Raw genomic sequence first — 288,358 nt, 5'->3', positions numbered from 1 at the left:
TCTCTCTCTCTCTCTGTCTGTCTCTCTCTCTTTTATTTGAGACAGGGTCTCACTCTGTAGCCAGGCTGGAGTGCAGTGGCTCAATCAGGGCTCATTGCAGCCTCAACCTTCCAGGCTCGAATGATTCTCCCACCTCAGCCTCTGGAGCAGCTGGGACTACAGGCCTAAGCCACCATACCCAGCTAAATTTTGAAATTTTTGTAGAGATGGGGTTTCTCCATGTTGCCCAGGCTGGTCTCGAACTCCTCGGCTCAAGCAATACTTCTGTCTCGACCCCCTAAAGTGCTGGGATTACAGATGTGAGTCACTCCATTTCACTTTAACAGCAATGCATCTACAAAGTAGGGCTGACTGATTCCCAGTGCTACCTGTATATTGCCAGGACCAGTTTCCACATTACCAAGAAAAGATTCCCTCATCTCCCACTCCCCACTCAAGATTGGGAACATAAATGGCACCTAGCAATGTGCCATGACCAATTCTCAATCATTTTAGGATCCTCTTCAGCCCGAGTAGCGTCCTGGCCTGGACTTTGGACTCTATCATATAGCTAATTGATTTAAAATTTAAAACTCTAGACTAATTGTTATAACTCTTTGCAAAACTGTGTTTTACCCCTGACTCTCACTCTTGGACCCCAAATGTATTAAGGCTCCATACACAGTTGTCATTCAGGCCCTAATATATACAGATGTTGCTTCCTCAGGCTCATCAACCTGAAGGGAAAGGCTTTTAGCCCAATTACACCTTAAGACATCACAACCTTAGGCAGTTCATTTCAACCTTTAGGCCTGATTCATTTCTTTCTACAAAGTTGGAGATATGAGATATCAGTGAAGTCTGCTATTCACCAGGTGTTTCTGAATTGAAAGTGCCCTCCCCTTTCCCTAGCAGCAAAGTATCTTAATTGGGTGGTTTCTAGTTGTGGGGACACTCTCCTTCATAGTTGGAATGGCCTCAACTTAACAAGAGTAGCTTGGAATTATCTCCGAGAAGAGCCAGTTCTGAGATGTATTTGACAAAGTTTACCTAAAGTTATGCCCCAGCAAGGGGCCACCTGAAAGCGATTCTTAGGGAGGCTGGTTTGGGACCATCACAGGAATCATTCTAGGCAAGTAGAAAACCAGGCTTCTTTCAATGTTTACTTCTTTCCACCATCCAATGTATCACAACATTATGATTTCAGATGCATTACAATGTCTATAGCCTCAGATTCTGTTATGGGTTGAATTGTGTCCCCAGAAAGATATGTTGAACTCCTAATCTCCAGTACCTGTGAATGTGACCTTATTTGGAATAGGGTCTTTGCAGTTAAGGTAAGATGAGGTCATTAGGTTGGGCCCTTATTCCAATATGACTGATCTCTTATAAGAAGAGACATGGTGACAGACACATAGGGAGAATGTCATGTGGCAACAGAAGCCGACTGAAGTGGTGTGTCTACAAGCCCACGAATGTGAAGGACTGCCAGCAACACCAGAAGCTAAGAGAAAGGTATGGAACACATTCTCCTCTAGAGACTTCAGAGACAGCACGGTCCTGCCAACACCGACCTCAGACTTCTAGCCTCCAGAAGTGAGAGAGAGTAAATTTCTGCTGTTTAAGCCATCCAGTTTGTGGTAACTTACAACAGCCCTAGAAGACTAACAGATTCTATACTGACTGGTTAGTTATGACTGGGGTTTCCAGAACTGGGAAGGGAAAAGTTGGGACCTACTCATCAGAGAGCAGTGTGTGTGATACTTTGGTGTTCCTGGGGCTTCTCCAAGTTCTAATAACCAGGAACAAAAATGCAGAGAAGGGGATTCAGCTTAGGTCTCTGGTTATGAGGTCTTTATAGTTAAGAATCTCACTGCACACTTTGGCCAAGGCATCCGATGTTTCAAATTCTTATTTCTCCATTCACGATGATACTTTGGGCCCCTGGAAATGAAAATAGTAATATTATTAGATAATACTTATAAAAGCCCTTGTTGTTCTAGGTGATTTTACCTTAAGTCACCACTCACAACAATGCTAAAATGGGATCATTATTATTACTGTGTTTGTCTTTACAGATGAAGGAGCTGAAGCACAGAGGTGTTAAATAATCTACCAAAAGTCCTCTAACTAGGAAATGACAGAGGTGGATTTGAATGCTGGCAACAATGGCTCCAGAGTCTGTGCACTTAACTGTTATGTCAGACTGATTCTCTAACAGGAAACATTGCAGAGGTTGTGCCAAATAGAATTCACCAAGTACTGAATGCCCCATTAGTCCAACAATCTACTGACTGTCAGAAATAAATAGGTTGACTTTGTTACCATGGTGTCTGGAAATCCTCAAAGTTAGATTGTTCTTTTGGAAGTCCAAAGGCCACAATTTCAACCTCTTAGATCCAATTCCATTTTCCAAGGGAACTTATTTACATTCTAGGTCTCTGGATCCCCAGTCCAGCTTTTCCTGTGCAAAGGAGTCATCTTCAAAGTAAAATTTGTTTTATTGCGCAGTTAGTAGTTCTCTCTCAAGATTATTCAGATGATAGAATAAATAAGTCAGGCATAGACATCAATTGATATTGATATAGTTATTTCCCATGGAGAAGTTGAGAAGTTAGAGGCTTCCCCAAGAATCTATCCACTCAATTGTCATAGGGTACTACTAGTGCCAAGGGTTTATAGACAAATCAAAACCTCAAATTGAAACTGAAATAATAGAGAATAGCCCTTCACCAAGTTCCATTTGGTTTTCTAATCAATGAGACAGGAATATTTGTGGATGAGCCTTGGCAATAGCTGTACTTCCAAGCCAACAATTTCTGGAGTGTTGTCCTCATTTCTTCTATGACATCAACAGCAATGGGGTTTGTTTCTGTTAGAGTTTGAGGTCGTCATAATCCTTATACCAACTTGAGCTCAGGTTGTAAGAATACATGACCCCTTTGATGGATTTTATTATCTAGCTGACTCCTCCATCAAAATTAATTATGTTGTGGCAGCGTTTTCTTTCTCCACTCTCTATTATGAAGACTGATGACTCTGTTAAATTAGAAAAAGAAAAGAAGAAACCCTTGAGGTTCCTAAGATATATACACTTTAAGCCCAATTCAATCTTGGGTGCTACTTGTGGAATTTCGGGTACTGCTGCCAATTTTCCCATCTTATAAACAATGCCTACAGGTGAGGAATTGTTAATAAATTAAACCTATACCAGAATTCAATGGGGAAGTTCAGGTATTTGTTTCCTTCTGTATTCTTCCCACAATCCCATTGTGGCCTTGGGAAACAGTTATGTGCTGGGGATTCTGTACTTCTGCTTTCTTTGTTTGAAATTTGTGAAGGTGAAATGATCAGAAATCTCTGGGTATTCTTGGCTCAGAACCAAAACAACTTCCATGTCCCCTGGAAGCAGAGACCTATATGTAAGATGCAATAACAGGCAGGCAGACTTTATTGCTCATCATGGGGCCTCAGGACATAACCACTCTCCTTGAAAGGTAGGGACACTGTTCTCTTTCTAGAAATGATAGGTGAGTTCATTTGGGAAACTGCAACCCACCAGATTGGTGTATTTTTTCCATTGTATCCCTCTTTAGATAATCAGTTAAAAATTGTTTTAACCCAACATTTTTAAAAAGTCAGGTTTATTAAGATATAATTTACATGCAGCTAACTCCACCCTTTTTAGAAGTATGGTTCTATGAGTTTTTACAAACATGTACAGTTGTTTACAACTGATTGTGCCACCACCACAATCAAAATATAGAATATTTCCATGCCTCTAAAAGTTCCCTTGTGCTCCTTTTTAGTTAACCCTTCTCTGCTCCCACCAGCTGCTGGTAAGCACTAATGCTTAGCACATAGTTTTGCCTTCTCCGGGATATACATGGAATCATACAATATGTAGCCACCTGATTCTGGCTTCTTTTACTTATCATAATGCATTTGACATTCATCCATATTATTGTGTGTATCAATAGCTCATTCCCTTTTATTGCTGAGTAGTATTTTATTGTGTGGAGATACCAAAGTTAGTTTATCCATTCACTCATGAAGGGTGTTTGCGTTGTTTTTTGAGCTTCTATAAACATTCATATTCAGGTTTTTGGGTGAACATACATTTCCATTTCTCTTGGGTAAATTCCTAGGATTGTGATCACTGGGTCATATAATAAGCTTATTATGTTTGATTTTATAAGAAACTTACCCTCTTATTCTTCCCCAGTCTCTGCCATTCCTCTCTGAAAAGGTAACTACTATTGACTTGTTGCAGGGGTTCATAATCCCCAAGCCTTTAGTTCACCATTAAAAGTTTGTTTTCTAGACAGTTTTAAAGAAAGTAGTTGCCATTGATCATTTGGTTTAACTTTCTAGTTCTTTGGGTTGTAATAGTCAGAAAGTTATATAGTGTTTCCATATTTCACATAATGGGCCAAGTGTCAAATTTTCAAGTGGGTTTTTTTTTTTTTTGAGTGGCTATTGCCATTCCTGGGGTTGGGAAGCCTAGAGGTTCCATCCCAACTGGAGAACCCCTGTGAAGACTAGCAAAAAGTCTTCCCAGTGATTCTCATGAAGATCTCTCTTAGAATTCACCATTGCCTTCTGATTGATCCTATCTTCAAATGTTCCCTATATGTTCTCTGACCTACTTCTACGTATTCCCACATCAACTCTCTGAGCAAAGGCCCCTACAATTTTCTCTTATCTCTAGTGGTATGTTGCCCCATATCTTATCTCATCTCACTTCCATCAGCCACTTGGAAAACTTTTCAGTACTTAGGACATGTTCCCTTGCCTTAAAAACTTTCTTGGACTCAACTGGACTTCAAAGTTTTCAATGATAAATGTCCATCCCACTTCAGGGTGGGTGGATGGGTGAGCAGAACAGCTTTTTGGAGTTGTCTCCAGGCTACTCTGTCCCCCCTCCCTCCTGCATGTTGTTTGCCTTTAAAACCATCTTCGTTGTTTGATTTGCCTTGACACTTTCATGTGCAGACATGCTTTCTTAGTGGAGCTCAGCTGCGGGTGGGTGCACCAAAATGACAAAAGTTTGTCCCTTGCCTTGGCACTCCCTAAATACCACATTCTTTCCATTTAATTCTTAGAGTAAGATACTCTGCCCTACATCTCAGGGAAGATTCCCTAGTGAATCATCGACACTATCTTTCTAACTCCCCACAATTTTCCCTCCATATATTAGAACTGTTGTCCTTTGACCTCTAGAATGGAAACTGACTGGCTTGCCACTTTCATCTGTTCACAAAAAACAGGTCAGTATTGCCCCACACTTTATTCAGTTTGTTCATGCTCCCTCTGTACACCTCAATGAGAGGGAAAGTTCTGTCACGAATTCTGGTAATGTGATCCCTTTCTCTGTTTTTAATCTTCCTGTTTTCCTGCCTCTCCACTAGGAATAACTGGGTCCAAACCAGAACCCAAAGAATCTTCTGCCCCAAATTCCCACGGGATGGTGAATTCCCCTTTATGTCACATTTCCTGGCAGTAGATTTTTCTGACACACTTAGGGCTCCCCAAACTGCTACTGACAGTGTGAAGATGTTGGAGGTCTTTCCAGTTCCAGTGGCAGGGGGAGGGAGGTTTACCTGATCTATTTGTGGACTCAGGGCTTAGCTAATTCTAATCTGTTGCTGCAGTTGCTCAATATATATTATATTCTTATATATTAATTATATATGTCACTAATAATAATTATAATTGAAATAATAATAAGCAGCAACCAGGATGAATTTTTAACTGGGTAAATGCTTCTTTGCCTGAGATGCAGTGGTGAAGTTCTTGAATAGGTTGGGGCTGCTCTTGATTTGAGGGGCAGAGAAGAAATTTGGCCAGAAGCTGTCTTAAGCTGTGAGGGGCCCAGGTGTGTGCATTAGTCTAATTGTGCTGAGAGAGTCCTTGTTTGGTTAGTGCTGCCTCTTCTGGGAAGAGCAGATAAGCAGATCTGGGCAATGTCAACAAATACTGACTTGAGAACACAACCTTCTCCAGCCCTGTAACCTGTTTCTCTGCCTGTGTTGCCTATCTCAGCAAATGTCACCACTATGCACTGTTGCCCATGAAGAAATCTTAGATTCAAAATATGGGGGCAAGGGGAGAGGTGGTCTACCTCTTCCATGCCTATTTTCCTGCCTCTCCACTAGGAATAACTGGGTCTAAACCAGAACCCAAAAAATCTTCTGCCCCAAATTCCCCCACGATGGTGAATTCTCCTCTATGTCATAATTCTTGGCAGTCTCCTCCCCCAGTCTCCACACCACATCAATCTTAGTTCTACCTAAACATCAGTTCTTTTCATAAATGGCCACAACCACTGCTCGGGGTCTTGCCATCATTAGCCCTCATCAGGATGAACTGGACAGCCTCTACCTCCTCCATGCCTACAAGCAAAATGATCTGTCTCCAGGGCATGGCACTTCTAGATTTTCCTATTGTTAACTATGCCTGCTAAACTCTTTGTCATGGTATGCAAGGCCCTTTATGACCTGGATCCAATTTATGGCTTTAGATTCCTAGTCAGTAATTTCCTTCCCTTGGCAATATTGACCTACCTGCAATTTCTTAAAATATACCCACCAAGGTGTCTCATGACCAGGGATTTTCACTTGCTTTTCCCTCTCCCAAACTCCTTACTTGTTTGCTTCACAAGCTCTTACACTTTCTTCTGGTCCCATGTCAAATGCTACTTCATCTATGGAGCTTTTCTGATAACCCAGGCTGATCTATGCCATCTTTCTTCACCTGTTTTGCCATATGTGTATATGTGACCTCTTGTATAACAATTGTGTTCAATAATTTACTGCCTGTTTATTTTTCCCTGGGTCACCGTTACAGTGAATAACTAGGTCTTTAAACTAGGCACTTGAAAAATAAAGGAAGCTCAAGTGTTGTGTGTATGGGAAAAAGAAATGATAGAATTGTCCCAATCCCTCTCTCAAGCGTATCTCCTCATTTCTGGCCACTGGTAAGAAACTTTCCCTCCATTTTGGTCATCCATGTGAGTGTGAAGTCACCAGGATTGATGACAAAAATAGAAGAGGATTGGAAGACAGTGAGCCAGGTGCCAAAGTCTTCAATAATGATGGAGTCTGTTGTTGCCGCAAAAAGGGGGCCAGTGAACATTACATCAGTGTGTGTGAGCCCCAGGTAAGCCAGGTCTTTTTATCTCCTAACTCACCACCCGAAGTATCCCATGATATTTGGCAGAATCCAGAAAGGAGGGCAGAGTTAGTGAGGGCCAGTTGGGCCTGGTAGGGCATGCTTATACTCCTAGCTACTTGGGAGGGTGAGGCGAGAGGATCGCTTGAGCCCAGGACCATAGCTGCAATGAGCCGTGATCACACCACTGCACTCCAGCCTGGGCGACAGAACAAGATACTATTTCTTAAAAAAAAATTTTAAGTTAGTGAGGCATAGGCCCCATCCCCTGCTTTTGTATTTTTATATAATTTGCTCAAAAGTACTCTCCTAGTCATATTTATTGTTCCCATAGACATTATTGCAATGGGTATAACATTATTTAATATGAGTCTCTAATCACTTATAATCCACTTTTTCAATTAATCTAAGTCACTTTAAATGTGCGACAATTACTAAAATTACTACTCCCGGTATTAGTACTACCACTACTACTATTAATAGGACTTTACAAATAACAGTTTTTGTGTTATCAGAGAAATATGAGGGTATTGCTAAATTTGAATTGGATGAATTACCTTTTGGTGTAATTGGTTCTGATATTAGTGATGCACGTTTTCAAGAATTCAAGTATCATTAAACACTCAGTGAAATCACTTAGATTTTTACATTGTATTGATACATGGTTTATATTTATTCCAAATAAGTATTTGATCATGTCCATTTCAATTAATTCTGGGATGAAATGCCTATGAGCACATCTCCCTTAAAAGCAAAGGTGAAAATTATGTTCACTGTTATTTTATGTAAGTAGTAGAAGCAGAAAATTGTGACTTATAATTCTTCATTGCCCTCTAAAAAGATTAAGTCCCGATGCTGGAGGATCTTTTCTTCTGAGTGCAAATAAAATAAAAGCCTCAGAATGGTGGCCTTTTCCACACTTGAAGTAGTATTAAGTATGGGTAAGTGTCCAATCTGAAGACAGAAGATGAAACAGAGCTCAATTTATCTGCATCAAAAAATTGGGGAGACATTGAAAGCCCTGCTAATATTAGTGGTTGGGTTTTATTTATTTATTTATTTATTATTATTATTATTTTACATAGAATGTAAGAAATTCTCGAATCTAGTTTCAAGTTTAGGGTCAGGAAATGGCAGAGGGCGAACCAGGATGGCAAACATGAAAGTTATATTTAATTTATACAAATCACTCTTGTGTGAATAAAGGAGTGTGTTCACATGAAAAGATCTGTATTCACCAGTCACTAGTTAGGCTGGGGTGGAGGGGATTTAACTGTGATCTAGCTGGAGGTCTGTGGTCTAAAGGAGAACAGAACAGACTCTGTCTCCTTATTTTGGAGATACGTCTAGTGAGAGCCCATAGGGTACCTGGGGCTACTTTCTGCCATGTTATGAATGTATCCGCTCCAAAATTTATGTTGAAACTTAGCCCTCATTGTGGTGGTATTAAGAAATGGGGTCTTTGGGGGAAGTGACAAAGGCAGAGAGAGCCCTCATAAATGGATTAATGCTTTATAGAAGGGCTGGAGAGAACTAGCCTAGGTCCTATTGCCATCTGCCTTCCGCCATGTCAAGATGCAGCAAGAGGACCCTCACCATACATCAAACCTATTGGCACCTTGATCTTGGACTTTCCAGACTCCAGAACTGTAAGAAATAAATTTCTATTATTTTTAAGTCACCCAATCTCAGGTGTTTGGTTACAGCAGCATAAATGGACTAAGACACTCCAACAGCTGTGGTCCTTGTTGAAGACCTGGGCTTCCATTGATATTGCCCAGGGGAACAGCAAAGGACATAGTGTCACATAGACCTGACCCCTCTGGGATCAGTCTTATTGGAACCTCTGGAGATATTTGGTAACCTCGGCATTCAGGAGAAAAAAAAAAAAAAAACCCTTGACATTCTAGTTGAAATGATGTGGTAGACAATTACTGCTGAGAATTCAATTTCCTCCTATTTTTATTTGACATTCCTTTTTCAAGAGATTACAGTTGTTTTGTTTTGTGTAATCTTTGCTCAGTTTCCCCCAATGGTCACATCTTGTGTAACAGAAAACGGGCATTGGAACAATGTTGTGTGTATAGCTCTACATCATCTTATCACATGTAGATCCCACAAGCAAGATACAGAACTGTTCTGTCACCACAAAGGTCTTCCTCCTACTGCCCCTTTGTAGTCATACTCATTCCCCTCCCACCTACCATTCCTAACCCCTGGTGACCATTAATCTGTTTCCCATCTCTGTAATTTTGTCACTTCAAGAATGTCATGTAAATTGAATCATACAGTTTTGTGATCTTTTGCAAATGGCTTTTGTCCCCACCCAACATAATGCCCTTGAGATCCATCTAAGTCGTGTGTATAGTTTGTCCTTTTATTGATGAATAGTATTCCATAGTATGGATGTATCACAGTATGTTTAACCATTCATCTATTAAAGAACATTTTGGGATGGGATGTTTCCAGGTATTTTTTTTTTTTTTTTTTTTTTTTGAGACAGGGTTTGTCACCCAGGCTGGAGTGCAGGTGTACAGGTGCAGTGATGTGATCATAGCTTACTGCAGCCTTGAACTCCTGGGCTCAAGCAATCCTCCCACTTCAGCCTCCCTAGTAGCTGAGACTACAGGCCCATGTCACCACACCTGGCTACTTTTGTTTTCAGTTTTTGATATTAATATGTTAGGGCTTAAGTCTGACATTTTATTTGTTTATCTGTGTTTGATGTCTTTGTTTTTTGTTTCTCTATTCTTTTTCCTGCCTTCCTGTGAGTTACTTGAACTTTTCTTTTTTATAATTGAATTTCTATTTACCTATAGTGTTTTTAAAGTGTAACTCTTTGTATCATTTTTATTATTGGTTGCTCTAAGTATTACATTATATATACAGACCTTTTCACATTCTACTGGTGTTGACATTTTACCACTTTGGGTGAAGTGTAGAACCTTACCTCTCTTTACTCTACTGCCTTTATAATTTAATTGTCTTAAATAGTTCCTTTGCATACATTGAGAACCACATCAGATAGTGTTATAATTTTTGTTTTAACTATCAAACATAATTTAGAAAATTCAAGAGGAAAAGGACAAATCTATTGTATTTACCTATTTTTTGTTTTGTTTTGTTTTTTTGTTTTGAGACAGGGCCTCACTCTGCTGACCAGACTGGAGTGCAGTGGAGTGATCTCAGCTCACTACAAACTCTGCCTCCCAGGCTCAAGTGATTTTCCTGCCTCAGCCTCCCAAGTAGCTGGGGTTACAGGCACACACCACCATGCCTGGCTAATTTTTGTATTTTTAGTAGAGATGGGGTTTCACCATGTTGGCCAGGCTGGTGGCTGGTCTTGAACTCCTGACCTCAGGTGATCTGCCTGTCTCGGCCTCTCAAAGTGTTGGGATTACAGGTGTGAGCCACTGCTCCCGGCTCAGCCATTCTTTTGAGGCAGGTTTGCTGGTGGCAAATTCTGTTTTCTTCATCTGCGAATGTCTCGATTTCCCCTTCATTCCTGAAGGATATTTTTGCTAGATATGGAATTCTGGATTGACAGTTCTTTCCTTCAGCACATGAAAAATGTTGTGCCACTTACTTCTTGCTTCCATGGGTTTTTGGTGAGAAATTCTCTGTGATCTAAATTGTTTTTCCCCTATAGACAAGGTGGTGTTTCTCTCTTACTGCCTTCAAGATTTTGTTTTCAAAAGTTAGATTATGATGTTTCCTGGTATGGATTTCTTTGTGTTTATCCTATTTGAGGCTTACTCAACTTCTTGAACCTGTAAGTTTATGTCTTGGGAAATTTTCAGCCATTATTTCTTTGAGTACTTTTTCAGCCTCATCTTTTTCTCTCCTCTCTCTTTTTCTTTTAACTTCCATGACACACATGTTTGATCTTTTATTGTAGTCCCACATGTTCCCCAGGTCTGTTTATTATTATTTTTTTCTTGACTGTTTTCTTTCTGTAATTCACAGTGGGTAATTTCTATTTTTCTATCTCTTCAAGTTCACTGATTCTTTCCTCTGTCCATTTTATTCTGCTATTGAATCCATCTATTATGTTTTACAATTTGTTATCATGTTTTTCAGTTTTAAAATATCTGGTTGGGTGCAGTGGCTCACTCTTATAATCCCAGCACTTTGGGAGGCCGAGGTGGGCGGATCACTTGAGGTCAGGAGTTCGAGACCAGCCTGGCCATCTCTACCAAAAATACAAAAATAAAATAAAAAAAAAAAAAAAATTAGCTGGGCCTGGTGGCAGGAGCTTGTAATCCCAGCTACTTGGGAGGCCGAGGCAGGAGTATTGCTTGGACCTGGGAGGTGGAGATTGCAATGAGCTGAGATTGCACCACTGCACTCCAGCCTGGGAGAGAAAGTGAGGCTCCATCTCAAACAAACAACGCCCCCCATAATAAATCCATTTAGTTCTTTTTATATCTTCTATTTTTTTGCTGAGACTTTATACTTTTTCATTTGTCTTGATTATGTTTGTAATTTATTGTCGAAGCATCTTTATGAACATCTGTGTCATCTTGTTGGTGTCTCTTGATTGTTTCTTCTCATTTGAGTTTTTCCTAGCTCTTGATATAAGTGATTTTTTACTGAAACCTGGATATTTGGAGTGTTATGTTATGAGACTCTGGATCTTCTGTTTTATCAGGCTCCCTCTGACACTGGTCTGACAGGAAAAGGGGAGTGCCACTTCATTATTGCCAGATGGAGTAGAAGTCCAGATTCTCCATCGAGACTCCTTTGATACTGGGAGGAGGGTCTCCCCATTACTCCTTGGCAAGGTGGGAATTCATGTTCCCCACCATGCTTCTGCTGATAGCACACAGGCCGAGAGGAGCAGGGATGCCTTGTTATGGTTCCTTATGCTCTCCACTAACACCATGGTGATAATGGTGGGGGGTGTGCTTGTAATTGCTGGCTGGTTGTGAAAGTGCTGATTTTATACTAGGCCTCCTCTGATACCATCCCAGTGGGTAAAAGAGGAGGGACCCCCTCGTTATTTCCAGGTGGCCATGGAAGTCCAGGCTTCCCATGTAGTCTCCACTGACACTGTGTCAGAGGGGGCTTATTATTGCCTAGAGCTAATTAGTTTTGGCTCCCAACCTGTCCTTCTCTGATGCCTCCCTGATGGGGGATTTGGGCACTTTGTTACCTTTGTTACAGCCTGCCAAGGGTGGAAGTCCAAGTTTCCCATTTGGCCACTGTTAGCATGGGTGGTACCGCAATTTTTTCTGTGGTGTTTGTTTGGAGTAGAGTGGTGATTATTACCTAAAACTCTTCTGTCATGAAAGGTTGCCCCTTTTCTGTTCCTTTGCCATAGAGACAGCAGGCTCTTTTTAAGCCTTAAAGCTTTCTCTTTCTCTCTCTCTTTCTTTCTTTCTTTTCTTTCTTTCTTTCTTTCTTTCTTTCTTTCTTTCTTTCTTTCTTTCTTTCTTTCTTTCTTTCTTTCTTTCTTTCTTTCTTTCTTCTTTCTTTCTCTTTCTTTCTTTCTCTTTCTTTTTCTTTCTCTTTCTTTCCTTCTCTCTCTCTCTCTTTCTCTTTCTCTTTCTTTCCCTTTCTTTCTTTCTTTCTTTCTTTCTTTCTTTCTTTCTTTCTTTCTTTCTTTCTTTCTTTCTTTCTTTCTTTCTTTCTTTCTTTCTTTCTTTCTTTTTTCCTTTTTTGTCTATGCTCATTGGTGTTTCCAGGTTATCAGCTTCTCCAGCACTCAGCCCAGCATATATGAGGGAAAAATATCCTCAGGGGACTCACTGCTGTGTCATTCCTGTGTCATTCTGAGGTCTATAGCTATCTGCCTTATACTATCTACTTTTCAGAGTCTTCTTATGTTTATGTTTTATACAATGTCCAGGGTCTATAACTGTACTTAGCAGGTAGAATAGGGAAAAGTACACCTACTACATCTTTCTGGAAACAGAAATTCCATTGCTTTGTTTTGAAAAATCATTTTATTATGGAAAGATTTAAATATACACAAAAAGTAGAGAGATAAGTAAAATGAACCCCGTTTACTCAGCTTCAACAATTTTCCACATTTTGCGAATCTTCTTTCATTTATCCTCCCCACCCTAAGATTTGTGGGAGTCTTTTAAATGCAAATCCTAGATATTATATAATTTCACTCAATGTGAGTATGCATCTCTAACAGAAAAATATTTTTAAATAACTACAATATCATTACCATAATTTTCTAATTAATAATAATTCCTAAATATAATTAAATACCAATTCATATTCAAATCTCCATGATTGTGTCAATAAGTACTTTTAAAGCTGATTTTTTTTTTTTTTTAAATAGGATCCAAACTGAATGTAGCATTTAATTTGGTTGTTAATCAGGTCATTTTTCCTATAAAATATCCCACATTCTGGATTTGGCTGATTATTTCCCAGTGGTGACATCAAACTTGTTCTTTTATCTCCTATATTCACCATTAACTGGGAGTTAGAGAGCTAGACATTTGATTAGATTTTGGTTCAATTTTTATTTTTGGCATTATCAATACATCACAGGTGATGCTGCATGCTTCCTATTGTATCATATCAGGAGGCGCATAATATGTAGCTCTTCCACTAAAGATGCTAAAATTGATTGGTGGGTTCATGTGGTATCAACCTGATCCCTCCTTTGCAAAGTTCCAACAATTATTTTACCTGATCTTTTTTACTGTTCATGATCATTGCCCTAGATTAGTGGTTCTCAACTGGAGGAAATTTTGTCCCCCAGAGGACATTTGACAACGTCTGGAGACATTTTTTATTGTCATGACTGGTTGGGGGGGTGGCGGATGGGGGAATGCTATTAGCATTTAGTGGATAGGTGCAAGAGATGCTGCTAAAAATCCTTCAGTGCATAGGACAGCCCCCAGATAATTATCTAGCCACTAACGTCAATAGTGCCAGGGTTAAGCAACCTTGGCCTGGATCTATTATTTCATTAGGGATTGCAAAAGGGGATATACCTAATTCTACAATTTCTCCTGCATTTTTGGGACTGTCACATACAGAAGAATGTCTTTAACTATTTAGTTACCCTGAAATGCAATTCATACTGGAAAGGTGACATAAATTCTTGATTTTTCTCTTTATTTTATTTTTGCAATAATGATTTGTTGCCCTAGTATCACTCAGGGGTGATCAACGTCTTTTAATGTCATTATGAACTCATGTATTTTATACATTTGATGCCTCATGAACTGCAGCATCTTTAATTGTCCCAATATAGGCAAGTGAGAACCCCTTCATCATGGTTCCTGTGTTCTTTTGACATAACTCCATTAGTCTTTGATATCTCATTTGCTTTCTAGCAAACCAAGATGTTCCAGATTCATTTTGTATTTTCCTGTTACAGACCTGGAAACCATCATTTCTCCAAGGAGGATTGGCTCCTTTTGGTAGGAAATGATATTTAGAGACCATTCTGCTATGTCTTTTCAGTGGACAGAACTAGAAAATATGTACTTTTTAGAAAAAGAAAAATAAGTTGTAAGTTTACGTGGATATTTGTATTCTAAAAGTAAGACTAGAGTTTTTTCTTTTTAAATTTTTTAACTACATGCTTTTACTTACTTTATGTTAAAAATCTTGATTCCTGACAACATTATCATAATTACTTATTTGTTTCCATACATTTAACAGTTTAAAATAATAATACCAATAATACTACTAGCAAAAGACCACTGAACACAGTTCCTTTTTTCTTTGGGGTATATCCCATGGGAGCTGTATAGTCAGAACATTGTTTCTAAGTTACTTGAAATAAACATTTTCTCTGTGTGGTTATACTATCAATTTGCTACACAGTTAGGGTCATTTGATTCAGTTTGCTTTTAGAGATTTTTTTTTTCTTTTTTCATTGACAGGATTCTAAAGTCAAAGCTGTAAAACAAGGAACTTTGGAAACATCTCATTTTCTTGCCTATTCCCTCCACCCTATTTCCTCCTTCCTCCATAAGTAACCATTTAAGTTAATTTACATTCCATTGTACCATTTATTTCTAAGATGTAAGTAAAAGTTTCTGTAAATATTTGTATTTCCCCAACTTTCTTACACAAAAGGTAGCATACTACATACAATGATCTGTACTTGGTTTGTCCACTTAACAATATATTCCAGCTATTAATCCTAATCTCACTATATAGAAATCTGTCTCATTCCATAGTACTTCATTCATTTCATGGCTCCACTACAATTTATTCAACTATTCCCTTAGTGGCGGACATTTATTTTCCTCCAGTCTTTTGTTATTACACATAGTGCTGCAATGAATGACCTTGTGTATATGTCATTTTGTATCTTTGGGTTAGATTCCTAGAAGTGGGATTACTGAGTCAAATAGTGAATACACATGTAATTGTGCTAGACATTGCTGAATTTCCTTCTATTGAGGTTATATAATTTTATTTTGTATTGCTTTTTGTGGTTTTAAAAGGATTAATATTTTGAAAAAGAATTAAAAGTGTGATTAAGATTTTTATCTGCCAATTTGGGTGCAATATACCCTTCCCCACTCTTCAAACTTGAAAAAGGCATTCAGGACAAGCACAGGAAGTCAGATTCCACACTTCGGTGAGTAAAATTGCAGAATGTGTTCTTCGTGGTGCTTCTGTCTAAGCTCAGGCCAGCTATATCCCACAGGACTAACCTCCAGCACTGGACACAGATTTGGGGATTCCAGGGTTTTCCTAAAAGGCAGGGGCAAGATAGATAGGCAGTTTGCCAGGTGTTGTCCTAGCATGCAGGAGGCTGACACAGAGCCCATGTAATGCGGATAGGTAGAGAATCAAAAGTATAAGTCAAATGGGCATCATTCTGAAGGGGTACAGTCAGAGGTACTGAAGACTGAGGAATGCTAAGAAACAGACTAGCTGGGGCACTATGTGGTGAAAACTGGGGAAATAATTGGTCACGGTATGATGCAGTATAATCTACATCATTGCTGTCATCCCTTACAACCTTGACTTTGCTGTCTCTTTGAGATTTTCCTTTCTTTCAGCCAGAGAAGGGCCTGGGCCATTGGAATTACTACCTGGGGCTAGATGTGTGCTTGAAGGAAGGCTTGGGCTACTCCATTCCCTGCCCCTTCCATACCACTAGCCTTGCTTCTTCCCTCTGTAGGGCTGCAATCTCCCAGAAGCCTGTGGTAGATCCTGATGATCCCATTCCTCAGTTCCCTGATTGCTGGTATGGCTATAGGAGCACAGGATGCAAGGCCTAGTCCTGCTGCAATGGTAGCAGGGGTTGCTGAGCTGACTCCCTTGGTAATCATGAATGGGCCAGCAGCATGGCTATTCCTGAGCAGTTGGGCATGGTCCAAATGGATGAAAGAAGCCTACCTGATCAACTCTTAGACCTAGGGGCCCTGGTGCTAAGTGGATTTGCTCTTTCCTTTATCTTTACCCAGGTGAAGACTTGCAGGCCACTAGTGAGACATCAGTGGCCTGGAAAAAGTAGGCATCAGACATCTCAATGTTGAAATTAGGTATATTCTGAATGGGAAGAGGCACAGAAGCAAAAAGTAAGCATAAGTAAATTGAAGGTACTTAAGGTTTTTGTGCCTCAGTTTCCTCATCTGTATAGTGAGAATAATATTAGTACCTACCCCATCAGGGTGTTATAAGACACTTATAAAACACTGCCTGGCATATCATAAGCAATTAAAAAATATTAATTACTATTATGATTTGATTACAATTATTGTATGTAAACCATAAATTATTTCATGTCATTTCCTTGCTTAAAACATTTCAAATGATTCTCATTGCAATTGAGACAATATTCGAATTCCATATAATTGTCTACAAAGCTCCAGGTAATCTGGCCCCTGCCTGCACCTCTATCCTCATCCTCTGCTTATGTCACTCTCCTCATTCTTGGTCACTAAGCTCAAGCCCTTCTGGCCTTATATTCGTGTTGAAATCATCAAGCCCCCCCCCCCTTTTTTTGGTCTCAGGCCCTTTTCCCTTGCTCTATACTTTTATAATCAGGAAAAAAAAAAACTTTTTCACAAATAAGACACTAAAATTCAGGATCCATAAATAAAAGTTTCAGAAACTTGTTTACATAATAATCTTAAACATCATATGGTAAAAAAAAAAAAAGTAAAATACAACAGTCAATGATAAATGGGAAAAACATATATGTGCACTAGACTCTGACACACAATGGGCTAGTAGTTAAGAGCCCAAACTCTTGGGTGTCTCTCAATCTCCCTGTGCCTCAGTTCCTTCACATGTAAAATGGGGGTGATAACAGCACCTACTTCTTAAAATTGTGGTGAGGGTTAAGTAATTTAATAGAACAGTTTTTGGGATACTTCAAGTACCATACAAGTGCTACTTATGATAATGATTAATAAGAAGCCACAAGAAAAATAGGCAAAGGATGTCATTAGGTAGTTTGCAAAAAAGGTAATACAAAATGATCAATAAACATATGAAAATATGGTTGATTTCATGCAAGATGAAAAACATACATTTGTTCATTTTTCAAATATTTAAATATGTATTAAGTCCCAAGGAGGCACTGGGAATAGAATAGTAAACATTTTACTCTCATGGAGTTTATATTAATTGTGTGTGTGTGTGTGTGTGTGTGTGTGTGTGTAATATATAATATATCATGTGGTGGTGATTTAACATATCATGTGGTGATTGTGTCTAAGGGAAGAGCTTTCCAAAAAAAAAAAAAAAAAAAAGAAGAAGAAGAAGAAGAAACAATAAGGGCATAGGCCTGGAAGCAGAAGCCAGCTTAGCTTACTCAAGGAACAGCAATAAATCGAGTTTGTTTGAGGCAATGCTAAGTTGATAGAAAGTGAGGTCTAAGAGTCTAGAGCCAGATTCAGTAGGGCCTTAAAGGCCAGGAAAAGAACTTGAAACTCCACCAGGAGTGAAAATAGGAAGTCTGCTATCACCTAGGAATATTGTATTCAGCTACATATAACCAGGATCCAAATAACAAAGACTTAAATAGGATGGCATTTTGAACATTACACTGATCTTAAGACACTATTGCCTGTGAGACACTCCAGTATATTATGTGCCACCAAGAAAGAAAAAAAATGCTGCCAAATATAATCATAAACTGTCATTTAAAGATTTCAGGGACGTTGAAACATGCAGAGATGTACCTCTTAGAGCTGACAAAATATGATATTTTTTTCTCATGTAAGAATAGGTCCAGAGGTGATCAGCTTTTTGGTCTTTCCATCATGATTGGTTGCAAAATGGCTATCAGCTATAGCCTTTAAATCCTCATTTCCAGAAAGGAGAAAGAGAAGGGGGAAAATGCCTTTTAGTCTTTTATGGTAATTTAAGGATCACTTTTTAAAGTCTACCCCAAAAAACTCATTGGAAGTTTTTACTGGCATTGCATTGGGTGTCTAGATCAATTTGGAGAGAACTTCTATATATTACAGTCTAAATTATATTTCATTAAAAAAATACAGTTGGACCTCCCTATCCGTGGGTTCTGAGTCGTGGGATTCAACCAACCACAGATCGAAAATATTCAGGAAAAAAAAAAAAAGGATGGTTGCATCTGTACCAAACAGGTACAGACTTTTTTTCTTGTCACTATTCCCTAAACCAGGACTCTCCAACCCTGGGGCCGCCTGTCAGGAAGGGGGCCGCACAGCAGGAGGTGAGCAGCGGGCAGGCCAGCATTATGGCCTGAGCTCCGCCTCTTTCAGATCAGCAGCGGCATTAGATTCTCACAGGAGCACAAACCCTATTGTGAACTGCGCATGTGAGGGATCTAAGTTGCATGCGCCTCATGAGAATCTAATGCCTGGTGATCTGAGGTGCCACAGTTTCACCCTGAAATCATCTCCCTGCCCCTAGAGCCCCCCATCCTTTCCCCACTGCTGGTAAAAAAAAAAAAAAAAAAAAAAAAAAAAAAAAAGTCTTCCACAAAATGGGTCCCTGGTGGTGCCAAAAAGGTTGGGGATCACTGCCCTAAACAGTAGAGTACAGGAACTATTTACATAGCATCTGCATTGTATCAGGTATCATACAAAAAGTAACCTAGAGATGATTCAAAGTAACCTAGAGATGATTCAAAGTATATGAGGGGCTGTGTATAGGTTATATGCAAATACTACATAATATTTTATATCAGAGACCTGAATCTCTATGGATTTTGGTATCCACAGGGGTCCTGGAACCAATCTCCCACGGATACCAAGGGACAACTGCATGTATAAAACATACTTGTATTTGATAGACAATTTCTTAAAGGCTAAATGTGAAACTGCTAACAAGTAGTTATCTCAGGGGAATAAAAATGGGTGTGATTGGTCGGGGAGGGAAGAGCTTTAACTTTTCATGTTATGCCTTCTATACCTTGTTATTAAAAAACACAAATATTGTATATATTATTTTTATAATAATAAATATAAACCAGCAACTTTTAAAGTGGAATATGCATCACCCTGGAATACAGGAGTTTTAAGGGGATCAATTTCTATATCCTCAAATTTCCTGTGTAGTCTTTTAAAATTGACCTGCCAGAGAACACACTTGCAGTGTAGGAATCAAGCTGGTTCTCTTTTTCTATCTCTCCTTTCACAATGGTCTTTTTTGCACTGTACAAAAGAAAAAGCATATCTTTTACCTATCCTGAATCTTAACCTGGGTGCACTGCCCTGTGATGTAAAATCCTTGGGGCACAGGAGAGACAATTCCAAACACTGCTGACGATGGTAAACAAACAACATGCTCTAACAAATGAATGGGGATCAAATCCTTTTGCAACTCATATGGTTTCTAATTCTTTGCTTCCAGTAGAATTGAAGAAAAAACCTATGAAGTTATCAGTTGATAAATTATGAGAAATAATTTTGAGGATAAATCAGTGGGTCATTTCCCCCCATATATCTCCAAAGGAATTCAAAGACTTGCATGCATTGCTAAAACAAAATGTCCATTCCTATTCACTTATTCATATAAATGAAGTTTCTGTGTGCTAACATTTAACCAAACAAAAAATAGGAAGACAATTGATACTGAAGCCTATCTCATTCTAGCAAAAAGCAATGTTTATCCATGGATACACCCATTAATATGTTTTTAAAAGTCCTATCCACAATGAACTTTTGTTTATGTTTAATAATTACCTATCAAAATTTGTAATATGTTCACAATGTTTTGATTCATTTTATTCTAATTGTCATAAAAATTCAAGCAAGAGCAAATTTTTAAACAACACTTAGAGCCTTATAATCAGAGGAACATTTAAAAAGCATTTAAATTGAAAAATATATACGCACTTTTGCTGCAGAGAAATACTATAGGATAATAAAAACATTTCAAGTGCAAAAATAGACAATTATTGAGACAAAATTCTGTTGGAAAAACCGAATGGAATTAAGAGCTGAGAAAAGGGAAAACGTACGACTTCCAAGTATCAAAGAAGAGCTCAGTTATAAATTTTTAAAACAGATGATGGTGGCTCTCAAATCACTAAGGTATTTAGGTTTCACTGGATTCATGTGAAATAGTGACATAACAGTTTTATTTTTGAATATTAACATTTGTTACAAATTACCTTATTTGTAGCCAATTGACATTTATGATGCAAAATGTCAGATATCAACCCAAAAATGTGTGAAGGAGCACACGTTTCTCTTAATATTTTTAGAGAGCATTTTATATAAACCAATAGTTTTATATAAACATACAAAAAATATATGAGGAATTGTCATTTACTCTTTTGCCACCTTGTGGTCAGAGTTGGATTTATCACCCAGGTGCATCTACTGCGATGGAGAGCTGTCTCTCCTAAGGATAGCTCCTACTGCCTGCATTCTGTCAGAACTTTGTGAGGCAGAGATGGTAACATTTGCCAGGATCTGGGTCCAGATCCACATAAGGACAAAGCATCTAAAGATTCTGGTGACACCCTCCACACGTGATTCAAAACAAAAGCATCATGTAATCAGGAAATGAACGTAAGGAAGTACAACCAAGTTCTGATTTTTCCCACGAGGACTACTCAAAAAAAATCAAATGTCAAACTTTATGGTATTTTTTCTTTTTTGATTTTTTGTTTTTGGTGCCTCTTCTCTGCTAGTCACACAGACTTTCCTTAGTGTGCCTTTTGGGGAAGCCATCCCTGATTTCAGTAGCCCTGGGGTAGGTTGGAGTGCTGTGTCCACAGCTCTTAGTACCTCTGGCCCTCGGTCAGTGCAGAATAAACATTTGTTGAGTGAATGGTGACACAGCCCTCCATTTTTCAGAACACACTGGCCTGGGCAGAGTCCAGGTGGACCTATGGGCTTCTGCAGGAAGTTGATCACTAGGTCAACAAGTTACCATGGCTAATCTTCAATGGTAGACAGTCCCAGGCACACAGAGATCTTTAGGTCTTTTTGTTGTCTGTCTGGAGGTGGGATGAGAGTATCCTCCATCCCCTCATCCATGACCTCGGTTGTTTTTAGCAGCAGCAGCAGCAGGAACAGCAGCAGCAGCAGCAGCAGAATTCCTTCAGTGAGTGTGCTAGTTGCAGTTCCTCTGGTTGCAGGCCACAAAGGGCAGGCACTTATTGAAAGGATGCTGGGGTGCTTCAAGGAATTGAAGCAAGAGCTGACTCGGGAAGGGTAGGGCCCAGAGTGACCCTCATTTGTATGGGAACCAGGCATCCTCCTTTCAAGGGCTCCTGATTCCTGAGGACCAACTCCTGCTGCTAATCCTAGGAGGCCTCCCCATCCCTTCCCTGGAGGAAGGAGCCAGGTGGAGAGCTGATGTCCAGTGCTGAGCAAGGAGAATGTTGCTAGGGTATGTACAGTCAGGCAGCACAGCTGCACAAGCCAGACAGCTACGGTCAGCCACCACCAGCACTCGGGGACTGGACTCTTCCTAGAACACTCTTTCTCCTCCAACCCATGTCCTGATGCCTGCCCTGGGCTGCACTGTCTGGGACCAGCAGCTACAGCCCGACACCCCTGAGCCATGCCCAAGGTCTGAGCCACTTGCTCTGGGCACACTCCTCGTGGGATTTAGGGTGCTGCTGCCCAGTGCCAGCAGCCCCTTGGCACAGGGGTTCCCAGAGGCCCTTCAGTGCCATGTCCGACCCCCTCTCCCTGCTGGTAGCTCCACAGGCTTCTTGCCACTTCCACCTGCTGCCCACTCCGGGACGCTGCCAGGGCTTAAGGGTCTTGGGACTGTATCCTGTAGTTTAGACCCCCTCTCAGCTATAGGGGAAGTGCCAGCTGTAGGGATGGACTTGTTGTGCCTCATCCCTCCAGCTGGCCTTGGAGAGAAGAGCTGGATTGTGCCCTCGGGCTGTTCAGCGTCTGCTGGACCAGGAGGCCGGCTGTCACGCCATCAACCCACCGGTGGCCTTGGGAGCCCAGGAGGACGCGAGCAGCAGGCCCAGACCCTGCAGAGCGCTGATAAGATGGGCCAGGGACACGCCTCTCCAGGCCCAGCGGCCTTAGTAGCCCGGCCCCTCCGGAGCTGGGGTCCAGGCCTCCCCAGAACTGCAGCTGGAGCTTCATCCTTTTCGGGAAGGGCAGGACCTGGCGTGGGAGGGGAGGCTGGGACGGGGCTAGAGGCAGGCTCTGCCGCCGAAATGATGGCCTGTCACGGCTTCTGCCTGCGCTCCGCAGGACCCCCCTCAGAGGGGACATTTCACAGCCTCAAAAACATTTATGGACTTGGCACCCGCTCGGCCCCCAGCCCCGCAGTGGCTAGGAGAAGCCTGCATGGACGAGGGGAAGGACGAGGAGAGGGGAGGAGACGATGAAGGGGGTCAGAGCAGCGATTGGAGCCGAGAGCTGGAAGCGCCTTAAAGAGACTGCGCGGTCCCCGCCCCCCTTCCCGCCAGCCTCAATGAATTAGAGCTGTGTTTCCCAAACTTGCCTGATCATAAGCAGCCTCTGGGGCCCTAGTTAGAGATACAGGTTCCGGAGTACCTCCCTTCGAGATTCTGATTCAGTAGGCCTGCGGGTGGAGCCGAGGAATCTGTAATTTTAACACGCTCCCACGTGATTCTCGTGAACAAGCAAGTTTGGGAAATACTGAATTAAAGGAAACGGGGCCTGGCTGCAGAAGCAGCCTCCACTAGGGGGCTTCGGCGGGAGGATTCCCGGGGGCGTCGCCTGCTTCCGCCGCCGCCTCCTTCAGTGAAAGTCCCTTTTGGGTCCAGCTGCCACAGCCACCGCGCTCCCTCAGGCCGGGCGGGGGACACCCCAGGTCTGCGTGGCCCCCGCGCCGCCACGCCCAGTGGCCGCCCGAGCCCTGCGAGCAGGGGGAGGAGCTGCCGCCAGTGGAGGCGGAGGAGGTAGAGGAGGCGGAGACGGCGGAGACCGCGGAGAAGGCGGAGAGGAAGGTGGAGGCGGAGGCGAAGGTGGAGGGGAAGGCGGAGGCGGTGGGGAAGGTGGAGGCGGCGGGGAAGGTGGACGCCACCGAGAAGGTGGAGACGGCGGGGAAGGTGGACGCCGCCGGGAAGGTGGAGACGGCGGAGGGTCCGGGCCGCCGGGCTGAGCTCAAGCTGGAGCCCGAACCCGAGCCGGTCCGGGAGGCGGAGCAGGAGCCGAAGCTGGAGCTGGAGGATGAGAACCCAGCGCGGAGCGGCGGTGGCGGCAGCAGCGACGAGGTTCCTCCCCCCACCCTTCCCTCCGATCCACCGCGGCCCCCCGATCCCTCTCCGCGTCGCAGTCGTGCCCCGCGCCGCCGACCCCGGCCCCGGCCCCAGACCCGGCTCCGTACCCCGCCGCAGCCTAGGCCCCGGCCCCCGCCCCGGCCCCGGCCCCGGCGCGGCCCTGGGGGCGGATGCCTGGATGTGGATTTTGCCGTGGGGCCACCAGGCTGTTCCCACGTGAACAGCTTTAAGGTGGGAGAGAACTGGAGGCAGGAACTGCGGGTTATCTACCAGTGCTTCGTGTGGTGTGGAACCCCAGAGACCAGGAAAAGCAAGGCAAAGTCGTGCATCTGCCATGTGTGTGGCACCCATCTGAACAGACTCCACTCTTGCCTTTCCTGTGTCTTCTTTGGCTGCTTCACGGAGAAACACATTCACGAGCACGCTGAGACGAAACAACACAACTTAGCCGTAGACCTGTATTACGGAGGTATATACTGCTTTATGTGTAAGGACTATGTATATGACAAAGACATTGAGCAAATTGCCAAAGAAGAGCAAGGAGAAGCTTTGAAATTACAAGCCTCCACCTCAACAGAGGTTTCTCACCAGCAGTGTTCAGTGCCAGGCCTTGGCGAGAAATTCCCAACCTGGGAAACAACCAAACCAGAATTAGAACTGCTGGGGCACAACCCGAGGAGAAGAAGAATCACGTCCAGCTTTACGATCGGTTTAAGAGGACTCATCAATCTTGGCAACACGTGCTTTATGAACTGCATCGTCCAGGCCCTCACCCACACGCCAATACTGAGAGATTTCTTTCTCTCTGACAGGCACCGATGTGAGATGCCGAGTCCCGAGTTGTGTCTGGTCTGTGAGATGTCGTCGCTGTTTCGGGAGTTGTATTCTGGAAACCCGTCTCCTCATGTGCCCTATAAGTTACTGCACCTGGTGTGGATACATGCCCGCCATTTAGCAGGGTACAGGCAACAGGATGCCCACGAGTTCCTCATTGCAGCGTTAGATGTCCTGCACAGGCACTGCAAAGGTGATGATGTCGGGAAGGCGGCCAACAATCCCAACCACTGTAACTGCATCATAGACCAAATCTTCACAGGTGGCCTACAGTCTGATGTCACCTGTCAAGCCTGCCATGGCGTCTCCACCACGATAGACCCATGCTGGGACATTAGTTTGGACTTGCCTGGCTCTTGTACCTCCTTCTGGCCCATGAGCCCAGGGAGGGAGAGCAGTGTGAACGGGGAAAACCACATACCAGGAATCACCACCCTCACGGACTGCTTGCGGAGGTTTACGAGGCCAGAGCACTTAGGAAGCAGTGCCAAAATCAAATGTGGTAGTTGCCAAAGCTACCAGGAATCTACCAAACAGCTCACAATGAATAAATTACCTGTCGTTGCCTGTTTTCATTTCAAACGGTTTGAACATTCAGCCAAACAGAGGCGCAAGATCACTACATACATTTCCTTTCCTCTGGAGCTGGATATGACACCGTTTATGGCCTCAAGTAAAGAGAGCAGAATGAATGGACAATTGCAGCTGCCAACCAATAGTGGAAACAATGAAAATAAGTATTCCTTGTTTGCTGTAGTTAATCACCAAGGAACCTTGGAGAGTGGCCACTATACCAGCTTCATCCGGCACCACAAAGACCAGTGGTTCAAGTGTGATGATGCCGTCATCACTAAGGCCAGTATTAAGGATGTACTGGACAGTGAAGGGTATTTACTGTTCTATCACAAACAGGTGCTGGAACATGAGTCAGAAAAAGTGAAAGAAATGAACACACAAGCCTACTGAAGTGACACACAGACCTACCTGCAATGGAAGATGACGACACCAATACTACAACTGGCATCGAGATCTAAAGGACCTACTTGACCATGGCCCATGGGCCTGACAGAGTAAGAATTGAACAGTACCCAGTGTCCAAAAGGTCCTGATTGGAAGAGAAATAGAAGGGGAGGGAGAAGAGGCTCTAGTCTAAACAGTTGATGAAAGGGAAATTAAATGGTAGAAACACTCTGGGTAAGGAAGGCAGGAGCAGGAAAATGCTGACACTGGTACATATCCTATATTCCTCCAAAAGATTGTGTGGGAAAGTGTGGGGGGGAGGGGGGTGGTGGGGGGGTGTGCCCTTGTAACCGTAAAACATCTTTCTCCATGGGTGTTTCAGCTTCAATTGACCAATCACATAACAGTTATATGTTTGGGGGGAAAAAGAAAAGTTTCTAAAAAATGTAGCCCATTACATATATGGGTATGAAAGCAGAAAAGTGGAGGAGGCAGGGATATCATTGACAAACACCTTTGCCAGTTTCTTTGTATTCGTGATTTTTTGTGCTATTAAATGCAGTATTAAAACAAGAAAAGCCCACCTGGGCTAGTGAAAGGAGAGGAAATAAGGGGGCTTGTATAAGGGGAGCACTCGCTCCAAAAGTAGAGAAGACAAGAAATGCTGTAAGATAAGCAACCAACGCAGACAGGCCTCAGCTAAGAGTATAGTGTGTGTGTTTAAAAAAAAAAAAAAAAAAAAAAAAAGCTGTATGATATACTTGAGCAAATCAATGAACCTCTTTGCGATTGTTTTATCATCTGTAAAATGCAGATAATTCCTACCTTAAAGGGTTATTGTTAAAGATTAAATGATATAAAAATGTGTCAAAGTATAAAGTAAAAGGCTTGGAACTTTGTAGGGACTCAGTAAACGTTTGTTGGATCCAAACCTGAAACTTCTTTGGACCAGGCCCCGAATGCATCAGAGGTGGGGGTCAGTCCCGCCTGAGACCCCTGGACATAAGGGACACACATCATGTCACATGCAGTCACACACACATTCTCCACAACTCCCTCCCCAATGCTGTCTATTTAGAGTACCAAGGCAATGAACTCCACTTTTGTCCCTTGTGTGCAGGGCATCACAGTGGGTGCCACCTGGGATTGGGGGTGGAAAGAACCATAGCTGTCCCATAAGGTCATTATTCTGTCCTTATGGAGGACAGTCGTGTTGCTTTCATGATTCAGATCCCAGTGATGGGACTCTCATGGCCAGTAGGCTGCCAGGCTTGCACATGAGGGAATTTGGTGGTCTTCGTCTTCTAAAAACATTATGGGTTCAGTTGCTATGTTTACTCACAGGCACAGATCAGTAGAAAGACTGTTTTCCAAAGTTCACTGGCCCATCAGCCCAGGGATATTGATAGAATGGCTTGTTGGCCCCTTCCCTGATACTGACAGAGGGCAGAGCAGCCTGCAGAGAGCTGAACTGAAACAGGTGGGATGAACCCAGGGTGGAGTAAGCACTATGAGTCCTTCTCTCATCAGTGTCAGGTAGAAAAGTAATTATTACCTAGAGAATCCTGGAGGGAAATTAAACGTGTATCAGATCCATGGGGCTTGGATCCACTGGCTCTGGTAAAAGGCTGGGCTCCCCATTGCTTCCCAAGTCTACTTCATGGTCCACTCATTTGGAAATACATGTTTATTTACGTGGCTGTGGGTGCATCACAACTAGCTCATAGGCATTTTTAGGACAAGAGTTGTGTCTCCTCTTGTACCTTGGGATGCATTCTCATTCCCTTGACTCCTGTCACATGGTAAGTAGGTATTCAAAACATTTACTGAATGAATGAATGGATGGATGAGTTAATGAATCAATACACCTTCCTTTCATAACCAAGATTTCATTAACACCTAGGGCTCATAATTTTCAGGAAAAAATGTAAAAAGTTGTTATTTTTGGTGTCTTGTAGGATGGGAGAGATCAAGAGATGGGTGACTTTGGATGGCACTTGGCAACTTCGTGCAGGGTGTCTGACTACCTTTTGGGAAGGGTCTGGTATCCCTACCTGGAAGGACACAGCCATGTCCTCATTCTTCATCTCTGCCAGGGGAAGAGTCCAGGCAGGCCTGTGCCACCAGATCCTGACTGCTTGCACAGAAAGTGACCTTTAACATTTTTAAACATTTTTATTTGGGAATCATTTCAAACTTACAGAAAAGTTATAAAAAATAGTATAAAGAGCATCGGTATGCTCTTTACCAGATTTACCCATTGTGAAATTTTACCTCATTTGTATTATCATTTGCACATGTGCACTCTTATAAATGGAGGTGTGTATATTTTTGAACCATATGAAGATAATTACATATATCATGGCCCTTCACACCTAAATACGTCAGTGTACATTTCCTAAGAATAGGCATATTCCCCACATCACTACAGTAGAACTTCAGAAAATTTAACATTGATACGATACGTTAATCTACCATTTGTATTCCAACTTTGTCTGTTGACCCAGTAATGTCCTTTATAGCATTTTCCCACTCTATTGCAGAATCTGGCCTAGGGTGAAGTATTGCATTTAGTTGTCATATCTCTAAGCCTCCTTTAATCTGGGACATTTCCACAACCTTTCTTCATCTTGTATGGCATTCACATTTTTAATAGCACATTCCTCATTTTGGGTTTGTCTGACACAGGAAACCCTTTTAAATACCCTGCACTCAACGATAGTTCTAAGAGGAACTCACTGAGAATTATGAATGGCACGAGATTGCTGAACCTGACCTCTCTGTCTCCGCTGGTGGAAGGCACAGACCGCCAGGGGGAGCAGCTGTGCCGGGCACTTCCTAATTGAACCTCACACTTCTATCTGGAAAACAGCATTGTCCCTTAGCAACAGGGCAACCATTCAAGGCCAGCCCTATGCCCCTACCAGTCACTAACCCCCGAATTGAGCAATGGAATGTAACAGCAGCCAGTGCCTGCCTTCAGATCATACCATCGTGGAACCCAAGGCATCATGTATTCAGCAGGTATGTGTTAACCTTAAACTCAAACTGAGATCCAGGCATGTTTGAGAATGTCTGGCACATGGTCAGGCACCTCTACGATTAGGGCCTTTAGGGGTATCAGGAAGTAGCACCCTTGGCACCTTCAACATTCCGATGGTGAGCACAAATACAGCAGTGGCAGGGGTGGGGAGGGAAGGGGTAACTAGTTCTTAAACAGCTTCATGGTCAGACTATACAAAGATAGGGGCCCAGAATAAGTAAGAAAGAACATGGGAGATGGTGAAAATGGATTGGTTTGTAACCTACTGGAGACTTGCAGACACAATTGGGTTATTTTTCATGTGGGCTGGAGTTCCTAGATGAGCAGATGGGGCAAGAACCGGTGAAATTTAAGCTAATTTTTTTCTTTTTTTTTTTTGAGACAGAGTCTTGCTCTGTCGCCCAGGCTGGAGCGCAGTTCAATGGCGTGATCTCGGCTCACTGCAACCTCCACCTCCTGGGTTCAAGCAATTCTCCTGCCTCAGCCTACTAAGTAGCTGGGATTACAGGCGCCCACCACCATGCCCAGCTAATTTTTGGTATTTTTAGTAGAGACAGAGTTTTGCCATGTTGGCCAGGCTGGTCTCGAACTCCTGACTTCAGGTGATCCACCCGCCTTGGCCTCCCAAAGTGCTGGGGTTACAGGCTTGAGCCACTGCACCAAGCTAAGTTAATTCTTTAACAGAGACTTCATTTACATCCACATACTGTTAGGACTGGGAGACTTGGTTCGTATGTAGATTTGTGATCTGGACTCAGAAGGGCACAGGTGAAATATGGGTGCTCACAACTGGGAGCATCAACCACCCATAGAGTTCAGAACCATGTACCAAACAATGAGATACTGCCCTGTCACCCATTACACATTCCTTCCCACAATTTCGTGGCATAATTTGGTTAGAAATCCAGGGCCCTGCCATTTACCATTTCCTGGAGTAGCCAGATGCTAAAACTGACTCTGGCCTACAGGTCACATTGGTAACTGTCTCTCTTATTCACTGTCTACAGGGAATTCTGATCAGGGATGCCATCAACCAAAAGGCCTTTTTCAAATCAAGAAACAGAATGGCCCCCATGCAACTCTTACTTTCAAAATGCAGTAGACCTGGTGCCAGAAGCCTGTGTTTCCTCCAAATGTATGTCTCACACCCAGAAATGAAGGCCCAGATCCTCTGAAAGTATGTAGCCCAGCACTCACCACAGTGCGTCATTACACACTTGCTCTGCAGGTGACCCAGTGCCATTTTTAAACTCTTGTATTGAAGTATATCAGATAAACAGGAAAAGTACACATATCATACATAACTTGATGAATTTCTACAAAGTAAACATATCCCTGTAAACAGCATCCAGATCAAGAAACAAAACACTCCGCAGAACTCAAAGACACCTATCCTGACTTCTTTCACTGTAGATTAGTGTTGTCTGTCTTTAGACCTTCTCTAAATGCAGTTGTTCAGCGTGTACTCTTTTATGTCTGGGTTCTTTTGTTCGATAGTCATTTTATGAACTTCAGACCTCGAGTCTTAAAAATTTATTTATTTTAAAAAAGTTTTTTAAAGAAAAAGAGGAGAGAGTGGGCCGGCCTCTGTGAAATGAGATCAGCCTGAAGTCTTTTTGTCAAGAAAAATTAGGAGGAACTTCATTATTTCTGTCTAATGAACTAAGGATAGGAATCCCTACTCGTCTCTGTGATTTATTTGTTTGTTTATTTATTCATTTATTCATTTTCTTTTGAGATGGGGTCTCACTCTGCTACCCAGGCTGGAGTGCAATGGTGTAATCATGGCTCACTGCAGCGTCGACTTCCTGAGCTCAAACAATCCTCCTACCTCGGCCTCCTGATACTGAATCAATTCAGAGGGACTCAGGCCATTGCAAAGTTGTGTCTTTGCCTTGAGAATGTCTATAATCTCACTCAGGTACAAGAAAGGGTCTTAAGAGTGTCTGTAATATCACTCAGGTAAAAGAAAATGGTGGATGGAAAATAACCTTCCAAAGAAGCTTGGGTTAATTTAAGCACCCAAGAAATGTTAATCTTGGGCAACACTTCAGCCTTGTTCCAGTAGCTCCTGAATACAATATTCTGGTAATTTCTCAAACTTTAATATGCATCACAGGTCCTCATGTACCAGCAGAGCTCATTAACACACAGATTGCTGGGTCCCACCCCCAGAGTTTCTGGTTCAGTAGATCTGGGATGGGGGCTTGATAATTTGCATTTCTAACACATCCCCAGGTGATGCCCATACTCCTGGTTCTGGGACCACACTTTGAGAGCCGCTGATCTATTCGTTATCACACTTTCCTGGAGTCCAAGGAGTCCATGAAGATGGCCCAGGGAGCGCCTTGGAGAGCACTTCAGGGAGCAGGGAGAGTAAGTTGGTGAGATCAGAACTCTCAACCCCACTTCAACCAGAGAAGCTCTCCTCTTGTTTGGTATTTGGGGGGATTCCAGGTAATACTTGCAGAAAGGGTTCTGCTACTAAAATATTTTAAAGTTGAAACTCACTGTGGTAAGAAATTTTAGACCCCAGGGGAATGATATACTTAAACGACATGGTGGTGTGTCTGGAAAGTAATCCAGCCTGCTACAGAAGCCTGGCCTCATGTGTGCTCACAATCTAGATGGTCCTGAGGGGAGACTTAATTTCTTTAGAACTTAAAGAAGTGGATATTTATGAGGATGGAAATGATAAGGAAGAATGCTTAATTATAAAAAGGTGCCAAATTGTGTGTATAAAACATGGTTTCTTCTGGCAACACAGCACACTAAGATGATATGACTAGTGCCTCGTTCCCAATACAAACAGACTAACACTAGATCAACTAGAACAAAAATTTACATTTCTAGCTGAGCTTTAAAAAAATAAAAAGCAAAATCTGTAGGGAAACAAAAGGAAAAACAAAAGGCAGTGTAGTAATTGTAAACAGACACTGCAGTGTCCTGTGTGGTATTGGTTCCAGATATCAGGCCCTAATGGCTAGGGACTTGGAGCTGGGAGTCCAATACCCATCCAGGTGCTGACAACACAGCTTCAGGTCCACCACAGGCAGAGAAGCTACAGCTGAAACCTCTGGGTAAAGCCTTTAGTAGCTTCTCTTGTCCATTAAAAGGGGGTTAGAGAATCAACAATGAAAGGGCTTATGTTGTCTGTGGAACCACAAGGAGAAATAAAAATCTCAGGCCTATGTTCTATGTGGATGTGGGGTCAAAATTTACTATGTGGTATGGGAACCACATGCTGAAAAGTTAAAATAAAAGTTGAGACAGAACCATTGAAACTTATAGAATCTCAGCAAAAGCAAACGCAATACATTTTTGTGATCCAGGGTAATGGAACGCCACAGAAAAAGAAAGGATCTCCTGAAGATGGGCTCAGAAATAAGCAACAGTATAAATCAAGTCCTTGCATATAAATGATATGCCATGAAGGAGAGTCACCAGTTGCCATAAGGAGAATTAGTACCCCCAAGAAATACTGCTGAGAAGAACTGCTTCTCTTTTTTTGAGAGTGAAATGAGGAAACTTTCAGGGAAAAAAAACAAAACAAAATTAAGAAAATTTAGCAATAATAGCGTCTCACAAGAATAACTACCATAAGAGATACTTCAGGAAGGAGGAACATGAAAGTAGAGAGAAGGGGTGAATAGGAGGCAAGGAACAGTTAACAAAAATTGTAAACATGGGGAAATCTAAATAAGCATTAATTATATAAGGCAATAATAATGCTAAAGAATATGGGAGTATAAAAACAAGCTGGCACTAAAAACAGAAGCACACAAAAACATGTAGGACACACCCCATAAATATATGCAACTATTATGTATTCATAAAAAGAAAAATAAACATGTAAGACAGCAGGGCACTATTCATATTTAAAGCATTCTAAGGTGGTTGTATCATTTGGAAAGACAGTAGGGATATTGCCTGAATTTAGACCTTGTTAAGTCAAGTATGAATGTTTAACCATTTAAGAGTATGGACTTCTAGGTTCTGGCAATGGCAGAATTAGTTATTTGATTTGACTTTATTATTGAATTAATGAAAAAATGCTGAATAAAATATTTTGAAACTACTTTAAAAGCACTGAAGAACTGAGAGGACAAAGGAAAACTTCCAGGCCAACTTTTGGATGACAGCTGTAACCAAACAAGTAAACAGAATATAGAGGCACCAAAGCCAATTTGCTTTAAGGGCATTTACCTACACTGCCCACCTGAGCTTTGATTCCATGACCACACAGGGTTGGGGGAAAGAAGGCAAGGTTCAGGACCAACCCAAGGTAGAAGTTTAATAGGAGACCCTCTCCACATTAACTTGAGACCCCAAGGGACTATCTCTGCAGCCTGAGGGCCATCCAGAACTAAGCCTATTATAGATTTAATTATAATACATGCTTCTGTTCCCAATAATCCCTGAGAACTATACAGAAGGCTGCTTTGGTGCTAAGTAGAGCTCTCTTGCTAAAAAAGAAAGAGTTAAAAAGAAGGCTACAAAATCTATTCCTGAAAAGATGAGGCCACACTCCAGCCCTCAGACAGATTTACTCCCCTATTATCCATGGCCTGGGTCAGCTACAGAACTTCAAACCGTGAACTTAGTTATGGGTGGCTCCCAGATAGATAATACTCCAAGATGCTCACAGAAACAAATACAAAGTCTCTGGAGGAGAATAAATCCATCTCAGGCCTCAGGGAACCCCCACAAAAAAATTGTCATGGGCAATGATCAGAAAGCAGGCTAAAATAGTCAGTTGCATAGTGAAACAAGGTAACTTGACTTAGAACCGGCAGGGAAAGGAAACAACAGAAACAAACTTGCACAGGCTTCATGTCATATAGTTATTAGACACATTTTTAAATGACCACGTGTTCTATGTTTAAAGAAACAGATTGTTAATCTAAAAATATCTGCAGAGAAGAGGAACCCACAAAAAGTGACATGGCATATTGTGGGGAGAAGAGGGGGAAAAACTTCTAAAAGTGAAAAATGCCAACTCAATGAATGTATCTGGCAGAAATATGGGCATAAGTGAAGAGAGAGTTAATAAACTAGAAGGTAAACCTGAAGAAATGACCAAGAATGCCTCATGGAAAAAAAAGAAATGAAAATATGGGATAGCAAGGAGAGATGTGGAGGATATAATGAGGAAATCTAGCATACATTGATTACAATATGAGAGGAAGATAATATGACTATGAATACTGTTACTATTCATATACTTAATATTCAAAAATTCAAAAGTTGACAAAGTTAATATTAAATATTAATAATGGTTGAGAATTTTAATAGACCTAATGAGAGAAATCAATCCACACATTTAAGAAGCCCAACAAATCCCAAGTAGGATAAATAAAAATAAATCTACACCCAGATACTGCAGAAAAACAAAGAGAAAGAGAAAATGGAGCCAGGGGAATATGACAACTCATTTCATGGGAATAGCAATTAGACTGACAACTGACTTCTCAACAATCAAAAAATAATGAAATGATCTTCAATTTGATTATTGTTAACTTAGTATTCTATACTCAGCAAAAATATTTATAAAGGATGGGAGTAAAATAGAGATATTTTCAGGCAAACATTGAGATAATTCTTCATCAGCAGGTCCTCATTAAGGGAAATTCAGTAAAAAGCAGAAGGAAAATTATCTCAAGTAGAAGGTCTGTGATGGGTGAAAGAATGAAAAGTAAAGATGATGGTAAACATGTGGACAAATAAACACTGAAGTATAAACCAATCACAATCATTGCTAGTGGGATTTGAAAAAGCAATGGAGACTTGAAATACAAGACAACATTAGCATATGAGTTTTAAGTTATTGAATTATCTAAAAGAAGGGTAAAGGATTTTCTTTTCAAATTTTAGACTTTTGTAAGTAAGTTATGCATATTGTTATTTCTGAATTAGCCATTAAAAAATAGAAACAGAGGGCACAATGCCCTAACTTACACACTAGTAGAGGGAGGCAATGGAATGATAAAAAGGAATATATAACTTCCAAACCACCAAAGGATAAAATGGGGGGAAACTCCATCAATCAAACTGAAGGCAGGAAAGAAGAGGAAAAATAAAGAAGCATTGAAAAAGTAGAGTAACTCAAGTGTTGAAGAAAAGTCACAACGTAAATTAGAAAATACTTAGAACTGAATGATATTAATGCAGATATAAAAGTTGTGAGATAGAACTAAAGCAGAACTTAAAGGGAGCAGTATGGCCTTGATTTTTTTTTTTTATTAAAAAGCAAGTTAAATTTTAATGATTTAAACATCTAATTAAAGAAGTTAGAAAACCAACAACAAATTAGACCTGATGAAAGTAGGTATAATCTATATAAGATCATAAATTGATAAAATAGAAAACAGAAGGTGAGGCCCAGCACTTTGGGAGGCTGACGCGGATGGGTCACTCGAGGTCAGGAGTTTGAGACCAACCTGGCCAACATGGCGAAACCCCATCTCTACTAAAAATACAAAAAAAAAAAAAAAAAAAAAATTAACCGGGTATGGTGGTGGGCACCTGTAATCCCAGCTCGGGAGGCTGAGGCAGGAGAATTGTTTGAACCTGGGAGGTGGGGGTGGCGGTGAGCCGAGATCGCACCACTGCACTCCAGCCTGGACAACAGAGGGAGACTCTGTCTCAAAAAACAAAGAAAGAAAGAAAAAAGAAAAAGAAAAAAAAGAAAGAAAAAGAAAAGAAAGAAAGAGAGAAAGAAAGAAAGAAAGAGAAAGAAAGAAAGAAAGAAAACAGAGAAGATCAATAAAACCAAAACTTGGTTTTTTGAAGACAAAATTCTGTGAGAACTGAACAAGAAAAAATTTTTAAAAGGCTCAAGTGAATAATATTAACAATGAATAGAGGGGACCAGGCGCAGTGGCTCACGCCTGTAATCACAGCACTTTGGGAAGCCGAGGCGGCGGGCAGATCACTTGATGTCAGGTGTTCAAGACCAGACTGGTCAACATGCTGAAACCCCGTTTCCACTAAAAATACAAAATTAGCTGGACGTGGTGGTGTGCGCCTGTAATCCCAGCTACTCAGGAGGCGGAGGTGGGAGAATTGCTTGAATCCAGAAGGTGGAGGTTGCAGTGAGCTGACATCATGCCACTGCACTCCAGCCTGGGCGACAGAGTGAGATTCCATCTCAAAATCTATATATATATATATATATATATATATATATATATATATATACATACACACACACACACACACACATATATATAACTTTGCAAAACTTATTTAAGAAAAATTAGACTGAAAGATATATATTTTAAAAAATTGAATCAATAGTTAAAAATCTACTCTCCCCTAGAAATTTTTTAAAAAGGTTTCTAAGGTGAGATCTGCCAAAGCTACCTGATACAAACTGTTCTAGGGAATGTAAAATGAGGAAACACTTCCACATCATTTTATGCAATTGGTATATAATCTTTACATCAAAACTTGTTAAGAATAGTACACGACAAGAATATTTTTCAACCAGTCTCACAAACCTGGATACAAAAACCCTAAAAATACTTGCAAACTGAATTACCAATGTATATGAAAAAGCTACATCATGACCAAATTATATTTATCTCAGGTATACAAGGATGGCTTAATATTATAAAGTGTATTAAAACTTTTGGTTAAAGATGGAGGACTGAATCCCACATTAGCTTTTCCTCTCTCTCGATACCTCACTAATTTGCTAGTAAAGGGATTTTAAAATGGAACAAATCCACAGAGACAGGAATAATGAGTGTGTATACAGCAACAATAAAATTAGGGGGTCTACAACCAGTTCTGGTTTCAGCTCCAACATGTAAAAAACTTGGAAATCATCATGCTTGTCCTTACAGTAAGAAAGTAGTGTAGACTAAAAATAGATTATTTTTCCTAGACTCATCAGAGAATTGAAGTCACAGGGCAAATTACTACCCTGAAATCTGGAGAGACAGGGAGATCCAAAGAGATTCAGCACCTGAGATGTGCTTACCTAGAATAAAAGCTAGTGACAGCCATTAAGTGGTAGGACCACTTACTTGACTAGTAATTTTGACAAGTTGCTGGAAACTTAGTGAGGACTAGCATGAGACTGAGAAATGCCTGAAGGCCACACTCACAGGAGAAGTTCCACACTTTTGAGGGCTTTCCCTCCAATAACTTCACCAAGTTCTCATGATAAGGATCTGAGAAAAATCCCCCTGAGGATCTGGCTGATGTAGGGGGAAGTGTAGCTATTATGTAATCCCTAGATACTTCTCCATAACAAAAGTCTATCCTTGGGTTTTGGAATCCTTCATCATAAGGTAGTACTGAAACTTTATCCCACCTGGAGAAGGGATTTCCACTCCACTCCAGGCTTTTCGTATCACCTAAAGGGAAAAAAACAGTAAATAGGGAACAGGCTTGAGGGAAATAGATTGGAAATGCTGCCGTCAGGAAGGGGAGTAGGGAGGGGAGTTAGGCTCCTGAAGGAAGGATGGAAACATTTGTGTAGGCCACAACCCCCGAGACCCAGGCACACTCAAAGGCTGATAATTAATCAGAAGAGTATAGACTGATTCCCTTTCCCTGCACCCTACCACCACACCAACAAGCCTCCAGTATAACAGTGACTTACAGCTAAAATAAGATACAGACTCTCTCTCAGGAGCAGTACAAAGAGAAACCCCAAAGTTAGGAAGGGAGACAAAAATAAGGACATTGGAGGACATTAAAAGGACATTAATTAAAAGGACAATTTGAATCCTCTGTTATCTGTAGCCTCAGCAAACATTAAACCCAGCCCATATGTATGTATGCATGCATACATGTATGCATGTATGTATGTACATATGTATCTATCATTTATCAATCATCTTCTGTTGGTTCTGTTTCTTTGGAAAACTCTGACCAATACAAAGGCAGTAGAAATACTTGAAGCAATAATGGCCAAATCCATTCCAAAATTAATGACAGACACCAAACCACAGATTCAGAAAGCTCAGAGAACACAAACCGAGATAAACATAGAACCAAATAAAACTCAAAAAGCCCACACCCAGGCATGTACAAACCGCTGAGAACCAGATAAAGTCTTGAAGGAAGTCAGAGAAAGCAGATGGATATGTAACCAACCTAGCAACCCCAAGAAAGTTGAATCCTAAAATGGCAGTGTAACATGTAGAGAAACAACTAATTTATACCACGGGATTCTCAAAAAACCTCAGAAATTAATGGCACTAAGAACCTCTGAAAGTAGGAGTGATGGTGGGACTAAAACTAAGAGGCTTCATTGAAAATTTGTTTACAAAGCAGTTTGCACACAAAGAAAACCCCAGGATCAAGTGGTTTCACTGGTGAATTCTACCAAATGTTTAAAGAACTAACAACAACCCTTCACAAACTCAAAAAATAGAAGAGGATGGAACATTTTCCAACTCATTCTTTGAAGTCTGTGCCAATACCAGAGGTATAGCCTCTGGTATAGCCTCATACCAATATCAGACAAAGACATGACAAGGAAAGAAAACAATAGACCAATATACTTCATGAAAATAGATGCAAAAATCCTCAACAAAATATTAGTGAACAAATTCAGCCGTATATTAAAAGAATTACACCATGACAAAATGGGACTTATCCCATGGTGTAAGGTTGGTTCAACAGGTGAAAATCAGTCAACGTAAAACACTATGTAAATAGAAAGGGAAAAAGCACATGGTCATCTCAATAGACACAGAGAAATATTTGACCAAAAAAAAGGAGAACAATAAGAGTTGGCAAGGATGTGGAGAAGTTGAAACCCTCACACATTGCTGGTGAGAATGTAATATGACACACCTGCTTGAAAACAGTTTGGCAGTTCCTCAAAAAGTTAAACATAGCTACCTTATGACCCAGCAATTCTACTTCTAGATATATACCTTCTCATCACTCATGAGAAATGAAAACATATGTTCCCACAAAACTTGTACATGAATGTTTATAGTAGCAATATTCATGATAGCCAAAATGTGGAGATCACCCAAATGACCTTCAACTGATGAAAAGATTAAAAAATTTGGTATATCTATATACTGGAATATTATTCTGCTATAAAAATAATGAAGTACTGATACATGATACAACTTGGTTGAATCTTGAAAATGTCATGCTAAATTAAAGAAGCCAGATACAAAAGGCCTCATATTGCATGATTCCATTCATATGAAATGTCTAGAATAGGCAGATTCATAGAGACAGAAACTAGATTAGTGGTTGCTGAGAGTTAGAGGAGGCGGGAATGGGAGTGACTGCTAATGGATACAGGGTTTCTTTTTGGGGTGATGAAAATGATCTGGAATTAGTGGTGATTGTTGCAAATATGCTCACTGAATTGTACATTTTTAAAGGGTGAATTTTATGGTAGGTGAGTTATATCTCAATTTAAAATGTAGATTATAATAATATAATTTTTTTCAAAGAGTTATGAACATTCAAAGAGATAATGCATGCAAAGTCTTTAGCATAATTTCTGGCACCATCCTAAGTGCTCGATAAATTAAAGTTACAATTCTCTCTTGAGGAGGAAGGGGGAAAAGGAGGGGGAAGGAGTTGGAGTAGGAGGATAAACCAAAATTACAAATGCACATATTTATACTAGGTAATTCCACTTCTAAAATTTTATCTTACAGATATACTTGCATACATGCAAAAATGATGTATGTGTAAGGTCATTTTATTGCAATTTTGGAAACAACCCAATGTCTATCAATAGAGAACTGGTTAAATAAATTATGGTACATCTATACAATAGATGAAAATGCAGGTGTTTAAAAAATGAGTAAACTTTATGTACTGATGTGAAATAATTGGCAAGATATATTAACTGAAAAAGTAAAGTGCTGAACAGTAAGCATAAAATACTACCATTGCGTGTGAATATATTATCCATTCCAAAGATATGGTTTCAATTATGTATGCTTTATATGTGTACCTGGTGTTAATTTCTGTCCACAAACTGTGTGAAAATAAGTATAACTTCATTTTCAATAATTCATTTCACCAGTAATACTATTTCAGACCTATCCCAGTCTTCCACCAAGATGGTGCCACAATCCTAATATCTTAGTGACAGGATTTGAGAGATTGACAGCTAGTCCTCAATTATTAGTCCACATAGTTTGCCACTGAGTAAATCTTGAGTCTTAAAGGTCCCGTGGAGTCTGGTGGCTCTCTGGTGAATCCATGCCAAGTTTGGGATATATAATTTCCTTTCATAATGCTGCCTATGGTACCATCTGTTGAGATGCACCACACAGCAATACAGATAAAACTATGATCATGGCAGATAGATAGATAGATAGATAGATAGATAGATAGATAGATAATCACCTACTCTGTACTAGACACTGGGGATATAACAGTGAACAAAACAGATGAAAATCCTGCCTTCATGGAGACCACAGTCCAAAAGAAGAGGAGATGCCCAAGTCCAGAATACTTTTACAAGAAAAGTGGAATGGAGGTTGAAGCCCACCTTGGCAGTGGAATTCTAGATAGGATTTGGCAGTTGGTAGGAGTGAAAAGTGGGACTGAAAACGGGGAAGTGGATTAAAGATCTGTCTATGGAACAACTGAGTCTGTTGCCCCCACTACCACCCCAAATACACATAAGCAGCCCAGCAAAAACTGTAGGTCTCTTTTATAAAGATATTATGTCATAAAGGACTTGAATCACATGGATCTGATGAATCAACAGCATGGAGGGTGGTGAAGAGAGGCAATGGGATCATTTCCTTGGGGAGAAGAGCATTTTATCACTGATATAATTTAAAAAAAAATTTTAGATTCAGGCGGTACATATGTAGGTTTGTTATATGGATGTATTGCATAATGGTGAGGTTTCGGCTTCTAGTATATCCATCACCCAAATAGTGAACATTGTACCCAACAGGTAATTTTTCAGTCCTCACCCTCATCCCACCCTCTCCCCACTTGGAGTCCCCAGTGTTTGTTATTTCCATTTTTATGTCCATGTATCACTGATATTATTTAGAATTGCTGGTGCTTGGTGATAATAAAAAGCAGACCACATTTTAGTTATTTTTATTATTTGTTAAAAGTATTTAAGAGCAATACACCCCTTTACTGCCTTGCCACCCAGCACAGAAGGCTCTTCCTACCACACTTGCTCTTGGTAGGGAATGACAAAAATAAAGATGTTCTCTCAGAACAAATAAATTAATATAAATTAGAGACAGAGTATTTGATACGAGAAACTTTTTTTTTTGAGACAGGGTCCCACTTTATTACCCACGCTGAAGTGCAGTGGTGCCATCATGGCTCACTGCAGCTTCAAACTCCTGGGCTTAAGTGATCCTCCTGCCTCAGTCTCCCAAGTAGCTAGGGCTACAGGCGTGCGCCACCATGCTTGGCTGATTTTTGTACTTTTTGTAGAGATGGGGTTTCGGCATTTTGCCCAGGCTGGTCTCAAACTCCTGGGCTCAAGTGATCTGCCCACCTTGGCCTCCCAAAGCGCTGGGATTATAGCACAAGCCACTGCGCCCAGCCTTGATATAAGAAACTTATGTCGAGGATGTGGACCACTTTATAGTATTTTTCAACAGGTAGCCAGCCCATCAAATTATGGGTAGGAATTGGAAAGGAACCAGTTCAAGATCTATGCATAGAAACTGGGAGAAAATGAAGAAAAGAGAAAGGAACATAAGCAAAGAGCAAATGAGAAAGTTAACCCAAGGAAACACTGGAAGTATTATAAATATTATGATGGTGTATAGATATCATATTATAATGGGTCAGAGGGCATAATGAAGAAATATGAGCTCAAAGGAGACAATTAAGATAATATTTTAACCAAGTTTGTAAATCTCAGAACAAAATAGAAAAGAAAAATAAATTACAAAGCCACATGAGAAGCAAACAAACAAACAAACCTCACAGCTAAAAAAACAGATATGCTGTGGAAAAGCTCAAGAAAATCACACCAGACAAAATGGAAGAGAGAAAATAGCACCATAAAGGTTGTAGAGAGAACTACAGCTGATAAGGTAGGTAAAGCTGGTGTGAGAAATCCTTCATCTCATCCCAAATAAAGAAATGTTTCATCTCACCCCAAATAAGGAAATCCTTCATCTCACCCCAAATAAATAAATTCTGTATAAAATGTAATGGAAATAAGATAAGGATAGCAACATACAGTCAAGAAAGGAGATCATGAGTACCAGGGACAAAGAGGGCAGGCAAATTTAGATCAATGACCCTGAGATGAAGCTGAACCACCTAAGGAGGGTATGGCACTTCGGTATATACTAGCAGTAATAATGAAAGGGAGGTCTGGGGACTCCTGAGGGGAACTTTTGGGGGTTCACAAAGTCAAAACTATTTTCACAATAATACTGATATTTTATTTGAATTTCTTTTTTTCTTTATAAGTAGATAGTGCTGTTTTCCTGGGGCTATGATATTACAACAGATTGAATATAGAAGGAGATATGAGAATCCAGCCAGATTTGTAAAAATGTAAAACAATGTAATTAAATGATTTGCATATTTGAATATATACTTATTTTTCACTGAAAGTATGTTATTTATGTAACATGTAACATGTTTTCAGTATTATTTTAAATGAATTAACCAATTAATATTTTAAAATTTTATCACTTTTAAGTTCTACTATGGCAAATATTGATAGATATAACCCACATAAACAAAAGTTCCTTAGGATGTCCAAAATAATTTATTTTTATGTTAAAATTAACATATAGTAAAACTGAGTTTGTTGGCATGCAGTTTGATGAATTTTAGCACTTGCATAGGTTCATGTAACCACCACCACAAACAGAATAAAGAACAGTTCTATTACCCTCAAAATTCTTTGTGCTGTTCCATTGTCACACCTTACCCCAACCCCAAGCCCTGACAACTGATTTGCTCTCCATCACTATAATTACAACTTTTTGAGAATGTCATATAAATGGAATTATATAATATGTCACCTTTTGAGACTTTCTTCTTTCCCTTAGCATAATGCCTTTGAGATCCAATCAAGTTGTAGGGTGAATCAATAGTTTCGTTTTATTGCTGAGTGCTACTACAGTTTATTTATCCATTCACCCATTGAAGAATATTTGGGTTATTTCCACTTTGGGGCTACTACAAATAAAGCTACTATGAACATTCATGTACAGGTTTCATTTGAACATTTTTCCAAGGTGAATACAAAGGAGTGGGATTGCCAGAGCATATGGTAAGTGTATGTTTAATTTCATAAGAAAGTCCAAATTTCTTTCCAAAGTGGCTGTGCTATTTTGCATTCTGAAGAGCATTGTAAGAGTTCCAGCTGCTCTGCATCCCTGCTAACAACAGTTCTGTCAGTATTCTCTCTTCTTTCTTTCTTTCTTTCTTTCTTTCTTTCTTTCTTTCTTTCTTTCTTTCTTTCTTTCTTTCTTTCTTTCTTTCTTTCTTTCTTTCTCTCCCTCTTTCTCTTTTCTTTTTTTTTTGAGACAGAGTCTCGCTCTGTCACCCAGGCTGGAGTGCATGATCTTGGCTCACTGCAACCTCTGCCTCCTGGGTTCAAGTGATCTTCCTGCCTCAGCCTCCCGAATAGCTGGGACTAGAGGCATCTGCCACCACGCCTGGCTAATTTTTGTAATTTTTTTTTTTTTCAGAGATGGGGTTTCACCATGTTGGCCAGGCTGATCTCGAACTCCTGGCCTCAAGTGATCCACCCGCCTCAGCCTGCCAAAGTGCTGGCACGCCTGGCCTGGTTTTGTCAGTATTTCTAATTTAGGCATTTAAATAGGTGTGTAGTAGTATCTCATCATGGTTTTAATATGTATTTTCTCAATGGCTATTGATATTGATAATCATTTTGTGTGCTTTTCTTTTTTTTCTTTTTTTTTTTTTTTTTTTTTTTTTGAGACGGGGTCTCAGTCTGTCATTCAGGCTGGAGTGCAGTGGTGCCATCTCGGCTCCCTGAAATCTCTGCCTCCCGGGCTTAAGTGATTCTCCTGCCTCAGCCTTCTGAGTAGCTGGGACTACAGGCGTGCACCACCATGCCCAGCTAATTTTTGTATATTTTTATTGTAGGGACGGGGTTTCACCATGTTGCCCAGACTGGTCTCAAACTCCTGAGTTCAAGTGATCCTCCTGCCTCAGCCTCCCAAAGTGTTGGGATTACAGGTGTGAACCATTGTGTCCGGCCTCATGTGCTTATTTTCATCCATATACACCCTTTGTTGATCTGATTGTTGAAGTCTTTTGGCCATTTTAAAATGGTGCCTAAATTTTCTAACTGCTGAGTTGTAAGAGTTCTTTATACATGCTGGATACAAGTCCTCTGTCCGATATGTGATTTGAAAATATGTTCTCCTGACCTGTAGCTTCTCATATCATTCTCTGAACAGTGTCTTTCACAGAACAAAAGATTTTGGTTTTGATGAAGTCCAAATTATAATCTTTTTTCTTTTATAGATCATACTTTTCGTGTCATGTCAAAAAATTTTACCTAACCCCAGATTATAGAGATATTTCTCCTGTTTTCTGCTAAAAGTTTCACACTATTATATTTTACATTTATATATGTTGTTGATTTTGAATTAATGTTTGCATAAGATGTGAAGTTAAGGTTGAGGTTTTTTTTTTTGTATATGAAAGTGCAGTTGTTCCAGTACCATTCAGTCATTTGTTGAAACTATAATCCTCTCTTCATTGAATTGCCTTTGCACTTTTATCAAAAATCAAATGGCCATACTGGTGGAGGCCTATTTCTGAACTCTCTGTTCTGCATTGATCTACGTGTGTGTCCCTTCACTAACACCACACTGTCTGGACTCTATAACTTCATAGTAAGTCTTACAGTCAGGTAGTATGATTACTTCAGTTTTATTCTTTTAAAAATAGTTTTAGTTATTCTTGTTCTTTTGTCTTTTCATATAAATTTTGGTATCACCTTGTGATATGGTTTGGGTTTGTGTCCCTACCCAAATATCATCTCAAATTTAATTCTCACATGTTGAGGGAGTGACCTGTAATACCCATGTGTTGAGGGAGGGAGGTGATTGGATCATGGGGGCAGTTTCCCCTATGCTGTTCTCATGATAGTGAGTGATTTTTCACAAGATCTGATGGTTTTCTAAGTGTTTGACAGCTCCTCCTTCACACTCTCACACTCTACCCTACCGTCTTGTGAAGAATGTGCTTGCTTCCCCTTCTGACATGATTGTAAGCTTCCTGAGGCTTCCCCAGCTATGTGGAACTGTGAGTCATTAACCTCTTTCCTTTATAAATTACCCAGTCTAAGGGAAGTTCTTTATAGCAGTGTGAAAACAGACTAATACAGTAAGTTGGTACCACAGAGAGTGGGGTACTGCATAAAGATACTTGAAAATGTGGAAGCTACTTTGGAACTGAGTAACAGGCAGAGGTTGGAACAGTTTGGAGGGCTTAGAAGAGGACAGGAAGATGTGGGAAAATTTGGAGTTTCCTGGAGACTTGTCAAATGGTTTTCACCAAAATGTTGATAGTGATGGAGACAATGAAGTCCAGGCTGAGGTGGTCTCAGGTGGAAATGAGGATCTTATTGGGAACTGGAGTAAAGGTCACTCATGCTATGCTTTAGCAAAGAGACTGGCAGCATTTTGCCCCTGCCCTAGAGATCTGTGGAACTTTGAACTTGAGAGAGATGATTTAAGGTATCTGGCAGCAGAAATTTCTAAGCAGCAAAGCATTCAAGATGTGACTTGGAGTATTCTGAAAGCATTCAGTCTTATGTGTTCACAAAGAGATAGTTTGAAATTGGAACTTATGTTTAAAAGGGAAGAAGAGCACAAAAGTTTGGAAAATTTGCAGCCCGATGATGCAGTAGACAAGTAAAATCCATTTTCTGGGAAGAAATTCAAGCCAGCTGCAGAAATTTTCATAAGTAATGAAAAGCCAAATGTTAATCGCCAAGACAATGGGGAAAATGTTTCCAGGGCATGTCAGAGACCTTCGTGGCAGCTCCTCCCATCACAGACCCAGAGGCCTGGGAGGGAAAAATGGTTTCCTGGGCAGGGCCCAGGGTCCTTGCTGCTCTGTGCAGCCTTGGGACTTTGTGCCCTGCATCCCAGATGCTCAGCTGTAGCCATGGCTAAAAGGGGCCAAGGTACAGCTTGAGCCGTTGCTTCAGAGGGTGCAAGCCCCAAGACTTGGCAGCTTCTATGTAGTGTTGGGCCTGTGGGTACAAAGAAGTCAAGAATTGAGGTTTGGGAACCTCTGCCTACATTTCAGAGGAGGTATGGAAATGCCTGGATGTCTAGGCAGAAGTCTCCTGTGGGATGGAGTGCTCATGGAGAACCTCTGCTAGGGTAGTGTGGAAAGGAAATATGGGGTTGGAGCCCACACACGGAGTCCCCACTGGGGCACTACCTAATGGAGCTGTGAGAAGAGGGCCACCATCCTCCTGACCCCAGAATGGTAGATCCACCAACAGCTTGTAATGTGTGCCTGGAAAAGACACAGGCACTCAATACCAGCTGGTGAAGGAGATGCCCAAGGCCATGGGAGCCCACCCCTTGCATCTGCATGCCCTGGATGTGAGACATGGAGTCAAAGGGGATTATTCTGGAGCTTTAAGATTTAATGACTGCCCAGCTGGATTTCAGACTTGCATGGGCCCCTTTGTTTTTGCCAATTTCTCCCATTTGGAATGGGAGCATCTATCCAATGCCTGTACCCCCATTGTATCTTGGAAGTAACTATTTTGCTTTTGATTTTACAGGATCCTAGATGGAAGGGGCTTGTCTCAGATGAGACTTTGAACTTGGACTTTTTGGTTAATACTGGAATGAGTTAAGACTTTGGGGGACTGTTGGGGAGGCATGATTGGTTTTGAAATGTGAGGACATGAGATTTGGGAGGGGCCAGGGCTGGAATGATATGGTTTGGCTCTGTGTTCCTACCAAAATCTCATCTCAAATTGTAACCCCCGTGTGTGGAGGGAAGGACCTGTAATACCCGTGGGTTGAGGAAGGGAAGTGATTGGATCATGAGGGCGGTTTTCCCCATGTTGTTCTCATGATAGTGAGTGAGTTCTCACAAGATCTGATGGTTTTACAAGTGTTTGACAGTTACTCCTTCACATGTTCACACTCTCTGCTGCTGCCTTTTGAAGAAGGTGCCTACTTCCCCGTCTGCCATGATTGCAAGTTTCCTGAGGTCTCCCCAGTCATGTGGACCTGTTTGTCACTTAAACCTCTTTTCTTGTTAGATTTTCCAGTCTCAGGGAAGTTCTTTATAACAATGTGAAAACAGACTAATATACCTTGTTAATATTGACCAAAATATTGCTTGGATTTTGACAGGTATTGCTTTAAGTATATAGATTAACTTGGGGGAGAATTGACATCTTACCATGTTGAATTTTCCAATCCATGAACCTGATATGTCCCTCCATTTATTTAGGCATTCACTGATTTCTTCCATCAGCATTTTGTGGTTTTTATTATACACTTTTGGATATGGGACTGCCATGAGTTCAAAAGAACTCATGAAAAAATAAAGTGGTAAACTCACTGATAATTTAGAGTATTATGAAATCTAGTCTTCTCCAAATCCAGTCTTCTCCAAATAAATAAAGTCTTCTTTATTTATTTTCAAAGTACTCAAATAGCTGCTCCATGTGTTCTGTCTATGTTTTATAGCTGTATTTAGTGAGGGAGACACTGTGTAGTTTACTCACTTCATTTTACCCAGAACAAAACCCAGTAATTTTTAAGTTTGAGAATGATTACATTTTAGGGGCTGAAGTTTTAATATGCTCACAGAGACAAACAATGAGGCCATAAAGCAGGAACTGAGTTCCATCCATTAAGCCATGAGCCACCCTTTTATACAAAGAAAATGGGTAACTTTTCACCCCCAGGGCCAGAAATATGGCAAGAAAGCTCACCATTTGTTTAGGACAATAAATGGAAAAATAGTCATGTCTAAAAGAAAGGGCATATAATAATTTAAAAATCATTAGGGAAATAGGCAGGGATTTTTAAAATGTGATTAAACTAAGAGAGTCAGGAAAGGGTGGTGGGAGAATAAAATATTGTTAAAATAAAACACAAGAACATTCTCTTCTGCTCATGATAAAGCAAAAGGAACTAAGTTTATCTTCTTGTCTTAAACAACTAAAAACGATGGATGAAATATATAAAACAATGGTTATCAGGCATTGGACATCAGGCAGCAAAGGACACTGATCCTTGAAAGAATGGAAACAAAGTGAGCCCTATGATCATCTCAGCTCACTTTCAGGTCACAGTACAGGCATGGGGAATCTAACTAGAATCTGGCAGACTCCCTGAGTCAAGGAGACACAAGTGACCGAGTACTGGAGACTTCACAACAGCATAGTGACAATAGTTAATAATGTTTACTTGAAATTTACTAAGAGAGTGGATCTCAAGTGTTCTAAACACACACACACACACACACACACAGTGAGGTGATGAATATGTTAACTGGCTTTATTATGGCAATCATTTTATAATGTACACCCATATCAAAACATCATGTTGTTCCCATGGTGTGACCACTCTCCCACTCCCTCCCTGCCTGCAGAGAAGAGGTGCATGGAAGGGGGCAGGGAAAAGGAAAAAAACAAATTAAAAAAAAAAACAACAACAAAACCCAAAACATCATGTTGTACATGCTAAATATATACAATTTTTGTCAGTCGTATTTCAATAAAGCTGGGGGAAAAGCAGGAAAAAAAGCAAATTCAAGAAGGAGGACAAAGTGATGAGATTCACAGGATAAGATGTGGGTGGTGAAGAGAAAGAAAGGGGGTGAAGGAGAACACTCTGGAAACAAGCACAGGGTCCCCTTGAGTCTTTAGCTGAGTACCAGTCACCACATGCATGTGGGAAAATTACCCAAGGCCAGAGAACGGATCACAAAAGACGAGCATGGAGGACGTGTTTTGGAGCTCAAATAGGGCTGAGGCTTTGGGTTGAGTACTCAGAGAAGTACTGCTTCAGTGGAGGGCAATATTAGCCTTAAACTGCTCTTCTAATCTGTTAGGGAAAAATTAAAAGTAAAATTTCCTGTCAACCCATGACATTCTCTCCATGAATGGTAGGAAAATAAAGAAAACAGTTTTGTTATTGAATAAGCATTAAACCAAACTCTTTTGTATCACAGGCAATCTGCTAATGAGATTGCAAAAACAAAAATAACCCCATTCTTATGTATGTAATGTAGCCATTATAAACATGTTCTTAAGATAAATGATAAATTGTTCTTATGTAAGAGAACTTGACAGCACTGATTACTATACATTCTTTTATAGTTCATCCTAAGTTCACCTGGTAATTGGAGTAGCCATCTGTGCTAGTTAATTGCCTTTATCTGAAGGAAATATGAAACTTCTCATATCTCTATGACAAGCAGGTGCTTACAGCTTAGAGCAAGGCACCTAGGCTAAACTCCCAGGATGACAGGGAGATATAGGGCTGCTATCTTCCTTGATGTTTACATTTCAAAGAGATGTCTTCCAGTCCCTTAAGAAAAACATTCCTGAGTTATAAGGCTGGCAAGAGGCTTATTTAGTCTTTAAAGAGATTTACATACATATCAAAGGGACAGAGGAAGGATTCACAAATGCGAAGTTTCTCAAGGAAATATTACCGAAAAGGGAGAGAGAAAAGGTCTCTTTCTCTTTTGGCAACAAGAAAAGTTCAATTTTATTTTTGTTTACTCTTCCAGATTTCATCTTACAAAGATCAAAAGCAAGCTTCAAAAGGATTAAATTCTTTCCAAGTAACTTAACTGCTTCTCAGAAAAAGCTAATAGTTATTAAAAGAAATATAAAAAATTTAGTATCAAACAATATAAAATTCACAATGTCTGCCATCCCACAAAAAATGATCAGGTATGCAAAGACACAGGAAAATGACCCATGATAAGGAAAAAAAATCAATAGCAACAGACCCCGAAATTGCACAGATGATATAGTTCATAGACAAGGACATTAAAACAACGTATAAATATATTTCAGATATGTAGAGGAAAGCATAAGCATGTTAAGAAGAGAAATGGAAGATATAAAAAAGATCTACATTGAACTTGTAAAGATGAAAATATAATGTCTATGACATAAAATACACTGGATGGGGTTAACAGCAGATTAGACATTGCAATAAAAAAAGATTAGTGAGCTTGAGGACATGGCAATAAAAATCATCCAAAAAGGAACATTAACAGGATAAAGTCTGAAAATAAACGAACAGGACATTAGTGAGCTGTAAGAAGACTGCAAACAGCTTTATATGTGTGTAATTCCCAGGAGAGGAGAAAGAGGAGAGCAAAGAAAAATTACTGGGATAAGTAATGGCAAAATTTCCCCAAATATGATAAATATATAAACCCACAAATATAAGAAACTCAACATACTCCGAGCACAAGAAATACAAAGATGTAAAAATCAAGTTGCTCAAAAAATAGTAATAATGAAAAAAATCCTAAAAGGCATCAGAAAAAAATACACATTATGTACAGAGGAACAAAGATAAAAATGATAGCATATTATTCATCAGAAACCATGTAAGCTAGAAAACAATGAAGTGGTATATTTAAAAGAATGAAAGAAAGTACTGTCAGCCTAGAATTCTCTACCTAGCCAAAATACTTTCAAAAAGAAGGAAAAATGGAGACCTTTGCAGACACACAGAAGCTGAAACAATCATCACCAGTGGACCAGCACAAGAAATGCTAAAGGAAATCTTTCAGGTAGAAGGAAAATACCAGGTCTACACAAAAAAACAGATAAATATCTACTTAAAGAAATAAATCTACATAAAGATATAAAGGGACTGAAAAAGGTAACTACTTAAATAAATATATATTTTTTATTTTAAAAATATCTTGATTTTTAAGAACTCACATTATTTAGTTTTTTTTTTTTTTTTTTTTAGATGAGTCTCACACTGTCCCCTAAGCTGGAGAACAATGGCGCTGTCTTGGCTCACTGCAGCCTTATGCGATTCTCCTGCCTCAGCAGTGTGAGTAGCTGGGATTACAGGCGCCCACCACTATGCCCGGCTAAATTTTTGTATTTTTGGTAGAGACGGGGTTTCACTATGTTGGCCAGGCTGGTCTCGAACTCCTGACCTCGTGATCCACCTGCCTCGGCCTCCCAAAGTGCTGGGATTACAGGCGTGAGCCACCGTGCCCGGTCAGCATGTTTTTTAAATATTAAAAACGAGGGGAAAAGTCGTTAGTCGTTTAAAAGCATGCAAAATTTAGGAGTGGAGTTTAATATGTAAAGCATAAACTCATTTCTATTTTAAAGTTTTAAGTCATTAAACATAAATATTTGCCACATGCCATAATCTATGCTAGATACCAAGAGTACAAATACGAAAATATATGAATCTTGACATCTATGAACTTATATTTCAGATACTACTTATCTTCAGTGAAAATAAGATTATTTCATATTTTCCTTTATATTTTCTGTTGTATCTTAATTTAAGAAATCCTCTTGATTTTAAAATAAAGAAATAAAAAAGGAGATTAGAAAGCATTTTGGACTGAATGAAAATAAAACTATGACATATCAAAATTTGAGGGTGACAACTAAAGCAGTGCTTAGAGGAAATCTTTTTTTTATGGTCAATAGTACTTTATTTAATTATTATTATACTTTAAGTTCTAGGGTACATGTGCACAACGTGCAGGTTTATTACATAGGTATACATGTGCCATGTTGGTTTGCTGCACCCATCAACTGGTCATTTACATTAGGTATTTCTCCTAATACTATCCCTCCCCCATCCCCCCACCCCACGACAGGCCCCAGTGTGTGATGTTCCCTGCCCTGTGTCCAAGTGTTCTCATTGTTCAATTCCCACCTAAGAGTGAGAACATGTGGTGTTTGTTTTTCTGTCCTTGTGATAGTTTTCTGAGAATGATGGTTTCCAGCTTCATCCATGTCCCTGCAAAGGACATGAATGCATCCTTTTTTATGGCTGCATAGTATTCCATGGTGGATATGTGCCACATTTTCTTTATCTAGTCTATCATCGATGGACATTTGGGTTGGTTCCAAGTCTTTGCTATTGTGAATAGTGCCGCAATAAACACATGTGTGCATGTGTCTTTTTAGTAGCATAATTTATAATCCTTTGGGTATATACCCAGTAATGGGATGGCTGGGTCAAATGGTATTTCTAGTTCTAGATCCTTGAGGAATCGCCACACTGTCTTCCACAATGGCTGAATTAATTTACACTCCCACCAACGTATAAAAGCTTTCCTATTTCTCCACATCCCTTAGAGGAAATCTTATAGCATTAAACACTTACATCAGAAAAGAAGAAAGGTCTCAAATAAATGACCTAAGCTTCCATCTTAGGAAACCAGAAAAAAAGAAGCAAGTCAAACATACATTAAACGGAAGGATAGAAATAAATAGTAGGGCAGAAATCACTATAATATGAAATAGGAAAACAACAGAAAAAAAATCAATGAAACCAAAAGTAGATTCTTTGAAAAATTCAATACAATTAATATATATCTATTCAAACTAATCAGAAAAAAAGAGTAAAGTGCAATTTACTGGTATTCAGTCATGAAATAGGGGAACATCACTATAGATCCTAGAGATACTAAAAGGAAAATGAAGGCATATTATGAATAACATGATGTCAATAAATCCAGCAACATGAATAAAATGAACAAATAATCTGAAAGACCTAAACTACCAAAGCTAACTCTGAGGAAACAGATAATCTGAACAGCCCCATTATTAGAAAAGAAATTGAATTTTTATTTACAAACCTTCTCAAACTCATGTCACAGGTGGCTTCACTAATAAATCCTATCAAACATTTATGAAAAAAACCCCACAATTTCTACATAAATGTTTCCAGAATATAAAAGAGGATGGAATGAAGTGAGTACTTCCTAACTAATGGTATGTGGCCAGCATTACTCTAATACCCAAATGAGAGAAAAAATTTAAAAGCAAAAACTATGGATCACTATCCTTCATGAACATAGATGCAAAAATTCTTAACAAAATTTGAGTAAATCATCAAATACATTACGAACAAATGATTTAATCCAAGCATACCAGGAGGGTTTGACATTAAAAAACCAAACAACGTAATTCACCATATGAAAAGATTTTTAAAAAAACAAACCATATGGTCATTTCAACATATTCAGGAAAAGCATTTCACAATATCCAACATCCTTCATAATAAAAAACATCTCAGCAAACTAGGAAACAAAAACGAGAACTTCTTCAACCCATTATAGAACATCCACAAAAAGTCTACATGTAGTATCATATTTATGGTGAAAGCATATTTTTGCTCTGCTCCCAAGATCAGGAACAAAGGAAGAATATCTGCTCTCCACTTATATTCATTATTCTACTAGAGGCTCTAGCCAGTGCAATAAAGCAAGACAAAGAAATAAAAGGTATACAGAGTGCAAAGGAAGAAGTGAAACTCTCTTTATACTCGCATGACATGACAGTGTATGTAGAGAATGCTAAGGAATTCACAAACGAAGCTGCTAGGACTCTTAAAGGAGTTTAGCAATATTGCAGTATATAAGATCAATACACAAAGATCAATTGCATTTTTATATACTAGCTGCGAACTATCAGATTCCATTAAAAAATCTATGCCATTTACTATAGCTTAAAATATATAAAAACCTAGAGATAAAAATCTGACAAAATGTGTGTGAGATCTACACACTGAAAACTACAAAACATTGCTGAAAGAAATTACAGAAGACCTAAATAAATTGAGAGGTGTATCATGATCATGCAGCTGAAGACTCAATATTGTTAGCATGTCAGTTGTCTCCAGACTGAGACAATTGATTCAATGCAATTCTGTTGATTCAATGCAATTCTAACCAAAATCCCATCAGATTTGTTTGTAGAAATTGGCAAGCTGATTTTAGAATCCATACACCAATTCCAGGAACTTAGAATAGTCAAATATAATTTTGAAAAAGGAGAATAACATTGGAATACCTATAATTGACTTCAAGACTTATTATAAAGCTACAGTGATCAAGACAGTGTGGTACTGGCATGAATATATGTAAATAGATCAATGGAATAGAATAGAGAGTTCAAATATAGGCCCACAGAATTGATTTTTTACAAGAATGGAAAGGCAATTTATTAAATAAATGATAGTGTTTTCAACAAATGGTGCTCAACTGATTAAATATCCATATGGAAAAAAATAAATTTTGATGCATGTCTTTTTCCATATTAATCCCAGCACTTTGGGAGGCCGAGGCAGGCGTATCACCTGAGATCGGGAGTTCGAGACCAGCACGACCAACATGGAGAAACCCCGTCTCTAGTAAAAATACAAAATTAGCCGAGCATGGTGACGCATGCCTGTAGTCCTAGCTACTTGGGAGGCTGAGGCAGGAGAATCACTTGAACCCGGGGGTCGGAGGTTGCGGTGAGCCGAGATTGTGCCATTGCACTCCAGCCTGGGCAACAAGAGTGAAACTCTGTCTCAATAATAATAATACTAATAATAAATAAATAAAATAATAAAATAAAGAAAATAAAAAAATAAAAATATTAACTCAAAATGGTCATATGCCTAAATGAAAAAAAAAAAAAAAAGCTATAAAACCACTGGAAGAAAGCATAGTAGAATTTTTTTTTTTTAACTTTGGGTTAGGCACATATTTCTTATACGTAGCACTAAAAGCAGAGTCCATAAAAGAATAAACTAACAAATTAGATTAAATCTTGTTTTTAGAAAGACACAGTTAAGAGAATGAAAATACACTCCACAGGCTAGTATAAAATATTTAAAAATCTATACTCAATATAAAGGATTCGTATCCAAAATATATAAAGAACTTTCAAATCTGAATAGACTAGTAAACATTAAATAAGTCAGACTGTTAGAAAAAAAAATCCCCTCAAAGAAGGCCGAAATGACTTCATCATAGTTTTTGTTGTTGTTGTTGCTGTTTATTTTATTTTATTTAGCGAATCTTCAAAAAATTTCTAACCTCAACTTTCTTGGTGAATAGGAAAATGTTACATATTTTTGAGGCTAAAATGATCTTGATGCCCAAACCTGACTGAGACAGTACATGAAAAGTTTATGGGCCAATCTTGATTGCAAGCATAAGTGAAAAATCCTAGCTAAAATACAAGCAGATTTATTCCCTAATGAATGTTTTTAAAAATATATAAACAAGAAAGGTTTATTTCAAGAGTGGCTTAACTAGAGAATCTACTAATGTAACTCACCACATTAATAGATAAAAAGGAGAAAAATCATATGATTATGTTAGCTGTAGAAAATCAACTACAATTCAACATTCATTCATAATTTAAAAATAAACAACAAAACATAACGGACACAGAAGTGAAAAAGGATAGCTACTCCAAACCCACAGCAAACATAGTGCCATTATTTTCCAACATGATACTGAAAGTTCTAACAAATGCACTAAAATGACAAAAAGAAAACAAAAAGAAAAAGAATATAAAAATATAATTCACAGATGATATGGTTATGTATAAAATCTATGAGAATCTATAAACGAACTATTAGAATAAGAAAATTCAACAAGGTTGCTAGATACGAGAATTTCATATAGTATCATTAGAATTCCTACATAGTAGCAATTAGCACTTAAAATGTAATTGTTAAAGAAGGATCTCATTTGCAGTAGAATAAAACTCTATAAGGTATCTAGGAATAAATCTAAAAGTAATATTTTACTTAATATATTAAAATGATCTCATCTAAAATTTATTTAATCTATTTAATTATACTTTAATCTCCATTCAATCAAAATTTTGAGTTCTCACCATGTGCCAAGTACTGTTGTTAGGAGATGTAGTGATGAATGAGACAAAGTTCCCGCCCTCATGAAACTTATATTCTAGTGAGAGAAGGGGATAAGAAATAAAATGAGTAAAATATACAGCATTATAAAAAAATAAATCAAGTTAAAAAATGGAGGACAAAGGGGGGTGGTATTTTAGAATAAGTGGTAGAAGGAAAGGAGAAGACATATAACAGAGACCCAAGTGAAGTGGGGGAGCTTGCAAAAGTGGGGGTAAGTGGGGATAGCTTTTCAGGCAGAGAAAGCAGCAAGGGCAAAGGCCCTGAGGTGGAGAGAACATGGCAGGTCTAAAAACAGCAACATGAAGTCACTGTGGCTAGAGGAGTGAGTGAGGTGGAGAATGGTGGAAGACGAGGTTACAGAGTTATGCATGGAACAGATTGTAGGGCCTTCCTTGTAAGCTATCATAAGGACATAAGGAGTATAGATTTTCATTTGAGTAAAATGGGAATGCCACTGGCGGGTTTTGAACAGAGAAGTAACATAATTTGATTTGTGTTATAAAAGGATCATTTTGACTTTTGTGTTGTGAATAGAATATAGGGTGATAAGGTTATGCAGACTCAGGGAGGCCAGTTAGGACAATATTGCAGCAACAAAGTGAGAGATCATGGTGTCTGGGAACAGTGTGGCAGTGGTAGAGAAGGTGAGAAGTGGTTCAGTTCTGAATGTGTTCTGAAGAGAAAGCAAAGGGATTTGCTGATACAGTTGTCCCTCTATATCTGCTATGGGGGAGGGGTTCCAGCTCTCCCCCCATCAAAATCCGTGGATGCCCCAGTCTTAATGGTGTAGTATTTGTATGTAACCTACACACGTCTTCCCATACACTTTAAATCATCTCTAGACTATAATATCTAATACTATGTAAATGCCATGTAATAGTTGTTGTACTGTGTTTTTTATTTTATTTGTATTTTGTTTTTTCCCCTGAATATTTTCAATCTGAGGTTGGTTAATTCATGGATAAGGGCTTACTGTAGTTTCAAGGTATTCTGGCTTGAGTGATTGCAAGGATAGTTTTCCATCAACTGAGATGAAGCATGCTGGGGGTGGAACAAGTTTTTAAGGAAAAATTAGGGATTCAGTTTTCAACATGTTAAGTTTGAGACACCTGTTAGACATCCAAGTTGAGATGTCAAGAAAGCAGTTAGATATATGATCTAGAATTTAGGGGAGAAAATAGGTCTAAAGAGGTAAATTTAGAAGCCATCAGCTTCTTGATGGTAATTAAAACCAGGAGACTGGATAAAGTAACCTGAGGAATGAACATAGAAAAGAAAAGACAAATAAGAACTGAGCACCCTGAGTAGTTAAACAGCGTATCAACCATTTTGTTATTGATCACTTAGGTTTTTGGATCTAAGTGACGGATCCTGTTCTTTCTCCTCTTAAGCTTGGTATTTTCTACATTTGTCAATGTCAGTGTGTTTTCCTATGGTTTATGTGGGAAACACCACTACGTCTTTTGTTTCTGCCATCTTTAGCTTCTCACAACTAGGTCAGTTAATTTCCTCACCTGTAGTCAGTCCAGTCCCAGTTTTTAAAACAATTCATATTGGAAGCTTGAAGAATTTCAGAAATATCTAGATCTTCTTCAGCAGGGCTTAGGATCACGTTGCTCTCTTCATTGGCTAGGAACAGAGCTCCCCTCTCCAGGACTCTGCATTTCCATTAACAGAAGTGAAGAGCAAGCCTTGATCACCCACCCATTTCCTCACCATCAACAATCACAGAGGTGCCACAAGGTGCCATGACGATCTGCCTTAAGATCACAGAATTAAGTCCTTTATACCTTTCAACTTTGCTTATGTCAGTCATGACAAGAACCCTGGAGCTCCTTGGCCACTACCTGTGTGTCTCATGTTTTAATCCTCATACAACTTTGTGTTTCCCTATTCTTACCTCTTAGCCCTCTCCAGATCCTGAAATCCTTCTATTGTGTCCTCTAAAACCGTAGTCCTGGTTTGCCCAGGACAATTTCAGTTTACACATGGTGTACCACTGTCCTGCATCTGTCATTCTCTAAAGTGTCCCAGATCGGATGATAGATTATACAGTCACCTCATTCAGAACCCAAAGTCATCAGCAAAATCCTCTGTATCCATTCCCTGTTTGCTGAATGCTCCCCTCACCTTCTTGAGTTAACTGAAATCTGGATCCACCCAAGGACTTTACAGCCCTTTCAAGCAGCATTTTTTTCTTCTTCCATATCCTGAGGCCCCTCATTGCTGCTTCCAGATTATTCTCCCTTTCTCCTCCCTAAAAATCCCCAATCTTTGAATTCCCTGTCACGGAGTATATTACCCACCATCCTACCTTGCTGTTATTTATAGACCATCAGTGTCCCTCCAGTTTCTCAAAAATTTTGGCTTCTGTCTCACTGTCACTCTCTTCAATTAATCTTGTCTTAATTCTTTATGATCCCAATATCTCAATACTTGATCCTTCCAATATCCCAGACTCTCAATTCCTTGAAACATCCCCTTCCAGTTTCATCCTCCGCCTAATCGCAGCTCCTTGCCTCTCTCTTGTCTTTATCAATAACTCCTCCTCCTCCCCTCCATCACCAGAGCTGAACATGGCTGGGGAAAAACACAAAATGACACTCTCACTTTAAATTCAAGCCCACAAACCTCAAGTGGGCACTTAATGTTGCCAGGAAATCACATAATATTATCCTAGTCCATTTACGCTGCTGGTTTCCTAGACAACTATTTTATACCTTCTCCTCTCCCTTCAAACCTCTAATGCCTCAGCACACATCTTCATTCTCAGCCCATGACCTTGCTTCCGGTTTCACTGAGAAAACAGACGCAATCAGAAAGCAAAGCCCACAAATTTCCACCACCATATCTTTTCAGCTGCCTAAATCCGTGTATATACTCTACCCTTTCTCCCATTATGATGGATGAACCGTCTCTGCTCCTAGCTAGATCAACCCCAGTACTTGTTCACTAGATCCTATCCCCTTCTGGCAGTCTTCTCCCCTCCTGCCCTTGTAGTATAAATCCCACCCTCACCACCCTCCAACCCCGGCCACCAACAGTTTATTTCTCATCAGCTTTAACCATGCTATTATTGCTCCCATTCAAAAATGTTAAATATCTTTTGAGCTACCATCCCTTGCTCACTATGTAGCCCATATGTCTGCTCCCCTTCACAGCAAAATTACTCACTAGAATTTTCTATATTCAATCTCTGCCATTTCTCTTTGCCCATTTTTTGAACGTTTTATTTTGAAATAATTATAAACCACATGAAGTTGCAAAAATAGTACAGAGAGGCCCTTTGTAAACTTTACCCAGATTTCCCCAATAGTCACATCCCTACAAACTATAGTATTTCAAATCCAGGAAATTGACATTGGTACAATGTGTGTGAATAATTCTATGCCATTTTATCATACATGTAGATTTGTGTAACCACCATAGCAATCAAGATGCAGAACTGATCCATTACCACAAAGAACTCCTTCCTGCTACCCCTTTATAGCCACACCTACTCCCCTCTCACCCACCTTCCCTATTCCCTGGCAACCACTAATCTGCTCTCTATCTCTGTAATTTTCTCAAATAGAAAATATGATATAAATGGAATCCTATAATATGTGACCTTTCTAGATTGCCTTTTTGCACTCATTGTAATATCCTTGAGATCCATTTGTTAATGTATGTGTCTATCATTTGTTTTCTTTCTCCCACTTTCTTTGTGTTTTGTACAAAAGGGGATTGGGAAGCAGTGTACAGGGACAGCAGCAGCATCCATGCGCTAGAAGTGGCAGTGACACTGTATGCCTCCTACAGTCATTCAGGACAATGTCAGGCGTGGCGTGGATTTTTTCCGTCAGCTAACCACACACACCCCATGGTGCTGAGGCAAAGGCAAAAGTTGAGCAGTTCTTGGTTGAGGACACTCTACTTGGTGTTCTCTAGGATGCAACGGTCCATGTGCAGCACCTGGAAGGCAGCACCTGGAAGGCATAGGAGGTTGAGGCCAGCAAGGCGGCAAGGTGGGGCAGCATGGTGTTTGGAGCGTTCTGTAGCATCAGCAGCCCCTGGGAGGTTTTCTTCACCAGCAGCAGAAGCCCAATACCACCAACCAGTGTGTTCTCCTCACCCCTGCACCAACTGTTTGCTGGGTCTCTGGGGGACTACCTGGCATAGGGTCCTCCAGAATGTGTACACGCGGGTGGCTACATGGAAGGCTGCCCAGCTTAGCAGTTTCTGATGGGTACATGTACGCCATAAGGTTGTGGTCTCTGCCGGACACCAGGATAATGGCTGGGCATTGCCTGCCGTGAAGTCCATGCTGTACACCTCGAGGAACTTGGCGTCCTGGGACATGTGGCTCTGTATCTTGCTCTCCTCTTGGTAGTGACATCTGCAGCCAGATGAAGTTCTTCATGCTACTCATCAGATGAATGTAAAGCTGGTGTCCACCAAGGCCATGCCTGTCAGCTCACTGGCCCGCAGGATCCACAGGAAGCTCTTCTGGCTGATGACTGACACCAGGTGGCCATTGCAGGACACAGGACAGTCATGGGCCCCTTCAATTTCTTCCCATACAAGATCTGGAACTTGTTCCTGACCATATAGTAAGTGTTTGTTTAGTTTATTAAGAAACTGCAACACTACTTTCCATAACAGTTATATCATTTTACAATTCTCACCAGAAATGTATGAAAAATCCAGTTTCTCTGCATCCTTGCCAGCACTTAATATTATCATTGTGTTTTAGCTTTGCTGTTTTAGCAGGTGTGTAGAGATATCTCATCATAGTTTTCATTGGCGTTTCCCTAATGGCTAGTGATGTTAAATATCTTTTTATGTGTTTATTTGCCAACCATATATTCTCTTCAATGGAGTGCCTTTTTGTGTCTTTTGCTCATGTTCCTACTGGACTTTTGTTTTCTTTGACTGTTCAATTTTGAGTATTCTTTATACATTCTATTCTTTCAGCACTTGAAAAACATTGTGCCTATTCCTTCTGGCCTCCATGATTTCCAGTGAGAAATACGCCTTCATTCAGATAGCTTTTCCCCCTAGGTAAGATGTCATTTCTCATTTACTGCTTTCAATATTTTTCCCTTTATCTTCAGTTAGCAAAAGTTTGCTGTACCTTGGCCTGGGTTTCTTGGGGTTTATTCTGCTTGGGGTTTGGTCAGTTATTGAATCTGTAAGTTGTCTTTTCTCATATTTTGGAAAATTTGTGCCATTATTTCTTCAAATACATTTTCAGCACCACTTTTTTTTTTTCTTCTCTCCTTCTGGGTCTCCTGTAACATGAATGTTACATCTGTTGTTATAGTTCCACAGGCTCTATTCATCTTTTTTTCCCAGTCTATTTCTGTCTGTTTCTCAAACTAGGTTATTTCTATTGTCTTATCATCTAGTTCTATCATTGTTTCCTTCATATTCTCCATTCTGCTGTTGAGCCCATCCGGTGAGTTTTCATGTGTTAGTTATTATATTTTTTTGGTTATAAACTTTCCGATTGGTTCTCCTTTATGTCAGTTCTTTGCTGAAATTTTCTATTTTTTCACTCATTCAAGTCTGGTCATAATTGCTCTTTGAAGCGTTTTTATGTTGGATGCTTTAAAACCCTTGTAATATAATCCCAACATCTGTGTTACATAGGTTTGGATGTCTGTTGATTTTTTAAAATTTGAGATTCTTCTGGTTCTTGTTATGACAAGTGATTTTTGTTTGTATCCTGGACATATTAGGTGTTATGCAATGAGACTCTGGATCTTATTTAAATCTTCTGTTTTAACTGGCCTTCTCAGACACCCTGCCAGGAAGAGGATCACCATGTTATTTCCAGTTGGAGATGGAAGACCATGTATTCACCGTGGGACAGGAGAGGCACCTCATTCCTATTGGGAAAGGGTGAAAATCCAAACTCTCCATTAGGCCTCCACTGATAGCACTCAAGCACTGTGTCATTCCTCAGGTTCCAAGGTCCCTGGTCGGTCTGCCTTCTCTTCATCGTTCACAATCATCTTGTTTGTTTTACATGTAATTTCCAGGGTTTTTCTTAGCAAGAGGAATAGGGATGAGTGCATTCATTCCATCTTGTACACAATCCGAAGTTCCCTCTTTTCCATTTTGTCTTAAATGCACTCGTATCAAGCTTTCATCTTCCATGACTCTACCAAAATGGATCTCATCAAAGTCACCAGTGACTTCCACGTTGCCAAATGTAATGTTGTTCTCATATTATTTAACCTATCAGTAGAATTTAACTCAGTTGATCTCTCTCTTCTTCTTGAAACGTTTTTCTTCACTTGCTTCCAGGACACTGTTCTGGATTTTCCCCTATCTCATGGCTACTTTCTTAGTTTTCTTTTGAGTTCCTCGGTGCATTCCTGATCTCCTAAGATGGGAGTGCTCGAGGAAATCAGTCTTGTCTTCATCTCTCCTCTCCCCCTTGGTCATTTCATCTGATCTCATGGCTTTAAACACCATCTGCCGTCAACTCTCAAATTTATATCTCTGGCCAAACCTCTTCTCTAAATTACAATTTGTACATCTAGTTGCCTATTTAATATCTCTACACTTGTATACCTAGTACATATTTCAAATTTTAATATGTTAAAAATGACACTTCTGATCTCTACCCTCCCCAGACTCTCTTGTCCTTCATTATTCCCAGTTCCTAAGGCCACAAGAGAGGTCATTCTTGACTTTTCTAACAACTTTTTCCAATCCATCAGCAAATCCTGATGTGCTACCTTGAAAATAAATGCACAATCTGACTCCTGATCACTGTCTTGTGTCCTTGGTCTAAGCTACCATGCTGTCATCTGCCTGCATTGCTGAAATCACCTCCTAACTGCTGCTTCTCCTTCCATCTTTGTCTTCCTACTTAACGTAGTAACCTGGGCAAACCTTTTACAAGATAAGTCAGATTCTACCACCCTTTATATGAAACCCTCCCACGGCTCTCAAGCCATGGCTCAAGCAGGAGCAAAAGTCAAAGTCCTTCCACTGGCCGTACACGATCGGGCCCCTGTTAGTTCTCCGACTTCATCATCAACTGCTCGCTTCCTCGCTTATACTGTTTCCACCACACCAGCTGTTTCCAGTCACGCCAGCATGCTTCCATCCAAGAGCTCTCCCGCTTGCTTTCCCTTGACCTGGAATTCTCTTCCACCAGGTAACTTCAGGAACTTTCACTTCCCGCAAGTGCTTTCTCATGGGTCACCTTGTTTTCAAGTGTCACTTTCCCTCAAGGCCTTCTCTGATTACACTATTTTAATTTGTAACTCTCCAGATCTCCTTATATACATCTTCACAACTTATTTTTTTTCATAGCATGTACCTCCTACATATACCATATAATATTCTTATTTATCTTATTTCTCATCTCTCTGTACTTCCACCCTTCCCCAGTGTAAGCTTGGTGAGGGCCTGAACTTTTGTCTTTTTGCTCACTGATGAATTTTCCCTTCCTTCCTTCCTTCCTTCCTTCCTTCCTTCCTTCCTTCCTTCCTTCCTTCCTTCCTTCCTTGTTCCTTTCCCTTCCTTTCCTTTTCTTTTCTTTTCTTTTCTTTTCTTTTCTTTTCTTTTCTTTCTTTTCTTTTCTTTTCTTTTCTTTCTGTGATGGAGTCTCACTCCGTCACCCAGGCTGGAGTACAGTGCTGCAATCTTGGCTCACTGCAACCTCTACCTCCTGCCTTAGCCTCCAGAGCAGCTGGGATTACAGGCATGCACCACCATGCCTGGCTAATTTTTGTATTTTTATTAGAGATGAGGTTTCACCTTTTGGCCAGGCTGGTACTGATGAATTTTCTGTACCTGGAACAGTGAATGGCACATAGTAAGTGTTCAGCATATAAATAAATGCATATATCACTTTTTTCAGGTTGTGGTGTCCCAGTACTATTGGCAGTGGGCACTTAAATCTACATAGGCTTGGAGTCATAAAGATTTATTTTAAATTGTAATTATTTTACCTGTATTGTATTTTAGAGTTAACTTATCTACTCTTGTATCTATTGTTAGATTACAGAGATTGCCAGGATAACAGACCAACAATAACAAAAAATAGAATATATTCTTGTCAAACTTTATCTAGTTTAGTAAATCACTATTCTATATATTCTAAAGGGTATTCAAAGGGACTACAAAATAGACTTAAAAATGAGATAATCCGATCAAGAAAAAAATAAAATGCAAAAATAAAATGAAACAGTATGAGCAATGAAGAGAGTAGCTGGTGATGAGGTCAGAGAACTAACAGGGCGCCCGATCATGCGCAGCTGTGTACATGGAAGTCCTAGTGTAAGAGGACTTTGACTTTTGCTCCTGCTTGAGCCGTGGCTTGGGAGCCACGGGAGAGTTTCAGATAGGAAAAATATAATGCAACTAGAGGTAAGTTTAACATAAAACGCAATCTGTAAAGTCCTGTTCACTTGCTGGGGGTGGGGGATACCAAATATCTGGTTCCAAGCTTTCTAGCAGCCAATGCAAAAAAAAAGAAATAAAGGGCATGGTTCCTACGGAGAGCAAAGCCTCTTCCTAGAGCCATGTTCCCTACTCTACCAGCAGATGGCGCGCATTCCATGTGATGAGGATTAAGGAGCAAACTCTTCAAGGCAGGGCTTCTAAACCGAGCCTAATATTAATAACAATTATTCTTTCTGAACTACGTGCCTGGCTATTTAATTCACCATATAGTTCTTAGTGCAACTTTGGGAGACAGTATCACAGGTAAAACTGGCCCAAGCCCGGATTTGAGTCTCTACTCTTTCTATGGTACCAGGCAGGCAACTTGCTATTATTTGGAAAACCTAAGTCAGGTTTTACTCCAATTGGTGGGACTCTTCGACTGGAAAGCTTTCTTAGTGCCACTGCCACAAGATACAGTAAGAGTCAGAGACGAATTTGGGGTTCTGACACAAAGTAGCTGTTTCAGATCAGGGAAATCGTTTAATCTGCGTGCCTCAACTTCCTCTTCTGTCAAATGGAAATGACAAAATCAGCTCCACTTAATCTGAAAGTGGTGTGAGTATAGCAGAGGGAAACAGATGTGAAAACACAAAGTAGAAAACATTCTATAGGAATGCCATATTAAACCCAAGATTTATCGAATTCCTACAATGAGCTGGGTGCGGCGGTAGTCCTGTCAGGTAGTATTATTCAAAGTGTGGACCATGGCCCACTGCTGGTCCACAAACTGTTTGTTATTGGTTTGAATCAAATGGAATAAAATGGAGAGAAAATGTTTCAAAACCATAACAATTTGACAGAGTAATTTTATGTGTGTTGAATATAATCATGAAAGAGTTGCACTTGTATTTTGTGTTTTGTTTTTATTTCAGTTTTCTAGTAATTTATTTGTATTGTGTTTTATAAAAGTATTTATACATGATATATTTTGGGGAAAATGAGTTTTTCCTACAAATAGTTTGAAAAGCACTGCTGTAAGGAATATAAAGTAAAATATAGGACATGGGCCTGCCGTCAAGGAGCTTGCAGGCTAGTTGGTGAACAGGTAGCAGAGTGGTTCAGAGACACCACTACCACTATTCCACTGTGCTTTAACTCCTCTGTGGAACAGAAGTCTATACAGAGCTGATGAACTTACAAGTGAAAGATCTTCAAATCCTCAAAAACATTCCCTAAACAAACCCTCATATCTGCTGCCATATAATAGTAGCAACTCTAACTAGACTTGGACTTCTCTCACGTGGAGGGCAGCCTGACATGGGATTTTTTGTTTGTTTGCTTGTTGTGAGATGGAGTCTCACTCTATTGCCCAGGCTGGAGTGCAGTGGTGTGATCTCGGCTCACTGCAACCTCTGACTCCCGGGTTCAAGTGGTTCTTCTGCCTCAGCCTCTCAAGTAGCTGGGAGTACAGGCGTACACCACCACGCCTGGCTAATGTTTTGTATTTTTAGTAGAGATGGGGGTTTCACCATGTTGGCCTGCCTGGTCTCAAACTCCTGACTTCAAATGATCCACCTGCCTCGGCCTCCCAAAATGCTGGGATTATAGGCATGAGCCATCACACCTGGCCTGACGTGGAATTTTTAAAAAGTAAAATTTCTCATGAAAGCCACTTATCAAAAATTATTCTTCAATCAAACACTATTCTTGTTTTTCTATATTACTTTTAAAGATATATAATTGAATGGTTAATACACATCCATGGCACAAAATTGAGAAGGTGCATAGCTCTACATCCACATACTGTATTGTAGAGAATTTTGCATATAAGTACATAAAAAGCTTTCTCATTTATTTTTTATTTTTTATTTTTTTTGAGATGGGGTCTCACTTTGTTGCTCAGGAAGGAGTGTAGTGGTGCAATCAAGGCTCACTGCAGCTTTGAACTCCCAGATTCAAGCGATCCTCCCACTTCAGCTTCCTGAGTAACTGGGACCACAGGTGTGATGCCACACCTGGCTGATTTTTGTATTATTTCTAGAGACAAGTTCTCACTATGTTGCCCAGGCTGGTCTTGATCCTCTGGGCTCAAGCGATCCTCCCACTTTGGCCTCCCAAAGTGCTGTGACTATTGGTGTGAGCCACCGCACCCGGCCTCTCATTCTTTTTTTTTTCCACTGGAGAGATGCACCATTATTTATTTGATCAGTCCCCTATTGAGGGACATCTGGTTGCTTCCCAGTTTTTATTATTACAAACAATGCTACAGTGAATAACTTTGTTCATATAGCATTTTACACCCATGCAAACATAACTGAAGAAGAAATTTCTGGAAATGAAATTTTGGGATCAAAGTCCCATATATTCATAGTTTTTATAGTTATTACAAAACTGCCCTCAATTGACTAATTGCACTCCAACCAACAATTTATGAGAGGACTTGCCCTCCCACCCCTGCTTTGTCAACACAGTGTATTATTATTATTATTATTATTATTTTTATTATTATTATTTGAAGCAGTCTCATTCTGTCGCCCAGGCTGCAGTACAGTGGTGCGATCTTGGCTCACTGCAACCTCTGCCTCCCGGGTTCAGGCGATTCTTCTGCCTCAGCCACCCGAGTAACTAGGATTACAGGCATGCACCACCACACCCACCTAATTTTTGTATTTTCAGTAGAGATGGGGTTTCTTCATGTTGGCCAGGCTGGCTTCGAACTCCTGGCCTCAAGTGATCTGCCCACCTTGGTCTCCCAAAGTGTTGGGATTACAACATGAGCCACTGTGCCCAGCCAACACAAACTATTATAAATATTTAAAACTTTGCCAATGGTATCTCATGGTAGCTTTCAGTAGCATTTCTCCAGTTATGAGGTTGGCTATCCATTTTGGTATAGAAGCCACCTGCTAATTTTGATACCCTGCTCTCCAGGCACAGGGCAACTACAAATGACTTCGGATCACTTTGTTATCAGGATTTCCTAACCTACTGTTTTGATAGATCCCCTGAGCTAGAGAACTTTGTTCATTTTCTTTTATTCTGCCCCATTTTTTTTTTTTCTAGAACTATCCCAGGCATTTCTTAGGCACTCGGGAAATTTTACTTTAAAATCAGTATTTCTAGCGGCTAGCACAATGACTAGCATAATAGTAAGGGCTCAAAAAATCTGAAACAAATAAATAAGAACCATACAAGAAACACTCACTACTCTACATGGCTACGTATTCATCTAACTATCTGTCTCTATTTGCAATGCCAATTTTAAAATGAAAGTTAAAGCTGCATTTAGACATGATAGTTTAGGTGTCACTGTGATCTATTGTTCTAAAGGTTTTTCTTTTGCAATATTAAGTCTAAAGTGTTACCTTTTGTTATACAGAGAAATTCCCTTTTTTTTTTTTTTTAAATAAGCTTTAAGATCACAATGTATTTACTCTTTGCTCTATAAGACCTGAAATGGCTCTTGACCTGTTAACAGTTTGTTGACCGTCATGGGAGGTGGGGTGGGAACATCTTTTCAGTTTTTTCCAGGGTAGGGGGAGGAGAGCAGGGGACTCATTATGCTGATCTATCTTCACTCTCTTGGCCAAACCCACTCATGACCATGGGCACAAACACATGAGACACCTGGCTGGATTTCTGTAGAGAGTGGTCTGAGCCATGGGAAAGAAAACAAGTTAACAGTCAGAATCTGTACCTCTTGATTGAACTGTTAATTTTGCCACATTAGCACCAAACTCTCACCACTTCGCTTGGGAAGGTATTGTATAGGCATTTATACTCACCACACAAATAGCTTCTGAAAAACTTGGGGATCCAAAGGCTGAAGGATAATATTCATTATCATCATTATCATTATCAATAGTAATACAAGCTAGCATTTATTGAGTGCTTAATCTGTTCTAACTGTTCTACATCTGTTAATACATTTACTCCTATTATCCCATTTTATAGGTAAGAAACCTGAAACAGTGAAGTTAGATAACTTGAACAAGGTGACACAGCTAGTAAGCGTCTGAGTATGGTTGGCTTTGAGCCCAGGCAGTGTGGTTCTGGAGCTCACTCTCTGTTTTGTTTTGCAATTCGCAAAAGATAAAATGTTCTTTTTTTGAAATGCACATTTTTTGGGGGGAGGGGGAGATTTGGTCCCCAACTGGAGCCCTCCAAGCTGTCATCGGTCAGTGGCGACACCAAGTGGTAACATGGATGTACTGCAGCCCTCTTATAACTCCCAATTCCCCCCCAATTCCTTGCTCCCTCCCACCCCCTCCCACTCGCTCCCCAGCTCTCCCAAATAAACCTGTATGTACTTTAAGTAAAGCCAATACGTTTGCTTTGCAGAGGCAGTTTCGTGACATGTCTCCTTCCAACCAGACTGCCATCCTTCAACCCGTTTTTTCCTGTATCAGAGGAAGAGGTGTCTGAGGTTAGTTTGTGTTTTGAATCTCATTTCTCTCCTCTCAATTATTTTACTCCATTAGTTATCCCCTCCTTTTCTTGCCTCTTTTTTGTGTGTATATGAGACAGAGTTTCGCTCTTGTTTCCCAGGCTGGAGTGCAATGGCGCAATCTCGGCTCACTGCAACCTCTGCCTCCTGGGTTCAAGTGATTCTCCTGCCTCAGCCTCCTGAGTAGCTGGGATTACAGGCGCTGGCCACCATGCCTAGTCATGCATTTTTAGTAGAGATGGAGTTTCATCACGTTGGCCAGGTTGGTCTCAAACTCCCGACCTCAGGTGATCCACCCGCCTTGGCCTCCCAAAGTGTTGGGATTACAGGCGTGAGCCACCGCACCCAGCCTCTTGCCGCTTTAGTATTGATTTCACCAGTAGTTTTTCTGCTCGACCTACATATAAGCTCCAGTTTCTTCTACTTCAATGAGAGAAAAAAAAAAAATCAAGCAAACAATCAGACCTCTCTTTGAACAATTACTCTAGATTCACCTTTTTAAAGATGAATTCCAAAAGGGGATTGCCTTGCTCAGAAACCTCAATTCTTTCTCAGTCACTTTCTGAATTAAGTATAAGTCTTAGTCCAATATTCAGGACCTCCAAAATTGGGCCCCAATTGACCTTCTGGGTATTATCTTCCACAATTCCCCTGTACTTCCCTACCCTAAACTTCAACCACAAAGGACTGCTCATGGGTCCTCATAAAACTTCCTGCCTGCTCATCTTTGCCGTCGGTGTTACCTCCACTTGGATTTACCTTTATTAGAGGCCTGTACTGATATTTTCTGATACTAATATTTTCTAGTCATTTGTGGCTATCCCATACACCATGAGTGCCTGAAGGAAGGAACTGAATGTTACCAGTTCAGAAAGCAAGAATTATTTTGGGCTGAGAAAACAAAAATCCAGCCATTCATCAGGCTGGAATAACACACAGATAAAACCAGATGCAAATTTAACAGAGAACAATATTTCTTTGGCGGACATATTGCAGCTGTAAAGTGGTAAAGATGTTTTTATTTCAGTGACCACCACTTTTTTATTCACTGAGAGACTTTGTTCCCTAAAATCGTAGATTATCAGAAATTCTTCTGCTTGAAATCATATCAGTAAGAATGAAACATCCCACATGCATCTGGAGGACATAAGTTTCTTTGACACAGAGAAGCAGCCTCAATTTCCAACCCAGGTGCGGAGCTTCAGATAAGGGGTATCTGGACACAACATTCCACATCTATCTTTATTTTGTGGTTCCCAAGGAAACACAACTCTGGGTTCACTTTGCAGTTCAGACCTGATGGTGACCCCAAATGACAGTACTGCTTTGCTTTGAGCTTACCAAAAACACTGCTTTGTTTAAAATTCACCTAAACTCCACTCTTCTCTCCAATCCTATAAATGACTCTATGTTTTTCTGTTTGATGAAATGCCCATGGTTTCTCTGGTGTGCAGTCTCTCATATTGCAATGGGTCAAAGCCTGACTATGTCGGATTACAGATTTGTCCCTGGTAGCCTTATGCTGATTGGGCTAGGAGAGGGGTTTTTAAATCCCTGACCACTTAGCTTGTCCAAAGTAGGCATTCCAAATTGTTCACTGCAGTAGAGTACCTGGGTTCTAGTTAGATTACTTGGATTGATTATATGGATTCCAGTCTCAGGTCTGCCAAGAACTAATTAGCTGGATCATCTTAAGTGAGTCAGTGCACCCCATTTGGCCTAAGTTTTCTCTTCTGCAAAACGGGGTGCTATTTCTTTCAAACCTAGGGTAAGGGCTTTGGGGTCAGTTAGACCTAGGTTGGATTCCCAGTTCTACCACTTACTAGTCCTGTGACTTTTTCTTTTCTGAGCCTCTTAGATAATGTACTACTAACAACTGCAGTATAGTTTTTGCAGTGTTGCTGAGAGCATCAAGTTGGCTATTAAAAGTATCACTACATTCCATCACTGTTCCTATTCCTACTATTATATGAGCTTAGGCAAGTTACTTAACCTTTCTGTACCTGTGTATTTTTATGAGTAAAAATGGAGAAATACCCCTCGGGGTTATTGTGAACACCAAATGAGACGAAAAAAGTAAAGGGCTTAGGAGCGTGCCTGACACATAAGAAGAAGCTTAAATTATGTGATCTAATGTTATTAGTATTAGATTTCTACTACTAATTACTCTGTGGGCCGAAAGCGCAGGATAGACAGTTTTATTCTAAGGACAACCCTTCTCCCCAACAAAAAAAGGCGCTGAAAACTGGAAATATTGAAACACAATGGGGCATTGCGTTTTCAAAGGCAACTGACACGCCCAGCACTGGGATAGGACCCGCCCGCCCAGTACTCATTAAATATGGCAGCGAGCGGGGGCGACGTACTGCGGCTGCGCAAGTTGAAACTCCTCCTGTCAGCTCCTCCCCGGTGGGCCTCCCCTCACCTCCGCTGGGCAGAGGTGCCGGGTGTGAGCCCGCCGTGGCGCGCACGCGCAGACGCTGGCTGCGCTGAGCCGATACTCGCGAGGCGCCCTGTCACATGAGCCGCGCGCCCGCTTCGCTCCCCCTCCTCCCCGGCTGGGCTGTGTGAATGAAGCTCTGCCGGCTACGTGGGGCGCTCACTCAACTTGGTGTCCTGGACGCCAGAGCCGACCGAGCGCGCTGCCCACCGGCGGCGGACACGGACTCCGCCGCTCCTGACCTCGGCGATAGGTAAAGGCAAACGGGCTGTCCCTTCCCCAACAGGTCCTTGGCGGGCCACTGGCCCCCGGCCCACCGCCGGAGCACCCACTAAGCGCATCGACACAGGGGAAGCGCAACCCCGCTGGCTTGGACCCCCGGAGATGGGGCTTCCTCGCGCCCAGCGGCGGCAGCCCGGCGCTTGGAAGAGCTAGACAGGCTAGTTCCAGCCAGTGCGGAGCGGCGTCTTCCCGGGAGCCCAGCCCTATTCTCCGAGTAAGGTCCCTGGGCTGCCCGAGTGAAGTTTCCTTGCGGAGCGGCGCCAAGCCCGCCCCGCTTTTGAATCGGAGTGTTTAGCCGCCTGCGTCCCCTTTCCCGGACTGGGGTAGGGTGACTTAGGCTGGCAAAGCTCAGCCGAGGCCCGGCTCTTCTCCCTCCGGCTCTGGACTTGCCGCTGGTTTTGTATGGGTCTTGGCGAAGTGGAGAAACTCTCTCGGAAAAGTAGTCGCTGCGCTGTTTTCCTTTTGCCACTTAACGAGCGTAGCTGGTTCTCTCCAGACTTTCGAGCCTTGCTCTTGAGCCCCTTGACCCATACGGGAAAAGCTTTACCTTTACATTTACGCACGTTTCCTTTGATTAACATTTCAGAGCAAATCAGTTGCCCGGAGTTCCCAGCGAAGTTGTACCTGTGCCCGTGCGATAACGTCAGTGGAAGCTGCCCTGAGTAAGTGCGGGAAATCTAGAAGTTTGGAGCATAAAAAACCAGCACGAATCCACTTTACTTAAACTTCATACATTTATTAGCAACTGCTCGGGTTTAATTTCAGAGATGTTGAATTTCGCCTAGTCCCACGGGACGACGATCATTACTTCTTAACTGCACGCGAAACAGGAGAAGAAAAAAAGGCAAATCAAAACAGACTGTCTCAGGTCTCAGATAAGTCATCGGAGCGCTTTTTCCTGGCGAATTCACCCTAGGAGTTTGTGAGTTCCTAGTTTTCTTGGACTTCGCGAACTTCTCCTTGTCCAAAGCACTGTCTTTTCTCTGTTGGTGTTTTGGGACTGGTGTACACATTAACCCTTTTGTCATTAAAGAAGGCCAACACGATTCTCACGTTAGTATTAGCCTTCAGTGTTTGTGCTTTAGCGCTTTCACTTAGGAGGCGGAGGCGTTGGTTGTATAAAAGATATGGAAATAGCAATCTACTTTAATGTTCACCAGGTCAAAAAGGTGAAGACTTTTAGAAAAAACAGATTGGCTTGTATGCTAAGTAGGGAAGACCAATTTATTAACTGAGATCTTGTTTAAATGGACAAGCAGAGTGTTAAGCCTCTAAGTCAAACTAAGTCGTCAGACCTCTCATTTTTTCTCCCATTCCTAGCTCCAATTTTTTTTTTTTTTTTTTGAGACAGATATCGTTCTGTCACCCAGGCTGGAGTGCAGTGGCACAATCTTGGCTCACTGCAACCTCTGCCTCCCTCCCGGGTTCAAGCGATTCTCCTGCCTCAGCCTCCCGAGTAGCTGGGATTACAGGCGCCACCTGTAATTATAGTGCACCGCCATGCCCAGCTAATTTTTATATTTTTAGTAGAGACGGGGTTTCACCATGTTGGCCAGGCTGGTCTCGAACTCCTGACCTCAGGTGATCTGCCTGCTTCGGCCTCCCAAAGTGCTGGGATTACACCACACGCGGCCCCTAACTCCTTTAATATCTTTGTAAATAGTATTGTCCTTTGACTGGATTTGAAGTTTTAACAACGGGAATTAGCTGAATTAATTTGGTTTTCTTTGAACTGGTATTCCATTTTTACATTTTTCTTCTTCTTTGGTTCATTTTCCCCCGATTTATAAAAGCACTATATGCTCACTATAGGAAATTTGCAAAGGGTGGGGAAGTATAATGACACAAAGAGAAAGAACTACTACTCAAAGGGTATCATCACTCTTCGCTTTTTATTCTGCTTCTTTTTTTCCCCCCCATACAAGATCTGTTTCCAAACTTTAAGTATTCATAAACTTTCCTCTCCTTCTACTGATTTTTAAATGTAAAGTTGGGTATTTTGGGTATTTTGGGAGTTGGTTAGGGCACTGGATATTAATGTAGCTCTTCAGTCTCCAAAGCATGAAACTTCAAGGTAGGAAAGGTGCTTAATGGTGATTTCATGCAGCATCTCACCAACTGAGACTCAGAACTTATTTACTGAGGCTCCAGTGATTCATGCAGCATTGTATAGCACTGAGTGGCAGCATTAACTCGCTCCAGATCTCTGGTGTTCTCTGTCTTCAGAGATACCTTGCTGCTTAGAGGGAAACTTGACACTACCCATGCCTGCATATCTTTGAAAGAGAGGTTCGGAGAGGGGCAGGAGATAATTTTCAAGCATTTAAAGTGTATAGTTTCTTTTAGGTTTTCATTTTTCTGTTTACATTTTCAGGTTTGGGGCTTTAGCACCTTGCAGAAAACAGAGCCACAGAGCTGCCTTTCTTATCAAGTCTCCCTATAAAACTGAGTGGCTCTGGGAAACTCAGCCTGCGACCCCAGAGTGGGTGAAGATAGGATCAAGATGGCCATGTGGCAGGGTAAGAAATTAGCACTTATTCTTCTAACTGGTTTTTCCTCCTACTCTATTCTCTACCCTCACCCAACCATTCCCCACCCAGCCAATGGCAGGCAGCCAGCTGTTCTTTAATTTAACCCTTTGTCTTTGGAAGGACAAAACACATTAGTTTAAAAAGAAGCTGCTGCTAGCTATAAGTTTAAATTATTTAAAAGTGGGGTTGGAGGAGAAGTAGGAAAATGGCATGCCAGCAACATTTAAAAGAACTCCCTTCATTTAAACAAGTGATCGTTGGGGGGTTATATGCCAGGAGACAGGATATTTTTTCCCATTTGCGTTTTTCATTTGTTTCTGGCAAATTTCTATCATAAGATTCCCCACCATAAGGTTGGGGAGACAGATGTCAGTGCCTCTCCAGCTTCATCTTCCCAATAAAAACTTTGTGATGTATGCAGTTTGAAAGAGCATATTTAATGTTACAGTGTTTATGTTTATATTTGATACAATATAAACATTGAGAAGGAAAATGCCTATTTTAATAATATGAACTACCTGAGAGCAAAGCTCAGTAGTATCTTAGCTGATGTATTACATCTCTCATGAACTTGTGAATTCCTACCACATACAAAATTATGTTTTATTTTTAGTGGGGTTGAGGCTTGTGCCCTTTGGAGGGTTTAGGAATCTCCAGGGTTATGTGGGATTTTTATGGTTATCAAAAGTGAGTGTGGGTTTAAGAAATGATGACAAACACTACCAAAATTGGCCTGTGACCCATAAAAAGTTAAAGACCACTTAAATGGAGTAGAATGAAATAGCTTGAATATCTAGAAATATTCAGCAGGTTGGTTAGTTGGTGGTCGAATGTATCTTTTAAAAATGTTTCATTGTGTTGGTTGTGACTTTATGTACGCACACAAATGTAACAAGTAGTTTCCATGTATAAAGATTATCAATTTGAAGACATTTATGGAAACGGGATTTGGCCTGTATGCTTGCTTTGACTCACACAATGGGCGTTTATCAAGAGCAGTTTGGATATTCTTGCTTAAATCCTGAGACATTCTTTCATTCAACAAACGAAATACAGAGATGAATAAGTTGCAGGATGCTAGAAGATTCCTTGTCATCTAAAGACAGACACATAAACAAATAATTTCGCCACGTTGAATAAGTTAGAATAGAGAGGTACAAAAAGCAAAGGAAGCCCCGAGAAAAGCTTGATGAAGTCTGAGTTTTGAGCTGGTCTAAAAAAATGAGTAGGAGTTTGCCAGATGGGCAAATGAGAGAATTGCATTCTGGGCAGACAGAGCAGCACTGTTTGGGAAGTTCCAAGTTGCTCTGTTTGCCTCATGTGAGATGTGTAGGGGCACGACCTCAGACGAAGCAGGGAAGGTAGTTGGAGGCCAGATAATAAAGAGCCTTGTATGTTCTAGGAAGGATTTTACACTTTATCCTGAAGACAAAGATTCTAAACAGGGAAGTAACATAATCAGATTTTGTTTTAGAAAGATTACTTTGGCAGCAGTGCTGAGCTGGAAATGGTGAAAACTAGGAGTCAGTCAGGAGGTTTCTGGAATAGTTTAGGGGAGAGATGGTAAGGGTCTGAACAGAAGCAGGGGCAGAAAGGTTAGAGATAATGGAATTCTAGAATATTCTGTGAGTGGATGTGGCAAGAAATGGGCCTGGATTAACTACCAGCTTGGGTGCCTGGGGGCCACTGGTGCCATTCTCTGGCATGGGGAGCATGAGAGGCAGCTGATGGGCATGGGGATGGTACACTGAATTTGGATGACCTGTTTGGGTTGAGACACCTGTGGGCTGTCAGGTTGATGTTTCAAAGACAGTTTTGAAAGTACAGAACTGAGGTTGGCACAGATGGGGATCTAAAGTTTTGTCCCTGATGGTGCATAAAGAGCTTGTATTTTTTTTCTCTGTAGTTAATGGAAATGTCATTACTAGTTAATGATTTATTTTATAATAAAAACATTTTAATGTTTAACAACTCTTAATCATAATGTCATATTTTCATAGTAAATAATGTATTTTGCAAGCCCAGGTCCTGAAATCAGATGTGCTTAAAATTACATTGAAGTGAAACCTCATTTTTCCAGCATTAGTGAAGAGGGGAGTGTTCCGTATAAGTAAGCTCTTTGGGTAACTGCAGCTTATCCCTTGTTTTGGGTAACCTCTGAAGTAACCAGCAAAATACGATGATAGTTTGGAAGCAGTGTGGTATGATAGTTATATGTGTGGGTCTGAGTTCCACTCCATTGGTTCCGTCACTTGGTAGCTACGAGGCCTTGGGCAAGTCACTTAATCCCTCTGTGTGCAAGTTTTCTCCTTTACAAAATGGAGATAGCAATATAACTCATCCCATTGCTGAGTATATAGCCAAAAGAAAGGAAATCAGTATTGAAGAGACAGCTGCACTCCTATGTTTATTGCAGCACTACTCACAATAGCCAAGATAGGAAATCAACCTAAGTGTCCATCACTGGATGAATGGATAAAAAACATGTGTTACATATATTCAACAAAATATTATTCAGCCATAAAAAGAATGAAATCCTGTCATTTGCAGCAACATGGATGGAACTGGAAGTCATTATGTTAAGTGAAATAAGCCAGGCATGGAAAGATAAATACTGCATATTCTCACTCATATGTGGGAGCTAAAAAATGTGGATCTCATGAAGGTAGAAAGTCGAATGGTGGTTTCCAGAGGCTGGGAAGGGAAGGAGGTTGGGGAAGGAAGAGAAGTGGGTTAATGGATATAAACATACAGCTAGAGAGAATGAAAAAGTTCTAGTGTTCAATAGTACAGTAGGGAGACTACAGTTAACAATAATTTATTATATATTTCAAAATGTCTTGAAGAAAAAACTTGGAATGTTTCTAACACAAAGAAAAGGTAAATGTTAGAGGTGATAGATATCCCAATTACTCTGATTTGATCATTACACATTGTATGCATGTATCAAAATATCACATATACCCCCAAAATATGTACAGCTATTATATATCAATTTTTGAAAAGGGGGAAAAGCAGAACACCTGATAGACTTGGTGTGATGACAAATTAAGCTAATATATGCAGAGCACATTTACTGGAACATAGTAAATGCCATATAAGTGTGTGCCATTATTATAATAGTGAGACATTTAGAATATTATTTAGCATATAGTAAGTGCTCAGTAAAATTTAGCAATAGCTGTTATTACTACTGTCTCTATTATTTTCCTATAACCTGGGGTGGGACAGGGACCTTGTTCTGTGGAGGTAATTTCAGGTTGTCCTCGTAAGCCCTGTCCTGTGGTTGTCTGTTTGGGTCTTTAAATAGAAGTTTAGACTTGAAAAGATCCTTAGAAAACATCTAGCGCCTGGGCGCGGTGGCTCACACCTGTAATCCCAGCACTTTGGGTGGGGTGGATCACGAGGTCAGGAGATCGAGACCATCCTGGCTAACACGGTGAAACCCTGTCTCTACTAAAAATACAAAAAATTAGCCGGGCGTGGTGGCGGGCGCCTGTAGTCCCAGCTGCTCGGGAGGCTGAGGCGGGAGAATGGCGTGAACCCAGGAGGCAGAGCTGGCAGTGAGCCAAGATCACGCCACTGCACTCTAGCCTGGGCGACAGAGCGAGACTCTGTCTCAAAAAAAAAAAAAAAAAAAAAAAAGGATCCAGGTCACCTAATTCCCTATTCCAGTATTCTTTCTGTGGGCTCATGGAAGAGGGAATGCATGAGTCTGTTCTCAGCTCAAGGAAGCTTCTGAGTCAGTCTCTAGAGCTTGTTGAGGAACCTTAAGGACTACAGGAACCCAAATCTCCTTAGGTTCTTGGCTCATTGCTGTCTGGTTCCTCCATGGAGAATTTGATCTGAATTCCCATACCGCTTAAATGGGGCCAATGTTATTTTGACTTCACTTAATGGAGCCCTCTAATATATTTTTCTGGCCACTTTAAACAGTGTACTGAGCATAATTTAATATTTTTGATAACTCAGGGTTATCATTAATAACCTCCAGCCAGTTTGAAGTTGGAGACTTGTGTTGTCAGGTGTTATTTATTTATTCCATTAACATTTATTGAACACTAGTTGTACAGCAGGCACTCTGCTGGGCCCTAGAAATGCAATGGTCAGTGGAAACAGGTATGGTCTCTACTATCATGGAGCTTATCAACCATGATAAAGGTAGCACTTCAAATTAATGAAATGATTTATTTAACACGTGTGCTGAAGTAATTTGGAAAAAATGACAGCATAAATTTAGAAGGGTTAATATAATGTTTCTTAATAGAGGAGGGGGCATCAGAATTACCTGTAGTGCTTTAAAAAATATTCCTACTCAGGTCCCCATTCCCCCAAATTGTGATTCAGTCTTAAGACCTGAGCATTGCAATCCTGTTTTAGAACTACGGCAATAAATAGTTTTTTCTTTTTTTTTGAGAGAGGGCAATGATAAAGGAACTAAAAAAATATGGAAGACTATGTATATAATCTTGGGGATAGGGAAGATATTTGTGTGCATAATATCAAAGGTAGAATAATGAAAAAGATTAATATAATCAATTATATGAAAATTTAAAATTTCTGCACAAACCATAAAGTTAATGAGAAAACAAAAACAATTGCAGCAAGATTCATTATCTGTAACACAAAGACTTAACAGGGCAATAAGAAAAAACAAATATTCTACTAGAAAAATGTACAAAGGTCGAGGGAAAATGTGCAAAGGGAAATATATCAAAGAAGAAATGCAAATGGCCAGTAAACATGTATCTCAGCAGTAGTCAAATAAAGGGGAATTAGAACGGCATACCATTTTCTCCAGTGTAATTTGCAGAGATTAAAAAGGAATGACAGAACTCACTGTTGGCAAAGACGCAAGGAAGCAGATGTTCTCATACACTTGTGGTGGGAATGTCAGTTTGGCAATATTTATTAAAAGCTTTAAAAAATATGTTTACCTTCTGACCCAGCAATTCATTTTCTTGGAATTTATCCTAAGGAAGTAATTAAGGGTGTGCACAAAGATGTATCAATAAGGAGATTAATTGCAGCATTTTCTATAATGGGAAAAATTGAAAACACTTGCATTTTGATGCATCTATACAACAGAATATGGTAATTTCCAAAAATAATAATGTAGAGTTCTATTTAGTAACATAGAAATAGGTTCATGACATAATGTTAAACCCAGGGGTCAGGGAGTGGGGGAGCAGGGTAAAGCAGATTCCAACTGTCGATACAGTCATCCCTCCATGTACTCGGGGAATTTGAAGACCCCAAATATACTAAAATCCTAGCATACTCAAGTCCTGCAGTTGGCCTTACAGAACCTGCATATAGGAAAATTTGGCCTTCCATATTCATGGGTTTCATATTCTGAGATTACTGTATTTTCCATCTGTGCATTTGGTTGAAAAACATCTGCGTGTAAGTGAACCTGTGCAGTTCAAACCCGTATTGTTCAAGGGTCAACTGTCATTAACAGTATGGACTCTGGGCTTAAACCTGAATTCAAATCCCAGCTACACCTTTATCAGCTGCGTACTATTGGGTGTATTACTTGTCTTAGTGTTCCTTGATTTCCCCATCAGTAAAATGGGGATAAAATAGTAGCTAACCTACCAGTTCCTATCTAATGTGCCCAAAGATCACCTGGTGATCTTTCCAAACTTCCCAAGCCCAGGCCTCACTCAGCCCAATTAAATCTGAATCTCTGGGGATGGGACAGAGCCCAGTATTGTTGAAGTTCCCCAGGTGATTCTAATGTGCAAACAAGTTTGAGAAAGCCGAGCAGTTGTTGAGGGGATTGTTGAAGGGATTAAATGAGAAAAATCACAGTGCCTGTCATGTGGTAAGTACTCAGTACATAGTAACTATTATTATTGTTGCTTTTTAAAAATTATTAATAGTGTGATCCTATTTTAATTTATGTGTTTGTGTCCATGTATGGATAGTATAAAAAAAAGTCTGAGAGGATATATACAAAAGTATTTTAAAAAAGAAATTATAGTTGACTTTATTTTTGCTTACATGTATCTTTCCATTTTTCTGTAAATAGCATGGATTGTTAATTTTAAAAAGTATAATTTCTGAAGGAAATATCAGATATATGTACCCAGCTTTATATACTAAGGTATTTATAGTGAAAAAACTGAAGACATAGTTTTCATACTAGGGGAATATAAGTATATTATGATAGTTCTGAACAGTATAATATCTGGCCATTAAAAATAAAGACTAGCTGAGTGTGGTGGCTTATACCTGTAATCCCAGGACTTTTGGAGGCCAAGGCAGGAGGATTGCTTGAGTTCAGGAGTTCAAGACTAGCCTGGGCAACACAGACTCTGTCTCTACTAAAATAAAACTTTTTTTTTTTTTTTGAGACAGAGTTTCGCTAACTAGCCAGGCATGGTCGTGCACGCCTGTCATCCCAGCTACTCGGACGGCTGACATGGGATCACTGGACCCCAGGAGATTGAGGCTATAGTGAGCTATGATCTCGCCACTGCACCCCAGCCTGGGCAACAGAGTGAGACCCTGTCTCAAAACAAAACAAAACAAAAAAATAAAAAACAAGACTGATGCTGTGGGGACTCCCTCTGTCACCCAACCTGGAGTGTAGTGGTAGGATCTTGGCTCACTGCAACCTCAAACTCCCAGGCTCAAGCAATCCTCCCACCTCAGCCTCCTGAGTAGCTGGGTCTACAGGCACACACCACTATACTTGGCTAATTTTTGTAGTGTTTGTAGAGACAGGGTTTTGCCTTGTTGCCCAGACTGGTCTCGAACTCCTAAGCTCAGGCGATCCACCTGTCTTGGCCTCCCAAAGTGCAGGGATTACAGGCGTGAGCCATCATGCCTGGACCCATCTCTCTCTTTTTAACTCAAGTGTGGGTTTATGTATCTCTGTGTGTTTACATGTTGCATATACACCTATTAAGTGAAGATAAATACAGAAAGAAAGGAAATGATCCAAAGTTGTTGCACTGGCTGTCTCCAGGTGATAGGATACAGTTACTTTTATATTCCTTTTATTATACTTTTATTTACTTTCAAATTTTATACAATGAATGTGTATAACTTTTATAACCAGAAAACAAGTGATTTGAAAATGAGATATAAGAGTCAGTAGACTCTCAACAAGTACCTGGCAGCAAGGAGCACAGCATGTGTGGCCCCCTGGACAACTGCTTCAGTCACTCTGTGTGCCCTTCTGCCTTCCAACAAAAGAGCAAAAGAGAAGAAACCAGGCCCCTGAGGGTTTGGTTAGAACAGGATTTTTGCTATTAATACTTCCTCAAGTATTCTTGTAATTTTTCACTGTCTCTCCCATTGACTACAAAAAACTCTTTTGGAAGATGTGCAAAAGATGGGAAATTACACTGCATCTAATGTAGAGGTTGCAGAATAAGGTGAGGTGGCAAAATATACATCAGGCTAAGTGTGAAAATAAGGCAGAGGAAAATCATAATAAAATAGTTGCAACGAGAAACTGTTCTTCAAATTGAAAGGAAGTATATGTTTTGACTGTGCAGATTTTTTTTGGCACATTGCAGTGTATTTGTAAACACTCTGGTGATTTAGCTAACACATGGGGGGTGGGGAGCAAGAGGGAGCCTCACAAAGCAGTCAGTGAATTGACGAAAGCTTCAGTGTGAAATCTGGGTAGCCATGTGGCTTGCTAATTGGACCACTATCACCTAAGAGAAGCCATCTGGTCCTGCCTGTTGACCGAAACAAAAGTAGGTAACTCTTGAAAGAAAGTCAGGTTGTTAGAGCAGGAATAAAGAAGCAGGCAGCCCACACCCCCATCCCCTTTTCCTCTATCTGACACAGTGCCTCACCTATAGCAGGTACTCAAGAAACGAGTTCTTTGTCAATTAAAATAATAAAATAAATAATTTTTAAAAAGAAATGAGTTCCTTGTCTCTCTTCGCCTTTTGCCTTTCCATAACTCTCTAAGGGGGAGAAATTGGTGGGGAATGGATTCTGATGGAAGGCATTGCATAGAGGGTAAACGAAAACAACCTTTCAAAAAATTATTCTCTAAGAGTCAGTTATTCTTTCCCAAGCACGCAGTTGTGGAGGGAGCACAGGTCTTGGAGTGTGATAACCTGAATCTGAACTCAGGTCTGCCATTTGGTAGCCAAAGTTATTTAAACTCCAAAAGCCTCAATTGTCACATCTGGGGTCAAGTGTCATGTCTGCAGACAGACTTGCTGGATTTGTATCCTGACTGTCACTACTAGCCATGTGACTTTGGGCAGGTTATTTAATCTCTGTGTCTTACCCTCTTCATCTGTAAAATGGGGTTAATACTAATACCTACTCAGGATTATTGGGAGGATATAGTGAGTGAATACAAATGCAGCAAAGCACTTGCAAATGCTGGCCTTTACTATTATAATATGTGAAAGGTTATGATAATATTTACTGCACATGCTTCTAGATGAGAGTCAGTCATCAAAATGCCTGGTCCATTATAGCTGTTCTGATTGGATTATAAGTTTCGGCATGAAAAATAAAATTAGGTATATTATGAAAGAGATGTTTTTAAACTGGAAGGAGTCTTCAGAGGTGATCTGTTTCAGATGTATAATCTTGCAAAGGAAGAAACTGAGGCCCAGTGAGACTTATTTTAGGCCACATAGCTGTCACATCGTACCCAAAGCCAGGATTAGACCCTGGGGCTCCTGATAATCAGTGCTACCCAGCCCGCTCTTTCTCTGTCAGTCTGTCTACCTATTTGGTCCTACAGCATTGCACTGCCTTCCCCAGGCTTGGATATCTTACAGTTTTCTGTTGAATCTTAGTCTTTTCCTACTATGCTTTATTGCTACCATGAAAAGTTTAGTTTTTTTTTTTTCTCCCCTCAAAAATAGGTTTTTCATTGAGGCTTCCAGGATGTTTTTTTTCCCCTTTTCACTATGTTAGCTTATGAAATAAACTGTAAGTTCTTATTATTTAACCAGAATTATGATTCAGCTTCCTGTTTCATGTAATGCTGTTCTGTGTGTCAAGGGTTGGGGGAGGCGGGACTAGAAAGTTTCACTATTGGTGGCTACAAATGCCAGATTCTTCTTCTTCTTCTCCTTCCTACCTTCTGTTAACTACCCAGTATTTATAGACCCATAGTCAGGTCAAAGAAGCTGTTGAGGAGTTAATAGTATGAAGTATCTCCCTTAATAATGTCATATTTTGATGATTTTCAACCCAATACCATTCTGGCATTAGGTGGCATTTTATTATATTTATTTAGGATTTCTGCCCTGACTACATCCAGGAGGAACATAGAACAACACAGAAATTAAAACATAGAGCAATTAGAAATAAATGCAGGGCAGGGACCATCCAGTGGAAATGAAATCGATATTACTAGGCATGTGAGATATTAGACACTGAAGTTTTCTCTTTCTTTTCTTCTGTGTCCCTCCCTCCAAAAGATAAACACAATACGTTACATTGTTGACATCTTCTGGCCAAAAACGTGTTCAGATGCAGAAGAAAACCCTGGCTCTGTCTATGCTAAATCTTCTGGTCCTTCCACTACCCTCCCTTTGGTCTGGCCTTACCTGTGGCCACCTGTGACTCAGCACTGAATATTCCCAGGTTGAAATAATGATCTTTCCTATTTAGCTTTGAGAATGGTGAGAGATAGGTAGGCAAGAGAGTTCCTGCCATCCAAATTCTCAACTCTGTCAAGCTGTTCTTTTCCTTGGGTCCTGTACCCCAGTAATACATAATAATAATAGAGTTTCCTTATCTTACATTTCTCTGTATTGAATAATTATACCACCGTGGACCCAGATGTCAAAGTCCAAATTCTAAGAGACACCATACATTTCTTGTTCCCCCTTAGCTGCAGTCCGACCCTGCTGGCCTAGATCATTTCAGTAGGTAGCATTCCTAGCAAGCACCTGCTTACCTTTCAGCCATGAGCTTTCCGGAAGCCTCCCCCATCCTCTGCTAAAATTAGCCTCTGGCTCTATTGTATAGTCCTTGAGGGCATTGACTGCACTTGTTCAATATTTTTGTTCTCACATCTGCTGTGTGCCAGGCAGGCATTGTGTTGGGTAGATGCTGGGGTTATAGCAGTGAACACAAAAGTCATGATCCCTGCCCTCTTAAGCCTTGCAGTCTCGTGGGGGAGTTGGAGTGCAAATAAATACACAGCTATTTTCTTATAAAGTGTTGTGAGTGCTAGAAAAGTCAAGTCCTATGAAAAAGAATAGTAGAGACTGAATTTATAGAGAGAAGAAGGGAATGGGAGGAAGTGACAAGTTCATCTGAGACCTGAAAGATGAGGAGGAGTTATCCAGGCAAAAAGTTGGGGGAACAGCATCCCAGGCAGAGGAGACAAGGTGGAAATCCCTGAGGTGGGGAGAATCCCTGGGTCCTTTCCCAGCATGGTCCATTGCAGCTGGACCATAGTGAATGAGGCATAAAGGGACATGTGATAAAGTTGGAAAGATGGGCAGGGGACAGGTCATACGGGGTTTTGTAGGCCATGTTACCAAGTACTCTAACTTGGTAACATGAAGGCCTTGGAGATAGATTGGATATGGCAGAGTGACCAGTGAATGAGTGAGGAGTGTCTCATTCATCTTATACCGAATACCTGGCAGAGAGTGCCCAGCATATAGTATGTGCTCATTGAATCTTTGTTTAATGAGTAATAACTGCCTTGTGTTCCTATCAGGATTGCCATGGAGATGAAATGAGATAAGGTATGCTAAGATGCTTTGTAAAATAATTCACTAGATTCTATGTAGTGATGCTTACAGATCTTCACTGTCACTAGGAACCACATCCCCCCAACTCCATTCTCTGTTAAACTAGCAAAATCTTTCAATTAGTTCATCCCATGCCATGAATATGCTGATGTACTGTGTTCTTACATATTCAATGTGTCTCTTTTATCAATGCCTTTAACTAATTATGGGTGAGTGGAAACTACCTTATATCACACCATTATGTGACACTCCTGGTGTTAGAGATAATTATGGGTAGTAGTGCCAGGAGCAGTATAACTTTCTCTTCTGTGCTAAATCTACTTCTAAATCTCTCAACCTATATAATTCATTATTTAGGAGCTGGATTAATACTGAGGAATAGCACCCTCTGAATTTGCATTTGGATAAGGGCAAGGCTAATCATATCAGGATGTGGTTGCTACCAATTATGGCACTTGGTTTTCTAGACTGTTAAAAGACGTAACAAAATGATCAGCGTTTTGCTATTTTTGTGTTAAATATCTGTTCCCTATTTAAACTGCAGGAACTTCAGAGGATTGACTGAAAAGCCCAGCTCTGTGTACTGTTGGTAGGATATAGGTTGATAGAATCCATTAGAGGGCACTTTGAAAGACTTTCTCAAAATGTAACTTGTACACCTTTTGTCCCAATGAATCTATTCTCAAAAGGAACTGCACAAATGTCACTTGTTACAAGGATGTTGGTTGCCTTCTTGTTGCCATCTTTTTTACTATCAACAGTCTTATTAATGTACAGCATGAGAGACCAGTCATGCTAATTATGGTATTTACATACTATGGTATGCTGTTCATTTCATTTAAAAGAGTAAAGTAGCCTGGATGTGGTGGTTCACGCCTGTAATCCCAGCAATTTAGGAGGCTCAGGTGGAAAGATCACTTGGGATCAGGAGTTTGAGGCTGCAGTGAATGTGCCGCTGCACTCCAGCCAGGATGATAGAGTGAGACCCTGTCTCAAATAAGAAAATGAAACAGTAAAGTAGGTATACATATAGTGACAGGGAATGGTGTCCAAGATAAATTTTTAAGTGAAAAAAGGGGTGCAGAATGGTATATATTATAGGATCCCACTTGTTCAACACAAAGAAGGGAGGTATTATATAAGAATTTGTGTATATGTGTTCTTGCATATGCTTAGAAAATTTCAAGGATGACGCACAAGAAATAGTTGTCAGTTACCTTGGAGATTAGAGGTGGCGAGGCTAGGGATTTTAGTTTTCACTTGACACCTTTCTGTACTGCTTGACTTGTTTACAACAACCTATAAAACCTTTAAATACTAAAATTTAAATAAAAACTGTACCTCACTAGATTCTTTCCTCAACAATTTATACTAAGAAATAAAAGGAATATTAGTGGTTGAGGTGAGAGATCAGGTCTGAAGCAAAGGAGGCTGACTCTGATGAAACCAAGGGCCTCTAAAAGCTACCTCTGTGGCCAGAGGACTTAGGAGAGATGTTGCTTTGTTAAAGCATAATGCTAAGAAAACAAGTAAGATTAAATTGGGTAAAAATTACTTTATTAGTTTTTTGATGAAACAGTTGTAATCATGTCATTAGTTTTGATCTCTGGATATATTAATACCTAAACAGCATAGTAATTGTATTCCAGACTACAATTTAAACATTAAATGTTTCAATGTGTAGAATGATAGCTGTTTTTCTTGTTCAATTTGTTTAAATGTTGCAAGTGAATGCTAAGCTACAGTTTCTTGAGCTTTTTACTTAAGGACCTGAGGAAAAATGCAAGTATAATCTTATGCTTGAAGTAGAGAAGATATAAATTACCTGATATTTACCTTATAATGTTTGGATTAAGTTAAATCTTCAAATTCTTAAGGCCCCTTCTAGCTCAGTCTTCCCCTAAAAAGGGCTTTTGTCTGAGATACAAGAAGTCAAAGGGTTGTCTGTCAGAGTGTCCTCTTGGTTTGGCATAATGAAGAGTTCCTTCACCCAGTTGTGGATGTTCAGAGACAAGAGTCACTATCCTGTGTTAAGTGACCCTCCTTCTCTAACATTTGGGGTTTTAGCCAGGAGATAGGTGGTAGAACACAAGACAGGTTTTACTCTAGGATGTTGATTGAGAAAGATATATAATCGGGCAGGTGGTAGAGACTGGAGTAATGGGAACAAATTGTGAGAAAAGAAAAGGCTATGTAATTTCAGGCTGTAGAAAGACTGGAATCAGGGGTAGAAAGACTGGAATCATAAAGAATGCAACTTTTGCCATATTTTTTCTGGTTGTGGGAACCAGAATATGAGGAACTACCTGGAATTTGGTTTTCAGTTGAACCTGGACCTGGAGGTTATGCCTAGAGAACGAGGCATAAAGATTCTTATCTTTGTTGGTGATCACAGAAGCTGTTAGAACTGGCCCCAGCTTGGACCGGGCATGAAGGAGGGAGGAATTGGGAGAAGAAACCAGACATCCTAGAAAGACAGAGAAGATGCTGAACTCTGAGCGGGCTGGACTTTGTATGTGCTCAAAGCCTGTACTTGACTGCCCTGCATGGAGGATGTTGCTTACATTTCTTACTCCATAATAAAATATTCTGAGTTGACTGAGGTCGAGAAAGAGAAAAGAACCAATAATAATAGCTACCATTTATGAGTACTTACCATGTGCTTTTTTTTTGAGACAGAGTCTTGTTCTGTCACCTAGGCTGGAGTGCAGTGGCATGATCTGGGCTCACTGCAACTTCTGCCTCCTGGGTTCAAGTAATTCTCATGCGTCAGCTTCCCAAGTAACTGGGACTACAGGCATGCACCACCACGCCTGGCTAGTTTTTGTATTTTTAGTAGAGACAGAGTTTCACCATGTTGGCCAGGCTGGTCTCAAACTGGCCTCAAGTGATCGCCCACCTTGGCCTCCCAAAGTGCTGGGATTGCAGGTGTGAGCCACCATGCCCAGCCTACCATGTGCTTTTAAAAGTGCTTTACATGGATTATCTCATTTAATCTTTCCAGTAACGGTGTAGCAGATAGGAACTGAGGCATAAAGTGGTTGAGTCGTATTCTGAAATTGTAATGGGTAGAGCCTGAGTCTGAGGCAGTCTGCCTCTAGAACCTGTGCTTTTAGTTATTCTGTATTTCTAGGACCATAGCTCCCAGAATCCCTTCTTCACTGCCACCCCCAATCAATCAAGGTAATGGCCAGCTGTGAAAGAAGGAAATTTCCTATTAGAGTACTATTGCTGTGGCCCTAATGAACAAGTGAAATGATTTTAAGGGAGTAAGAAAGCAGAGGCTTGAATAAAACCTGTGGGTAAGTGAAGTACAATTCTGTAGCCAAAATTCTGTTTTCTTTCTAAATTTAAATAAGTGATTTTGTATCTTCTGTGTGGAAGACACTATTAGGTATTATGTGTGAGACTAAGAAGATTCAGAAGCAGATACTGTCCTTCCAAAAGCTAGTCTCTGAGGAAGTTAAAACATGTGCACTAATAACCATAACCCAAGCTTATGTTAGAGATATGGTTAGAGAGTCATGGACTACCACAGAAGTTAGACAAAGGTGAGGAGGTGGCATGTGAGGAAGACCATGCAGTATGGGTAGGTTCTTCTGTAGCTGGAGATGTCAGAGATATGATTGCAGCCAGCAAAGTACCAGGTACATTTGACGGAACTTGAAAGTGTCATGCCAGACCTGTTGTATTTATATACATTGTCTCATTAACTCTTTGTAACAACGCTTTATTGACCAAATGATTTAATTGTCAAAACGAGGACACTTTTGAGAGTGGAGTACTAATCAGATGGAATAGGAATAAACAGGGGCTCAGGAAAACCAGGACCTATGAGGCAGTTGTTATTATTCCCACTTAACACATTAGAAAATGAGGCCACAGATCACATAGCTAGGAATTGGTGGAGCTAGGATTTGAATCCAATCCTGGCTTCAAAACTAAAAGATTCATACTTCCTTCCATATACAATGGGGTGCAATTGAAGGGCTTTGAGCAGAGAACTGTCATAGTCAGAACTATGCAGGACAGATGGAAAGGAAGGACTGGAATTGGGGTGATGAGTTAAGAGATTGCTGAATAAGATTCATGTAGAACATTCCAACGACCTGTATATAAGATGTTAACTTTGGAATTTAAAGGAAGTGATAAATGTAAGAGATATCACAAAGCACAAAGGAATACATGACAAAGTTAGACTACTGGGCAACTTTGAAGGGAGAAGAAGAGTAAAAGGTAATGTAGGATTTCAAATTATTTTAATGAAAACATTTTGTTAATCAAAAGTAGCCACTAAGGTAACTTAGAAAGATAATGTGTGTTTTCACTAGTGTACTAAACTAAGAGACAATCTGCTTCTCAGTATAGTTGACTTACTGACTTGTAATCATGAGCAAATTATTTAACCCTTTCTTGCCCAGATTTACTTATCTTTAAAACATAATGTTGTCTCCCACTACAAAAGCCCCATGAACTAGCACCGATTGAATGCTTCTTTATCTCCACATTTTCAAAATTTGAGTGCTCATGCTCAATAATGTGAAATTGCATCCTAGTGTTAAATACAACCACTTTTATATCATATTGCAAAACAGTAATAATATTTATCATGTGATATGTTATCACTCCCTTCTGAACTCCTGCGTCTGTTATTACCTTTAACTAGTTGCCAGATAAATTGTAATGCCAGCTTTATAACATCTTTTCTGCCATTGTCTTCAGCTGTTATTTAACTTCTTTATTATGGTTTAACTTTCTTATATGTTTATCTTAGCTCCCCAATAGAGTAGAAGATACTTTAGGGATGGGAACATAGTTTATACATCCCTCCATTCCTCCTAATTCCTTAGGTAGAGTCACCCAGGAAGTATTTATTGATCTGATTCAACCAGTTCATGTGGCACAATAAGACTTTTTGTTTTGTACATTATACCCTGTTAATATGGTCTCAAATAGTATTGGATTTTGGATAATTATTTCTTACTCTGAACTCATAATGATCCCAGAACCCGCTTTTCCCTCCAAGTTTCTATCTGCCTGTCCCTTTCTCTTCTAATTTTTTCAAAAATGTGCATGTCATCCCTGTGCAGGGACCATGCTAATCTTCTCTGTATCATTCTAATTTTAGTATATGTGCTGCTGAAATAAGCGCCCTTTCAATTTTTTTTTTTTTTTTTTTTTAAGATGGAGTCTCACTCTGTTGCCAGGCTGGAGTGCAGTGGCGTGATCTAAGTTCACTGCAACCTCCGACTCCCTGGTTCAAGCGATTCTCCTGCCTCAGCGATTCTCCTGCCTCAGCCTCCCGAGTAGCTGCATTTATAGGCGTGAGCCACCACGCCCAGCTAATTTTTTCTTTTGTATTTTTAATAGAGACAGGGTTTTACCATGTTGGCCAGGATGGTCTCGATCTCCTGACCTCATGATCCACCTGCGTTGGCCTCCCAAAGTGCTGGGATTACAGGCTTGAGTCACCATGCCCGGCTACCCTTTCGATTTTTTTTGTTTGGAGACAGAATCTTGCTCTGTCTCCCAGGCTGGAGTGCGGTGGCACGATCTCCACTTTCTGCAACCTCCGCTCCCTGGGTTCAGGCAATTCTCCTGCCTCAGCCTCCTGAGTAGCTGGGACTACGTGCACATGCTGCCACGCCCAGCTAATTTTTTGTATTTTAGTGGGGTTTCACTGTGTTGCCCAGACTAGTCTTGAACTCCTGAGCTCAGGCAATCCACCCACTTCAGCCTCCCAAAGTGCTAGGATTAAAGGCATGAGCCACCACGCCCATCCTAATTTTTTAAACAAGAACCTTTCTATGCCTTTACTTAAATATTAATGTAATTAAATTTTTATTTATTGTTCTTCTTGTTAGTTTTAGCTTTATTATCACATATATTTCATAAATACCTTTATTCAAGGAGTTAATAAAACATCATTTGCTATATTTGTTTTCTGTTGCTGCATAATGGATTACCACAAACTTAATTGCTCAGAACAACAAACATTTATTATCTTGCAGTTTCCATGGGTCAGGAGATAGTCATGGCTCAACTTGGTCCTCTGCTCAGGGTCTCACAGGCTGCAATCAAGGTGTTGGCAGAACCGGTGGTCTCATCTCAGGCTCAGGGTTCTCTTCCAAGCTCATGTGATTGTTGGCAGAATTTAGTTCTTTGTGGTTGTGGGATTGAGGCCCTCAGATCCTAGGGGCTGCCTGTAATTCCCTGTCACATGGTCTTTCCATAGGCAGTTCATATAACAGCACCTTGTTTTTCAAGGCTTGCGAGGGATAAAGTCTCAGTTTGTCTCTCAAAATGGCAAGAAGGAATCAATAATATACACATATATATCTAGTCATGGGAGTGACTTCCGATTACCCTTGCCATATTCTATTGGTTAGAACCTACTCACATGTCCCACCCATACTCAGGGAAAGGGGATTAAACAAGGACATGAATATCAGGAGGTGGACATCATTGGGGGTCACCTTATGGTCTGTCTGCTGTATTTGGCATAGCTCTGAATCAGGCTAATTGAATACTTTCTTTTTCTTTTTTTTCTTTTTATTTTTTGAGATGGAGTTTCCCTGTTGTTGCCCAGGCTAGAGTACAGTGGCATCTCGGCTCACCACAACCTCCACCTCCTGGGTTCAGGCGATTCTCCTGCCTCAGTCTCCCGAGTAGCTGGGATTACAGGCATGTGCCACCACGCCTGGCTAATTTTGTATTTTTAGTAGAGTTGGGGTTTCTCCATGTTGGTCAGGCTGGTTTTGAATTCCCGACCTCAGGTGATCTGCCCGCCTCAGCCTCCCAAAGTGCTGGGATTAGAGGCGTGAGCCACCGTGCCTGGCCAAGACTTTTTAACTTACTGTTATCCATCAACAAACACTCACTGGGCAAGGCTCTTCTAATAGCTGTGACTCTAACTTTACTGTCATCCACCAAATTTTTTCATCTACTTACAAAGATAAAATGAGAGATGATGTTCAGTAATTTGCCTGAAGTCATTCATTGTGTGAGGCCTTCCACTGAGACAGAGTGCTGGAGTGGGAGCAAAATTGAGATGATTTGAATTTGGGTACCTATCAGATATCCACATATATCCCGTGGCCTGGGGTATAAAGAGGGTCTGGTCTCTAGTAGAGATTTGGGGACTCTTCATGTATAGATGATATATGAAGCCTAGGATTTGAGTATACGTTGAGAGGGAAAAGGTGCCAAAGGTAGAATTCTGGGGGAAATCCAGGTACTCAGTTTGAGGGACTTCTCTCACCTCCTTATATAACAACCCAAACAAAAAGGAGACAAAGTTGTATTATTTTGTCTACTTCTGCTTGAGTCCCTTCTCTGTCTGTTTATTATAGATACTATTTACTCAATTATACCTCTTTTCTTCTGGTTTTTTCTTCTCTTCCTTTTCACTGGACCCATTCGCTATCATCCATAAACATGTTCTGGTCTCCCTTTGCTGTATCTTCTGGCTACCAATACCTATCTAGTCAGCCACTTAATGTTTCTGGGCCTCAATTTCCTCAGAGATTGAGGGACGTGATGTAGGGAGGAGGTTATGATTTTTAAGAGGCCTCTTTCTGACCTAAATTTTGTTCTGCCATCTTATTTCTCTACCTTTTCCCGTTTTGGGTTGTGTTGACTGTTCAGTTCCTTTTTGAAACTTCCCTCCCTGGGCCACAGAGTTGTACTCCTCTAGTTCCCTTTCTGCCTGCCTCTGTCACTGCTTCTCCATTACTTTTGTTTCCTCCTGCCTCCTAATTATGTCCATATTCAGGGGTGTCAAGTTCTTTGTCTTTTCTCTCTTTATACTCACTGCCTCAGAGATTTCATCTACACTCCTGGCTTTACCTTTTTTTTTTAATTATAGAAGTAACACACAATTACATGTTCCTATTAAAAAATAATATAGATGCATCTAGAGTAAAAAGTGAAAATGCCCCTTCAACTTCATCCTTAGACGTAACCACCATTATCTGATTGGTGTTCTTTCTCCAGGTGTTGAGTCCCAAATCTATAAAGGTAGCTCTAAACTCTAGTTTTCATCAATAGCTGCAATCAGGATACTTTTATTTGGATGCTCCACTATCAGCATGTAAAATCAGCTAGCTGAATGACTTTGGGCATGTGGTTGATATGGTGTTTTTTTTTGTTGTTTTTTTTTTTTTTTTTTTTTTTAAATTCTGTGGTTCTTTCATGTCTTGTATTTATTTCTTTTTGTGTCTCCATAGCATTAAACAGTAAATATTCCTTACATGTTTGGTTGATTCTGTTATTTTGCAGCTCATTAGTACTCCTTCCCAATTTGCTTATATGCATAGACCCAAGGAAATAGAATAACCCTCTGTTAGTACTTTGGGTGAAAAGGTGGGTGGCTGAGTATAGGGCTTAATCATTGGGAACCAGAACACATGAGCAGTTCAATGGGTAACAGTAAGTATGGGGGCTTGATGGAGGAGAATGGGGTGGTAGATGGGTAGTATATTGAAAACTTTGGACAGTAAATTAAAGCCAGGGTGCTAACATTCAATAAATATATCATGGGTTGTAAAATATAAATATCTTAATCTAAAATATTAGCTACCAAAATCACTGTTCATATGAAAACATTGTTTTGGCTCTGAAAAAGATACATGGATAATCTCTGCAGTGTAATGGGTCATTTTGCAAAAGTATGTTCTACTGTATGTGTATTAAATGCAAATTAATTGGAAAGATTGCCAATGAGAGTGTATCATTGCATGTTGTATTAATGAGGCTGTATCGCATAAGCAGTTACACACTGAAAATTGCCAGTCTCTGTAAAAGCTTAATTCCAAAGAAATTTAGTGTAATCATGGACAGGATCCATAGTAGTGGTTCTCAACTGGGGGCAATTTTACCCCCTGGGGAAATTTAGCAATGTCTGGAGACATTTTTGTCACAATTGTGGGGAGGCGTTACTGGCATCTAGTGGGAACAGGCCAGGTAAGCTGATAAACATCCTACAATGCACAGGCCAACTCCCTACCACGAAGAATTATCTGACCCAAGATGTCAGTAATGCTGAAGTTGAGGAATCTTCATGAAGGGAATTTTGGGTAGGGCAGGAGACCCATGGAGGTGACCATTGATGCCCCTTTGTATTAATGCTGATGTCCTGTAATTCTTAACCTTGCTACCTAGTTGAAAGCTAGAGGTTATGACAATTGTTTGGCTTTTAGTAACAGCATATATATCAGATAGATGGACCCATTTATTTTCTTTTCTAGGTGTTTTGGTTATTTGACTATTAAAGTAACTTATCCCCAGACTTTGTCAGTGCTGATTTTTTTTCAACGGGAACTTACCGCCAGAACGTTTAAAGAGCAACAGACAAAAATGCTGAGACTTGATAAAATTTTATGTTGAGTTATTGCATATTAATACTTAGTCCTAAATACTGTATGCAAATGTATCTTAAACTGAGATATAGCTCAGGAGTGTAAATGGGTTGGCTAAGGTAATGTAGTGATTTATTCATAGACCCAAGGCCAGAAATCAGATTCCTTGATTCCCAGGCCATTATTCCTTTGATTTGGCTATTGCTTCTGTATAACATCTTTTCTGCTTTGAGTTTCCTGAAGAGCACAATCAAGTATGTCGAAGATTGAATCATGTTAGGTGCTGGATGTTTTGCACATTTATACAAGAATATTCAATATTACCAGTCATCTTAAAAAAGCAACAAAATAACCCAAAATAATGCTGAGTAAAACACAAGAAGTTATGTTACTTTTTCACTTAGTAACACGGATGAAATATTACAGCAAATGGGGACAGAGCTTAAAGGAAGTGGTAGGGTGAAAGGACCATTAGTGTAACACAGCTGGATGGCATTTCTCTAAGCTACCATTTTGAAGAATGTTGCTCTTTGGACTGACTCCCAAACTCCATCTGGCTAGCACTTTGGAATTTTAAATGGGTAAAAAATATGATTTTCCATTGCTCCCAGCTGCCCTGCATGGTTTAATAGACAACTATGTAAAAGACAGGGAGTAGAACCAGCATTTGCTTTGCTTTATGAAATTGGGAAATATACTTGGTTTTTTAGCTCAAGTTTTTTCATAAGTAGATGATATGGTAGAGGATTATGGTAGTTAATATTTATTGAATCCTTACAATTTATCAGGTACTAAGCCCTTCCACATATTATATTATTAAACCTCAATATAGTTCTGTAAGGTAAATACCATTATTACCCCTCTTTTAAAGTTGAGGAACTGAGGCAAAGAGAAATTAAGTAACTAGCTTTCACAGCTAATAAGTAGTTCCTGGTATGAATTGAGATATACTGTAAGTGTAAAATACACACTAGATTTCAAAGACAGCGTGATAAAAAAATGTAAAATATCTCAACAATGTTCTGTATTGATTACATGTTAAAATGATAATATTTTGCTTTTTAAAAAATTCTTAGTTTTTGTGGATACATAGTAAGTGTATATATTTATGGGGTACATGAAATGTTTTGATACAGGCATGTAATACATAGTAATCACATCATGGAGAATGGGGTATCTATCCCTTCAAGCATTGTTTGTGTTACAAACAATCCAATTATACTCTTTTAGTTCTTTAAAAATGTATAGTTAAATTATTATTGACTGTAGTCACCCTGTTGTGCTATCCAATAGTAGGTCTTATTCATTCTAGCTATTTTTGGTACCCATTAACCATCCCTACCTTCCCCATAGTCTCCCACTACCCTTCCCATTCTCTGGTAACCACCCGTTTACTCTCTATGTCCATTGAAGTAATATTTTGGATATATTGGGTCAAATAAATTAGAGTGTTAAAGTTAATTTCACCCATTTCTTTGTGCTTTTCTTAAGGTGGCATCCAGAAAATTTCAGATTACATATGTGGCTCACATTTTTGTATTTCTGTTAGACAGCACTGCTCTAGAGAGTTTCATCTAGCTCCTGGAGGTGGGTGATATCTCATCCTTATATCATGTACATGAGACTAAAAGCTGAAGAAGCCAAAAAATTAGATACATTGGATTAAAGTTTGCTGTTGTAGCCATTAAGTCTCTAAGGTGACATTAGGCCTATTCTCTAATGTTTGCATTATTAAGGGGTAAGGAACAAGGAAGCTGTTAAACTTAGGTACATTCTAGGGTTTTAGTCCCATAAACATCTATTGAATAACTGTGTAAGGCATTGTGTTGATACTGTGGCTCATATAAAAATCAGTGACTTAGACTTTGCCATCAGTATACACGCAACTGTTCATAAAATCATATATAATGGAGTGGTAGAAACAAAGGGCTTAGAATCTTAAGAGAACAAGAGGTTATTTGCAGCTAGCATGAGGGTGGAAGGTTTAGGAAGGAGGTGACATTTGAGCTGGTTGGAGAAAGATGGATAGGATTTCAGTAGAGGTCCCCTCTATACTCAAAGGAACGTGCAGAACTGGGTGACAGGTCACTGAACTGACATGCTTTTCTCTTCACAAAACGGAAACTCTGTGCAGCACAACATGGAGAGAGGTCAGAGACCTTGACATGTAGGTTTTTTAAGGGCCCATTTGTGTTGATATGCCTTCCTCATCAGACCCCTGTCTTGCATATACATAGAAACTTCCAATCATAGAATACACTGCTTATCTAAGTCTTTTGGTTTCTGACATCCTGGATCAGCCAGGCAGCAAGTGATGAAACACATGGCTCATGCCTGTGCATATGTTTCTAGTTATGCATAGATGAATGGGCAGGCAGATAAATTGTTTTTAAACTGTAGTGGAAATGGCCCCATCTTGAAATTTAGATATAACTTGAATTTCTGTTATCGAATCTCTTGGGCAAATAATTGTAGCTCCTACCATGGGGAAGAATAAAGAAAGGGGCAGAAAGAGGCTGGGAATGTTACTCTAACAGAAGATCTCTACCTTAAAGTGGGAAAAGTGGGGAAAAAAATTACTCTCCTCACTCCACCAATACCACTATGTTCAAGTCTGGCCTTCCCTTCCAGCTACCGATTGTAGCTGGATTGGTTTGGTTTTGTTTGGAGGTCATTTGGCATTACAAAAAAATTGGGAAATAAAAGACTATTTTTTCAAGATAAAACCTGGAAAGAAAAGAACCTATACCCTTAAGTAGGAAGAACTCTCCAGTCTATATTTGCAGATGGGCTGACTTTGTCTTCCAGGTGGGTTTTTTTTTCAGTTGTTTGTTTTATGCTAATGGAGTTTTGCCCCATTAACATAGGATATGCTTCAGTGACTCCTTCCTGCTCTCCAGAGGACACCCGCACAGTTAATTGGTTTTTCCTTTTATAGAATTCTAAAATGTTAAAGCTACAAATGGATACTCTTATAGAATGTTGCAGTAGCTGAGTCCCTTAGTTAAAAAATGGTAATGTAGTTCTTCTCTTTAAAAAATTAAAAATAAATGTAATATGTTATTGTAATATGTATTTAACCAGTTTTAAAAATTAGAAAATATAAATAAGAAACAAAAAATTTTAACATCCCAAATTTAAAAAGAGAGAGAACTTATTAACACCCATGCATATAGACTTCTAGATGTGTGTGTGTAACTTTTTTTTTTTTTTTTTTTTTTTTTTTTTTTTGAGACGGAGTTTCGCTCTTGCCCAGGCTGTAGTGCAATGGCACGATCTCGGCTCACCGCAACCTCCACCTCCTGGGTTCAAGTGATTCTCCTGCCTCAGCCTCCCGAGTAGCTGGGATTACAGGCACGCACCACCACGCCCAGCTAATTTTGCATTTTTAGTAGAGACAGGGTTTCTCCATGTTGGTCAGGCTGGTCTTGAACTCCCAGATCACCTCAGGTGATCAGCCTGCCTCGGCCTCCCAAAGTGCTGGGATTGCAGGCGTGAACCACTGTGCTCGGCCGTGTGTGTGTCACTTTAGTAAAAAATGGATCACATCATTTTGTAAAGTATCTTTTTCATCTTTACATTGTAGATATGTTTCTATATTGTCACCTCTTCATCTACAATAACTTTTTTGTGTTTTTGTTTTGTTTTGTTTTGAGACAAGGTCTCACTCTGTCGCCCAGGCTGGAGTGTAGTGGTGCGATCACAGCTCATTGCAGTCTTGACCACCTGGGCTCAGGCCATCCTCCTACCTCAGACTCCCAAGTAGCTGAGACCATAGGTGCAGGCCACCGTCAGCTAATTTTTTAATTATTTGTAGATATGGTTTCTCACTATGTTGCCCAGGTTGGTCTTGAACTCCTGAACTTAAGCCATCTTCCCACCTCGGCCTCTCAAAGCATCGGGGTTATAGGTGTGAGCCACCGCGCCCACCCTACAGTAACACTTGACTACTCCATTTTATTGATGTACCACGAGTTATTTAATCCACTGTTATTGGATATTTAAGTTGTTTCCATTGTTCCCTATCATTACCTGTACTACAGTGAATGTCCAGTGAATGTCCTCATACTTAAATCTTTCTGTATATACTTAATGTTTCTTTAGTATAAATTCTAAAAATATAGAATTGGATAGGTAGGATGGTAAAGATTGATCAATGTATACTATCCCCAGTAGTCAACTGAACTCTTGCCAATCCTGTGTATTCTCGTTTGGAAAATGCTTGTCAATTTGGTAAGTCAAAAAGGGCTTTTTGTTGTAGTGTATTCCTTTAATTATGACGATGTTGGACTTTCTTCATATACTTATATTATTGACAGTTCTTTATTGGCAGTCACTTTTTAATTTATTTATAAGTTATTTTTAAGGATAGTGGCTCTCATAATGTTGCACAGGTTTCTTCTCAGTTTTGATATTTGTTTTTTAATTGATTTATTTTTAATGTCCATGAGTGTTCCACTTTTATGTAGTCAAATGTATCAGCCTTTTCCTCTGTGGTTTGTAGTTTACACATGTTTCACCACAGAGCAAGGAATTCTAAGGGCCAAGGAGATGTACCTACCCATAACTCCTGCCTGTTTCTTCTAGACCAAGCTTGTGCAACCCGCAGCCTGTGGGCCACATGCAGCCCAGTACAGCTTTGAATGTGGCCCAACACAAATTCATTAACTTTCTTGAAACATTATGAGATTTTAAATTTTTATTTTTTTTGCTCATCAGCTATCACTAGTGTATTTTATGTCTGGCCCAAGACAATTCTTGTGGCTGAGGGAAGCCAAAAGATTGGACACCCCTGTTCTAGACCATATTCTAGGTACTTGGAAGCTGAGGAATCTCTGTTCAATGTGCTTCCAGGGCTTGTGAGGGCTTCTGCCCTGGATCTGCCCTCTCAAGGAGAGACTGTGCCATACGTGTGAGCTCTTCTAGGTCTAAGGGGGTGCTTGTGTGGTGGGAGAAATGTATGGATGGAGCTTGACTATGTGGACTGAGTGGTCTACACACAGGCGGCCAAGGCTCCTAGCTGTGTAGGAAGGAGTGGGGTAGTGGAGAGAAGGAAGGAGAATTAAGAGCCTATATTTGTATTTTTGCCCCTGGCCTTGTAAATATTAGGGATGGACCTATTTCTCATAGCAACAGTTATAATTTTAGTTACAGTTAAAGATTGGATCTTTGTGGCATTTCCTTTGGGATAAGATGAGATCAAAAAACTAACTTTTCCCCCAATTGCCACCCCTCTTCTTTTGTAGATGGGGAAACTGAGCCTTAGGCTGTAATTGGTCCAGAGTCACTGGGCTGGTTAGTGGCAGAGCTGTTTCTTATGACTGATAGACTAGTGCTCATTTTTTTTAAAGGAAGATAGACCTGGGTTTAACTCTGGGATCTGTTACTAACTTGCCTTTCATGTGTTAACGCAAGACAGGTCACTTAACCTCTCAGAGTCTCTAATTAAGTAAATAAGAGAATCCTACCCACCACCCATCCCTGTGCTACCACCATTCCACCCAACTAGCTGCATTTTCCAGGTTATGCCCCTTGTAGGCAGTGTCGACCTCAGCCTTGTGCCTCGTCTTGTGGACTGACAGTTGCCTCTGTTTCTAAAACAGTCAAAGCTCTATGGCCCTTATTTGAAACCTGTACCCCTTAAGCTCCAACCAGAACCCTGAGGATGGGAATACACATATTTGTAGACACCCAACAAAGTATTTGTGTTTTACAGAGTTGGCTTTTTTTTTTTTTTTTACAGCTTCCGATTAGCTGTTTAGATAGTCACCCCTCAGCCCATGACTCCCCCATGAGGTACCATAAGCATAGCCACTGTTAAAAGTCTGAGATAATTTGACTGCTTTTGAATACTCATTGTTTATTATAATGACTTTAACGTGTTTTCCACTGTTCAATTTATTGTTCAAACATTCATCTAGATTTGACTCAGTATCTTACATTCTGTCTTTACTTTTAGTGATGCACTTACTGTATACTCCAAAGACAGTTCAACCTAACAACTATTAAACTGACTTTCAACATGGCAGGTTTCTTTCTTTTTTCAATATTTAATGAAGGAAAACCCTACTGCTCTATTTCCCCAGAGGTAGAAATCTCAATTTATGTTGTTTGAACTGGGAGAACTTGTTAATTAAAACTGTCAAACTGTAGTGAATTTTGCTATTTTAATATATGTTGCTTCAGTTGATGGGGGCAGGTGTTGGAATAGTAAATAGTACACAGATACTTTTGTGATTTGGTTATGATGAGACTGATCTTGTAATGGATCTTCAAATTGACAAATTCTGGGAAAGCCAAAAACCAATCCCAATGTGTATAGAACTGTACCACTATTCCAAAGGTCTGTCTTAATTCTTTGAGCCTGATGCTCTTGCCTTCACTCTGCTTTAGGACCAATCTGCTTTAGGACATTAGAGCTAATATCAGCCTTAGACTGGAGCCATGCCACTTCCAGAAGGGTTCAACACTGGGTTTCGAATCCATACAGGCCTAATCTTCCAAGATTCCTAAAATCTTATTGTCTTACCTTTGATCTAGTGCAGCCTCTGACTAAGGCTGGCATGCCACTCACCCTGCAGTGGCCTTGGCAGGTGATTGTTCCAGCTACCCCACAAGCAGTGACTCTGGAGTGGGTCTGCTTGGATTTGAATTCTAGCTCTGACACTTGACCAGCTGTGGTTATAGCCACATTTTACTCCTCTGTGCTTTAGTTTTCTCATCTGTAAAATGGGGACAATAGTATCTGCCTCACAGGACTGTTGGGATGATTAAATCAGCTAATAAATGTATAGTACTAATGTCTACTAGCCTATTGTTGGTTTTGCTGTTATTATTCCGTTGTCATGGAGATCAAAATGCTTGAAAATCCTTCCTTATATTGAGCTGAAACCTGTCTCTTATCTCTAACCACTGTGACTGCACAGAAGAAGGTATAACCCTTTCCCCACTTGCTAGCCTTTCAGATACGGGACAGGTAAGGACATATGTATGAAAGCACATTGTAAGCAGTAAAGTGATGTGTTACGTACAACAAGGTATTTAATATTATCATTATATTGTAGCCTACATTACAATTATTATCTAAATTGTCCTTTCTATCTGCCACGTCTTATCTTTTTTAAATTGCATACCTTCCATTCCTTCTAGTGTTCTTTATATGACACGATTTCCAGATATTTAACCATCTTAGTTGCCTTATTTGGGATACACTCAAGTTCATTCATGTCTTCATTAAAATGTGGCCCTCAGGAATTGACTTGGTCCTGTATAGGCAATTGAGCTAGTACAGAGCACAATAGTATGTTTACCTCTCCTGTCTCTTAAAAAATACATACCTTGTGGCCGGGCGCAGTGGCTCATGCCTGTAATCCCAGCACTTTGGGAGGCCGAGGCGGGTGAATCACTTGAGGTCAGGAGTTCGAGACTAGCCTGGCTAACATGGCAAAACCCTGTCTCTACTAAAAATACAAAAAATTAGCTGGGCATGGTGGCATGCGCCTGTAATCCCAGCTACTCAGGAGGCTGAGGTATGAGGGTATGAGAATTACTTGAACCCTGGAGGTGGAGGCTGCAGTAAGCCAAGATCGCACCACTGCACTCTAGCCTGGGTGACAGAGTGAGACTCTATCTCTATAAAAGAAAAAAAAATACATACCTTGTTAATAAAGTGGAATATTCCGCCAGTTTGAGGGAATATTATCATTCTGTTGACTGAAGAGCTTTTTAGATGAAGTCCCATTAAACCCTTTTAACCATTTTAAAACTTGCATCCACTGATTTTTTCACTACATAATTTTTGAGTTTTCTTTGTGCCAGGCGCTGTGTTGCATGCTGCGGGTATGATGGTGAGTTCTACCTTTATCTCCATTACCTTTCAGTTCCTAGCCTCGCCTGTTGGTATTTTTGGATTCTAGTTCTATTTGAAACAGATTAGCTGTGTCTCCATGTTTTATATCATTCATGAATTTTATGATCATGCTTCCACTGTCTTTTCTAACTTGGTGGTATTTCAGTAATGCCAAGTATAGAGCCCTGAAGCATGCAAGTTGATCTTTTGTGAGGTTGACATTGATCCATTAATTGGTATTCTTTAAAAACGCTTTTTATTTAAATGCAATAATTGATTCAGATAATTAGGGTTACTGCAAACAAATGTACAGGGAAGTCTCATGTACCCTTCCTCCAGATTCCTCCAGTGATAGCATGTTACAAACTATAGTACAATATTGAAACCAAGAAACTGACATTGATACAGTCCACGGGGCTGGGCTTATTGATAGAGAGGTGGAGAGAGAAAGCGAATGAGGGGAGGGAGGGAGAGAGAAAGAAATGAGAGGGGCTCCATGCAGCTTTATCACATGTAGCTTTGTGTAACCATCCCCACTATGATCAAGAGACTTTACTATCACTACAAGATTTCCTTTTGCTATCCCTTTATATAGCCACATCCCTTCCTCCTCCTCATCTCTAATCCCTGGCAAACACTAATCTGTTTTCCATCTCTACAATTATATTATTTCACAAATGTCACATAAATGGAATTGTGCAGTATATATCCTTTTGAGATTAGTCTTTTTCTCTCAGCATAATTTATTTGAGATTCATTCCAGTTGTTGCATTTAGCAATAGTTTGTTCTGGTGGCATTCTTGTTGAGTAAGGTTATTTGATCGATCATAAATCATCCTCCTTGTTCAGGACAGGACATACCTGTCTCATATGAACATATTCTGTAGGGAAAAAATGTCTTCAGTGACTTACTGAAACTCAAAAACACTTCGTTCCATTTCCTCAATCTATGATTCTCATGACCTGATCATTGTTCATAACCATCTGTTTACTAGTTCATTATAAACTGATTTTTTCCCCATCAAGATGAGCAGTCTTTGTTTTCTGAGCCATTTCAGAAATGCACCAGCTTTTTAGTTTTACAAGTAACAGCCCAATTTTTCTAGTCTGCTATGATTTTTTTCAGAGATTACCAGCAGTGGCCTCTCAATCAGGAAAGTAGGTTATCTCAGTACTATAAGATATACTTTATCTGGGCCCACAGGTCCAAGTTCATTTGAAACTGCTTGTTACTCTCATTATCTCTGCATCAGATAGGCTGTGATGAACTCTTATTCACATTCGTGCTATTGTTTCCAGTTTGAAAAATTATTCTTATCATTTAAGATGAAATAGAAATAGGAACTGAGTCATTCTACTTGCTTGCTCACTTGCTCTCTCTGTCACCTGTTCACATATATCTTCTACTTAGGGTAGATGATCTTAGTTTGAAAAATCTGCACCTGCTATAGCTACATTAGTTCCTGTAGCATAAAAGCATGTTTTCTGGGTAGCTTATGTTGTGTTCTTTAGTCACTTCTCCTTTTTTTTTCCTTCAAGATCATGGGGGATTGATAATATGAGACCTATCCTCCCAAATATTTTATTCCTCTTGCACATTAGTCCACTTAAGGGTCACTGTGGTCTCTTGGAGAAATTCTCATTCTCAGTATCTGGGGAATACCTTCATTCCCTATTGTTTTTGTTTGTTTATTTGTGGTCATTACCCAACAATACTTAAAATGACATGGCCATATTTCCTAAAGTTTCTTTCACTTCTACTTTTACCAATCAGTTCTTCTTTCTTGGTCAAACTTAGTTACGAAGTTTGTAGTTCCTCTCATTGCTTCCTCAGCATCCGAAAGGATGGAATTTTCCTTTTATAAATGCAACACAGACCTTCCCCTTTCATAAGCATGGTATTTCCTGGCTGACATTCCCTTCTCAGATCTCCTGCGACCTCCCAGAACTCTTGTTCCTTGGTCAAGCATGTGCATATTTGCAGCCATTTTTTTTTCCAGAACTCTTTCCCTTGATGACACTGTTTTCTCCACAACCATCTTAAGTGGAGCCTGTTCATTTGCTGATAATTCCTCAATCTTAAGCTAGCTTCTGTGCCAGAATGTTGTTCAACGACTTTCCTTTTCCCTTATTCTTTGACATGGATGCTATCAGTTATTATGCCTATTCTTTTCATTGGCACAGACCTATCTTTAGGTTACTTGCTCTCATTCTGTGAGGCCTCTGGAACCTAGCTTAGTCTTCTATGCTCCTCTGACTCCTTGTATCATCCCAGACCATGCCAGTGGCCTCCTTGATGCATCATCAGATGTCCCAGCATGATATTTCCTTGACCTATGATAATATGACCTCCATTTTCACTCTGCTTCAGCAACCTCTTCATATGGGCACACTTATTAATCATGTCACCATCTGGAACTGTTCTACTTCTGATACTTAAACTCTGAAATTCAGGTTTTTGACTAAAACCTCTAGCCTTTCACATCTCCTATTCCCTGACTCTCACAGAACCTCTTTGACATCATCAGTGTTTCTAGTTCCTTCCCCTTTCTCCCAGGAAGTCTTCCAGCCTTCTCCTGCTTGTATGTTCTTTCCCACCCAGCAAGCATTTCCCACCCCCACTTGACCCTGCCAACCATTTGATATTAATTCCCACAGTATCCTCAATTCCCTCATGTCCTTCTTGTTCCACTGCACCTGCCCTGCCAATCTCCAAACCTAGATAGACTTCAGCATCTGTTTTTTTCTGTTCTGTTCTCAGGCTGCTGAGTAAGTACTAGGGAAAATTGCCTCACCATGCTGATTATATCCATGACCAAACTGTGATTTCTAACCACAGCTGGATCCTCAACGGCTGTTCACTAATCCTTTTTTACACATTCCTGGTTGTTTTATTTTCCAATTTCCCACAGCAACTGTTCCATTTTCTTACCACACCCCTCAGGCCTCCTAACTTAGCCCTCTCTATCCCCAGCTTCCTCTCAGCAGGTAATCTAGTTATATAGATTACCTGCTGAGGGAAACTGGAGAAAAGAGGGAGCCCATTGGTCATAAACTTTCTCTTTCCCATCCAAACATTTATTTCCATGGGTACTTTCACCTTTATTCTTTTAATATCATCTTTTCCAAAGCTAACCTCATTTTCCTTTTTACCTATCCCCTGATGCATCTTTTAAGATATTCTGTTCCATTAATCATCTCCCTTCTCTGTCTCGTATCTTTAGTGTTTTTCTCAAAGAGCTTTTACTTCTGCCTGCAGACATGTCCAAGAATCCCTCTTTCATTTCCTCCCCCAGAATCTTCTTTTTAATCCTACAGTCCCCATAGGCTAATGGGATATCTTTTTCTCATACTTTATTTCAAAGTATGTTAAAAGAGCCATCTATACTTCCTTATCTTTCAGTCTTCAGCTCATGAAATCTGGCTTCTGTACCCTTCCCTCTACTAAAACCTGACCTCTCACAGGTCAGCATGACTTCCAAATTCAGATTAGGTGGGATTATGTGTCCCAAGACACACAAAACAGAGGAGGGAAAACATGTGTGTCCACGTTGCCCATGCCTGTTTAGATGAGAAAAGAAGTATGAAGCAGGAGGAACAGAATTCGATACTACATCTTTCTTCTATTCCAGGGTAGTTTGCAGTGTGATCCAGTAACACATTACTTCTTTCTCTTCGCTTTTATTATTGACAAATGTTTTTACCTTCTGGTTTGTTAAATTCCATAAGGAAGTGCTACCTTTTTATTACAGATGATGATGATGATGATGATGATGATGATGATAATGGCCACCTACTGTGTGACATACACTATGATAGATATTTAAATGCATTCTAAACTTCAATCTTCATTAACAGCTTAGTGAAGTAAGTATTCTAATACCCAATTGATCCATGGGTCACTTAAGGTTCAGAGAGGGCAAATAGCTTGACCAAGATCACATGACAAGTAAGAGGCAACACAGAGAGTTGAACCCTGGTCGGCCTGGCTTGAAAGCACCTCCCTTAACCATTACACTATTGCCTTCTATAATCGAGTGCCAGATGCCATCTCACCAGTTCTTGATGATCATAACTGTGAGATTATTTTTGCTTTTTGCTGTTTCAAGCATCCTAATAACTTTGTTACCAGTCCTATTAAATCAGTATGTAGACTTCTCTAGCCCTAGGTATGATTTCTGGCTTTTTTGCCTTGTTTTCTCTTGAGAAGCAGTGAATATCCTTTCCAGTATGGTTTTTCTTTGTCACAGTTGGTGGTATTTTTTCCTTCTCTTAACATTTCCCTTTCAGTCCATATTTATCATGTTAGTGAATCTACAGCGAAATCATTTCTTCCTGCTCTTTGTGAAATTTCCTCCATTTAGTCTGGCCAGAATAATGACCAGAAGTCCATTATTCTGAGATCTTAAGTGATTCTCCAGAAAAACGACATCCTATTCTTTGACATCATCTAAGTAGCAAGATATTCATTTCCCATATCTTCTCTCCTAGTGAAAAGTCATGACCTTCAACAGGAAGAAGCAGTGAAAAGCTTCCGTGTGTCCTTTAAGTCTTCAATTTTCTACCTAAACTTTCAAAGTCAGTAGAGATACAGTACAGGTCCTTCTTGGTTATATAATTTTTCCCAGATCTAAACATTTGCATGAATAAAAATAAAGTAAAAGATGCATAACATCCATGTCTATTTTATTGAAAGAGTCAAAAAGGTACATGACCTAAGGATCCAACTGGGACTGAAAAATAAAAAGGCAGCTTCTGCTGTTAATGGGGCTGAGACAATTGCAAGGTTAACAGGAAACACCATTTCTCCCAACGTTACGCAGCAGCTGGAAAATGCCATGAAGACACCTTCTTTCAATGGCTACTGCTTTCTTATCAGTGATGCTTCAAGACCCACTTGGCTCTTCCCGTGTATTACTGGAGATTCCCAATTGCTGAGCTGCAATTGCCCATAACAGCTGCGAATCCCTACTTTATTCCTGCTTCTCCTATTCCTGCCTCATAAATCATAACCAGTCCAGAACTGATCCCTGCTTTTCTTAGGCCTTCCTCAGAATCTTTCACCAGGAACCTATAAGAAGCTTTTTCCTCCCTCTTGTTGAGCACATTCCATGATTCCTCTGGAGTATTGTCCTTATGAAAGAGTGAACAGATCAGACTCTGTCAGACTACGGGCTTGTCCTTGGTGGTCTTTAGTTGATTAGGCTTTAAATGTCATTCTCACCTTGAGCTTCCCCCAAATGAAAATTTGACCTATTTAATTTCAAGTCTGGCCCAGTCCCATATTTTCTGCCATGACAATGAAAGCCCCCACCCTCTTCTTGGCCCAGTCCAAGTATAGTGCTAATAACAGACTGATCTGGTGCCATCTTAAGCCTAGGGGCTGTAGCATGAGCTAACAATCCAATATTAGAATGATAATAGGGAATTGACATACCTGGGTCAGTCCTATACATGGTGGTAAAAGGGGTACAGACTTAATGAGCAGCCAGTGACTCCAGAAGGAGCTGAGAGGTGAAGGAAGTGAGAGACATAAATTGACCTGAAACATATTTTTAAGGAAGTGTTTGAATTGAGGTAGGGTAGAGAGGTAAGAACAAGTGACTCTGGGCAGATTAGGATGACTTGTGTAAAAGGATAGGTGCAAGAACGAACAAGTCATGTTAAAACAAGAGCCCTTCCTTTGAGACTGGAGAGGCAAAGAGCAAGACGTTTTACATTTATTCATCTCTCTTTTTTGGGAAGTATGTGGTTTAAGGGCCAAGGAGAAGCTGATTAGGATTTCAGAAGATACTGTTAAAACAGGTGGCTGCCATAATAATGGAAAACTAGTCTAGAAAAGAGGAGGAACAGATATATCGAGCAGTATGTGGGACAGAGTGGTAACCATATGTAACTGATAGCATGCTCTGTGCTGAAAAGCCCCAATCCATATATGTGTACATAAACCAGACAGCTTCTTTTGAAGGTACTTTACTTGTTATCTGGAGAGAAGTTGTTTTTAACTTCTCACCTTGACCACTCAGAGCAAGAAGATATTTCCTGTTTCTTAATTCTGGCCTTACATTTGAAAAAAGGGAATTTGATTTCCATCCTTAGAAGGCCATCTCAGGACAAATATTACAAATCACTCTTCCCTGCAAAAGAGGGACGACCAGTGAATTCCATGTCAGAGTTATTCCGAAGACCTGTGCTGTTTTCTACTGAGGCCGTTTAGGATATAGTAAGTGTATGTTCTTCCTGTTTGTGGACCAGGTTTAAGTCTGTCTTTTTTTTCTTGTTATCACTAAGAAGAGCTAAGGAATGCCTGCATTGCATCATCATTTCGACAGAAACCAAAACTTTAATTCTGCTGCTTTTGAAGTAAACTAGCACCTTTCTTATCTTGGGCAAATTCACTGAAACTTGTTAACCAGTTAGGTGGTAACTGTCCTCTTTATTCCCTATTTGGATGTAATGCATGTTGCATTTTTAACTCTGACTATATAAATAACAATATAAAGTATGGTACAGTTGCTTTGGCCTGGAAGGATGTTTGTCCAACAACCATTTATTGAGCACCAACAATGTGCCAGAAAATGTCAAACAATGTTGAGAAAAATTGAGCTGCTTTTGTTCAAATCGAAGCAGTAAACTACTTCTAAGATATGTTCTTCAGAAATAGTATCACAGGAGGAGTAGGTAAGAGATTACTTTTTGTAAAGAAACTTCATGAATTCTATCCAATTGTAAGTAAAGTCACTGCATGTTAGTGAAAAGTGTAACTTGAAATAGATTTTTTCAGTTACAGCTGTAATGAACAAGTAGCAATTTAATTATTTATATTTTACTTAAATAGGATGAACTGTGTGCCAGGCTTTATTCTAAACAGCTTACAAATATTAACTCATAAATCCTCACAACCACCTTATGAGGCGGATACTGTTTTCACTCCATTGTATAGATGAAGAAACTGAGTCACACAGAGATTTAGTGTCTTGCCCAGGGTTATGTGGCTATTAACTTGTGATGTTAGGATTTGAATGCAGTCTATTTCTACAGTCTGTGCGATCTATACTAAGCTGCAAATAGGTTCTTACTGAGTGGCCCATAAGGTTAATTAAGTGGATTTATCATGTCCCCTGAAGTCTTGTTTATGCTATTAATCTGTTTATCAAACTCATCCTGATATAAAGATCTTTTTCTACCCAGATCTAATCAAGATTATGGCAAATTCTGAATTGTATTTATTTTTAACTTTTAAACAAAATATTATTTTAAGCTAAGTTTTCAGAGCACTTACTGTGTACCAGGCACTTGTCTCCGAGGCTCATTCTTTCTGCCATCACACTGTTCAGTTCCATAAGCCCTCTCTTTTCCATTCCTCCTTCAGCAGCAGACTCCCACAGACCACACATAGGATACCTTTATTCTGCCTCAATTTGTTAGTGACCAAGTCTCCAAAGTTCAGGGGAAAACCTTTCTTGAACTATATCAATATGTACAATGACTCAAAATTGTGTCATGTACAACAAAATATATGTACTCTCTAGAGCACTCAGCAGGATTGAAATAAGTCAGTCAGCAGTTTTGTATAGCTCGTTCCATTTGGAAGGTGAACAGATGGGGTCACTTCAGCTTACTCCTCTTCAGCTTAAAATCAGGAGCATCAGAGTAACAAAGGGGCCGAAGGTGGGTCTGATGATTTGTGAGATTCTGTTCCACCTTGAGAACATGTGATTTTTATCAATTTTTATCAGCTTTATTGAGATATAATGATATACAGTATACCAAGATATCTTTATGTAGGTTGTACTCCATTTATCTCAGCAATATTTTGTAGTTTTCAGTGTACATACAGGTCTTGCATATCTTCTGTGAGATTTATCCCTAAGTATTTCATGGTTCTGATGCTATTTAAAATGGTGTTCTTTATTTCAATTTTTGATTGTTGCTAGTATATAGAAATAGAATTTATTTTTTACATTAGCGTTATATTTTTCAACATGCTAAACTCACTTATCAATTTTAGTAATGGTTTTTGTAGGTTCAATACATGGATGATCATGTCTCCTCTTAATATGGGTTTTAGGTGCTCCTTTCCAATCTGGATGCTTTTATTTCTTTGTCTTGCCTAATTGCACTGGCTAGAACCTCTGATACAATGTTGAAAAGAAGTGGTGAGAACCTTGCCTTGTTCCTGATTTAGAGGGAAAGCATCCAGTCTTTCATCTTCAAGAATGATTATTTGCTGAAGGTGTTCTTTTTGTAGTTGCCCTTTATCCACTGGAGGAAGTTCCCTTCAATTCCTAGTTTACTGAGAGGTATTTTAAAATTAGAAACAAATGTTAGATTTTCTCAAATGTTTTTTTCCGTATCTGTTGTGGTGATCATATGGTTTAATAGTCTTTTAATATGGCAAATTACATTGGTTTTCAAATGTTAAATCAATCTTGCCTTCCTGAGATGAACCCCATTGGGTCTTGATTATTGGCTTTATATATTGTTGGACTTGCTAAAACTCTGTTAGGAATGTTTACATGTATGTTTATTAGTGATATTGGACTTCAGTTATCTTTTCTCAAGACATCTTTGCTTGGTTTTGGTATCCAAGTAATATTGGTCTCATAGAATGGGTGGAGAACAACTCTATCCCTAGAACTAGTATTATTTCTTCCTTCAATGTTTGGTAGAATTCTAGTGAAGCCATCTGGACTTGGAGTTTTATTTAGGGGAATGTTTTTAACTACAAATTCAATTTTTTAATAGGTGTTGTATATTCAAGATATCTACTTCTTTTCTTCAGTCTACTTTGGTAGTTTGTGTGTTTCACATAATTTGTCCATTTCATCTACGTTTTAAAATTTGTGATAAACTTCTTCACAGTATTTTCTTACATGTTTAAAATTTGTAGAATCTGTAGAGATGTCCCCTCTTATTCCTGGTAGTGATAACTTGTGTTGTCTCTTTTTAGTCTGTTCTGTCTGGTTAGGGGTTGATAAATTTTATGGATCTTCTCAAAGAACTAGCTAAGTATTTCCTTGATTTTTCTCTTATTTTTGTGTTTCCTTTTTAAATATTTTCTCTCTCACTGATTTTAATATCTCTGATCTTTAATATTTTATATCTTTTCTTACTTTGGGTTTCTTTTGCTTTTCGTCTCTTAAGTTTCTTCAGGTGCAACTGAGGCATTGATTTGAAACCTTTATTTCTTTTTTCTTTCTTTCTTTGTTTTTTTGAGACAGAGTCTTGCTCTGTTGCCCAGGTTGGAGTGCAGTGGCATGATCTCAGCTTACTGCAACCTCTGCCTCCCGGGTTCAAGCAATTCTCGTGCTTCAGCCTCCCGAGTGGCTGGGATTACAGGCACATGCCACCACGTCCAACTAATTTTTGTACTTTTAGTAGAGACAGGGTTTTGGTAGAGACTGGCTCAAACTCCTGACCTCAGGTGATCCGCCTGCCTCAGCCTCCCGAAGTGCTAGGATTACAGGCATGAGCTCCTGCACCGGGCCTGAGACCTTTCTTCTTTTCTTTTCTTTTTTTTTTTTTTTTTTTTTTTGACTGTGGTAAAATTTATTTCTTTCTCCCAATATAATCCTCATTCACCATTAGGTCATATTTTTAATAGTTGTTTTGTTAGTGTTCCATTATTGGGCTGCTAAGCTTGTGGGAGTTCTTTTTTTTTTTTTTTTTTAATTTATTTATTATTATTAAACTTCAAGTTGTAGGGTACATGTGCACAACGTGCAGGTTTGCTACATATGTATACTTGTGCCATGTTGGTGTGCTGCACCCATCAACTCGTCATTTACATCAGGTATAACTCCCAATGCAATCCCTCCCCCCTCCCCCCTCCCCATGATAGGCCCCGGTGTGTGATGTTCCCCTTCCCGAGTCCAAGTGATCTCATTGTTCAGTTCCCGCCTATGAGTGAGAACATGCGGTGTTTGGTTTTCTGTTCTTGTGATAGTTTGCTGAGAATGATGGTTTCCAGCTGCATCCATGTCCCTACAAAGGACACAAACTCATCCTTTTTTATGGCTGCATAGTATTCCATGGTGTATATGTGCCACATTTTCTTAATCCAATCTGTCACTGATGGACATTTGGGTTGATTCCAAGTCTTTGCTATTGTGAATAGTGCTGCAATAAACATACGTGTGCATGTGTCTTTATAGCAGCATAATTTATAATCCTTTGGGTATATACCCAGTAATGGGATGGCTGGGTCATATGGTACATCTAGTTCTAGATCCTTGAGGAATCGCCATACTGTTTTCCATAATGGTTGAACTAGTTTACACTCCCACCAACAGTGTAAAAGTGTTCCTATTTCTCCACATCCTCTCCAGCACCTGTTGTTTCCTGACTTTTGAATGATCGCCATTCTAACTGGTGTGAGATGGTATCTCATTGTGGTTTTGATTTGCATTTCTCTGATGGCCAGTGATGATGAGCATTTTTTCATGTGTCTGTTGGCTATATGAATGTCTTCTTTTGAGAAGTGTCTGTTCATATCCTTTGCCCACTTTTTGATGGGGTTGTTTGTTTTTTTCTTGTAAATTTGTTTGAGTTCTTTGTAGGTTCTGGATATTAGCCCTTTGTCAGATGAATAGATTGCAAAAATTTTCTCCCGTTCTGTAGGTTGCCTGTTCACTATGATGGTAGTTTCTTTTGCTGTGCAGAAGCTCTTTAGTTTAATGAGATCCCATTTGTCAATTTTGGCTTTTGCTGCCGTTGCTTTTGGTGTTTTAGACATGAAGTCTTTGCCCATGCCTATGTCCTGAATGGTACTACCTAGGTTTTCCTCTAGGATTTTTATGGTATTAGGTCTAACATTTAAGTCTCTAATCCATCTTGAATTAATTTTCGTATAAGGAGTAAGGAAAGGATCCAGTTTCAGCTTTCTACTTATGGCTAGCCAATTTTCCCAGCACCATTTATTAAATAGGGAATCCTTTCCCCATTTCTTGTTTCTGTCAGGTTTGTCAAAGATCAGATGGTTGTAGATGTGTGGTATTATTTCTGAGGGCTCTGTTCTGTTCCATTGGTCTATATCTCTGTTTTGGTACCAGTACCATGCTGTTTTGGTTACTGTAGCCTTGTAGTATAGTTTGAAGTCAGGTAGCGTGATGCCTCCAGCTTTGTTCTTTTGACTTAGGATTGTCTTGGCAATGCGGGCTCTTTTTTGGTTCCATATGAACTTTAAAGCAGTTTTTTCCAATTCTGTGAAGAAACTCATTGGTAGCTTGATGGGGATGGCATTGAATCTATAAATTACCTTGGGCAGTATGGCCATTTTCACGATATTGATTCTTCCTATCCATGAGCATGGTATGTTCTTCCATTTGTTTGTGTCCCCTTTTATTTCACTGAGCAGTGGTTTGTAGTTCTCCTTGAAGAGGTTCCTTACATCCCTTGTACGTTGGATTCCTAGGTATTTTATTCTCTTTGAAGTAATTTTGAATGGAAGTTCATTCATGATTTGGCTCTCTGTTTGTCTGTTACTGGTGTATAAGAATGCTTATGATTTTTGCACATTAATTTTGTATCCTGAGACTTTGCTGAAGTTGCTTATCAGCTTAAAGAGATTTTGGGCTGAGACAATGGGGTTTTCTAAATATACAATCATGTCATTTGCAAACAGGGACAATTTGACTTCTTCTTTTCCTAACTGAATACCCTTGATTTCTTTCTCTTGCCTGATTGCCCTAGCCAGAACTTCCAACACTATGTTGAATAGGAGTGGTGAGAGAGGGCATCCCTGTCTTGTGCCAGTTTTCAAAGGGAATGCTTCCTGCTTAAGCAGCATCCCTATTTTTGATATGGTATGTTTTCATTTTCTTTCAGTGCAAAATAGTTTCTTATTTTCATTTTGATTACTTCTTTGATTCATGGGTTATTAAGAAGCACGTTAATGGTTTCCAAACATTTAGTGGCTTTTGCAGCTATCTTTCTGTTATTGGTTTGTTTAATTTCATTGTCACCTGAGAACAGACTATGTATAGTTTGGGTTCTTTTAAATTCGTTTATACTTGTTTTATGGCCCAGAATATGGTATATCTTAGTAAATTGTTCCGTGTGCACTTGAAAGTAATGTGGCTTCTACTGTTGTTGGGTGGTGTGTTCTAGAAATGTCAGTAGGGTCAAATTGTTTGCCAGTATTTTTTTAAGTCTTCTATATCCTGATTTTCTTCTATCAATTATTGAGAGAGTGGTGTTGAAATCTGTCTGTGATTATGGATTTATCTATTTCTGCTTGAGTTCTGTTTTTGCTTTATATATTTGAAGCTTGGTTGTTAGGTGCATGCATGTTTAGGATTACTATGTACTCTTGATGAATTGCTCCTTCTTGTATCATGAAATTACCTTTTTTATTCATGGTAACAGGCTTTGGTCTAAAATCTTCTTTCTCTGATGTTATAAAGACATTTCAGCTTTCTTTTGATTAGTGTTAGTGTGATGTATCCTTTCCTAGCTTTTTACTTTTAACCTATTTATGTCATTATATTTAATTCAGGTGTTTTGTAGGCAACATGTAGTTAGTAGGTTCTTGCTTTCTAAATCTAGTTTACAGATTTCTGCCATTAATTGGTTCGTTTACACCATTTATACTTCAAAACAGCTTTATTTAGATATAATTTGCATACCATCTAATTCACCCATTTACAGTGTACAATGTAATGGTTTTTATTATATTTAAAGTTGTGCAACTATCACCATAATCTAATTTTGAAACATTTCTATCACCTTGAAACACTATACCCATTAGTAGTCAATCCCTACTCCCCCTACCCGCACCTGAGCACACTCTGTCGCCTCTAATTTACTTCTTATCTCTGTGGATTTGCCTGTTCTGGAAATTTCTTATAATTGAAATCATACAGTGTGTGGTCTCCACATAATGTTTTTCTAAGTTCATCTATGTTGCAGCAGGTAGCAAACAGTACTTCATTACTTCATTTGTTTTATAGCGGAATAATATTCCTCTATGTGGATATATGCTACATTTAAAAGAATCCATTCATCAGTTGATGGATATCTGGGTTGTTTCCACTTTTTGGCTATTACAAATAATGCTACTATGAACTTTCACACATATATTTTTGGGTGGACATATATTTTCGTTTCTCTTGGCTGTATACCTTGGACTGGAATTTTTGGGTCTTATGATAACTCTGTGTTTAATATTTTGAGGAACTGCCAAACTGCTTTCTAAAGCAGCTGCAGCATTTTACATTTCCACCAGCAATGCATGAGGGTTCCGGCTCCAGTTTCTCTGTGTCCTTGCCAACACTTGTTATTGTCTGTCATGAGATATCTTTCCATTTATTTAGAGCTTTAATTTATTTTAACAGTGTTCTGGAGTTTTTGCAGTACAAATTTTATACTTCTGTTAAATTTATTCCTACATATGACATTATTTTAGTGCCATTGTTTATAAATGCAATTGTTTTCTTAACATCATTTTAGATTATTCATTGCTAGTATATAAAAATGCATGGATTTTTTGGTATACTGACCTTGTATCCTCCAACCTTGCTGAACTTATTTATTAGTTCTAGTGGTTCTTTGGTGAATACCTTAGGAATATGTGTGTGTGTATATATATATATAATCATGTTATATGTATTTAGAAATAGTTTTACTTACTTTCCAATCTGGATGCCTTTTCTTTCTTTTTCCTGCCTAATTGCCCTGGCGGTTGAACAATATTGAATAGAAGGTGTGAGATTGTACATTTTGTCTTGTTCCTGATTTTAGGTGGAAAGCATTCAGTTTTTCACCAATAATTATTATGTTAGCTCTGGGTTTTTCAGAAATGGTTGTTAATCAGTTTGAAGAAGTTCTCTTCTATTCCTACTTTATTGAATGATTTTTATCATGAAAGCATATTGCAGCCTCTGCCCTGGGAGTGAACTGGGATGAGGGTGATCAGGACCCAGTGTCCTTGGCCTGCTGTGCCTGGAGTGGAGATTGGGGGGAGGAGCTGACATTTTCTTGGCTAGCCAGGGAGAAGCCTCTGTAACCTAGAGCTGGGGGAAGTGGTAAGGAAGTAGTTCAGTGCTCAGATACCCCCTGCTCTACTGTTCGTGCTAAGATTTAGTAGATTTTGTTGAATGTATGTTTGCTGTATGTCCTTAGGATAATTTCCAGAAACTTTAAATGATTGCTTTAACAAGTATTTTTTGCCAGTTAAATTGTTGCTTTACCAGGGAGAGAATCTGCCAAGTTCCTTACTCTTCCATTCTGGAACTCTCAATTATTAGGACTAATTTTTAAAAATATATTTGGAAATAATTTCAAACTTAGAAAAAATTTGTCCAAAAAAGTACAAAAAACACCCTTACACCCTTTACTCAGATTTCAGATTTACCTGTCGTTAGCATTTTACCCTCTTTGCTTTATCATATGCATTCTCTGGGGGGTGTGTGTGTGTGTGTGTGTGTGTACGTATTTCTGAGACACTTGGGGATAAAGGTTCATACCTCATGGCCCTTTACCCCCAAATAATTGAGTATGTATTTATTAGGAATAGAGACATTCTCTTACACAACTATAGTACAGTTGTCAATTTCAGTAAATTTAACATGGATTATTTCTCTCCTCTACCATAGAAATTCTAATCTTCAAATTATTTTTATCATCCTTCCTCCCTCTGTTTTTGTATAAGTTTTATATTGTACATAATATTAGTACAATGGTACATACATGGGAGTAAATGTTGAAATGTTTTTCTACTGACAGACATGTGCGATAAAAAAATTATGAAGCAACCAATCCAGAGGTTGACAAAATGCTTTCACTGTATCAGCTCAGTTGATCCTACTATCACCTCATGACACAGGCAAGATTTATTTTCCCTACTCATATCACATATGAAGAAACACTAAGGAATTTACTAAAGATATAAAGCTTTTATTAACAAGTGTTAGATATGGGCCTCAACCCCACGATTTTTGACCCCAGAGTCTGTACTTTTTCCCTACCAAATTACCTTGCTGAGTAAGCTCTCAGCTGTCTACATGTGACTTTTCTACTTTAAGAGTTTTAAGGCAATTTAAGATCATATAATTCTAAAAATTGTGCCGGATGCTTCCAACATACAGAATTGAAGACATCGTAGTTCAGTGAGGTTAAGTGGTCATCATTCTTAAACCCTCCCTTAAGCAACGTAGGAAAAAGGAAACCTTACTGTCATTCCTCTTCCTTCACTCAAAATCATACCCCCACCATACATCCTCAGAAATGTTTGACTTGTCTGCTTGGCAACCTTTATATGGTGCTTTACTGATTACAGTGCATTGTAATTCATTCTTTCATTTTAGAGCCACAATAACCTGGTGAAAACAAGATCACAAGGTAATGAATATGCACTAAAGTTGGAGAAGCACTCCTCTAGAGCACTTACGCTTCACTTCTGCACAAACCTGGCTCTCATTGTCCCCTCACCCATCTCTCTAGCAATGCTCATGAATTCTTGTCATGGCTAGTGTCAGAGAGACTTTATAGCCAGATGATTTCTCTGTGGTTGAAATCAGCAGTCTTCAGGGTGGAATATACAAGATAATGGAATATAGGAAGAAAATAATTAGTATTTTTTGCCATTTCTCTGTTTTTTGTTCTCTGTATCTTTCTTAACAGCTTTATTGAGATACAATTAACGTATTATACACCTCACCTATTTAAAGTGTACAATTCAATGATCTTAAGTATACAGATGGTCCCTGACCTATGATGGCTCAACTTACTGTTTTTTTTACTTTATGATGGCATGAAAGCAATAGCAATCAGTAGAAACAGTACTCTTCTTGCAGTGCTGGCTGGTGGCAGCCAGGCGCAGCTCCTAGTCAGCCATGCATTTTTAACTTACGATACTGTCAGCTTACTATGGGTTTGTTGGGATGTAACCCCATTGTACCATCGTAAGTTAAGGAGCATCTGATTCGCACTAATTTCAGAACATTTGTGTCTTACCAAAAATAAACTCTTTTCCCATCAGTAGTCACCCTCCAGCCCTGCCAACCATCAGTTTTTACTTTCTGTTTCTATGGATTTGACTATTTTGGATATTTCATATAAATGGAATCATAAACTATGTGTTCTTTTGTGTCTCACTTCTTTCACTGAGCATAGCATCTTCAAGGTTCATTTATGTCATAGCATGTATCAGTACTTCATTCCTTTTTATTGCCTAATAATATTCCATCGTATGGATAGACAGCATTTTGTTTATCCATTCATCAGTTGATGGACATTTGTGTTGTTTCCACTTTTTTGCTATTATTTGGTATGAACATTTGTGTATGAGTCTTTTGGTGGACATATGCTTTCATTTCTCTTGGGTAGAACTATGTTCCTAGATTAGTATAAATGCCATGTGTTAAATTTTGAGAGAAAAACAATAGAAAAGTAAGTGTGGCTCTTGGAGGAGATGAAGTTCTTCACCTTACATGTTATTCCTCTCACTCTGCTCCATTTTATTGACCTTCCTATTTAACTCTTTACTGGTCTTTTTTGCCTGTTTTTCTGTCCACTTCTTACTCCTGCCAGGGATGCTCTGGGGAAAAGAAACATTTATTGACTAACACTGAAGCGCACATTTAGCTCTGTAACAACCTTATGAGGTTGGTGCTATGAAACCCATTTAAAGATGAGGAAAATAAGGCTCTGAGAGTGTAATTAACTTATTCAAAGTCACCCAGCCCTTAAGAGGCAGAAGTGGGATAAGCCCATCTCTACCTGATTCCAAAGCTCTTTCCATAGGCTGTCTCCCAGGTGAAGTGCTTATTGAAGTTCAGAGGACATATCTTGCCTCTCATTTGAGACATCAAAGATGGATGTGTGAAGGGAGAAAACGAAGTGAAAGATGATAAGATTTTGATGAGCCTGTGCAAGAGGTGGAAGGATGGTAGGTACCATAACTGAGATATTAAATACAAAGGTAGAACCTGGTTTGGGGAAGGAAGGAGTTGGTGAGTGTTCAGTTTTGGACAAATGGAATTTGAGGACATAACTCATTCAGCTGGTATTTCATTGGCTTCTTTATGCAAGGCACAGTACAGGATGCTGGAGATACACTGAAGAACAAGATAGCCATGGTCACTGCCCTAATGGAACTTGTGGTCTTATTAAGGCAGAGAGACAAAAACAATGGTAATCAAGTGTAATGGGTGCCATGATAGGAGAGGAGGAGGATTTAACCCATTACCAGAGTTTGCAATTTTTTAAATTTTTGCATGGGTGAAAAATCAGACCTTGGCAATGACCTTGAGCAGTAGGATATAAATAACTCCTATATCCTTAGCGTTCCAATAATGGAACACTAGGCATAAGTGGGTTAATTGAAGCATCTGATGAAAGTGTTTCTTAAGGGTCTGAGGCTACTAGAAAGAAAATCAAAGTAGCCATAGCTTACAGTACAAATGGGGACATAGAATTACCAGAGATGGATATAGGAGATAAAAAGATTTAAAAGTCATTCATAGGAAAGAAAGTAAAGAGTTGATAATATTATTTTCCTCCATTTACCCTCTTCCTATAAGGGAAGAAAATAGGATTGCCTGCAGCCACATGGAACAGCTGGCGGTTTTCTGACTCTCATCCTCTGCTCATCATCTTTGCATATGCCCTGCCCTCTTTCTGGAGTTCTCATCTCCCATCCCTTTTGTCTAGCCAACTCCTTCCTATCTTTATTATCATGTTTCAGAAAGCTTACCATGACCCCCTGTTCCATGTCCCCACAGTCTCTTGGGCCTACTTGATCACACTGTCTCATCTATTAATTGTGAGTATTCTAAGAGTTGGGACGTGTTCATCAATCCAAGTATCCCCACAGTGCCTGACACATAGTGAGATGGATGCATGAATGATTAAACAAAAAGGACCAAATAATGAGAAAGACCTGCGTCCTTTGAACAGGTAGAAGAGGCTTCGTCGCTTCATGGAAAGAGAACTTGGTTATTAGTCTAACTTGGTGGTTCTTAACTAGGAGTGATTTTGCTTTTCCAGAGAACACTTGAGAATGTCTGGAGATGTTTTTCAGTGTCAAAATTGGCTGAGGGTATCTACTGGCATCTAGTGGGTGGAGGCCCAAGGATGACAGTAACCATCCTGCAGTGCACAGGACAGCCCCCCGCAACAAAGTTAGTAGTGTCAAGGTCCTAGAAATCCTGGCCTAATCTTGTTTAGCTCTCTCTTACCTAAAGCAGTTATTCTCACAGTGTGGCTCCCAGCCGTGGTAGCATTACCTGGGAATTGTTAGGAAAATTCTAGGGTCCTACCCCCAAATCCCTGAAGGAGAAATTCTGGGAATGGGGCCCAACACTTTATTTTAACAAACCCTGCAGGGGATTGTGATGCAGGCTGAAGTTTGAGAACCGCTCCTAAAGTGAAAAATCTGGTTGGTAACAAGGCCAGCACCAGAACTCTGAGAGGAGCCAGCATAGAGTGGTTGAGGGATAATGTCAGAAAAACCCATGGGAGGTGATGGTTTCCAGGGTGAAGTGATCATTGGTATCAAATATTGCTAGATATGAGAACAGGCAAAGAGAGGGGAGACGGCCACTAATAGTTAAGACTCCCGAAATGGAAGGAGGTAAGGATGATGTTGTTACAAAGTCATGGGTTTGTGCAAGGAGGGGGTGCTGAAAACTTTTAATTTGTAGTCATCTATGTAAAAGAACTGCTTTTAAAATTTCTGTTTAATGTCAGGCATGTGGGAATAGCATGCCAGGACTACCATCCCTTTAAAACAGCAGCTCTCATTATTTTTGTGTTTTCTTCCAGGCTTTGTCTATGTACATAACTATTTTTACAGTGGAGTGTTCTGCTGTCACAATAAATACCAAGGCATTTTCAAAGGTTAGGACAGCAGAAGACAGCATTTTGATATGGCAGCAAAGATAAACTTGATCCCATTGTCAGTTTGTTCTGCTTGAGGGGAGGGTTGTTTGGTGGAATTTCTAGGAAAAGCAAGGCAGATGCACTTAGGCTAATTTTGGTTACTTGAGAAGGAAACAATAAAAACCCCTCTGGTACAGAAATGTTTCTTAAGCCTCATTAAGGAAGCAAGGACACAGATAAGACAAAGTGGAAGAAAAGGTCTCTTTTAGCGGAATAAGCTTGCATCATAAATAGCAGATATCCAAAATGATGTCTCAGAGCCACCCTCTGGTTTCCTAGATTTTATCTGGATTGTTCCTTTGGATTGGATTATTTGCTAAAGAAACTGTTTATTGAGTGGAGTTGAAGAGCAGGGAGAGATTTTAGAGTATAGCTATTTTGAGGGAGGGGGAATTGAAACAAGGCGCTGAGGTTAGGGATTTGTTTCCCTTATAAAATGAATATATTAGGGCAATGCTCCCTAACGTTGCATATACCCTTTAAAAAAGTTATTGTGCATAGGGGACTTTTTCTCAGTCTTTTAAAAACTTTATGAATATATATGTGTCAAGCACAGTGCAGTGAATGTAGTGCACACTTCACATCCCAGGGAAATCAATGGTGTATATGCAATTTATAAATGAGGGAATCGAGGCTCAAAGAAGTGAAACAATGTGGCCAAAGTCTGACATCAAATAAGTGTCTGGGCGGGAATTCTAAACCCTGGTATGTTTCCCTCCAAATCTAGTGTAATTTCCACAGTGACACAGTTGCCATATGTTATCACATTCTTAGAGGTATCTGAGACTCCTTCATTTCTCTCATCAGACTAATATGTAGTCATTACCCAAGGTTGTATATGAGGACCATAAGGGGACTTTTTCGAATTATCTGTGTCCAGACTCCCCCCATAGAGGACCTCTGGAGTGAGAAAAAAAAAATTAAAAGAACACTCGCCCTCTCATCTCCTAGTGTCTTTTCTTTTCCCCCCTAGAAGCCCAGGCTGTACACAGGCTGATTTTAGAGTTGTAGAGCAGGTGGCGGGCAGGGCTGGGCCAGCCAGCAACAGCAAGCCGATTCAGCTGTGACGGTGACAGCTGCTCCTCCCCAGCTGCCCGTAACTAGCTGATCTCAATCACCTGGGAGAGAGACAGGGCGCAAAAGGGTCTTTTGTGGCCACAGGCAAACTGGAGTCAAGTTCAGATTTTATCTCTGTTGCAAACTAACGGTATGACCTTGGGTAAGAGGATCCCTTAAATTCCCCAGGAGGCAGAATAGTGAGTACAGGTAAGGACTCTGAGATCTGAGGGAAGTAGGTTTCAGCCCCAGCTCTACCACATTTACTAATGATATACCCAGGGTGGACTTCATGGGCATGCAACCTGTGCAGTCTCACAGGGCCGGGCACTTGGAAGGGCCTGTGTGTGCAGGGTTTAATCCTCTGCTGTCACCGTCTTGAAATTCTTAATAGTTTTTGAGTAAGGGACCTTACAGTTTCATTTTGCACTGGGCCCCACAGACTACGTAGCTTGGTCCCATACTGCCTTTGGGAAATTACTTAACTGCTCTGAGTCAGTTTCCTCAACCATTGAATGGCAATTGTCCTGAGACTTATATGAGAGGATGCATGTAAAGCACTTGCTTGGCACAGAGCACGGGCTCAGTAGCCAGCATTAACACAGCCCTGGGCATCAGTGTCTTTGTCTATAAAATAAAAGTGTTATATTAGAGCATGTCTAAGAGTTCTTCTACAAATACAGTGTACCTACAAGATTTCCTTCACTCTAACCAGTAGGAAAACACTTTGAAAAACATAATGTAAGGCTTTATTTCCTTTCTTTACAGTTTTGAGTTTTTTTAAAAAAACATGTCCATGTTAATTGTTTCTCCTTGTAGCTGCTGCCTACTAGTATTAAAATCTCTTTTTGAAAATTCTTACAGAATGATTTTAACCTCTATTTAACCTATTTTAAGTGTGCCTTTTATTTAGTGAATGTAATGTTGAGAGAGGGGTGGGCTTGGCCTATAGACTCTCCCAAGAGGGTGGACTTTTTAAAAACCAATGTGTAAGATAAAGGTAGGAACAAAGTATGTGTGGAAGGGTGGGGGATTGCCGGAGGGGATAGCATGATTAAAGGGGTGTTGTGGTCTTGCTTTAAATACATCACTGGAGATGTAGAGGTCTGGTGGGGACAGTTGAAGCACAACCTCCACAAAGGTGAGGAAGAAGATAATCAAAACACAGGACAGGGGGCCAACTTTGGAGAGGATAAGGGGAATGTCATCCTCTGAAATACGCAAAAATAGTTTGAAGATACCATGATTTTTTAAATTGTATGCTGAAATATCTTAAAAGAAAGAAGGCAATACCTTCCCTACAAAGTACCTACTATTTATACAACTCTGCAATCTCTTTGTATCCTTGTTGTTTTTACCAAAAAAGATGTTTCTTTTCTCCCTTTATTTTAGTAAAGTCTTGCTTGCAGCCCACCTCTCCCACATTCCCCACCATACGCCACACATTGATCATTTTTCACTTTTGATGGCTAGAGTTTAGTCCTTCACAAATATACCAGAGGTTATTTAATCACTGATCAATTAGAAAACATTTGAAAAGAAGATGATTTGTTTGAAAGAATGAACTTGTCTATAAGTCTCATATATTGCTCATTTCTGTGTATCACAGGGTAGTTCTGAAGCTTTTTACCTGCTTTGAATAATTTCTGTTCATTCTTCCTACTTAACAAAATATAATTCATTTTCTGACAGCCAACTCAATTTGTCAATATCTCCCTGGAATTTAAAATTTTCCTCCAATATTAGGTAAACTTTCAGGTGATTCATTTTAATTGAGAAATAAAAATTGTATATATTTATCATGTACTACATGATGCTTTTAAACGTGTACATTATGGAATGGCTAAATCAAGCTAACATATGTATGACTTCACTTACACTTTTTTTGTGATGAGAACATTTAAAATGTAGTCTCTTAGCTATTTTCAAGAATACAGACTACATTGTTATTAACTGTAATCACCATTGTTGTACGATAGATTTTTGAACCTATTTCCCCTATCTAAATGAAATTTTGTATCCTTTGACCAACAGGATTTTAAAAAAAAATTCTGCTGCCTTGCTGGCTTTACCTCTTTAAGCTCTGCTTTCTCTACTTTATTTTTTCTATAATTCTTGCATATTGAAGCAACTTTACTTTTATAAATACTAACTAGTCATATTAAAAGCCTAGTACTGTCTAATGTGTTTAGGGTTAAAGATATAAATATATCTATGATTACTGGAATGATGAATTAACTATATGTCTATATATGTCTCCCTTAATTTTACACCTACAGTGTTAAAATTAGTATCTAAAATCTAATGCTACTTTTAGGAATACCTAACAAAAAATTCAGCCATTCCCTCAACTCTGTTGAAAGCTCGTTTCTCTTTAGAATATAGGCTTTAGTGAAGCAAAATAATTTAAAACAGCCCAAAATGCTTTTTTTAAAGTATGTTTTAAATACTGTAAAATAACAAGAAAGTATACAAAAACTATTTATGGATAAATGGACTTGTGATTGGAAACATTAATGTCAGCCAAATTTCCAAAAGCAGTTTCACTTAATGGCTGAAATAAAATGGAGAAAAATGTATGAAAGATTGCCTAACAAATAGGTTAGGCATAAATGACTACAAATGAATCTGAAATTTTAAAAAAATCTGAAAGAAACTGAACTGCTGAAAATCTGCATTGAAAGTTATAAAGCTGTCCTAGTGGTGCATGGAAATGACCAGTATATAAAATGCCAGTGACTGAAAATACGAAGTTTTCTCCAGTATTTGTTTCTTTCACCAATTCATCTAGAGCCAGTAGAGTACGGTATACTTAATAACTGGTATTGCTTTTCAGGAAAATAAAATATGATATACCATTTAGTTGTATTAGGAAGCTAATAGGTATACAGGGCTTTCATTGCTGATAAAGCTGAACATTTTGTAGTGTTCCTTTCTTGTTGGTGTAATGTTTTTATATCTTTAACACTTATCTAGGGGAAAGTAGTATTAACCATAAGGGTGTATCAGAACTTTATTATTTTCTATATTAAGTTATTTCTCCATCAAAATCATGGCTACTTCCTATCTATATTGCTTTCCTTTTAAACTTTTACTTTTTTTACTGCCTCTATAATTGCAAAGTGTACTTCATGTAGTCATATGCATCACGCATAGGTGACCATTTCATTTTTAGCTTTGGTATTAATGAAATTCTCTCACACATTGAGTGTAAATGCACCATTGCATTTTCTTATAGTTTTTCATAATTTAAAAAAGCTTGAATCCTTGACTCATCTGGAATGAATTTTAATTGTTTCCCCAATAACATTTATTAAAAGTTTTTTTCCCCAATGAGCCATCATTTCTCTACACTGTAATCCAAAAATGTTCTGTGAATTCTTTTTCCAGAGTCCATTCTCCTACACAGCTGAAGTTGCTTGAATCTTGTTCTAATTCCTGATTTCATGGTTAATGCATTCCCCTGTCTCTGAGCCTTACACATGTCTTTCTTTACTTTTTAATCTGGAAACCCAACTCTTATACTACACCCCAACCACAAAATGGTGATCAAACAAACAAACAAAACTACATGTTGAAATTGCATCAGAAAATACTGTGGATATTTTCTTTCATTTTTCCATGCCTCAGCTTCAGCGTCTCAGTCTTAGCAGTTTAATTATATTTATTTACTTATTTTTAAGTGAAGTTTTAAAGTACAAAAGTCAAGTCTTTCAAGATTCAGCCTTTAAATCTAAATATTACTAAATTTATTCATTTTTATTACCAGCAGCCAGAGAGCAGCAGCCATTGAACTTTTTTTTTTTTTTTTTTTTTTTTTTTTTTTTTTTTTTTTTTTTTTGAGAGAGAGAGAAAAGGAAAAGAACTCAGAAAATAATGTATTTGGACTACAATTAATTGTGTATAAGCTAAATATGAAGCTGAAACCAATACAATAAAGGTACTCAAGATTCAATTCATCAAACACTTAGTGACATCATTAAGGAAATCAGTTTAAGTCTTCGCACCCAGTGTACTTTTGCCTCTGAGTCTTAGGACTTTGTAATGCTTCTAACTAGAGCCAGTCAGCCTGTGTTGGAGGGGATCTGGGGGCGATTATCCTGGCTTTAGTGGCAGTTACTCTTTTCCCTTTTACTGCCATTATCAACCCTGCTCATTTCGTTCTCTGTTTTGCCCTGCTAATTTTGTGCTGTTTTGCAAAGCAGCAACAGAGACAAAACATTGCTTTCAATGCAGGTGACATTTAGGGAAAAAACAAAACAAAACAGTTGGAAATTTTAAGAATAAACATTATAAAATCCCTTTGAATGACTTGAAGGGCCCAGGGTAGCATAAATGTAGAGGAGCCTTCTGCCCCTGATGGGAGACTTGTGATGTCTGCTTTCAGGATTTCTTTTTATATTCCAACAAATAGCGTCATATAAAACCAGATTGAAGAACTTTCTTAAAAAATTCAATCAAGGGCCACTGACCCACTGAAAAAATTCAATTAAAGGTGGTGAGAGGGAAAAAAGCAACTGTTACAAAGTAAAGAAATAGAATTTGTTCAATTCATCTGGTTTTAAAATTAGGAAAAGAGAACATAAACCCCCTTTTTCAGTAAATGCAACAAGTAATTTACAAGAAGTGCTTCAGTTTTATGTTATTGGCAATTAAAAGAGAAACACAGGAGAGAGAAAAAGAGGAGTATACTGAGTTACATACACATAAAGACTGGCCCCCTCTAAGAGGTACAGCTCTAGAATAGAAGCTGCTAAATGCCAAACGTTACTATTGAAAGCATTCTAAAAGATGCAGTGCAAGCTTGTGTGCATGTATAGAAAACTATTTTACGCTTTTAAAATGGCAACTGTATATATTATTGTCCATCTCTTACAAATTCTTGTCTTTCTCCTTTGTTTCTGTTTGTGTAGAGAGAGAAAATCTTTTCACATTGCTTTTATCACTGGGTATACAGTTTTTTGTTATGGTTATAGACTTTTCTAACTAATGTTATTTTGTACATTCATTTCCATATATTAGTGTGCTACAAATACTTAATAGCTAAATTAAGTAATATCACATAGACTCCTTGAGATCAGAGACTGTATGTTTTTCCCCCAGCTTTATTGTGGTATAACTGGTATACAAAAAAAAAAAACTGCACGTAATTAACATTACAATTTGGTGCAGAGACTGCATGCTTTGTTCACGTGCACATCACTCAAAAAGAATGATCAATGAGCGAGGAGAATAAATGCTATATCAGAGTTGGTTCAATCACATCTCTGGGATTTTAAAAATAAATCATGAATACAGCTGTGAGGAACATATTTTGTACAAGATGGAAGATGAGAGGTCTATTTGGGGGGACAACTGCTGTCTGAACTGGGAGTATTGGCTCAGAACAATGCAGTTGGTATATGCTGTAGTATAAACAGTTTGATTGTCTTCATTATCCACATAGCCCCACAGTCATTTGTTTTCTCTTTATTTTTTTACTAACAATGGGTGAATATGGTACTTCATACTCATTTACTTGTGCTTCATTTTATTCATTCCTTTTATACAAACCATCTGCTTCTAACCTCTTATTCTGAGGAACTGGCATTAACTTTATATTTAGATGGGAAACTTTTTGTGTGTCATATTGTCATATTACAGAGGTAACATTGACAGGATTCGGCAAGTGTCCAGGTGGAAAGGAAGGCCTAACCTGTTGTCCTCTTTGCCATACTTAGTCCCCACAGTGTATATGTATACAGGGTAAAATATATATGAGATATATTAAAATATATCAATATACATAATGTATTATAAACTAATATAAATATATTAACATATAATGTATATTATGTTAATATACGTTATATAATACATATTAAAAATATAAAACTTGGTGGTTGTTACTGTGGTGAAAGGGATTTCTGCCCTTCTAATTGTATTCGGTAGATATTTATTATTGGAGTGGGAATGCAATAGATTTTTGTGGTTTTATCTTACAATTTGCACCTTTGTTAAACTCATTATTTTTAACTTTGTTTATCAAACATCTTGGCCTTTTAGGTTATGTAATTAATTATATATTGTGCAAATGGTGTTGTTTTTATTTTATCTTCTTACATTACTCATTTATTTTTCCTACTTGATTACAATGGTCAACATTTTCTAACATAGTTAATTAGGAATGATGATTGGGTATCTTTGTGGGGGGGTTTTCTTCTTTATTTTAGATGACTGCTTCTAACATGTCTCCCTTAAGAATAACGTTGACTTCTTTCAGACATATCGTATTTGTGATAATAAAAGACAATCCTTCTACTTTTAAAATTAGAAACAAATGTTGAATTTTTAGATTTTTTACCCTATTCATTTAATTATATTTTTACTAATCTTCTTATGAATTGTTGTCTTTATTTAAAATCAGCCATGCAACCTCAGACTAAAATCCAACTGATCATGACAAACAATTCTTTTAAAGTATTGATGTATAGCTTGCTAATATTGTATTTAGAATTTTGCATCAGTGTCCAGAAATAGGAAAAATCTATAATTTTCCTTGTGAGATTTTAGCCATAGATCAGGTTTAGTAATCAAGCTGACCTTAGTCTCATGAAAATAAGTTTGATAGAGCACTTTTAGGAACCATTTGTATTATAAGATTATTATTGATTTAATATTTGAACTGCTTATATCTTTTTTGTTTCTTTTGAAGTTTGTTGATAATATTGCTTATTTCTTTTCTGTCTTTCTCTTTCTTTCTTTCTCTTCTCTTTCGTTTTTTTCTTTTATTTCTACAGGGTCTCACTCTGTTGCCCAGACTGGAGTGCAGTAGGCAGTGACATAATCATAACTCGATATAGTCTCAAATGTTGGGGCTCAAGTGATCCTCCCACCTCAGCCTCCTGAGTAGCTAGGACAATAGGCATGCACCACCACACTCAACTATTTAAAAAAGTTTTTTTTTGTAGAGACAGGATCTCACTATGTTGCCCAGGCTGGTTTCAAACTCCTGGGCTCAAATATCCTCACACCTTGGCTTCCCAAAGTGCTGGGATTACAGGTGTGAGCCACTGTGCCTGGCAATATTGCTTATTTCTTTGGTATATTTAGATTCTTTCTCTCATTTTGGGTACTTGGGCTGTTTTTTTTTTGTTTGAGAAACTTATTCCTTTTTGTGATTTGTAGCATATTTACATATGGAATTCCCTAATGATTTAAATGGTTTTTTATTAAGTATAACTAAAATATATCTTTAAAGTGAATAATTTATCTGCTTTTCTCCTTTGTTTAATTGTACTAGCAGTTTATCAATTTTATTAGTTTTTTCAAACTTCTTAAGATAGGCTTGTAGAGCTATGGATACATTTTGATTCCTTGTTTGTATTTTAATTAGTTCTTTATTCAGTTGCCATTTAAGAAAGATATTTTTATGATTTCTATGTGGTTGGATTGTGTTCTTATATCCCATTTCCTATCTTACTGCCTTGTGCTGTGTAGAAATCCTGCCGTTTCATATTGAGAATGTCTGTGTTTGAGTGTATGACAAATTATTGTGAAAAATAACATTTTCCCAAATATTTTTACATGAAACAAATCATATAAACCTGATGATTATATTGTATTGTCTTGTTTCGATATACTGAATTCTTTCATTGTTGTTTTTGTTGCTAATTTGATTCCTCATTCAGCTAATGGAATAATTCTGTAACTAGGAGTGTGTTTGTCTCTGTCATATTGAATTGATCAGTTTTTTGTTTTATAAAAAATCATTAGATTTTTAAAAAATTTACAGGGTATTTAAAAAATCATTTCCTGTTTCATTTGTTTATCATTTTATAGTGTCCTTGTGTTTTGGTTTAAGATGTACTTTTTTCCGATTCTGTGACTAATGTCTTGCTCTTTTTATTTGCATTAGCAAACTTAAAGGGAGTAACCATTTAATTAATTTATTTATTTATTTATTTACTTTTCAAATACCTAGAGCTCAAGGAGAGAGTAACCATTTTAAACGTGTATTTTTATAACTAGAGTCAGATTTTATTAATCTCATTTCTAATTATTTTAACATTTAATGCATAAAATTTAGCATTGTAATTATCTTACATTTTTAACTTAGCAGTGAACTTTTCTTTTTAAATTCATACTCTAGTAAATTTGAGGGATGATTTAATGATATGAAAAGATAGCCTTAATTTCTTAATTTATCTTGTGGCTTTGATTCCTTTTATTGCTATGTACAACGCTTTCTTTTATTTGTAATAATGTATTGGTTATTTGCCATAGAACTGTAGTCTTTCTTAGGTACTTGTTAGGCCGTCCATCTTATTCTGTTTGTTTTTCTTGTGGTCTTTCCTATGTTTTCTTAATTGATGCTCTCTTCACCCTATCATGGTGACTTTGCTTATCTACTTCTAGTATTGTAAAGCTTTTAAAATTGGACCTGGCTTACTTCTTAAACAATTATAGTAATTGAGTCCTATCTTGATTATTTTTTATTAATAATCCTTGTTATTCTTCCAGATTTTAAAAAATGGTGTATTTAATTTCAAAGGCACTGTTGGTTTGCCATCTGCCCAGATGTCTGGCTTCTTTATTTAGTCATTTTCTTTATTAACAATTAACATGTTTTAAAAACACCTACATGAAATTTTCTTTCAGTGACATGAAAATAAATTGTTTTTCCTTAGCTAAACATATATAAAGATTTATTTGTCTAAGTTTCTAAAATCTTTTGGGTCTTTTAATCTTTATGTTAGCAGATATGATATTTAGCACATTCGTATGTTGTAAAACTTTCAGATGATTAAGAGTTTCCTTTGTATGTATGGTTTAATTTTCCATCCTTATTTTTAATTTACAAAAAAAGTCAGTTATTGAAGAAAATGCTTAGGAATCTACCTTCCTCTTTCCACTAGCAGATTATTTCCAAAATGATGAGTTAAATGAAAAATGTAATGTTTCTTTACTGTGGGATTTCTCATGGCTTTTAATCCGTTTGTATGTTTCCCCAATTTTTTCTTGACCGTGGGACAATCATATTTCATTTTTTAATGATAGAACCAAGTGTTATGTAATTCACAGTTTAGAAAATGCTGGTGTAAGGTATATATACTTGCTTTTATTTAGAAGAGGCTGCTGAACTTGATAATCTTCAAAAACAGAAGATTATGTAATAAGGAAAAATGCATAGCATGTTCAGGAACAGTTAACACAGGTGTAGATTAAGCCCAAAGCCCAAAGCATCAGAATGCTGATGAGAGAATTAGCTTATATTGCCCAACACATTTTTTGAAATGACATATTATTATTCTCATAGGTACTCCCATCCCACCTTATATTCCTAAAATATTTCATTGGCCAAAGTCCATTGATATCCCTTGTTTATTGAAATTTCTAGAAGTATGACCTTTCTTTAGGAGATTGCAGCCACATAGTTTTTTGCTATCTTCTAAACTTGTCCAAAGTTGTTGGTAGTCCCCCCACCTTTAGGTCAAGATAACCCCTTTGGAGAGTAAACAGTACATTTCTCATACAACGTGGATGGTATCTTATCCAGTAAGACCATCTCTCAATCAGATTATCTGTATGTTCTTTTAGAAAATTACAAACAGCAACACACTTGTATAAAAGTTTATTAAATACTGCTTATTAAATCCATAAGAATCAACCTCTGACAGGTACAAGTATGGCAAGGGGGAAAAACCATATTCCTCCCTATAAGATACCCTTGGAAGTACTTATGTGCCACAAACTGAATGTTCACAGACCACTGGTGTTGTAATTGTAAACTTTATATGATGGTGTTTTCAAGGCATAATAAAACATTCTTCCTGGAAGTCTCCTAAACAGAGGGGGCGTCTTAATTAGACTCTATTAAATCTTGAGTAACGTTTCTGTTGCCTGTGCCTGTGAAAGGGAAGTCCAGGGAAGCATTGCTATTTAGACCTTTACAGAATGGCCCTCCCTCAATCATGGTCGTGTGCAATCAGCCATTTTAATATACTCACTACAGTGCAAAGCAATCCCAGGGTAGAAATGTGATAGATTCATTTGTAGACTATATAGACTTGAGTTTCACCATTTAAAGTGATATTTTCACACCCTTTCCTGCTTTCTATGGCTATACCCCTAGGCCCCCTGCCACTGCAGAAAAACTCCTCCATCCTCCAAGTACTTCAGTGTTTTGAGTCCCCTGCATTCCTCATTAGTCTGTCTTTACTTGTCATTCCCTGTCAAGGCTTAAGTTTTTCTTTTAGAGAAGCGAGGCCTTTTTATGTCTGGCCTCCAGCAAGAAACCCTGGAGTCCTGTTTTTCCTTTTTTACCCCCAGAAAGTCAGCGTATCTAAGCTTTGCCCCTTGTTCTCTAGTGCTATATTGTCCATCACCCAGGCCAGGGGTGATTCAGGTTCAGCCTCCTCACCGCTATTTCCAAGTTACTCTAATCCCTTTAGTTCCTGAGCTATTGTTCTTCCTTCCAGTCAAACCCAAGAAACTGCTGCCAGACTCTGCCCTATAAAATAACTGCATTCTTTATGTCACTTCCTTATTTATGAACCTAGGGTGACTTTCCAGTGCTTATTGGCTCCAGTATAAATTCTTCTGTGTGCTTGGATTTCAAGTCCTTGGTAATCTTGCCTCACCTCGTTTATCCATCCTTACCTCCCCCGGCTCTCTATACAAACCCTAGCCCCTCGAATGACAGATAGCACCACCACTGCTTCTCAAGGCAGCTGTGCTGAAAAACCTGCTCTTTTTAATTTTTTTTAACTTGTAAACCATCATAGACAGATACTTTTGCAAAATACAATAAAAATCATTAGAAGAAGAAAATTATAAAGCCATATAAAATATAAGCTTCATTTTTATTAGATTAATGAACATAAAATTACTCTGTCAAATTGGTATAAAAGTCCCTAAATGCTTATTAATTTCTGTTCTTATCTCTATAAACACTGATAGTAAGAGTGTGGGGGCTGGCACCTGTCCTTGTGCCATACTAGGATTAGCACTGCTTTGCCTCCTGTTCCTTCACACTGCCTTGCCTTTTGCTTGGACTCTCCCTGTCCTAGCTTGGAATGCCCTGTCTTTTTCAGCAACCTCACCTGCCCATGCTAGAGAGCCCCAGGTGGGTTCACGCTGCAACTATACAAAGCTATACTTAATAGACCCCTTCCTTGAACTCCCGCTGCTCTACTTATACTTAATATCATACCTCTTAGTGCCTGATTTTACACCATATTTTTGAGACAGGTTCTTGCTCTGTCACCCAGGCTGGAGTGTAGTGGCATGATCATGGCTCACTGCAGCCTAGAACTTCTGGGCTCAAGCAGTTCTCCTGCCTTGGCCTCCTGAGAAGGTGGGACCACAGGCGTGCACCACCACATCTGGCTAATTTTTAAAAAAATGTTCATAGGGATAGGGCCTCCCTATGTTGCCCAGGCTCATATTTTTATTTTTCTGTAATTGTTCCATCTCTGTTAGTCCCACCCACTTAATGCTTTTGCAAGTAGCCGGAGATACTAAAGGGTATAAAGTGTGTGTCCTTCCCCAAAAAAACATATTATATCCTAGCACCTAGCCTTATAAGTCCCTTGATACATATTGGTTAAATGAATAAACAAATCTTCTATCCAAATAAAAATATTTTTCTCTCCTCCAAAAGATGTGTCTTCTATAATACATAGTAGGTACTTCATTAAAATATTTATTTAAAAAGTATATTAAGTTGGTTGGTTATAGTTTGGGAACATGCAGAGCACCTACTTTCCAACATTGCCCTGTGACATAACCTTTTGGCTACTCTATAGTGCTGACTATGGCACAGGTTTTCGTTTAGTGCCTTTTATAGTCATTTTTCTGCTGATTCAGACCAGTTATTGCCGGATCTGATTTTATGATTCCATGGAGTGTCACATGTTGAGAATGGTGTGAAACTTTAAACATTGTTTTCTGTTTACCCAATTTCTATTAACATTCATATCCACATGCGATGCAATGTTTTTTTCTCTTTAGAGGTTAGAGGAACCTTTTTGTGTGTGTGTGTGTGTGTGTTTTTCATTTATTTATTTATTTATTTATTTATTTATTTATTTTTTATTTATTTTTTATTATTATTATACTTTAAGTTCTAGGGTACATGTGCATAACGTGCAGGTTTGTTACATATGTATACTTGTGCCATGTTGGTGTGCTGCACCCATCAACTCGTCAGCACCCATCAACTCGTCATTTACATCAGGTATAACTCCCAATGCAATCCCTCCCCCCTCCCTCCTCCCCATGATAGGCCCCGGTGTGTGATGTTCCCCTTCCCGAGTCCAAGTGATCTCATTGTTCACTTCCCACCTATGAGTGAGAGCATGCGGTGTTTGAGGAACCTTTAAGAGAGTATTACAGTTGCCCAAAATTTGGAAATTGCTGAATTAACCTGTTTCAGGTTAAGTTGTCCAGTCTGCACACTCCTTGATCAATGAATCATTTCTCCATTATGTACTTAGTTTCAGGGTTGGTAGTCAATAAGCAGTGGCATTTCCATCTCAACCAGTGAGTTTATTCCAAATTCCTGGAATAAGCATTTGTATGGCAAGGTGGGTATTTTCCCCTTTCACTTAGTTATTTATTTATAATTGTTTTTCAATAGTTTTGTGGGAGCAGGTGGTGTTTGGTAACATGGGTAATTTTTTTTTTTTTTAAATGGAGTCTTGCTCTGTTGCCCAGGCTGGAGTGCAGTGGTGCAACCTGGGCTCACTGCAACCTCCGCCCCCCGGGTCCAAGCAATTCTCCTGGCTTAGCCTCCCAAGTAGCTGGGCTTGGTAAGTTCTTTAATGGCGATTTCTGAGAGTTTGGTATACCCATCACCTGAGCAGTGTACACTGTACCCTTACTCCCCTCCCACCCTTCCTCCCAAGTCACCAAAGTCCATTGTATCATTCTTTTTATCATTATTATTTGAGATGGAGTCTTGGCTCTGTCGCCCAGGCCAGAGTGCAGTGATGCATTCTTGGCTCACTGCAACCACCGCCTCCTGGGTTCAAGCAATTCTCCTGGCTTAGCCTCCCAAGTAGCTGGGCTTACAGGCACCTGCCACCACACACAACTAATTTTTGTATTTTTAGTAGACATGAGGTTTCACCATTTTGGCCAGGCTGGTCTCCAACTCCTGAACCTCAAGTGATCTGCCTGCCTCGGCCTCCCAAAGTGCTGGAATTCCAGGCATGAGCCACTGCACCCAGCCGTTGTATCATTCTTATACCTTTGCATCCTCATTGCTTAGCTCCCATTTATAAGTCAGACTATATGATGTTTGGTTTCCATTCCTGAGTAACTTTACTTAGAATAATGGTCTCCAACTCCATCCAGGTTGCTGCAAATGCCATTATTTCATTCCTTTTTATGGCTGAGTAGTATTACATGGTATATATACACCACATTTTCTTTATCCACTTGTTGATTGATGGGCATTTGGGCTGGTTCCATATTTTTGCAAGTGCAGATTGTACTGCTACAAACATGCGTGTGCAAGTGTCTTTTTCATATAATGACTTCTTTTCCTCTGGGTAGATACTCAGTAGTGGGATTGCTGGATCAAATGGTAGATCTACTTTCAGTTCTTTAGGGAATCTCCATACTGTTTTCCATAGTGGTTGTACTAGTCTACATTCCCACCAGCAGTGTAGAAGTGTTCCCTTGTCACCATATCCATGCCAACATCTGTTATTTTTTAATTTTTTAATTATGGCTATTCTTGGTGGAGTAAGATGTATCATCACATTGTGGTTTTGATTTGCATTTTCCTGATAATTAGTGGTGAGCATTTTTCATATGTTTGTTAGCCATTTGTATATCTTCTTTTGAGAATTGTCTATTCATGTCCTTAGCCCACTTTTTGAGGGGATTATTATTTTTTCTTGATTTGTTTGAGTTCCATGCAGATTTTGTATATTAGTCCTTTGTCAGATGTATAGTTCGTGAAAATTTTCTCCCACTCTGTGGGTTGTCTGTTTACTCTACTGATTATTTCTTTTGCTGTGCAGAAGCTTTTTAGTTTAATTAAGTCCTGTCTATTTATCTTTGTTCTTGTTGCATTTGCTTTTGGGTTCTTGGTCATGAACTCTTTGCCTAAGCCAATGTCTAGAAGAGTTTTTCTGGCAAGGTGTTTAATAATGCTACAAGTTTAGCCAAAGGATGTCAGGGGGTTTTAAAACTTTCTTATTAACATATAACACACCTACAAAACAGTGTGCAAATCCAGAGTTACAGCCCCATGATTTACCACAAAGTGAAGACACCCATGTAACCAAGGGTGGTGAGAATTTCACTGGGAACTTTCTTTCCTTTCTTTCACAGCCCCAATGATGGCTTCTTAAACATATGGCGTTAGTGGGAGTGTATGTTATGAAGTGTAAATAGTAATCCATGTGCAGAGGTGCTGCTCAGTTGAATGAATTAAGCCTTTGACTTGTCTCATTGTCCTGAGAGCATTGACGCCATCTGTCTGGCAGCACAAATTCTGACAACTGCCCAAATCTATAGGGTCTTTCAGTTCATTTATTTTTTTAAAAAAGCTTTCCAGGTGTTTTGAATTATATTTAGTTGTGGTTAGTGGTAAATTTATGAGCTGGCTGGCTACATCTTCTTGACTTGTGCCATAGAATCTGCAAAAGGGTCCTGGGGTCTCTCTCTTGGGGTCTCTCTCTCTCTCTTTTTTTCTTTTTCTTTTTTTTTTTTTTTTTTGCCTTCCAAATTTCAGCTTGGAAAAATAACAAAAATGTTCCCAGCTCCCCATTTTCCCACCATTACTGCTTTCTTTGAGCTTTCAAGGGATGAATTCTGACATGCAGTTTCATGTCCTACCCTAGGATTATACACTACTCTCATAAAGTACCTGTGGGTAGAAAACCTGCCTGTTTTCTCCTTAAAAGCCCTACGTGGTTTGTAGGGTTGACATTTTAATCATTACCCCCCTTAAAATTCCCAGTGACTGTCCAGGTGCATCACTGGCAGAATCTCCAAACCAAAGTTTAGCAATAACAAAGGAAGAAGAGAAGAAACACTTAAATATTGTACTTACAGTTTGTGTCGAGGAGAAAAATGCTTACACTGCTAAAGTCTATTGCAGCTTAACTAACACTTCGCTAGGACAATATGCTGAGTGTTCTGCATGTTGTTTTCTTTATTTTTCCCCCTAGCAATAATTTCTTAACTCAATGTTCCATTAACCTTGAGGCAAGCCAAGAACTTTTTTAGGATGCTTTTAATGCAAGTAATTTACTTACCCATATGATTAATTAAGGGATATATTTCAATTATAAAGGTTTGCATATATGTAGAGCTATAATTTTTCCTTGGTTTATAAAGTAGTTTATAAAGTTCTGCTGACCCACAAAAATCTAACTGTTGCAGTTACTGTTAGGCAGAGTACAGTAGGGTGTGTAACTGGTGTGCTGTCGTTTCCTTGAGCTAACTAGGGAGAACTTGTTATTTGGTGGCTGGGTGATGGGTTAAGCAATACAATAGTTTAAACAGATTTAAGAATCTAGCCAGACAAGTTAGGAAGTGAGACTTCTGTGAACTTCTGGCATTAGAGAGAGATGTGCTGGCCCCAGTGGATTTGGGTCTCTTCCTTCCTTGGCTTGAGCTGTGGATTCTAGGCGTTTAAGGTTTCTTCCCCACACCCACCTTCTCCACTACCAAGGTCAGCCTCAGAGCAGCATCTCCTAAGAGACCTGGAGAGGAAGGGTTTCCGGTTGTCCTTGCTTTTTAATTTAAGGGGTTTGTTTAAACCTGAATTCAAGGGGGAAAAAGCAGTTTTTCCACATATAAGGGAAGTATCTAGCTGGATTTTGTGGTCCCTTGTTACTAAAGTTCTAAAATTGTGAACTTTTAGTATCCTGTGATATGTGTTTTTCATGTGCTAAATTCCAAAGGCAGGACGGGAGTCGGGAGGGGGTCCAGAGTGTCCTCTCATCAGCTCTTCCAGATTCAATATGTAATCACTAGGGAGAGAAATAAGAGCAGAGGTTTTAAAATAAATAATATAGTTTGAATAGTAATCGTCATATAATCCAAAAGCATTTCTTGAGCAACTATTGTGTGTCTAGCACTGTGAAGGAGGGTCTGAGTAAATTTGCCTGAATCCTGATTCCCTTGTGCTTATTATTCAATGAGAATACAATAAAGTAGTGAGTGGCATTGTCCTAGGGGAGTTTAGGAAAGGGAAAATATCATGAAAGAAGTGAGACTTGAGCTAGCCTTTAAAGACGGTTAATATTTGGGCCAGTCTGGCCCAGTAACACAAGTCTGGTTAGAGGTGGGTGCGGAGGCTGACCATGAGGAAATTGGCTTGACTTGAGAAGAGATCTGTGCGGCAGCTGGGAAGCAGGGCAAGGGAGTTAGAGATGGAATGTGGCCAACAACAGGGAATGACCTTGGAGAGTAATAACCTAAGGAAAAGGCCAGGACATCAGTGAGAAAAATAGGGATAGAAAGTAAAGGAATAAATACAAAATGCTGCAAACAGGGAAGTTTGGACTTAGTACCAAATTAAATATAGGGGTTAAAAGAGGAGGGAGTGAAAGAGAATCAACATTCTAGATAGGTGACATCAAAATAGCAATTGTGATTGCAGAGAATTTGGGGAGAAAGAAATCTGCTTTGGGGAGCAGTAATGAGTTTAGCTTTAGGGATGTTTTTCAAGTGTCAAACTTTTTATTTGGTGGCAATTATTTAAAATATGCTGTGGCTTGAATGGGAGAGCAGGAATAGATTTTTAGAATTTGGAAGTTATTTGAGAATAATGTCTGTAACCCATAATAGAATTCAGAGAAAGGTAATTGGATAGATGTATGGTGGGGCAAGGTGGAGTGGTGGTGGGGGGCTAGACACAGTAGGAACCTTGAGGAAGGAAGAAGTGGCAACAAATATTGAAAAGAAGGAAGGATCAGAGAGGTAGTAGGAGAACCAGAATACTGTAACATATAAGTTACATATAAGCTAAAATGAGGGTATTTCAGGAATTAGGGAGTCATCTTATGTCAGATGCCAAAAGAAGAAATTGAGGAGAGTAGAAAGTTAAAAATCCTTTTAGCTGTGTTAGAGTCTAGTGTATATTAAGCCCCTTTGCCATGCAAAGTTAGAATCTCATTATAACACAACCTGCAACAGTACAGAATTTGATACACTACTATTTAGTTTTGTGCTCTGTTCCAATGGGATAGATATTCCTGGAAACATCTTATCCATGACTCTTCTGCTGTATAAACCCTTAGGGACTGCGTAAGATAGAAGTTTATACATATTCTCTTAAAAGATATACAGCAGGCCACAGCAGTTAAACATGATTGGGTGAATTCTTCCACCAAGTTTTAGCAGGCTTTTTACCCCTTCAAACAAATATTTGTTCATATCAACTTTGGTATGATGAAACTAAGATGCAGAAGCATTCGCCTCTCGCTCTTGAGGCTCAACTTAGGTCAGTCAAATGGGGTTGGAACTATAATCCAGTTCTCCAGATTGTCTAATTTGTTTTTTTCTTCTCTAACCCATTGAGAAAATAAAGATTAACCTTCAGCTCAATATATCTGGTCTCCTGGACCTAAATTCAGATCAAGACTTATTCCTAAGCTTACATTTTAGAATTACAGAGTAAGGTGTAGGCGGCATTTGTCATTCTAGTAGTCACCACGCCTTGGGTGGGTGGCTGGGCAGAACAGTGACTGAAGGATGGAGTGTGTGTCCCTAAACCCAACACGCCCTGAAATCTTCCTGAATTAGTAAGTCACTTTATCCATATATTCTTGCACAATAATGGTGAAGGGGAAGCAATTTGGATAGCTGCTGATAAGACATTTTTGGGCCCTGTGAAATGGCGATACTTCAAACAGAATGGGAGTAGCTGTACTAAACTAAGCAAACAGAATTCTTTCGAGTTTCTACCTTGTAGCTGAAGCTTCCCAGCAAGGGTAAAGTCAGTCCCTTCCCTCAGGGAGAGATAAAGCACAGTGCAAGTAACTGGAATGCAAGGCAGGATGTGTCTAAGTACTATGTGAGCGAGTCATAGCAGAGACATTCTTAGAGTGGGCTCTTGGAGGAAATGTAGAGTGTAAAGGCTTGACAGCTCCTAAGAAAAGCATCAATGAAGAGATAATGAACCTATTCATTTTGCCAATCTACCAAATGGTAAGATGTAATAAGTTTATGTACCAGATGAATAGTGTAACTGTGTCTATTTTTACAGGGGACTTGAGCTCATGAGTAAAGTCCTTCCAAGTTGTCATTTTTGTTTAAATTTCCCTTGAGCAATAAAGTAAAATTCACTCAACTGCCAGTTTTATCATGTGTTATGTACTGGCTTTAGAGCTGCAGGGGTTGGGAAATGAGGGAAATATGAGTGTTTCATATTAGGAGCACCAGCACAGGATAGGTAGCTTGCCCAGGATGAAGAGCAGCAAAATAAATGCCTTGTTATCCACGTGGCATATGACATTCTGTTGTTTAGTGCTTTGCAATACAGTGTGGCCATTTCAGTGAAGGGTGCTGAGACTCGAGATACTTAATTCTTGGCCTAAGCCATTATCTGTCTCTGTGTTAATGCTGGAATCCTTGGCATTTTCTGACATAATCATGCCCAAGCTTGATTACCCAAGTTCTGTAGATTGTTCAAAGTGTCCCTTGTGCTTATCTCATCTATCGGCTCAGCTGTCATACTCATTCAACCCTTGTGCTGAAGACTGTGTAAGATTCATCTTCATAAAACACCACATAGGATGAATTGCCAGTTTCCGCTCTTGAAATCTATTGAATCACTCCTCACTCCACACCCCATCACTTCCTTTCTGTTCTCACCTCTACTCAGCCTAGTTCAGGCCCTCCTGAACTCTCTCATCTGTTAGTTGTGAGAGCTGAGCTTTTAAATTGATTTCCCTGGTGCAAATACATATTTCTACTTGCTGCTAGACTAAACTTCCTGAAGAAGCAGTTTACTCTTCAACTTATAAAACTTTGGTAACTGCCCATTGTCTGTAGCTCTGTTTTGCAGCATCGAACCCCATGATTTGCATAGTGTCTTCACTGTCTTATGTCCATCTGGACTTGTTATCTTCTTTTAAATCAGCTCATTTTAAATATTAAAACATGTATATTAAAACATGTAGCCTCACTGCAAGCAATAAACTCCATGTAAACATGAGTCAGGGTTAGTTTTAATTTATTCCTCTTCACAGTCAAATGGACTCATTAAGTAAGAGGAACAACATTGGTGAGCCACCTAAAATTCCCTCTCCTAAGAGGTTGCTCACCACACTGATAGTCCACCTCGTTATTATTATTGCAGCATTTAAGGACCACAGCATGGCCTTGACATTATTCACCCTCTTCTCTCTGTCAGAACTCTCCACTCCAGCCAAACTGGTTTATTTGTGGCCTCCTTAGGTAGTAACTTTACATATTCTCCTCCTTAGCTTCTGAAATACCTTTCTCTACCTCCTCTTCCTCCTCCTCCTCCTGATCTGTGTTTGTCTTTCCCATCCCCTTTGGTCACTCTTCACTCCAACCCATCTTATCTATAGCAGTGCCTCCACCTCTCTAAATTCTGGCATTTTGCATCTACTGCCTTGTATCAGTAGTTCAGCATTTTCATTTTATCTGGCCTAGTTCTATCCTCATTGTATCATACAGTGTCAGAGTTGAGATGTATCTCAGAGAACTGTTCATAGGACTCTTACTGGATATAGACCCTTGAAGCTCCTTGAGGACAGCAATCACATTATTCCTATCAAGCCCCAAATGTGTGTCTCTCTTTTAGGGTTTTTCTGACTCCAGAAGTCATTGAATATACCATTATTTCAGGATTTTTCAGGAGTTATTTTATCTAGCTCATTCTGCTGATCAACAGTTTTTCCACCAGAAATGCCAAAGTCATACCTTTATTATCTTGCCCCCAGCTTGTCCCTGTTGTAAGTTTCCACCCTTCACACCTTCCCTCAGTACCTCCTCACCTCCTGACATACATTCAGCCTTCCCAGTTTTCAATCCATTTTGTTACCTTCTCCTTTACTTCCAAATAATAATAATAATAATAATAATAATAATAATAATAAACAACTCTTGTTTTTTTTTTTTAAATTTATTTATTATTATTATACTTTAAGTTGTAGGGTACATGTGCATAACGTGCAGGTTTGTTACATATGTATACTTGTGCCATGTTGGTGTGCTGCACCCATCAACTCGTTATTTACATCAGGTATAACTCACAATGCAATCCCTCCCCCCTCCCCCCTCCCCATGATAGGCCCCGGGTTTTTTTGTTTTTTTTTTTTGAGACAGGATCTCACTCCATTGCCCAGGCTGGAGTGCAGTGGTACAGTCATAGCTCACTGCAGTCTTGAACCCCTGGGCCCAAGCAATCCTCCTGCCTCAGCCTCCTGAGTAGCTAACACTACAGATGTGTGCTACCATGCTCAGCTATTTTTTTTTTTTTTTTTTTTTTTTTGTAGAGATGGGGTCTCACTGTCTTACCCAGACTGGGCTCAAACTCCTGGCTCAAGTGATCATCTTGCCTCAGCCTCCCAAAGTGTGATGCTGGGATCACGGGCATGAGCCACCATGCCTGGCCAATAATAAACTTTTTTTGTTGTTGAAGATCCCATCCGTGTCTGTCTCCCTAGTTCTGTCTTTCTTTTATCCTTAGCCCCAAGTTGTTGAACATAAAGTCTAGAACTCACTACTCTTTAGCAGTTCCTTTCTGGCCCCAGACAAGAGAGAAGCTAAACAGTTGGGATCAGGGGCATTCATGGGGATCTTTGAGTGATATTTCCCTAGTGATATTTTGCTGTTGCTGATGCTAACAATGATAGTTAACATTTGGCACTCCCAGTGTCCAGACACTGAGCTCAGCACTGGTCATAGTGTCCTTGTTAATCCTTGCAACAACCCTAAGAATCAGGGACTCCCACCCTCCCCATTTTACAGATGATGACATGCAGGCATAGGGAGATTAGGCACAGCTGTTAATGGCAGAACCAGGCATTTCAAAGCTGAAACTATACTGTACTGCTCAAACGACACAGGTGTAGGAGGTGTATGGGAGCCTGAGCCCCATTTCCTGTTTGCATATTCCTGCTCATACATGCACAGGAATATATACTTATGGGGTACGGTCAGTGGACCCTTCTCACTTACTCTTTCACCACCCCCTCTGCTCCTGCCATTTCCTGGGCACCCACATAGACGTAGTGCTGCAGAGTGAACCTGCCTTTGAGCAGATCCACACAAAATGTGCAGATACACAAGCCTTCTACCTCAGGCCTATAGCACGCCTGCTTTCTGACCTGCTTGGTACCTCTCGGGCCCAAAGTGTCAGAGTGTGGATTTTCACAATCCCCCTCCCACATTTTAAGTTTGCAGGCAAATGAACCTTAATGTGCCTTCTCTACTTCCTTCCCTCCCTCCTTCCCTCTCACACTCCGCCAGAAAGAAGAACCTGCTGACACTACCCCCCGTCTATGTTTTGACTGTAGGAGAGAGAGCTTTCTGGATTCCACTCCTACCTGTGGGGTCTGCAGGAGAGCAAGTCGTCTTGCCTTCTTCTTGTTTCTCTCCTTCACACATGCATGACACTGCAAAGGGTTTGCTGGCTTGAGTCTTTTACACACACAAACACACACAGTCTGAGACATTTGATTTGTTCACCCTCCCATTTGCCTTGAATGGTAGTGTGTGTTTTTTAATTCCACTCTCATATACACAGCTTACAGGAGAGTTAACTTTCTAGTGCCACCCGCCCCCCCCCCCCAATAGGCTATGTGCCCCCTTGGTTTTTTTTCACCTAGCATCCAGGGCCAAGATTGTTTAGTGCCTTTCTTACAGGCCTTGTTGGCAAGAGTGAGCTTTACTATGGTGACACCCTCCCCACCCCCGACACAGATGATGCACACAGGAGTACAAAAGGATGAGGCTCCTGATCACCCCACGCCTCCTTCGACCTATGTCTGTGTACATCCTCTGTCTGTGAGGGAGAGAAGAGGTGACTTCTTACCTGTTTGTCTCACATGCCTCTCACATTGGGGTGTGAGCTGTCTCAGTTCCCTCCCACACATGAGGTTTCCAGATGTGCGAGGTTTCCAGATGTGCAAGCTTTCTGAGCTGTGCCCTGCCTCTTAAACCCAGCATGCCTTCTTAGTGCTCTTCCCACAAGCATGCATTATTGGAGAGTGGACTTTGCTTTTTTTTTTCTTTTTCTTTGTCTTTTCTTTTTTTTAACTTGCTGAGTTGAAGGATTTGAAGGATAGTGGGCCTAAAAAAACTGGCTCTGACCACTGGCACATGTGCCTTCACATGTGTACACACACGTACATCACGAGGGAGACGAATCCTTCGGCCTGTTAGTGTTTGCTTTGTATGGTAGATGTGTTGAGGAATTAAAAAAATAATGTGCCCCTTGTAGCTTAGGGGAAAAATAAGTTCAGAAATGGCAGTTGATCCATTAAGGATGGTGGGCAGTTTCTAAGCTACACTCTGTTGGCCAGCAAGTTTAAAGACTAAAGAAAAAGTGTCAAGGTGAACACATATTTTGCTCTTTTCACTATAGTTAGTGTTGTCAAGCAGCTGGTACATGAGGAATAGAATATGAAAATTGTGCTATAAGGAATACGTTTGCTTTCTTAGTCTGTACATTAAAAGCTGCTTGTTTTTTTTAGTTGTTTTAAAGGTTGTGGAGCATTGTTTGAATGATAATTATTTACATTGTAAAAATGGTATGAAATTTATGATATTTAAAAAATTTGCTAGGATTCATCCGTGAACATTCTTCCTATATCTGTCCTGTCTCTGCCTCTGCTCTCTACTCCCCCAGCTCTCCTGTCCCATGCAAGCCTCTCGAGCTATCCCATCCCACCTTGACCACACAGGAATACAGTGAGCTTTTTATTTTAAATATGCTTTTCCAAACTTGTTGGACTGTGGGTTTCCCCATCCCCCTCCTGCTGCAGCCTCCCTCTCTAATCTTGCTTTTCTCTTTCTTTCTCTCATGCACACACACTCATGTTATGCACGTAAGGGAGACACCTGAGTTGCTCCATTGCATCCAGCATTGCAGGACTGTGAGCTGTCTATTGCTGCCACTCTCCTACCCCACGCATGGCTTAACCTAAAATAAAACTGACCTCCCAAGTGGGAGGTTATTACAACCTCCCAATGCACACACTGGCTGGGCCACAGTGGAGTGTGAGCCACTGTGTCAGCCGCCTTATTACTGCTTTTCTGTGCATGCCCCCACACACATTTATGATAGGAGCTTGAGCCTCCTTATTCTCCATCCTTGCTCTTTCTGTCTTCCTTTTCCTCCCTCATCCCACATGTGTGTGCCCAGGATGTGCCAGAAAGTGGGTCCTTATCATTTTCAGTTCTCATACACATGTGAGTACACACAGCTGTAGACTTCAGTGGTTAGGCCCACTGTCTTGACAGTCAGATTACCTGTGGTGGAATCCTGACTTGATCTGTAATAAGCTTTGTGATCCTAGACAAGTGACTTATCTTGTATCTCAATTTCCACAGTATGTAAATGGGATAACTAATTGTGCCACCCATATAGGTTTGTAATAGGCACTGAAGGAGGCAATGCATGTATTGAGATGAACATGTAATAAAATTCCTTCACCCACATGCTTTGCCTGGAGCAACTGATTCTTCGAAGAAAACTCACACCTAGGCTGCTTGGTCCCATTATTTGAAAATGTTTGGGAAGTACTGCCTTGGATGACTGTTTCATAATCCTTTCCTGTCCTCAAATCTGCAGTGTCACCTCCCTTCCTTCCTCCTCACTCTCAGCTGCTGACTTTGCTTTCTTTTTCCCTGAGAAAATGGAAGCCATCAGAAGGGACCCTCCGAAGTTCCCCTGACCTCTCCTCCATTACCTGTGCATGTCCCTAAGTGTGAGCTCCTCCCCATTATTGTAGATGAATTACTGGCACATGTAGCCAGGACCAGTTCCTCCACTTGTATACTAGATTTCAACCCCTGTGACCTATTCAGTGACACTGCTCCTGCAACTGATCCCCCTCTACTTACTGCATCATCAACTGTTCTCTGTATACTGGAGTGTTTGTACCAATATTTAAATGTGCTGTCACATATCCCGTCTAAAAATAATTTTAAAAATTAAAAAGCACTACCTTCTCTACCCAAAAAGCTCCTCCAGTTTCTACTAATTTCTCTGTTCCTCTTTACAAAAAAAAAGAAAAATTTTTTTGAAGGAGCTGATTGTACTCCATCTCTACTTCTATTCTCCCATTTACTCTTTTTTTTTAAAAAAACTTTAATTTCTAGGGTACATGTGCACAACGTGCAGGTTTGTTACATATGTATACATGTGCCATGTTGGTGTCTGTACCCGTTAACTCGTCTTTCACATTACGTCTATCTCCTAATGCTATCCCTCCTTCCTTCCCCCCACCCTATGATACGCCCCGGTGTGTGATGTTCCCTACCTTGTGTCCAAGTGTTCTCATTGTTCAATTCCCACCTGAGTGAGAACATGCGGTGTTTGGTTTTCTGTCTTTGGATCCCTTCCTTACACCTTATACAAAAATTAATTCAAGATGGATTAAAGACTTAAATGTTAGTCCCATTTACTCTTGAACACCCTCCATGTAAAACTGTAACCTGCACCACTTAAATGACCCTGGTCAAAGTCCCCAGTGTCCTTCACATCTCCCAGTTTACTGGGCAATGTTGTCATCTTACTTGACAGATCAACACACAGTTGATCACTCCCTCTGCCTTGAGACTCTACCTACTTTCCAGGATTCCACACTCATGAGGTTGTTTTCTTACCTCACAAGCCTCTCTTTCTCAGTCGCTTGATAGTTTCTCCTCCTCTTCCTGAATTCTAAGTATTAAAGAGATATAGGGCTTAGTCTTCAGACTTTTTTTTTCTTCTCATTAGTCCTCAGCTATTCTTATCTTGTCTTGCAACTCTAAGTACCATTTTATGTGGATGATTTCTGTGTTTATATTTCCAGCCTGGACTTCTCTCCTGAATTCCAGATGCCTATGTCCAACTATGTGCTGGACATCTGCCCCTGGATGTCTAATAAGTATCTCAAAACTTTAACACATCCGAAGCTGAGGTCCTGGTTTTCCTCCCCCTCTCTCAAAAAGCCCTACTCCTCCCTCCGTGTTCTCCAACTCAGCAAACAGCATTTCTCAATTGCATAGGCCAAGAATATGGAGAATTTTAATAGGCTAAAGGTTTTGGATTCATCTTTGACACTTTTTTCCCTCCATTCTCCAAATACAAACCGCTATCAAATCTTGTTGGCTCTACTTTCAAAATACATTTCTAATCTGACCACACAGCCACTTCTCATACTTCTCACGTCCTCTATCATTTCCACACTAATCCAGCTTTTCCCTGGGCTGACAAGTTAAGTTCTCTTGCATCTGTCTGTCTGTCTGTCTGTCTGTCTGTCTCTGTGTGTGTGTGTGTGTGTGTGTGTGTGTGTGTGTGTGTGTGTGGTGTGGTATGTGAACACAAAGTGGTTGGTGGCTGAGGGCTTGAGCTTTCTTTTTTGAGTCCTCTTTCTAATGACTTGCATGCCAGATTCTAAGCTTTCTTACCATCTGTTCTTGTATGTGTGGTCTGGTGTTATTTCTTCTGTAAAATAGGGATAATAATCACCTCATGGATATTTTATGAGAATAAATGAGCTATGTGTGAAAAACACTTAGAACAGTGCTCAGCAAATGTAAATACTATACTGGTGTTAGGAATAAAAAATAAAGGAAAAGAAGGAAGGAAAACAACTATGTTGTAGATAGTGAACATTTCTGAAGGTACATATGTAAATTTACACAAACACACCTTCTCATTACAGCATGTCTGGGGCATAGTCATAGAAGTCCAAGGCATCTGGGACACACATGCACACAGTATACAGGAGAGCAGACCTCCTGACTTGCTTTCTCTCCTCCATGCCTTGAGTGTAGGACCGTTGGCATCTTAATTACCCTCCCACACCCAAGGCTTGCAGAAGAGCAAGCCTTCTCTTCCCTCTCCAGTGCATAGGCATGAGCACATGGACAGGTACACCAAAGGGATGTGAACCTTCTCTTACATGCTCTGTGTGTGGGGTACATTGTTACCAGCCATCCCATCTGGATGACTGTCCTGTTTCCATGGCCACCCCTCCTAGTTTACCCATCAGCACTCCTCCAGTGGCTATCTTGCTGCCCACTTGCACCCCCCAGGCCAGTGCCCCTTGCTTCCTAGAACATACCCATACGTCGTGCCAAGAGAGCGAGCCCTTCCCTGCTCCCTCTCTCACATCCCTTGCATGGTGGAGGGTGAGCTTTATGAAAACCCCTCCCACATGCAGGGTTTGCAGGATGGTGAGCCTCAGCTTTCCTTGCTCTCTTGTGCATGTGCACATACACATATGCACCCCTTCACCAAAAGAGAAACACACACCCAGGTGGTGGGTAGGAGAATGACTCTCAGCCATGTCATTTCTCCCATGTCAGTCTTACATGGATCCTGCAGGAGAGGGAGACTTCTCTTAGCTTTCTCTTGTACTTGGTGCAGCCCCCCATACTCAGGGATAGGCACAGTCTAGAAGGAAGTGGGGTCTTTTGACCTGGTTCTGTCTTGCCAGCACCCAGAGGAGGAGAGAGAACCTTCTCAGGACTCCTATACATGGGGCATGATGAAAAGGGAGCCTTCTAGCTAATTCTCACAAACCCAGTTTGTGAGGAAAATTGTGTCTGTATCATAACCATATGCAGGGATGCAATATGCACACACATTTTTGGTTCAGGAATTAGAATCCACTCACTATGCCTACCTTTCCATATGCATACTTGTTTGCACAAGAGGGTGTGTGAAGATCTGTCTTCTTAAATACTCATGTAGATATGAGTCAGAGTGTGAGTTTTCTCTGTTATCTCCCCAGATCCAGGATTTGCAGCTGATTCATTTGGTGAGCCACTCATTCATTCAGCAAATATTTATTGAGCATCTACTGTGTGTTGGGTACTCCCCTATGCACCAGGGATACACCAGTGATCAAAAGACAAGAATCCCTGCCCTAGTGAGGGGAGGCAGGTAATGAACAAAATAAGTAAAATACATAGTGTGCCAATTGGTGATAAGTGCTCTGGAGAATAAGGCAGGAAAAGGGGACAAGGAGTGGGTGGGGGCAGTTACAGCAGAGATGGTGGTAGAGAAGTTTCGATATCAAATAGGGTAGCCAGGAAAGGCCTACTGTGTTCTAGGAGCAACAAAGAGCCACTGTGGCAGAAGCATACGGCTGGGAAGTAGTAAGATACAATGGAAAAAGGGGAAAGCTGATAATTACTATGTATCTCTAAAATGTAAGGCCTCTTTTTAAAAAAATCATACCATTGGCCGGGTGCGGTGGCTCACGCCTGTAATCCCAGCACTTTGGGAGGCCGGGGCAGGCGGATCACAGGTCAGGAGATCGAGACCATGGTGAAACCCCGTCTCTACTAAAAAATAGAAAAAAATTAGCCGGGCGCAGTGGCGGGCGCCTGTAGTCCCAGCTACTCGGGAGGCTGAGGCAGGAGAATGGCGTGAACCGGGGAGGCGGAGCTTGCAGTGAGCCGAGATTGCGCCACTGCACTCCAGCCTGGGCGACAGAGCGAGACTCCGTCTCAAAAAAAAAAAAAAAAAAAAAAAAAAAAAAAAAAAAAAAAAAAATCATACCATTATCACACTTAAAAATAATTACCAGCCAGGCCCAGGGACTCATGCCTGTAATTTCAGCACTTTGGGAGGCTAAGGTAGGCAGATCGCCTGAGGTTAGGAATTCAAGACTAGCCTGGCCAACATGGTGAAACTTCGTCTCTACTAAAACTACAAAAGTCGGGCCTGGTGGCAGGTGCCTGTAATCCCAGCTACTCGGGAGGCTGAGGCAGGAGAATTGCTTGAACGTTGGAGGCGGAGGTTGCAGTGAGCCAAGATCGTGCCACTGCACTCCAGCCTGGGCGACAAGAGCGAGGCTTTGTCTCAAAAAGAAAAAAAAAATACCAACAATTTCTTAATATCATCACATATCTGCTGTTCTCATTTCCACTTGTCTCAGAAATATCATAAATTAGGATCGAGATAAGGTCCGTGCATTGCATTTGGTTGATACGTATCTTAAGTCGCTTTGAATTGTATCGTTCCCTTCCATCTATATTTTTTCTTTCCTTATAATTTATTTGTTGGAAGAAAGTGGGCCATTCATCCTATACAGTTCTCCATAGTCTGGATTTTTGTGATCACATCCCTATGATGTAGTTTACATGTTCCTTTTCCTTGTTTGTATTTCCTGTAAATTGATAGTTGCATCTGGAAGCCTGATCAAATTCAGGCTTAATTTTGAGGAAGGGGGAGCAGAACTACTTCCATTAAGGGGCACAAAATGACTGATGGTCATCTCTCTGTGATGTTAGTTGCCACAGATGCTCAATTCATAGAGCCATTATTTCATTAGGGGTTGCAAAATGATGATATTCTAATCCCATTATTCTCTCTTGATTTATTAGCTGGAATACTTCTATAAAGAAAAACTTCCCTTCATCTGCTATTTGATCACCCAGTGTTACAGTCTTTATAGGAAAGATAGGATAAATGTTTGATTCTCTTTATTTATCAGTACTCAGAATAATGAGTTGGTTCACTAGCTTACTCTAAAGAGGATTTTTAAAAAATCTATTATAATAAACTCATAGATTTAAATATATTTGAACTTTTAATCCATTGCAGTTCTTTCCTTCATTGAAACTCCAATGCCCCATCTTTAGCCAGTAGGAGCTTCTTCAAATTGGTTCTTCAGTCCTTTTGACATGGCCTCCATAGTTCTCTGGTAGCTTCTCTGCTTTCAGAGATGAAAAAATGTACAAAGCTCATCGCAGATACCTTCCCCAGGCCTGGAATCTGCCATGTCTTCAAGAAGCCCTGGTTTCTTTTCGTCAGACATGATATTTAAAGACCATATTTGCCTCTGGATTGGTCATTGTATTTAGGCTTCTCCAGTGATTAGAACAGAACAGTGTTTTGTTTTTGTGTTTTCTTGTTTCTAGATAAATATATAATGATTCCATTATACTTCCAATTCAAAATCAGGATTACAGTTTTCTGTGTCTTTGCTTCACAATGTGGTTCTGACTGTTGTATGGCAAATAGGAGGAGAAACTGCAGAAACTGGGAGATCAATTAGGAGGCCATTGAATTAATTCAATTGAGAGATGGATGGAGGCCTGCATCAGAGTGATCGTGGTGAAGGTAGTAAAAAGTGGTTAAATATGGATATATTTTAAAGTTACAGCCAGTTGAGTTTATTGATACATTGCATGTGAAGTGTGAGAGAAAGAGGAGTGGAAGACTGAGCCCTCTATTCCCTCTTTGTCCCATATGAGTTGGGTACATATGCTGACACTGCCTTTTTAATCTGTAGCGTCTGCATGCAAGTGCTGTCCCGGTGCAGTACACCTGGGCTAGGACTCACAGATAGTATGTTATTCACAGAGCAGAGAGTGCCTGTCACCTCTCCTAGTTCCTTTCAGAGAGCTTTTTGAATGCCTCTTGGATTTGGGGATCTGATAGTGGGAAGAGCATCAGGGACACTGGGTTTACTGTGGGGTGAGCTTGTGCCAGAGAACACAGTTCATCATTCCCATTCAGCCTGCCTTCATGTGTTCAAGGGGCTGGAAAAGGGGAGCTTTTTCTTTCCTTCCTCCCATGTTATCCTTGGGGTGCAGGTACCTGAGCCTTCTCATTTGCTCCTTCTCTTTAATCCTTGATACTGGTGCTAGTGCTTTCCACATGTAATGCACCTTGGCAAGGATTCGGATGGGGTGAGTCTTAGCTGCAGATGGAAGGACAGAGCCCTTGTACATCACCTCCCTCTCCTGCTGCCTGCCAGTATTATTTACTTCCTGTAGGGAGCCAGAAGAGAACAGGACAGCCACGGTCCCCTGAGTGTACTGCCTGGCTGCACATACAGGAGGATAAAGCTCATTTGTACTCACTGTGCAGGTGTGCACACGTGCTGGGGATACTGGAGAATGAATTTACTTTAGTTCCCACTCCCCAAGCGCCCCACCTTGTCCCCCAGGATGGTCAGGCATCTAGGGATGTAGACCCATGTACACGGAGTCCCACTGATCAGGTAAGCTGTGGGTGGATCCTTCCTACCCTAACTCTACTCTCTTTGTTCTCCCAGAAAGGGCAGTGAGCTGTCTCGGCATTCTTCCCTTAGGTAGCTATTGAATGAAGATGCACTTGCTTGTTAATGTTCTCTCTCACAGTTACAGATACACAAATATTCGTATATGCACATGTGCACAAGCAAGGCAGACAGGAGAATTAGCATGCAAGGGAGGCCCACATGTGGCTGGATGCCCAGCATATGCAGACATGTGAGCATACAGGGACAGGAGAGACAGGAGCCTTTTTGATTTATACTCACAGGGCCAGATGCACCCATCTTCCCATCTTTACTCATTTTCTCTCTCTCTCTCTCTCTCTCTCTCTCTCTCTCTCGCGCACACACACACACACACACACACACACACACACACAGTGAAACTTCTGATGTTTTCCTTCATATCCCTTATGTGAAGGGGCGTGAACTTTGTTGACCTACGGAGATTGAAGGAGAACCTCATCAACTCACACATGAGGAATTTAAGAGGATGAATCTGTGTATCCCCCTTGTGCAGGCACTCACACTCACAGATATTCAGACCTCTTCTCTCCCACATGTCTCTTGCATGCAGGAGTTTCACCATCCCCCTTAAAAATGCACATTCTTTCAAACACATATATACATAAAAATGGAGAGTAAGAGGTAAAAATATTGATGGCTGTGTGCCAGGTACTATACTTTATTTCAATGGGGCCAGGCGCGGTGTCTCAGGCCTGTAATCCCAGCACTTTGGGAGGCTGAGGCGTGTGGATCACGAGGTCAGGAGATCGAGACTATCCTGGCTAACATGGTGAAACCCCGTCTCTACTAAAAATACAAAAAACTAGCCAGGCGTGGTGGTGGGCGCCTGTAGTCCCAGCTACTTGGGAGGCTGAGGCGGGAGAATGGCGTGAACCCGGGAGGCGGAGTTTGCAGTGAGCTGAGATCACGCCACTGCACTCCAGCCTGGGACACACAGCGAGACTCCATCTCAAAAAGAAAAAAAAAAAAAAAAAAAAAGAAATGCAAATTCTTGGGTCTCACCCCAGACCCACCAAGTCAGAAACCTCTGCAACCTGTGTATTACCCAGGTCTTCAGGTGATTCTGGTGCATGTTAGAGAACAACTGTGCTAAACTGTACTGCCTTCTTGTTGCATAGCCACACAAAGCATTTGTGGGATCATGAGCTTTTGTGTTATATTCATTCTCTTTCCTCCCTTTCACACTCCTCTCTCCTCCCAGTCTCTTTGTCTTTGTAGGTTTATATATTTTTGTTGTTGTTATCTGAGAGAACAGACAAAATATGTGTTCAACTAGACATCTTTAATGCAAAGCTCAAGAACTGTTCTCTTTACTTCTGTATCATCACAAATAAGTACCTTGTGTGAAGAAGAATGAGTCCTCTTGCTGAACCCTCGCAGGGCTTTGTGCTCTGCTCCCCCTCTCTAATCCTTGCTACCTGGGTGAGAGTGCTGTCTGAATGCAATGCACCTGGGCAAGGATTCTGAGAGCGAGAGCTTCATCTTCGTGTAGGACAGAGCGTCTTTCTATCCCCCTATCATCCATTCCACAAGTATTTATTGACCACCATTTCTGTATATGATACTAAGTTGGGTAATGAGCGTACAGTTGCTAACAAGACATGCCTGGCCCCTACCCTCATGGAGCTACAGTTGAGGAAGAAGAATGAAATTCCTCATCAACCATTACACCTACATGCCCTGAGAGTGGGTGGGCCACAGAGTGGACTTCTCATTACCACTGTCACCCACAGACATACACAAAAGCATGAATCTTCTCTGATCTCACATGGAACTCTGCAGGAGAAAAGATTCTCTGCCTTTCTGTGAAGTCCCTAGTAAATGACACTCTGTATATATGAGAGTGAGACTTGGTTATAGCTACACAGGCACACATACAAACACACAAAGGGCAGGTACCAGAGCCTTCTTGTCTGCTCCCCCTCTCGAATCCTTGGAACCTAGGTGTGAGTGCTATTTCAGTGCAACACACCTATTCAAGGATTCAAAGAGGCTGAGCCTTGTCTGCATGTAGAAGGACCAACAACCTGTCACCTTCTTTCACATGTTCGTGTTTCCTGTGCGGTGCCAGATTCTGCAGTGGGTGGTGGAGATACAATGGTAAATAAGACAGCTAAGGTCCCTGGGCTCTGTAGAGGGCACCTGTGGGAGAATGAATTTCATCATTGCCCTGGACAAGCTTACACCTCTTTGAGAGCATGAGCTTTCTGTTTACTCCAAGCTTACTATGTGTCAGATACTGTAATGGGGAAACACACATTGGGTGATGAGACTTGCACAGCCAGTCTTTGCTCTCAGTGAGCTTATAGTTTACCAGAGGAACAGAAGGGAATAAAGTATCCCAATTTTCTGTACCATCTTCCAACATGTGCATGTACATGTGTGCCCACATACACAGTTTGTCCCAACCTCCTTGCTAGGCCCCAAATACATCCAGCACATGCAGACCCTCAAGTGTGAGCTGAAAAAGATGCCACTCACATCTTTTATTCTTGTCTGAGGTTTTGTCTGAGAGGGCATGTCCATGTGACCTTGTGCATGGGGATGAATACATATGCTATCCCTGGGGAGAGGCATCTGTCTTAGCAAATGCACACAGAGATACTTTGCAGGGATGGGGCCGTGAAAGTCAAATATACATGGAGATATACATGCAGGGTGCAGGTGCCTGAGCCTTCTGCTCTGCTCTTCCTCTCTAATCCTTTGTCCCTGGGTGAGAGTGCTTTCTGAATGCAATGCACCCAGGCAAGGATTCTGAGAGGGTGAGCCTCCTCTGCGTGGAGAACAGAAGATCTGTATGCCACCTCTCAGCTGCTTGCTACTTGCATGCCTGCTCTCTGACCCTCATTCATTCTTTCCTTCCACAAATAATATGTATTGGGCACCGTGTTGGGCATTGGACACAGAAATGAACAAGGCAGACTTGGCCCCTGCCTTCCTGGATATTATAGCCTGAGAGGAGAATGGACTTTGTCACCACTCATTGCCCCTGCATATACTGAGGGTGAGTGGACCACATAGGGAACTTCTTTTTTTTCTTTTTTATACTTTAAGTTCTAGGGTACATGTGCACAACGTGCAGGTTTGTTACACATGTATACGTGTGTCATGTTGGTGTGCTGCACCCATTAACTCGTCATTTACATTAGGTATATCTCCCAATGCTATCCCTCCCCCCTCCGCCCACCCCACAATAGGACCCGGTGTGTGATGTTCCCCTTCCTGTGTCCAAGTGATCTCATTGTTCAATTCCCACCTCTGAGTGAGAACATGAGGTATTTGGTTTTCTGTTCTTGAAATAGTTTGCTGAGAATGATGGTTTCTAGCTGCATCCATGTCCCTACAAAGGACATGAACTCAACCTTTTTTATGGCTGCATAGTATTCCATGGTATATATGTGCCACGTTTTCTTAATCCAGTCTGTCACTGATGGACATTTGGGTTGATTCCAAGTCTTTGCTATTGTGAATAGTGCCACAATAAACATATGTGTTCATGTGTATTTATAGCAGCATGATTTATAATCCTTTAGGTACATACCTGGTAATGGGATGGCTGGGTCGAATGGTATTTCTAGTTCTAGATCCTTGAGGAATTGCCACACTGTCTTCCACAATGGTTGAACTAGTTTGCAGTCCCACCAACAGTGTAAAAGTGTTCCTATTTCTCCACATCTTCTCCAGCACCTGTTGTTTCCTGACTTTTTAATGACCACCATTCTAACTGTTGTGAGATGGTATCTCATTGTGGTTTTGATTTGCATTTCTCTGATGGCCAGTGATGATGAGCATTTTTTCATGTGTCTGTTGGCTATATGAATGTCTTCTTTTGAGAAGTGTCTGTTCATATCCTTTGCCCACTTTTTGATGGGGTTGTTTTTTTCTTGTAAATTTGATTGAGTTCTTTGTAGGTTTCGGATATTAGCCCTTTGTCAGATGAGTAGATTGCAAAAATTTTCTCCCATTCTGTAGGTTGCCTGTTAACTCTGATGGTAGTTTCTTTTGCTGTGCAGAAGCTCTTTAGTTTAATTAGATCCCATTTGTCAATTTTGGCTTTTGTTGTTGTTGCTTTTGATGTTTTAGACATGAAGTCCTTGCCCATGCCTATGTCCTGAATGGTATTACCTCGGTTTTCTTCTAGGGCTTTTATGGTTTTAGGTCTAACATTTAAGTCTCTAATCCATTTTGGATTAATTTTCCTATAAGGAGTAAGGAAAGGATCCCGTTTCAGCTTTCTACTTATGGCTAGCCAATTTTCCCAGCACCATTTATTAAATAGGGAATCCATTCCCCATTTCTTGTTTTTGTCAGGTTTGTCAAAGATCAGATGGCTGTAGATGTGTGGTATTATTTCTGAGGGCTCTGTTCTGTTCCATTGGTCTATATCTCTGTTTTGGTACCAGTGCCATGCTGTTTTGGTTACTGTAGCCTTGTAGTATAGTTTGAAGTCAGGAACTTCTTATCTACCCTCTTCCCACCTTAACCCACCCATAAGTGTGAGCCTTTACATTCTTGCTCTCACGTTGATACTCCTTCCTTCCCTCCCTTCCTTCCTTCCTTTCTTTCCTTTCCTTCCTTCCTTTCCTTTCCTTTCTTTTCCTTTTTCTTTCTCTTTCTTTTTCTTTCTCTCTTTCTTTCCCTTCCTTCCTTCCTTCCTTCCTTCCTTCCTTCCTTCCTTCCTTCCTTCCTTCCTTCCTTCCTTCCTTCCTTCCTTCCCTCCTTCCCTCCCTCCTTCCCTCCCTCTTTCTTCCCTCCCTCCCTCCCTCCTTCCTTCCTTCCTTCCTTCCTTCCTTCCTTCCTTCCTTCCTTCCTTCCTTCCTTCCTTCCTTCCTTCCTTTCTTCCCTCCTTCACTCCTTCCCTCCCTCCCTCCCTCCATTGCTCAGGCTGGAGTGCAGTGGCACCATCACAGCTCACTGCAGCCTCAAACACCTGGGCTCAAGCGATCCTCCCACCTCAGCCTCTCAAGTAGCTGGGACCACAGGCTTGTGCCACCATGCCTGGCTAATTTTTGTTTATTTTTTGTAGAGATGGGGTCTCACTATGTTGCCCAAGCTGGTCTCAAACTCCTAGGCTCAAGCAATCCACCAGCCTCAGCCTCCCAAAGTGTTGGGATTATAGGTGTGAGCCACTACACCCAGCCTGATGCTTGTCGAAGCAACTTTTCTCTACTTTAGTTCAATTCAAGGCAAATGCACTAGGCAAGAAGAGCAAGCCTTCTTGTTAGATGCACATGTGAGGTGTATGGGTGCTGGAATCTTCTGTCCTGGCTCCCCCTGTCTAATCCTTGCTACCTGGGTGAGAGTGCTTTCTGAATGCAGTGCACCTAGGCAAGGATTCTGCAAGGGGGAGTGACATCTTCGCATAGGACAGAGCACTTCTACCTCCTCCTTCCATCCTTTCTATGACTATTTGTTGAGTACCTGCCTACCCTATTGCAGGTGCTGTCCTGGGCAGTTGGCCCACAAGAGAATGAGCCACATCTGATTCCCTACCTTCATGGAGTGTACAGTTCAGGGAGGAGAATGGACTCCTCATTCATTATACCTGCATGTCCTGAGGGTGGGTGGGGTACAGACTGGGACTTGATGAGCACCCCCCAACACACACACACACACACACACACACACACACACACACACACTATCACTCTTCGTGGAGTCACACAGATACGTGCTGGAGAATCTACTAAACCTCAGTACAATCACACATAAATACGCTGTGTGCAAGAGAAAGGGCCGACATGGTTACGTACACAGAGACATGTCCTCACAGAGTGGTCCCTCTGACCTGGTGCATCACTCACATTCTTTCAGCCTGTGTGCCCATACTGCCTTGACTCACTGTCCCTTTTCAAGAACTCCAAGGGAAGAAGCCTTGTCTATATTTAAAAGGACAGAGCTTTTGCACATCAACTCTCCCTCCTCTTCCTTCCACAGATATTCAAGTGTCTATTAGACAGCAGGTATTATGTTCATCACCAAGGATATAGCAGGGATCAAAATGGACAGGTTGCTACCCTACATTCTGGTTGGGACTCATAAACACACTATACATGAATGTTGTGGATGGATAGGCCACTATTCAAAATAATGAAGTAGATCTATATGTTCCTTGCCACCCAGTCTGCATGCATGACCATTTGCAGGTTCTGCTCGAGTGAAATTCTCAAATGTCCCCCATCCTTGTACACCCAGATACACTCAGAGACATGGCCCTGCATGCAGAGAACCCCACCTGCTGAAAGGGTAGGAGATGGAGCCTGCTATGCTCTCCTCTCTCCCATTCTCAGCATGCAAACCAGTGAGCTTTCTTAACTCCCTTATAGATAGGGATTAAATGAGGGAAGTCTTACTGTTACTTTCCTTCTTGCTGCTCTGTATGGGAGAGATCCTTTTCATTACTTTTCTGTACAGTCACAGATGAGCACACTATATGCGGTGAGCCTTCCCTGTAAACCCATGTGAGCACATGCACACACATGCACACCTGCACACACACACTCTGTGTGGCTGCTTGGGCCTTCAGTCCTGCCTCCCCCTCTTGAATCCTGGTACCTGGATGCAAGTGCTGTGTCAATGGGGTGCACCCAGGCAAGCATTCCAAGGCTGAGCCTTTTCTTAATAGAGCGAAGAACACCTGTTTATAATCCCCATCCTTCATTCATTCATGCCTTTAACAAGCAGAGGTGGAGCTCCTGTCATGCACCAGACATGGAGAGACAGAGTGGTCAAGAAAGACACAGAACCCATACTCACATGCCTAGTGAGTATGTTTAAGAGAAGGAGCTTCTGTTGCCCACATTGTTCATGCGTACGTATGTGGCAGAGAGTGAGTCTTCCCATCATCCCCTCCCCAACCCCCAAACAGTGCTCAGCTAGAGAACCACAAAAGGTGTGTCCCCCCGTACACAGAGCTGCAGCCATGGTGTGCATAGGATAATGAGTGTCATTAGCAGCTTCTTCTCACTCATGTCTGGTGTGCAAGGCAGTAGGCTTTCTACTTGCTCCTTACGCCCCAGAGCTTGAAGGAAAGTGGTCCTACTTGTCATTCATCTCACACATGCATATGAAGAAAAGACACTTCACCTTTGTATGGTCATAGGAAAATCACCTGTGAGCCAGAGAGTTGAAGATGTTTGAACCTTCTATTCAGCCTTCTATTCTACCCTCTCTTTCATTCTTGGTAGTTGGGTACAAATGCTATTCCAGTCCATTGCCTTGTACAAAAATTCAGAGAGGGAATCTCATCCACGTTTAAAAGTGTAGAGTCTTTATGTCACACCCCTATATCCCATTCTTTCATTTCTTTAAGTTATGTGTAGAGCAGTGGTTCTCAGTGTGGTCCCTGGACCAGCAGCATCTGTATCGCCTAGGAACTTGTTCAGAATGCCAATTCTTGGGCTCATGATAAACCAAGGAAATCTGTACTTTACCAAGGCTCCCAGCTGATTCTGATTCTCACTTAAGTTTGAGAATCACTGATTTAGTGTAAGTGCTAGCTAGGGACAATGATAAGCTCGTCAGGTGAAGGGTGGAAGAGAATGAGCTCCTGCATTGCTCATGTACGTTCTCCATGCAGACTGTGGCAGGGAAGCCATCATTTCATTACTCTCTCCATCTCCTCCATAACCACACATTCGGTGAGCACATGAGGCTAAGTGAACCCACAATAAGTACTTTATTAGGGAATAGCACTGGCACTGCTTCTAATCTCTGTCTCTCTCTCTCTTCCCCCCCCTCCCCCCAGCCCCCTCCCATGTGCAGAAGAATGAACTGCTCCTTCTCCCATACCCATTGCATATCGGAGTTGTAAATTCTCAAAACACCTCCTGTGTGCATGGATTACAGGAGGGTGAGCCTTGTCATCGTGAATCTTCTGCTGAACAATTCAAGCAGCCTGTGTTTATTGAGCACTTCTGGTGTGCCATGAGCTGTGCTGGGAGTACCCTGCTAAATAATAGACAGTGTCTCTCTCCGGGACTTCCTAACTAGTGGAGGTGTTAGGTGCCTAAACTTCCCCAGGCCTAGACAACAGACACACAGGTGTGTCAGGAATTGAGCCTTCTCATTCTCTTATGAATATATATGCTCGCACTGTGCATGCATGTGCACATACACGTGTAAGTGTAGAAACATTTCTCTACAAAGCTGAATGGAAGGAGCCTTCTTATTATCTAAACTTGCCTCCAAGAATGTGAACTTCCTTGCCATACACACTCAGATGCATGCCTGGTGTGAAGGTACCTGGACTTTGACTTTTGCTTGCCCTCTCCTAGTCTTGCAGCCTAGGCACAAGTGCTGTCTTAGCAGTGCCATGGGCTTGTGCAAGGATACCAGCTCGTGAGCCTTGCCTATGTGTAGGACAGAGCCTGTCCATCCCTTCTCTTTCCTTTGCTCATTCTTTCAATCAGTCATTTGTGTGTGCATGTTTTTGGTCCATTCATTTATTCATTCCTTTAACAAATTTACTGAGTTCCTGCTGTTAGAGAATGCCACAGTAAACTAACCTGTTAGAGATGCCGACCTTACTATTTAGCAGGCTCATGGAGAATAAACATTCTCATGTCATCCAGCTCCCTGTGGATACATGGGCTCAGGGTGCCAGAAATCAGGCTTCTCTTTATTCCCTCACACAGACATGGGTACCTGTGCAAATGCATGTGGTGTGCACATCCTGAGCCTGCTGCTCTGCTTCCCCTTGTATCATTGCCACCTAAATGTGCTTGCTGTCTCAGTGCAACACCTATCCCAGGACTCTCAGAGGGGCCCTTTTCTGCCCATAGACAGACAAAGTGCCTGTGAGTCACACCTCCTCCTCTCCTTCCCCTCTACCTCCCTTTCACAAGTATTGAGTACTTAGTACATGCTAACACTGTGCTGCCAGGGCAATGGGCATATGGTACCACACAAGATGGACTTGGTTCTTGCCTCAAAGAATATGTGTAGAATTGACCTTTTGTTACCTAATATTCCTGCATGTGCTGAGTTTGTGTGGGCCACAAAATGGGACTTCTTATTGACACCCTCTCCCAACATATACACAATGCAAGACATTCCTGTTCTCACACACACCTGTGCAACAGAGAACCTTCTCTGCTTCGAGCACAGCAGGTGCCCAAGCCTTCTGCCCTGTTCTCCCTCTCTAATCCTTGCTATCTGGGTGCTAGTGCTGTCTCAATGCAATGCACCTGGGCAAGGATTCAGAGAGGTGGAGCTCAACTGTACCAAGAAGGACAGAGAGCCTAGACATCATCCCTCCCACCCTCCCCATCATAGTTTTTGAGTGATGGGTGTGTGTTGGGGAAGCACAGAACAGAACAGTTAGGGATTTCAGGTGCTCTGGTGGGCTTGTCTGTGTGTTAGAATAAATGGCCTTATTAAATAATGTCCATGTGTGCAGGTATCCAGAGTGAGAGTGAGCTTTCTCTGTGTTCCCCACCTGCTGTCCACACACAGAGTGGTGGGCAGGAACCAGAGCCTTCTGATTTGCTCGCTCACTTCCTTCCAACCTAGATGTGAGTGCTGTTTCAAGTATTAAGTCAAGGATTCAATGAGATGGAGCCTTGCCTACCTATATGTATATATATGGACTGAGTGCATAGATGTCTCTTTTCTTGCCTTCCTGAGTATGTCTTGAGTTTCTAGAGTGTGACAGGTACTCTTTTTAGTGTTAAGGATGCAGCGAAAAACAAAGAGAGTCAGAATCACTGGATGTACTCTCTGATGGGCAGCTTTAGAAGAATGAACTTCAGACAGGTGGGCACAAATGATGGGGGCCAAAGAGAGAGTCTTCCTATTCCCTCCACTCTGTCCCCTCTGAGGACAGGGAGATGCACACATTCATGAAGCTTTGCACTTACAGAATGTATAGGAGTTTGAGTTTGTAAGCTGCCCTTTATCTTCCAGGGCATCCCGAGCAGAACTATGAGCTGCCTTTAGATGTCTGCTACAGACTCTTCTTGAATTAGAGCCGGTGAAGAGCAAGGGGCCCTTCTTATTGCTGATCTTGTATGCACGCCACACAATATGGAAATGAGAACAGCTTATATCTTTATATTTATCTTACTTTAGTCAAATAGAGATGGACTATATATGTCTCTGTTTCAGTCTATCCCTCTCTCTGTCAGTCTCTCTGTCTCTATCGCCTAGGGAGTACAGGTGCCCATGATCTGATTCACTCCCCTCCTCCCATCCTTAGCGCCTGAGCCTGAGTGCTTTCTACTGTGACCTCGTCAGTGTTCTTCAATTGTTACTGTTTACTTAGCTAAGCTGATCTATTCATTCCTACCCTTCTTATCATTTTTGCCCATTGCCCATTGCAAATCTGTGATGGTCAGGTCAGCATAGCAATACGGTATTATAAATAGTGGTAACAGAGCCAGAAAGAGACAGACACTCCGTTTCAGTCCTTCTCAAGTTCTTAAACAGTTGGGACTTACAGATTCTGATCCTTGGTCCTTCTTCTCTCCCAGATTCTCCCAATCTAATCTGCAGTAAAGATTCAGGTTATTTAATACCTGCTCCTTATCTTTCGTATATTCTAAAATCTCATTTTGGTTACTGCTCAGCCTTAGTCTTATTTTATCAGACTTTACATCTCTCTTGATGCCCAAGACTAACAGCATCAGCATCCTCCAGGAACTTGTTAGAAATAAACTCTCATGCCTCACCTCAGACCTAGGTAATCAGAAAGTCACGGGTGAGGCCCAGCAATCTGTGTTTTAACAAGCCCTCCAGGTGATTCTGATGTACACTAAAGTTTGAGAACTATTGGTTTAAATGACTTAAAATTTCTATTCTGTCATTACTAGGGAGATTTCTGCGTTACGCAGGATGATTTTTGCATCAAAATTTCCTTATGTGTAAACTGCTCTTTTAGTTTCTTTTCATATTTTAAAAATTAATAGACTTTTTTGAGCAGTTTTAGGTTTACATAAAGACTTAATGGGAAGTATAGAGTTGTCATATATTCTCGAGACACCCCAGTTTCCACTATTAACATCTTGCCTGAGTGTTGTACACTTGCTAAAATTGATGGGCCAATGTTGAGACATTATTATTAAATAAAGTCCATAGTTTACATTAGAGTTTCCTCTTTGTGTTATATACTCTATGGGTTTTGACAAGTGTATAATGACATGCATGACCATTATAGTATCATACAGAATAGTTTCACTGCCCTAAAACTCCTCTGAGTTCTGCCTATGTATCCCTTCTCCCCTACCCTAAACCCCTGGCAACCGCTGATCATTTTACTGTCTCCATAGTTTTGCCTTTTCCAGAATGTCATATAGTTAGAATCATACATTATGCAGCCTTTTCAGAATGGCTTATTTTACTTAGCACTATGCATTTAAGGCTCCTCATATCTTTTCATGACTTGATAGCTCATTTCTTTCATTTTTTTCCCCATTTATCCCATATAGTAACCAGCTTATTTCTTTTTATTACTGAATAGTATTCCATTGTCTGGAGACACCAAAGTTTATCCTTTCGCCCACTGAAGGTCAGCTTGGTTGCTTCTACATTTTGGCAATTATGAATAAAGCTGCTATAAACGTTTGTGTGTAGGATCTTGTATGGACATAAGTTCTGCACTCACTTGAGTAAAATACCAGGAAGTGTTTCTGGATCATATGGTAAGACTATGTTTAGTTTTGTAAGAAACCACTAAACTGTCCTCCAAAGTGGCTGTACCATTTTACATTTCCATCAGCAGTGAATGAGAGTTCCTGTTATTCCATATCCTCGTCAGCATTTAGGTTTGTTAGTGTTTTGGATTTTCGGCATTCTAATAGGTATGTTTTCTTATTCTTGAGCTTAAAGAGTTTCTTACTTATTTTAGATACAATCTGTTTCTCAGATATGTCTTTTGCAAATATTTTTCCCATGTGTGATTTGCTTTTTCATTCAATTAACAGTGGCTTTTGCAGAGCAGAAGTTTTTAATTATAATGAAGTCCAGTCTATCAATTTTTTCTTTCATGGATCATGCTTTTTGTGTTGTATCTAAAAAGTCACCACCAAACCTAAGATCACTTAGATTTTAGCCTACGTTATTTTCATTTTCTAGGAGTTTTATAGTTCTGTGTTTTACATTTATGTCTGTGATCTATTTTGAGTTAATTTTTGTGAAAGTTGAAGACCTACCTCTAGATTCGTTGTTTTTGCATGTGCATGTCCAGTTGTTTCAGTACCATTTATTGAACAGAATATATTTGTGTCATTATATTGCCTTTGCTCATTTGTCAAAGATCCATTGACTACATTTTTGTGGCCACATTTCTGTATTTGTTCTGTTCTATTGATCTATATTCTTATGCCATTATCATCCTGTCTTGATTATTGTAGCTTTATAGTAAGCCTTGAAGTTGGATAGTGTCAGTCTTCCAGCTTTGTTCTTCTCTTTCAAAATTGTGTTGGCTATTCTGGGTCATTTGTCTTTCTGGATAAACTTTAGAATCAGTTTGTTGATACCCACAAAATAACTTACTGCAATTTTGATTGGAACTGCACTGAACCTGTAGATCAAGTTGGGAAAAACTTCTTGACAATATTGAGTCTTCCTATCCATGTTCATGGAATATCTATTTATTTAGATTTGCTTCATCTGAGTTTTGTAGTTTTCCTCATGTAGGTCTTGTACATATTTTGGTTAGTTTTATACTTAATTATTTAATTTTTAGGACTAATGTAAATAGCATTGTGTTCTGATTTTTCAAATTCCAGTTTGTCATTGCTAGTGTATGAGAAAGCAGTTGATTTTTGTATATTAACCTTATATTCTGCAACCTTGCTATAGTTACTCATTTGTTTCAGGAGTTTTTTGTTGACTCTTTGGATTTTCTACATGGACGATCATGTCATCAACGAACAAAAAGTTTTATTTCTTTCTTCCCACTCTGTATATCTTTTACTTCCCTACCTTGTCTTTTTGCATTAGCTAGGTCTTTCAGTATGATGTTGAAATGGGTTGGTGAGAAGGGATATCCTTGCTTTTTTTTCCTAATGTTGCTGGAAAAGCCTTGAGTCTTGTACAATTAAATGTTAGCTGTAGGTTTTTGTAGATGTTCTTTATCAAATTGAAGAGGTTCCCCTCTATTCCTAGTTTAATTAGAGTTTTTATCATGAGTAGGTGTTGGGTATTGTCAAATATATTTTCTGTGTCGATTTATGTGATCATGTGATTTTTTTTCTTAAGTCTGTTAATATGCTAGATTATGCTAATTTATTTTTGAATGTTGAACTAGCCTTCCATAACTGGGATAAATCCCACTTGGTCATGATGTACATATAATTCTTTTTACATATTGTTGTGCTCAATTTGCTAATATGTTCAGGATTTTGCATCTATGTTCATGGGAGATATTGGTCTGTAGTTTAGCTTTCTTGCAATCTTTCCATTCAGTTTTGGTATTTAGGGTAATGAATTAAGAAGTGTTCCCTTTGCTTCTATCTTCTGAAAGAGATTGTAGAGAACTGGTACAATTTCTTCTTTAAATGTTTGGTAGAATACACTAGTGGATCCATCTGGGTCTAGGGCTTTCTATCTTGGAAGTTTATTTTTTGGTAGTTTAGTTTCTTTAATAGATACACGCCTTTTCACATTATCTGTTTCTCCTTGCATGAGTTTTGGTAGATTGTGTATTTCAAGGAGAATTGATCCATTTCATCTGAATTATCAAATTTGTAGGCATCAAATTGTTAATATTCCTTTATTATATTTTTAATATCCATGTGATCAATAGTGATGGTTTCTATTTTATTTTTTCCTTAATTATTTTTAAATTGGCATATAATTATACATATTTGTGGGATACACAGTAACATTTTAATACATACAATGTATAGCAAACAGATCAGGGTATTATTTTTTAATACCAAAATACAAAAAGTAATTTGTGCCTTCTCTCTTTCCTGCTTAGTTAACCTGGCTAGAGGTTTATCAATTTTATTGATCTTTTCAAAGAACCAGCTTTTGGTTTTGTTGACTTTCTCTATTGATGTCCTGTTTTCAGTTTCATTGAATTCTGCTCTCTGCTCTAAGTTTTATTACTTCTTCTCTTCTGCTTACTTTGGATTCAATTCTTTTAATTTTTTTAGTTACCTAAGTTGGAGGCTTAGATTATTGATTATAGATATTTCTTCTTTATTAATATATGCATTCAATACCATAAATATCCCACTAAGCACTGGTTTCACTGCATCCCACAAATTTTGATAAGTGGTTTCTTCATTTTCATTTAGTTCAAAATGTTTTTAAATTTTTCTTTAGACTTATTTAACACATGTGATATTTAGAAGTGTGTTTAATCTCCAAGTATTTGACTTTTCCAGATTTGTCTTACTGATTTCTAGTCTAATTCCATTGTCCTGTGAGAGCATACTTTGCATGATTTCTGTTCTTTTAAATTTGTTAAAGTATGTTTTATAGCCCAAATGTTTTCTGTCTTAGTGAATGTTCTGTGTGAGCTTGAGAAGAATATGTATTCTGCTGTTGTTAAATGAAGTGTTTTATAGACATCAACTTGACCTGGTTGATTGATGGTGCTGTTCAGTTTAACTATGTCTTCACTGATCTTCTGTCTGCTGTATCTGTCAATTACTAATAGAGGGGTGGTGAAGTCTCCAACTATAATAGTACATTCATCTATTTCTCCTTGTATCCCTATCAGTTTTTGCCTCATATGTTGACACTGTTATTAGGTGCTATTTATTAGAAATTATTATGTGTTTTTAGAGTATTGACCCTTTTATCATTATGCAGTACCCCTCTTTATCGCTGATAATTTTCCTTGCTGTGAAGTCTGCTCTGTACGAAATTAATATACCTACTCCACATTTGTTTTGACTAGTAGTAGCATGTTATATCTTTCTCCGTATCCTTGAAGAGAAGATTTCTGAAGATGTCTGCTGTAATTGTGTCCTTGCTCCTCCATAGGTAAAAGGTAAGGTATTTGTTTTACCCCGGCAACTTTCAAGATTTTTTCCCTTTGATTTTCTGCAGTTTGGATATGATATGCCTAGGTATAGATTTTTTTTGTATTCATCCTCCTTAGTGTTCTCTGAGCTTCCTGCCTGGACCTGTGGTTTGGTATGTATCATTAATTTGGAGAAATTCTTAGTCATTATTACTTTATGTATTTCTTCTATTTCTTTTTTTTTTTTTTCTTTTGAGACGACGTCTCGGCCTGTTGCTCAGGCTGGAGTACAATGACTTAATCTCGACTCACTGTAACCTCTGCCTCCCGGGTTCAAGCGATTCTCCTGCCTCAGCCTCCTGAGTAGCTGGGAGTACAGGTGCGCACCACCAAGCCTGGCTAATTTTTTGTATCTTTAGTAGAGACGGGGTTTCACCATGTTGGCCAGGCTGGTCTCGAACTCCTGACCTTGTGATCCACCCACCTAGGCCTCCTAAAGTGCTGGGATTACAGGGGTGAGCCACCACGCCTGGCCTCTTGTATTTCTTTCTTATCCTTCTGGTATTCCCGTTATATGTCTTTTGTAATTGTTCCACAGACCTTGGACATTCTGTTCCTTTTTCTTTTTTTTTCTCTTTGAATTTCAGTTTTGGAAGTTTCTGTTGCTATTTCTTCTGACTTCCTCATTCTTTCTCTGCTGTGTCCAATTTATTGATGAGTCTATCAAAGGCATTCTTTATTTCTGTTATGGTGTTTTTGATTTCTAGCATTTCCTTTTGATTCTTTCTTAGGATTTCCATCTCTCTGCTTACATTACTCAGCTGCTCTTGCATGTTGTCCACTTTTTCCATTAGGGCCTTTAGCATATTAAACATATTTTAAATTGCTGTTATAATAATTCCAACATTCCTTCCATATCTGACTCTTTATCTTCATGCAGTGTTTTTTTTTTTTTTCCTTTTTGTCCTTTAGTATACCTTGTATTTTTTTTGTTGAAAGCTAGACATGATATACCGGGTAAAAGTGATTGAGGTAAATAGACCTTTAGTATAAGGTTTTTGTTTATCTGGATAGGAGTTAAGCTGTGTTTACGTTTGCTGTAATTTCATGTGTCAAAGGCTAAGATTTCCAGTAGTGTCTGTTTTTGACTCTTGTGTATTTAGGTTTCCGTTTCCCTAGAGACTTCTTAACTAAGGTTTAAAATGTACAATTCTTTCAGTCATATTCCTCTGTTATTCTACAGGATCTGTATAGAAGTAGTGATAAAATATTGAGAGATTGGAAGCATTCTGTAGTCATATGATTAAGTTTCAGTTTTTTAGTGAGCCTGTGCCCTCAGTTATGACTTTGACAAGTACTTCTCCATTTTGTTTTGTTTTTTCCCCACTTAGGTGAGATAGAAAGACTGGTGGGAGATAGAATTAGATATTGACTTTCTCCCAAGTTGGTTAGGCCCTGGTAAAATAGTTTTTCATGAAGATATGCCTTATAAGAAAAACCAAATGCTCTGGTTATAATTGTAAAATGACTGTTTCCCCTCCCTCTGCTGAAAGCAGAAAGAGATTTTTCTCTGATCTTCACCGAAAGAACAAGAATGTTTTAGGACTCCTGGAGGTAAAACTCTGGAAAGTGTGAGGTCTCCCTAAGACTGGGCTCCCTGGAGTTTTTAAACTCTTGAACTTATCCACACTCAGCCTCCAACTGTTCTTCAGTTATAGTTTAGGTTTTCCTACCCCAGAGAACCTAAACTGTAAGTTTCTGTTCGTGTTCCTATGAAGGTTTCTGTTCATGTAAGCTATGATTCTCTGTATCCCTCTGTCTGTTTCTCTAATTTTGAGGGCAGCAGTTTGCCCTGTGATCTCAGTTCTCTGATGGAGCTGAGAAGAGTTGTTGATTTCCAGTTTGTATTGTGGGGATGGGAGTGATGACTTCCAAGCTCCTTATACACCGAACTAGAAACTGGAAGTCATCCTTTGATTTTTACTTGGATATTTCCATCCACCTTTTCTTTAGCCTTTATCAATGATGATGCAGATATGTCCTTTTTCTGTTCCTTTCACTTCATTTTATTGCATACATTCCTTGATGCAAGAAGTTATTTCTTTATTTTAGTATATATGAATTAATCAATTTTATATCTTTCTAGATCAGAACTAATTTTGTCTGTTCACATCTGGGACAAATATACTATTCTATGTTTTTTTAAAAATCAATTTTTAAAAAACCCATCTGGAACCTTTGCACTGTGGTACATGTTGTAATTCTATATTCTCCATTTTGATAGCGAGCGGTTCCTCAACTATTTACTAAAAAGTGATTCTTTCCTTATATTTGTGTTGCTTCTGATTTATCAACTATTAAGTTCAAATAGTTTGGATCCATTGCTAAACTTTCTATTCTTAACCCTGTGCCATAAGGTTTTGATGATTGCTTCTTTGTAGAAGAACAAAATCTACAGATAAATTTGCCATATTTACATGTAAGGAAATACATATGCTAGTATCTGTGTCTACTTATTCTTCTAGATGAATATCACTACCAGTCTGTCAAGTTATATAAAGGATGCCATGGGGACTTTAGATTAATATATAGATGTAACGTAATTCAAATTAGAGTCTATTTCATTCTTGCTATATTTAGACTTTCCAATCAAGAAAATACATCTCTGTTGATTTATATCTTCCTTTTTTCATTCCTATTTGGCTTTTTCTAAATTTTAAAGTAATATTGTGTTTCAGGTTTATGTCTCTATTATGTCTCTATCATATATGAATTCTTTTATTATCATATTTTCTAGTTCTATGGTTATATGTAGGAATGCAGTTTTTTTGTAGATTTACCTTCTAATTTCTGAGTTCATATATTACTTTTGGCTATTTTTAGTTAGTATTTTTGGAGTTGTATAGGTATGCATTCATGTAATCCAAACTGGAATACCATATATCTTCCTTTTCTATATGCATTCCTCATTTTTGTCCTTTTAAAACTTTTCTTGTACCGTGTTAAATATAATTGGCAACAAGAGGTATCATTGCCTTCCTGTATTAAGGGGAATAGCATTTTGCTTCTTGGTTTTTTAATTTGGATATTCTACATCATGTCAAGAAAGAAATCCTCTACATGGAACATTGTAAACTTTTAAATACAGAATGACTGTAAATTTAAAAATCAATTCTTGACATCTGTTGAGATAATTATAGATTTAAAATTTTTATCTGTTAATCTGATAACTTATGTTGGTAGTTTCCCATGTGATACCGGTCTTGCGTTCTTGGAATAATTCCTTCTTATATATAGCAGGCAAATCTTTCAAGGTGATGCTATATTTAGTTTGTTAAAGTTTTTTTTTTTTTTTTTTTTTTTTTAGGAGTTTGATGTGTATATTCCAAAGTGAAAGTGATCTTTACATTTCTTCTTCTTCTTCTTCTTCTTCTTATACTTTATGTTCTAGGGTACATGTGTACAACATGCAGGTTTGTTACATATGTATACATGTGCCATGTTGGTGTGCTGCACCCATTAACTCGTCATTTACATTAGGTATAGCTCCTAATGCTATCTCTCCCTCAGCCCCCCACCCCACAACAGGCCCCAGTGTGTGATGTTCCCCTTCCTGTGTCCAAGTGATCTCATTGTTCAGTTCCCACCTATGAGTGAGAACATGTGGTGTTTGGTTTTCTGTTCTTGCGATAGTTTGCTGAGAATGATGGTTTCCAGCTGCATCCATGTCCCTACAAAGGACACAAACTCATCCTTTTTTATAGCTGCATAGTATTCCATGGTGTATATGTGCCACATTTTCTTAATCCAGTCTGTCACTGATGGACATTTGGATTGGTTCCAGGTCTTTGCTATTGTGAATATTGCTGCATTAAACATACGTGTGCTTGTGTCTTTATAGCAGCATGATTTATAATCCTTTGGGTATATACCCAGTAATGGGATGGCTGGGTCAAATGGTATTTCTAGTTTTAGATCCTTGAGGAATCGCCACACTGTCTTTCACAATGGTTGAACTAGTTTGCAGTCCCACCAGCAGTGTAAAAGTGTTCCCATTTCTCCACATCCTCTCCAGTACCTGTTGTTTCCTGACTTTTTAATGATCACCATTCTAACTGGTGTGAGATGGTATCTCATTGTGGTTTTGATTTGCATTTCTCTGATGGCGAGTGATGATGAGCATTTTCTCATGTGTCTGTTGGCTATATGAATGTCTTCTTTTGAGGAGTGTCTGTTCATATCCTTTGCCCACTTTTTGTTGGGGTTGTTTGTTTTTTTCTTGTAGATTTATTTGAGTTCTTTGTAGGTTTTGGATATTAGCCCTTTGTCAGATGAGTAGATTGTAAAAATTTTCTCCCATTCTGTAGGTTGCCTGTTCACTCTGATGGTAGTTTCTTTTGCTGTGCAGAAGCTCTTTAGTTTAATTAGATCCCATTTGTCAATTTTGGCTTTTGTTGCCATTGCTTTTGGTGTTTTAGACATGAAGTCCTTGCCCATGCCTGTGTCCTGAATGGTATTACCTCGGTTTTCTTCTAGGGTTTTTATGGTTTTAGGTCTAATATTTAAGTCTCTAATCCATTTTGAATTAATTTTTGTATAAGGTGTAAGGAAGGGACTTTCAGCTTTCTACTTATGGCTAGCCAGTTTTCCCAGCACCATTTATTAAATAGGGAATCCTTTCCCCATTTCTTGTTTTTGTCAGGTTTGTCAAAGATCAGATGGTTGTAGATGTGTGGTATTATTTCTGAGGGCTCTGTTCTGTTCCATTGGTCTATATCTCTGTTTTGGTACCAGTACCATGCTGTTTTGGTTACTGTAGCCTTGTAGTATAGTTTGAAGTCAGGTAGCGTGATGCCTCCAGCTTTGTTCTTTTGACTTAGGATTGTCTTGGCAATGCGGGCTCTTTTTTGGTTCCATATGAACTTTAAAGCAGTTTTTTCCAATTCTGTGAAGAAAGTCATTGGTAGCTTAATGGGGATGGCATTGAATCTATAAATTACCTTGGGCAGTATGGCCATTTTCACGATATTGATTCTTCCTATCCATGAGCATGGAGTGTTCTTCCATTTGTTTGTGTCCTCTTTTATTTCGTTGAGCAGTGGTTTGTAGTTCTCCTTGAAGAGGTCCTTGACATCCCTTGTAAGTTGGATTCCTAGGTATTTTATTCTCTTTGAAGCAGTTGTGAATGGGAGTTCACTCATGATTTGGCTCTCTGTTTGTCTGTTATTGGTATATAAGAATGCCTGTATAATCATGTCATCTGCAAACAGGGACAATTTGACTTCCTCTTTTCCTAATTGAATACCCTTTATTTCTTTCTATTGCCTGATTGCCCTGGCCAGAACTTCCAACACTATGTTGAATAGGAGTGATGAAAGAGGGCATCCCTGTCTTGTACCAGTTTTCAAGGGGAATGCTTCCAGTTGTTGCCCATTCAGTATGATTTTGGCTGTGGGTTTGTCATAAATAGCTCTTATGATTTTGAGATACGTTCCATCAATACCAAATTTATCGACAGTTTTTAGCATGAAGGTCTGTTGAATTTTGTCAAAGGCCTTTTCTGCATCTATTGAGATAATCATGTGGTTTTTGTCTTTGGTTCTGTTTATATGGTGGATTACGTTTATTGATTTGCATATGTTGAACCAGCCTTGCATCCCAGGGATGAAGCCCACTTGATAATGGTAGATAAGCTTTTTGCTGTGCTGCTGGATTCAGTTTGCCAGTATTTTATGGAGGATTTTTGCATCGATGTTCATCAGGGATATTGGTCTAAAATTCTCTTTTTTTGTTGTGTCTCTGCCAGGCTTTGGTATCAGGATGTTGCTGACTTCATAAAATGAGTTAGGGAGGATTCTCTCTTTTTCTATTGATTGGAATAGTTTCAGAAGGAATGGTAACAGCTCCTCCTTATACCTCTAGTAGAATTTGGCTGTGAATCTGTCTGGTCCTGGACCTTTTTTGGTTGGTAGGTTATTAATAATTGCCTCAATTTCAGAGCCTATTATTGGTCTATTCAGGGATTCAACTTCTTCTGGTTTAGTCTTGGGAGAGTGTATGTGTCCAGGAATTTATCCATTTCTTCTAGGTTTTCTAGTTTATTTGCATAGAGGTATTTATAGTATTCTCTGATGGTAGTTTGTATTTCTGTGGGGTCGGTGGTAATATCCCCTTTATCATTTTTTATTGCATCTATTTGATTCTTCTCTCTTTTTTTCTTTTTTAGTCTTGCTAGTGGTCTATCGGTTTTGTTGATCTTTTCGAAAAACCAACTTCTGGTGTTGTCTTCGTCAGGCCTGGTAGACCCTTGTGCTTGATCCTCCAGGGTGCTTCTCTACACTTCCCATTTATCGTACTCTTGAAAGCCTGTATAACAGGATATTTGTTATCATATCTGAAGAATCTCTGAGATAACACCAAAGAAAAGCTGATTAGCTAAGGGAAGATAGCATATTATTGTTTTAATTTTAATTTACCTGAATTTTTAAAGCCATTAAAAAACAAATTATCTACCTATGTCTTTTGCCTATTCATCGACTAGAATCCAATTTTAATGATTTAAACAATCTCTCTCTATAGGCTGTTACTCCTTTGGGAGAATTTACAGAAAATATTAGTTTGTCATTTGCTTCACGTTCCCAGCTGTCCACATGTCTCTTCTGACTAATTTATCCTCTTCCTCTTTCTCATCAACTGTAGGTGTTGCCCAAGTACAGTTTGTCCATGCTGAGTTCTTTCTTTACTTCAGACATTCTTGCAGTATAGTCTGTGAGTTATTGAGACCCTTTTAGGGAGTCTTTAAGGTCAAAACTATTTTCATATTAAGATATTATTTGCCTTTTTTACTCATTTCCTCATGAATATACAGTGGGATTTTCTAGAGACTGTAGTATGGTTGAAGATGACGTTGCTCTGAGAACTAGTAGAATATGTTAAGCAGAATCCAGTAATCCTCTATTAACCCAGACAGTTGAGTATTGTGACATTTCAATAAATCATTATATATTTTAAACATTTTTCCGTTTTAATTTCAAATGCAATATATATCTATAGATGTCATCCATATAAATAAAAGCTCTTTAAGGGTCCTTAGTAATTTTGATGACTAAAGGGATCCTGAGAGCAAAAAGTTTGAGAACTGCTGCTCTGGTATTGCCTGTTCAGAGTCCTCATCTTTTTCTCAAAACCCCTATTCATCTGTAAGGATGACTCCCAGATGAAGACTACTCTGTAAGAAGAAGCACTATTATTTCCTTCTGGAATTCTAGCCTGAAATATCTGAAATTCTAACAGGTGGAGAAAGTACTGTGGGTTAAGAATTAGTCCAAGCCTCTGAAATAATCATGTTCTATGGCACTCAGAGATTAACATGCCAGATTTGCATTTCATTTCCATTTCTCAAAATAAAGTAACTAAAACTGGAAATGGAGTATAAGCTAGATTATTTTCTGAGCCCTCTCTTTGTGTCAGGCACTTGGGAACACAGATTTAAGTAACTCTGTCCTTGAGTAGCTCAAAGTATAGTGGGTAGATAGAAGGTGATTTTATGTGTGTGCCAGCTCCTATTGCTTTCACTGCTTTACTTTGGATTGTCTTAATGTTTTATTTTAAATGATATGACAATACTTGTATCTTCGTTAATTGTATAATGCATCTGTAATCCCCTTCTTCCTCTTGCATTCTCCCTTTTCTGTGTTTGCAGTATCTGGCATATATTACTTACCCAGAATGCCATGTATAGGTCAACAGATACTTTCGTGGAGCAAAAATAAGAAAGAAATAGAAAAGTTTATTGCTTCTCTGTGCTTGCTAGCATTGAAATATGTGCCATGCTTTATATTTTCACTTGTGGGGTCATGTGTGTCAGCCCACCTGTTGTTTTATACATTTGTTTTTGCCAAATGGGTTAGTTGAGATGGTATTAATTTATTTGAACCAACACATGTCAATGTCACTAGTAAAACAGGATGCCAGTAAGCCATACCACAAGCTAGCACAATCCCGTCCATCCCCACCGAGGGCTCTTGCCTTGATCTTAGTACAATTATTGGGAATGTGTACTCTTCCTTCCCTTTTCCTTCTTTTTCCTCCAACCTAAATCACCTACATTGAAATTGGAAATGACAAACTGCCTTACCAGCCCTCTCCTCCTCTTCTCTTCCAGACTACTGCTGTCACACTTACCTCCTAAAATGATGTTTTTGTCGTGTTACTCCTCAAAAACCTCAGTGACTCCATTGACTTCCCAGGTCCTTCATGACCTGTCTCTATCCATTTGTTCATAGACACCTTCCTTGTCTTCTAGCCATGCATGAATGCCACCTTCATTCTCATCTTCAAGTCTTTGACCATTTTGTTTCCTGGGCCTGGAATACTCTCTTTTCTTCCTGAAGTCTCTAGCTTACAATCTCCCATTCCATTTTCTGAATGCCAGTTGTAACAATTTAACACCCAGCTGCTGTGTAATTGCATGGTGTGAAGGTTTTCTTCCCAACTAGATCATAAATTCCTCGAGAGTAATGATGAAGTAATAAACTCTTTTTATATCCCTAATTCCCTTCCCTCATAGGGCAAGGTAAAGATTTATTGGGTGTCAGCCATATAAATATGTTGATTACCTGTTAACCCTTCCTCCCCAACTGGAATACTCCTCAGTAAGCATTTATTGAACAACTACTCTGAGACAACACTGGAGTTGCTAGAACAATGGAAGTGAGAAGGACATGGTGTAGTCACAAGACTCAAGTAGAAGAGATTATGCAGTCAACGTAGATATGTGAACAAAGGGAATGTTGAGAGGAAAGCCTATTTGAGCTGGCCCTAGGTATGTTGAATGGGGTTTCACCATGCTGAAAGAAGAATGGAGGTGGGGATGGGTGGGATTCCACATAGGGCAGTTTGCCTGAGCACAGGCATGGAGGCCTGAAAGTACATGGCCTAGGTAGGATATAACAAATTTGTGGCAGGAGATAAGTCTGTTGGTGTAGATGGGATCCAGATTTGATAGGGCCCTGAATGCCATGCAAAGAAGTTTAAACTTAACTCTATAGGCATGGGGAACCAGCTTATAATTTTAAGCAAGAAACTGACAAAGGGTATGCAAGCTTTGTAACACAAGTATCAGCCAAACAACAGTTTCTCCTGTTTACTCTCCTCCTTCGCTCTCAATTGCATCACAAATCCTATCTGTAATCCTCTAGTTGGGAAAATAAATCAAATCCCATTACATTTGTTCCTGGCCTACCCCAAATTCTGGCTGACCTCAGGCTTGTGGCCATCTAGAAGTTTAATTTCTTCCAGATGTGCCATTCTCTGGACTGACATGTCATAGTGCAGCCCCAATGTGTTATGGAAAGAGCACTGGGCTTGGAGTTCAACTAGATGTGGATTCAAATCTCAACTCTAAGGAACATTGAATTGGTTTCTCATTACTCTGCAGCTTTAATTTTTTCTCTTGAACATTCTAAAGACTGTGTCAAAATGGGCAATATCAGTTGCACTGTGGGCAAATACCACTTTCACTTTTACTGATTGTGTTCATAACATATGTTTTGTTTGATTTACTTGCTTCTTCTAATTTTCTTTTGTTGACCCTTTCTTTCTATACATTTATTAAAGGGACACTTTATAACCCAAACAGTGAACCAGATTGCTGCTGCAGGAAATGTTTGAAATGAGGCAGCTCAATTTAGCTGGATTGTTCTGTCAGTGGGTTACAGGAAGAAGTTCGTAAGGTGCCTATGAGGAAACTAAAAAGTTTTCCAGCTTCTCCTTTGTTGGGTCTTCATCTTATAGTGTCATTATTTTGTTTCAATGAATTCCCAGAACAATAGGTACGCCCATCTGAAACTATGGCTGCAGGACACATTCCAAAGCCAGAGACAAGTTATTTTTGGACTCCCTGTACCTTTACTTCCTATGATTTGTTTGGCTAATGTAGAGTTGCTGGAACCATGTATTTTAAATCACTTCCTGAGTGAAACATAACCAGCCCGGGGAGAGAGGGAAGGGAATTCTGCATTACTTTGCAAATTTTCTTGCTTTTTCTTTCTGTGCTAGTCACCATATGGGACTCATGGGCATTTAATAAATTTACACTAAAAGAAAACTTATTGAGTTGTGCTACTCTCTTAGCCTCAGTTCTTCTCATCAGCTAAAATGGTTCTTGTTTTTAGCTAAGATTTCTAGAAACCTTGAGTGCCTACTTGTGAGGTTGAGTGCTTTTTGTAGGTTTGTCAAATGTAAATCTCAGAGTTAGACAAACATTAACCATAAATATTGACTCGGATGCTGCCTACATTTATAAAGGAACGTTGATTTGTCTTGTTTGGATTTTATTATTTGTGTTTAGGTTAATATTATTTTCACTGTTTTTTCCCTTGTCCTGCTCTTAAGTTTAAAGTAGCAATAAAAGTGTCTAATGGAGTTCCTGGTAATTCAGGACTGTAGCTTGAGGGAGAAATGAGAGCTAGAAATAGTAAGTTTCCTTAATAAATCGGATTGAATCTGGGAAATATCTGTTATTTGAGTTACGTAGGAGCTAAGATCCAGAACAAAGTGGAGGGGCTATTTGTTTTCTTTTTTCTTTGTATTTATTTTGTTTGTTTAAAGAGGACATCTGTGCATGTAGGTGGCCTTGCTTAGGGAGTCAGAGCCTAAGTGATATGAGAAGGGCACCCACTCAGATGGTTGACTTGAATACTAGAACTTAAACACATTGAAGATGACATCTGGATTTCCACATGGATATGTGGCTTGCTGTGGGTGTCAGAGGCTGAGCAGGGTAAAGAAGGAATCTACATGGAGTAGTAGTTCAGTTGTGTGAGTCAACCTGACAGGTATGAGGAGAGCATCTGTGCAGAGAAGAGTTGAGGAAAAGATAGGAGACTGGTTATATACAGGGGAGTTGTTTAAGAAAGTAAAAAAATTAAAAGATTTCTCATTGTTAATGAAGGGGAAGGTACATATACAGGAAGAGAAAAGACTAGATTGAGCCTTGTTATGTTGGATTGAAATCAGAGATATAAGTGAAAACTTACATTTTTCATATGTGTAAATATTCATATATGTAAAACATATGTTGTCAATATATATAGGTGGATGTGAAAATATATGTGAAAGTGTGTGTGTGTTCCCTACCTATGTCCACTGGGGAGCAGCAACCCTGAATAACAATGAGCACCCAGATCATGTCTTTTAAATACCACCCCCAACTAAAAGGACTCAGAGTTTCTGGAAGAAATGGCTGATTTTGGAGATGGAGCGTGAAAATACAAGATGAGTCTGGAATGTCTTTTGTGACAAATTAAGGAAATTATCAAAGCATGATGGGGATATGTCAAAAGAACATAGAAGCCAGTTTGAAAAGGTTCCCACTGGACAAGTTTGGATGCAAACAGGATGCAAACAGAAGAACACCATGTCACTTCTCTGATATATTGCCAAAGATGTATATAACCTGAGTCTGTTCATGAGGAAACATCAGACAAACCAAAATTGAGATATTGTCTGCAAAATAATTGGCCTGTAATCTTCAAGAGTGTCAGGATCATGGACCTCATAATCCTGGAACAGGATCTGTTCCAAGTAGCAATTACATATGGGTATTCCTTCCAGCACTTTTCAGGAAGTTTATGTTTTTCCAAATTTTGATTCTCCCCAAAAATCAGTTGAGAAATTGGGAAAGTGGGAGCAAATTAGCAATCAACATAGAAATGTTACTGGTTTGAAGGAAGCTGCTGATGTTACGTTCAAAGCAAGAACAGAAAACATTGATGCATAGAGTCAAAGGTTGAGGTCAACATTTCCAGGAAGAGGTCCAGGGGCTTATAAGAAAGAAAGTCATGATTTAATTAGTTACCCTTACTTATAGCTGTTACATGTTGTATGTTTATGTCCATGGTCCTGTCTGCTGCTAACAGTGAGTCATTCTTTCAATGAGATAAATAGTAGGTAGGGTGCAGTGGCTTACGCCTGTAATCCCTACACTTTGGGAGGTTGAGGTGGGAGGATTGCTTGAGTCCAGGAGTTCAAGACCAGCCTGGCCAAAATAGTGAGACCCTATCTCTGCAAAAACAAACAAACAAAACAAAACAAAACAAAAAATTAACTGGGCACAGTGACACACACCTGTAGTCCTAGCTACTTGGGACACTGAGGTGGCATGATTGCTTGAGCCTGGGAGGCCAAAGCTGCAGTGAGCAGTAGTGGCACCACCACACTCCAGCCTGGGTGACAGAGCAAGATCCTGTCTCAAAAACAAACCAAAAAAAAAAAAAAACACACAAAAGATAAACAGTAATATGTTTATATGCATAGTATATTTTATATAGATCCTATGAGTGGTGTTCCAAGAAATAACAAGCTTCATTAGTGAAACAGGCCCTTATATTGGCAGTTTTGTTATGTGATTCTGTGTGGTGTTGTTTAACCTTGCTTAGGAGATCCAAATGTTGTTTAAATATTACCCAACAATGTTTGCTGATCTTATACATGTTGTGTGTTGCAATATTCACTATAAGGTACAGTTATTTGTAAGGCAGACAAAATAGTTTCATCATTAAAAAAGAAAATAAACTTATATGAGCCAACATGTGCCCAAAGGCCCAAGTAAAGATGCTTTGGATGCACTCTTCATCTGACTAACATCAACACAGAATGAAATTTTCTCTTCTTTTCTTTTCTTCTCTTTTCTCTTCCTTTTCTTTTCTTTCTTTTCTTTTTCTTTTTCTTTTCTGATAGAGTCTCGCTCTGTCACCCAGGCTGGAGTGCAGTGGTGCCATCTCCTCTCACTGCAAGCTCCGCGTCCCGAGTTCACACCATTCTCCTGCCTCAGCCTCCCAGGTAGCTGGGACTACAGGCACCCGCCACCACGCCCAGCTAATTTTTTGTATTTTTAGTAGAGATGGGGTTTCACTGTGTTAGCCAGGATGGTCCCGATCTCCTGACCTCGTGATCCACCCGCCTTGGCCTCCCAAAGTGTTGGGATTACAGGCGTGAGCCACCGCACCCGGCCTTTTTTCTTTTTCTTTCTTGAGACGGAGTCTCACTCTGTCACCCAGGCTGCAGTGCAGTGGCACAGTCTCGGCTCACTGCAGCCTCCGCCTCCTGGCTTCAAGTGATTCTCCTGCCTCAGCCTCATGAGTAGCTGGGATTACAGGCACACAACACCACGCCTGGCTAATTTTTGTATTTTTAGTAGAGGCAGAGTTTCACCATATTAGTCAAGCTGGTCTCAAACTCCTGACCTCAGGTGATCCGCCCACCTCAGCCTCCCAAAGTGCTGGGATTACAGGTGTGAGCCACCGCATCCGGCTGATTTTTTTTTCTTAAATAAAAAGTAAAGGCACTTCTTCCTGAATGACAGGCGAGAAGACAGACTGAGTCAATTTCTCGTGTGTTGTTGGTAATAGGAAAAACCTGCTAACAATCCTGTATTAGGCCTGGTTCCCTAGAAGCAGAAGCAGAGACAGGATTTGGTGTGAGTCCTTTACTGAGAGAGTCCTCTCAGGAGAAAGGGATTGAAGAAAGCAGGATAATGAAGGGCAGAAAAGTCCAGCAAGTTTGGATTGGTGAGCAGCAAGGGAGCTTGGCTGAGACTATAAAACATGGCTTCCTAGTATCCCAGCACCCATTTGATCCACACATCAAGGTTAGCTTTTGTAGCTGAGGAAATGGTTTTATGGTCAATAATTTTGTACATTATTAGTACCTTGGGGTAACTTTGTATCCTTCCCTACCTGACCATATATCATCATGTATGCATGGTAGTGTTCCAGTATAACCTATTATTTAGTTCACATTTGCACAGATTTCAAGTTACTTGTGCATGCTAAAGAAGAACATTGAGATTGCATTTCTTTTATAATTTTATTTTAAATTGATATATAATTGTACATATTTATGGGGTACAGTGTGATGTTTCAATACATGTATACTTTGTGTAATGATCAAATCAAAGTAATTAGCATGTCTATCACCTCAAACATTTATACAGGAAATTTCCCTTGGTGTATCTGTTTTCTTGGTTTTAATCATCACCTTGATGTTGTTAACTCCCAAGTCTTTGCCTCTCAGTCTTCATCTCATCTGGCCTATCCAGCATCATTTTTGTATCTGACCCAGTATCCCACGATGATTCATACATAGTAGGTGTTCATAAATGTCACTCACACTTCAGTCAAGCTGGTCTCTTTATCACAAATGAGGTATTGTGAAATTGAACACATGATTTGGACCTTAACTTTAAAACAACAACAACAACACCACTAACTGGGCAAGTTAGCCTTTTGCAGCTTTCAGTTTCCTTATCTGCACTAGGAGTGATAATGCCATAGCATAGGAATGTAGGAAACATTAAAGGAAATAATTCATTTTAACCACATAGCCCAGTGCCTAGAAATTGACAAGTACCTGGTAAATGTTGGTTCTTTCTCCTTTTTGCTGAATATTTAAGGCCTACTTTTTAGGCCTCTTACTTAATTTATCCTATTTGTTTTTTTACCACATTTATCACACTTAGTTCTGACAACCTAGGACAAGAAGTTTCTTAAAAGAGTTGGAAAGTTTAAAACAAATAATATTTGTGTAATAGAACTTTGCTGGCTATGATTTTTGACTAAGATTTCCTTTAAAAAATAGGGAGGGTGGACCTACGTAAAGTTGGCCATAATGCTTTTAAAAACTAAATAAATCAATATACTAATATTTTTAAGTAAAATTTATAATCTGAAAAAATTACACTTGGGATGAAGAACATTTTTCATCTTTAATATTGAATTCTTAAGAACAGCATTGAATGGCACACTATGTTTATTTTCCCCATGTCAGTCATCTAGTATTTCTGTGCATGTACACTGTATTAAGACATCTGGGAGAGTCAGAGGAATAAGATAATGTGTTTTTTTTCCCCATTCCCAAATGGCCAGCACGTTTCTCAATACTGATGTCTAGTTTTTATTTCAGTTGATTACTTGTGAACTACCGTTACATTTGTACATGTGCCCTCATTTGGTTTTATACTCATTTGAATGGTTCTCAAATATTGCCATCAACTACATGGTAATGCTAGAGGTACATTATATCTAGAGGATAACTGAATATATTTAGTTTATATAGCATGAAAGAAGACATAAGACTAAGTCCCAACCCAAAAGGTGAAGATTACCCAGATGTCCATCAACTGATGAATAGATAAAATGTGGTCTATCCATACAGTGAAATAATATTCAGCCATAAAAATTAATGAAGTGCTGATACATGCTGTAACATGGATGGATATTGAAAATATTATGCTAAGTGAAAGAAACCCGACACAAAGTGTCACATATTGTGTGATTTCATTTATATGAAATATCCAGAATTAGCAAATCTATAGAGACAAAAAGTATAATAGAGGTTACCAGGGCCTGGGGGATGGGGAGTTACTGTTTGTTGGGTACAGAGTTTCTGTTTGGGATGATGAAATAGTTCTGGAAATGGATAGTGGTGATGGTTGCACATTGTAAGAGTACTCAATACTACTGAACTGTATACTTCAAAATGGTTCAGATGGCAAACATTACATGTAAGGGACTTGAAGATAATTGTTATAAGCCTCCTATTTTTCTTTCTGCACAGGTGCCATGGATAACAGAGGCTTTCAGCAGGGGAGTTTTAGTAGCTTCCAGAACAGCTCCAGTGATGAAGACCTGATGGACATTCCAGCGACCGCTATGGATTTCTCCATGAGAGATGATGTTCCTCCCTTAGACCGAGAAGTAGGAGGTATTGTTGGTGATGATAATTTATCTTAATTTTTTTAAATTTATGTACAATAAAATTCATTTATTTTCTGGCACATACTCCTGTGAGTTTTTAACACATGGCTAGATTATTGTAACTACCACCACTGACAGGATACAGAACAATTCAGCTCCCTAGAGAATTCCCTCTTGCCACTCCTTTGCAGTCAGACCTCCTTCCTCCCTAACCCCTGGTACCAGTGATCTTTTCTCTGTCCTTATAGTTTTTTTCTTTTCAATGATGTCATATACATGGAATCACATAGTATGTCACTTCTTGAGACTGCTTTCACTCAGATTAGTGCCTTGGAGATTTATCTAAGTTGTTCATTTCTTTTTCTTGCTCAGTAGTATACCCAGGAGTAGGATCACTTAGTCATATAGTAAATATGTTTAACTTTATGAGAAACTGACAAACCATTTTCCAGAGTGCCTGTACCATTTTGCATCTGAACTAGCTATGTATGAGAGTCCTACTTGCTCTGCACCCTTAACAGCACTTGGTATTTTGGCCATCCTATTATAATACGTAGGTAGTGTTATCTCATCATTGTCTCAATTTAATTTCCTTAATGGCTAATGATGTTGAATAGCATTTCATGTGCATATCTGCCCACCTTATATACTGTCTGATGAAGTGTATGTTGAAATCCTTTCCTCTTTCTATAACTGGATTTTTTATTAACTGGAATACATTTGTAAAATTAAAATCCCCCTCCCTGCTTATCTGGTTACCTAGTTACATATTCTTTTCAATGGCTGCATACAGTTTCATGGTATGTTTGTGCCATGGTTTATTTAACCAAGCTTCTATTGATGCACATTTCAGTTGTTTCTGATCTTTTGCTGTTACAAACAATGCTGCAACGAACAACCTTGTATCTATCTCTTCTAAGCATATGAGAGCATTTTTGTCACATGAGTGTGTGAAAGTGCCTATTTCCCCACAAAGTTACCAGTGCTGACATTACCATTCTTTTTTCATCTTTACAATATGATAAGATAAATAGATCTCAGCATTTTAATTTTCATTTTTTTACTTAATGAGGTTGAGCATATTTTCATATGTTTACACACCATTTCGATTTCTTTCTCTGGAAGTTTCCTGTTCATGTGATGTTCCTATTTTTCTAATGGGCTGATTATTCTTATTTCTTTATCAGAGTCCTTCATATACTATTATTACTTTTTTGTCTGATGTCAGTTTAATATATTTTATCCACTTCTAGTTTGTCTCTTTTAACTTTGTTTTTTTAAATTTACAGATATTTAAAATGTTTATATAGCCATGTATATTGCCCCTTTCCTTTATGACTTCTGAATTCCTTATTGTACTTAGAAAGGACAGTATCACTTTAAGATTACATTTGTATAGTTACTTTAAAACTCTGTCTGGTTCTTTAACTGGGGTTGCCATTGTCAAAGTAGACAGAGGACAAGGAACTGCTGTCAAATTCATTATTTAACAAACTCATATTAAGTACATATGACATTGTGGACACTTTGCTGAGCTCTGGGAATTAGCAAGGCTTGAAGATACCATCCCTGCCTTCATGAAGTTGATTATAGCTAGCTAAATAGCCACATGAATACTTATGATAGTTCCTACCCCTTAGAGTTATTTTCAGGATTAAATGAGACAATACATATATAGTGCTTATAACTATACCTGGCATAGAGTTAAGTACTCAATAACATGTTCAGTATCATTATTTTATTATTATTGCTAAAACCCTGTATTATAAGTTCTATAGCTCTTATAGGAATTTAGCAGAATAAGCATTTCATGTGGTGGATGTGTCTACGAAGGACTGCAGATTTTATAGAGAAGGTGTTTTGGAGTGAGGTCTTAAAAGATTAGTTATTTGGTAGGAAGAATGCTTCAGGCAGAAAGTATGCTTTTACAGAGGTATCAACAGGCAGAATCTATGGAGGTATAAAAAGGCAGAATATAAGTCCCGATAGCTTAGTTGGTGTTACGTGCATCCGTATAAGAGACCACTTGAGCAGGCTTAGTGTGAGCAACAAGGCTGTTTATTCACTTGGGTGCAAGTGGACTGAGTCTGAGAAAGGAGTCAGCGAAGGGTGGTGGGATTATCATTGGTTCTTACAGGTTTCGGATAGGCAGTGGAGTCAGGAGCAATTTTTTTTGCGGGCAGGGGATGGATGTTACAAAGTACATTCTCAAGGGTGGGGAGGATGTTACAAAGTACATTCACAAGGATGGGGAATATCACAAGGTATGTTATCACAAGGGTGGGGGAATGTCAAAATGGCTTGACCATGGTGCGGCCAGCTCAGAGAATCTTACAGTCAGGGCCTTGAATGTCATGCTAATAAGTTTGAATTAACCTTATTGTCACTGTAAGGATGAAACTCCTTCATCAATTCATTCAACAAATAGTTTTAGAGTACCTGCTGTGAACCAGGCACTATTCTAGGCACTGGGGATACAGTGGTGGGATTAAGACAAATATTGACCTAGAACTTAGATCTAGGTGGGGAGGGCAGTAAACGAGTAAAAAGGTTACTTAGTTAATTACCCATCATGATGAGTACTAGGATGGAAATAAACTGAATAACAATAGATTATAACTGGGGAATGACACTTTAGTTAGGAAGGTCAGGGAAGGTTTCTCTGAGGAGGTGACTAATTTGGGGTGAACATACCAGTATAAAAGCCACAGGTTAAAAAGAATAACAAGGAATTTGCCTTGGGGAAGATATGTCAGGAAAGTGACAGTAGGAGAGGGCCCCTGAATTTAAAGTTCATAAAGGAAAGGTACTGATGGTATAGTATTTGGTGGTCATCTGCCTACTTCTACAAAAGAGAACTGTGTTAGCATATTGCTTCTGCTTATGTGTAGTCATAACCATCCTGAGTCAGTTATACCAATCACCGACTTTAGTGAAGTGGTCAGTTAGGGGGATTCATGAGCTTACATTGGCTACCTCTACTTAAAGCCTTCTGGTTAAACCAGAGTGGCTAATCATTGTTACTTCTAATAGAAAATGGTATCCATCATCTGTAACTGCAAAGTACTTTGTGTGTTCATGTTGCTCTCAGTAGATGATTGGGGCAAGTGACTATGTATTATTCTCATTTCATAGACTAGAAAACTGAAGCAGAATGAGATTTTGACATTACCTATGACTATAGAATGTGTTTTCACGTGAATAGTCCTTCATCACTTTTCATTAGCCTTTACAGGAGAACTACTGCTTCTAGTTTACAAGGTCTAACCGTAAAATAATGAGGCTGCTTTTCATGAAACACACATGAAAAGCAGCCCACTTATAGCCCACTCTGTAGTGATACAACTTTCTTGCTTTGCTTTCTAATTGCTCTTACTTTATTTAATGTTTTCACATGGGATTTCCTAATAAAGAAAACAACAACAAAAAGGTCACAATGTCCTTGATATTCAGAGGTGAAACTGCATAAAAGACTACATTTTGTACCAGGCACAATAGCACGCACTAAAAAGATTAGCGAGAAGGGGCTTGAAAGGCAATAAAAGTGGTTCTTGTTTTCCAGATGGCTGGAGGGCTTGATTTATGAGGAATGAATAAATAAATTATGCATAGCATGGTTAAATGCATCTGAGGTAGTGTTATAGTAGTCTGTAAATTAGAAGAAACATAAACATGGAGATCTGAAAGAAGGTGGAGGGAATAGAAAAAGAGTTTGAGTAACAGAAAAACACGGAGGACTGTTCTCATAGTCCATCTGTTCTCACTTCCCTGCCTCTGCAGCGTGCACCTTATGGTCAGCAGTGCATTCATTCATTCATTCACTTATTCATTTGATACTTATGGAACACCCAGATATGAGCCTAGCACTGTGCTGTTTTAGTAATGCTCTTCGATTCCCTTTTTTTCCTCACCTCCCTGTCTTTCTACCTAGTGTGCCTTGCTACTCCCTAACTGTTGAATGAGGAGACATTCCTGGCAAGGAGAGTAACGCAGGTAAAGGTCCAGCAGCATGAGAGAGCCTTTTATATTCAAGAAACAGAGTCTGCATATTTGAGGTCTAAGGCCCCTGGGGTGGGAAGGATGGTGGCAGTTGGAGCAAGAAGGAAGACTGCAGGGGCTAGGGTAGGAGGAGATCTAGTTAGAAATCTAGGTGGGGTCCAGATTGTGTACACTTTTTGACCTCATTTGTAACCAAAGCACTATCAAATGACTTAAAAGCAGAGGAATGATATGATCACATTTGAGTTTTAGAGAATTTTTGGCAGTGTGGAGGGTGGCTTGAGTAGTGTAGGTTGGAGATGGGAAGACCAGTGAGTGAAACTTGTTTTTTTATAATCTAGGCAAAAGATCAAAAGGCCTGAATGAAGACAGCAGGAATGTAGAGGAAGAAATAAGTTCTGGACAAATTTCAGAGGGGGAACTGATAGGACCAATTAGATATGGGAAATAAAATAGAAAAGAGTCAGGGATGACTTCAAAGCCTAAGCATATTATTGGGTTCCCCATACCGTCTGCTGAATTTCAACATAACCTACCAAAATCCAGGAGAGGAAAAAAATCTTAATACTGAAATATGATAGAATAAAAAACCCGAGGGTACTTGAAATTTACGAAGTAAATTGCGAAACATTTCTATCTGTTTTGCCACACTACAAAAATATGTCATAGTTTTCCTCCAGAGAGAAACTGAAAACAAAGTAAAATATCTTGGGTTCCAACTCATGGAGAAATCTACTATTATCACTTCAGTTAGGCTTCCCTCAAGCTATCTGACTAGAGCAACTGTGTGGATTGTGTGGGAATGAAAAGAAAAGGTATTTTGAAATTTATCATTCTTAATAACACTTGAACTTCCCTAAACACTTAGCCTGGAAGAGTGGCAAACATTAATGCTGCCTTTTGAACTTAAAAAAAAGTGGCCCATATGGAAAGCTCTGCAGGGCTATAAACCACATCAGTTTAATATGCTGAATCTTTAAAATGAAATCTATGATGATGTCCACAGTCTTTAAAGGGTTCATTTAGGTTACTTAATTAGGAAAACGGCCAAATTTTAGAATTGATATCCTCTATTTTTTCCCCCACTTACTTTTTTTTTTTATTAGCTAAAGTACATAATTTCTTCAGATTTACTTAGTTTTTACCTAAATGTCTCATCCAGGATACTATATTACATATTCATCATGTCTCTAAGGAGCTAAGGGTTCCTCTTGGCTGTGACAGTTTCTCAGACTTTCCTTGTTTTTGATGACCTTAACAGTTTTGAAGAGTACCGGTCAGGTATTTTGTAGAATGTCTCTCAACTGGGATTTATCTGATGTTTTTCTCATGATTACAATAGAATTTTGGAGAGGAAGACCACAGAGGTGAAGTGTCTTTCTCATTATGTCTTATTAAGGAGCACATACCATCAATATGACTTATCACTGTTGATGTTGACCTTGATCACCTGGCTGAGGTGTAATGTTTGCCAGGTTTATCCACTGTAAAGCTATTTTTTCCTCTTTCCATACTGTACTCTTTGGAAGGAAGTCAGTGTGTAGACCAGTGGTTCCCAACATTTTTGTCACCAGGGACAGGGACCAGTTTCATGGAAGACAACTTCATTTTCAACGAAACCGGTGGTAGGGGGTGAGGTTGATTTTGAGATGAAACTGTTCCACCTCAGATCATCAGGCATTAGTTAGATTCTCATAAGGAGTGCGCAACCTAGATCCCTCGCATGCACAGTTCACAAATAGGGTTCGTGCTCCTCCGAGAATGTAATGCTGCCACTGATCTGACAGGAGGTGGAGCTCAGGCAGTAATGCTTGCTCACCCTCTGCTCACCTCCTACTACACGGACTGGTTCCTTACAGGCCACAGACTGGTATCAGTCCATGGCCCCGGGGTTGGGGACCCCCTGGTTTAGATCACACATAGGACTAGGAAGTTAGGTTTCACCTCCATGAGGGTGAAATATCTACAGAAATTATTTGGAATTGTTTTACATGGGAGATTTGTCTTTTCTCTCCCATTTATTTATCTATTAAATCATTTATATCAGTATGGACTTATTTATCTTGTACTTTGAGTTGTAATCCATTACTACGTTTTGTTGCTCAAATTGTTCCAACTTTGGCTATGGGGAACTCTTTCAATTGGCTCCATTTTCCTTTGACAAACTCCTATCATTGTGACAAACTCCTATCATTGTGGGGTCTTTTTTGAGCATATCCTTATTTTTTGGCATTACAGCATGCTCTAGGCTCATATTATATATTTCCTCCCCCAGTGCTAGAATCAGCCAGTTCTCCAAGGAACCCTGGTTCCTTTTATTGGAGAATGGTATTAGAAACCATGATATGGATACTAGGTATGCTCCTTTCTGCTGATGGCATTTGTTGCTTCTAGGCCCTGTTAGCCAATGCAGTAAGGAAATACGTGTATACTGACCCACACATATATACACACATACACACATATCTATGAATATATATATATGTAACCACCTGTATCTACAGTAAACCAAACATGAGATCATACTCATGTCTCTAATTCTAATCTATTACCACATGGATCACTCTAGCCTCCTCCCTTTGCTTGTCTATAACCTCCGAACAGTGAGAAACCTGATTCCTACCACTCACCATCTGTTACTTAACTGTTTACTTCTGGTATATAGTCATATGCTGCATAATGACATTTTGGTCAACTACAGTCTGCATATATGATACCACATTTTAATAGTTTGTGGTATAAATAGTTCCAAATTTTTACTGTACTTTTTCTATGTTTAGACACATACTTACCATTATGTTACAGTTGACTACAGTATTCAGTACAGTAACATGCTATACAGGTTTGTAACCTAGGAGCAATAGGCTATACCATACAGTCTAGGTGTGTAGTAGGCTAGACCATCTAGGTTTATGTAAGTACACTCTATGATGTTTGCACGATGATGAAATTACCTAACAACACATTTCTCAGAATGTATCCCCATCATTAAGTAATACATGACTGTACATGTATAGTGGTTTCAGAATTGTTAACCCATACCCTCCATAAGAAACAACTTTATCAAGAGTGCAGTGTTTATGCATCATTCCTTTTGCTTTAGTGTTACAAATTTTATTCATTTTCACAGTTACCTGGGTCTACATTTTCCCCCTTTATCCCTTTCATTGAGGCTGTTTTATAAATTTGTGATGCAATTAAATTCTTTTCTCACATGCTGCATTCTATCCTGGCATCTTCAATCTTCTAAATGATCTTTTTTATTTGCATACATTAGGTTCATTCTTTCTACTGTGAAGTTCTATAAGTTTTGATAAATATATAGTGTATCCACTATTACAGTATCATGTAGAATAGTTTCACTGCCTGAACAAGTCCCCTGAGTCCGTGGCAACCACTGACCTGTTTATTGTCTCCATAAATTTGCCTTTCCCATAATATCATGTAAAATGAATCATATGGAATATAACCTTTTTAGACTAGCTTCTTTCACTTACCAATATGCATTTAAGATTCATCCATGTCTTTGTGTGGATTTATTGCTCATTCCTTCTTATTGCTGAATAGTATTCCATTGTCTGTATATACTACTGTTTGTTTATCCATTCACCTACTGAAGGACATCTTGGTTGCTTACTGTTGGGGGCAATTATGAATGAAGTTGCTGCAAACATCTGTGTGCAGGTTTTTATGTGGATATAAATTTTCAAATCAAGTAAGTATGTATTTAGGGGTGCGATTGTTGGATCATATGGTAAGACTATGTTTTGTTTTGTTTTGTTTCATAAAAAAAAGTGCCACCAAACTGTCTGCCAAAGTGCCAAAGTGGCTATACCGTTTTGCATTCCTACCAGCTATGAATGAGAGTTCCTGTTAGTTTGAATCCTTGGTATTGTCAGTGTTTTGGATTTTAGCCATTCTAATAGGTATGTAGTGGTATCTCATTGCTTTAATTTGCGTTTCTCTAATGACAAATGATATTGAGCATCTTTTTACATGCTGTTTGCCATATGTACATCTTTCTTTGGTGAGGTTTGGGTTTTTTGCCCATTTTTAATTTGGGATTTTTTTTTTTTAGAGTTTGAGTTATTTGTATTTTGGATACCAGTCCTTTATCAGATATATGTTTTGTAAATGTCTTATCCTAGTCTGTGGCTTGTCTTCTTGGCTTTTTTTTTTTTTTTTTTTTTTTTTTTTTTTTTTGAGATGGAGCCTCGCTCTGTCGCCCAGGCGGGAGTGCAGTGGCGCGATCTCGCTCAGCTCACTGCAAGCTCTGCTTCCTGGGTTCACGCCATTCTCCTGACTCAGCCTCCCGAGTAGCTGGAACTATAGGCGCCTGCCACCATGCCTGGTTAATTTTTTGTATTTTAGTAGAGACGGGGTTTCACCATGTTAGCCAGGATGGTCTCCATCTCCTGACCTCGTGACCTGCCCACCTCAACCTCCCAAAGTGCTGAGATTACAGGTGTGAGCCACTGTGCCTGGCCGTGGCTTGTCTTTTTATTCTCTTTACAGTAGCTTTTGCAAACCAGAAATTTTTAATTTTAATGAAGTCTAACATTAATTTTTTTCTTTCCTGGATCATGCTATTTGTATTGTATATAAAAAGTCATCACTGAATCCAAAATCATGTAGATTTTCTCCTGTGTTGTCTTCCAGAAGTTTTATAGTCTTGCATTTTACATTTAGGTCAATGGTACATTTTGTGTTAATTTTTATAAAAGGAGGAAAGTCTTTGTTTAGATTATCTTTTTAACATACTTATGCCTAGTCATTGCAGCACTGGTTGTTAAAAACACTGTCCTTTCTCCACTGATTTGCCTTTGCACCTTCTTTAAAGATCAGTTGACTGTATTTGTGTGGGTCTATTTTGGGGCTCTCTATTCTGTTCTCTTCATCTGTGCATCTTTTGGCAATACCATGCTGTCCTGATTACTATGGCTTTATGGTAAATCTTGAAATGAGGTAGTATGAGCCTTCCAACTGTTCAGCTTCAGTATTGTGTTGGATATTCTAGATGTTTTGCTTTTCCACAGAAGCTTTAGAATCAGTTTATTGTAGCTGCAAAATGACTTGCTTGGGTTTCTGTTGGGATTGTGTTGAATATATAGATCAAACTGGGAAGAATTGAAATCTCGATAATACTGAGTTTTACATCCCATGAACATAGACTATTCATTCAGATCTTTAATTTCTTTTATCAGTATTTTGTAGTTTTCTGCATATAGATCTTGTGTATATTTTCTTAGATTTTGACCTCTAAGTATTTAATTTGGAGTGGGGGGGGGGCTACTGTAAATAGTATTGCTTTTTAAAATGTGCAATTCTAGTTCATTACTGGTATAAGGAGAGCAATTGACTTTTGTATATTGAGTTTATATCCTGTAGTCTTACTATGTTTTTTTTTTTTTTTTTTTTTTTTTTTTTTTTTTTTTTTTTTTCTTTGAGACGGAGTCTCACTCTGTGCCCAGTCTGTAGTGCAGTGACGCGATCTCAGCTCACTACAAGCTCCACCTCCCGGGTTCATGCCATTCTCCTGCCTCAGCCTCCCAAGTAACTATGTTGTCTTTATTAGTTCTAATAAGTTGGGTTTTTTCCCCTTCAGGATTTCTTTAGGATTCTTTGGGATTTTCTGCATAGACAGTTATGTCATCTGCAAATAAAGACAGTTTTATTTCTCTGTTTCTAACCTGTATAATTTTTATTACCTTTTGTTGTCTTACTTTACTAGCTAAGGTGCTGAATAAATGAACGGTAAGAGAAGACATCCTTGCCTTCTTCCTGCTTTTAGGGGAAAAGAGTCTAGTTTCTCACTATTAAGTGTTATATTAGCTGTAGGGCTTTTTTTGGTAGATGTTCTTTATTAAGTTGAGGAAATTATACTTTATTCCTACTCTGCTGAGAGTTAATCATGAATGGATGTTGAATTATGAATTATGTCAAATGCTTTTTTGTTGATTGATATATGACTTTTCTTCTTTAACCTATTGTTATGGTAGATTACATTGATTTTTGAAATGTTGCTCCAGCTTTGCATACCTGGAATAAATTCCGCTTGGTCGGGATTCCACTTGGTTGGAGTTAATTGATATTATGCAATGTTGAATTCAATTTTCTAATATTTTAAAAGGATTTTTACATCTATGTTCATGAAAGGTATTAATCTGTAGTTTTCCTTTCTTGTAATGTTTCTATTTGGTTTTCATATAGTTTAATGTTGGCCTCATAGAGTAACTTATGAAGTGTTCTCTCTGCTACTATTTTCTAGAAGAGATTGGGGAAAATTGGTATCATTTTATCCTTAAATGTTTGGTAGAACTTACCAGTGAAACCATGTGGGCCTGGTGCTTTCTTTTTGGTAAGGTTATTAATTTTTGATTCAAAAATAATAATAGTGAATATATTTAAGTTCTGCAGGTTTATTTTACAGCACAATGATGATAGTTAATAATAAGGTATTGTATGCCTGAAAATTGCTAAGCAAATGTATTTTAAATGTTCTCACCACAAAAAATAAGCATGTGAGATAATGAATGTGTTATTTAGTTTGATTTAATAATTACAATGTATACATATATAAAAACATGTACACCTTAACAGTTTCTGTTTGTCAGTTATACCTTCATAGAGGTGGAGAAAAAATAGAAGTGGGTTGTTTAAGCTTTGTGTATTTTGGGATTTCTAGCTCTCTTTGTTATTTATCTCCAGTTTAATTCCAGTTTGGTAAGAGAGCAAACTGTATGATTTCTAATCTTTTAATTTTTTTTAAGTGTGTTTTGTGGGCCAGGATGTGATCTATCTTAGAAAATATGTGTATACTTGAGAAGACTGTGTATTCTGCTGTTGTTGGATGAAGAAGTTGATAAATGTCAATTATATTCAGTTAATCCATGAAAAAGATGATAATAATAGATATGGGGCTATTCAGATGTTCTGTTTCTCCTGTGTAAGTTTTGGTAGTTTGTGTCTTTCAAGTAGTTGGTCCATTTCACTTGTTAGTAGATTTGTGTTCATAGTATTTCTTTATTATCCTTTTAATGTCTGAGAGATCAGGAGTCATGACCTCTTCTTCATTTCTGATATGGTAATTTGTGTCTCCACTCTTTTTTTTTCTTGGTTAGCTTGGATAGTAGTCTATCAATTGTTGATCCTTCCAAAGAACCTGCTTTTGTTGATTTTTCTCTATTTTTTCAACTTTATTGATTTCTGTTCTAAATTTCTTATTGTCTTTGGTTTGCTTTAGGCTTATATTGTTCTCTTCTTCTCCTAGTTCCCTAAGATGGAAGCTCAGTTTATTGATTTTAGATCTTCTTTTCTAATATATACATTTAATCCTATGAATTTCCCTCTAAGCACTGCTTTTGCTGCATCCCTCAATGTTACGTCTCACATATGTTATATTTTCATTTATTTCAAAATATTTTAAAATTTGTCTTGATAATTTTTTGACTTACAGGTTATTTGGAAATGTGTTGTTTAATTTTCAGGTATTTGAGGATTTTCCAGCTATTTTTCTGTTTTTCGCTCCTATTAATAGTTCAATTCCATTGTGTTAGGATTTACAGCAAACTGGCTAGGACTTGGGCTGTATTTCATGTTTGGTGTAACTAGGCACCAGAGGCTTCAAATTCCTCTAGTGTCCTTGTTTTTGTCTCTCCTCTTGATTGTGAGTTTCCCTGAGGACAATTCCTCTAGAGAGTCTGTGTCTTGCAGCTCTTTCAACTGTGATCCATTGTTAGTATACTCGAGCCCTGTTGAAGTGGTGGTGAAGTATGGGGGAGGTGGTAATTTTATAATGCTCTGATTAAACATCACTGTTTGATGGAACTGTGTTTTGTGGCTATGACCTTCATACATTTTTCTCCAGTAGTATAGCTTTTTGTCCTCCCTGCCCTCTACTCTCTTCTTTGACTGCGACATTCCCAATGTGTTTACCTGAAGCCCTGCACCCTGTTGAGTATATTCCCCTGCTTTAGGTGAGATAAGAAGGCTAGAGGGGATGGGAGTGGGAGGAATGTCCTTCTCCCAACCAGGATAAGGCTCAGGTAAAGTATTTTCCCCTGAGGCCAGAGAAATCTCTGGCAAATTTCACAATGATATCTCTTTCCCTCCCCTTGTCAGAGCCAGGAGGGATTCTTAGATCTTCACTGTGAGAACTTGGTGGGGTTCCTGGAGGTAGAGCTTTGGTGTAGGAGCTCCGCTAAGACTGTGGTCCCCAGGAGTTTTTTGTACTCACGCTAGTCCACACTCAGCCTTCAGCAGCTTGTTCAAGTTGCCATTTGTGTTTCTACCAGCTCCAGCCATTTCTACTCCAGGTAAGCAGATCTCTTTGAATAAGCTTGTCTCTTCAGATTTTAGGGTGGCAGTTTCCTCTGCAACCTCAGTTCTCCAATGGGTCCAAGAAAGATCATTGATTTTTTTTGGTTTATCCAACCTTTTGTTTTTGTAAGGATGAGAGTAATAACTTCTAAGCTCTTTGCTTGCAGGAGCTGAATCCAGAGGTTCCCCCATTTTCATTTGATAAAACCACTTTGGTCCCTTCTTGAAGGAAATATATTTTTTGGCTCCACTTTGTTCCAATTTATGACACATGGTAGAGGAAGGGGTTGCTGTAATGCCTCAGGGGGTATGCACCATATGTTTCTAGGATCTGAGGCTACCAGGTAATCCAGAGATACTATAGCCATATGGGTATAGCTCTGTGTAGTTAACCATATGCCAGAAATGTTGGGTCTCAGTGAGATACTAGATAGTCCTGTACCTCGCTGATGAGCTGAGTCTTACCTTTCTTTTCTAATGATTGGTAGCACCATTTTATGATCTTGCCAGTAGAGCATTCTCAGTTAGCTATGCAATCAAAATATCATTTGGAATTCCTTAAAGATAAGGGCCTCTCAGAAGTCATTCAATCCAATATATGAGTGACCAAACAAAAAATCAACTCTTAAATGATAGAGTATGAATTTGGAAGGGACCTCAACATTATACTTGCTAATATCCCTTCATGTTACAGATGGCAAACCTGTAAACTCACAGAGAGTAAGGCAGTTGCCCAAGGTGACACAACTAGTGAGTTATGGAGCTAGGATTGGAATCCACATCTTCTCATGGCAGGATAATAGGTCTGATCACACTTTGTTCTTGTTTAAAAACTGAATAAGCTGCCTTCCTCTCAGGGCTTTCCCTCTTGGTGTTCACCAGAAACTATCACCTGCTTTGTGCACAACTATCCCAGTAATCTGCCTTCCAGAACATAGGTCTGCTCCTTGCAGTGTCCTGTCTCTACTCTTCCAGTTGCATTGCTAGTATTTTTTCTTTTCAAAATCACTTATATAACTCATAAATATGTCTCACTATAAAAGATTCAAACAATACACAGGTTTTTAAAATGTGAAAGTCTCCCCTGTTCTTCCCACTCCAGAGACAACCACCGAAAAGAATTCAGTATGATCCTTCCAGTTCTTTCTCTATCCAGTCACATATACAGACACACATTAAAAAAATAATAATAATAAAAAAGACATATTCTTCTTATTTCGTGACTTGCTTTTTTCACATAATATGTCTGGAATACGTTTCTATTTCACTACACACCAGTCTACTTCTTTCCTTGCACTATTTCCCTATTAGTAGATAATTTTATTGTTTCTGGGTTTTTGCTACTACAAACAGTGCTGCAATGAATAACACACATACACTGGTGTGCATGGGTGCAACTGTGTCTTTAAGGGTAATTCCCACATGAGATATATATATGCTTTTTTGAAACTTATTTTTCTGTCCATGACACAATCCTATGAATCCAAGGAGAATTTCACGATTGGTATTTTTCTCTCTTGAAATTCCACCCCCCCTCCCCTGCCGCTAAAGAATAATTACTAGTCTCGTGTGCCCAGTTTCCTTTTGGAAATTGATAGAAACCAATGTAGACTTAGGACAGAACTGGAGAATTCCAGTTCTAAACAATAATTAGAAGTTATTAGGCAGGATCATGCTACCCAAAGGATTTCCCAACACAGTGGTATGTAATAGGCATTTTAGGGCAGTGTCTCCCTACCCATGACGTTCCCCATTCTCTTGATAGTCCCATAAATGTGTACCATTGAGAAGGAAGGAATGAAGAATAAGTAAGGGAGTAGGGCACTGTTTACTTTTTGTGGAGAGCCCTCTCAGCAATTTTGTCAAATCTAGCCTCTTTACTTCATTGCTACATTGCTTTCTGTGGCATCTTAGTCCAGTGGGAGCCTGCAGATACCAAGCCAAAGTCCTCATGCTGTTTTGGTTACTTTGATAACTCTGTCAATTAGCACCCTGGTTCCACTGGCCATGAAAGTGAGTTGAGTCAGGAACTTCCAGATTTGAGCAGATGCTGGGAATAAGAGGGCTACAAGAGATACACCCCAAGCAAATATCTACAACCCAGTGAAGATGGAGCTGTATCCACTGGGAATAAAGAGTCAGAAGGAGGTGTTAGAATCTGAATTCATGCTTGTCTCCACAGCTTTCCCTATGCCTTTCTGCCGTGCCCAACCTTCCTGTATTTTTCTCATAACTCTCAAACTTCATTTCGATATAATAGATTTGTTGGGGTTCTTGCAGTTCCATTTCCCACAGCCTTCACCACCCCTTTTATTGCCTAGTTCTCAGCAGAGTCGGGATAGAGTCTCTTCTTTGTTGTCCTTCCTGCGTGTTAGACACCTTCAAGTTTTAACCTGCTATAAACAGGAACCAAAGCAGTGGATCACTAAATGAAATGAGTGCAGGGATGAGATTCAAAACAACGCAGGCACTGCCCAATCAGATTGGCTGTCAGACATAGCACTGGGGCAGTGTCCTGGAGCCTCCTGGTATTCCATTTGCTGGATCATGGGTAAGTTCAGGAGTTTCTAGGGTAGGGTGAGGTGGGGGAGGAGAGTCCTCAGGAAAAAAGTGGTTATTTATCTGTAGCTACTGAAGTATTTCAGTATTTAGCAAACTGGTATGGCATATAGATGCATACCAACAGAATAGCTGCCCTGAATAAGTGTCCCGTGGTCGACTAAGAGTATACTAAAGCATAATGTGGTCTTGGATAGATACTATCCAGGACTTAGATAGGAGGGCTACTCCAACAACATTTGCTTTTTGACCCTGGACTTAGTTAAGTGGGAAAACAAAATAGAAGCAAAATGAAGGCACAAGTTGCTAGATAGAAAGTTCCTACAAATGTTGATTAATTATCAGGGCTTCTGCTGTAATGTACTATCAGACAAATAGGTGAAATGGGATGTGAAAGAGTTTATGTGACTTACTGGGAGATCTAGAATGGATGAACCAGTACAAGAAGGGAAGTAGGGTGCAGGTATGGAAGTAAGAAGTGGCATATAATAGGCTCTTAGTATTTGCTGTTGAATGCAAGTAAAGTTTAAATGACCACAGGATGAATATCTGCTGATGTGTGCTAGGCATGATGTTGAATTTTTTATACATGTGGTTCCAGCCTTGCAAAAATACAATATATCCCTGTAAAACTGAAATACATTTTTTAATGGGACTGTTTTCAAGTCCTGTGATATATACCAATAGCCCTGCCCCATTTCTTTGAGTGCTTATTTATTTCCTTAGGCTGTTGCCAATTAGTGAGCCCTCATGCAGCTGTAATATTACTAAAGCAGTACTTCAAGGTCTGTGCATGAGATTTCTTCCTATCCTTTTTCCCCTTGTGTTTTTGTTAGTGTTTAACTAGTTCACTTAATCAGTTACTGTTCAGCCCCCTAGGTAAATTTCTAATGGCATATTGGTTAGGGATTTAAATAAACATTATTCTCAACAGATTTTTTTTTCTTGTATTTTAAGGGGTTTTCCAGTTTAAAGCATCATGTGATTTTTAGAAAAAAAATTAGAAAGTGGTTTCCATAATGGGAACTGAGTTAAATACATTCATTTATATGCCTGCTCATTCAAGCAGTGTGTTTCTAAAGACCTGTTGTTAAGTCTTAGACCTGAGTATAACCCTACGGGAAAGCTGTTTCAATGTTGACTTTTTTCTCTGACTGGTTTACTGTACGTTTTTCCTGGACTCAGGCAATGCAAATTAGCCTTTTGGGGGCTTTTTGTTCTGTCATTCAAGTTGAGATCTAATTGTACTTTAACTTGAATAATTTTTCTGTTAGAACATTAAGTTATTTTATATATAACATTTACTATGCCTTCAAAATTTGAAATAAGTTTTACTTTTTTTTTCTTATAGAGACAAAAATCTAGACTCACCTAAGTACCCCAACCTGACATGTAGGCTCATTGTTTAATTTTACTCTGCCTTCCTTGGCAGCATATTTACATGCCAGAAACTTAGCTCTTAATGCATTGTTTTTTGAAAAACCTTTTGCATTTCGTTACTTTGCACATCATTAGTTGATGGGTAGATCATTTCTGCTGCCATTCTTGACAGTTAAATTTTTAAAATTTATTTTTTTCTTTTATTTATTTATTTTTGAGACGGAGTCTCGCTCTGTCACCCAGGCTGGAGTGCAGTGGCCGGATCTCAGCTTGCTGCAAGCTCCGCCTCCCAGGTTCACGCCATTCTCCTGCCTCAGCCTCCCGAGTAGCTGGGACTACAGGCGCCCGCCACCTCGCTTGGCTAGTTTTTTTGTATTTTTTAGTAGAGACGGGGTTTCACCGTTTTAGCCAGGATGGTCTCGATATCCTGACCTCGTGATCCCGCCCGTCTCGGCCTCCCAAAGTGCTGGGATTACAGGCTTGAGCCACCGCATCCAGCCTATTTTTTTCTACTAAGTTTTAAAAATGCTAAGAAAGGAAACCAGCTAGATGTGGAATATGACCAATGACTTAAGCAGTTTGTCATCAAGTCAGCTATAGATATCTTGATGAAAGTGTGTGAACAAGTTAAACCTTTTTATTGATGAAACCTAAAATAGTAGCAATGGCTGTCATCATCATCATTATTATACATTTTAAAATATATTGTTTTTCCTATTCTAAAAAGTAGGATGAATATTTTTAAATTCACAGTCTGCACTTGTGCCAGTTAACCATTTAGAGGTCTTCATGTGCTAAAAGTTTTCAAATGTTGCGCAGGGGCCACTGGCATTGTAAAAATTGGGAAATAGTCTGGTCAGATCAGTGTTTCAGAAAGTATTCTGCTTATCTCAAAATATTCTATTATTGCGTTTTTATCATAGGATGCATTAAAAATTGGTAAGAATTTCTTTATCTGATTTTCACAATAATATCAATTGACCTACACTGAGCAGTCTGTATAATGAACACACACTAAAGATGGTAAGTTTGCCAGAGAAAGCATGGAGGGTAGAAAAGAATAAAAGAAATAAAGCATGTCAAACTCTGATACTGGTGCCTTATTTCTTAATCTAAATTGTAATTAAATCTTATTTTATTTAGTATGAGGACTGAATCATAACCACCAGCCCTCTAGTGCTCAAAGGAAGTAACTGTACATGGAATAAAAAAAAAAGTGCCTCCCTTGGAAGTGCTGATAAAGCATTTGAGAAACACATGAACTTTCATTAAAAGTTAATAACATGGCACCAGCCATGCAATCCATAGAACTATACATTTTTATGTACCAAAAAAGATAGTATCTTTGCTAAATTGACTGGTAAATACTATAGCGCTAAAGTGTAAAATAATCTAACAGATAATGTAAATCATACTAGATGATACAAGTGAATTCTGTAGTGGTCTTCAGATACTGTTACAGGTAAAATTGTGTTTACAAATGAGCAACTTGGAAGGAGGCTTTAGAGGTTGGGCACATTACCCTCTTTGAGTGAGATAGACATACTTTTCTAAAAGTTTAATCAAATAAGACAATCACAGTTGGGCCACAAATGGTTTTTGCTTCTTACAGCAATGTAGCTCATGGCCACTTAATACAGTCAGTTGCCACTTCATTTTCAATCCTTCTCCTTAATTAATGCTAGATTAGTTCATCAAGTGGGTGAGATAATGTAACAATGATGAACTGAAAGCATACAGGTCCCATGCAATGCCTCACATTTCATAAAGTTTTGTTGTATTAACATTTCAGGGCATATCGAACCTTAAGAATTGATGCGAGTAATACCATTTCAAAGCTCTACACATAGGGTCCAATTATTACAGCACACTGTGACTGGGTTAATGTTTAACAGTGGCTGTCCTTCACGTTCCCTTAGGGAATCCTCCCAATTTAGGGAGTTGGGAGATAGCAGTTTTATTCTTCTTTACCGAACTGGCCTTATTGTGCAATTAATTAAGACCTGCTTTAAAATAGCCTTCACAACCCTTTAAAACCATGGAAACATCATAGTGAATTTATTGTCAGGCTAAAATAGCTACTTTCATCCAGGTTGGATTAATGAGTATCAGAGTTGTCGTTGCTTTCTGGGTAGAGCATTACTACTCAGAAACAACTCATTTTCTTGACTATACTCTGGGTTTTCAAAGTGATGAGGTGCTGTTAAAGAACCGACCTTGTATAGTAAGTTCACATGCAGTTCAGTTTTTCACATTTTTCTTTAATTATGACTTGTACATGAAGCATAAAACATGTGTACAGTTTAAAGAATAATTATTAAGTGAACGCTCAGATAAACCACCTCCCAGATCAAGAAAAATGACCAGCATTCCAGAAGCCCTGCCCTTGCCATGTGCCCCTCCCACACGGCAGTCCTCTACTCTGGATAGCTTCTGTCTTTACTTTTGCCATTTCCTTGCTTCTGTTTGAAATGTAATCACTTACATTTGTATTCTAAAATGATATAACTTGCTTGTCTGTTTTGGAACTTAGAGGCATAGAATCGTAATGAATGTTATGTGCATTTTTGTGTCTGGTATCTTTCTCTCAGCATTAGGTTTGTGAGACTTTACCCACGTTGTTGCTATCCAGTGTATTTTTTAAAAAGCCTTTTTTATATTTGCTTTTCTCCCTTTTATACTTAGGACCCCTGTAACTCTAAATTCTTTTGGGTATTTCTACTTTGCCTTCTTGGACTTTCTGCTAAATGAAGATTAAGACTTGTCTGGACCCAGGTTTCCTGAGCTGACCCGACTGCCACCAGTTTGATGGCATTTGTTTAGATGAGACTACATCTTTAAGGCTTCTGTGCCCGGTTAAAAATCTTCCTTTCTCCCAGGCTGGTCCAAAGGTCTGGTCACGTGACTCCAGCAGTGACATCACATTCTGACCGCCAGGGAACACTGGTAGTTCTTTAGGTGGCGTTTGTTGCTGTGAAAGGCAGAGAATGCAGCAAGTGCCCTTCTAAAGCACTTCAGACTGGGGCTTCTTTTGTAACAGCTCCCCAACCTAAATGACCAAATGCGGGCTGCCAAGGTTATTTCTTCCTTGAGGCAGAAAAAAAGAAAACTGTGATTGAAGGTAAGCAGACTTGAGCCCGACCAAGGACTGAAGCATGCCCCCCCGGGAGCAGGGGGTCTGGAGAATCGCACACAGTCTGTTGTAGGATTCTAATCACTGCCTGCTCTTTGAGAGGGGCCTGACAATTGCGTTTCTAAGGAAACCGGACTACAAAGGAGGAGGATGCGGTGCTCATGTTACCTAGTGATGTAATAGGATTCTTTCTTTCCTGCTAGAAGCTGTTGCAGATCTTCATTTTGCCTTAATATCCTTAAAGGTGGGGGCCTCATTTGATAGATAGTGTAACATTAGATAGTTATCAGATGATTTTTAAAATCAGTTTCACAAAATCCTGTTTTTCCCCTTCTGAAAGGAAAACTCTTAAACCAGAGCAAATTCAACTGGAGCATTAACCTGCCTTAAAAAGTAAATATCTGGTTGTTTGGTGTCCTGTGTTCATGTCAGCATGGGACTTGAGAATTGAAACAGCTTGCCCTCCCCCACCTCCACACATACATACTTTATCCTCTTTCTGCGCTCATTTCCTAGCTGGCTTTTTCCCTCTAAGCTCTCAAAAACACACCAGCTTTCATCTTTATCGGTATGACACTGACATGATAGGAAATGCTGGGCTGGTGATTCAGCAGCCATCCATTTTACAGTCAGGTACGAATGAAGATATGGAAAGGACTTTGGTTTGGGGTTTTAAGATTAACTTGCTCACCTTTTCCACTCCACCCCCACCCCACCCCCACCCTACAGATGATTTGGACTCTGCAGAGTTTTTTCTTTCAAATATGCACCTTGCCTGTGAAAGGCGTGCTGACTTAAGTATTCAGAAGACTTACAATTGGTCAACCAATTGTAAGTACAGCTTGGGGTGTTCCTTCAAACTTTCCCCATAAGAGTGCTAAAGTTGTCTGTTTGGAGTTTACAGTGAAGATGGGGATGCAGATGGGAGGAGAGGGAGTCAGTTCAGGCCCACTTGGGCCTCCTCTGCAGAGGGATTCATTACCAAACAGTCTGGAGGAAGCCTTGTCCCTGCCAAGGTTGGTGCTGCAAATGTGAGCTTTGGCTGGGAGAATTAAATGATGACATTACTCTGCACTTTTCCCCAGTGTGCATTTGCATAGATTCCTCAGTACTGTTTTGTATTTTGTGTTTAATAGCAAAATCTTATTCCATCAGATGATGTTGCTGAAATATTTTGTCAAGTTTAAGCCTTGTGTGAGTATAGCTTGTGAGTTTAAAACTTTCTCCCTCATTCCCACCGTTCATCAAACAGATTTTGGTTCAGCTGATATTTACTGATTCTTGGATATGTGCTAGACACCGTAGAGAAGGGAACGATGAATCAGATATCGGGCTACCAGCAAAGAGCTTCTAGTCTAGAAAGGAAGATAAAGCATGCACAGAAGTAATTGTAATAAAAGTACCCAAAGCAAAGTAAATAAGGGACTATGGTGGGTAGGCAGGTGGATATGTTTCTTCCAGTTGAAGGATCAGAGAGGGACATTTAATCACTGAATCATGCACTGTTCTTTAAATCTCTGCTTGTAAATCTTAGACTGTGCTGACATACTTAGAGTTCCTACAAGCCTGTTACGTCAGAGATCAAGTCTTATACCTATTGAAGGGAAATTTGTACATTCCAGCGAACTTAACTTGTGAAGAGGCCCACATGCTTTATTTGGAGTCCCCAGTCAGGCAAAAACCACTTCATAGGATTGAATTATTGCCTTATAAATGTAAAATGGTTCTTGATGTGATATGGCTGCAAGTGCCTTTGACCCTTTTCTCTCCCTTCCATAAACTGAAATACCTAAGCTGCTCCAACCTCCTTTTTGTCTTTTGTTTCATAAATCCTTTCCCATTGCACATCAACTCCTGTTGTTTCTCTCTTTGTACTGTCACTCTTATCTGTCGCTTTCCATTCACACTGCCTTTAGCCACTCATCATTTTGTGCCTACACCACAGAAACCTCTGAATGTAATGGATGTTCCTACCAGGTGACTGTATTTCTTTATCAACCCCAACTGTAGTCATCTGATAGTTTAAGGGCCTGCCTTTTGGAACCAAAAAGAACGTGTTAAAAATGTTAAGAGTTTCTGAAGTACTAATGTCTGTTTCTTGTTCAATACAGAGGACAAGTCGTACAATGGTGGAGGAATAGGTTATTCAAATAGGATCATGGACTTCTTGGAGGAGCCAATCCCTGGTGTAGGGACCTATGATGATTTCAATACAATTGACTGGGTGAGAGAGAAGTCTCGAGACCGGGATAGGCACCGAGAGGTAAGACAAAAGACGACACTTGGGTAAGTGTTAGGAAATACAGGGGAAGAAATTGAAGATACATATTCTTTCTATTCTTTCCTTTCTTCAGCCCTGGATGTGACTGAATCTGGTTTCTGTTGGCAATATAGGGTTTCATGTTTAAATTTGTTTTTAAAGACAACTTGCACATAAGATTTTTAATTACACTTTAAGTTCTAGGCTACATGTGCACAACGTGCAGGTTTGTTACATATGTATACGTGTGCCATGTTGGTACTTGCACATAATTTTTATCCTAAATTTTAAAAATTGTATTTAATGATTTATCTTCCTATAGTAAATAGTCAAAAAGGATCCTTACAGCAAAAAGGGATATAGATGCCTCTGAAGAGAGGTGAAAACAAACTTGGAGGAAAGTGGCAAAATAAATGTCAAAGATCTTCCTTTCCCATCTCATCTCTCTTTTATGGTTTTTTCCTTAATGCAGGATATTCATAACAAAGAAAAGTAAATGATTTTCTGTTAAAGGAATAAAAGAAAAAAATCTCAGAGCCCTAGTGTTTACTGAGTTTACAAAGTAAACTCCTTGTGATTATTGCTCTTGTGCAACCATAAAACCAAAGTAAACTTATGCTTTCAACTCCAACAAAACCACAAGACCAGTTAAATTCAAATTGGGGACATTAACTTAATGTGATAGGTAATAGATGGTACGTAAGTACCATCTATGGTACCTGCTATGGTACATAAGTACCTGCTATGGCACAGGTTCTTTTGAATTTAGCAAGAGGATTTCCCCACTTCTCTCTTTTTGAAGTACTGTGAAAACTTCTCAGAGATACCTGCCAAGGTCATTTGCCTTTAACTTGTTGCTGTGTATCATTTAAATTAGGGAATCACAATTTCTGGTTTGTAGTAGGGCCACATGGAGAGCTTATTAAAAAAAATAGGTGTCCAACCCCAGAGATTCTCAGTAGGTGGTTCTCTGGTGAGTCACTTCTTCAACCCACAATAGATATTATTATTATTTTTTCTTTCTTACTATTTCTGCTTGGACTCCAGATTTGAAATGTGATTTTTTAAGCTGCCCCATTCTCTCCCAAGTTCATGATTTCCTCCTCTTAGAACCAAGCAAATGTCTTGAGTAGTCAGATGGAGATTGCCTTTCATTCTTAAGCCTTTCCAGCTCCTGACTGGTTTTCTCACGCCACCTGAACCCAGGAGTCAGGTTGTCCCAAGTATAGGTTTTGAGAAATTCCTTCTTAATCCTTGGATATTTGGTGATTCCCCTGAGTTTTCTTGCCACAACTCAAAAAGTTGATCACTATAAAGCATTTCATGTTTTTCATAAGATTTCTGCCATTTGGGAACATATACACATATTCTTTTTATCATTATGTATCAATTCATCAGGCAGGCTTTAGAATTTCTGCCATCTGTAATTTACCAGTTTGTCATCAGTTGCATATTCAACATATTATCCAGATTATGAGAGTCACCTGTGATATGACAAATGTGCACTTCCTTTTATATTAATGGTTGCATCTGAGGCAAATGATGCCAATTAGTAATCCAAAACCAGTTAAATTGTGTTTATCAAATAGCCCAAGGGAGCTTTTTTTTTTTTTTTTTTTTTTGCATTAACTGTTCATTATCAGAAGGGAAACAGTGTCACAGGGAAAAATGTAACTGTTCCTTTCCAGTACTGAAATTGGAAACTTAGAGTCACAGGTCAAAACTATTTTAAAAAATGCTTTTGAAATTTTCAGAATAATTGATTGCTTGTGATGTTACTGTAGATAAGGTGGGGTAACTAAGTTGCCATTTCAAAGATAAGAAATAGAGGTACAGAGAAAGGGGAGGTACCAGTGACAAAACTGTCAGAATGTTGATTTTTAAAATGTAGGCCCTGAAGGGTTAAATTGTTAAGTCTAGGACTTAAAAGATAAAACTTTCTGCACCTCCTGATAGCCTTGATGTTACCAGCAGGTTTTTGATACATTGTTGCTATCACTTAGTATCTGTGACCACTGTACAATTAGAGGTTTGTGGGATTAAGTCTGGGAATTTGCCTGACCTGAACCACAGCCCCCAGGTATTAAGCCTCAATTTGTACTTTTATCACTCAAATAAGCCTGTGTTTGTTTATTATTTGAAAAACATTGAAACTATTTGCTGTGAGTCAAGAGATTGTCCTTGGAATATCTGATGTCCAGGACAGAAAGATACCACTGCAATAAGCAAAACAAGTTGATGCTGTAAGAAATGAGCAGCTTGGGCGGAAGCTCTGAATAAGGGATTTGCGGGCATTACAATACTGTAGATGAAGGTGGGGTTTCAGTAAACCTCAAAGTTGTTAGTGAAACTGGTTGAGCTAAAGATTATGTGAAAAGTAGCTCCAAATTGGTCTCTATTCTCCAGTGATTTGTCTTTGTGTTTCTTTGTTGAACAGTTTTTAAGTGAAAAAAGGGTGTGTGTAGAGTGTACCAATGTTTTATCATTTTCCCCTAGATTACCAATAAAAGCAAAGAGTCAACATGGGCCTTAATTCACAGTGTGAGTGATGCTTTTTCCGGCTGGTTGTTGATGCTCCTTATTGGGCTTTTATCAGGTATGGTAAACTGTTAGTTTTCAAAACAAATCTCCTAAAATTGTGGTATGTCTCTCCCATAAGTCCTGAGCTGAGTCAGGTACTGTGTTTTCCTATTTTTCTACCTTAAATGAATTGCTGGTGAACCTTGTAGAAGCTCGATGTCCCCATCTGTAAAGGGTACTAAGACCTGTAATTCTTACCTTAAATAAATGAGGAAATGCATTTAAATGTATTTTGTACACTATAAAATACTGTATCCATTTTAAGGTGATGTTAGCCATTTGGTGCTTGTTTTGAGGAAGAGCCCTTCTGTTGGAGATGGTTTTTTGTTTGTTTTTTTTCTTTTTTTCTTAAATATATACTGCATGGGTTTTAGGAGATAAGATGTGGAAGAGGACTTCCTGAGACATTTTGTAGGTGTTTCTTAAACATCTACTCTCTCATTTGGTGATGCAGAAAAGTATGTAAGATATGGCTCATACTCCCAAGAAGCTTATGATCTCATTCTTTCACAGTGGCTGGGGGTGGAATGGTGCCACCTTGCCCTATAAACTCCATCAATCTCCCCCGCCACTCCAAATAATATACAGTCTCACTAAAAATGGTATAGTTGCTGTACAAATACAGCTTTCAACCAAGTTCCCAAGAAGGTTTCTCACCCAGTGGAGGAAGCAGAGGGCCAAGGACACTAGGTAGAGATGGTAAGAGGTGTGTCCTTATGGCATTAAAGGATAGGGCCTAGGCAAATCTGTAATCTTGAGCTGAAAGAGAAGTTACGTGGAAACCTGGAGGTGGAAGGTATACAGTGGTAGTTAACAGCAAGTAGATGCTCTAGTTTTAGGCTGCCTGGATTTGAATCCAAGCCCCACCACTTGATAGTTTTGTGGCTTTGAGCAAGTTTCTTAACCCCTGGAAGCCTTAGTTTACTGCTCTGTAAAATGGTGATAATCAAAGTCCCTATGTTAGAAGTTTGCTGTGAGGATTAAATGAGATATAGCACATAATAGCACTTATTAAGCACAGCAGCCGGTTGTTAATGTTGCTGCCGCTGCCGTTACCAAGAGAGAATAATTCATGAGCCATGAAGTAGGATGTGACTGTAGCAAATGAGGAATGGCTTATCTATAGCTGGGTTTTCAAAAATTGTGTAGGGCAGGGATTGGCAAACTTATGCTGTAAAGAAGCCAGATAGTAAATATTTTAGGATTTGTGGGTCAAGTGTTCTCTGTAGCACCCACTCCATTCTGCTGATGTGGCATGAAAGCAGCCATAGACCATAGGTAAACAAACAAGCCTAGCTGTGACCAGAAAAGCTTTATTTGCAAAAATAGGAGATAGGCAGGATTTGGCCCTTGGGCTATAGTTTGCCAACCCATGGCCTGGGGTGTTAACTCTGCCCCTTCTGGCTCTTACAGGAGAGAGAACATGGTCTGGCTGTTTGGAGCTGCCTAATAATAGACTGGGTGGTCTGTAATGCTAAGTATTGCAGAGAGGCTGAGGAGAAGGAAGATGGCTGAGAAAAGATTATATGACCTAGCAGTTAGGAACACAGCAGTTGCCTTGAAAAGCCGTCTCAGAAAAATATTAGGAGCTAAATCTATTCGGTTGGTGCAAAAGTAATTGCATTACTTTTAATGGCAAAAACTGCAATTGCTTTTGCACCAACCTAATAGATTTCAAGGGAAGGCAACCACTGTAGAAGTTTTGGTAGTCATAGGAGAGAGAGGAAAGGTAAAGGCTTGAAATGATAACAAGGAAAAGGGACAGCATTTTATTCTTCAGGGTAGGGGAAACCTAATAAAATTTGTAACCAGAGAAGAAAGAACTGACTCTGGGGAGGAGGAGAGGTAGAAGGAGAAGACAGGATTGAGGGTACCAGTGTTAGGTGAAATAAGACATGCACACATGAAACAACCAGAGAATAAACCAAACTGTATAACATCATGGTAATTTTCTGAATCCAGGCAGTAAGAGTTAGAAGGCAGAGAAGATTGTGGACCGGAGTGGCCAAGAGTAGGTGTCAAACAATGTGTTAGATTTGACTAGATTCTTCAAATATGTAAATAACCTGTGTTAACACTTTTAGCACCTACCAAAACATACACATGACATGGCCTCCCGCCTGTTGGAATGTAGGCATAATATCCTCAAACTTTTAATGTATTTCTTGTCACTAGGTGGTCAGTGAATATTTTTCTTTCCCTTGTACACACAGGGTATTTTGTTTTTAAGCATTGGAGAGCAACAATAGAAGCAGTGTGTCTGAATGCTGGAACAGTCTGGGAATTCAGAGACTGTGAATTTTATGATGGCTTTACTGTTTCCCTAAAGCATGATTCTGGGCCATTTAATTTCTTTATGCTAGAGTTTCTTCATCTGGATGACAGAAATGATGAGAAGGCCAGAATCTAAAGTACTATAACTGTCTTAACCCTATCAGTCTATTAGCCACAGTGCATAAGACCCCAGTTCACGATTCCGTTTCCTCATCATTTTCTTTGGTGAATGTTCTGTGTATAATACTGTTTGCTCTTTCTCAGTAAGAAAACTTCAGGATGTTCATGTCTTAGGTTCAGGAGACTTCAACATGTCTATAGCTTCATCTCACCTTCCATGCACATCACAGTTTGTGCTTTGATAAATTCAGCTCCTTTAGCCTAGAATGCCTTCCTGCCATTGCTCAAATTCCCTTGTCCATGGAGCACAATCCTGCTATCAGGGCTTAGCCCTTCTCCCCATAATCTTCGTCAGCTCTCCTCTCTAAGCAATCTCAAATAAACATCATAGAATATTCCTCAATGTTGGGCAATTCACATTTTCTGAAACTTGTGTGTGTGTGTGTGTGTGTATATATATATATATATATATGTGTGAGAATAAAAGAATCTTTAATAAACTTGACTCTTTATGGATCAGTATTCATAAAGTTGAAGTCAAAATAGTGTTTTTGTCTTCTTAGTTCAGCTTAAAGACAGGCCCACTAGCCCCTTGCTCCCACTCACCCATTTTGCTTTCCCTAAGTCCCTTCTATATAGAAATTCTACAGATGGCAATGTTTAGTGCAGAGATAATAAGTGAAAATCAAGCAAACACACAATGAGAAAGAGGTTACAGGTGGAATGGGGAAGTATGTGCTCATCTGTTGCTTTGATTCCTTTCCCCTCATTTTCTCTGACAAAGCTTATTCTGAGGACCAAAGAACAGTTTCTGAGATTCAGTTTAACTTTGGCCTTTCCCTCCCTCCCCACAAATCAGGTTCATTAGCTGGTTTGATAGACATCTCTGCTCATTGGATGACAGACTTAAAAGAAGGTATATGCACAGGGGGATTCTGGTTTAACCATGAACATTGTTGCTGGAACTCTGATCATGTCACCTTTGAAGAAAGAGACAAATGTCCAGAGTGGAATAGTTGGTCCCAGCTTATCATCAGCACAGATGAGGTAACGTGTAGTGATGTTTTATGAGCCATTGACTTTTATTCTTACATTTATTTTGTTTCTTATACTGTGCTCACAGCAATTGCGGAATCTTCCTTTATTTTCCTTTCCACAGAAAGGGGAACCAGTACCAGCTGCCTTTCTCTGTGGTTTAAGTGCAGCTCTATTTCCATCTCTGCTGATGTGTGGAGTCATTTGACGCTTATGTTTAAAATGGTTTTTTGTTAGCTTTAATAAGCCTGGTGTTTCTTCTTTGGTACTAGTACATAGTGTGACTGAATTTCTTTTTTTTTTCTAATTATTTCAAAAGAAGTGTCAGAGGCAGCCAACAGGTGAGCTATAATTTCTAATGAAGGATGGAGTGGGTTAAAAATGTGTTTATGCATATAGATACAAAAAATGATTTTCCCTGAGCATTACATTAGAACATTGAAAAAAGTACAATGCATTCCATGTCAAAATAACAGAAACCCAGGAATAAAATTGCCTATCATCCCATTTTGTGATCAAATCAATATTTTAATTTGTCCTTGTCTTCTAGCACTTTTTTTGTTTTCTTGAGACAGGGTCTTTCCCTGTCACCCAGGCTGGAGTACAGTGACACGACCATAGCTCACCACTACAGCCTCGACCTCCTAGCCTCAAGCAATGCTCCCACCAATCCTCCTCAGGAGTAGCTGGGACTAAAGGCGTGCACCAACACACCTAGATTATTTACTTACTTATTTATTTATTTATTTATTTTGTAAAAATGGATTCTTACTGTGTTGCCTAGGCTGGTCTCTAACTGTTTGGCTCAAATGACCCTCCTGCCTTGGCCTTCCAGAATGCTGAGATTACAGGCATGAGCCACTGTGCTTGGCCTAGCATACGTTTTTTGATGCTAAGGTAACTTTGCTTATTTTTCAGTTCCTTACCTTTCTTATACCACTCAGTTATATGTTTGATCTCTCCCACTGAAAACAAAGCACACAAAGCAAAAAAACTCTCAGCTCCCAATTCCACCCTGACTTCCGCCAACAAAGACAGGTACCATCTTAGTTCACTACTCATCTATTTTGTTAGTGAGGGAAACAAGACTAGGATGTATATTTGTACTTTTAAACATTTATATTACCCACCTTGGTCTACAAACAATTTGAGGTGGCATGTGCACACACATACAGAAATACAAACAGTCCAGGGAAAAGGAGGATAGGAAAAGAATAAAGATAGAAATAGGAGTGTTTATATACATATATGACTATGCATATTGGCTTAGGTAAAGGGTTCAATAAAAGGGATAGATACATGCTGTATGTTTGAGAGGGTTTAGGTCTATGCTTCTCAAACTAGGGTAAGGTCAGCATGCCAGAGGGTAGGTGAAACCATAGGACAAACGTTATTTGCCTTCCTAGAGCATTACTTTTTCCTGAATATTTGGCATTTTTTTCAAAAATTATGTGTAAATAATCATTTAAAATGGAATGCAAAATTTCATACTTGTTAAGAAAAAAAAAAAAATCTTTCAGCTCTGCTCCCAGGTACCCTGTCCCATACTCTGATGCCTTTGTTTACTCTCTCCTAGATTAGGAGAACTTAGGTAGAAAAGTTTGAGAAGTCCTGCGACTTAGGGTGAGAGAGAGAGAGAGAGAGAGTATTTCCCTTGCTTTTGGGGGGATTCTTTTATTTTAAACATAATTGGCCAGGCATGGTGGTCTGTAATCCCAGCACTTTGGGAGGCCGAGGTGGGTGGATCACCTGAGGTCAAGAGTTTGAGACCAGCCTAGCCAATATGGTGAAACCCTGTCTCTACAAAAAAAAAAAAAAAAGTATATATGTATATATACTTTTTTATATATATATATATATATGGATGCCAGGTGTGGTGGTGAGCGCCTGTAATCCCAGCTACTCGGGAGGCTGAGGAAGGAGAATCACTTGAACCTGGGAGGCAGAGGTTGCAGTGAGCTGTGATCGTGCCACTGCACTCCAGCCTGGGCGACAGAGTGAGACTCCAACTCAAAAAAAAAAAAAAATCCTCTCCTCCAAGGACTGAGTGAGGTGTGCCTCATGCCTGGAATCCCAGCACTTTGGGAGGCTGAGGAGGGAGGATCCCTTGGGGCCAGGAATTTGAGGCCAGCCTGGGCAATATAGCGAGACCCCTGTGTCTAAAAATAAAAACTGGGCATGGTAGCAACCACCTATAGTCCCAGCTACTCGGAAGGTGAGGTGAGAGGATTCCCTGAACTCAGGAGATCCAGGCTGTAATGAGCAATGATAGTGCCACTGCACTCCAACCTGGGCAATGGAATGAGATCCTGTCACACACACACACATACACACACACACACACACACACAAAAGTAATTACAGATTCATAGGAAGTTGCAAAACGGTGTACAAGGAGGTCCTCAGTACCCTTCCCCCGAGCCTTCCCTCCCTCAGTGGCAACAGCTTGCATAACTGTAGTACCACAGCAAAACCAGGAAATTGACATAGGTACAATCCACAGGCTTTATTTCACCAGTTTTACACACATTGATTTATGTATGTATTTGTGTGTGTGTGTATGCACGCACACATGTAGTTCATTGCAATTTTATCCCATGTGGACATTTGTTTAACCACCACCACAGTCAAGATTTAAAACTGTTCTATCACTGCAGGGCTCCCTCATGCTGCCCCTTTATATGTGTGTAAGTGTTCCAACAGTTACTTTAAAATTGGAGCTTGAGATTTGCTCTGGTGACAAATTTCTCCAGCTCTTCTTTTTATGAATGAAATCCTTCCCTGGGGAAAGAGTCCTCTAGGTTTTGTTTTTTGTTTTGTTTTGTTTTTTGAGACGGAGTCTCGCTCTGTCACCCAGGCTGGAGTGCAGTGGTGCAATCTGGGCTCACTGCAAGCTCCGTCTCCCGGATTCACGCCATTCTCCTGCCTCAGCCTCCCGAGTAGCTGGGACTACAGGTGCCTGCCACCACGCCTGGCTAATTTTGTTGTATTTTTAGTAGAGACGGGGTTTCACCGTGTTAGCCAGGATGGTCTTGATCTCCTGACCTCGTGATCCACCTGCCTCGGCCTCCTCTAGGTTTTAAGAAGCCTTCTCCAAATGGCAGGAAATTGGCCTCCTGGTCTCTGCCTTTGGCCAGTTTGAGTTACTTTTCCTTTCACTCCTTTACCCTCTATGTTTCCTACCTCTGCAGTCTTCTTCCTCCTTAGCGACATTGGAAAGGCAAAGAAATAGCAATCATGTGTTCCTCTGAGGGCCTAAGATAATGGAAAACCTGTGTCAAATTTACAACTCAGAAAAATCCTGAGCATTCTGGTTCTCTTTGTCTAGGTCAGTGAGTTACTTTAATAGTGTTTTGTGTTTTGAAAAGTCAAAAGTCCATTGAGTTTTGTATTTTATGTAAGTTGAGTGAGTTGCAATTCCTAATATTTCTACCAGTAAACATAACTTCCTAATCAAAATTGCTTTTTTTGTAAGACATGACTATTTGCAGGCCCTTTAGTATGGATGAATCTTTCCTGCTGGTCAGAGCTAGATTTCTTTTGTGGCATGCTTCGTTTATCACAGGGGAATAGTCTCAAAAAGTGTATTCTTTCCATTTTAAAAATAGTTGTTTCCATTTTATTTATTTGTATCTGGTATTGCCAGGGTCCAAAACTTTCTACTTATAAGGTTGTTGCTGAGTCTGTGGTACTAAAATTTTCTTGAAGATGTAGTTATATGTGGACTCTAAAAAAGAAAGTTGAGTAAACAGAACCAGAGAACAGAATGGTGGTTACATGGGGTATGGAGGAGGAGGAAACGGGGAGAAGTGAGCCAAAGGGTACAAATTTGCAGTAAGGTAGGGTGAATAAGTCTAGAGCGCTAATGTACAGTAGAGTTAATAATGCTGTATACTAAAAATTTGCTAAGAGTAGATTTTAGATGCTCTTACTGCACATACAAAGAAAGGTAACTATGGAAGGTGATATGCATGTAAGTTTATTTCGATGTAGTAACAATTTCACTATGTATGTATATAAAACATCATGTTGTACACCTTAAATACATACAATAAAAAATTTTAAAAAGTAAAGAAAAACCAAACACTCACAATTTTGTTACTATAAACTATGAGAATTTGACACCAAGGTACGTAGCCAAAGGTGAATTTAGTGGAACTTTAGATCTGCTCTTCACTTGAAATGTGAAGCCAAGGTTCAGCCATTCCAAAAAAGGGGGAGGAGGTGCTCTTAAGACTCTTGGTAAAATGATATAGAATCATGTATATTTGACTACAAAACCCATCAAAGCACTCATATAGACAGAGAATTTTGTTTCAAGGTTTTCAGTTTGCTCTTTTCCTTGTTCATCCTTAGAATCCATGGTAAATTTCCTTTGGGTATAGCAAAGCATCTCATTTTCAGTACTAAGTGGCCTGACAGTGTTTCAGTAGTTGACGATTCAGAAAGAAACGTCTTGAACAATTTAATTTTGGTGTTGTTTTTTTTTTTTTTTTTGGACTTTTTTTCCTGAAAAAAACATTACTCAGAAGAGCTGCATGTCTTATTGAAACCGTCTAGGCTAAAACAAGCTTCTTTTTCCCCCTGTTCCAGGGAGCCTTTGCCTACATAGTCAATTATTTCATGTACGTCCTCTGGGCTCTCCTATTTGCCTTCCTTGCCGTATCTCTTGTCAAGGTGTTTGCGCCTTATGCCTGTGGCTCTGGAATCCCTGAGGTGAGTCTGTTAAAATGGTTTATAAATGGTAACAATATGAATACTTTTTGGTTAAAATCTCTTAATATGTATTCCAGCACATACCACAATTTGATGACTGTTAAACAGGATCGGATCCTGAGGCCATCTAAGGCCTAGGTCTTTCCACAAGTCCCTCTCAGTCTGGGCTACCTGGAAATTAAAGGGAGTTGATTCTTAGCCTCCTGAGGGTTCCTGTTGAGCCAGGCGCTGGAAAACCTCCCCTGTTCACTATCCAAAAAGCTTCCAGAGTATATCCCAAGATTCTGAAAAAACAGTGTTATTGTCAGCTTTTTCAGAGCAAAAGAAAGAAAATCATTTGGTACCTTTCCCACAGTATGATTTAGGCTACATGGGGTGGTTAAAACCCTGTTTCTAACTACTTTTGGCTTAGATTGCTTGACAGTGACTGAAGACACTGAGACTTAGATTACCAGGATGACTTTGCCCTTCCCCGTTTCCTGACCAGGTAATAAGTCACTTTTTTTTTTTTTTTTTTTTTTTTTTTTTTTTAAAGCCAGGGAATCAAGACTATACCTAACCTTTAAGGTTGTTTCAGGGACATTAGCCTTATCTTCTCAAAACATGCCTCTTGGGCTACCAGGTTGTAACAAGAGGCAAACACCTATCCCTCCCTCACCAGCTCCTCCTTCATATATGCACACTCTCATATTTACAATACATCCTTGTCCAGCTATCACTCCCCTCCCCCTAAAAAGAGGGAGAACATGAAAGCTTAAAGAAGAGTTCTTGCTTTCTTTGGCTCCTGGGCTCCCTTCCAAACAGGGATCACTGTAGGTCAAGCATTTATATGTCACTTATTCCAAAGGTGCAGTTTCTATAATGAAGTCCAGATTTTTCTGCTTAACCTTGTTGACTTCCTTAGTCTATATTCAATCTTTCTTTCTTTGACCTGCAGATAAAAACTATCTTGAGTGGTTTCATTATTAGGGGCTATTTGGGTAAGTGGACTCTGGTTATCAAAACCATCACCTTGGTGCTGGCAGTGTCGTCTGGCTTGAGCCTGGGCAAAGAGGGCCCTCTAGTGCACGTGGCTTGCTGCTGTGGGAACATCCTGTGCCACTGCTTCAACAAATACAGGAAGAATGAAGCCAAGCGCAGAGAGGTAATAATGAATGGCCTTAATAGTCTCTTTTTGGTTGTGACCATAAATGATACAGTCTTAGGGGGTGAGAATTTGAGGGTTCTACCAATGTTAATGTAAACACCCTTTGACCCAGCAATTCCACTTGTAGGAATTTATCCTACAGACATCCTAGCATGTGTGTGCACAAAGGTGTATAAGGATAGTGCAGCATCTGTCAACATAGTAAAAAACTACGAAGCAACAAAAATGTCCGTCAACAGGGAACTGATCTAATAAATACTATTCTGTTCATACTGTAGAATACTTTGCAACCATTAAATGAGACAACCTTATATATATTGACTTGGAATTCTGGCTATGAAACACCATTAGATTTTAAAAGCCAGTTTCTGAATAATGTATATAATATAATTCATATTTTTTTAAAGTGTACATGCACTTATTGATAGAAAATGTCTGGAAAGTGGCTTTACCCCAAACTGGTTTTACTTTTTTTTTTTTTTTTTTTTTTTTTTTTTGAGACAGGGTCTCACTCTGTCACCCAGACTGCAGTGCAGTGGCATGATCATGGCTCACTGCAGCCTCGACCTCCCTGGGCTCAGATGATCCTCCCACCTCAGCCTCCCAAGTAGCTGAAACTACAGGCACACACCACCATACCCAGCTAATTTTTGTATTTTTTGTAGAGACGAGGTTTCACTATGTTGCCCAGGCTGGTCTCGAACTCCTGCGCTCAAGCAATCCTCCTGCCTCAGTCTCCCAAAGTGCCGGGATTACAGGCATGAGACACCATGCCTGGCCTATGCCAAACTGTTAAAAATGTTTATCTATGGTGAGTGGGAGAGTGAGGGGTAGTGAAGGAGAAGTAAGAATTTTAAGTTTTTATTGTATATAATTGTATTCAAGTATATATTGCTTCTCTTACAAAATAAGTAATAGAAAGAATAGATTTTAAAAGAAGTTGTTTATTGCTATGGAATAGTACATATAAGTGCAGTGTATGTTTCAGATGTTGGTTTTTTCACCTTCTATTTCTATCTAACATTATACTTGAATTAGTTTCTCTCTGTATTGGACCTCTCTCTACCTTTTGTTTCAGCCCAGCTAAATTAGTCCCACCACAGCAACTCTGTAGTGGTTGTCATGTTTATGCAGTTGTTAATGTATGCTGTTTTGAGGAGGAAGGACTTTTTTTAAAAAAATGTTCCAAGTCATTGGTTTACTTTTTTCTTGCTATAATTAAGGGCCTAAGAAAATAATGGCTCTTGCTTTATTTTCTTTGAATTACAAAGAAGTCACATATGGAATGGGTCAAGATCAAGGTCATTTCATTTAAAAGGATTTTTCACAAAACAGGAACCTAATGATTTCTTATGAAAACCAAAAAAAAAAAAAAAAAAAAATTAACCACAAGACCCAGAAGGAAACTCAAAGATACTGAGATTTCAAATATAGAATAAATTTTGATGGTTCGGTTCAAGGGAGAAAGGTCCTGGCACAGTTAGAAAAGAGAGGAAAGCTAGCAGGAGAGAAGATGGGGAAATATGAAGATTGTTTAACTAACTGTCATGCAGTAGAGGGACTTAAAGGCAGTGTTAAATTGGTGAGGTTGTTAAATGGGAATGATGTTCAACAGAAGGGAAGAGTTGAAAAAACATTTTTTTTTTTAGAAAGGCTTTATTAGAACAGTTATGAAATTTGAATGAGATTTATAGATCATATAACAGTTATTAGTGTAAATTTCCTATTTTGATCATTGAACTGTGATTATGGAAGAGAATGTCTTTGCTTTTAGGACAAAAAAACATTTATATCCTAAATGCACTGAAACATTTCAAGGTACATGAGCCTTATATGTGCAACTGACTTTTCTGAGTGAAATTCCAATTCTTCAGAAAAAAATAGAGAATCATAAAACAAATGCAGCAATAGTAGCAATTACAGAATCTACATGAAGATATGTAGGAATTCTTTGTGCTGTTCTATCACCTTTTCTGTGTTTGAAATTTTTAAAGAAAATATTATAATGGTTAACAGTGAAGTGGTGATTGTTGCTGGTTTTGCATGGATGAAGGTAAGTTTGAAACTACAGATTGCTGGGGACTTTCATTCTAAAAATTGGCATTTTTGTTCAAATAGTTTCTAATAAAATAAGAGGGGAATTTGATTTGGCTGTTTCTCTATACAGATGCCATATATTTCTCCAGCTAGGCTCATATGAATGTAGTCATGTCTCAATGACAGGGATACGTTATGAGAAATGCATTGTTAGGAGATTTCCTCACTATGCAAGCATTATAGATTGGACTTACAGAAACTTAGATGGTCTAGCCTACTACACACCTAGGCTTTTATAGCCTATGGCTCTTAGGCTACAAACATGTACAGTATGCGACTATACTGAATACTGTGAGCAATTGTAACACAATGGTAAATATTTGTGCATCTAAACATAGAAAAAGTGCAGTAAAAATATAATTTTATGGGGCCACCGTGTTGTATGTGGTCCATCATTGACTGAAACATTGTTATGTGGTGCATGACAGTATATGGATCTTTTTTTTTTTTTTTTTTTTTTTTGAGACAAAGTCTCAGTCTGTTGGCCAGGCTGGAATGCAGGAGTGTGATCTCAGTTCACTGCAACCTCCATCACCTGGGCTTGAGCAATTCTCCCATCTCAGCCTCTCGAGTAGCTAAGACTACCCGCACATACCATTATACCCAGCTAAGTTTTAGAATTTTTTTGTAGAGACTGGGTTTTGCCACGTTGCCCAGGCTAGTGTTGAATTCCTGGGCTCAAGTAATCCTCCTGCCTCAGCCTCCTAAAGTGCTGGGATTACAGGCATGAGCCACCACAACCGGCTAGTATTTGAATCTTAAATTTACTTTCTAGTACTTATTTAGACTTTCCAGTTATTTTTTCCTGTTGCTTTCATCATCAGTGGCAACCTTTTTTGTCTTATGGCCTTGTCAAAGTGGGCAGATGGTTGAGAGTAAAACAGACTTGAGAAAGAAGGGTGTAGACAGACTCTACTCTGCAATATAAAATTAAAGCAAACTAGCCACCCCTATTTTTTCTTTCTCTTAATTCATCCTAAATGTAGTCACTGAACTCCCCCTTCTCGAGTTGCATGTTGGCTGTCCTCATCTTAAATGAAAGCCATTGTAGCTAGGAATTTCAAAGCCCTTACAGCTAGCACCAGAGACTTCACTCTTTCCTCCCCATCATTTTCCTGAGCCATCCTACTCTCCCAGATAATCCAGTATGCTTATTTTGCCAAGGACCTTTTTATTCTTCAAAACTCATAATTTTGTTCAACTTTCTTTAAAATATTTCTTCTTCAAATCATCTTTCTCCATAGCAACCAGAATCCAATGAAAGGACTTGGTCCATCTGTTAATTTTGGTTTGTTTGCCATTACTAGTGTTTGTGATGTACATTTTACATGTACACACACACCTACACAGAGCTGGAGGTCTCTAAGTATCACTATTCTCTTTCTCTCTTTATCACTTTTTCCCTTTGGCTCCTTCTTCCTCTCCCACTCTCTCCTAGTCCCTTTCCTTGCCATATCTTAAGTCTTCTCTTAAAAATCTAGTCACCTCCCTATTTCTGTGTCCACAGGTTATTAGGCATGGAGTAGGACACAGGGGTATGGGAGACTCTAAATACCTATTGCATGAATTCTTGCAGCTGCTGAATAACTGTGAACCAATTGTGACTTCAGTTTTATGTCATTAGAGCCTTCTTGAACATCTCATTTAAAAAGCATTCCTTTACAAAGTGCTATATAAATACATCACTGTAAGTACATCATTTAAATGGTGAACAAATAGGTCTAGAAACTCAAATGCAGTTACTGAATTGGGAGTATGGGAGATGGGGGGCATAGTTTAGAATAAAGCACATGGCTAAATGAATTACAAAGGAAAGGTCCTCTTTACCTGGTCAAGCATGTGAACTATGCATGTGTATTCAAAATTCAGCATACAGTGTTTGAATTTTGTTTTTGATGATATGGAGCATATGAAGGTATTTTTAAATGTTCAGTAACTACTAACATTTCTTCTAAAAATGTGATTGAGTGGAGGAAAGCAGCATTATTCTATCACTAATTTTGAGTTTTGGATTGTAGGTCTTGTCGGCTGCAGCAGCAGCTGGTGTATCTGTAGCCTTTGGAGCACCTATAGGGGGAGTATTATTCAGCCTTGAAGAGGTAACAACTTTTCATTGTACAGCATGTGCATGTTTTTGTGTCAGGAACTTTGTACACTGCAGCGCAATAATTTTGTACATAATGTACAATATCTGTGTATATCCCAGTCCCTGAGTACTCTCCGCAGCTTGGTGCTTTACCATGTGACTAGAAATCCAATGGGCAGTTTTCATCCATGAGTTGACTCTACTGTCTGCAGCACAGCTTTTCACCTGAAACAGTTTCTACGTATTGACTTGAGTTTGCTTTCTCACCTTCTTTCTTCTAGGTCAGCTACTATTTTCCCCTCAAAACATTGTGGCGTTCATTCTTTGCTGCCTTGGTGGCAGCATTCACTCTACGCTCCATCAATCCATTTGGGAATAGCCGCCTGGTACTATTTTATGTGGAGTTTCACACCCCATGGCATCTCTTTGAGCTCGTGCCATTCATTCTGCTGGGCATATTTGGTGGTCTGTGGGGAGCGCTGTTTATCCGCACAAACATTGCCTGGTGTCGGAAACGAAAGACCACCCAGTTGGGCAAGTATCCTGTCATAGAAGTACTCGTCGTGACAGCCATCACTGCCATCCTGGCTTTCCCCAATGAATACACTCGGATGAGCACAAGTGAGCTCATTTCTGAGCTGTTTAATGACTGTGGCCTTCTGGACTCCTCCAAGCTCTGTGATTATGAGAACCGTTTCAACACAAGCAAGGGGGGTGAACTGCCTGACAGACCGGCTGGCGTGGGAGTCTACAGTGCAATGTGGCAGCTGGCTTTAACACTCATCCTGAAAATTGTCATTACTATATTCACCTTTGGCATGAAGGTGAGGAATTCTTTTGGGACTCAGTGGCTGCATGCGTGGCTGTGGGTTTTGGAGGGCAGAGCTCAGGTATCATACAATCCTGATAGCTCATATGGTGCTTTCAAATCCCCCTCACATTATTCCCCCACCCCTAAAGCCTCTTTTAGCCCACATGTTCTCATAATTTGCTAGACAGTTGTACCTCTATCTCAAATTGTCTAAGCCTTAAGCTATCCAAATGCCAGCCTCAGTGATGAAATTTTAGGAAGAATGTTTTCTCCTTTTCTGTGGAAAACATATTTTGCCACTCAAAAACGATGGTGAGGTATTTATTCCAGTACGTTTTATATTAAAATGATATCTGGCCAGCACAGTGTTACTCCTTATAGGGTGGCTTGAACCAGAGAAGTTGCTGGGATTCGACCATTTTGACTGCTAAAATGGCAATTTCCTGTGGTTCAACCCAATATATAGCTAAATATAGTTTTTACAGTGGGTATCAATGTTCAATTGTCAAGAAGTGGGATCCACTTCACAAGTTATCCTTAGTTAATATTTAAGCTATCAAAAGTGGACATCAGGCTGGCATGTTTTACTTTCAGTACCTGTTACTATTTCCATGTTTCAGAAGAAGCCAGAAAAGAAAATTTGTTGAAGTATTTTCCTCCTCCTTTCTAGGTTTTTGTTTGTTTGTTTCTTTTCTTTAGCACCCTAACTACCAAGTTACTTTCCTCTGTTCTCTAGAGAAATGGAGATTCAAGCCAGAAGAGATAGCAACTCAGTTTAGGCACCACTGTAATCTCTAAGATGACGCCATCCATCCCCTCAATACGGGGAAGGGATGGAGACCCTGGGAAGTTTTGCAGTGCTTCTTCAGTTAATTTTCACCTCATGCCTGCATTCTTTTGCTTAAAGGGAATTTGTAAACCATCAGAACACCAGATTCAAATGCATTCAAAAATCAAACACAGGCTGTTTAAAAAGAATCTGCTGTTTTGGTTGTCCTTATCATCATTTCCCTCTCTCAGTACAGAATATTAAGAATTTACTATAGTATCCTAGGAGTCAAGAAAAACAGTAGGGAGATAGATGAGCTTTCCTTTTTTGGTTAATCATGTAGCCATAGTCATGATCTCATTAAAACTTTTTGATTGTTTAATCTTTCTTGATATTGTTACAAAATAGACTGAAACTTCATGTGCTATATCCTTTTTGTGTGAGCAATGGGCTAAGATTCAATATATGAGCATGGTTATGAGCGTTCCATTTAAATCCCAGCACCAGTCTTCACTAAATCTTGACTTGGGTGGGCTACTTAACCTCTCTGAACCTTAGATTCTTTGGCATTTGGGAATAATAATACCTGCCTCCTGGGGTTATAAAGAACCCATGAATCTTGCATGTAGAGCATCCAGCATAGAACATGGTAGGTACTCAATAAACGGTAGTCATTGTTGATAAGAATTCAAAATTGGTGGAAATGTCTGCATATATGAGAAACTCCATCTATTTTCCTTTTTCTTTGGGAAAGGCCTAATTTCTGCCTCCAGTTCTGTGTTGGTCTGGAGACTTCAGGCTCTTGCCTGATGGACCCCGAATCAGGGTAAGCTTCTTTGCAGTCGTCCTTGCCTGCACGTCCCAGAGAACCTCTAGTCCCTGTAGTGTTACACAAATCTTTACAGCCACTTGCTAGCATAGTGCATAGTTAAATTGTCAATGGCCTGTTTGCTTTGCAGAGGGTCAGTCCTCCAGCCCTTGCCATGTGCCAAGCAATCATCATTTCTCACTAACCATCTATTGCTTTCTCTTCGCAGATCCCTTCTGGCCTCTTTATCCCTAGCATGGCTGTTGGTGCTATAGCAGGTCGACTTCTAGGAGTAGGAATGGAACAACTGGCCTATTACCACCAGGAATGGACCATCTTCAATAGCTGGTGTAGTCAGGGAGCTGATTGCATCACCCCCGGCCTTTATGCAATGGTTGGGGCTGCAGCCTGCTTAGGTGAGTAGTGTGTGCATTAATTTCAAAGAAGTTGCTACCCAGGTGACATACAACAGAAGAGTTTATTAAACACAATTAACTGTAGGAAAATTTAAATGCCCATCACTTTCCAGTTAAGTTTGCCATTTTCCAAGCACATTAAGAAAGCGTCTGATATACAGATGAGGAAACTAAAAAAATAAATAAATAAAAATCATAATAAAAAAGGAAGGGAATTCTACTCTCTCATACTGGGGAAATAATCAGAAATTTGGACAAAGATATCTGCACAAGAATATGTATCATAGTATAAGAGCAAAAAATTACAATCAACCTAAATATGCACATGAAGGACTGGTTAAATGAATTATGGTACATCCATATGATGTTATACAATGCAGCCTTTAAATATGATGTTAATATGTTTAACATCTTAAAATATAATGTAAATATGTTTAACATCTTAAAATATGATGATATATAAATTTGTAATAATATGCAAAATGTTCCCAACATAAAGTAGAGGGGGAAACACGGCAGAAAATTAAACATATAGTGTGAGCTCACTTATTTAAAAACGTATGTTTTTGCATAGAAAAAAACGTAAAAAAGTCATTCAAAATTTTTACTCTGCTTATTTATCAGCAGTGAGCTAATAGATAGTGACTTTCTTTTATATTTTCTGGATTTTCCACAGTGGGCATGTATTTTCTAATTAGGGAAAAGAAGCAACAGAAAAATGAAAGAACAAAGAAACAAGAAGGCATCTTGGACTGGACATGGTAGCTCACACATGTAATCCTAGCTACTTAGGAAGCAGAGGTGGGAGGATCGCTTGAGGTTAGGAGATTGAGACCAGCCTAGGCAACATAGTGAAACCCCAACTCTACAAAAAATAATAAGTTAATTAGGTGTGGTAGCATGTGCCTGTAGTCTCAGCTACTCAGGAGGTTGAGGTGGGAGGATCACTTAAGCCTGGGAGATGGAGGTTGCAATTAATAGTGATAACGCCGGTGCACTCTAGCCTGGGTGACAGAGCACAAAACCTGTCTCGAAAAAAGAAAGAGGAAAAAAAAAAAAAGAAAAAAGAAAAACAGAAGACTTCTTTTAGATGTTATTTTGAGAACTCTGAATCGTGTCCATTGTAACCTTGCTTTCTTGCGATCTCTGGAGTCTGCACGGTTGTAGGTGAGACCTCATTGTTTCTGGTAGGTCAGCTTTTCCTGGAAAGGCCCATAATTGTAAGAATCCTGTATTTTGCCTGCCTGAGTAGACTATGTCTATTTCTTTGCAGGTGGGGTGACTCGAATGACTGTGTCTCTTGTTGTCATAATGTTTGAACTGACTGGTGGCTTAGAATACATCGTGCCTCTGATGGCTGCAGCCATGACAAGCAAGTGGGTGGCAGATGCTCTTGGGCGGGAGGGCATCTATGATGCCCACATCCGTCTCAATGGATACCCCTTTCTTGAAGCCAAAGAAGAGTTTGCTCATAAGACCCTGGCAATGGATGTGATGAAACCCCGGAGAAATGATCCTTTGTTGACTGTCCTTACTCAGGACAGTATGACTGTGGAGGATGTAGAGACCATAATCAGTGAAACTACTTACAGTGGCTTCCCAGTGGTGGTATCCCGGGAGTCCCAAAGACTTGTGGGCTTTGTTCTCCGAAGAGATCTCATTATTTCAATTGGTAAGGATTTCAGAAAGGGGATAGTGGAATCCACTGTGGAACTCAATATGTATGCATGAAATGGGGGAAGACAGGGAAGAGGGGACTGGTTAGGAGCCAGAAGGATAGAACTAGCACGTCCATCTTCAATTTACTTTTTCTTTCTGTTTGAATAGAAAATGCTCGAAAGAAACAGGACGGGGTTGTTAGCACTTCCATCATTTATTTTACGGAGCATTCTCCTCCATTGCCACCATACACTCCACCCACTCTAAAGCTTCGGAACATCCTGGATCTCAGCCCCTTCACTGTGACTGACCTTACACCCATGGAGATCGTGGTGGATATTTTCCGAAAGCTGGGACTGCGGCAGTGCCTGGTTACACACAACGGGTAAGAAGTCTTGAGTGAAGGCAAATTGGATTGTGGGAGAAAAGAGAATGCAGAAAGAGAAAGAAGTAGAATCCAGTTTAAATGAACATTAGTAGCACTTTAGGACTTTTTGAAGCTCTGAGATGAAAGTGGATAGGTTTGCAAAATCATAATTAGTGTAAAAGGAGTTTGGGAAAGAACATGTGTTTGAGAGATATGAACTGCTGGTTGCATCTTATAAATAACTCAGTTCCTCCCTGACAAAGGAAACAGCTGTGTTTTGTGCATAGGCAGCACTGAAATTACAATAGCATCAGGTAGTAGTATATTTGCTGGGTGTTTGTTCCCTGCAGTCTCCTTGTTATTATTACTTGAGGATGAGAAAACCAAGTTTCAGTGAGGTGAGATTTATACAAGGTTCCTCAGCTAACAAATAGTAGAAAAAGGCTTTAAACACAAGTCTCTGACTGCCAAACCTAAGGCTCTTTCCTTCCTGGGATAGTTCTTATCCAGTAAAGGGAACCCTTCTATTTTTATTGGAAAAGAAGGGAGGTTGAGGAGAGGGGTGGATTTTTTCCCCAAACATGTTATGTTAATCCAGCAATTATATAAGAATTTCACCTCTGAAATTTCTAAATGATGTGACAGATGCCTTGCAGGATTTAAATCAATAAGGGGACTTCCCTAACTGGTTCATTTAACATCTACTGAATCCCTGCTCCATGTAAGAAGGTATTCCACTAGATTCCAGGGAGACACAAAAATGAATAAGACTCTTCTGTGCCCTCAAGGAGCATGCAGTGTTTTAGGGAAGGCAAGAACCTAGCAGTGATTATAGTACGATAGCAAAGAAGACAAGTGCCACTGAGGAGGCCTGCAAAGAATGTGTATGCTGTTGCTGTGAGGAGGGCAGAGTTCCTGCTGGCTCATAGAATCAGGGAAGGTGCTCTGGAATAGGGGCATTTGAATTGGGCTGCAGTAGATAAGATTCAGATATGTAGTGAAGAGTATTTAAACCAGAGGAAATCGCAGGGTCTGAGACCTAGAGGTAGAAACACTTGCATACGTTGAGGAACCCACACATCATCCTATTTGCCTGGAGCACATGTCCTACTCCTGTGATCCCATACTGGAAGGGCAGCTAGTGATCAAAGACAAAGTTGAAAAGGAGGACAAGTATCACCTTTGGGAATGCTATTTTAAGTACAGATTTATTTTTGTTGTGTTGTGTTGTGTTTGTCTTTTAGGCGATTGCTTGGAATCATTACCAAAAAGGATGTGTTAAAGCATATAGCACAGATGGCGAACCAAGATCCTGATTCCATTCTCTTCAACTAGAATCATAGAGTTCTGGATATAAAGCAGGAAGGACATTACAGACCATGGATATGTTTTATTAACTGGGTACCCAAAACACATTTTCCATATTTGGATGGTGAAGTCGCATTAGTGTCTTGTCTCTTTCCTACAAGTTAACCAGTTGCACTACATAATCTCTGGTAATTAATTTTCTCTTTAGGAGAAATTACAGTTAGGCTTCCGTGATGTTACATTAGGAAGATCTCATGAAAGAATAAATAAGATTGCTGTGGTTTAATTATATTTGTTTTTTTTTTAAGATTTTTTTAACTTAAAAAGTAGTTAGCCAATATGCAATCACTGAAAACTATGCAAGAAAAATTCCAGCCGTCCTGACCTATAACCTGTAGGAAACTGATGAAAAAGTCACTCTTTTGGGATCTAACTGTTGTTACTGGAAGACAAAGTGTAAACTAAGGGGCTTTGCTTTTTCAAACCAGAGAAAGGAAAGCCAGAAGGAAAAGAGTAATGGTATTTTCTAGACTGTGAAGATTCAGTTCAAATGTTTTCCTTGTTCCTGTTACAATATTTAGCATTATTAGTTTGTTATGTATGTATGTTTATGTTAATTTTAATTTTGATTATAAGACAATGCTGCTTTGGTTAATCTCTTCTAAATGAATTTAGAGAGATTGACTTTTATAGCTTGCTTGTTCCTGGTACTCTTTTGAAGTGCACAAAGATAAGTTATAGAGCTTTCTCCTTGTCTGCTAAAAGGGTAATTTTCCAGGTGGCATTTGTTAGCTGGTACACAAGGACTTTGCCATGAATTTGTTAGTAGCAAGGAATGATTTCTTCCAGCTTCCTTGAAATGAATAATTAGTAAACTTTTAAGCAAAGTCAATGAGTAGGAGTTTCACATTTTTGTGAGGTCCTAACTAATTCTCTTACCCAGATGCCACCTCCATGAATGATGGTGCTTTAGGCTTCTGGAATATGTAAGAACAGCAAAGGGAACCAAGTCTAGACTGAATACTGGTAAACCAGGGAAGATTCAGAACTGCATCTGCATCCTCATGCATTCCTTTGTAAAGACCACCAGTACTAAAATAACTGGACACCTCATTGCACCTCCCAGCGATAAGTACGTGTAGCAGGCCAGTGTATTGTCCCCATGAGCATGAATTAGGCTTGGGATACTTCCAAATATATTCAAGGTGTTGGAACAGGATAGGCAGCTGTGACTCCTGCAAGAGTCCTTAGAATTCTAAATAAAATGCAGAGCCATCCTAAGACCCAGGAGTATGGACAAGGCCTGGTGACACCAAAGGTGCTTGTATCCAATTGAAAAGGTGCCTGTCTCAATTTCATACCACCTTTATTGCAGTTAAAAAAAAAATCACACTCTGGGGACACTTGGTGGAATTACAGAGCCACCATCATCATTCTAACCACTATTTCATTTTCTGTAATTTTACCTATGTGCAATTACTCCCCCTCCATTCTGTTCCACTTCTTATCCTAGTACCAAATCCTCTGTTTGGGGCTGAGCACTGCTCCTGGTTAATCATTCCTACTACAAAAAAATAACTCCCAGGCCTAGTTAAATGGTAAACCAAGGCTCAGCAGTCTCACAACACGTGGACCAGAGGTGACACACAGCCATTTTCTTTGCCATGTGGCCCCGTTGCTGCTGCCATGCCTCCATTTCCACACTGGATGCCTATGGCAGTGAGATTTCACTGCCGGGGTAAGAGTTCAGCCTGGATCATTTTATAGCTCTGTTCCGAGCACTTCCCACCATCCTTCCAGCCCAGAATCGGTGGTCATTCTGCATATTCCCACCAACCCTCTACCCCCAAACACTTCAGTGTACCTCATTTTAAGAGTTGCTGATCCCTGATTCTAGGACATTTTTACCCCTAGTTCTTATCTTTCCAAAATCTGAAATTCCTTTTTTGGCTCAGAACTGGGTAGCCAAGGGTTATTTTATTTTTATCTTTAAAATAATCAAGGCGGTCGCTAGAGTTTCTCCTTGTGAATAGATCACTCTAGCACTTTAATGAAAAAGAAAAAATCTCTCTGGGATATGTTATATCATAGTCATGGCTCAGTAACTATGTATTTTGTCCTTTCCATGCCACTGATTCCTTCATATGAGACTATTTGACTGACTACCCTGTATATTGTGTAGAAATCAAAGTCCTTATCTGTACATTTCTGGTCCAATACCTGTCTTATTAGTTGTCCTTCCCCACTAAAGTTTGCAAAACAGAAAATGTTACTATTTCTGGTATTTAATGACAATGAAAGGTTTGGTCATATTTCATAGTGCAGTAGCGATAAGGAGGGTGTCTTAAGTTTGCCTTTGTGTTTCTTCTGGGCTTTGTTCTTGATTTTAGACAGATGAGCCAGTGTTAAGGTGCTACTTCAGAAAATACATTCGAGAAATCAGATAACACTGTGCCAAGGTATACTTTGTAGATGCTAAGCACCAATTGGCCCTCCAGAGAATGACAATATCCCTTTGATACCTCACTCCTGATCAATCTCATTCATTAACTTCAGCTTCTCAGGAATCCTTGTAGCTTACATGCTAGAAGTAGCTATAGTATATGGTATCCACTATACATCCAATCCTATGGTTTGGCTCAAAGTTTGGCTAATTGCGGCTAGAGCTCTCAACTGCTAGCTCAGCACCTTGACACTCTGTTTCTTGTCTTGTGGAAAAGGAAAATGTTCTTTCTGCCATTGCCACTTTAACAGTTGGACATGCTTAAGCAACAAATACAGCCAGTACAGAGAGGACTGTCAGTAGCATCAAATGGCCACATACCTCAATGGCAGAAGACTAGATGGTTTGTGATTTAAAAATTAATGAGTCCAGATGAGACTATTTTGGTATTAAATGAGAAAATTGCCTGACACAAGGGAAGGGTTTACAAAAGAATGCCAATTAGTGTTTCAACGGAGTTAGGATTTTCCAAGGAAGAGTAGCTGGTAGCCATCCAGCCATAAAATGAATGAGAGTCTATAGATTTATAAAAGTGAAACTACTATATTTTGTATCTTCAAATCTTCAATTTAAAGAATTTAAAGAACCTGAAACAGTTAATGCGTGATTCGTTATATTGAAGGGAAAAAACAGGGGACTGATAATACAAAATAATGGCAACTTTAAAGATCATTTCTACTTGGATGTTTGGTTAGAAACATATTCCAATGCTCTCCTCTTTCTCTGGCCACAGCATCCTGGCTCAGCCCAGCTGTGGAGTAGAGGTGGTAAGATCCACAGAACAGATATCCTCTGGTAGATAAGCTGACATTGATGATACTTTGAATTTGCCAGCTGGTGAAGCAAACGATTAATTTGTGATTGAACTGAAAAGCAGTTGAATTGTTTTGGCACCAAAGGCTGAATCTAAACCCTTTACAGGAAGAGCAGAGCATAGTATACATTTCTTAGCAAATTTTCAATTCTGTTTGAACATGATGAAGTAACCAGGGCTTAGTGAGATCTAAGGCCATGAAGTAATTCACAACCAAGATCTTATGAATGCATTAAGGTGTGAGGGGGCAAATATGTTTTCAAAAACTTCGTGTGCAATAGAGTCCATTATAGAAATTAACCACTGCTGTATGTTTTAAGTAGTTTAATCACCTGTTGCGGTTCAGTCTTGATTTTCGTTTATTTTACTAAGTGATGAGTAGGAAGATGTACTTGTTATCCCACACTATCTCTTGTTTTGTTTTTGTTTTTTTTAAATAATGAACAGTGCAATCTTTGAAGTTGAGTTTTTAATAATGATAGCGAAGACAATGGTGAGAACTTGAAACAGCTAACATATTTTATATTGCCAAAGTACTTACTGATGACTGACCACACTGTTTTGTGAGGAATTGGGTCCCCTACACTGGATCAGAGCCAAATGCAAGCCACCCATCAGTTCAGAGGAAGCAGGAGAACATCTTTTGGGTGGTTCATAGAACGTTGAGCTCTTAAAAACCCTGAGAAAAATTAGGAATTTAGAAAGTAAGTGGGAGGTAGAATATTGAGTCCTTTTTAAAAAAAAAAAAAAAAAATTAGATGTCTAAATATGTGGTCTGAACTTAAGTGTCCTAAAACTTTGATTTTTTTTTTTTTTTTTTTTTTTTTTGAGAAGGAGTCTTGCTCTGTCGCCAGGCTGGAGTGCAGTGGTGCAATCTCAGCTCTCTGCAATCTCTGCCTCCCGGGTCCAAGCAATTCCCCTGCCTCAGCCTCCCAAGGAGGTGGGACTACAGGCGCACACCACCATGCCCGGCTAATTTTTGTATTTTTAGTAGAGACGGAGTTTCACCATGTTGGCCAGGATGGTCTCGATCTCTTGACCTCGTGATCTGCCCATCTTGGCCTTTCAAAGTGCTGAGATTACAGGCATGAGCCACTGCACCCAGCCAAACCTTGATTTTTTTAGCCACCTCTGGGATTGCCTGGGTTCCCTTTGGAGAAGAAACTAAGAGTTATAGCCATGGAAAAAGCCCTGGTAAGAAAATATTTGAATGGTGTAAGATGGTGGAAGGAAAGCCATCCCACACCCCTATAACATGTTCTGGCCTTTATAAACTGCTTGATCGTGTGCCCCAAGGGGAAAAAAAGTCAAGTAATCCTCCAAAGGCCAGGCTTTCTACGAAAATGAGTGGTTCAAAGCAGTGTTTGGCTCAAGGGCAGTCTAGTTTTATAGATAGGGCCAACCTAAGACATCTGCTCATGAAGAAATGTGGTATCTGTTGCCATTTCCTAAACTATAAGGTTTAGATAGATTGTCTTGAATTTTGATAGCAATTTTTTTTTAAATATATATTTTTGCCTCCTCGTATGTCCTTATTATATATATATATATATAAAAAGTGAGAGTTCCTCAGATCAGAGCTCAGGAGCTGCGTCAATTTGAAGTTCAATCGGTGTAGTTGTCCTGAGGTGATCGCTGACTCTGCTCTGTTTCATATTTCAGTTGCTTGCTCCAAGGAGAGAAGTTCTGAGAACAATGGCTGTTAGCAACTTTAAGTTACTCCCCAAAAGTTTGCTGGCCATATTCTCATTTCTAAACATCTGGATCTGGGTAAAGGTTTGAATAGATAGATGTAGGGAACAAAATTGGTTTTTCCATGGTGTAGTCTAATTTTGCCAAATCACCCAAGAAAGAAAGTATATGACATGTGGAGTTTGCATTTCTTGGATAGGACCTATCAGATCACCCAGCCCAGTCTTGCAGTCATAAATTCCTACCTCTTAGTTCCTGCCAAAGGGCCTTCAGCCTCTGTGTGCACACTCATTGAATGAATGCTTTGCCTAAAATTTGGCCTTTTGAAGAAAAACAGTATGTAATAATATAAAAATATGAGAGTTAAAAAAGAAAAGATCTCTGCCTCTCCTCTCTCTGCCTCATCCACCTTGCCATTTGTCTTGTTCTCTTTCTCTCCCCACACCATGCCCTGAATTCAAATTTCTCTTTGTTTTATTACAGGCATGTTGTTTTGAATGTGGACTTTGTGGGAGGGAGATGATTGTTCTGAGAACAGAAACTGGAAGATACTTCTGAGTTGATGGGACCAGCAGGGCTTTGCTCCTCTGTGAGGGCCAAAGCCATTGATACTTGTCGGGGGTGATGAGGGCTTTAGCATCTCAAGGCAGACATATGAAGTATTTACTGCTAAACTGTATTACCTACTAGTTCAAATCTGTTGGAATTCAGGGACAGTCTAAGATTTGGTGAGTGAAATGCCATCTGGCAAAATTGAGAAGAGGGTGTGGCCTGAGAGGGGAATGTTCAGCCTCAGTATCACATTAAGGGTACCTCAAAATACATGGTCCTTCCAGCTTGTTCCTTTTCCTCCCTCCATTTCACTTTGTCCCCTCTTCTTCCTTTCTGTCCCATTGTCCTGCCTTTTTAGCACTCAGCTTTTTATATAAGTATGTATTTCCTTTTTATTATGTATTTGGTCCTTTAGGACTATGTGATGATTAAGAATTTATTCCATTCAAGATTTTAAAATTATGTGTTTAATATTTTGTTCTCTTAAACTGTCTTTTGAAGCTATGCTGCTAACCAGGTATAGGCCAGAAAGGAGGTGGCCCTGTCAGTACCTTGGTCACATCAGCTAAGGGGGACAGTGATGTCATGTGGGTGACTCTTCTTCATTTGACCAAGGCCAGCCTCCTGCTCTTACCTCTGCCCATTCATTTCTGGCTATGGGAAAACTACCACCTGTTGGGTGAGCCAATGAGGCCAGGAAGATCAGAGGGGCTGGGTTACAGCCCATGGGCCACTATTTGAATTTCTCTGTAGTAAGCTCTTTGTAGGGCTGGCTCCAACTGCAGTAGCCAAAGAAAACCTGTCTGACTCGACATTTTAATGCCTGAGAGTTGGTGAAAGTTCAGCTGAAGCTAATGTCTAGACATCAACAGTAACTAGGCATCCAGAAAGTAGCTTCAACCAAAGCTAATAGAGCCCAAGTTTCTGCAGGAGGTTTGGTGCTGAGCTGTCCTAGAGCAGTTGTTTATCTGAGTGTTGCTATCCCTTAGCCATGCTTTCTTGGCTTTGTTCTCGCCTGTTCTTAGGCATAGCCTGAACCAGAGCTATGGCTCACTGCTCGCTTTAGTCTACTCCCTAGTCATGTGGAACAACATAGTCTAAAAAGGAAGATGTGGACTAGGGAGTTAGGAGACCTGATTTCTATTCCCTATGCTTCTACTAACTAGCCTCGAGATCTTAACCGCTCTGTGCCTCAGTGTTCCCATCTGCAAAATGGGGATAGTGTTAATTGCCCTACCTACCTCACAGGGTTGTTGTGAGGATAAACTGAGACAATGAATTCAAAGTACGTTGACAAGTAAGTGCTATGCAAATTGTAAGAAATGGAAACAATCATGTTAAAGGCAATGGAATGGACATTGGCAGAAGGGTTAATGGATTGTCCAGCCCTTTCTCTGTGTGGCTTAAACCCAGGTCGCCATTGCTTTATACATTTCCACTTAGCACAGATTTGTAATTATGCATGTAATAAAGCACAGCCTTATCCACCCTGGTGTCTGGTGTGTTTTTAAAGACCCCAAACTTGGTAGCTATTGATTTCTGATCAGAAAACCACAGGGGCAGAGTGGAAGGCTCAGGGGAGGGTAGCATAAAACACAACTGCAAACCCCTACTGGCAGGCCCACTGCTTTAAAAGATTTATTAAATACTTATTTTCACATTTACAGACTCCGTAATACTCTTTACCGTAAGGAGGCAAATGAGAGGCAGCTTGCGTTTTTGGAAATGTTCCAGATACCCAGATACCTCATTCATTATGGCTACTTAAATGTTCCTGTCTCATACATTGGTGATACTTTCCTGATGATGTGAGAATTGACTGGGAGTTGTATTTTTCTCTCTCTTTGAGCTCTTAATGATGTAAGGTTGCAGGCTTTGACAGGCCTCTTGCCTACAGCTTCTTTGTACAAGGCAGAGGATGGGTGACCAAAACGGTCCTCCCGTGAGTACTAGGATTCTTAGTACCCTCTTTATGGTGTATTGGGATTAAAATGTCTTCTGTGTGAAATCCTCTGAAGTTACCCTGTAGATTAAAGTGGGGTGAGCTATGGGGAGGTTGTTGTATCTGCAGACATTTTCATGCCTTGCTGGAACACGGAAAGCTACACTTTGAAGTACAGCTTTCCTACTTTCTCACTCTATTTTTCCTGTGTCTGACTCCCCTACTCCCTCCTGCTCTTTGTTAGCCAGACAGTACTAGGAAGACAGTGTACCATGTATCCAAGTTTTACTTTAAGAATTTCCCTAGTTGACATTTGATCACACTTGCACTGGTGTTGACTTGATTTCTTGTTGCTACTGAGAACTTTAATGACCTTGGCCTAGTTGGTATCATTTCAGGAAGGACACCTCTATGTGAAAATGACTCCCTCATAAGCCTAAAATCCCATGAAATTTCAGTTATTGATGTTATTTATCATTTTACTGTGCCCTTTCCACACTACCGTCATTCCTGCCTCTAATCTCTATACCTTTTAAGAAATAGCAATACATCTGTTACCAGCTATCAAGAACTTGCTGTGAATCAGAGTGTCATGTCTAGTCACTATAGAGCTCAGATAAAAGTTGCTTTGATGGAATGTGAGGTACAGACCTATCCATCATCTCTTACAGGCGCAGCCCAGAGAAAAAGCTGGAAATAGCCACCAGATGTCAGTGCAATCATTAAAATACTGATGTGGCTGAGGTCCAGCCGGAGGGGAACTGTGTCTGAGGGGTAGGCAGGGCAGAAAGCGTTAATTCATACGTGTAGCTAGGTGCTGGGAATGCAAAATTCAATCACATGAGTATTTCTTCCTTTATCGGACGTTCTCTTAATGTACATAATACACTTTATGCTTTTCTTATTGTTTTTAAAGAAATCAATCACAAGGCAGTCCCTGCCTGTGAGGAGCTTACTGTCCTGGTATCTGAAAGTTGTATTTTCTTTTTCAAAGCAATGTTCCAGGTGAAAACAATGAGGAAAGAAGGGCTCTAATTCCTCCCTCAGTAGGGGTGGCCATATAATTTGCTTTATGACTAGGACACTTTTGACAGTGGGAGGGACAACAGGCATAAACTAGGACTCTCCCAGGGCAACCAAGAAGTACAGTGGTTCTGTTCCTCAGGGATCTTCAGCTCCTGTCCTTTGGACTCTAACTCCAGGCCTTCCAAGCTCCTTTCCTAGCATCTCAGACTCTGCCCTCCCCTTGAGCTCCCAAGGCCCCTCCCCTGGACTCTCTTTCCTCCCTCATAATAAGCACTCTCAACTGCTACTGGGATCTGGGATAAGAGAAATGCTCAAATAACCTCAAGTAAAAAATTCATATCTCAAAAACAAAAATAGAGCTCTGAGCAGAGAGTAACATTCAGGGTAAGAGGTTCACTGGGGCCTCCTCAAGCTGCCAGGTTGAGGATTTTCCATACCTATATGTTGCCCACTGCTAGTGTCTCTAAATCGACCATTTGAGCATCTTCACCCCAGAGGTTGCAGGTAGAAGAGAAGGTGGAGAAGATGGAAAAAGCATAGGATTTGATACCAGAGGACCTGGACTCAAGGTTTACTACCTTGAGGAATTGGCTACCTTTCTTTCTTTCTTTCTTTCTTTCTTTCTTTCTTTCTTTCTTTCTTTCTTTCTTTCTTTCTTTCTTTCTTTTTTATTATACTTAAGTTCTAGGGTACATGTACACAACGTGCAGGTTTGTTACATATGTATACATGTGCCATGTTGGTGTGCTGAGACAGAGTCTCACTATGTTGCCCAGGTTGGTCTACAAAGTCCTGGGCTCAAGCGATCCTCCCACCTCAGCCTCCCAAAGTGCTGGGATTACAGGCATGAACCACTGACCAGCTACCCTCCTTGATGAAACAAAACTCAGGATCTCTACGTTTGGCCTTGGATAAGCAGTCTCCTCTTGAAAAGGGGCTTCTGCATCTCACAGTATGGCTTTGTGTTCCACAAGATTCTCCTTGCCTTGGAGGCAGTTTTCCTAGTTACCTCATTGGCCTAGGGGTGTGGTGGAGATCATCCCCTTTTTAATATTCTGGCTCAAGTGTGCTTCCAGAGCCCAGCTGAACTGAAAGTAGAACTTTTCATCTAAAAGTCTGGGAAAAATGAGACAGAGCCATCGTGATGTGCCGTGAAATCAGCCCAGCTCACCCATATTGGTGGCTCCCAAACCTAGCTGTGCATCAGAATCATCTGGGTATTAAAAATGAGATTCCTGGACAGTTTGGCTTCAGACCTTGAGCTAGTATTTGGAAAACCCTGGAAGAGCATTCCAGGCTTCATCTCACCCTAAAGTCTTATCAGCCTCCTGTGTATGGGCACCATCTTAACACCTGCCACCACCTGAGAGAACTCATTGTCCTACTTGTTCACTATTGTATCCCAAGCATCAAGTGTAGTGCCTAGCACAGAGCAGGACCTCAGAGAATACAGTGCTTGCTGAATGCTGGCTGGCAGTGCAAAACAGGACTGCTTAGTTCCTGTTTCCTGCCTGGAGATAGGTCTCTTACCTGGTCATATACCACCTTCTGGGCACACCACACTTACCCAGCCACAGGGTATTCTGATTCTTATATTACAAGTCACAACCTGATCATCACCACTGAAGGACAACCCTGTGTGGGTGTTGGAGGGCATCTCTCTCCCACCAAAACGTTTCCCGACTATTTTTCCCTCTGAGACTCTGAACATGTCTCTAAATCAGGGCATGCCAGGTACACTCAAACCAGTCTTGTCATTTATGGTTTTCAAGAGGGACACACTCACTTTATTCCCCCCTGCTCCCACTCCCATTTGGCCACATCTGAGCCTGCAAAGACAGAAAACCCTTGCCCCAGAGATCACCCAGCCTGACAAAGTCACTTGTGCCCCATCTGCCCTCACCTTGTCCTCAAGCATGATGCCTCTTGCTAGTTCTAGTTACAAAATAAAAACTCCCTTGTCTATAAGTGGTAAACAAATATGGCTGTGTGTATGTAGAAATGAGCGTTGTCTTCATTAGCAATAATATACCGGAAGTGCTTTATTACACATCCTTGAACTTTACTACAATTCTGCGATATAGGCAAAATATGAAGAAACCAAGACTTGGTTGTGATTTGCTCAGTAACTCAGAGGCAGGAAGTGATGTAACAGAAACTGGAACTCGATGTCTTTGACCTCAAGCCCAATTATCTACTACTAATTTTGTGGCTCAGTGCTCCTGTTCATCCTGAACATTTTCAGGCCAATTTATGGGAAGAAGGTAACAGAAGCTTGCCTGGTGAAGTTGGGCAGTTGGCCTAGTGTTAGAAATTTGCTGTGGGTAAGAATCTGCATAGAGACATATAGATGATTAGAAACAATTCTAGGAAGGGATCTCCAAAGAGATTTCTTTTAAAATGTGAATGTGAAGAAATTGAGAAGCAGGAATGGGTAGGGGATGAGGAGCAGTGTCTGGAGTCCTGTATTAATTTGTCTCCCTTAGTATTACTTGGAGTTTTACCAAGAGCTTGTATTACTTTTCTTATTTTTTAGAAGTAAAGATGCAGGAAAGAAAATAATATTTTTGTATGTGATTATAAGGATGTGTTCATCTCATCAATTGGAAGCTAAATTTGTTTTTCCTATGAACTAATGATGAACAATGAAAACTAAAGCCTCAGGTCCAGTAAGTGGATGCTATGACGAGAATTTCCATCCCTAGCAGGGGGGCCATATGACTCATGCAGGCATCAGGGGCTGTTTTCTCTCATAATCTAACACAGCAGCCAGAATTATCCTTTTAAAACATTAATCAGATCATGTCACTTGCCGGATTTGAAACCTCTTGGTGACTTCCCATTATATCCAAGGCAAATCCAACCCCTTTCCCTGGTCTCTGAGGTTTTCCATATCCTTCATGTGGTATGGCTTGCTAACCTGATGTGTTGAAGTGTGTCCTCCAAAAATTCATGTTGAAGTCCTCATTATCTCAAAATGTGACCTTATTTGGAAACAGTGTTGTTGCAGATGTAATTAAGTTAGAATGAGGTCATACTGACGTAGGGTGGGCCCCTAATTCAATATGACTGTTGTCCTGATAAGAAGGGGAAATTTGGATGCATGGAGAACGTCATGTGAAGATGAAGGCACAGATGGGGTGATGCTTCTACAAGCCAAAGAACTGCAGAGATCACCAAAAATCCACCAGATGCTGGGGGAGAGGCGTGAGACAGATTCTCCCTCCCAGCCCCCAGAAGGAACCGACTCTGCTGACACCTTGATCTTGGACTCGTAGCCTCCAAAACTGTGAGACAGTACATTTCTCTTGTTGAAGCCCCCAGTTTATGGTACTTTGTTATAGCAGCCCCAGCAAACTAACATGCCTCCTCTTACCACTTACCCTCTTCTCTCACTTGCCCTCAGCACAGTATCTTTTTTTTTTTTTTTTTCAGTTACACACACACACCAAGTTTATTCCACCCCAGGATCTTTGCACTGTATGTTTTAGTTTTCTTAAATGTACTTCCCCCAGACCTTCACATGACTGGCTCCTTCTTGTCAATCAATTTAAATGTCTTTTCTTATAGAGGGCTTCCCTGACTACCCCCCCACCCCCAGCCATTTTTAATTGCATCATGCTCATGGTTTTCTTTGGAGAAGTCATCATTATCTGGTATTTTCTTGTTTGTTTATAGTATATCTTCCCCAATTACCATGCAAGTTCCATAGGCTGTTTGTTTGTTTGTTTCAGAAATGGGGTCTTACTCTGTCACCAAGCTGGACTGCAGTGGAGTCATAGCTCACTGCAGCCTCCAACTCCTGGGCTCAAGCAATCCTCCCACCTCAACTTCCAAGTAGCTGGGACTGGACTGTGGGAGTGAGCCACCACACCCTGCTAGTTCCATAGGTTTTTTTTCACCCTTGTATCCCCAGATTCTTCTTAGACTTACCAGACATACTATAAACATTATAAATATGTATTGAGTGAATGGGAAGAATTCTTCACTGACAGGCTCATTCATTAAACATTTATTGAGTCTCTGCTATTTGACAGCTACTATGATAGAAATTGACGTACAAAGTCTAATAAGATAGGGCTCCTGCCCTTTGACTTCCTAAAAGGCTGTGGCTCCTGCCAGGTTCCAATACTGGTGTAGTAGAAAGAGCATGGGCTTTGGAGTCTGACAGGCCTAAGTTCATATCCTAGCTCTGCCACTTACTAGCTGTGTGGTCTGGGCAAGGCACCTAACCTCTCTGTCTCTCAATTATCTCTTCTGCCAAATGGAGATACTAATACTTAACCCAGAGAACTGTGGTAAGAAATAACTGAGATATGTAATGTGTGTGAAAAGCTTAGCAGTGCCTGGTTGATACCCAGTAGGTTCTCAAAAAAGGGAATTTCCCTTTCTATTTCCCTCTAGTGAGATAACCAAAGCTCCTCTTCTCACAGCTGTCTGCCTCTGTGGAGGAAATTAGCAGTTCTCCAGGACAGCAGTAGAAATAATTTGGCCTGAGGGGAGCCCCCGGCTTACTCCAGTGCTCTTATCAGGGATCCCTGAGGAGCCATTCAGGTGGAGGTGCCCCATGTTGGAAATAAACACCCAGCGTATTTCTCTTCATGCTCCATATATGAGGTAGCCATTCATTCATTCATTTGTTCATTCATTTATTCAGCAGCTGTTTATTGAATGTATATTCTGTTCTAGGCACGGTGCTGAGTGCTAGGAATATAGCAGCAAATAACAACACAGACACGGGCCTCGTCTTCACAGTACTTGCAATCTAGTGAAGTTTTTGTTGATTTGTTTTCCCTGTATGCCTCCAGTAAATATTTATTGGGCCTGGCAGTTCTAGGCTTTCTCTGGCTTGAGAAAATGGTGACTGTGGCAACAAGACTTTTATCATACCACTACCAGCCATTGCCCCAGATGACCAAGTGGCCCTGGATCTGGCACAGGCAGAGAGAAAAGGTTTGTCCTTGGAGTTTTACATGCTTAGGAACTCTCTGCAATTTATTCTTAAAAGTTCTACATATTGAGTGCTCTGTTTCAAGCACTAGACTTCTTGCTTCACATCCATGGTTTTGCTTAATCCCCCACAACAACGTTGAGAAGTAGATACTGTTACTAAACCTGTTTATGTCAGATAAAGAAAGGGAAGGGTATGCCAGTGGGTAGGTGAAGTGACTTGCTCTTGGTCACACAGATAGTAAGTGGTGAGATGACATTCAAGTCCAGAGCTGTATGACTCCTGAGTCGTTTTCTACAATACCACAATGTTTCAGATATTTCCACAGGATATTTCTGCAAAGGAAGCATTACACAGGGCTGACTTGCTGGAACCTAGGAGAGCCCTTGAAAGAAAAAGTAAAGGCCAATCACACTCAGTTTATAGATGGGAATCCTCAAGTTTCTATATTTTCTTGTACACTCTTACCACAAACTTAGCAGCTTTAAACAACACACAATTATTACTTCACAGTTTCTGTGGGTCAGGAGTCTTGGCATGGCTTAGCTGGGTCCCCCATAAGGCTGCAGTCAAGGCCTTGACTGCAGCCTTATGGTCAGGGCTGGTCTCTCATCTGAGGCTCAACTGGGTAAGAATCCACTTCTAAGCTCATATGATTGTTGGTAGCATTAAATTCCTTGTGGGCTACCAGACCAAAGGCCTCAGTTCCTAGCTTGCTGTTGACCAGTTGCCACTCTCAGTTTCTTGCTGTATTAGTCGGGGTTTTCCAGAGAAAAAGAACCCCTAGGATGTGTGTGTGTGTGTGTGTGTGTGTGTGTGTGTGTGTGCGCGCACGCGCGCATATGCATGTGTATATCGAGAGATTTATTTTAAGGAATTGACTCATGTGATTATGGAAGTTGACAAGTTCAAAATCTTCATGGTGGTCTGGCAGGCTGAAGACCCAGAGATGAGCTGGTGTTGCAGTTCAAGTTCAAAGGCCATGCACTGGCAGAATTCATTCTTGCTCTGGGGAGGTCAGGATTTTGCTGTATTCAGGCTTTCAACTGATTGGATGAGGCCCACCCTCATTAAGAAATCTGCTTTACTCAAAGCACATTGATTTAAATGTTAGTCTCATCTAAAACCACCCTCACAGAAACATCCAGAATAAACTGATCAAATATCTGGATACCATAACATAGCCAAATTGACACATAAAATTAACCATCATTACATTAGTGTAATGTGGAAAACTAAAAAAAAAAAACAAAAAAATTAACCATCATGCTTGTCATAGTGGACCTCCCCAACATGGCCACTTGCTTCATCAAAGTCAGCAAGGAAGTGAGTCTCCTAACAAGAGACACCTTGCAAGATTATGTAACATAATCACAGAAGTGACATCTTGCCCACACTCAAGGGGAGGAGGATTACACAAGGGCATGAATTCCAGGAAGCAGAGATCACACAGGCCATGTTAGAGTCCTTCTACCACAGTCTACTCCTTGACTTCCAATGATTCATGTCTCTCCCACACACAAAAGACATTTATTTCTTTCTCAATATTCCTCAAAATCTCATCCCATTGTAGCATCTGCTTCAAGTCTAGGATCTCATGATCTAAATCAGTTCCAGCTCTAGATGCAGTCTTTTAGGCAAAATTCTTCTCAATTTGTTGATCTGTAAAATGAAAGAGACATGTAATCTACCTCCCATAAAACCAACATAAAATGATGGGAAGGCTTAAGATAACTGCTATAGACATTTCCATTTGAAAAGGAGGGGGAAAATGGGAGGCATGCAAGAGTCACTTGTCCATGACAATTCTGAAATCCAACTGGGCAAATGTTGGGTGTTCCTTCATTAGTTCTTAAGTCCTGTTTGGTCTCTTAGTTCTGCCTTCTGAATTGTCCTTCCTTTTCCATGAAAGGTAGCCCATGTTTGCAGCTAAGTAGTTTATCAGACTGCTCCCTGCCAGTAGAATTTTGGGGGTCCAGCAGCTATCTTTAATTTTGTATGCTGTCTCCATCCAAGCTAACAGTGTTTCTGCTTAAATAACTTCCTCCAAAACTTCGAATCTTCAGTGGATTTAACTGGAGTTTGCTCCCTTAGAAAAAGACATACCCACAGATCTGTTCGAGATAGGCCCTTCTTTACTTTGGACTCCTTCTGCATGGCTTAGGTACACAACTCTTATGCATCCTGAGAGGCCTTATTGTTTGAGAGGTTCTTGGAGTCACACCTTTAATCTCTCGAAAGGGCCCTTTGTGTGACTGAATACCACTCTGATCCTTTGATCTTTCTGAGATTTTAACAAAAGCTTGTCCAGTTGCTGTTGGCTTTTTTCTCTATGCCATGCTTTCCTAACAGTGCTTGGAAGCCATTTCTTAATTTTAGCATATTTTGCCATCTGGAGAGGCTGAGAATCAAGTACTGATTTCTTTTTGGTTTAAAAGTGCTTCCCTCAATTTCTGTCTCTCCTCTCACATTTGACTATAAGCATCAAGAAAAAACCAGCCCACAGCTTCAACACTTTGCTTGGAAATCTTGTTAACTAAATAACCACATTCATCACCTACACTCTACTTTCCACATAATTGCAGGCAACAGTTTCAGTAAGCATTTTTCCACTACTTAACAAGGAGCCCCCATAGCCCTGTGCCTGCCACATGGTACATGCTTAATAAATTTTACTATTGCTATTACAACATACACAATGGGAAACAGTAACACCTATCTTATGAAATGGTTGTGAGAATTTCATGAGATTATGTGTGAAGCTGCCTGACATATAGTAGGTACTGTAAACCAAAAATAAAATTCTAAGCCCCCCAACCGTTTGATGGACCCCTCCTCTCAGCCAAAGGCATTCCAAAACTAACCTGAAAAACTAGTTCAGGCCATGATGGGAAGGGGAAGTTGGATATACCTTATTATTCCTTCCTTCCTTTGGAATTCAGGCACAGCTGACCAGCACTAACAACACAGAGACCTTAAGTCTGATAGAACAGACTCTTTAAGTCTGATAAGAAACATTTACAATCTATTCTCTCTGAAGCCTGCTACCTGGAAGCTTCATCTGCAAGACAAAACCTTGATCTCTTCAAACCCCCTATCATAACCTAGACATTCCTTGCTATTGATTCCAGGTCTTTAGATAATTATCAATTGCCAATCAGAAAATCTTTGAATTCACCTATGACCTGGAAGCCCCTGCTTCCAGTTGTCCTACCTTTCTGGACTGAACCAATGTACATCTTACATGTATTGATGGATGTCTTATGTCTCCATAAATATATAGAACCAAGTTGTAGCCCTACCACCTTGAGCACATGTTGTCAGGATCTCCTGAGGGTGTGTCATGGATATGTCCTTAACCTTGGCAAAACAAACTTCTAAGTTGATTGAGACTTGTCTCAGGTGTAAACTTTTTGGTTTACAGTATGCATATCCCTTCCCTTTCCTTCTGTCATGAGCTGAATGTTTGTGCCTCACCAAAATTTATATGGCAAAGCCCTAACCTCCATTGTGGCTGTATTTGGAACAAAGAAAGAATTAAGGTTAAGTGGGATCATAGGATGGGGCCCTTGATATAATAGGATTAGTGTTCCTGTAAGAAGAGACATCAGAGTATATGCTCACTCCTCACTCTTATGTTCTCTCTCTCTCTCTCTCCCCCCCTCACCCCCATGGAGGCACTGAGAAAGGCCACATGAGGACGTAGTGCAAATGCCCAGTAGGTTCTTCTTCCCTGCTACTCAGATAGAGTCAATTTATCAAGACAGGGGAATTACAATAGAGAAAGCATTTAATACAAGTAGAGCCAGCTAAATGGAAGACCCGAGTTTTATTATTACTCAAATAAGCCTCCTCAAAAATTTGGAGGCTAGGGTTTTTCAAAGACAGTTTGGAGGGCAGGGGTGTGAAAAATGGTCCTTGTGTGCAGAGTCTGCTTCTGGGTGAGGGCCACAGGACTGGCTGAGGGTCAGTGTGGGGCCATCCAGTTATCAGAAAAGCAAAAGCCTGAAGGGACATTTTAAAAAGCCAATTTTAGGTTCTACGATAGTAATGTTAATTACAGGAGTAATTGAGGAAGTTGCAAATCTTGTGACCACCAGAAATCTGGTTGCCTTTCATTTGTTTTACAAAAGTGGTTCAGTTTTTGGGAAGGGCTGTTGTCATTTAAACTATAAATTTCTCCCAAAGTTAGATTGGCCCATGCCTAGGAATAACCAAGGGCAGTTTGGAGGTTACAGGCAAGATGGAGTTGGTTAGATCGAATCTCTTTCACTGTCATAATTTTCTTACTGTTATAATTTTTGCAAAGGTGGTTTCTGTAGTGAGAAGATAGCCATCTGTAAGCCAAGGAGAGAGCCCTCATCAGAAATAAACTTTGCTAGCACCTTGGTCTCAGACTTCAAGCCTCCAGGACTCTATGAAAATAAATTCCAGTTATTTAGGTCACCTAGCCTATGATATTTGATTTTGGCAGCATGAACAGACTAAGACACCTTCACTGGGTGAAGCCATTATAATCTACAGATCAAAACCCACTCTTCTCAGTTTGCAGCTGCTCAACAGATGGCATCGGGACACCTGGAAAAAACCTGCATTTTAAAAAAATTGTGGTCATTTTTCTCTGATTATAAAATAAACATATTGGGCCAGGCATGGTGGCTCATGCCTATAATACCAGCACTTTTGTTACGGGTGGAGGGTGTCCATGTTCTTGGCGTCTTGAACAAAGAATTGGAAAAAATGCACAAACAAAGCAAGGAAAGAATGAAGCAACAAAAGCAGAGATTTATCGAAAATGAAAGTACATTCCATAGGGTGGGAGCGGGTCTGAGCATAGAGGTACAGAATTTTCTGGGGTTTAGATACCCTTTAGAGGTTTCCATTGGTGACTTGGTGTATGCCCTGTGTAAATGAACAGGATATTTCCTGTCATAGGTAAAGTGTTTCCATTTGATTTAGTTCTAGGAAGTCCATAGGTTCCTTGCCTCCAGGCCCTGTTCTCCTGCCTCTCTTTGGGAGACCAAGGTGGAAGGACTTCTTGAGTTCAGGAGTTTGAGACCAGCCTGGGTAACACGGTGAGACCTTGTCTCTACTAAAAATAAAAAAAATTAGCCGGGTGTGGTGGTGCACAGTGGTAGTCCCAGCTACTCAGGAGGCTGAGGCAGGAGGATCACTTGAGCCTGGGAGGTCAAGGCTGCAGGGAGCCATAATCATGCCACAGCACTCCAGCCTGGGCAACAAAGTGAGACCCCATCTCAAAAAAAAATAAAGATAAAAAGTAGGTTCATTGTAAGAAAAAATTAGAAATTTTTGAAGAAAAGTTCTAAAAGGTTTCAAAATCATAATGAAGAAAGTAAAATTACCTGCAGTTCCTTCACTCAGAGATACCATGGTTAATATTTGGGTAAATTTATTTTTATTATTTTTCTATATATGACAGTGTATACACACACACAAATAGAATTGGAATAATGCTGAACCATAGTGCCTTATATTCTTTTTTCCTCTCATTTAACATTTCTTGGAGCGAATTGCTTTCCTCTCATTTAACATTTCTTGGAGCGAATTGCTTTCCACAGATGTCTTTTCCTTCAGAATGATTTCTCCCCTGGGCTTTTGACTTCCTGATCTCTAGCCTATTTTGAGCCAGCTCCAGCCTGTTTCAGGGCCTGGCTCTAAGCCCAAAGGAGCTTTGCCCTTGTAGACTTTCCCCAGGCCATGTGACTTTCTCAGCAACTCTGTTTTCACCTGCAAACTCCCTCAGGGGGGTGAGAGGAAATGATGGCTGTGGGGAGCAGGTAGAAGAAGTGAACTAGAACCTGTGACGCCCACAAATCACAGAGTCAAGTTCTCCTTTACTAAAGCACAGCAGTAGAACCCAAACCATAGGCTGTATGATTTGCGTGGAGGGAGAAAGGGAATGCAAATCGACTCTGGGATGATGACAAAAGTCTGAGATTAATAATGATCCAATGAGAAAGGCCAAAAGTGAGGCACCAAATAATACCCTAGCTGTGATTTCAACTTCAGCAAAAATATGCATGGGTTACACAAAAGTGGGACTGTAGTGCTCTGAACTTCTTGAGGAATGGTTGCATTAACATTCCATTGTGTTTTCCATCTCATTAAATATTCTTTGAAAGAATGACTTTTTAAAAAACAAAATAACTTTTAAAAGGCAGCCTGCTTTTCACATTAAGAATGACAGAGAATAAATAATACAGAACATCTCAAGGAAATAATGCAATTGGAGCTTCAAGTGGTGGAGGGTGTATTTTAAGCCTGAGCTACAGGAAGGGACTTGAGGGTGAGGGCACTTTAAAACACCAACGGCAACGGCAGGGGAGCGGGGCAGGAATTGTAAGGGCATGTAAAGAGGGTGTTTGATCTGATTTTACCAAACTCTCTGAAGATCAGTGAGATCTCAGCTGGCAATACAGTATAGCGATTATAACCTGCGGCCTCTGAAGTCAGATATACTGTATTGAAAACATGACTCCAATACTTAATAGCTTTGTGAACTTGGGCTAGTCAATTAAGCATCCATGCCTCATTTTCCTCATCTATTAAATGGGGATGATAATAGTACCTGCTTTATAGGCTTGTTGTGAGGCTATAGATATTTCTGAAGGTTGCATGAAATAATATCTGGAAAACAATTAGTATAGTACCTGAGACAATGTTAAGTGCTCAATCAATGTTAATGTTAACTATCATCATCATCACTACCCGTGTTACAAAAGTAATAGTTTTTTTTTTTTTTTTTTTTTGAGACAGGGTGTCGTGTCACCCAGGCTGGAGTGCAGTAGTGCGATCATGGCTCGTGGCGGCCTCTACCGCCCAGGCTCAAGTGATCCTCCCATCTCAGCCTCCCAAGTAGCTGGGACCACGGGCATGTACCACCACACCTGGCTAATTATTTATTTTATTTTTTGTAGAGACAGGGTGGTCTCAAACTTATGGACACAAGTGATCCTCCTGCCATGGCCTCCCAAAGTGCTGTGATTACAGGTGTGAGCCACCATGCCCAGCCTAAAAGTAATACATTTATTGAATTGATTTATTGAATATATAACTACCATGTTTCCTCAATTCTATGATTTACTATTTTTCTAATTTCTGAAACTGGGATTTATCATACCATCATTTTACCTTTACATTTTAAGTTGTTTCTCTTCTTTACTAAAAAAAAAAAAAAAAAAAAAAATTAAAAACTAATTCAAAACCATGCTCTAGGTTGGTATTTCTAGACTTTAATGTGGGGATTTGTTAAAATGCAGATTCTGATTCAGTGGGTCTAGGGTGGAGCCTAAGATTCTGCGGGTTCTAATGAGCTCTCAGGTAATGCCAGTGCTGCTGGTTCTTGGACCATACTCTGGGCAGCAAGGGTCTAGCTCTCTGAACTGTAACTGGTCTGAGGCCAGAGGCCATAGGTTGGAATAGTAGCCATATTGGAGTCAGGCCCTTGAAGCAGCCTTCTTGATGTAACAAGCTCCCATTCCAATAGGCATGGGACTGAGGGTTTAAAACAATGCTGAATCTGTAGGTTAAAAAAAAAAAAAATTGTCTGACTCTTTAGGTAAAAAAAAAAAAAAAAATGTTGATGAAAAGAGTCAAACTCTGTAAAATATTTGAAAAGATTTATTCTGAGACAAATAGGAGTGTCCATGGCCCGTGACACAGACCTCAGGAGATCCAGAGAACATGTGCCCAAGGTGTTTGGGGTGCAGCTTGGTTTTATACATTTTAGGGAGGCATGAGACTTTAATCAAATACATTTAAGAAATACATTGGTTTGGTCCAGAAAGGCGGGACAACTCAAAGCGGGGGTTGGGGAGGTAGGCTTCTAAGTAGATTTAAAAATTTTCTGGTTGACAATTGGCTGAGTTTATCTAAAGACCTGGGATCAATAGAAAGGAAAGTTAAGAGGTTGTGGAGACCAAAGTTCAATCATGTAACTGAAGTCTCCAGGTGGCCGGCTTCAGAGAGAATAGATTGTAAATGCTTCTTATCAGACTTAGAGGTCTGTGTTGATGTTAACGCTGGAAAGGTATAACAAGGCATGTCCAACCCTCCCCCCCACCCCCCCACCCCCCCACCCCCGCCACTTTCTGTCATGGCCTGAACCAGCCTCTCAGGTTAAAGTTTATAAGAGCGCCCTGGCTGGGGGGCCTTAGAATTTTATTTGTGGTTTACTGGGAGGTAGTGAGTGTTCCCAAATTAGCATCTGCGATTACTTCATAACAAAAGAGAGTTTAATGGGACGTCTTATGTAACAGCCATGTCAGTCATTCTGAATTGGAACTGTTTTGACTCCAGGAGTTCTGGAAAGGAAATTCAGAGACCTTGGCCTTGTTGGTTTACCTCTAGTCAAACCTTACTAATTGGAGTCTTCTGCAGTCACCCCACACATACTCAATATGTAGGGGACAGACTTCCAGTTGAGGCAGGAGAGTAGGGCCTGGAAGCGGGGAACCTAAGGCCAATTAACACTGACTTCTTAGAACTAAATCAAAAGGAAAACCCCAACTTTCCACACCTAAGTAACAAAAGGATAGGCGGCTACTCCTTTTGCAACCTCCCCCTACTCCACGTACTGCCCCACCCCATCCCCCTCTCCGAGTATTCTGCCTGGCAGATGGAAAATTGAAAATATCTCTGATTGGTTGCAGAACAGACGTTTGCATAGGAGTATAACTTTGTAACTTTACTTCAGCCTCAGATAGTTGCTTTCCACAACCAATCAGACTGATCCTGGGCCACTACTTCATTTACATAGGGTGTATATCAAGTAACCAATGGGAAACCTCTAGAGAGTATTTAAACCCCAGAAAATTCTGTAATGGGGCTCTTGAGCCCTTATGCTCTGGCCGTTCCCACCCTGTGTAGTGTACTTTTGTTTTCAGTAAATCTCTGCTTTTGTTGCTTCATTCTTTCCTTGCTTTGTTTGTGCATTTTGTCCAATTCTTTGTTCAAAACGCCAAGAACCTGGACACCCTCCACGGGTGACACAGTCTTAGATCTCCACCTAGAGTAAAACCAGCCCCTCCAACTAACTCTATCCATTCAACAAACAAATATAGGGTTTTCTACTTCCTTCTGTTCTCCTACTTCATACAGACAGGCAGCAAGGCCTGGGACTGTTAATTCATAACATTTTGGTGATCTGGTTCCTCTTTTGTTAGTATAGCCTCTAGCTCTCTCCTGTACTGCAACAGCCTCCTACTGCCCCCCACCCACCAATTTCCACACCCTAAACTGTTCTGTCCACTGTTCACATTAATTTTTGCCTAAAACATCTCCATTTCCCGCACTGCTTTAGTATCTTTCCACAATCATTCCATTCCGCATATTACTGCATGAATGAATCTTCCACTTCTAGTCTTATCTCACTGTTGTCCTTCTAAGTACACCATCCTCATTCTGAAGCTACCCTTGCAGAAATTGTAAGTGAGAAAATGATGACAGTGACAGAGATCTGACCTAACTGACTCCATCTTGCCCGGGCTGGAGTTTAGCGGTGTAATCTTGGCTCACTGCAACCTCTGCCTCCGGGTTTTAAGCAATTCTCATGCCCTAGCCTCCCAAGTAGCTGGGGTTACAGGTGTGTGCCACCATGCCTGGCTAAGTTTTGTATTTTTAGTAGAGCTTTATTTATTATAGAGATTTATTTATTATTGGTAGAGATTTATTTATTATTAAGGAAGGAGACCACTACTACTCCTGCTACATTTCTTGGTTCCCTGACCGGGAAGCGAGGTGATTAACAGACGATCGATGCAGCCCTTTAGGCAGCTTATACCTGCCCTGTAGAGCATCCCTGTGGGGGACTCCGGCCAGCTTGAGCGATGCGGATCCTGAGAGCGCTCCCGGGTAGGCTAGGCGTTTGCCCTGCTGGAATGCCTCGTCAGAGCAGTGCACAGCAGGCCCCCACGGAGGATCAACACAGTGGCTGAAAACATTGCTAGCAGCCTGGATGTTTCTTCAGGTTATGTTTATAAAAAGGCTAACATAAGAGACCAGTGGCCTTGAGAAGCAAAAGAGTTAATGCCTCAAGATTACTTTACTTTAACTCTTTCCCCAAACAGACGCCCCAAGTTCAAGCCTATGACTCTTAAAAACTTCTGTTATTAAAAAAATACTGTGTTACTTGCTAAGAGAAAGGTTTTAAGGCCCAGTAAGAAAAAAAACTAACCTGCTTAGGACATGACAAAGTTGATACATGTGCCTGTACAGGTTTAACACAGGTTTGATCCTAGGTCTTCATTTAGAAAATAGTTTCCAGCTATAAGAAAATTTAAAACCCTCACTGTAAGTGTATTACTAGTAATAGAAACTTGCTTGCTGCTCTCCTGTGTATTACACTTCCTCCTTCAAATGATAAAAGGTTTTGTAACTACGATGGTTCATCAGAAAATTTCAGCACAAGTGTATTACATAAAACACTATCGCTGTTTCGCAAAGAGACTCAGAAAGTAAAAATAAAAGTGAGAACTCCCACTAATTAGTGAAAATTCTCAAAGAGGGGAGATAAGGAAGGAGACCATTACTACTCCTGCTACATTATTAGTTTCACCATGTTGACTAGGCTGGTCTGGAGCTCTTGACCTCAAGTGATCCACCTGCCAGCCTCCCAAAGTGCTGGTATTACAGGCATGAGCCACTGTGCCTTGCCTAATTTATAGTTTAACTTTGAAACAAAGACAATAACAACCTCTCCCTGAAACAAACCCCTTTCTTGCCTGGGGACCAGATGGCCTTTAGGACTAACAAATTAGCCACAATATTTGCAACTTCCCCAATGACTCCTGCAGATTACATCACTATTGTAGAATCTAAGATTGGCCTTTTGAGATGTCTTTTCAGGTTTTTGCATTTCTGACAGCTGATGGCTCCACCTGGATTTGCCAACTGGTCCTGTGACCCCACTCAGGAAACAACTCGGTGCCAGAGGACAACTTCAACTCCCTATGATTTCATCTTTGACCTGACCAAGCAGCACTCCCCACTCCCTAGTCCCCTGCCTTTGTCCTTGAAAAACCCTAGTCTCCAATTTTTTTATTTGAGCAATAATAAAACTCTCGTCTCCCATTCAGTCAGCTCTGTGTGAATTAAACTCTTTCTCTCTTGCAATTTTCCTGTCTTGATAAATCGACTGTATCTGGGCAGCAGGCAAAATAAACTCATTGGGCCGTTAACAATCTAGAATTGACACTTTGATTCATTCTGAGCTTCCCACCCACAGGACCTTCTCTCATCCAGGAAAGAGTTTTAACAATAGCTAAGAGTAACTACTATTTATTATTTATTCTATGCCTAGCTCTGTGAAGCACTTGCATGGATAATTATTTATTACAATAGCCCTATGAGCTAGATATAATTATTCCCATTGATGTGAGGAAACAGGCTCAAATAATTTATCCCAGTCTGTTTCTAGATATGTGGACTCTGCCCTTGTCTTTTATTACTGATTCCTCCTTCTTCTCCCTATTTAAATACCATCTTACTACTTTCAAAGCACATGGGAAATACATTAACTAAGCTTTGATTCTTTGAAGTGTTTCTGGATTCTGACTTCATAAACACATTATTTATAGTTTGCATCTTGATCGTAGGGAAATGGTACCTTTATAGCTTTTGAAGGACTTTAAAGCCATTTGGTCCATATAAATTGTTTAGTCATTTTCTTTGCAGTTTTTTTCTTCAGTTCTTATTTGAGATTTAAAGGTTACGTGTGCAGGTTTGTTACATGGGCATATTGCATGATGCTGAGGTTTGGGGCACAAATGATCCCATCACCCAGGTAGTGAACACAGTACCCAATAGATAGTTTCAACCCTTACCCCCTCCCTCTCTCCTGCCTCTAACAGTCTTCAGTGTCTATTATTGCCATCTTTATGTCCACGTATACCCAATGTTTAGCTCTCACTTATAAGTGAGAACATGCAATATTTGGTTTCCTGTTCCTGCATTAATTTGCTTAGGATTATGGCCTCCAGCTGCATCCATGTTGCTGCAAAGGACATGACTTCATTTTTTATGGCTGCATAGTATTCCATGGTGTGTAGGTACCAGATTTCCTTATATCCATTCCACTGTTGATGGGCACCTAGGTTGATTCCATGTCTTTGCCATTGTAAATAGTTCTTTGCAGTCTTTATTACTGCTGATTTGCTCGGCAAACCCTTCCTTCCTGGATATTGTAAAAACTGAACCTTAGCCATGCCCCTGTCACAAGCATCCCAATCATGGCTCAGAGGAAGCAGAATGAGTGCCTGGTTCTTGTGTTTCTAGCAGAGTGACACTTGGGCACACAGCAGTGTCTCTGCAGCTCTAAGGAGGGAAGTGAGACTGTGGGGTTGGGGAGAGAAAGGGCTTTCCCTTTTTGACTCTTTACACTTCTATATCACTTTTCTTTTTACAATGAATGTTATTTATTACTTGTGTAAGAAAAAGCAATACAATTATTTATTTTAAAATAAAAGACAACAAATAGGAAAGATTAGAGAGGAGCTACAGAAGAATCATAATCATGCAAAGCTAGTTATCTCCAGCAACAAGCAAGGAGATGCCGTTTGTTACCTACCAGAATGGTAAAAAACAAAAAAGTTGGATAATGCTCATGTTTGACAAAGCCTGAGGAGGAATAGATGCTACTCTATTTGTTGCAAGAACCTCTACTGTTGCAAGAAGTTCATCTTGGTATAGGTTCTTTGGGGACAATTTTGCAGTGTGCATCAGAACTTACCATGTATTTATCTTTGACTCAACAATACTACTACTAGGAATTTACTGTGTGGATATATGCTCAAAAGCATGTCGTGATGTAAGCATGTGAGAATGTTTACTGCAGAATTTTTTCATAATGGCAAAAACTAAATGTCCATCATTAAAGTTTGGTTAAACCAGGCTTGGTGGCTCATGCCTGTAATCCCAGCACTTTGGGAGGCTGAGGTGGGAGGATCGCTTGAGCCCAGGAGTCTGAGACCAGCCTGGCCAATATGGTGGGACCCTGTCTTTACGAAATATTTTAAAAAATCAGTCCAGCATCATGGTGCATGCCTGTAGTCCTAGCTACTTGAGAGGCTGAGGTAGGAGATCACTTGAGCCTGAGAGGTCGAGGCTTCAGTGAGCCATGATTGTTCCACTACACTCCAGCCTGGGTAACACAGCAACACCCTGTCTCAAAAATATAAAAACGTTTGGTTAAATAAAACACAGTTCATCCAGTAATATTAAGAATATTAAGGACTATTTAAAAGCAAAAGGCAGAGTGTAGTGCTGAAGTAGAACGATCTCAATGATGCATTGTTAAGTAGAACTGCAAGAAACTCTGAATATAACATACTACCATTGGTGTCTTTTTTTTTTTTTTTTCCTGGAAGAATACACAAAAGCTGTCAAAAGTAAAATTATATTTGAGTAGAAGGATTAGAGTTCTGGGACCAGGGAGCTTTTAATTTTAAATTTTAACTTTCAGTACTTTGCAAATATTTTATCATGTGCCTGAATAACTTTTAAATAAACACCAAAACACCATTCTAAAACATCAAATGGGTCATTGACAGACTTGAAAAGCCTGGTTTATGGACTAAATGTTAAGAACCCTTATCTTAGGGGAAAGATCCTGCCCAAATATTCAGTGTTCAATTTCTTCAGTCTGGTAGTGCCTCAAGATTAAAGGCTCTCTCCGGACACTGAGACACTGGTGGAAGGTTAATGCCCTTGTACACCACCCTTGCACTAATACTCTTTGGGAAACAAGGGCCAAGTGACTATTAGAACACTAGGAGATAGCTTTAACTAGCCAACTGTAGATTTCTTCTCTCTTTTTTAACATTTTTCTTCCTGCTTTACTGAGGCATGAATGACAAATAAAAATTGTATATCTTTAGAGTGTAAAACATGACGTTTTGATATATGTATACATTCTGAAATGATTACTACAATCAAGCTAATTGATAGATCCATCACCTTTTCTGTTTGTGTGGTGAGAACACTTAAGATCTACTATCTTTGTAACTTTCAAGTATACAGTACATTATTATTAACGATAGTCAACATGCTGTACATTAAGTCTCTAGTACATATTAATCTTGCACCCTTTGACCAATCTCTCCACCTTCACCCACTTTCAAATCCCTGGTAATTATCATTCTACTCTCTGTTACTATGAGTTTGACTTTTTTTTAGATTCCACATATGAATGAGATCATAACAGTATTTGTCTTTCTGTGTCTGACTTATTTTACTTAGCATAATGTCCTCAGAGTTCATCTATGTTGTCTCAAATGACAGGATTTCCTTCTTTTTTAAGGCTGAATAATACTCTTGTGTATATACACACCACATTATCTTTATCCACTTATCTGTTAATGGACATAGGTTGTTTCCATATGTTGGCTGTTGTGGATAATGCTGCATGTAGTGCAGATACCTCTTTGACACACTGATTTCACTTCCTTCGGATATATACCCAGAAGTGGGGTTGCTGGATCACACAGTAATTCTATTTTTAATTTTTTGAGGAACTTCCATACTGTTTTCCATAAAGATTGTACTAATTTACATTCCCACTAGCAGTGTACAAAGGTTCTCTATACTCTATCGTTGCTAACACTTACCTCTTTTTTTTTTTTTATAATAGCCATTTGAACAGGTGTCAGGTGATATCTCATTGCAATCCCTATCAAAAATTTAATGGCATTTTTCACAGAAATAGGAAAAACAATTCTGAAATTTGTATGAAACCATAAAGATCCTGAATAGCTAAAGCAGTCTTGAGCAAGAACAAAGCTGGAAGCATCACACTTGTTGATTTCAAACTATATTACAATGCTATAGTAATCAAAACAACATGGTACTGGCATAAAAACAGACACATAGACCAAGGGAATAGAACAAGCCCAGAAATAAACCGACATATATATAGTTAGCTAATTTTAGACAAAAGCACCAAGAATACACAATGGGGAAAGGATAGTCTCTTCAATAAATGATGTTGGGAAAACTGGATATCCACATGCAATAAAAATGAAATGGAATCTTCCTCTTACACCATACACAAAAATTAACTAAAAATGGGTTAGATACTTAAATATAAGACCTGAAACTGTAAAACTCTTAGAAGAAAACCTATGGAAAAAGCTCCTTAACATTGGTCTTGGCAATGACTTTTTGGATTTGATGCCAAAAGCACAGGCAACAAAAGCAAAAATAAACAAGTGGGACTACATCAAACTAAAAAGCTTCTGCATGGCAAAGAAAAATTCAACAAAATAAAAGACAACCTACAGTACAAGAGAAAATATTTGTAAACCATATATCCAATAAGGGGTTAATATCCAAAATATATAAGGAACTCATACAACTCAATAGCGAATACAAAGCAAACAAACAAACAAAAACTGGGCAAAGGATCTGAATGGACATTTTCCCAAAGATGAAATACAAATGGCCAATAGGTATATGAAAAGATGCTCAGCATCACTAATCATCAGAAAAAATGTAAATCAAAAACCACAATGAGATAACTTTTTATTTCTTTATTATTATAGATTCACAAGAAATTGCAGAATTAGCATAGAGCTGTGTCCCCTTACTCAGTTTCCCCAATGGGGATATATATACTTTTTGAGGCAGGGTCTTGCTCTGTCATCCAGGCTGGAGTGCAGTGGCACAATCACAGCTCACTGCAATCTCAACCTCCCAGGCTCAAGCGATCCTCCCACCTCAGCCTCCCTAGTAGCTGAGACCAGAGGCATGTGCCAGCATACCTAGATAATTTTTAAAACATTTTTTTATAGGGACAGGGTTTTGCCATGATGCCTAGGTGGATCTTGAACTTCTGGACTCAAAAGATCCCCCTTCGTTGGCCTCCCAACGTACTGGGATTATAAGCATGGGTCACCACACCTGGCCCCAAGGGTGATACCTTATGTAATTAAAGTGCATTTCAAAACTAGGAAATGAAGTGACTCAATACAATTATGTAGCACAGCCCTTACTCAGATTTTACATTTTTTGCATGCATTCATTTTTATATGTCTTTGTGTATAACTGCATTACATTTTATGACATGTACAGATGGCTCTAGCTCCCATCACAATCAAGACACAGAAGTGTTTTGTCACCACAAAGGAACTCCCTGTGCTGTTTATACACATACTCCCGCTCCTTCTCTATTTTTAGATGTTCTCCATCTCTTTAATTTTGTCATTTTGAGAATGTTATATGAATGAATCACAAAGTATGCAATCTTTCCAGATTATCTTTCTTTCACTCAGCATAATTCCCTGGAGATTCACCCAAGTTGTTGCCTGCATCAACAGTTTGGTCCTTCTTATCGCCGCGTTGTAATTCATTGTATGGATGTAGTTTGTTTAACCATCTGCCCACTGAAGGACATTACATTGTTTCTAGTTTTTTGGCTATTACACATAAAGCTGCTATGAATATTTGTGTACAGGTTTTTTGTGTATGAATATAAGTTTGCATTTCTGTAGGATAAATTTTTCTAGGAGCATAATTGCTGGGTCATATGGTAAGAAATCACCAGACTGTTTTCTACAGTAGTGCTCTCATTTTTCATTTCCAGTGGAACTGTATGAGAGTTCCAGTTACTCCATATCCTGGTCAGCACTTAGTATTGTCAGTACATTTTGTATTAGCTATTCTAATAAGTATGTAGTTATATCTCATTGTGGTTTTAATTTGCATTTCACTAATGACTAGTAATGCTGAACATCTTTTTCATGTGTTTTTCAAACCTTATCATCTTGTTTGGTGAAATGTCTGCTCAAGCCTTCTGCCAATCTTCTAATTGCATCCTTTGTTTTCTTATTGTTGAATTTAAAAAGTTCTTTATATATTCTGTAATATGAATTCTTTGTCAGATCTGGGATTTGCAAATATTTTCTCCTAGTTGATAGTTTGTCTTGCCATCCATTTAAGATTCTTCACAGAGCAAAAGTTTTTAATTTTAAAAATATTTAGTTGGTTCATTTTTTCTTTATGGATTGTGCTTTTGATGTCATGAATAAGAACTCTTCCCTTGGAGAGAATGTAGAGAATTAATGCACTTCTTCTGTAAATGATTGGTTGGAGTCTCTGGAAAAACCATCTGGGCCTGAATCTTTCTTTTTCTGAAGATTTAAAAACTACTGATTCAATTTCTTTAATAGTTATAGAACTATTAAGATTATCTGTTTTGTCTCAGGTGAGTTTTGGTAGTTTGTGTTTTTCAAGGGACTTGTCCATTATGAAATCTATGTTATCTGACATTTAGTATAGCAATGCCAGCTTTCTTTTGATTGGTGAATATTTTTCCATACATTTATTTTTAACCTACTCCTATGATTATATTTGGAATGGGGTTTTTTTTTGTAGACAGAAAATAGTATCTTTTTTTGTGGCACAGGGTCTTGTTCTGTCACCCAGGCTGGAGTGCAGTGGTATCATCAGGGCTCACTGCAACCTCTGCTTCCTGGGCTTGAGCGATCCTCCCATCTCAGCCTCCCAAGTAGCTGGGACTTGAGGGACACACCACCACACCTGGCTAATTTTTGTATTTTTTGTAAAGACGAGGTTTCACCATGCTGCCCAGGCTGGTCTGGAACTCCTGACCCCAAGCAATCCACCCGCCTCAGTCTCCCAAAGTGCCAGGACAACAGACATGAGCCACCATGTCCAGCCAACAAATAGTCTTAAAACAAATGACAAAATAGAAAGTCTCAAGCAAAGAAACATGAGATGTAAGGAACAAAATGGAAATATTGGAACTGAATAATACGATAACCAAAATATTTAAAACTCACTGTAATGACTGAATAGCAGAATGGTGACAATAAAGGAAAGAGTCAATATCCTAGATCAATTGAAATCATCCAGTTAAACTAACAGACAGAAGACAGATTTTTAAAAAAATGAGCAGAGCCTAGAGAACTGTGGAACGATAATAAAAGATTTAACATCCACATCATCCGAGTCCCAAAGGAAAAGCTAAAAATGGGGCTGAAAAATATTTGAAGAATGATGGCTGAAATTTTTACAATTTTGGCAAAATTGTAAAGAAGATTCAAGAAGAAGAGAAGATTCAAGAAGCCAAGAGAAAGTCAAGCAGGATAAACTCAAAGAAATCAATTCCAGACACATCATACTAAATCTTCTAAAAAGTAAAGACAAAAGAAATCTTAAAAAACAGTCCTACACAAGAACACAGATTCAAATGACAGTGGAGTTCTTATCAGAAACCATGGAAACCAGAAGGATGTGGCACAAAACTTTTCAAGTGCTGTAAGCAAAGAACTGTCAACCAATAATTCTTTTTGTAAAAAAAATTCAACTTTTATTTTAGGTTCAGGGAGTAAAACATGCAGATTTGTAACAAGGGTATATTGCATGATGCTGAGGTTTGGAATATGAATGATCCTGTCACCCAGGTAGTGAACATAGTACTCAATAGGTCGTTTTTCAACCCTTGCCCGTGTCTGGTAGTCCCTAGTGTCTATTGTTCCCATCTTTACATCCATGAGTACCCAGTGTTTAGCTCCCACTTTTAAGTGAGAACCTGCAGTATTTGGTTTTCTGTTCCTGCGTTGATTTGTTTAGGATGATGGCCTCCAGCTGCCTAAAATTCTTTATCTATCAAAAGTTTTCTTCAAGAATGAAAGTCAAATAAAGACATTCTCAGATAAAGGAAAATCAGCAAAATTTTTCACCAGCAGAACTGCCTTAAAAGAATGACCAAAACAAGTCCTTCATATAGAAAGGATATGACAATGAAAGAAAGCTTGAAACATTGAGAATGAAGAAAGATCAACAGAATGGGCAAAGATACATGTAAATACCATAGACTAGCCATCTCCTCTTGAGCTTTAAAGATTATGTTAGATTATTGAAAGCAAAATTAGGTTGTCTGATGTGGTTCACAATGTAGGTAGAGGAAATATTTAGGATAAGTAAATGATAAAGTAGGAGCAGAAAAGAACCTAAATGGACATATATTTCACTTGAAGAGGTAAAATATCAATATGAGGAGGATGTAACAAGTTATGTATATACTGTGATCCCTAGAGCAATAAGTTAAAACAAACAAAAACAAAACAGTTCAAAACCAAAAACTCTACAAAGATACTGTCTAGGGGGCGGGGGGAAAGATACCATCTACACCTGGTATTACAACTTTCCTTCTGATTTCAGATGACCTGTTTTTTTGGTTTTTTTTTTCTTTCCATTTCACAACTCACAAACTACACCCCTTCAACATCTGCTTCCACAAGGAAACTTTCGAGGCTACTTGCAATATTTCCTTATTTATCAAGCCTTTAACCTATATGAAAGTGGGCTACCATTTTTATTAGGTTCTTATCTTTTTGTGTGTATCATGGATGAAGGCTTTGAATGCTGTACCCCTAACCCTATTTTCCCCATAAGCCCTGTGGTTTGTATTGCACAAATCTGCATACCATTGTGATTTTGAGGACTATATGTCCCATTATAGTGGGACTCACTGTACCTAAGAGACCTCTTCAGAACTGAGCAACCACTTTCAGAACTCTCCCATTATAACTCAAAGATATCCTTCATTTCATCAGTGCCTTTTATTTAATTTAGAGTGGCTGACCTGGCGTGGTGTAATCCCAACACTTTGGGAGGCTGAGGTGGACAGGTCGCTTGAGCCCAGGAGTTTGAGACCAGCTTGGGCAACATAGGGAGACCTCGTCTCTAATAATAAAAAATAATAATAATGATTAAAAGAGTGGCCAAGACTGCCCTTTAAGTGCTTGTAAAGTAGATTTGTTCTTTATTTACAATAAAAAGTAAAACTCAAATGTAAAAAAGTCAGGACAAGTTTAAAAAACCAGTATCATTGATATTGATTGAGTGCCCACTATGTGGCATGTGTTGGGCATACATTACCTCTAGTGCATACCCACAGCAATCCTTTAAGGGAGGGATTTTCACCTTCATTTCACTTACAAGGAAAACTTGGGCTCACAAAGGGGGCAGGTTCTTTTTTTTTTTTTTTTTGAGACGGAGTCTGGCTCTGTCGCCCAGGCTGGAGTGCAGTGGCCGGATCTCAGCTCACTGCAAGCTCCGCCTCCCGGGTTTATGCCATTCTCCTGCCTCAGCCTCCCGAGTAGCTGGGACTACAGGCGCCCGCCACCTCGCCCGGCTAGCTTTTTGTATTTTTTAGTAGAGACGGGGTTTTACCGTGTTAGCCAGGATGGTCTCGATCTCCTGACCTCGTGATCCACCCGTCTCGGCCTCCCAAAGTGCTGGGATTACAGGCTTGAGCCACCGCACCCGGCCAGGGGGCAGGTTCTTGCCAACGTCATTCACTGATGCAGGTGCATTCTATACTCCTTTTGCTCCACCACACTGGCTCCCAGTGTGTGAATAACTGAACGGACCCTATAAGTGCAGGTACTAGAATGCTTGTAATTCCCTAGCACCCTGCATGATGTTTCATGCCTTCATGCTTTTGCCTATGTTGTTCCTTTGCCTGGAACACCTTTACAGCCCTTTATTGCCTGGGAAATTCCTGGTCATCCTTCAAGAATTTTGTATTCGTAGTGTTCAAGTATCCAGCCTGGCATAGAGCAGGCACTCAGAAAATATTTGTTGACCTGAAATGAATCAGAATACAGTGTTGTTCATAGGTAGCCCTCATTATTCAGGTGCTTAAGAGGCAGGCATTTCCTAGTACAGATCATGTTATTGTTTTTCAAGGGGGAGGATGGCCACTTAATCTGGGACACCCAGGGCAGCACCCCAATTTTGTTATCAACCAAGGGTCTTGTTTTTTTTTACCTCTCATCACTCCTCCACCCCCAAATACATTTTCAGTACATCCACAGATTCTTATCCTTTTGGTGATGGCTTCCATTAACACTAGACAGGTGATTTAAGCCTGAATACCCACTTATTACTCCACATTTGTGAAGATCCCCTTGTAGTTACCACAGTGTTTGTGGCCCTAGCCAGGGCCATTCCCCAAATTAGAATCAAGGTACTTGGGAAGTAAACTCAGAAGTTTGCTTGGTGAATGTGGAGTCAAAACAAGAGAAAAGGAGTCATTTGGAGAGGCTCTGTCACTTAGGATCTTGAGAAACAAGAACACTGATTAAAACATTCATCTCCTATATCCAGCATCTCTTTTCCCTAGGATAGTACTGGATAAACACCCAATCTAATTTTATCTTTTGGAACCCTAATTTTTCTATGCTGGCCCCTCATCTTCTGTTGACACATCCTTTCCTGAGAGTGCTAAAATCATTTGTTAATTTAGTTGTTGTTCCCAGTGATCTATAGGAATAGTCTGCCTCGTCCTATTATATATGACCAACAGCTCCACACTGTTTTGAATCTAGCGATCAACTAGATTCCCTTTGCTGAAAACTAATAATAATAATAACTAATATCTATTAAGTACTTATTATCATGTACTATGCAAAGCACTTTACATGCATTATCTTTTTTATTTTTAACAGGAGACACTACTATTATCCCCATTTTACAGATAAGGAAATTGAAGCAAAGTATAGTTAAGTTACTTGCCTATGGTAAGTAGGCAATTTTTGTTCTTAATAAGTGGTGAAGTCAGGACTTCATCCCATGTAACAGAAGATTGGTAAAATTTACCAATCAGTGAATTAGTAAAAGAAACTGGATCCTAGAGGCTGTCTTGATCTAACCAGGAGTATGTGCATTTGTTTACAAAATCTTAAATTATCTCACTGTTTGGCACATCTCATGTGCATGAAATTCTGTACCGATATAGGTACGCCTCACCTATCCAAGGGTGAGAGGAAACGTAGGTCTACTCTGGAAGATAATCCTTACTAAAATCCAACCAAACTTTGCTAAGTGGACCGTGACAAGATTATAAATGATATAAAAAAAATTTGGTCCTCAATTTAAGGAAATAATTTGCCTACACAGATTTTTGTCATTTCAAAAAGGTAATATATTCCACTCTCATATGGTCCTTAGAATTAAAGCATAGCAAATAGAAAAGGAGAGGAAAAGAGTATTATAATTGAGTGCTAAGGCAGAATATCTTGCCAGATGTAATGGAGATAGATTATACACTAAATATGTGCATAGAGTTTCATAGAGTTAACCAGATAACTGCTTGTATTTTTCACTTACACAGACAAAATAGATTTTGCAGTTACCAGTTGTATTAAATGTATCAAATAAATCTCCTCAAATCGATACTATAAAGTGCCACCTTAAGTTCTCTGGGATGCAACTGTGTATAATTTTAAAATGGCTTTCACAAATTTATTTATTTATTTGAGACAGGGCCTTGCTCTGTCACCCAGGCTGGAGTGCTGTGCTTCCATCATGGCTCACTGCCGCCTTGAACTCCTAGGCTAAAGTGATCCTGGCCATTCAGCCTCCCAAAGTGCTGGGACTACAGGATGAGCCACAGATGTATTTATTTAAACATAACATGAGGAAGGTATTAAAACCTTTCAGATTTTGGGAGGTATGAAGAAGGTGATGCTTAGAACCCTTCACAAGGATTCCACTAGAAGTGGATTAAGTGCTGTGCTTTGTGGATGTGACAATTAGTCAATGCCACCAGCTTGATGGATCTTTCTTTCTGTACCAAATCCCCAAAAATTCCATGCTTTCAGTGATCATTAAAAGCCAAGCTCCATCTTCAGCTAGGTGGGTTAAGAATTCAATGCTCTTATTCAATCCCAGAGTGATCCAGTGACTGCAACAACACCTGGCCCATAGGAGATGCTTATTAAATATTGGTTGAATGAATGGATGAATGAATGAGAAAAGAGATCTGGGAGCCTGACTTGCACTGGGTAAAATCCCAACAGACTGCCAAACAGAGCAAGGTGCAATGTTGGGGAACATACCTGCGAAGTCAGTGGAACATACGGATTCACTGCTCAGTGTATTCTCTCCTCAAAAAGAAAGATTACTTCAGAAATCACAAATGCTGCTTCTGTTCCACAGTAGTAAACAAAGGGAGCTGTGTAACAAGATCTGAGATTATTATCAAGTTCTACTATCCTGATGCAGCCATCTCCACTCTAAGGGTGTTTTTCCCCACAATGTATACATGTCAGCTTTCACCCTTCTCATTGACTAGAATGAAGGTAAGTGGTGAGCCAATCTGACCATGAAGATGAGAGTAACGCCAGAGAGTGGATGGAGCAAGAAGAGAGAAGCAGGTTGGATCCTGACAATTTTAAAGAGTAGAGCCACCATAATGGCTTAGACCTTTATGTGTGGGAAAAATAAACTCCCATCTTAATGAAGCCACTATTATTTTGGATCTTTCCATTGTAGAAGCTACTAACATCGTACCACTTTCTGAGAAAGGGTTTATTTCTGCAGATTGCTGATCTCGTGCATTTTGTTTAATTCTTCCAATTGTTACTCATGCACGGTAACTTTACGTTTGAACGAAAGATTAAGTCAACAAATATTTGTTGAGCACTCACCTGTGCCAGCATTGTGCTAGGAGAGCTGTGTTGTACTCCCTATGTACTATGAACATCTACTGCACAGACCTGTTGCAAAGATTAAAGGTGTGTGATTAAAGCTAATGTGTGTGAAAGTGCCTAGAGCAAACGATAGGCACAGAACAAGGACATACCTGTTTTATTCGGAAACCCATATTGACTTTTGCTGCTTTTGGTTCTCAAAGATAAGCAGATACCTCTGAAAAGGCTGTTAGTTTATTTCTGAATTCAGTATCAGTGTCAGTGAGGGAGAATACCTGTAGGTCTGAAAAACAAAATCTCTGGTGAGAGAGGCACTTGTAGTAGAATAAACAAGCATCAGAGCTAATGCTAATTCTAAGCATGATAGATCTTTCTTTCTTTCTTTCTTTCTTTCTTTCTTTCTTTCTTTCTTTCTTTCTTTCTTTCTTTCTTTTCTTTCTTCCTTTTCTTTCTTTCTTTCTTTCTTTCTTTCTCTTTCTTTTTCTTTCTTTTCTTTCTTTCTTTCTTCTTTCTTTCCCTCCCTCCCTCCTTTCCTTCCTTCCTTCTCTTTCTTTTCTTTCTTTCCCTCTCTTTTTTTCTCTTTCTCTTTCTTTATTTCTCTCTCTCTTTTTTTCTTTTCTCTTCTTTTCTTTCTTCCCTTTCAACAGAGTTTCCCTCTGTTGCCCAGGCTGGAGTGCAATGGTGTGATCTCAGCTCACTGCAACTGCCCCACCACCTGGGCTCAAGTGATTCTTGTGCCTCAGCCTCCCAAGGGGCTGGGGCTACAGGTACGTGCCACCACACCTGACTACTTTTTGTATATATGTATTTTTTGTAGATGGAGTTTCGCTATTTTGCCCAGGCTGGTCTTGAACTCCTGGCCTCAAATGATCTACCCGCCTAGGCATCCCAAAGTACTGGGATGTGAACCACGGCGCCTGGCCAAAAAAGGAGACCATTTTTAATGAGGGATTACAGCCTGCAAAGTGGTCATTACACTGGCTGGGAAACATAGCCCGTGGCAAAGACCAGAGGCAGGCACTTCAAAAGAGAAGGGTTTGTACAGGAATTTAAGGTGAACAAGTTGGCCAAGTATACATATTTAACAGGTTACATGAAGAGCTATGAATATTCATGAAGGTGGTCCTGATGCATGTGTATTGAACAAACCATGTATATAACATATAATCCATGGTCACTTTGGAGTGGAGACTTAACATTTAAGTGTATTATAATTAGGCCCCATACTTGAAAAGTTGAACCAGGGACATGGAGGTGCTCAAGTGTGCAGCCTCTGTAAACCAGCCAGAACCAGTCTATGGCTAATGGTCTCTTATCAGGAGAAAGTTACTGAAATCAGTCTCTTGTTCAATAAGCTGTAGTTACGGTTTGTGGAAGAAGGGGTCAGTCAGTGTCTGGTGGTGGATTAGCTGCAATTGTTTTAATATTGCTTATTTTGAGGCCAGTGCTTGTTTAGTTGCTAGAGAAAAAGAAAAACCTTGTGGCAGTGAGAACAGAGTTGATTCTTTAAGTGTAAGGAGTGTATGACTTCACCCTTGCCTGGCATGTCCTTAGGTCCTGTTTATAATTTTGTATCTTATTGTCACAAAAAGCCTATCCTGTCAGTCTTATGATCTCTATTTTAACATTAATGCTGGTCAGTTGTTGTGTCTAAACCATAAAAGAGAGGGGGTGTAACGAGTTAAGTCTGACCTCCCGTCTTATCATGGCCAGGAACTCAGTTTTTGTTTTTTTCTGGGGTTCCCTTGGCCAAGAGGAGGTCTGTTCAGTCAGTTGAGGGGCTTAGGATGTTACTTTTAGTTTACAATAGCACATAACAGAGGGTTCCAAATTGAGGAGATCAAGGCAATTCATCGAATTGTAGTGAGTAAATATTAGAATTTGTTTAATATTCAGTTTTAACTTGAAACTATAAAGTATAAGAAATAAATAATAAAGTATAAGAAACTATACATTATTAATATTTAAAATAAGGATTGATTGATAGTAGCATTTTCACTCAGCCCTTATGCAGGATGGCCACCTGTTACATACTATAGGTGAGGTATCTTCAGAAAAGAGTGGGAGTTCCAACTGGGATAGGGATTAAGAGTGCCACACTCTCTCTGATGTTATGGCAACTTTTTTCTATTCACACGAGCTCAGGTAAATGGAATTATGGATTTATTTATTTACTTTGGTTTTTTAAAACTAATGCTCACAAAATGGACAAATTGCTTCAAAAGAGACCTGCAAAGAAACTACGGATTAAAGATAAAATAATGTGACTGGGTGCGGTGACTCATGCCTGTAATCCCAGCACTTTGGGAGGTCAAGGCAGGTGAATCACCTGAGGTCGGGAGTTTGTGACCAGCCTGACCAACATGGAGAAACCCCATCTCTACTAAAAATACAAAAACTAACCAGGCATGATGGCGCATGCCCGTAATTCCAGCTACTTGGGAGGCTGAGGCAGGAGAATCACTTGAACCCGGGAGGTGGAAGTTTCGGTGAGCCGAGAGCGCACCATTGCATTCCAGTCTGGGCAACAGCAGTGAAACTCTGTCTCAAAATAATAATAATAATAATAATAATGTAAACTCATGCAAGACAAAAGAAAACAAAGAAAACCCAAAACAACCAATCATGGCAAAGAGCTGGCACTTATACTTCTGGTAAGAGAACTTTATCAGTCACACTACAAGTTAAGGGCATTGATAATCTAATGAGATCTGACAAGACACTGACCCCAACATTCAGCATTTTTTTTTTTTTTTTGTCATTATGAAATCTTGGCATACATTCAGCACTTCTAAGATGTTTTGAAATCTGGATATACACTCATGATCATTAAAAAGAAATCTTGCCCTAAGTGCTTGGATTTTGTAACTTGAGATTATCAGTTACTGATAGTAAGAAGCTATCATGATAGTTAAGATACCTGAAAATAATATTTATTTCATTTTTATCTTATTTTAGAATTTCAAATTGAGATATTCTCAATTCGTTTCTCAATATTTTTTAACTGATTGTGTTTGGAGGTCACTGGTATTGAGAGAAGAGCATGGGTATTGAAGTCAGAGGGATCTGAATTCAACTTCTGTCCCCTACTCTCCATATCTACAGCCAAACAAGGCAAGAGCATCTCCTTCCTGGACTAACACAATGATCTCTTAATTGTTCTTCTTGATTTCCCTCTAATTCTCTTAGGCCAAGGTTATGGTCTTACTAGGGGGTGCCATTCACATAGAATACAATGTGTGCTGTCCCAGGAACCCTGCGGCCAGAATCACTTTCCTAAAACAAATCCACTCTTGCCACTCCCTTTTAGAAGCTTTTATTGAATTCTTATTAACTCTGAACCAAAAGTTCCCAAAATAGGATCCAAGGATCCTTGAGCGTCCTTGAGATTCATTAAGCAGGTCCACAAGGTCCTCCTTTTTCTAACCACCTATCTGTGTGAAGCCAGATTATTTTTCATATACTTTAACCAAAACAACATAATGCAACAGATTGAATTTACTTATTTATTTTTCTTTCTTTCTTTCTTTCTTTCTTTCTTTCTTTCTTTCTTTCTTTCTTTCTTTCTTTCTTTCTTTCTTTCTTTTTCTTTTTCTTTTTTTTTTGAGATGTAGTCTTGCTCTATCTCCTAGGCTGGAGTTCAGTGGCACGATCTTGGCTCACCACAACCTCTGCCTCCCAGGTTCAAGTGATTTTCCTGCTTCAGTTTCCCGAGTAGCTGAGTACCTTGGATTACAGGCGTGTGCCACCACGCCCAGCTAATTTTTGTACTTTTAGTAAAGACAGGGTTTCGCCATGTTGGCCAGGCTGGTGTTGAACTCCTGGACTCAAGTGATCCACCCATCTCAGTCTCCCAAAGTGCTGAGATTACAGGCATAAGCCACCACACCTGGCCTGAATTTAGAAGCAGGTATAGGAATCCAATTGTCTTCTATTAAAGAGATTTTGAAATATGTAAACAATACCACTTTTCTCACTTTTCAGTTTTGGAAAATAGAAAATATTGTTATTTTTCACAAAATGCTATTCATGCTAAAATATAGCTAATATATAGTTTATTGTTGTTATTTTATTTTTGAGATAGTGTCTCACTCTGTTGCCCAGGCTGGAGTGCAGTGGCACAATCCAGGCTCACTGCAACCTCCGCCTCCTGGGTTCAAGCAATTCTCTTGTCTCAGCCTCCCAAGTATCTGGGATTACAGGGGCACGCCACCACACCCAGCTAATTTTTGTATTTTTAGTAGAGATGGGATTTGGCCATGTTGATCAGGCTGGTCTCGAACTCCTAACCTCAAGTGATCTGCCTGCCTCGGCCTCCCAAAGTGCTGGGATTACAGGTGTGAGCCACCATACCCAGCCCATTCTTGCTATTTTAAAATGAGTAAGTAAATACTTAAAATGTTTTTCAGTTTAATTTCTAATGTAGTAAAAATCAATAGATACAGCCCATATAAACAAAAGCTTCTGGGAGTCCTCAATAATTTTTAGGCATTTACTGTGAAGGGGTCCTAAAGCCGAAATGTTTGAAAACTGCTATTCTGAAAAGTAAAGTCCAAAATCCTTAAGCACCAAGGCTTACCAATATTTTTCTGATCTGATGCCTGCCTACTCATTGACCTTACCACCGCCCCCTAGAAGTTTTCAGTCTAGTTATATGGAACTGCTTACAGTTTCCCTAACTAGTACAACTGTCTCTGCCTCTTGGGACAAACACTGGGGACTTGTAGGGTTATGTATGTATGTAGAGATGGGGTCTTGCTATGTTGCTAGGCTGGTCTCAACCTCCTGGGCTCAAGCAATCCTCTTGCCTCAGCCTCCCAAAGTGCTGGGATTATAGATATGAGCCACCATGCTCGGCCTTGTAGGGTCATTTCTGAAGAGAGAGGGCCTAGGAAAAAATCTTAGCGCTAGTAGGAGTCTCAAAGACTCTATTGGTCAGGGTTCTTGGTGACAAACAAGCAATAGAACTCACTCTAGCTAGTTTTAGTAGAAACCTAATAATTTAAGTATATTAAGTAACTCGGAAAATTTGAGTTGTCCACTGAACCAAAGAAATTTTGTCTGCAAAAACAATAGCCCAATTGGGCTTCTCTGGGAGAGGCACTATTGCTGTCTGTAGGTAGGCTTAGTGTAGCTTCAACACCAATGCAGGCCTGATGCATTACTGCAAGGCAATTTAGCACCACTGCCAGTGAAAGCTGGCTGTCTGTCCTCCACATCCTCCACAGTGGACTCTGAGCAGGGCCTCTTTCATGGCATGCGCTTCCAAATTGAATTCTCTTCCAAATCGCTATTGGGTTCAGTAGGCTCGAAGTCATAAGCTTGTAACCTATTGGCAAGGGAAGCAGGAATGCAGATGTCTGGTTCCTGCTTTGGGAAAATGTGGGCTTATAAAGTAGCGGAGGGCTCAGACAAAGGAAGAAGGTGCCAAGATGTCACAAAATGATAAATTTCCACTCCAGAGACCATAAAATCCAACCCCCTAGGTTTTCAGATGGGGACTGACCTTCCTAATGTCATACAGCTCTCTCATTCATGACAGAGCCGACCCCGGAAGCCATGTGCCCCTTCGATGCTCTTTCTACCAACAAGCATTGTTTCTCAAGTGTCCAACTGTGTCATATGCAATATTCAGACAGGATGTACTCAGGAAGGAAACGAAACAAAAGTTGGTATTTGTTGTTTTATTCATTCAACATAAATTTCTTGAGCAACAGATGTGTGCTAGGAACAGCTACACAATGATCTCCAGAGATCACAGCCTGGGGGATGAAACGGACAAGTAAACAGGCAACTTCAATACAATGTTAGAAGTGCTAAAATAGAGAAGCATAGGTAGCCCTGGGAATAGAGAGAAGGATCCAATGGCATCAAACTCTTGTTATGGGAGGTTTTCCATCAGAAAAACCCTAAATAGCATATTCCTGGGATTTTACATGGGTCTTTAATTTCAGGTGCTTAAGCAATATAAAGATGACTCACAGGCATTTTCAGACATAGGTCCCATGAGGTTCTGCAAGTTGCCCAATGTTGCACAGCCTCCATGAGGCATACCTCATTGGAAACCATATTCTGTTGTATGGCTGACTTCTGGGGGTCCTCAGTTTCTTCATCTGTAAAATGAGGATGATGACTACTCTGATTTCATTTGATCTGAGGACCAAACAGTGTAATATCTTCATCAAGGCTCTTCTGGTTGCTAGCAACAGAAACCTACTTGAGCTAGCTTAGTTAATAGGAAGGCTTGTTATAGGATATAAGGAGTTTCATGGAACACAAGGTCAGTAAGTGCAGCCATGTTTCAGGAGGGACTAAAGCCATGAACTGGAAACTCACCAGGAATCAAGGCACTTCTGTTTCTTTTAATCACCCTCTCAGTCCGTGTGTTCTTTTGTCTATCCATATCCACTCCAGTCTCTTCACGATCCTGATTTCTCTGTTTTTCCATGACCTTGACTAAATATAGCTTCTCCACAGCTATTGGATTTATAAGTCCCGGGTTTAAGTGACCAAAAGTGGCTGACTGGCATCTCTGAATCCAATTCTAAATTTTCAGGATGGAATCTGCTTCTCCCAGTTTAGATCAGGGATACTGTGTGGTTCAATCAGTTCCACCCGGGAGTCAGGGTTGCGACACAGCTGCCAGGAACCCACCCCTGTGGCTGGTGGCTGGGAGAGATCCAGTTCTTAGAGAAGGGGGATTAGGGGCTTGGCAGACCCCCAAGGCAGATAATATATGAGAAGGCATGACGAAAGAAATAGTGGAGGATCCCAATAATGGCCATCTATTTTTTTCTGCCTGCCTGTACCTGTTCTTTTTTTCTGGTAATAGTTTTTATTCTTTGGGCTATGAGTTTTGGACACATGATCCAAGTTGGATTGATCATAGCACCTCATACCCTGGCCAAGCTCACTATGCTCGTTCCATTTAGTATCATTTTGGAATCCTTCTCCCTCTCCATAATCTGGCCATTGAACTCCTCCCACCCTTTTAGGCTTTACGTCAGGTTCAGTAATGTTTATAGTCAGTCCTACACAGTTGGAAGGATTTTATGTTCTTTACTGACTTTGAGCCACATATCCCTAATGAGATATACAGGGAAATCTTTTGGGAGGCCTCTGGATCACAACCTGGGGACATAATCCTTTCCCAGAAGTTTCATAGCTGACCTCCCTTTATACTTCACTGGCTGGAATTGGAATCAATCGCTGTGAGGGGGAAGAACATTGCTGTAACTGTTGTAAACTGATTTTGGCCCATCTAGTGCTGACTCACCTCCTGAGATCAAGAGATCTCTGTCAAACACTTGATCAATGTTGGGCTGCTATTAACAAGAAGATGGAAGAATAAAATTGGCCAGTCATGGTGACTCACGCCTGTAATCCCAGCACTTTGGGAGGCTGAGGTGGGCAGATCACTTGAGGTTAGGAGTTTGAAACCAGCCTTGCCAACATGGTGAAACCTCGTCTCTACTAAAAATACAAAGATTAGCCAGATGTGCTCGCTTGAACCCAGGAGGCAAAGACTGCAGTGAACCAAGATTGTGACACTACACTCCAGCCTGGGTGACACAGCGAGACTCTGTCTCAAAAAAAAAGAAAAAAAAAAAAAAAAGAGAGAGAGAGGGAATGCTTGCTAAAAGTGTCTGTTCCAGACTGTGACCTCTAGGAAGATATGGACTTCTTGTGGTTTACTCTGTCTGCTATCGGTTTCCTTCAACTTGCAGGCCTTCTCACGCAGCCTCTAATTTCCTTCCTCTGTCCTCCTTCTGTTGCTTGCTTCGGGGCAATTCATGACTTCTAGCCTATTCCCTAGAAGGGTAACATGTCTGAGACCCTGTAGCTCTGGTGAAAAGGAATGGGTGTAGCAAAGAAGGGTAAATGAATACTTTCAGGTCTCTTTTTTGCATGACCTTCCTACCTTATTGCAAGAAGAACTAGGTAGTATCTGTCTGACACGCATGGCTGCATAGCATAGGATAGGAGCAGGGCTCCAGGGACAGATCTCCTGCATTCCGACTCTAGTGTCAATAGTTGTGGTAATTTAGGTCAAGTAACTTAAACTCTCTGTGCCTCAATTCATCAGTTTATTTATTTATTTATTTATTTTGAGACAGGTTCTCACTTCGTCACCCAGGTTAGAATGCAGTGTCAAGATCCTGGTTCACTGTAGCATCGACTTCCTGGGCTCAAGCAACCCTTTCACCTCAGCACCCCCAAATAGCTAGGACTACAAGTGTGTGCCACCAAGGCATGCTGATTTTTTTGTTGTTGTTGTTTGTTTGTTTGTTTGTTTTTGTAGAGACAGGGTTTTACCATATTACCCAGGCTGGTCTCGAACTCCTGAGCTCAAGCAATCCTCCCGCCTTGGCCTCCCAAAGTGCTGGGATTACAGGTGCGAGCCACCGTGCCTGGCCTAATTCATCAGTTTTAGCAAGGATAATAATACTATGTATGTACCTCATAGGGTTTTTGTGAAGATTGAAATGAGATAATAAATACAAAACCCTTAGTATAGTGCTTGCATATAGTAAGTACTCACTAAATATCACGACTTATTACAGTAACTATTTTTCATGCTACTCAAAAAGTCTGGAAGGAAACAATACTTGTGTCCAAATGGTGGATGCCAGGGGATTTAAAAAATTTTCTTCCTTATACTGTTCTGTATGCAAATGTCCTACAATGAGCATGTACTGCTTGAAACAATAGGAATGTAACACAAGATATCTCATTAAAAATGAGTATTCAAACCCTGACATAAACATGAAGCTCAAGAAAGGTCTTAAGTTGAGACATTTGAAACTATCAAGAAGAATCTACCTGCTACTGCCTGTCAGCACAACTAAAGTGTAGACTGGTCACTATACCTCTTAGACGACACTCAAGCAGGGGAATGTCTCAGCTGGTATTTCACAGCATTCCTAGGACAAAATGATGAAATGATGGATGGGAAAATATTTTGCAAAACTGAAAGCATATAGAGATAGAGAATATAATGATAATTAAGTTCAGATTATTTGAATTTAGCTAAGCCAAAGAAGGCTGAGGATGCTAACCACTGAACTTTTTGAATGGGCAGGACTGGGTCAAGAGTTACCAGACTGCAGGCTGGGTGAGGTGGCTCATACCTGTAATCCCACAACTTTTGGAGGTCAAGGCAGGCAGATCACTTGAGGTCAGGAGTTTGAGATCAGCCTGGCCAACATGGCTAAACCCTGTCCCTACTGAAAACACAAAAATTAGCTGGGTGTGGTGGCATGCCTGTAATCCCAGCTACTCTGGAGGCTGAGGCAGGAGAATTGCTTGGACCCGGGAGGTGGAGGTTGCAGTGAGCCGAGATTGCACCACTGCACTCTAGCCGCTAGCCTGTACTACAGAGCAAGACTCCCTCTCAAAAAACAAAACAAAACAAAACAAAAAAACAGTTATTAGGCTAGAAGCTGGTTGGGCATTTTGAGACACAGTGTCCTACTGTGCAGAGTAAGGCTGAAGCTAGGGTAGATGGTGGAAATAGTGGACCTGACCTGAAGGCATAGGGAAGATAGGAGGAAGGAAGCTAGCATTTGTTAGGCACCTGCGACTGTCAGTTACTTTACATAAAATCTCAAGGAACTTATTCCTCACCTCCATGACAAATGTCAGAGGGACTTTCTATCACTGGAGTATGGCCTTAAGACTTTGTGCCCAAGTCATGAACCATCTTTTCACTCTTCTCTCAGATGCTTCTTATCGTGGTTTTCTTGCATGGAAATCCCATTAAACAACTATCCTGATATTCATTCCATCTCCTTTCTTTTTTTTCTGAAACAGAGTCTCGCTCTGTCACCAGGCTGGAGTGCTGTGGCATGACCTTGGCTCACTGCAACCTCCAACTCCCTGGTTCAAGCGATTCTCCTGCTTCAGCCTCTGAGTGGCTGAGATTACAGGCACGTGTCACCACGCCCAGCTAATTTTTGTATTTTTAGTAGAGACAGAGTTTTACCATGTTGGCCAGGATGGTCTCGATCTCCTGGCCTTGTGATCCGCACGCTTCGGCCTCCCAAAATGCTGGGATTACAGGCGTGAGCCACCGCGCCCGGCCTCATTCCATCTTCTTTCTAAGGTAAGAAGGTACTAGACTTGGGGTTTTTAATGATTGGCCCACTCACAGGAGAGCCCTGGAAAAATGGCAGCAGGATTCTTCCCACTTGGGGAAAATTTGGTGAGAGCCAGGCAGAGGATCAGGGATCAACTCAGGGACTGGAGTAAAGTTGCAAGAGGGTCCCAGTTCCAGCATGTTGCTGGAGTATTGAGTGGAAAAACCAAGGCAAAAGACTAGGCCTTTGTAGTAAGTTGATACCTGGGGTCTAAAGAGAATTACAGAAGAAATGAAGGCAATGGGAATGCTTACAATCCGGAGGCCAGTGTCAGTTTTACTAGGAAAGACTGAAGTAAGAAGAAGGAGTCAAGGAACGACAGTCTTTTTAGGCAGGGTGCAGTGGCTCACGCCTGTAATCCCAGTACTTTGGAGGCTGAGGCGGGCAGATCGTTTGAGCTCACAAGTTCGAGACCAACTTGGGCAACATGGAAAACCCCGTCTCTACAAAAAATATAAAAATTAGCCGGACATGGTGGTGTGCACCTGTAATCCCAGCTACTTGAGAGGCTGAGGCAGAAGGATGGCTTGAGCCCAAGAGGCATAGGTTGTAGTGAGCCGAGATCCTGCCACTGCACTCCAGTCTGGGCAACAGAACCAGACCTTGTCTCAAAAAAACAAACAAAAAAAGACCACCACCAACAAAAGTCTTTTCAGTAGCCTTACATATTGATTTAATATACATAATCAATAGTAAAGGATATAAACACAAGGGGCTGCACAAGTCTCAAGCTGAGAGCCAGCAAGAACCTACTTGTCCTCTTCCCTCAGCAACAGCATCTACCTGTTCTACAGAATCTACGTGCTACTACCTGCTGTGAAACAACTGTTTTGCCCTTCACTATGCCTATTCCATCCCCTTCGTACCCTGGAGAAAAGGACAGGGTATATAGGCTTGTCACGACATGGGCCAACAGGAGGTACCCAGTGGGATCAGTGTTATAGGCCACTCCCAGAGAATGTAGCTCTCAGCTCCCAGCTGTGCTCTGCTGCCCTAGGAGTGGGGATGCAGGTGAGAACTGCTGTCTTCCTCTGGGACAGGCCTCCTGCCTCTCTTCATCCTCATCTCTCTCCTCAGCCTTGTTCCCTCTGGACTTGAGGCTCTACATAGGCAGACAAGACAACGTTGGGCTTTCAGGACCTCACAGATTGGATTCCTGAGGGAGAGGTCTTGAGAAGGGGATCCACAGGCCAGCCCCAGTTGGTGGGCCTGGATGCTGGCATGTGAGCATCTGGACATCTTTTAGTTCTCCTGCTGGGGGCTCACAGTGCAGGAAGGGTATGTGATCCAGTCGGGCTACTCTCTGCCTCCAGGCCATGAGCTTGATCACATGGCCAGATGGAAAGCCCCCAAATGATTGGGTGTCCTGTGTGGGAACTATAAAGAGGGAGATGAGAAGGACACAAGGAACTCCTCTTAGTCCAGAGCTCAAAGATGTCCGACTGTACTACAGCACATAGGCCAATCTTGAGTGACCAACACTTTGTGGCCATACCCTTGAGAGGTAGAATGGGATGGAGGTAATCAGTGCAGTGATTGATGCACTATATCAGCTGCTGATTATATCAGCTGCTGGTCCATCAGGAAGGGCTCCTTGTTCTCAACCCTGCTACTGAAGTAAAGTGGACCTAGGAATACAGATAGTACTTGCCACCCTGGCTGGGCAGGAATGCCTCTCCCTGGTAGGTGAGATGATGTTGTGCAGGTGAGACAGCAGGTCTCAGGGCTCCCAGTTGTGCAGGAATAATGCTAGGACTGGGTAGCTCCTCAGGATGGACCAGAGTTTCTGGAGGGGAAGGAAGAGAAGCAGGTGGCTGTTAAGGATGAGGGAGATCATCAACCTACAATCCCATCGAATCTTCAGTTTCAATTCAAGTCTTGGCCTCAGCTTTCCAAAGTCTCAAAGGTTCTAATCCAGGCGAGTGACTTGTTTAAATTGTGACAAGAACCAGAGAGCCTAGGTTCAAGTCTGGCCTGAACCGCTCACTAGCTAGGTAACCTTGAGCAAGGGGTTTTAACTTCTCTGGACCTCAGTCTCCTCAAAATGTAAAACTGGGAAGATAATCTCTACCTTAATATGGAGATTACATGAGAAAGGGCAGGAAAAGTGCCCAGGACAGAGATTGGCACACTGGGGACATTCAACAAGCAGATTAGTACGATTATTACTGAAAGGAAGGCCATATACGTTAGCTAAACTTTCAGGTCCCTCCATTACATGGCCGTTCCCTCTGCTTCAGCCTTATCTCCCACTTCTTTGTGGGGGCTTTCAGCTCCAATCCTGGGGGATCCTTTAGTCTCCCGGCCCATTCACGGTTCCACTTCTGTGCCTTTGATTGTGCTCTTCCCCAGCTTAAATTGCTATTTCCCCTCCTCTTTACCTAAGCAAATCCATCCCACCCTTCACATTCCCTCCCACCCAGAGAGGTGGAGCTGCAGGGCACCAGAGGGAGGTGAGCAGAGAGGAGTGAGGAATGGCAGCCAGCTGCCCCTCCGATGCATTGCAGAGTTCATCCTGGCTCTTGCAAAGGAAGTGGAAAAACAAGCCCTGATGGAGATGGACATGGAGCAGAGGTGGGATAGTGGTGCAGGAAAACACTAGGGAAGTTTTTTCTGAGAACTCTTGGACCTTAGACTAACACAAAGTGGGAAGGGATTGCAGGCTTGTTCAGTTAACGAGCCCATCCTCCCAACAAGAATGTAAGTTCTCAGAGCCAAACTTGTGACAGCATCAAGATCTATAGAAATGGAGAGCTTCTGAACCATGGAGGTGAGACCAAATGGACTTATATTTTACAGAAACTTGCTTGTAAATACTTCAAGAAAGAGAATTTAATGGGATGCACACACACACATTTTCTGTCTTTTATATATACATACACATTTATATTATATATCAAGATTATAGTGCTATATGTTAATATATTAAGATGGTAATATATTATATAATATATAATGTAATGTATAAATATTATAATATGATATTATAATGTATTATATGTGATATAGAATTATAATAGAAAATTATATTATATATAAATATTATAACATATTATATTATGTTAATAATGTAGTCCAGTATAGTATGATAGCTTATTATATTATTCATAATATATTATATATACATATTATAATATATTAACTATATATTGTTTACTTAATATAGGATATCTATAATATATATAATAGGATATAATATTGTACATAATATATATTATATATACACTAACCAGTTATATTTATATCCTTGTTATACCTAAGCCTTGTTATCCAAGGCTTCTAGGATGTTAACACTAACCAGATATCTGGTTAACATCCAAAATATCTTAATTAGGAATACACACTCCATGTGTTATTTCTTTGAAGAAGCCCATACTTCAGTGGGCTGCCACCGACACCAGAGGCTGTGAAATAGCATAAGGAAAATCACAAGAGAGTTTTCCTTGGTGAAATGAATTATGCTCAGCTGAAGATGTTCAAGACATGTGGACTGGCTAGAAATATTATATAGACACTGCACATGTATATGCATAGACTACAAGAATTTAACCAGCCTACTAGATGGATTCCTCTTGGTTTAAGCTTCCCAAGCAGTCCAGTGTTCAGAGGCTTACTGCATGATGGTTGCCTTAATCCTACCACTAAAATATGTCACATGCATAGTGCTATCAGGGCATGTAAAGGGACAGAGACCTGGGATTTCATGAAATTATAGAAAAGGCCATATATTTGTAAGTGCATGCTCTCTCCTTCACACTCTATATCTGGTCTGTCAGCGAGTCCTAATGTTCTACCTTCGAAATATTTATCCAGAATCAACCCACTTTGACCATGCCCATGGCCATTCCTCTGCTGCAAGCCACCATGAATCACCTTTAACTGGATGATTGCAAGAGCCTGCCAACTGGACTCCTTGTTCCACCCTTGACTCCTTTTAGTGTGTCTCTCCATAGAGCAGCCAGAACGTTCCTTTTAAAGCATATGTCATGTAAGTTGACAAGTCACATCACTCCTCCACTCACAACCCTCTGATGGTTTCCTGTTTCATTTATTAGAAAAGCTGAAGTGCTAACTCTGGCTCCGAAGATCCTCACTGATCTGGTGACCCTCACTGATCTGGTGCTCCCCCACCTGCTGATTCCCATTGTTAGCCTTGTTTTTTCCATTACTGTTCTTTCTCTCATTCACTTCTCTCTGGCCACACTGGCCTCCTCACTGTCCCTCAAGTATTCATCTTTTCAAATTATGTGGATAGGTAGGTTATTTATCCACAGATTTCACTTCAGGATAACGAAAGGGTTTTACAAACTATTCACTATAAAAACACATTGAGTTTGGTGGATCACTATCCATCAAAAGTTGGATAGTGGTTAGGAATCACTATCTTAGATTTTCTTTCCTTTACTATCCTCCCTTCTTCTTCATGCAGCTATGTCCTGGCCTCTATTTCTCTGCATTTCACTGCTGACACTCTATTTTATAGCTTACATTTCCCTAAAAATTTATGGATAGTCTGTGGTAGCCAGCTGTATTAGTTCGTTCTCACATTGCTATAAAGAAGCACCTCAGACCGGGTAACTAATAAAGAAAAGAGATTTAGTTGACTCACAGTTCTGCAGGCTGTTCAGGAAGCACGGCTAGAGAGACCTCAGGAAACATACAATCCTAGAAAGTGAAGGAGAAGCAGGCATATCTTACATGAGACAGGGGAAGAGAGAGTGAAGCGGGAGGTGCTACACACTTCTAAACAACCAGATCTCATGAGAACTCACTATCACAAGAACAGCAAGGAGGAAATCCACCCTCATGATCCAATCACCTCCCACCAGGCCCCTCCTTCAACACTGGGGATTACATGAGATTCGGGTGGGGACACAAATCCAAACTGTATCACTAGCCTCCAAGATGGCCCCCAATAATTCCTGCCTCCCGGTATTCATGCTATTGTGTAACCCCATTCCACACTGTATAGGGTTGGCCTGTGTAACCAATAGTATATTGTGGAAGTGATGGAGCGTGACTTCTAAGGCTAGACCATAAAATACATTATGGCTTCTATCTGTCTTTCCCTCTCGGATTACTCTTTCTGTGGAAAGCCTGCTGCCATGTGGTGGGGACACTTAAGCAACCCTGTGGAGAGGTCCATGTTATGAGGAACCGAGGCCTCCTGCCAACATACAGCACCAATTTGCCAGCCATATGAGGGACCTATCTTGGTAATGAATCCTTCAGCTCCAGTCATGCCTTCAGAGGGTGGCAAGTGCCATTGACATCTTGACTACAATCTCATAAGAAACGGAGCCAGAATCACCTAGTTAAGCTTTCCCCAAATTTCTGACCAGCATAAACTGTGTATGATAATAAATGTATATATTTTTTTGTGACAGGTTCTCACTCTGTTGCCTGGGCTGGAGTACAGTGGCATGATCACAGCTTCTTGCAGTCTCAAACTCCCGGGCTTAAGTGATCCTCCCACCTCAGCTGGTGTGCGCCACCACGCACTGGTTAGTTTCGTGTTTTTGTTTGTTTGTTTGTTTGTTTTGTAGAGATAAGGTCTTGCTTTGTTGCCCAGGTTGTTCTTGAACTCCTGGTCTCAAGCAATCCTCCTGCCTCTGCTCCCAAAGTATTGGGATTATAGACGTGAGCCATGGTGCTGGCCATTAATAAATATTTGTTGTTATTTTAAGCCACTAAGTTTTGGAATATTTTGCCAGTGGTGACTGACCTTTTTATGCCTTTCCTAGATTGTTAGTTTCTCCTGAATAGAATATAAGCTCTAGAGAGTGGAAACCTTGTCTGTTTTGTATCACCAGAGTGTGGAACAATGCCTGGCACATAGCAGCTACCCAATAAATATCAAATGAATGAGTAAATTATCTTTGGCCAAAGAGATACCAATATTAAAAAGAAATATATGAAATCATCATTATTTGTTAAAAATATCATTATTTACATTAAAAAGTCAAGGCAATTAACATAGAGGCCACTAGAACCAATAAATATAATTCAACAAAGTGGTAAAATACAAGAGCAACATACAAAGAAATGTTTTTATACATCAGCAATAATATACCAGAAAGTGTAATAGATGAAAATCTCAGTCACAATAACTTCCAGAACTCTAAAATGCTTAGGGAAAGAACCTAGTAGTAAATGTACAAAATCTAGATGAAGAAAAATATGAAACTTTACTGAAGGTCATAAAAATAATATCTGAATGAAGTGATAGCTATGTTATAATTCAACATGGTAACACTCACTTTTGTAAAAATGTCAACTACCTTAAAATCTGTAAATTTAATTCCAGTAAAAATTCTAATGATTTTTTAAATAGAACCCAACAGAGTGATTCTAAAAACCACCTGGAAGAGAAAATATTAAAAAATAGCTGAGATGATTTTGAGAAAAGAACATTGGGAGGAAACTCACCGTACCAGATTTCAAAACCTGGAATAGAAGAGTAGTAATTAGAATGAGGCCGAGTGTGGTGGCTCACACCTGTAATCCCAGCACTTTGGGAGGCCGAGGTCAGGGATTCAAGACTAGCCTGACCAACACGGTGAAATCCCGTCTCTACTAAAAAAAAAAAAAAAAAAAATTAGCCAGGTGTTGTGGCATGCGCCCGTAATCCCAGCTACGCGGGAGGCAGAGGCAAGAGAATCGCTTGAACCCGGGAGGTGGAGGTTGCAGTGAGCTGAGATCGTGCCATTGCACTCCAGCTTGGGCAACAAGATTGAAACTCCCTCTCAAAAAAAAAAAAAAAAAGTGTAGTAACTAAAATGATGTGATAATGGAACAAGCTTTACAAATAAATCAATGGATCAGAATAGAGTCCAAAATAGATCCAAATATGTACAGGAATCCAGTTTTTGACAAACGAAAAAGGATGAAGTATTCAATAAATGGTATTAGGAAAACTGGTTATCCATTTAGGAAAAGTAAAGTTAGATCTTCACCTCACAATTTTCATAAAAGTAAATTTTAGATAGATTAAAGGCCTGAACATATAATATGAAATTGTATAAGTAAAAAAAAAAAAAAAATACAGGAGAAGGTTGTAAGCTGTGAGGTAGGCTAAGCATAAAACATACAGATACAGGTAAATAATATTGACTGCATCAAAAATACAAGGCATCTATAAGACGAAAACATGAAAACAAAAGTATCTCATGGTGGCTAAGAACCTTCAAATTACCTAATGTTTGTTTTTGTTTTTTGAGACAGGGTTTCACTCTGTTGTCCAGGGTGGAGTGCTAAATAATTTTGACTGCGTCAAAAAATCAAGACGGCTGGACACGGTGGCTCACGCCTATAATCCTAGCACTTTGGGAGGCCAAGGCAGGTGGATCAACTGAGGTCAAGAGTTCGAGACCCGCCTGGTCAACATGGTGAAACCTTGTCTCTACTAAAAATACAAAAAATTAGCCGGGTGTGGTGGCGGGCACATGTAATCCCAGCTACTCGGGAGGCTGAGGTAGGGGAATCACTTGAACCCTGGAGGCAGAGGTTGCAATGAGCTGAGATCATGCCATTGGACTCCAGCCTGGGCAACAGAGGAAAAACTCCATCTCAAAAAACCAAAAAAACAAACAACAACAACAAAAGTCATCTATAATACAAAAACATGAAAACAAAGGTATCTCACAGTGGCCAAGAACCATCGGATTACCTAATACTTGTTTTTAAAAGTTTTTACTTTTGCTTTTGATTTTTGAGACAGGGTTTCACTCTGTTGACCTGGCTGGAGTGCAGTGGCACAATCTTGGCTCACTGCAACCTCTGCCTCCTGTGCTCAAGAGATCCTCCCACCTCAGCCTCCCAGGTAGCTGGGACTACAGGCATGCGCCACCACAGCCAGTGAATTTTTGCATTTTTTTGTAGAGATGGGGTTTTGCCGTGTCGCCCAGGCTGGTCTTGAACTCCTGTGCACAAGCAACGGCCTACCTTGGCCTCCCAAAGTGCTGCAATTACAGGCGTGAGTCACAGCGCCTGGCCTCCTAATATTTGTCTTTTATGAGTTGAATATTAAAGAATGATTTTAACAGTTTTTTTTTGTTTTGTGCTTTTAAGAAATGAAGAAACAAACTTTACGTTATTTTTTTTTTTAGCAGACTTTAATTTTTAGAGCAGTTTTAGGTTCACAGCAAAATTGAGTGGAAGGTACAGAGATTTCTCATCTTGCCTTATGATTTTAGACAGCAATGACTCTGTTTTTTGGGGCTACTTGAAAATTACAGTATCTGTGTTCATGAAGATGGAATCTTGAACAAGAATTAATAAATAATTGTGGGGATTTCCAGAATGGCTTAGTAAGGAGCTTGGAAAATATTTTCTCTCCAAAAAACAACAGTAAAACTAGGGAACATGATCAAATACAACATTAGAAATGTGATTTAATGCATACAACAAAGTGAGAAGCAGTTATTCAAGAAAAACCATGAAGCCTTGGTTAGAACGGTGGGAGTCTGGCAAACATCACAGCTGATCTGAGGTTTCTCTACAGGCTGGGGAAAGCAAGAGACTAACAGACTATTGAGAAATTTAACAAGGAGATCTGGGGAACAAGACAGGCATAGTGGGTTTTCACATATCCCTGGTGGTCTGTAAATCTATGTGCTTGCACAAGGTAGCACACTTGCTAGACAGAGAGGGCTCTAGCATCTACTGATTCCATGCTGAACATGAGGTCTTGCACACAAAGAAAACAAAAGCTTGGGCAGTTTTGTAAATTGCCTGAACTTTGAACACATTTGCCAAACCACACACAAAGTAATTGGCAAATGGTGGAAGTCTTAAAGGCTAAAAATGCTTAAGCACAACTTCTGATTAATCATAGGCTGACCATTAAGCTATGCTGTCTCAGTGGTAACCTCTAGAAAGCCGGGCTTAAGAATACAATTTTTTTTTTTTTTAAATGAGTGGACATCAGCAGCTACGTACTGTAGACAATATAGACTCTACAAAATGAGTCCAAGCAAGCCACTAAATGAACAAACAGAAATGACAACCACTGGGGACAGAAATCAAAATCCAGAGTTTGTACAATATGTTATCTAAAATATCCAATTTTCAACCAAATGTGAGATTTACAAAGAAATAGGAAAGTGCAGCCAGGCACGGTGGCTCACACCTGTAATTCCAGCACTTTGGGAGGCTGAGGTAGGTGGATCACCTGGGGTCGAGAGTTCGAGACCAACCGGGCCAACATGGTGAAACCCCATCTCTACTAAAAATACAAAGATTAGCTGAGTGTGGTGGCGGGTGCCTGTAGTCGCAGCTACTCAGGAGGCTGAGGCAGGAGAATCGCTTGAACAGGAGGCAGAGGTTGCAGTGAGCTGAGATCGCACCATTGCACTCCAGTCTGCGCGACAAGCAAGACTCCATCTCAAAAAAAAAAAAAAAAAGAAAAGAAAAGAAATAGGAAAAAGCAGGTAATAGAATCTTTCTTGAGAGGACCCAGATGTTGACTTAGGAGAGAGATTTCAAAGCAGACAGATTTCAAAGCAGATTTTTAAAATATGTTTTAAAAACTAGTAGAAACTACATTTAAAGAATTAAAGTATGATGACAATGTCTCGTCAAATAGAGAATATTAATAAAGAAGTAGAAATTATAAGGAAATAGAAATTTTATATATATTATTATATATAAATATATAAATAAATATATAATTTATTTAGATATAAAATTCCTACTTCTTTATAATTTCTTAAGAAAATATAGAAATTATATATAATTATAAAGATATTTAAAAAAGAAATTTTATAGATATAAAATGTCTAGTTTTTTATAATTTATATATATAATTGTATTTTATGTATAAAATTTCTACTCCATAATGTATAATTATGTTATATATATATATTTTCTACTCCTTAATAAACATTGTGGGGATTTTCAGAATAGCCAAGTGAGGAGCATGGAAAATATTCTCCCACCCAAAAACAATATTAAAGAATTAAAGAAAAGTATGATGACATAGTGTATAGTTAGCAGTCTCCTATTTCTTTGTAAATCTCATTTTTTGGTTGAAAATTGGATATTTTAGACAACATATTGTGTATATATATGTATATATATATAAAATAATCTGTATAATATTACATATATATTAGTTCTGTCCTCTAGAGAACCCTGACTAATACAGTGGCTTACTTGGACTCATTTTGTAGAGTCTATATATATGTCTTAATACTTTTATTTAATTCTTTAAACATAGTTTCTACTATTTTAAACACATTTAAACCCTAGAAATTTAAACATTTTAAAATTAAAGCCAAGCTTTCTAGGGGTTACCACTGAGCCAGCATAGCTTAATGGTCAGCCTACGATTAATTGGAAGTTGTGTTTAATTATATATATAACGAGCTGGTGTTGAAAATTCTAATACTTGGAATGAAATTTCACCAGAGGGGCTCAACAATAGATTTGAGCTGGCAGGAGAAAGAATCAGCGAACTTAAAGATAGATCGTTAAAGAGTATGCAACTTGGGCGGGCATGGTGGCTCACACATGTAATCCTAGCACTTTGGGAGGCTGAGGTGGGTGGATCACCTGAGGTCAGGAGTTTGAGACCAGCCTGGCCAACATGGTGAAACCCCATCTTTACTAAAAATACAAAAATTTGCTGGACGTAGTGGTGGGTGCATGTAATCCCAGCTACTTGGGAGGAATAGCAAAACTGCAGATGTTAATGCATCCATAGCAATAATTACATAAATTGATGACATCAAATGACAGAGCTAGGTCTCTGTGGTTCTCAGAATCCTAAGATGGCCCCCAATATTCCTGTCCCTGGTATACACCTCTTGTATAGTTTCCTCCTTTTAACTGTAGACAGAACCTGTGAACATGATGGGAAATTACTCCCATAGTTAGGTTACTCTGAATGGCAAAGGTGAAGGAATTCTGCCACTATAATTAAGGTTTCTAATCAGTTGACTTTGGGCTAATAAGAAGGAAGGTTATCCTGGGCAGGCCTGGCCCAATCAAGTGAGTCCTTAAAAAAGTGAGTCTCATGTTGAGGAAGTAAGCTACCATTTGTGAGAGGGCCTATGGAGGGAGCCACATGACTGGAGTCTTTGTTGGGGATGGCCTCTAAGAGCTGAAGGCAGTCCCCGGTAGACAGCTAGTAAGAAAACAGGGCTATCAGTCCTACAACTGCCAGGAAGTCAATTGTGCCAACAACTGGTGAGCACGGTAGAAGATTTCAAGCCTCAGCTGAGATCACAGCCCCAGCCAATGCTTTGACTTCAGCCTGGTGAGACCCTGAGCAGAGACCCAGGTTGATGGACTGGATGTTGTATTTGTGTCCCGCTGCAAATTCATATGTTGAAACCCTAATCCCCATGTGATGGTATAAGAAGGTGGGACTGTTGGAAGGTAATTGCTCATGAGGGTAGAGCCTTCATGAATGGGATTTGTGCGCTTATAAAAGAAACCCCAGAAAACTAGTTTTACCCTCTTTCTGCCAAGTGAGACTATACTGAGAAGGCAGCAAGTCTGTAACCCGGAAGAGGGTCCTCCCCAGAAGCTGACCATGCTGGCACCCTGTGGTCAGGCTTCCCAGCCTCCAGAACTGTGAGCAGTAAATTTCTGTTGTTTAAGGCCTCAAATCTATGGTAATTTGTTACAGCACCCTGATCTGACTGAGATACTCAGTTAACCTGTACCCGGAGTCTTGACCACAGAAACTGTGAGATAATAAATGGGCGTTGTTTTGACCTGCTAAGTTTGTGGTCATTTGTTATGCAGCAATAGAAAACAATACAGCCTTGAACTCAGATCTTTCCTGTAGTTAATTCATACCCTGAGCTACTCTGCTCTATACCACCATTCAGAAATTGGCTGTTCATGTACCACAAAGGCCTAGTAGATACTTTTTGTTTAGCTTGGAAAGTATGTTAAAACATTTTTTGAAAAATTAGCTGTCTTGGGAGGCTGAGGCAGGAGGATTGCATGAGCTTAGGAGTTCAAGGCCAGCATGGGCAATATAGTGAGAACCAGTCCATAAAAAAAGCCAAAAAAGTTAAACAAAAAATAGCTGCCTATATCTAAATGTCAGAGGATTTCACATACAAATTCAAATTTCTGGCTTTCCTAAAAAAACCTGGCAGACATGGCATCATTGGCCCATATTACCACCTAGGAAGAACTAGCTGGAGGTGAAAAGTCCCTGCCTCGTTGAGACAGGGTCTGAGCCCTGTAATTCAGCACAAGTCAGCTCCACCCTATAAGCTTCATTTATTTAGGTGACCCACATGGCTGCAGTTAGGCATTTGAGTATGTAAGTCCTGATATCTACCTTCAAAGTTGATCGCTGCTTGCCTCAGTTTTGTTTCTAGTACAGTCACTGTTTCTATTTGCTTTCTTCTTGAAACAATGCTACAAGAGTTTAGACCATAAATCCTTTGGGAATGGGTGCCCAGATCAGAGTTAGATATTAATTTGAGAAGAGAAAAAGAACTTTGGTACTATGGATTCAATTAAGTTGAGTCTGGGAAACTCATCTTTTCACTAAATTTCTTATTAGTGTAGGATTTCAGTTTGGCAAAAGTCCTGCATTCTTTTGTCCTTTGAGGAATAACAGATGGTGAAACGAGCAGCATGTTTTGTTTTGTTTTGTTTTTCTTTTCTACCATGGAACATGAGGGGAAAACGCTGTGAACCTTCAAAAGGAAGGCTCCATTGAGGTTGTGTAGTACAAAGAATGAATGGTTAAGTTTTTTAAATCAATGCAAATTAACATAAAATATAAAACAATTTTTGGAAAATGATATAAATGATGCCAATTGTGTCCACTCATGTAAAAGAAAAACTTTTTCTTTTACTCACAACACTTCTGACACTGAATACGCAGTAATTTTTTTTTTTTTTTTTTTTGAGACGGAGTCTCGCTCTGCCGCCCAGGCTGGAGTGCAGTGGCCGGATCTCAGCTCACTGCAAGCTCCGCCTCCCGGGTTCACGCCATTCTCCTGTCTCAGCCTCCCGAGTAGCTGGGACTACAGGCGCCCGCCACCTCGCCCGGCTAGTTTTTTGTATTTTTTAGTAGAGACGGGGTTTCACCATGTTAACCAGGATGGTCTCGATCTCCTGACCTCGTGATCCGCCCGTCTCGGCCTCCCAAAGTGCTGGGATTACAGGCTTGAGCCACCGCGCCCGGCCCGAATACGCAGTAATTTTTCCCACACCAAGCAATTCTTCAACTTTCCACACACCAATTGGGTATCCTACAATTTATTTCTGACCCTAATTACCCTGTGTTAGCTCAGACTCCACAGATTAAGGACTCAGTCCACAAGACTGCCCTCACATCACGTGCCAGTTACAAGTTCCAGGTTGTCACCCGTACTTTTGACCTATAAATCAGGGGTTCCCACAAGCCACTCCTCATGTTTATAGTTTGCTAGAATGACTCACAAAATTCAGGGAAGCATTTACTTATATTTATCAGTTTATCCTAGGATATTACAAAGGATACAGATAATAGCCAGATGAAGAGGTATAGAGGACAAGGTCCAGAAGGATGCTTAGTGCAGAAGCTTCTGTCTCCATGCAGTTAGAGTGCACCACTTTCCTGGCACATGGATGTGTTCATCAACTCAGAAGCTGTCTGAACCTCATTGTTTAAAGTTTTTATGGAGGCTTCATTACCGTGTAGTTATGATTAATTAAATCATTGGCCAATGGCAATTAAGTCAATCCCCAATCCCTCTTCCCTCCCCAGAGGTTGGGGATGGGGCTGAAATTTCCCACCCTCTAATCATATTCTGGTTCCTGTGGCATCCAGCCCCATCCTCCAAGAGTCACCTCACTAGCATAAACTCAGGTATGGCCAAAATGAGCTTATTGTAAATTTAAAAAAAAAAAAAAAAATGCTCTTCTCACTCCAATCACTCAGGAAATTTCAAGGGTTTTAGAAACTCTGTGCCAAGAATAAAGGATAAACTCTGTACCAAGGATAAAGAACCAATATATATTCACAATTTTATCACAATGTCAGAGGCCACTCCCCTGGTCTTTGAACATGGATCCCTTGCAGGAAAACAACTGTATCTGTCAGAGAATTTGTAACTTCCTAATGCGTTCTCCTTGCCCATTGCCCAGATAGAGCCAATTTTTCAAGAGGGGGAATTGCAACAGAGAAACAATTTAATTTATACAGAACTTGTTAAACAGGAGACCAGAGATATATTACTCAAATCAGTCTCTGAAAATTTGGGGATTAGGGTTTTTCAAGGGTAGTTGGTGGGAAGGAAGAGTGGCTTGGGAATGAGTGCTGCTGATTGGTTGTGGAAGTAATCATGAAGATGTGCAAAATGGTTCTCAGGTGCACACTAAGTCTATTGCTGGGTGGGGCCACAGGACCAGCTGGCAGTTCAGGGTGGAGCCATCTGCAGTCAGAAATGCAAAAACCTGAAAAGACATCTCAAAAGGCCAATCTTGGGTTCTGTAATAGTGGTGTTATCTGCAGGAGTAATTGGGGAAGTTGAAAATCTTGTAGTTGATTTTAGTCCTATAAAAGGAGTCTGTTTCCCCACGCAAGAATGGGTTTGTTTCAGCAAAGGACTGTTATCATCTTTGTTTCAAAGTTAAACTGTAAACTAAGTTTCTCCCACAGTTAGTTCAGACTATGCCCAGGACTGAACAAGGGCAGCTTGGAGTTTAGAAGCAGGATGGAGTCGAAGTCCAATCTCTGTCACAGTCATACTTTTCCTATTGTTATAATTTTTGCAAAGACAGTTTCACATTTACATTGGGGGCAGCATTTATAGAACAGATATAGCACTAGTATGAACACCCGTATGACTAACCCTTGAGGAAGCCAGTTAGTGTGGGGTAGGGATAGATAGAAAGAAATAACTAATTTGCTCTGATTTTTGTTGTTGTTTTGTTTTCCTTTTATTCCTAGGGGACATGAGGGAGAAAAACCTTGTGGGCCAGTAAAAAGGAAGGCTCCAATGAGGTTGTGCAGTATGGACAGTGAATGGCTGTTAAGTTTTTTTAAATTGGGGCAAATTAACATGAAATATAAAGCATACTTTGGAATATGGTATAAGCAATGTCAATTGTAGCAACTCATGTTTTGTTTTTATTTTTCAAAGAT

The 288,358-nt window shown here is 39.8% G+C and overlaps 2 protein-coding genes and 1 non-coding gene across 6 annotated transcripts; 2 read left to right on the top strand and 1 right to left on the bottom strand.

The window, feature by feature from the left end:
• The first annotated feature begins 23,239 nt into the window (after window positions 1–23,239).
• USP27X (ubiquitin specific peptidase 27 X-linked) lies at window positions 23,240–26,447 on the top strand. The gene has a single exon (XM_007993270.3). The coding sequence runs from the start codon at window positions 24,239–24,241 to the stop codon at window positions 25,553–25,555; it is 1,317 nt and encodes a 438-aa protein (XP_007991461.3). The 5' UTR covers window positions 23,240–24,238; the 3' UTR covers window positions 25,556–26,447.
• Window positions 26,448–70,790: 44,343 nt separating this feature from the next.
• On the top strand, window positions 70,791–233,202 carry CLCN5 (chloride voltage-gated channel 5). Of its 4 annotated transcripts, XM_007991719.3 has the most exons (16): window positions 70,791–70,993; window positions 71,609–71,684; window positions 71,788–71,944; window positions 73,397–73,541; window positions 182,171–182,317; window positions 203,812–203,963; window positions 206,457–206,556; window positions 209,794–209,981; window positions 214,563–214,685; window positions 215,623–215,829; window positions 219,948–220,028; window positions 220,297–220,839; window positions 222,633–222,819; window positions 224,093–224,491; window positions 224,647–224,863; window positions 226,090–233,202. In XM_007991719.3, the coding sequence occupies exons 4-16, from the start codon at window positions 73,526–73,528 to the stop codon at window positions 226,178–226,180; spliced, it is 2,451 nt and encodes an 816-aa protein (XP_007989910.1). In that variant the 5' UTR covers window positions 70,791–70,993; window positions 71,609–71,684; window positions 71,788–71,944; window positions 73,397–73,525; the 3' UTR covers window positions 226,181–233,202. The 4 variants fall into 4 exon arrangements, with proteins under 4 accessions (XP_007989910.1, XP_007989911.1, XP_037850853.1 ...); XM_007991720.3 differs by lacking the exon at window positions 71,788–71,944; XM_037994925.2 differs by having other exon boundaries at window positions 71,609–71,944.
• LOC119622611 (U6 spliceosomal RNA) lies at window positions 89,311–89,417 on the bottom strand. The gene has a single exon (XR_005239221.1). It is a non-coding gene; the product is annotated as a U6 spliceosomal RNA (small nuclear RNA).
• Window positions 233,203–288,358: the final 55,156 nt, after the last annotated feature.

The sequence above is a fragment of the Chlorocebus sabaeus genome, chromosome X (genome assembly GCF_047675955.1).
Source record: "Chlorocebus sabaeus isolate Y175 chromosome X, mChlSab1.0.hap1, whole genome shotgun sequence".
NCBI lineage: Eukaryota > Metazoa > Chordata > Mammalia > Primates > Cercopithecidae > Chlorocebus > Chlorocebus sabaeus.
Note: the sequence above shows the minus strand (reverse complement) of the source record. Positions and strands in the feature narration are given on the sequence as shown.

Excerpts from the sequence above, each read along its gene's own strand:
- USP27X (XM_007993270.3), top strand. The coding sequence starts at position 24,239 with ATGTGTAAGGACTATGTATATGACAAAGACATTGAGCAAATTGCCAAA.
- CLCN5 (XM_007991720.3), top strand. Across the intron at positions 206,557-209,793 it reads CCTTATTGGGCTTTTATCAG|GTTCATTAGCTGGTTTGATA; the intron begins GTATGGTAAACT and ends CCCACAAATCAG. Across the intron at positions 220,840-222,632 it reads TATTCACCTTTGGCATGAAG|ATCCCTTCTGGCCTCTTTAT; the intron begins GTGAGGAATTCT and ends TTCTCTTCGCAG.